This window comes from Neofelis nebulosa, chromosome 1, assembly GCF_028018385.1.
Source record: "Neofelis nebulosa isolate mNeoNeb1 chromosome 1, mNeoNeb1.pri, whole genome shotgun sequence".
NCBI lineage: Eukaryota > Metazoa > Chordata > Mammalia > Carnivora > Felidae > Neofelis > Neofelis nebulosa.
Window position 1 is genome coordinate 138,163,661 of NC_080782.1, and position 288,358 is coordinate 138,452,018.

At 41.0% G+C, this 288,358-nt stretch overlaps 1 protein-coding gene, 1 long non-coding RNA gene and 1 pseudogene across 2 annotated transcripts; 1 reads left to right on the plus strand and 2 right to left on the minus strand.

Moving 5' to 3' along the window:
• Window positions 1-26,463: 26,463 nt before the first annotated feature.
• Window positions 26,464-30,053, minus strand: LOC131519755 (regulator of nonsense transcripts 1-like; annotated as a pseudogene).
• LOC131519804 (uncharacterized) lies at window positions 29,860-218,206 on the plus strand. The gene is made up of 3 exons (XM_058743251.1): window positions 29,860-30,667; window positions 206,143-206,219; window positions 218,058-218,206. Exons 1-3 carry the CDS (start codon window positions 30,291-30,293, stop codon window positions 218,204-218,206), a joined length of 603 nt encoding a protein of 200 aa, XP_058599234.1. The 5' UTR covers window positions 29,860-30,290.
• Window positions 153,066-156,570, minus strand: LOC131516552 (uncharacterized). The gene is made up of 2 exons (XR_009264147.1): window positions 156,369-156,570; window positions 153,066-153,675 (listed from the first exon to the last, which is right to left on the minus strand). It is a non-coding gene; the product is annotated as an uncharacterized LOC131516552 (long non-coding RNA).
• Window positions 218,207-288,358: the final 70,152 nt, after the last annotated feature.

A 288,358-nucleotide genomic window follows, 5' to 3' on the forward strand; every position in this document is an offset into this window, starting at 1 on the left:
TTGCTGTTAGGTTGTTGTTTCTGAAACATCTAAAGATACTTGGTGATCTCTCTGCCTTTTCAGTTTGAAGGGTTAGTATTACCAGCTCCCTCTCAAAATTAGTATAGCGTCAAATACTCATTTAACTTTAACTGCTTGGTATTGCTTTGCAAGACGCTTACCCCACCAGTTCTCCCACAGAACTCAGGGAACTGGTTATGCCTGCTGGTTATGTCACAGTCATTCTGTGGTTGTCCCCAGGGTCACGAACCCTCACCCACCCAGGAACCACATACCAAGAAAGTTACCCTACAAGGTGAATCACTCATCAATGGCCACCCTGGATTTCATGTCCATGGGAAATGGCCTTGTGAAGGTTAGCCCCGGACTACAGCTACTGCTCTTGCAGACTTCATTGTGCCTCAACATAGTTAAGGCCCAGTGTGACATTAGTCAAGACATGAGATGATGTGCCATGTTGTGTTAGTCTTTTTGTAAAATACAGGTTGATAGTCCGGGTGCCTGGGTAGCTCAGTTGGTTTAGCGTCTGACTCTTGATATCACCATCGTGAGCCCCTCATTGGGTTCAGTGCAGAGTTTGGAGCCTGTTTGGGATTCTCTCTCTCTCTCTCTCTCTCTCCCTCTGTCTCTACCCCTTCGTCACTCATGCTCTCTCTCTCAAGATAATTAAATAAACAAACTTAAAAAAATAGTTTGGTAGTCAAAATCCTGTAAGTTTGCTATACTTTGTTTTGTTTTGATAGTAAGTCAGATAATTTGGGCCATTAAGAAATTGTTCTTTTGCTGTTCATTGTCAAGCTTTAGCCCTCATAGTAATTTAGCCATCATTATGTGTATGAGAGCATGTGGGTGCGTGGGTGGTCCTCCTTTTGACAAATAATAAAATTAAAAAAAAAGCTGACCCCCTGATTCTCATTTCTTTTTTTTTTAATATCATAGCTTTCAGAAAACATGATAAAGAACATCTTGTTGATAAGAAGATTCTATTTGCCGTAAGTTACCTTGATTTTAAATAAGAAAACAGGACAGAAATAAGATTACATATTATAGTCTTTGATGGCAATGTAAACAAATCAACGTCTGTTTCATAAATATGGATATGGCCTTGTTAAATAATGAAACTGTTGAAAATAAACTGTCCTTAATTTGTAGGTATAACATATATAATAATAGGTATAATTTTTAAAGCGTCAGCAATTTATTCTTTTTTGAATTAAATTTTTTTTTTAATTTTTAGAGAGAGGGAGCGTGAGAGAACGCCCACATGTTAGCTGGCTAGGGGCAGAGGGAGAGAGAGAGAAAATCCCAAACAGTTTCAGCCAAGGTGGGGCTTGATCCCACGACCCTGGGATCATGACCTGAGCCCAAATCAAGAGTCCCACGCTCAACTGACAGAGCCACCCAGGTGCCCCCATTCTTAATGAAGAAAATTTAGTTTTGGCTTCCATATGAATGGCATAAGTGGGAAATGAGGAACAGAGATAATTTGACTCTGCCCTCTCGTGATCTTATGCAGAGACTACAAACTGAACTGGAAAAAAGATCCACATTTACACCAGTGAATTATAAAAGCATAAAAAGGATATTCAAGGATCCCCCCCCCCCAAATTACTACTTTTAGTTGTACTCCAAAATACATTCTTTGGATTTAAGAAACAGTCACTACTCAAAAATTTGATTGGTTTCCTGGCCACACTGTGTCCTTCCTGTTACTCCATTTGCACTAACACGCACGTGCACACACACACACACACACACACACACACAAATGTACAGACACGTGTATGTGCAGAAAACTCTCACAGTGTATTGGAAAAGCAGGTCGTAGAACTTATCTCCCAGCTAGAAAATTCTCCATGACAGCAGACCGATGGTACTGGAAAAAACTGAATCCATTTTTATGCAAGCCGCCCATTTCCAAATCCCCTCCCCTCCTCAGAGAGAAGCACTGTGGATCTTGGGACAGTTGTCAGCAAAATTTCTCCGCGGCTAAACAATTTAAGTGAAAACTCATGCCTTCTACTTTGTTCAGATTTCTTGTCTTCTGTAGTTAAACAAAATGGGGACAAGTGTTCAGTGAAATGTCTACCCAGTGATTCTGTCAATTTAGGGGCAGGATTAAACAAGCCAATGAATCATGTAATAAGCTTCATACGCTGAAAAATGGGTCATCTTTCTCTGAATAGTAAGACATCGGAAGCCAAACCAGGTTTAGGTGGTTGAAAATGTCATTTCTGTATATTCTTTTAACTTGTTCCTGAAAAAAAAAAAATGCCACTGACAGCTATTTGTCTTCTCAAAGACACTGCTTTCAAATATCTTATCCCGCAAGCAGAAGAATATATTTAATTCCAGAGAAAAGCCTTTCAGCGCCCTGAGAAATCCTTTTTGTTCAAAACTAATCAATTTTTGCTTTGTGCACAAAAGTAAAATACTTTGTCAAACTCTGTGCAGAAATCCTTTTAGCTATCTTAAAAAATACATTTGGTGCAGCCCTGGCTGATTTCTGTTATATGGGCAAAAATTTACTTTGTCAAATTATATTCTTCGCAGAGCCTTTCAGCTGACTTAAAAATCCATTTTGTACAAAACAATGACCATGCATCAGCTCGGAGTGATTGCACAGTAGTTACTTAGCCTGGCAAATGGCAGCGAAATGTCAGCTGAAATGAAAGACACACAACCCAGGGCTTATCAGGGAAAGTCCAGATGATTCATGTAACATCATAAATAAATAACGCCGACTTTGTGTTGAGGCAGGTTTAACAGCGGAGATTCCTTTCCCGGCCATGGTATGTTTCAAAGCAAAAGGAAGGGGAAGGCCTTACCTGGTGACAGTGACATGTGCTGAGATAAAGTACGGTGTCTTTAATGCTTATTTTTCAAGGTCACTAAATGTTACATTGGTGGTTGAGCAGGGGAAAAAGATCCTCTGCCCAATGACAGGCTGGAACATACGGTATCATCAAAGTAATGATAGTCATGAAGAGAAGGAAATTTCTCAGCCCAGTGCTCAGAGCAGCCGTAAAGTTCTTCAGCACTCTCGTCTTCTCATTGGCCACCTCTGGTGGAAGGAGTCGAGTGAAGGAAGAAGAGAATTGGAAACGTGGAAAGATAAGGTAAAACATAGCGGAAGACGCTCGTCTTAGCTCAGGAAATAGTAGCTCCTAACAATATCGTAGTGCCCTTGGGCAGCTTACAAGCGCAATTGAACTCTGGCTTACATTAATGCTTTGTTGAAATCCACAGTATTTTGAACAATGGGACCTTGCCATTTAAAAAAAAAATGTTTTTAATGTTTATTTTTGAGAAAGAGGGAGAGTGTGAGTGGGGAAGGGGCAGAGAGAGAGAGAGAGAGAGAGAGAGACACAGAACCTGAAGCAGGCTCTGGTCTCTGAGCTGTCAGCACAGAGCCCAGTGCAGGACTAGAACTTGGGAAGGGCGAGTTCATGACTTAGCCAAAGTCGGATGCTCAAACGACCGACCCACCCAGGTGCCCTGCCGTTTTTCGTTTTGAATATGGACCCTGCGAATTATGTAGTTGGCCATGATCATACATAACCAGGTCTGCCTTGTGACTTTCACAGGTCCGAGGCACTTTTGCCTTTATGAGCCCTTTCCTCTGTAAAAATGTAAAAAATTAAATTATACAACTGCATTGGCATAAAGATGAATATACTGACATCTTCTTGGACTTAATTACTTTTTCTGATTTTAAAAGAAATTAATGCATCTCCATGGGCCCTGAAACTATTGTTGGCCCCAGAATGTGCCTACCACACCTTGATGGAGTCGTGGTCCCTGGGTGACAGCCAATGGGGACCCGATGTCAGTGGCCCAGTGCTGACTCTGCCATCAAGTTGATGTGTGCTCGTGGGGTGTAAATGCTCCTGGACATCAGTGTTGTCACTGAAAGAGGGGGTCACATTCTCTGAGCATATGTGTTATTTAACACAGAACACACATGGCCCTTGTGGCGACTAACAGCCAAATAATCAGCATGGCCATTGCCAAGAAGCTTCCCGAGTCCTTAGTCGTTTCCGTAAGAACGTGAAATGTTCTAAAGGTTCGCAGCAGAATGGTATTTCCTCAGAGCTGATTCAGTTTGGGGCAACCCCATCACAGCCTTTAACCTCCCTCTGCTGTATGTTAGTGTTCTGTAAGCAACCCAGGCACTAAACAGAATGGCTGAGTGTTCAGAATTAATTGGCAGACAAGTCTTCTACGTCTAGACCCTTTTATTTTGATTTGTCTTTTAAGTCCATCCACGGCAGCTTTGACTTCCTTGTACCCCTCTGAAAAACCCAGGGAACTCGGCTGTCGAGTCCCATGGGGACCCCAGCTGCTTTGGGGTCAAATTCCAGGTTTTGTGTGTTTCGCTTTCCTTCTTCACCGCCCTCCATCAAAGCTTTTCTGTCTAGGTGGCGGTGATTCCCGCCCACACGCAGCATGGGACTATGAATGATGAGTTTAAATGGAATTTAAGAATTCTCCGTCTGTGTTTCTCAGCCCTGGCTGTGCAGCATTGTTACCAGTGAATAGACAAAAAAAATCAGCTATCCTGGTCTCACCCCTAAACCTAGTAAGCCCAGATCTCCAGAGAAGGCATCTAGGCTTTTATGCTTTTATAGGATTGCCCAGTTAATTCTCATATTTGGGTTGATACTATACCTATTCTTCCAACTGGTCAAGGAATGCAGGAATCACTATGAAAACATTCCTGACCTTCCTTTGGTGTGCATTTGGAAGAAAGACATACTAGCCAACAGATGTCAACTCTGATGACCCTTTACGGGAGGTCTTTATATAAAAACTTATTAGCTTCTCTCTCTTTGTTGCCTGCTATAGAACACTTGGAACCATGACATGGAGTTTTCCTGAATTTGAAAGGTACATTTAGAATGGCCAATTAAAGTATAGGCTGTGTGGCACAACTTATTCCAGGAGCCTCTGGGAGGATCTCACACAGCCTGGCACGTTTTCAGAGTGGCCGAACTGAGTTGCACAGCAAAAGACCTGTGTGCCTGCCTTAGAGACGGGGTGGAATACACACTAAGATGCTGTGGATAGAGAAGACCAAAAATGAATTCAAATAGGCACCTCACATTAAGAGCCATGTGGGAGACCCTCTTGAATGTAGTCATTGATCTGCCATTGAGCTGATTCTTACAAGAACAATGTTTGCTGGGGAAGGGCAGAGAGAGAGAGAGAGAGAGAGCAGAGAATCCCAAGGGGCTCCATTCGGTCAGCGCAGAGCGCTGACTCGGGGCTCAAACTCACGAGCCGTGAGATCATGACCTGAGTGGGAATCAAGAATTGAACACTTAACTGACTCAGCCACCCAGGTGCCCCTGAATGATGAGCTTTTTGAGAGAAGTCATTTATAATTCCATCTTCTATGTTAAATAATCACCTTTTTTGATTTGTTCCCCAAATTAAGAGATATTATGTAACTTATTTTATACATTTCCTATTCATCTTTCCCCAAATGTAAATTAAAAAGGGGAATGTTCCCTTTTTTGCAGGGTTTTTTTTTTGTTGTTGTTTGTTTTTTTTTGGATACTCCTCATTGGAATTTGAGACATTTCAAAAAGCCTCATATATTACCTAGAATTTGCTCTGCGGCTCGTTTCATTCTTGCCATATTCTGCAGAATGCTCTTTTAGGTTCAAACAGTAAAAGACTTTGAATGGTAAAAACGTTTCAAACATCCCCTAAAATGCCAAGGTTAGGTGCTGTAAGCTGGCTGAGAACCACCTTTGTTTTGAGTCATGAATGCAGGCCCCGTGGTGATAGTCTACCGACTGGTGTCTGTACCCAGATGCTCAGGGCTTCAGCTGCTCTGTATGGTTGGCCACAATGAGAGAGTAGGAATTCAGAACCTCGTTTATATGGCTCATAGTCCAAGGGTAGCTCACTTCACAGACCTCTGTCGTCGGTCGAAGTCTCAAATTCCAAAGCCTGTTGTCTAAGATACTCTTGTAAGTGCAACCGTCGTTCCTGATGTGGTTATTCTTAATAATTACCAATTTCTCAAGGGTCTCCAGCGCTCTCAGGACTGCCCTGGATTTTTCTGTCCCCGTTCTTCTGCTCTTCCCTAACTATTGTATCTCCGTCGGGGTGTCCTATTGTATTTTTCACTCCTCACTTCTGCAATGGCTCTGATTTTGGGCGATCCTGCAAAATCATGACCAAAGTAGCTCTCGTCATCACAACACCCCAGATTCTCCCAATTGTCTGCTTATATATACAAGGTATTAAAAAACTCATTAGGCGGTGCTTATGTATGCCCTTTTCACGTTCGAGTTTAAAGATTTTTCTGCCTAACTCCATATCTCACTATACGGTATATTATATAAAATCAGGCAGTTAAGACAAGAGAGGATCATGTATTTATGACACAAGACCTTATGTGGAAATTATTTGCTTGCTCCTCGCACAGTTCAAAAGCATACCCTGGGGGAATTTTTCATAACAGTCTGTATGCTTTATGCTTCTCCATTAGCAGATAACAGAGAAAGAACATATTTTGGACGCAAGAAAAAAATTTCGGAACATGCGTGCTTTTCTCAAGGTGGTTGGGAATATGGTTTTAGGTATTTCAATTTTACTGGGCTTTGTCAGAAATAAATCACACCTTTAGTCATGGTCTGTGTCTCTATCATAGTTTTCTATATTTAAGTGTGAGTGAATTTGATTTATTTTTCCTATGTCCACTCAAATTATTCCATCCTATTAGTATTTATGCCAGTTGCATCCGGGGGTGTTTTATACCTGGGCCCTACGCTCTTTTCAGATTCCAATTTTATTGTGGGTCTGTTAAAAGGTCAGTTTAACCTCTGCAAAGTGAAGAACATAAAGACATACAGCTTTTGTGTCGCTTCACCAATACGTGTCAGTAAACATACTACACGCTGTAGTAGGTGTGTGAAAGAAAAGTTGTCTAGATACAAAGGTAGATGTGATGCATAATCGAAATAATTCCGAGCTCCAGATCCAGTCCTATAGGAAGTGGTATGATGGAGAGTCCCGGGCAAAAATCACATGATAATTTCCATGTGGAAAACAATTGAGCTGGCTTCGCCTCCTTCCCCATGATACCTTGCTGAGTAATGTCCTCTCGCTTTGGAGGCCCTCGGGTTACAGCCAAACATTGATTATTTGTCAGATAATGCTATCAGACTTACAAAGACGTCCACAGTGCTCTTGCAAGGAAATAAATGACTCCAGCGTTCCTTTTGGTGGAAAAAAAAACATGAGAAAGAAAACACAATGAGATTCACTGAAATAAACGCCCCAACAGTCTAGAGCAGGTTGAACATAGGCTATGTTTTCATATAATTCCAAATCCACTGCCGGTGTTATTAAAGTACATTTTCTCTGTATCACAAGACATGGTTTTTGCCTTTCAGAGCAAGGATAGCAGGGACCTGAAGTTTGTTAAGTGGGTACCCTGTGACGCGTGCAGGGATTTTGGTAACTCCTTCCATTTTTTCAGCAATCATGCGAGAGTAGACCTTGTCCCACAATCCAGGGGAAGAAAGTGAGATCCAGAGAGGGTTAGTGAGCTGCTCAAGGTCACCTGTAAACAAGAAGTTTCTTGTTGTGCCTGGGTGGCTCAGGAGGTTAAGTGTCCGACTCTTGATTTTGGCTCAGGTCATGATCTCACGGTTTGCGAGTTCGAGTCCCGCTGCACTGATGGTGCACAGCCTGCCTGGGATTGTCTCTCTCTCTCCCTGTCTCAGACCCTCCCCTGCTCTCTTGCTCTCTCCCTCCCTCTCTCAAAAGAAATAAAACTTCAAAAAAAAAAAAAAAAAAGAATTTCTTGTCTGCAAAACCTATGGTAAGTTATTAAGAATTGTGGTTGGGGCGCCTGGGTGGCTCAGTCGGTTAAGCGGCCGACTTCGGCTCAGGTCACGATCTCCCGGTCCGTGAGTTCGAGCCCCGCGTCGGGCTCTGTGCTGACCGCTCAGAGCCTGGAGCCTGTTTCAGATTCTGTGTCTCCCTCTCTCTGACCCTCCCCTGTTCATGCTTTGTCTCTCTCTGTCTCAAAAATAAATTAAAACGTTAAAAAAAAATTAAAAAAAAAAAAGAATTGTGGTTGTATGTCCATAGAAAATTATTACTTATTTGTGCATCTTTAAGAATATTTGGTGCCAATGGGAATTAAGACAAAGTGAATCTTTCTTTCTTCTTTTTTCTTTTCTTTCCTGTGGGAAAATCTGGTGGCACATAGGACTTTGAGAACTGGGTTCTCTCATACCCACAGAAACTTCCATATGTCTCAGACATTTAGTCTTTGGTTTCTTGGGGTACCCACACACTTGGGACATTTTTTTTTCTTGCCTACTGTTGATGACAAAGCCCTTGGGGGTGGTCTTTTGCCTTTTTGAGCCTCTTCCTTCATTTTGAGGGATTTACTGTTACAGGACAAATCTGAGTTGTGAGAATTTTCTCTGTAACCGGTCACAGCTGGGGAAGATTATACCCTACATTTACATAGGATTAAAGACATCTTTTTAGAAGAAAAAAAAAGTTCCCATGAAAATAAATAATAATAAGTGAAACAAGCTAGAACCTCTTCTCTCTTTAAAAGGGAGAGAATTTTCATCAATGGGAAGCGAGGTAAAGGGCGCATTCTTGCTTCCCCACTGATGTTGATATCAGAGCAGGATGAGGACACTTATTTCCCTCCAAGCACTAACAGGCTGCCTTTTCGACTGTGCACTTCATGTTCCCTTGCTTTAACAAGATTTACACAGTCCTAACTCACTTATTAAAAGCTTCAAACGTGTTTTAAGGCGAAGATCTTCAAAAGCCGAATGCATGTCTCAGCCCTCGGTCTGAAGCCCACTGCATGGGGCTCCCTGATTTAAATATGTGTGCTGGTGTTGAAAGGTGGCCATGTGGTCTCTCTAATTCTTTGAGTTCTGATTTCTGCTCCGTTGCTTTAATTCCTTTTATTGAATCACCCTTGTATTGTATTACAATAATGAGTTCTGAAAGTTTCACAGAAGAAAATTTGAGAATTAATGGATGTTAGATTTTTCAGTGCATGGTGAGCGGGGTGGGGGGGAGGGGGGAGCGGGAGAAAGAGAGCGAGCTGTGGGTGTGGACGTAGAAGAATCCCGAAAGAGATGACTAGAACACGGGGCCGGCTGGAGTGGAGGGTTAAATCTGGCTGGCCGTCTTGTAAAATGTGTTTAGAGGTGGCAGGAATTCATTCCTGCGGTCAGCAATCTGTAAATAAGCCATCTCTGAAGTGGATGGGTAATGAAGCAAGGGAAGAAAACATTTCTCTAAAGAAAAGCACTCACTAAGCTCATTTGACCACTTAGCTATTGGAGTCAGCACCTCTGAAAACCCTTCACCAAGCTCTATTTGTTTTTCTGCCAGAGAAATAGATGAGGCAACTTACATGAGCTAAAAGATTTTTAAAATACTGATTTGAAGACATAGAGGGTAATGAAAAGAATGAGCGAAAGAAAAGGGGGAATTGTCTTTTTCTTGGCAGCTCCCATTTGCGCACTCTGATTTGCATTCCTGCGATGAGGAGTGTCTCTTAGGGATGAAAGATTACGTAGGCAGTGGGAAGAGAAAGCCCTAGGACATGGGCAGTTGGCGTCCATTTACCTCTATTAATATCATTAAGCCGGACAACCAGTGACGCCACAGCTTAAAGCCAGAGACGAACTAACCAGCGCTTTATCTCCCGTTGCCAAGGACTGCATGATGAACTCTGCAGTGACCCAAATTTATTACAGAATAGTGCTCATTGCTGCCATACGAGCACTCTGTGGCAATTACAGCACATTAGGCGGCAGATCCAATCTCAAGGGGAAATGTCTAGTCTTTTAATCAAGTAGTGGAAAAGTCAGGGTGTGTAAGAATCACCCTGTGAGATATACTTATGTATGTGGATATGTGTGTGTGTGTGTGTGTGTGTGTGTGCGCGTGAGTGAATTTGATTTATTTTTCCTATGTCCACTCAAATTATTCCATCCTATTGGTATTTATGTCAGTTGCATAAATACTCCTATCTGTGTATGTGCATCTGTATCTGATAACAGTCCTCATTTTACCCAGAAATTGCTCTTAATATACCCAGAGGTCATGAATGTCCAGTGACCTCACTTCATTTTGGCTCTACTGACGTTAAGTTTTTTCTTATATTCTCAGTCTTCAAGAGCTTAGAAGCTCAGGAAGTTACACATGCACACAACATAAACACACGAGAGAATATTTTATGATATATTTGCGTCTCTTCATTTTTCCAAGAAGTACTCGTTTATTTTCCATACCTACCTATGTACGTATCCATCCATCAATCCGTCCATCCATCCACCTATCTCCCTATCTTTCTGAATAGTAAGGCCTTTTCTGATTTTCAGCAATTTGAGTAGCTCGGGACATACCAAATGACATCATTCCAAAGGACGTATTTCAGCATTTAGTGGAAACAGGAAAGCTCACGCTTCAAGCATGCTGCATCTGATAAGCCATTGATTGGTTGTAATGGATGGAAGGAAAGCTTGTATAAACACAGAGTCAGAAGATACTGTTAGCATGTGTTATAGGAAACACAAACAATTGTTTTACACAATTCCCTGAAATGTCTTCCAAGAAAACTTTAAGAATTATAAATTTGGGTGACAAATAAATCAAGTCCGTGCAGTTAAAGTTTATCAAGAGACTTGGTGTAAAACAGTGAGAGGAAGAAAGGACATAAAAAAGAGGCCATAAGGAGGAAAGGACAGCCTGGAAGAAAGATACAGGTTAGGTCTGTACTCATAAGCCATCGTAAAATAGTTTGCTTTTGTTGGCATGGCACGGGTTATAAATAACTTAGAGCTCCCAAAGTCATTTGAAATGGTGAGACCAGTTTGCATGGGTTATCAAAGCCTAAAAAAAAAAAAAAAAAAAGGAAGAACGAAAGAACGAAAGAATGAAAGAGCGAAAGAAAGAAGAAAGAAAGAAAGAAAGAAAGAAAGAAAGAAAGGAAGAAAATTCGGCTATTTGAAAGTTACAGCTAGGGTAATTTTCCTGTTCATAACATTTCAGGACGCCTCATCGATCCGTTTTTTATGGTTAAAGCATTTGCCATCCCCAAACCCTCGTTAAGAGATGTTGCGTGCGAAAGACCCTTATTTGCCTCTTCAGAAGGATGGGGCGTCAGTGAGAGACATTCAGCAAACCCATCGCAGCTGTACGGTCAGCACCTCCTGGGGAGCACACCTATGTCTTTTTGACAAATACTCCTTTTCAGTCGGAAGTGCTGTGGCCCTTGAAGTGGTGATCCTTTTGGCTTACATTGTCCCTGTGAGTGTCTGTGGATCTCTCTCGCCCGCTCCCATGATACTCTGTAGATACTCACGAAAACAAGCACATACGGAGGAATATTTAAAGGCTTCACTTCTCATTACGTTCACACTGCTCAGCCCTCCGAAGTGCATCTGGGGAGTTGGGACCCAACACCTTCCTGAAATGTCCGTGATAGGGTGTCAAGCCCTGAAGCGAATGCAGCTCCATCAATATTTCTTTACTTGCGTGTATGGATTTCCACTTCTTGGCCCTGCAATCACAGGGAATTTACGTCTAGCGACGTGGTCAATTTTTACTACCAGTTGTGCATGTCTGATTTTGTGAGGTACTAAACAATCTATTGACAAATTAGATCAGTAGAACACCATTTTAGTCGTAGAGAGATTGGTTCTTTGTGTAATTTATAAGCTCGCTCTTTCCCACTCCACCCTTTCTAGAGTATTAAATAAAGGCAGGCTGAGGTACCTGTCAGAGCAGAGAAAGAAATGAGATGTCAGAGAGGTGGACAGGGCAGGGTTGAGGAGAGAACCTAAAAAACACAATCTATTTTTCAAAGTAAGATCTATGACAGAATAAGGGAAGGGCTGTAGAGAGCCTGAAATTAAATAAGATGGACGAACAGAGATGCAAAGATCTGCAGAAAGGAAGACATTTTTCTGATATCAGTGGAAGTGAGAACTGGAGACAGGCTGATTACGGTGCAAAGAGAAAGACAAATGAAGCCATAGAAAAAGACACACATTCGCAAGTCCCTGTGAACAGTCCTGCAAGAAAGATAGCAAAGTGAGAAAGCACTCACCAATATATACAAGCTGGAGAGCCCTTTGCCATTGTTTAGTCTTTACAGAGTACTTTGTATTCAGAAAGAATTTTATTTTGTTCTTCTCAGATGTAAACCCCTGAGAGAACAGTCAATATTGTTATCCAGCCAGGTACCCCGATCTTTCAGGGGGTCCCCTGGAGCACAGCTCCATACCACATACCTGCGAATGGTTTTCCCCAGGCTCACGCTATGCCTGGGGTCATACTGGTCTTCCTGATCCTTCTTGACGCTGTCCCTTACTTTTCAGTGTCCAACCAGACCTGTGCTGTGGCAGGACTTGGCCTGCCCTCACCCCACTTGGGAAATTTGAACAGAGCCATTAAGTAACAATCACGTTTCCTCTCTGAGGTTTTCTTACATTCTACTCATGCCCTTTCTTCCCACATGGGCTTGATCTTTCTTCGTCTATTATACAGTACAGGGGCCGCCGGAGGGCATAGGATTTCTGCGGGGAGGGGCTTAAAAGTAGCAACCTGGAAGAGAACGCAAGGGAAGGGAATGTATTAAAACTCTATTGCATGGCAAGCGTACTGCTGTAACTTACATTGAGAATTCCAGTGCAGATTTTGGAATTAGTGAAGGTTATGTAGAGGTTAAAGGTGCCCCTATGATACCCTTTGGGAGCACCAAGTATGAACTGTAGGGTTCGCAACTTATAAAACATGTGTAAAGGGCATTTCTAGAGCTGAAATGAGTTTTATCTTTTTACCCGTCACCGAATGTAACAGAAAGTACTGCCTTTTGCTTAATGTTTGTTGAAAACAGAAAAACTGTGACCAGATTTTGAAAATATCAATGTTTGACAGCATTAACTCTTGGTGTAAAGCATTAAACTCAACTTTCTAGGTAAGTGAGTTTCAAATCTGTTTTCTATTTTTTTCCTATAATTTAGCCAAAAAGTAGCTTTTCTCCCTGCCCCCCATCTGTCTCTCTCTCTCTCTCTCTTTCTTTCTTTCTTTCTTTGTCTCTCTCTTTCATTTTAGGACATTGAAAAAGCTGACCCTGAAAACAGTTTCTTAGGCAGGACGCCCAAAATTTTCAGAACCACATTTTATTACATGGCCAGGCAGAGAAATAAATAGACTGATTTTTTTTTTTTAATGAAATCTTTATATGTAGAAAATGTATTTTTGACCATCTGTTTTTTTTACAGGAGATATGAAGTCCAGAGCTTATATGCAAATATTACCAGTGGCTGCTAACTTAACCAGATTGAACAGTAAGGGATTTTGCATTTAAAGAGAGTGCGTGCCATGTCAAATACCTGCCCAGCCAACTGGTCATACGGGTACTCTCTGTAGCTGATGTAGAGAATCACCATTTCTTATACCGGGTGTATCAGCATTCTGCAGAGAAGCAGAACCAACAGGATACATAAGAAAATATGTAAAGAGATTTATAATGAGGGGTTGGCGTATATGGTTGAGGAGGCCAAGAAGTCTCCTAATCTGCCCTCCCCAAGCTAGAGAACCAGGAAAGCTGGTGTGGTTCCAAGTCACACTTGAGGGCCTGGGAAAGAGGGGAACCAATGGTGAGGGCCTGGGAAAGAGGGGACTCCAGTACCTGAGTCCACACGTCTGAGGAGCAGGAACAACAGTATCTGAGAGTAGGACAAGATAGATGTCCCACCTCAAGCAGAGAGAGCAAATTTGCCCTTCCTCTGCCTGTTTTATTTGGGCCTTCAGTGGGTTGCCTGATGCCAATTCATGTTGGCAAGGGCAGATCTTCTTAGCTCAGTCTACAATTTAAATGTTAACCTCTTCCAGAAATACCCTTGCAGACACATTCAGAAAAAAATGTCTTTACCAGCTCTCTGAGCATCCCTTAGCCCAGTTGAGTTGACACATCAAATGAACCATCACACCAGCCCAGGAAATGAATCAAATGTGTGAAGCCAGGTTTGAATTTGCAGTTAGAAAATTCAGCTGAGTTCTGGCTGCTATCACTATAAGCAAGTGAAGTACAGGTCGATCTGTCTTTCATTTTCTTTCTTTCTTTCTTTCTTTCTTTCTTTCTTTCTTTCTTTCTTTCTTTCTTTCTTTCTCTCTCTCTCTCTCTCTCTCTCTCTCTCTCTCTCTGTCTCTGTCTCTCTTTTACATTTATTTATTTATTTTCAGAAAGAGAGAGAGTATGTGCGCACAAGCACAGGAGGGGCAGAGAGAGAGGGAGAGAATTCCAAGTGGGCAGTGTGAGCCCGATGCAGGACTCCATCCCATGAACCCATGAAATCACGACCTGAGCCGAAATCAAGAGTCAGACACTCAAGTGACTGAGCCACCCAGGCACCGTGGCCTACGGGTCTTTCATATATGAATCTTTAGGATAAAGTCACTTGATTTGCTCCTTGTAAAAATGCCAGGATCTGGTTCCTGCTCTTCACTCATCTTCCCACGCAGTAGGGATATGTTCACCCCAGGTCCAAGATCTATGGTAATTGGAACAGAAAATCAAACAGTGACCCTTTGGAGCAAGAACTTTGGTTGGCTGACTCTTTTTACTCTTTACAGGGCATTTGCTGTCCCACTGTTGACCTTTAAATGTTTTAATTGGAATTAGAATCATCACACGCTCAGTAATGTTCAAAGAGTGGCAGCCATGTTGTACCTCTACACACCCTCATTCTGTTACGTGTTCTTGGGCCTGACTTCCTGAGTCCCTCACCCACTTGTGGTCATATACCTCAGATCCTACATGTATGTCTACCTTTCTTCCAATGTCTCAGGTGCCTTCTCAGATCCTGCCTTGCATCTGTCTTTGTTATCTCTGGATATCAGAGTCCTCTCTCTGAACAGTGGTCCAATAGCTCCATGACTATACTTCATGTCACTTAGTGATATTTTCTTTGTTGTATTTAAGCATCGCTTGATATTTTCTTCTTTGTTGGTTTCTTGGCTGTCTTCCCCCAACTGAACTGTAAGACGCATAATTTCTTGGGCCTTATTTGTCTCGTTCTCTATTCTGTCTCCAGTACCTAGGACCACGTGGCTCAGTGACAGTTTAGTGAAAGAATCAGCCCGGTAATGGGAAATGAGTCAAGATGCGCACTGCCTTTCTGGCTGGAGTTTTGAATGTTGACTTTCTGGACACCTTGGGGAACTGTTAGTTCATGGAGTTGTGGTGCTAACAACTTGTGTGAACATGGTCTGGAGAGTGGAGGACACTTGATGCCAAGACAAATCCACCGTCAGCTGAACCCTAGCCAGCTAGGTGGCTCTCGAGCCAGGTTCTCTAGTAGGAAACATCCAGTCCAAGGTCAGTGGTGAAATGAGGTTGAGGCCATCACCTTGCGGTGACTCTGTTATCAGATCGCTCGTGGAATTAACTGCTCAGATGCAGGGAACTTGAGAAACAGGTGCTTTGGGTTTCCAAGCTCTTGGTGGCTTGGGCTGGGTTACCGTCTGGTATGACTATCTGTCTATGGCATACGGTCTCAAGATGCCTGTAAAGACCTCCGTGAGTCTTCCAAACATTGCTCTCGCTTGCTTGCCTAAAATATCTGAGTAAGTATGATGTTCTTTCACGTCACAATTTCAGTTCTGTTGGGTGAAAATTTGTGCAAGAAAACAGGCTCTTAGAAAGCATTTTTATCTTAGTTGAAGGGGAATCAGATCCTCATTTGACGGAGAAGATGAAGGTGCAGCTCTTGAGTGTGAAGACTGACTTAGGGTCAGAATGGACCAACCAACCAGCCGTCTTCACCTTGGGACCTTGAACCATGTACGGAACTCGTACAATAGTTAACGCAGATTTGGGTTCCCCAAAGCGTATTCCAAAGGGGCACTCTCCCTGCAAGATTTGCCTCAGAAAAAGGGATTCTGCCGTCCAATAAATTTGGGAACCCTGGATTCTAGGAAGACGATTGGGTAAACCAGATTTAAACCCATGTTTCCTAGATGACTCACCTCGGTAGCAGAGGAGAATGGTTAGCTAATGAACATTCCGTGGGTTTTGTGTTTCCTGGAATACACTGTGGGAAACACTGCTTATTCAACTTCATAGAAATATAAATCAGCCGGAGGGCTCTTGCTAACAGTTACCACATTTCATCCATAAAGAACTCAAGAAGAAATTAGATTTCTGCGGAAGGCCCTTGTTTGTGGGATTTTTTTTATTCGCCATGGTCTGGTCCAATCCTTCTCTAATGACCTTCTATGAGCGGTACTATAAAGCACTGAAAGACACATCCCTTTATGTCGACATCTTATTTATTTTAATACATGCCACTCCACTTTTTCCTCCACTTTTTATGCATTCTGATTGTTATCCCTTTGAACTTTGGCCCTGAGGCGATTTAATCATGATTGGTTTAGTTGTGTAAATCCAATCAACAAATCTTGGCCAAGGTCCCCTGAAGGTATTATCCTGACATTTCTCTGAGTGTGTTTATAAAGCCCTTTTACCCAGTTTTAGAACCATAGCTTTTGCCCCGTGTTCCTGAATTCAGAGAAACTACGGAACACGTATCTTAGATCACTTAAAGGCTCTTCACTCCTAAAAAGAACACCTTTTTGATTGATCTGAAGTCTCTAATTTCCTTCGTAATTTTACCTTAAAAACGGTCTTGGCAAAGGCATAGCCACAAGGAGTCAGTTGCTATAACCGCCCTCAGCCCTTACATGGAAATATGACGAGCAAACTTCACTTTTCATATCTCTTTTTCCTGAGGATAATTTCCACGTCTTTGACAACGTCTAAGTGTAGCCTAGACTAGAAGGGTAGTTTCTATGACCTTTACACAGTTACTTTTATTTAAATGTGAAGATGTTCTTTTCCCTTTTGGTTGATACAACCTCTGACCAAATGCTACATTGCTGCTCAAAATTGGTCTTCTGCGGTAAATAAGCAAACTGGAGGGCACTGGAGTTATCATATGTCACCCCAGGGTAATCTAAAAGCATAATTTGGGAGCTATATCAAAGACATGCTTCTCTCCCAGTCTTCCCTCAGAATTGTAAATATAGGTGGGAGATCTTATTATTAATTAACAAACTCGAGAAAATTATCATTTTAATAGCCCTCGTCTTCCTTTTGAAAGGGAGAAAAATGGGCCACTTATGTACACATCATTTCATTTCTCCAAGCTGTTTAAGATAGTTCTTTTCATGTGGAATATTCACATCAGCTTGTAAACTGAGATATAAGAACTTAAGTAAAAATGTTTCTACTCCATATACTGATGTTTAGCTCTGGGATTCATCCAAGAATTGGGCCCCTCACAATTATAGCATCTGTTTTTGTTTGGTTAATTTTATAATCTCAGATGTTTCCATAAATCCCGAATTAAAGAGAAAACTGCTGGGACCAATTTGTGTGGGTAGGTTACATGTAATAGGATACCGTCACTGTTTTGCCTTTTTTTTTTTTTTTTTTTTTTTGGTTTTTCCTTTTGCTTGTGGCTTGTTATGACAGATATCACATTTTGGCAAATGCTTCCATGCCTTTAGAAAAAGAAAAGAAACAGCAGTACGACACAGAAAACAGTCCATTTTATCTTGTTTCAGTTAGATTATGATATTTGGAATTCAGGCCATTTGTGCCATTGAGAAGATTGTAACAAATGGGCTGGTCACTTACAGCTCTATCCTGAAACATTCTGCAGAGTTCATAGATGTTTCCGGTTCCTTCAATTAGTTGAGCGCCCGCTGATAAATCCTTCTCCAGTAGTGAAAAAACAGCGTCAATAAACAGGATGACCAGGGACACAGAAATACCTTCTTGTTTTCTTCCTTCTACGTACGTCGAGAAACATGGAGGCGAGGCATATGTGGAACACCATAAAAAGGGCCACAGTTTTGTGTCTTTGCCCATCATGCGGCGGATGCTCGCGTTCTGAGTGATAAAGAATCCACACAGCTTCTTTCTAGATCTCTTGCCAACCACATAGTAATAGAGAGCTCAGCTTCCCGTTCCTTATTCGCTTTACCAGGGATGGAACAGGCAGTGACTTTTTCAAGCGGCCCTAAGATGCCCCTGAAACCTAGAGAAGCCTCAAGTACTTGGAAAATACGTTCAGTGTCTTAAGGTCCCTTCGGCATGTAGGTTACAGCTGATAAGATAGTACCTGGAGCTTGTAACAACTTAAATATTTATTCGACCATTGTTAGGGTGTTTAAAAAAAATCTCATTATCACTGATGAAATAGAATCACAAATAAAAAGAAGCATCTCTGTCAGCTCCTGCTCCTTTGCTCTCTAGGTGAAATCCTCTTTTGAGTGTGTGCTCATTTGCGGATGAATAATTTGGGGGACTCTGCTGGAGGATTGATATTTTTAATTGAAGGCGAAAAGCCTCCAGTTCTATCTCTCAGATCGTAATAATTTTTCTCAATAAAATGAAGTTATTTATCTAATTTTCATTGAGGAGACAATTGAACTTTTTCAAAATGGTGCCAGTCTTTTATAAAAATTAATTGATGGCCTTCATTTACGTCTCACTTCTGAATTTTTAATTTTGGAACTAATTTTATGTGCTCTGGAGAAGATAGTTTCCTCTTTATTGAGATATGTAATATAATTTCATTTATCATTTTAACTCTGAGGGATGCCCTTAAAATAATACGTTATCCTCGAGCAAGCTTTCCCCTTCAAGTTATTTGAATCTTGCTTGTTTCAGATAAGAGCTCGCCATTTTATTCAGCGAGAACTTCGTAGTAGGTTTTAGCCGGGGGACATAGTAGAGGAAGGTGTAAAATACACCCTAGGAGAAAGTAGTAATCTGTAAGGTAAGGAACGCGGGTGGGACAGGGTTATGGCTCTGGAATATGACAGATATGGCACACTCAGGCATAAGACTTCACATGAGGTATCTCATATCTCTGAGCTCAGTTATAAGTGATGATAATGTTGAAGGGATGCTCGGAAGATCCAGGGAAAAACTAGAGTACGTGCCCAGCATAGTGTCTGGGAGAAATACACTATTATATAACATTGAAAAATATATACAATATTAAAAACAAATGATTTTCCAGTCTGACACGGACAGTACCAAAACCTTCCACTGATTTTCAAGACTTTCTTTGCCAAGACTTGTGTGGTTGAGATCTGACGAGCAGGGGAAAAAAAAAAAAAATGCCAAAGAACATGAAATCCTTCTTCCTTTATCTTATAATATGCCCTTTCAAGTCTGTCTGGAAGTGAATATATGTTTTTTTTTTTAAGTTTACTTATTTATTTTTGAGAGAGACAGAATGTATGAGCAGGGAAGGGGCAGAGAGAGAGAGAAAGAGAGAAACCCAGGCAGAGTCTGATGTGGGGCTTGAACCCACAAACTGTGAGATCACGACCTGAGTCAAAATCAAGAGTTGGATGCTCCACTGACTGAGCCACCCAGGAGCCCCATATATATATTTGCTTATTTAAGTAATTATAGGAAGGATGGTGAAAAGGATCAATAATATTGCAATTAATATTTACATTATTGGAAATCTATTTAAAATTTTTTTTTAACATTTATTTATTTTTGAGACAGAGAGAGACAGAGCATGAACGGGGGAGGGGCAGAGAGAGAGGGAGACACAGAATCTGAAACAGGCTCCAGGCTCTGAGCCATCAGCCCAGAGCCCGACGCAGGGCTCGAACTCACGGACCATGAGATCGTGACCTGAGCTGAAGTTGGACGCTCAACTAACTGAGCCACCCAGGCGCCCCTATTGGAAATCTATTTTAATGCGGGTCGACTACTGGGGTACACAGGAATATTTTTGATATGCACCTGTTTCTCAGATTCTGGACTTCTCACCTAAAACTTGTATGAGACAGTTTCCCAGAAGCACGGAAGAGCCTGAGAGCTGAAGTATTGTTAGTATTATTATTCCCAAAGGGTACTATACTGTGTCCAATTAGAAGGTTTCTTTTCTTTACCGCAGATATCCAGGAGACAGAGAGAGAGATCCTGGCAAATATCTCTTGTTGCTTTTTTCTTCTTTTGAGGCACTTCTGAAGTCAGCGATAGCACCGAGTTTCACTTCTGGGTCTGGAGGAAGCTACGTCCTCCTTACCTTTCTAGGACTAAGAAAAAGAGCACATTTAAGAGACATTAGCACACTATTGCAGTTCCTAGGTCACAAGAAATATTTCTTCACAGCTTAAGTGTGGTAGAAGACAGTTTAACTTTGCACATAACTTATCTAGATTATTCGTGTATTCGTTGCATAATTATTCTGATGAGTTTATACAAGTGACTTGAACGTTGCCACATGCACAGTTGAATGTGTTCACACGAATGGGAAGGTTACACGGCCCCTGTTGAACTTTTAAGAAATCCTGGTCAGCTGTTGGCAAGCCGAATGCGTTGTCAGAGACCCAAAATAGTACACTGATTGTGCGATGGTGGCTATTTCTTTATTTGTACTGAGAACAGAGCCAAGAGCCTCCTGCACAAGCCAGGAGCCAAGAGAACAACGAGTCGGGAGAGTTATTCCCAGAGGGCAGAGCTGGTCCCTCATCAAGTAACATTCCCTGTCCCCATAGTAGGGGACGTAAAAATATGTCCCTGACCAGGTTTCAGAATTGCTATGGAGCAGTAGCTCTGTGTACCTTCCATAGTCCCCTTTCTTGAACAGGAATCCCTGTTACAGTTTTCCTGCCCCACCCCTCTCTCGCTATTGCATCTTGTATGTATGTGGGGGGCGAGGGGGGAGGCAGAAGAACCAGCCATTTTCATTCACACATCGAGAGAGCTACACTTGAGCGGGTGCATCTGAGTAACTGAATCCGGGGAGACTTGTCTACATGTGGAACAGATTTAATGAAAAAATCCAGGACTTGGAGCTAATGCTGTAATTGGATGAGATGTGGGGGTCTTGGGAGGGGGACTGTGTATTCTGCAGGTGCGAGTGTTGTGCGCTGTGGCCTCCAGAGGCTCAGCTCTAGTCGCTTGCTTGCCTTCAAAGATGCCACTCCAGCAATTCCTATCATCTCCCTATTTGTGCGCCTTTTCCATCAAGAAGTAGAAGCCATATCTCCTTGAACTTGGGCTGGCCTTGTGGCTTCCTTTGAGCGACAGAATGCTATGGAAATAGTGCTGTGCATCTGAGAATCTGAGCTTTAAGAGGACTGGCAGCTTCTGTCTTTATTTGGTATACACTTGGGGCATAGCCATCCCAGTGTTTTAGCTAAGCCCAGCTGCCAGTTAACTCCACTGAATTCCTCTCCATGAGCCAGCTCAGGAAGACCGGCAAAAGACCCATCCAGTCAATGTAGAGAATTGTGAACAACAAAACACCACTACTGTCTGAGGTCACTAAAGTATGTTACACAGCCACGAGTAACTTGAACACTAAGCGTGCCCAATCTGATTTCGGTCAGACATTTCTAGCCAAGTCTGGCAAACTGGTGAAATATGCCTGACAGGATGCCACTTATAAAATACTTTCTGGTTAGAAGAAAATGAGACCAGGGGTTTTCATATACAGGGAGAAAGGAAAGGAAGAGGCTGGAAGGAATGGGAAAAACTGCACTGTCTGCCCAAGACTTTGGGCTGTAAGCCTGGACTCCTGACAGGGTCCTGTGGGCAGAGAGGGTGGCAGGAGGAAACAGAGGGCGCTTAGAAACACAGCTTCTTGCCAGTGTGACAAAGAGTGACTTGGATATGGTGCCAGTGTGATGGGCATTCTCTCGCTCTGGGTGCAGGACAGGAGCACAGAGGCACTCTGGGCCCTTTGATCATCGACCACTTTGGGGGGTGTGAAGGTGGCATCTGGATGCAGATGTCACTTTGGATGGGTAGGCTGGGACGAGGTGGCGCGGGCACCTCTGACGGCTTCATGGAAGTATTAGTGAGCAGAACCAGGAACACGAGAAGACCTTCCATAAGCTTCCATAAGCTTCCCCTTGTTTCCTAGAACAAGCTGGGTCCGATTTCGAGGTGGCTTCATTAGCATCTGGGCAATGGAATGTTGAAATTAGATTATTATTGTTAACAACCATTGGCCCTTATTTGAACTCATAGTTTGGTGACTCCTAGCCCGTATCATAATATTTGTATTTATATTCATAATTATACTTAATATATAATACATAATATAATAACATACAAGTATATACCTAATGGTGGTATCTTTTTGCGATATCAAGTTTATTTCATACATATGAGCTCTTTGCAATGCCTCCTGGCCACCTTCTGAAGCATGTAGGGCAGTATTATTGTCTTCGTTTTAACTGAGAAGTAAAATCAACTTAAATAAGAGATGAAGTGACTTTCCCAAGATTACTAAATAAACGTATAGAATCAGGCCTCGACCTTGGTTCTCCTAATTCCGGTGATCAGTAGAAGATTGGAGTTTAGGTGCCCGATTGGATGCATTTATGTAGGTACTGACTTTGGAATTTTATCTGTATGCATATGTTTATATAGATATATAGATGTGTACGCACGTCTGTGAGTTCACCTCCACACACACACTTATTCTGAAGACAGAGGTTTACATCTCATCACAGGCTTAAATAAAAATATAATAACAATATTATTGGGATGTACATCACTATCTTATCATAAAAAATATATCCCCCCGCAAAACTTCCTGTAACATATATGCTAACACACTACACTAAACATACTCCTGCTTACTCTTAGGTAGTCATTTATCAACAATTATTCTCACACATTTCTAGGATCTGGTATCGTTTTTTTCAGGTATAGTCACCACTGATATAATGTTGTCTAGCAGAAAGGTTAGGCATCAACAGTTTCCACTGAAATAAGCTGTCATCAGCACATTTCTTTATGAAATAATATTCATTAAAAATAGGATATTCTCTTAGCTAAAGTGACAGCTCATCACCCTGTCAATTTTCTATAATAATATACACTTTACAATCCGGTGTTAACAAGACACAAGGTAGCATTTCAGTCATCTACTAGGGTGTCAAAATGGAGACTAGATATACTGTATTCAAAGAAAAGATGCCAATTAAATGTATTCTCTCTACAGTCAGTGCTCCAGCACCATACAATAATGTGATCTGTATCCTTGTTATCCAATATTAGATACTAGTGTTCAAGCACATTCACTTTCTCTTTCTCTCTCTCCTTTTTCACTATTAACCCCAAGTATATTGTTATAACTGCTACAAGGCTTGGCAAGGAGATTGCCGAATCAGCGGATATCAAGATCGAGAGCCTAGGCAGATGGACAGGAATGGGGAGGGAAAAAAAGCAGAACATTTATAATATAGGAGGAAGCATAATATATCAGATGAATATATTTGCAGTCTGTCGCAGCTAAATTGAAATCTTTACCACTGGTTAGCCGTCCACATTTATGTATATCATTAACTTTTTCAGGCCTCAATTTCATTTTATTACAATGGGGACATTAATACAGCCCAGTTTGGGGGCTGGGGAGATATGAGGATTAAATGGGATAAGGTCTGTGAAGCGGTTAGGCTAAGGAATGCTAGCTCTGTCCATGTGCCTCACTTTAAATTATTTTAATGTTTATTTTTGGGAGGGAGAAGGCCCAAGCAAGTGAGGGGCAGAGAGAGAGGGAGACAGAGAGATGGAAGCAGGCTTCGCACTGTCAGAGCAAAGCCCAACGTGGGGCTTGACCCACGAACCCTGAGATTATCACCTGAGGTCAGTCATTACCTAGGTCATTCATGATCTGGGCTGATCATGACCTTGGCTGAAGTCGGATGCTCAAGTGACTGGGCCACCCAGGTGCCCCCATTGTGCCTCACTTTAAAGATGTCATTGCATTGAGAAGTGAGCTCTCAGTCTGAATGTTGCTCCTCTGAATGCCTGGAGAGCTTTCTGTTTTTGTCAACAATCTGACTAGACGTATGTAGCTGTGGTTTTCTTTGTACTCCGAGGAAATGCTTGTAACTCATTTCATTAACTGAATATGTGGCTTGAAGTCTTTCATCTGCTTGGAAAACTTCTGAGCTAGTATGTTTTAAAAAATGCTGCTATCCCATTCTCCTTCTCCTTCCCTTCTATAATTCCAGCTCCATGTAGTATTTACAAATCACTTAGCTTTGTCTAATTTCTTGGTAAACTCCTATGTTAAACTCCGATATTAACTCCTACATTACTCTCTTTTGTTTTCTCTAACATTTTATGATGAAAATACTCAAACACGCAAAAGAACAGAAAGAAATTTACATTCAACACTCATATAGCCGTCAACTATATTCTACCGTTGACAGTATATTATAGTTGCATAATCACATATCTGCCTACCCATCTTTGTATCCATTCATCGATCCATCTCACTCGTTAATGCATTTCAAATTAAATTTCAGACATCAGTACCCTCCTTTCTAAATGCCACAGACACCATTAGCTAGAGTTCAGCATTTGTTTATAGGGTGTGTTTTGTTTTAGGTAGAATTTACATACAATGAAATGTACAAATTGCTAACATTCATTTGCTGAGTTTTAATAATTGCAAACACTTGTGTTAACCAACCCCTTATCAAGATATAGAACATTATCATCACCCCAGAAAGTTTTCTCATACCCATTCCCAGTCAACCCCAATTTCCACGCTCATAAACAAGCACTGTTGTGATTTTTTTTCCACCACAGATTTACCTGTCGTAGAGCTTCGTGTAAAGTGAATTATACAGTACGCATCTTTCATGGAAAGCTTTTTTACTCAACATAGGGCTTTTGAGATTCATCTATCTATTCACCTGTATCATCTTCTGAGAGTAAATTTTTTTAGTAGTTGTATTCATTTCCAGGGTGGGCATAAAAAAACAGCAAAAATTGAGCGGCATCAAACAATAGAGATTTATTTTCTAAGTTTGGAGACCAGAAGTCTGAAATCAAGGCACTAGAATGGCCGTGGTCTCTCTGGTAGCTCTAGGGCAGAGCTCTTTCTTGCTTCTTCTAGCATTTGCTATCTGGCAGCCACCTTTGGCATTCCTTGGCTTATAGATGCATCGCTATAGTCACATGACTGTCTTCTCCCTTTGAATCTTCAGACCATCTTCCCTCTGTGTTTCAGTCTTTGAATCCAAATTCCCCCCTTTTATAAAGACACCAGTTCTACTGGTCATCAGCCTCATTTTAACTTGACTACTTCTATAAAAATCCCATTTCCAAGTAAGGTCAAATTCTCAGGTATTGGGAGTAAAGGCTTCAATCTTTCTTTTTTGGAGGATACAATTCAATCCATAATGGTAGTTCATTCTCTTTTATTGCTGAATACTATTCCATTGTATGAATATTATACAGTTTATTTACTTTAAAAATTTTTTTAATGTTTATGTATTTTTGAGAGAGACAGTATGAGCAGGGAAGGGGCAGAGAGAGAGGGAGACACAGAACCCAAAGCAGGCTCCAGGCCCCGAGCTGTCAGCACAGAGCCTGATACGGGGCTCGAACTCACAAACTGGGAGATCCTGACCTGAGCTGAAGTTGGACGCTCAACCAACTGAGCCACCCAGGTGCCCCTATTATTTTTAATTTATTCTATAGATGGACAACTGAACTCATTCTAGTTTTGAGATATGACAAAACTGCTATAAATACCCTCATTCGGGTCTTTTTTTTGGTATGCTCATTTGTCTTAGTTTGCTAAGATCATAGAAATTGCTGGATCATAAGGAAAATACATTACTTACTTTGATTAAAAACTGTCACATCTTTTCCCAGAGATTTTGTATTATTTTGTATACCATCTAACAACGTGTAACAACCTTGGCTGCTCGACTTTGTCACGGTTACTTACAACATGGTTACTGTCGTATGTCGTTTTTGGTTTGTGTGCTCATTAAGACTTTATTGGTGTTAAAAGAGCTTAAGACAAATTGACCAAAAATGCAAAGTTGCCTTGGTACAGATGCTCCTTGGTTTGGGAGAACTCAGAATCACTGCCACTAGGAAGGTAGAGAAGCAAGCACATAGCACAAAGTGGCGGCAAAGCATTCCAATGAATGGAACAGTGGGACGGGATTGGTGGGCACGGGAGTCACCAGGGGGGTGCGTCACACAATGGGTCATGCCTCACACATACTGTGTGTCGATGCACCCCACCGAAAAAGAGGGGAACCAAAACCCGATAGCAGCGGTAATAAATAAGAGCCCTGGCTAGTAGGAAAGTGGCCTGGGTGTCCCTGTCTCTCCAGTGCACAAGCTGGAATCTGGAGGCTTCGAAAAAGTGCCAGTGTCAAGGGGAGATCAGGGCCCCTACTGCCTAGGAAGGCACGGTTCCCAACTAGGTGGTCACTGGGGGGTCACCACGGTGAGCAAGAACCTAGGGGTAGTTCTCCAAGCTCCAGCCTGTTTTTCAGTTGCAACCTCCATCCAGGTACATGCCTCCTTCACTAGCTGATGTGACAGACTCCTCCAAACTCTGGCACAGGACCAACTTATTTCTGATACCACCCCCTGCTCATTGAACCTGTGCCCACAGGTAGAGGGGTTTTAATTCTGGGGTTGGTTCGGAGAACAAAGAGGGGTGGGGCGCTCAGCTTGTCTAACAGGCCACAGGGACTGTGGACATCTCCACAGAGATGGGCCTTCTTGGCCATTGTCTTCCACCAAATCCTTGGGAAGGACTCTGGGAAGAAGCCATTAGCCTGAGAATAGCCACCTTCCTGCTCTCTGGCCTCACAGCCAGTCTTGCCAGAACCCCTTGGAGTAAGGGGGCGAGGCCACCGGACATGGTCAGCGCTTTGATTTTCAGAGTGCAGCAGAGAACCGGGGAGCTGTCCGGCCTGGCACGGTGCTCCCTCACCACCCTCAATGTGGGAACAGCCATTGGCAGCTAAAACTGAAAGCAAAACTGTGTCTCCGGATCTCGTGACAGGTGTTGATCCTAAACTTGAGGATCCCAAACATCTCCCATCTCCATCATCCACCACAAACTCAGCGCGAAGATATTTTTCAGTACGCCTTTGAAAGAATCTTTCAAATGCAGAAAACCCGCAAATGCTGTTTTTTCTTTCAATGACAGCCCTCTGAGAACACAGACAGGGGGCCAGTGTGGAACCTGGCCACCTGCAAGGAGCCACCTGCCAGGGACCTGCTGGGGCACTCAAAGGCGAAGTTTTCTTCTTTCTAAAACACCGTCCCCTTTCTATAAAAGAGAGCAAACAGACGAAAGGCCTACTCTGAGATCAGGGGCTTCCTCCCTCCGCCCTGGGTACTCAGTGTGGCTGCTTTGGCATGGGGCCTCCCTGCCCATTGGCTGGCAGAGGGCTCCCATCTTGTCCTGTGGGCCAGCGGTGGGCCCTTGTTCTGTCTCGGATCTTCTCTCCCTCAGTTGCTCCTCTCCTGTGGCTAACAGTAGCCCTCCAGTTTCAGCAGCGGAAAACAGGTATCCATTTATTTATTTTACTTTTTATTATTCAAAATAAGAGCTGCTGGACTGAGTCCCCTTCTGGTACTGGGACAGCCCCACCACTGCACTGTGCCTCTGCGAGGAGCCTTGCAACAGTGCCACCTCAATCGATGTGTGACTGAAACTGATTGCCAAGGGTAACTGTCCTGGGACAGCCCGGGCTGGCTCACCTTGGAGGGCTGGCTTCTGAAGACAGAGCTCTGAGCCAGGGCGCCCAGTGAGAACGGCTGTAATGCCACCTCCTGACTGGCCTGGTGGGCAGGGAGATGCCTGTGGCTGGGCCCAGGAAGCTCAGAGCTGTTCATCCAGCATCCTCCAGGATCGGCCTTGCCTTTTGGGATTCCCTGGGTCGGCCTGTCCAAAATACCCCCGAGGCAGCATGGGCCACACAACCAGGTTGAAGGGGATGGGGAATGTCCATGGCAGCTGTGTGGCTGGCCCTGGCACGGATCATGCCCATCTGGGTCATGGGTCTGGAAGTACGTGTTCCAGGGCCAGCTCTGGCTGCTCTGATCATAGCCTGGCCCTGGGGTCATAGCCTCCTGGGGTCATATCTGACCCCTGCATAGATGGTGTTGACCGGCTCCCTGGGCCTCCTGAGCAGCAGGAAGCTTTACTACAGGTAGAGTTCAGGAGCCTTCCACCAGCACCTTTTGCTCTTTGTAGTAGTTCAGCAGGTGTTTCCAGTGCTGCTGTGAGGACAGGACCTTTGGGTCGCCTATGACAAGGACCTCACATCATGCTTTGGTCAGGGCCATGTTAAGCTGTCTGGGCTTGTTTAAAAATCCAATGCCTTGTTGCTCAGTAGCCCATATGCAGGAGCGTTAGATAAAGACCTTTTGCTGGCCCTGGAATGTGTCCATGTGAGTGAATTCTACTTCCCGGGATGCAGGGAGCCTCTGAATTGCACGTGTTGCATCAGGTAGGATGCTAGCCCCGGATAAGGGCCTGATGATGCCGATCTGGTCTGGCTTGGCACCTTCCTTTAGCAGCTTTGGGACGATCTACTCTGTGTTTGCAGTCTCCTTCCTATTCAGGCAGAAGCTGCTTCAGCTGGCAATCTCCTCTGGGCTCTGGGCCACCTAGAACATCCGGTCGGGGGTCACTGGAAATCCAATCCCTTCTTCATACGATCTGCTGTAGCAATGCCTTCCTGAAGAGGGACCTCTTCAGGCATTGGTCACCCATGACGATGAGCTACTTGGCTCCCAGGACCATGCATTTCCTCCAGCTCAGTGGCATGGGCGCGTGCGTCAATTAAAAGGGGCCTCCGTTGCCCACACCCATACCTACATCTGTGCTCATAAGCAGCTCGTTCTCCGTGGCGAGCTTCAGGGTCAGGTGCGGCTTCTCTTCTGCCAATAACAGCTCCCCGTCTCTTCCTTCAGTTAGTGCAGCTTCTGGAACTTGGCAGGCTATCCGTGCTCTTGACCTGGTTGTGCAGGGCCAGAAGTGATACTAAGTCCTCATCCAGAACAGCATGACCCGCAGCCCTGTCTGGTGGATCTTCTCGTTAGCTGATCGATGCCTGTATTACTTGGAACACAAATAGGGGTGCACTGCTTCCCCCGGCCAGGTGGTAACTGATGGGGGCCAAGGTGACCATCTTCCCGGTGCCTGGCAGTTCCTGCATCCTGGCTTGTTGGTCTTTACCGCACAGTCTTTACGTGTAAACCTGAAGACTGGTTCAGGTTGGGGAGTCCTTCTGCCATGAAATTTTGGGGCAGCTGGCATCTGACGATCATGTCCTCCAGCTGGTGGCTGATGTAACCCCATATCGAGGTCTCCTCCAGTGCAAACATTTTCAGCGTGCTCCGCGTGTTGTGGAACGAGGTTGACTTCCACCTGAAATCCACCTGGAAGTGATGATTTCCTCCACAGGCACGTTCATTACTGCTCTGCAGCTCAGTGGTGATCTCATCACCATAATTGACAGGGATCTCGATGACGTGGCTGATCACTTTGCACAGGGGGTGCCAACTCCATTTCCTTTGTACGCAGGCATATCTGGTCCCCTTGGGTGAGCTGCATATCCCAAACAAATTCTGGCTGAAGCCTCATTAGCAGAGCACTCATACTCAGTCTTAGGCAGAGTAAAGTAGGCAATTGTGTTCTCGTTAAGGACCACGTGCCGCCTTGCCATAATGTTATCTTGACACTGGGACTCTTTCCGGTTTCTTATCAGAGTTGGCCTCCACCTTGATGAGGGGACCAGCTAGGATCCGGTCGTGGTAGGCGTCCTCCTATAGCCAGACGACGCTCTCTGGCTCCTCCCAACCCTGGCTTCTCTAAGTCCTGCAAGGTAGCGGAAGGATTTTCCTGCCCCAGCGCTTCCACACGGCGGATTGATCTGCAGGGTGGTGATGTGCCCAGGACACAGCTACTCCTGCTCAAAGGGGATCTTGCCTCGTTAGCGCAGGAAGCCTCAGCTCCGAGCGGTCCCGGGTGGTGCAGTTGAGGCTGTTTTGACTGGGCCGTTCGGACGGCAGCGCTTTGACCCAGTTAGCACTGGCAGGATTGAAGCCGAGGAGGAAGACGGTGAGCCAGCCACCCTTAGAACATTCCAGAACCGTCTGTCAGAGAGGCCCAACCTGGTGGCGAGTCGCCTCTGTGCATGTGGCCCCCAGGAAGTGATTTACATTGCGGCTGCGAGGCGTTTTTACACGTGGGTTACAGCCCCTCCTCTTGCTGCTCTTACAGTAAATCAGGCAAACAGTACTGTGTATTTTGCAGAAACTGCGTGCAAGCCCGGGGAGACCCTTTGCCTCACAGGTATCTACATATTCAAAGTTCAACTCGGTGAGCAACTGGCGAGGTTTGGCTACGCTGTTATCCACGGACCCGTGACGCACGATGCGGTCGGTGCTTCCCAAGCTGCAGTCGGGGTTGCCCGCCCGCGCACAGCCTCCTCCAGGCCCTTCGAACCTTTGCTCCTGGCTGGGGAGGGTGAAGTCAGTGAACTTGGGCTTGAGTATGCAGCCCAGCAGTTTGTCCCCTTGGGAGTCCAGCAGGATGAACGTCCGTGAGCTGGGCCCCTCCGCCCGCCAGCGCATGGTGCCATCGGGTGGAGTCCAGAGGCCACCGGGACTTTGGTACAGCTGGACTTGTGGCGGCGGCAGGGCGGGCGGGCGGGCGGCGAACCTAGTGCACCCAGACCCTGCAGCCCCCTGGGGCCGCCCTTCACCTTCACCGCTAGCAGCTCCCCGCAGAATGCCCCGCAACCCCCTGCGGTGAGTAGTTTTACTTTGATCCCTTCTGGCCAGTGTGAAGTGGCCTCTCTTGCATTCCTGACTTCCGATAGTGTTGTTTTTTAGTCTGAGTTTGAGAATTTCCATTTGATGCTTTCGATAGAAATTTCCGGTTTTCTGGTTCATTGTTCCATCTTGTTATCCCTTGTGATCCATTAATCACAGTTAAAATCTGTTTCTGAAAACCAGTATCTGGATCACCTGTGCATTAGTTTCTTTCTTTTTTTTTTTTCCTGAGCTTTTATTTTGTATACCTGAGAACTTTTTTATTGAATTATGGAAATTAAGTTTAAAAATAATAGAGGTTCCTGGAAAAAAAAAAAAAGTTACCTTTCTCCAGAGAGGATTTCTTTAGCTTCTGGCAGGCAATTAGAGTAGGCATGGATTACTTTAATCCAAACAGATTGAGCCGATTCACAGCTGGGTTTCATTCTTTGTAAGGCTGGTCGATTTCTTTTTTCTTTTTTTTTTTTAGTAGTTCCCCCTCCCCCCACCCACCCCCCAGCTTTATTGAGAAATAATTGACCTACATCGCCGCATAAATTTAAGGCATACAGCTGATGGTTTGATTTACATATATTATGAAATGATTAGCACAATAGGTTCAGCTAATATTCATCTTCTCTTATAAATACAATAAAAGGAAAAGAGAGTTCCTTGTGATAGGAGCTCTTAAGAGCTTTCCTACATGCGTACAATAGTATTAGCTACAGTCATCATGTTTATGTTACATCCATTGTACTTGTTTGTCTGATAACTGGAAGTTTGTACCTTTGATCACCTTCCCACCTTCCAGTCAGTCCCCCCTGCCCTCCATCTTTGGTAACGCCAAGTCTGATCTGTTTTTCTGTGTTAGTTTTCTTTTTTTAAAAGATTCTATATAAGTAAGATCGTGTACGGTATTTGCCTTTTTCTGTCTGACTTATTTAACTTAGTTGACTTCAGGGTCTATCCATGTTGTCATAAATGGTAGGATTTCTCTTTTTTGTGTGGGGGTTAATAATATTCTGTGTGTGTGTGTGTGTGTCTATCACAACTTACTTATCCATCCATCCATCGATGGACATTCAGCTTGTTTCATTGTCTTGGCTGTTGTAAATAATGCTGGTATGAACATCAGGGTGAAGATGTCTTTTTGATTTAGTGTTTCATTTCCTTTGGACCTATTTCCAAAAGTGTAATTTCTAGACCAATGGTGGTTCTTACTAACCTTTTGAATATCCTCTGTATAGTTTTCCATAGTGGCTGCACAAATTTACATTCCCACCATCAGTGTATAAGGGTTTCCTTTTCTCCACATCTCTTCCGGCTTTTGTTACATTTTGTCTTCTTGATGATGGTCATTCTAAAAAGGTGTAAGGTGGTATCTTCTTGTGGTTTTAATTGGTATTTCTCTGATGAGTAGCGATGTTGAACATGAGGATGAACTATGTCTGGTTTAACCTCACTCTTAGAGTGTAGCCCTTCTGGGGTTCAATTGAATACTTGGGGTTTTTATCAGAACCTTACCTATTGGTGATCCTTTCATGCCCTTTATTATGTCCCCAGAACCCTTAAACTGATAAAAGTCCTGCCCAGTTTCTCAGACTCATAGTGGTTACTTTCTTCTCTACTTTTTTTACTTCTTGGCCTTCTTGTCTTACATTAGCAAATGACTTAAAGGGCAAGGAAGATCAGACTGTTGAGCTGAATTCTTTGAATTTTTGATCTAAAATCTTTGTGTTTTAGGCCTTTGCAGCCTTGGTCCCTGAACTCCTGTTTTAGTCTTCTGGACTCATGAGATTGCTGAAGTTCTTTAAAAGACCGTTGACTGTTTGAAGCAAAAATAATAATAATGGATTGTGGGGTCTATAGAATATGTTGAACTAAAATATATGAGTTCAATACAAGGAATTGAGTGGGGATTAAATGAATTATACCATTATATGGTCATTTACGTAATATAATACTTGAATTGAGACTGTGATAAGTAAAGATTGCATATTGCAATGTTCAGGTTAAACCCTAAAACACACAGACACACACACACACCAAGAAATATTGCTAAAAATCAGAAAGAAGATACAATTGTAGAGTAGAAAATACTTTATAAGCTCAAAAGATAATTCCAAGAAATGAATGTTGGAGCAAATAACAGATGCTATAAATAGAAAACAAATAGCAAGATAGTAGAATTAAAGTGATCTGAACAAAGCCATACTGATTTTAGATATAAATGGATTAAGCACTTCATTAGAAAGAAATTGTAAGAGTAGATAAAAAGCAGACCCATTTGCATGTTGTATACAAGATACATCTGTAATATCTAAAAACACAAGTTGAATTTAAGAGTGGAAAAAAATGTGCGTTAAAAATACTAAGTGTAAGTATGCTGTTGATAATGTGAAATGTAAACCTGTCGTATGACACAGCAATTCCATTTCTAGGTATTAAGCCAAGAGAAAGGAAATACGTGTCTCTAGGAACATGTATACGATGTTCGTAGCAAACTTTATTTATAGTAGGCAAAATATGAAAACAGTCCAAAGGAGAATCAGTACAAAAAGGGGTTAAGAAATTACAGTATATTTATATAATGGAATATTACTAAACAAAAAGGAATATTCTTTCGATTGCTGTCACAGTCCAACTAAATCTCAACAATATTATTTCTGTAAATGAGTCTGGATGCACAAGAGTATTTTATATGTGACTTCATTTTCACGAGTTCCAAGATTTGGCAAATCTATTTCCTGTTAGTAGAAGTTGGAAACTGGTTATCTCTAGGGGAAAGCAGACTAAGGATGAGGGACATTGGGGGGTGATGAAAATGTTCCAAATATTAATGTGGGTGGTAGTTACATGGAGGTGTACAGGTACAGCATCACTTAAAAATGAATCTGGACTCGGGGCACCTGGGTGGCGCAGTCGGTTAAGCGTCCGACTTCAGCCAGGTCACGATCTCGCGGTCCGTGAGTTCGAGCCCCGCGTCAGGCTCTGGGCTGATGGCTCGGAGCCTGGAGCCTGTTTCCTATTCTGTGTCTCCCTCTCTCTCTGCCCCTCCCCCGTTCATGCTCTGTCTCTCTCTGTCCCAAAAATAAATAAAAAACGTTGAAAAAAAAAATGAATCTGGACTGAGACATTAATTTGTTTCTTTATAACAAGATAATAGGTACTTATCACCTGTTTAAAAAAAAGAAGGGGAGGGGGAGGGGGGAATAATAATTCCAAAGGTAGAGCTGGGCTTTAGGTCATTTTAGTGGGTCACTTAGTAATATATAAGTGAACATGTTGAAACCATTGAAAAATTCAGTAGATCTATGAATGTTTTCTTCCAATAATGGTGGTTTTCCCAAAACTCCTAACTTGAGTTCCAATGCACATCTCCTAGTTACGTGTCTAAACTACTGGATAAATGGGACGGAGAGGGTTTAGGTTTAAAGAGTACAGTATTTATGCTTCGAGTTTATATCAAAATACCTAAAACATTAAATCAGTCATCTACTGAGATTAAGATGTCATGTATTCACAAATGTCTTAGAATTTGAACCAAAAGAAAATGTAGCCTGAGCCTTCTAGCCCAATGGATTTAATAAAATATTACAGATATTTTCAAAAATTGATGGTAAAGATGGATATAATCTTCGAACACATTGGGGTCCAGAGGAGAGAAGCGAGAACTACAAAAGGGTCAAATGGAAATTTGAGAATTGAGATGAGAAATTCACTGGAGTTTGCAACAACAGATTGGAAAATGAGAAGAGATCAGCAAACTTGCAGATAAGTCGATATAAATAAGCCAAACCAAAGCCCAGAGTGAAAATAATAATAATAAAAAATAAGACTCATTGACCTGTTTATTATAGGACAATATCAAGAAATCACACATATGTGGAACTGGAATCAAAGAGGGGGGCGGACTTTGCATTAGAGAAAAGTATTTGGAGAAAAAAAACGTTGAAACATTTTCCAAATAAATTAGGAAAGCTTCGTTGCTTATTGAACCTCAAAGCTCAGTATGACTTGCAAGGTGAACTTTTCTTTGCAAACTGACCATTTGACGGTGGGTTTTAAATTTTATTGAGATAATAGTTGAACAAGACAAGTAAACATATTTTCAATGTACATTTCAGTGAGTTTTGGCATGTGAATATACCCTCCCCCCTCAATTGACTTCCGCCCATGTTTAATTCCTCCTGCTGATCCCTCTCCCTTGTTCCAGACAACCAGCGATCTGTCGTGAAGACAGAGTTGGCATTTCTAGAGTTTCACGTAAATGAAATAACATAGTATGTACTTCTTTTTTTGTTTGCTTTTTCTTTACAAAAAAAAAAAATTTATGTTTACTCATTTTTGAAAGACAGAGAGCACAAGCAGGGGAGGGGTGGAGAGAGAGGGGGACACAGAATCTGAAGCAGACTCTTGGCTCTGAGCTGTCAGCCCAGAGCCCGACGCTGGGCTCGAACTCATGAACCGCTAGATCATGACCTGAGCCGAAGTTGGACGCTCAACCGACTGAGCCACCCAGACGCCCCTGTTTGCTTTTTCTTCTTAGAATTTTTTGGAGCTTGATCCGTGGTGTTGTCTATCAGCATTTCTTTTTTATTGCTAAGTAATAGAATTCTCTTTAATGAATTTACTGAAACTGGTAAAATTAAGCTACAGTGATGTAAGAGTGATTCCCTCTAGCAGGGGGATGAGGACATTAATTGGGAAGGGCCTTGAAGCAAGTTTCTGGGGTGTGGGTGCTGTTTTTAGGGTGTACACGTTTGTCAGAACCTGTTCGACTGTTCTTAAGATACATGTGCTTCACCGTGTGTAAGTTGTATGACAGGAAAAGGAAAAAGGCAGGGAAGGGAAAAATAAAACAGGGAAGGGTGACTGAATTGTCACCCTCATCTCTTGATATTCTTGTGCGCTTGAGTCAGTGGTTTATTTTTCATGTTTCTGGGTGTCCGGAAGTACTGTCTCTGGACATATTTTTAAAGCATTTTCCTGTGATTTTACTCTTTTGCGAAGGCAAACATAAGAAAAGTGTACTTTATGGCAGCCTTTATCAAAACACTCTAATCATTACTCCTCCCACATTGTCTCTACAGAAATGAAATCTTTGCCTTAAACTGAGTATATGTATGATAATGCCCAATATATTGTATATTAGAATGGAGTTGCAAAGGTTAAAGCGTCATTTTTGGAACTTTTTTCTTTGTCAGTAAAATGTGATAGAGCATCATCCATCCCTTACATCAGGAAGACTTAAATTTCATTAAACAATGAGACATTCAGACTAACTTGCAAGTCAGATTATTGCAATTAAATACATATTTTTATTAGATGGCGATTGAAGTTTGGACATTCCTTTTTTTCATTCAGACTTTTATTAACACCTTTATTTTAGAGTAAGTAGATTTTATGTGCTTTACCTTCTCCCCAAACCTTTGCTCTTTCTAATAATAAATTCTAACTTAAGTAGCAAAGTAATTATATTTTGTATATGGTTTGGTGTACATGATTCTGTGTTAGGCTGTAGATAATTAAGTTGGATTCAGTATTGGAATATTACTGAATATGCACAATATTTAATATCACTCAATATTAGGTTCAATGTTAAGCTATATATAACTTAAGCAAAGGCCGTTGGCTTTATCAGAACCTGCTGGTACGTGGACCAGCTCTTGTAACAGACCCTTTTCACAGTATGCTGCTCAGCCTTCCGTTTCATTTAAATACCATTCATTACAACAGAGCAAAAAATGTACAGTTGAGTGTCCAAGTGTATTTGAAAAATAATTACTCAGCCAGACAGATCTAGAGCACCCCTGGCTTGAGTTTTGCTTCTTGTAGGGTTTGGATCATTACTTTACCACTAGAACTTCAGTACAATAATCCCCATTGAGTGATAATTTATCAACATACCTGCTCTTCTTAGTTCAAAATTCCATCATCTGACACTCTGAATCATTCACGATGGGACGAGGACACCCCCCACCCCCACCCCCATGTGTTGAGACAGTCTCATGGTTCTGGGATCTCCAGCATCACTGTCTTGAATGGAAGGAACTCTCCATAGTTCAAACTCCTTAGCCTATCAGCTCCTCTGAAGAATGGCCTTTCTGTTCCTTGACTTTGCTTCGGCCTCCCCTTGCTCACCAGTCTGGCTGCTCAGATATTCTCTCTGACCCCAGGGACTGACAGACTCATTCTTGTCATCCGGTACCTAGGACATTCTTCCTCAGATAACCTATCCACAGGGCTGGATCTTTCTTTGCAGAGAATCTCAGCTTAAATGTTCCTTCTTTTTATTTTTTCCTCCACTTTATATAATTGAAAAACACATACCAATTTTAAGGTGTACAGTGCGATGTTTGAAAATACATCTACATTGTGGAAATGAGCACCACAATCGAAGTAATTTAATATAACTATCACCGTACGTAGGTACCATTTTGTGTGTGTGGTGAAAACACTGATGATCTACTCTCTTAGCAAATTTCAAGGATACAGTAGAATATTGTTAGCTGTTGTCACCATGCTGAACGTTAGGTCCACAGCACTTACCCTCCATAACTGAAAGATTCTACTCTGACCAATCACTCCCCGTGTCCCCCACCTCTCAGGCCCTGGCAACCACCATGCCACTCTACGCTTTTAGGAGTTTGACTTGGTAAGATTTCACATACAAGTGAGATGATGCAGTATTTGCCTTTCTGTGTCTGGCTTCTTTCACTTAGCGTAATGTCTTCCAGGTTCTTCCGTGTTGTTGCAACTGGAATCAAAGAGGGGGGCGCCCCCCCCCCCTTTTCTCTGAAATGTCCATGTGATGCGGCCCCTGTTTGTATCTCCAGTCATTCTTTATAACGTTCCCTGTATTATTACCTGTATCTTTATGTTCACCAAACTCCTAACTCTTACCTGATTTGTCTGTTACTTGTCCATTTTCTGTCTCCCTCTATTGAGCTAGAAGCAAGGTTGTGCGTTCTAGTTCATAAATCCAGGGGGAGGGCCCTTTTGCACTGCGGTTTATGTGAACAGTGCCCCCCAGAGGAGGGTCAGATAAATCAACACAGCTCCCTACAGTGGCCCTGCAGAACAGGCAGCGCTCTTGCTAAGTGATGTTATTCTTAGTCCCTAAAAGAGTGCCTGGCCCACAGCAGGTCCTCCAGAAATACTTGCTGGAAAACAAACTCTTGAGTTTCTGCTTTCAGGAGGCTAAGGGAGCTAGTGAATTTTCCTCGGCTGTAATCTTTTCCATTTCTATCGCGGTGCTGATTGCTTGCAAACAAAACAAAACAAAACAAAACAAAAAAAACCTACATTGAATACACAGTGAAAATATACATTGCAAAGAAAAGAATCAATGATTTAACTGAATTGCTTAAGAAGCAAATTACTTAAGAGTGATGTGCTCCTGTTACTGACACTTGAGTTGAATATTAATGATTATGGGAAGAATGTATTTCTTTATCTTTGTCATTAATATTTGGGTATGTATTTGTGTTTAATCATTAATAGCTAATGGGCTACCAATATGTGATATTACCCATCTTTATAAATCTTTTGGGATAAGACCACTTTGCTAGGTACATTGGATTTCAAAATAATTTATGTGAGTCTTTGAAATGAAAAATAATGCCTCATTCTCCAACACTAAATATGTTAATGAAAAATAATACCACATTTTATTTAAAAGGAAGTAGAACATTTTCTTCCAAAACTTGAAACGCAGTCAGTAATAGAGATACATGTAGGAAATCTAAATTTGCGAACTCAAATTTTAAAGGGCTGGGATCATGAAATTTAAAATATATTCTCTGTCACGGAGCGTATACTTATGCCCTTTTAGCGTTAAGATCCTGCATGAAATCTTTCCCATTTTCCGTGTCCTGAGAAGTTCTTAAACACTGTAGGGTTGGATTTGTTTTCATCCAAACTGATCTTTGGACTCAGGGTTGTAGGCATGTGTGCACTTTGGTAAGAAGAGGTGAGGTTGGTGTACCCGATGAGTAATTGATCCTGCGTGCCGACATCGCGTTCTCTGGAATTGATCACAATCGCGTAAAGCCAACCCCTTTGCCTTCCACACCCAGGTACAAAATACAAATGCTGCAGCTAGCGTATTTAAAAAAAAAAAAAAAGGCTTTTTATTACACTTCGGCGTTTCCTCCTCTTTCTCTGCGGTATCATTTGAAGTCTGCTTTTTAAAACAGAAGTTGAACAAATGAATCCTTCTGTCCTCACTTTCGGTTGTCAGCAGTGCTTCAGCGTGAGATGAAATAAATTGCCAAGCCCTTTCATCTTCTGTAATCAGCGCTGCACGGCTCTGAGTACCCCCACAGCCCCGCACGCCGCCTCTGCCGGCACTTTGTGCCGAATAGGAAGTCTTGGGGAGTGCCCTCTCCCGGGGCTCCACGCCGGAGTGGGTTTATTTTGCTGCCTCCCTTCCTTTCCCGTTTCCTTGCCTCTTCCACCTCCTTGCTGCCTGCCCGCAAACGCGTGAGCGATCCGTTTTCTGTAGGAAAGAAGTTTTAGGGAGTAACATTATTTTTCAAAAGGTCTGTTTGACATAGGCTTGTCCCCACCCCCCACCCCCACCCCTGCCCCCACACCCTACGACACGCTCAAATGTAGCGTTATTGCTGTAGTCAGACACCTAGCCACAAGATTTACAAGTGGAAAAATGCTTGGCGGGGCCGTAAACCGTACCTTTGCCATATCAGAGTGGTTTCTTTTTAAAAGCATAGAAGAAGCAACACGTTCATATTTATGTCGCCAAGCAGGACATTCACAGAGATTTGCTCACAACACATGTTCTCTTTCCAGCACCCAAACTATGTGGGAGTCTATTAGGGAACAAAGCAGAGGCTAGAGCTTGATGTGGGGGCCAGGGACAGACACCTGCTGGTTTGGGGGGGATTTTTTGTTGGTTCGTTTTGCCAGTAACTGATTCCTTTTCCAGACCGTCCTTCCTCTCCTCTGTCTGCTTCTGGTGGGGCTCTCAGTTGCCGATTCCTCTACTTTCTTGTCCTTCTCTTCCTTCTAGTAGGCCGCCCTGCTGATGTTGGCTGAGCTAGTAGTTACTAGGGAGCTGGTCCTTTTCTTAATTTTTTTTTTTTTTTAATGTTTTTTATTTATTTTTGGGACAGAGAGAGACAGAGCATGAACGGGGGAGGGGCAGAGAGAGAGGGAGACACAGAATCGGAAACAGGCTCCAGGCTCCGAGCCGTCAGCCCAGAGCCCGACGCGGGGCTCGAACTCACGGACCGCGAGATCGTGACCTGGCTGAAGTCGGACGCTTAACCGACTGCGCCACCCAGGCGCCCCGAGCTGGTCCTTTTCTAAATGCCTTACCTGTATGAACTCAGTGACTCCAACAAAAAGATGAGATAGGTATAATTTATTGTCTCCATTCTTGGGATGAGGAAACGGAGGCACAGATTGGCTGAACAATTCCCCTGATGTCACATTAGCAATGAGTGGGACTGACATCCAAACCCGGGTCCTGTGTCTGCAGGTTTGTGCTCTTATCTCGTACACCCCAGTGTTGCCCTCAATGTGGACGGATGACCCGTATCCCTGCGTATTTAAAAAAACCCGGGTCCTGTGTCTGCAGGTTTGTGCTCTTATCTCGTACACCCCAGTGTTGCCCTCAATGTGGACGGATGACCCGTATCCCTGCCTTCTGTACTCAGAGGATAAGGCATGTGGCCCAGTAGGACAGAGATGTTGCAGGTGGAGAGGGGCTCATGCTGTCTCCCTCCATTGGCTGCATAGCTGGTGGGATGGGACTCTTGGGTTGACAGGGAGCATCATGCCCATCACATGCAAAGATGAAACTCTAATGATATTTATTGAGTTCCGGTGTGGATACCTCTAATAAATTCGATTTATATCATGATGCATTTGTTTTTTGCTTTAATGAGAAACAAGAGGTTCTTTTTGTTTGCTCAAGCCAACTACATTTGGATTTCTGTTTTGAAATTTTTTTAATGTTTATTAAAAAAATTTTTTTTTAACATTTATTTTTTGAGAGACAGAGACAGAGCATGAGCTGGGGAGGGGACAGAGAGAGAAGGGGAGTCACAGATTCCAAAGCAGGCTCCAGGCTCTGAGCTCTCAGCACAGAGCCCGACGCGGGGCTCGAACTTACAAACCGCAAGATCATGACCTGACCTGAAGTCCGACGCTTAACCGACTGAGCCACCCAGGCGCCCCATATTTATTTTTGAGAGCGAGAGACAGCAAGCGATGAGTGGAGGAGGGGCAGAGAGAGAGAGAGGGAGACACAGAATCCAAAGCAGGCTCCAGGCTCTGAGCTGTCAGCACAGAGCCTGATGTGGTACTTGAACTCATGAACCATGAAATCATGACCTGAGCTGAAGTTGGATGCTTAATTGACTGAGCCACACAGGCACCCCTGGATTTCTTTTACTGAGGGAAGAAACTTTACTGAGTGGGGGAGGGAAAAAGCAGAGTTTCTAGAAGTTCTCAAGTAATCCTGGATGATCCCCGTCTACCCTCACCTGCCATCACCAGCTGCCCCCACTTCTCATGGCTATATTGAAATCTACATTAGCCCTCTGGAAATGATAGAGTCCACTCACCTAAGCTGTCTGCTTCTTAAAAGTAGACTCTCTCATTTTTTGAAATGAGAGAGTATGGTAGCCTGAAATTGTGTATTGGTCTTGTAAATTTCAATGTAGAAATTTAAATTTTATCTCCAGTGGAAAGAAACTAGAAAAGAATTAGTGTTTTCCAGCCACTTTCTGGTGAGGGATCAACAACACTTGGAAACCAATTGTATCAACAGACCAGAAAAGGCAGTGCCTGGGGAATGAGTCTCTTCCTGGAGACCTAGTGGGGCGGACAGAAGGGAAATTATTTCTCCTTGGGCTTTCATTCAAATGCGCTCTTTCTTGAGACCAAACACGCCCTATTTTTATTTTTTTTTAATTTTTTTTTTTTAACATTTATTTATTTTTGAGACAGAGAGAGACAGAGCATGAATCGGGGAGGGGCAGAGAGAGAGGGAGACACAGAATCCGAAGCAGGCTCCAGGCTCTGAGCCATCAGCCCAGAGCCCGACGCGGGGCTTGAACTCACGGACCGCGAAATCTTGACCTGGGCTGAAGTCGGACGCTTAACCGACTGAGCCACCCAGGCGCCCCTCTCCCTATTTTTAAATGACTCTATCACTATGCAGATAAGCTGTGTAGGAAGTATAAAATGAACATCTCTCATTGTTACCTCTTAGTTGTCCACAATAGAGAGCTCCCAATTGGGATTATGGAAAAGGGCAACATGATGGCTGCCTGCCCAAATTTTGCAAAGCTGCCTTGTTTCATGGGAGAGAGTTGTGTTGTATTCACACTGTATCCTAGCACCCAACACAGTTCCTTGCACACAACATCTGACGTTCACGTGATGGTTAATTTTACACGTCAACTTGGCTAGCCACAGGATGCCCAGATTAAACGCGATTTCTGGGTGTGTCTGTGAAGATGTTTGTGGATGAGATTAGCATTTGAATCCATGGAGTTTGTAAAGTAGATTATCCTCCCCAGTGTGTGTGGGCATCGTTCAGTCTCTTGAGAGCCTCCATAAAACAAAAAGCAGAAGGAGGAGGAATTTGCCCCTTTTTTTCCTGCCTGCCTCCTTGACATCTTACCTTCTCCTACCTTCAGCCTGGGATTTATACCATTGGCTTCCCTGGTTCTCCTACCTTTGAACTTGTACTGAATTACACGACTGGCTTACTGGGTCTCCATCTTGCAGAGGGCAGATAATGAGACTTAGCCTCCATTATACTGTGAGCTGATTCTTCATCATAAATTACCATATATAGGAAAATACATATTATTTATAAAATATGTATACATGTTAACATGTATAAATGTGTAGGTTACATATATAAATGTGTATATACATGTAAATGTAGATATGTATGTAGATATATATGTACTATATCTTTGGTATAATGTATAATAGGGGTATATATATTATATTTTGTATATAACATATATGTCATTTTAGTTCTGTTTTTCTGGTGGCCTCCCATACAATTAATTGAACACTTCTGGCGTGAAAACTTTATGTATTTAATGTTTTATTTATTTTTGGGAGATAGAGACAGAGTGCAAGCAGGGGAGGGGCAGAGAGAGAGGGAGACACAGAATCCGAAGCAGGCTCCAGGCTCCGAGCCATCAGCCCAGAGCCCGACACGGGGCTCGAACTCACGGACCGTGAGATCGTGACCTGAGCCGAAGTCGGACGCTTAACCAACTGAGGCACCCAGATGCATCAAGACTTTTAAAGAACTTAACACACATTTTTTTGTTTGTTTAAACTAATTTTGTTCTTTGAGATGGGTATTGTCCTCATTTGACAGGTCCGGAAACCAAGGCACAGAGCTATGAAGTAACTTTAGCAAATGGTGGTCACCCAGGTATAAAGCGGTAAAGCGAGGAGTTGACCAGGCATTTAGCTCCTGAGGCCCGTTGGGTGAACCAGTGTGTTACTCTAACTCCTTTTGTAGAAGGTACCTAGTGAATACTTGCTGAACTGAACTGAAATTTTTGAATTCACCCTGTGGCTTGCCTAGCAAGAGACAGGCCTTGTCTGTTATGAAAAGTAGTTGTACCTCCAGGTTGTGGGAAGTAGCCACCTTCAGAATTCCTCCCTTCCCCTGAGGCTTTGATGACCTTAACATAACTCAAGTCTGCAGAATTACTGTACCGGCATTAGCATACATAATTCAATCTTTGTTAGAAAAATTAATATATTTAAATTTGCTTAAAATAAAGCTGACCACTAACAGCTCGGAGACTCTGTGTTATTCCGCAGCTTAGGAACATTTTAATGGTCAATAAAACTGCTCCCTAGATCCTAGCAGTTTTCAGAGTTTGAAATTATAGCTGAAGATACTGTTAATCATTCCTAAATTACCAACTGCTCACTCTTAACCTCTCAATTGTCTAGCTGATCTTTACATTTGAGAAAAATAATCAATAGGACTTCCCCAGAGGTAGATTATATGCAGGGCTGGTGTGCTTTATATATGTGTATAGACATACAGTATACAGATGGCTGTAGCATGGAAACTAACCACCCTGTCTAAATATGGATATATTTGAATGTAGGTCTAGGTCTTCAACTCACTTGGAGGGAAGGGATCAAAAGATTTGACCATTGTAAAGTTGATGACATTAATGGTATTATTCAAATGTTTCCCTGTATAAATAGAGATTTATCACGTTTCCAAAATATTTATATGTATTTCTATTTTGTTTACTTAGTGCATCTGCTTAGGGACAGATGTGAGGTTCTGCATTCCCACTATAAAATAGGGCAGAACAGTAGGCCTTTGAATAGATCTCTGATCATTTGGAGATTAAACATCACTTAAGACTGTTCATCCAAACTCACATTATTCCATCAAACACTTTGTAGCTATGAGTCAAAATGGGAGCATAGTAAAAAAAACAAACAAAAACCAGTGATTGTAAAAAAGATGTTACAGTCTCTGTGTATAAATATAAAGTAATATATTCTGAACTCTCAGGGTGGAGAGGATGATACTCTTGAACCGTGCTTTGCAAACCCATTAAAAAAATTTTTTTTAAATGTTTATTTTTTTCTGAGACAAAGCATGAGTGGGGGGAGGGGCAGAGAGACAGGGAGGCACAGAATCGGAAGCAGGCTCCAGGCTCTGAGCGGTCAGCACAGAGCCTGACTCGGGGCTTGAACTCAACAAACCGTGAGATCATGACCTGAGCCAAAGTTGGTCGCTCAACCGACTGAGCCACTCAGGAGCCCCAGCAAACCCGTTTAAATATACCAGCAGCACTTGGCAGTCTCCTCTGATGTAGCTAGATTCATGCCGAGGTTGAGGTAACTCTTGTATCTACTTTTGGGGATATTTCTATGACTTTAAAAAAACCAGACTAAAAACACATGGTTTCATCTGGCTAACTTCATTTACTCTGGAAATTCCATGATCATCTTATAACTCCTTTAAATTCAGGTGAGTAAACATAATAAAAGGCCAGTTCTGTACAAGATAATGTGCTTAGTGCTGTGGACAGTACAAAAATCATCAAAGGTAGGTCTTATCTTTAGGAGTTTACTCAAGGGGGGGGGCAGACAGGCATAAATTAATTATGAAATGTGTGTGTGCTATGTAAGAGGTGCCAAATCTGTTAGGAACAAAGCAGAGGCGAGAGTAATTTGTCTGGGTGAAGGCAGGATGGCTCCAGGAAGTAGTAACATTGATGTAGACGACGATTTTGACATAGGAAGAAGTGGTGGTGAGGATATCCCATGAATGCGATTGCTTTTCATAGGAACCCCAGAAACCTTTTGGGGATGAGGAAGGGGCACACAGCGTACAGATTGGTCAGAGTCCAGACTAACATAGGAGGCTCACCTAACAGCACCTTCTATTTACGTGACTTGAATCCCAACATCTACTGCTTGGCTTCTTTCCGTGACTTCTTTAGGTCACAGTAAATACACTCTGTTTTACTTGGCTTACTAATGTCTCTAAACCTCCTGTTCTCTTACACAAAATAGCAGCGAGGCACTTATTAAGTGTCATACAGAAACAGTCTGCCCTTAGCAACTCATAGATTAGGCCTTTTGTTCCTACCCGGGCCTGGCTTGCCATTCCTTGCAGACATGACTCAACAAGGCAGGGCAACTTTCAGTTCAGTTATTGGCACCACAGAAGTGACCAGAATTGGAGTCTCACACCTTGAGACCCTCACACATTGAGACCTGTGCTGGATACAGCCCAACTTCCAAATCTGGGATTATTTCCTTCAAATTCACTAGCTCTCCTCCTCTCACTGGCTGCGGTATGCTGGGGAGTCACTCGATGGAGATGTGTTGGACATGGAATCCACTGGGACCCTAACCACTTTGTCCACGTGCTGAGGCTGTGCTCCATTTATAACAGTGTACAGTAACACCTTAGATGGCAAGGGACTTGTTCTGCGAGTGTTCCTGAAGATGAGGGAACATTTCTAATACGTTTTAACTTGATGGATAAGTGACATCTTACAATGCAAGTAGTATGTGACACCAAATGTCACATGATCAGCCCTGAGCCAGTGGTTCTTGAAATTCCCTTTGATACAAGTGCTTTGGATTACAAGCATGTTTCCAGAATGAATTATGCTTGTAAACCAAGGTCTTATTGGTATTTTAATTCAGCTGTTTTGTAAACATGCCCTTTGTCTGCTTGTAGCATCTGTTTTATCTCTTATTTAGCCCAAGGAGCACAACACTTAAATTTAACCTATAACTATAAACACCCATTAGGTTATTACAGTGCTAACTGAACTTTATTTGTTATGAATGAGAAACTCTGGGTTTCCAAACTGATGTAAATTCTAGAAAGCGACAGCCAGAACCTTTGCTTTGGGTCACTGTCATCTCCTGGCCCTGGGACCCTCACCATTTTAAGTCTCTAGAGGCTCAGTACTCTTTGAGAACTTTTCCATACCATCCGTTCTGTTAGAATTGTGCTAATAAATTTCTCACAATAAACATTACATAATAAAAACAGTACTTTGAGTGACAAAATAGGGGGGTTCAGGCTTATAATCATGACCGTTTTCCCCCACTGTAATGCCTTCAGTAATTATTTTTACCAGCAGAAGTGAATGTTGTTATTGCCTTCTAAAAATAATACTTTGGTTCATCAAAACTGACAAACACACTCTTCAATTCTTCCTCAGTCGTCCTTCATACCTTCATACTTCAGAGGTTTCTTGGTTTTCTTGGTGATGTTTAAATTTAAATTTTGGTGATGGTTAAATAGAAATACACTTCTCCTGGAGCTCAGTTCACCGTTGACAATGATAAACAGAATAAAGGAAGTTATTGTCAAGAAAACAAGTCCACAAATAGTGCAGTGGTATGTTTTTAGTTTCATGAAATATATTTTGTGGCTCAAGTGTGATCCTTAGGGGGAAAACTATAGCATTTGAATCTTGGTATCCATAAGAATCATTAGACTGTTTATTAAACACATAGATTCCTGGCCTCACCCCAAACATATCCAATATGGTAGATTTTTGGGTGGGGAGCAGGAATCTGCATTTTAGGTTTTTACAACTCAATCAGATGGTTTTGGTGCAGTTGGTTTGCAGAATATTTTGAGGAAAAAAATGCAAAAGTGGCTACTCATAACTAATCAGCCCCTTTATATTCGATTTCAGTTTTTTAATTAAATTAGTGCCATAGGGGAAGAGTGTGTTGACTTTTGTGACTTGTAAAGCAGATCTAAATTTGCATTTGAGAAAAACACTTAAGTGCCCACAATTTCCTGTGATTTGTCCTTTCATTGACTTTATGAACCAACCAGAAGCCCTTTGAATATTTCCAATAGGCCGTGGACCACACTTAAAGAATCACTTTTCTCAGCAGTCTTAAAATTATGGCAGAATGCCCAGAAACTGATACTTAACAACCATGGAAGTATATCTGCTTGAAATCTTACAAGTAAAAACAACTTTGGGAAGCCAGTTTCCACTTCATTATTTGGCGCTGGATACAAGTTTCACATCCACATTGGAGATCCACGTTCAAAGACAGAGACACTTCAATATTCCCGTTAATTTTATTGGCTTAAAAATAACAGCCAAAGAACATGCTGCTAATGTTGCTCTCTGGCGGCGTTGTTTGTTTATGTTCGGTCTTGGCTGGGCCCATTATCATGTCTGCATCCTTTGGACATACTTCGAGGAGCCACACGCTACAGTCTAACGATAGAGAAGCGTAAACGTGTAAATTTCTGCCTGCTCATACCGAAATATTTTAAAGTGAACAAAAGTTAGAATTGCTCAGACTTAAAAGCAGTAAGTGAGTAAGCAAATACATGTAAAATGATAAAATGGTGTGAGCTCAGGTGATACTTGTATTTCATTGTTGTTTTCCTTAAGTTTTTTCATTGTGGTGTAATTGACATACAATAAACTGTTCAAAATTAAAGTATGTAATTGCATAAGTGTTGACATAGGTGTATATTTGTGACATTACCACTACAGTTAAAGTAATGAACATACTCCTCCATTCCCTAAGTGTCTTTGTGTCCTTTTGTAATCTCTCCACCTCCTCCCTGTCCTCTGTTTATCATCATATAACTGCTAATTTATCTTCTGTTTCTACACAATATTTTATATTTCCTACCTAAAATTTTATGTAAGTGGAATCATACAACATGTACTTTTTTTATCTGACTCCTATTTTTGTTTAATGTTCGTTCATTTTTGAGAGAACAAATGCAGACAGGGGCGGGGCAGAGAGAGAGGGAGAGGGAATCCCCACACTGTCAGCACAGAGCCTAATGTGGAGCTTCAACTCGAGAATCACAAAATCATGACCTGAGCCGAAATCAAGAACTGGATGCTAACATTCCTCCTTGGGGCTGGTGATTTTTTTGCTTTGAAAGGTACTTTATTTGATGTTAAGGTAGCCATTCTTTTTATTAACGCTTACATGATGTATTTTTAATATCCTTTTATTATCAGTCTATGTCATTATATTTGGAGTGGATTTCTTGTAGATAATTTCTTGATTTTTTTTTAAATCTACTCTGTCAATTTCTGTCTTTTAGATAATGAATTTATACCACTTAAATTTAATGTAATTATTGATGTGTCAGGGTTTAAGTTAGCTGTTTTCCATTTTGTTCTTCTCTCTGTTTTAGCTTCCCACTTGGTCTCTGGTGACACCATGGGGGGGTGGGGGGGTAGACTTGTTACTGGTTGTTGAAATGAAAGACCTGACTCCCTTCCTGGCCTTCTCTAATACCACCCCAACAAGGGTGTCTCACAAGGATGGAAACTCAGGCTTTCCACTGGCCCCTTGCTAGTGTGGATTTGGTGGATTTTATCTGTATTGTCTGGCTGGAGTTGAGAGGTTGTTGTCTAAAGTTTTTTGTCTTGATCTGTCCCTTTCATGATCTTTTGTCTAGAAAGAGGAGACTTCTGTTGAGGAGTGTTTTTTGTTTGCACATGTTGGTGTGTTGGGTTTGTCACTGTTCAGCAACAGGTCTAGGATATATGAGGCAAAAAGAAAACATAGGCAACCTACCACTACATTGTTCATAAGTTGTGCGCCTGGTCTGCTGTCTTATTTTTGGCCTTCAGAGTCTTTTTATGTTTGCTTTATATATAATGTCCAGGGTTTGTAGTTGTAGTCAGGAGGAGAAATAGGCAAAAGTCTGCATCTGTTTTGATTGATTGCTTTTTCTTATTATTATGGGTCACATTTTTCTGCTTCTCTGTATACCTGGCAATTTTTTATTGGGTGCCAGACTTTGTTTTCATCTTGTTGGTTGCTGTATATTTTGTGTTCCTATAGATATTCTTGAACTTTGTTCTGGGACTCACTTAAGTTACTTGGAAACAGCTTTAGCTGTTTTATCCAAACAGCTTTTAGATATTGCTTTTTAGATATTTTAAGCACGACCAGAACAGTGCTCACTCTAAGGCTAATTATCCCCCAGTGTTTAAGAAAGACCCATCTGTGTACCCAGTGCTCCATAAATCTTGATTTTTTTTTTCATTCTGGCTCATGGGAACAGGCACCGTTCCCAGTCCTGTGTAAGTGATGGGTACTAATTTCTCTTATGGGTGTTCCTTTCCCTGGCCTTGGGCAGTTTCTTCACACGGATGCATATATAGTACTCACTTCAATACTCCAAGGGACCCTCTTTTGCTCTCCAGCGTTCCATATCTCTGTACCTTTCTCTTGTCTGGTACTCTGACTTGGAAACTCTAGCCACCTGGGTCTCTCGGACCTCTCCATTCTCTATCCACAGTTGAGGGATTCTGCTGGGTTCTCCCTGGGGTGTCCCTCCCTACACTGCAGCATGGAAACACTCTCAAGGCAATAAACTGTGGCAATCATGGGGCTCATCTTCTATTTTTCCCCACCTCTGTGGGATCACTGTTTTTCATTGACTAATGTCCTAGTGAAAACTTGTTTTATATATTTTTTTCATTATTTCAGGTGGGAGGGTAAATCTGGTTCCTGTTATTCCTTTATGGCCAGAAGCTCAATATCTGTTTATGACATCCGCAAAGTGTATGACTGGAATGAATTATCTTTCAGCCTGTCTCTAGCTCTTTTATCCTATGATTCTGTAGTTTGGAGTTCAAGTCTATAGAGTAGATAAAGTCATTGCTCTCACTTTTTATATGTGCAAACAATCATAGGACAGACTTTTAAAAACTAACTCTTCAACACTTGATAAGTGCTGGTTACTGTTCTAAGGCCACCGTCCCTTATCTGCAACCCTTAGGAGCCAATTTTACATTTTTCTATTTTAACGTTTTTTTTTTTTTTTTTTTTTTAATTTTTTTTATTTTTGGGACAGAGAGAGACAGAGCATGAACGGGGGAGGGGCAGAGAGAGAGGGAGACACAGAATCGGAAACGGGCTCCAGGCTCCGAGCCATCAGCCCAGAGCCCGACGCGGGGCTCGAACTCACGGACCGCGAGATCGTGACCTGGCTGAAGTCGGACGCTTAACCGACTGCGCCACCCAGGCGCCCCAACATTTTTCTATTTTAAAAAGGTGTATGTACCAAATATAACTTTATCTGCCACATTGAGTCTGAGGCAGCACTCTGTAATCAAATACATTAATATTTCTGTAGCAAAAACATGAACATTAGCACTCAGGATAAATAAAGATTATACATAGCCTAATTTAAGTTTCGATCAAGATTTGCTGCCAAATAAGTTTGTAATTTTTTTTAGGTTTATAGCTATTTGGTTTGAGATTTTGCAAGGAGATGTTATATATGTGTAGTAACTCATTTACTTCTCACAGGCTACCTTTGAAATAGGCATTATACTAATGACTCATTTTACAGATGAGGGAAATGAAGCATAGGGAATTAAGTAGCTTGCCCAAGGTCATGAAGCCTGCATGGGTTCAAATCCCATATCCTGCCCTCAGAATACATGGTCTTATCCATTGTACATTGCTGCCTCTCCTCGAGGAGCATCCCTCTAGGGCAGTCCAGGAAGTCCAGCCTGACTTTCAGTAGTCTTCACGGCAAAGGGCTTCTTGGGGACTAGGCAATTTAAAGTAGGAGGCGCTCTGTGTGCCACCACGATCTCAGGACACTTTTGTACTTAGCTCAGATCCCAGGTAGACTCTTTGCCTGTATTAATGGAAGCTCTTGCATTTCCTTCAAGTATACATCAGGATGCTTGGGCACCTACTCTGATCTAAACCTGAGTCCGATGTCATCAGAGTTCTGCGTCTGGCATGCCACATTATCTAGTAGTTGTCTAACATGGAAGGTAAATATTTTAGGGTGGGTTTTCACTGTGTCCATAGTTAAAAGATGGCTCCGATTGTCTTTGCTGAAGGCCCTGTTTGTTATAACTCATGTTCCAAGGTGTCCCAGGCTCTTCTTTAGAGTCTTCATATCCATTTTGCTTGTCTCCGTTGTGTCGTGCAGAGAACTCATGACTAAGAGGGTAATTGGGGGCCACGATTGAGTCTGTGTCCCACATCACAAATCTTGTGGCTGCGCACCCTGATGTACTGCATTAGGAGACCACATCTGCTGAAATGAATGGGTGCCTTGTTCTAGTACATGCACAAGTATCCTATGGGGTATGTGTGACCCTGCCCCAAGGGTTTCCTAACCCTGTGTTGGGAACTGAATTGCATCCCTCCAAAAATTCATATGTTGAACTTCCAACCTGCAATGTGGGTGCGTTTGGAGACAGGGTCTTATGTAAGACCTTATGTGTAATAATGATTAAATGGGGCCATAAGGATGGGGCCCTTATAACCTGAGGATGGGGCATCTGAGCTTGCTCTCTTTCCAAGCACACACACACACGAATGACCATGTGAGGATACAGCAAGAAGGTAGCCATCTACAAACCAGAAAAAAAGTCCTTACCTGAAATGTAATTTGCTGGTACCTTGGTCATGAACTTTGACATCCAAAACTGTGTGAAAATAAATGCCTATATAAGTCACCCAGTCTGTGGTTTTTGGTTATGGCAGCCTATGAAGATTAATACACCCTCGTACCATATGGAGGCAAGGTAGAATGACCCTGGAAGCAACTCCCTCCAAATGTGTAGACTGAGTACCTATCATATATCAATGTGGCAAGCTAAGGTAGCTCTTAAAAATTACCTTGAGGGGCGCCTGGGTGGCGCAGTCGGTTAAGTGTCCGACTTCAGCTCAGGTCACGATCTCGCAGTCAGTGAGTTCGAGCCCGCGTCGGGCTCTGGGCTGATGGCTCGGAGCCTGGAGCCTGTTTCCGATTTTGTGTCTCCCTCTCTCTCTGCCCCTCCCCCGTTCATGCTCTGTCTCTCTCTGTCTCAAAAATAAATAAAGGTTAAAAAAAAATTTAAAAATAAAAATTACCTTGACTTAGAAAACTATTAACCATCCAACTCAACACCAAAATAATAATAATAATAATTATTATTATTATAAATGTAACTATTATTAATATTATATAATAAATATAATATATTTATTAATATAATAAAATGTAACTATAATTAATATAATTATTATATAATTATATAATAATATATAATATTTTTAAGCTCAATATAATATATTATTATATATATTATAACTAATATAAAATAAGTAGAGGACCTGAGTAGACACTTTTCCATAGGAGACATACAGATGGCCAAGAAACACATGAAAAGATGCTCAACATCATTCGTCAGGGAAATGCAAATCAAAACTACAGTGAGCTATCATCTCATACCTGTCAGAATGCTAAAATCAAAAACACAAGAAATAATAAATGTTGGTGAGGATGTGGAGAAGAAGGGACCCTTGTGCACTGTTGACAGGAACATAAACTGTGGATAACAGTGGATAACCACTGTGGATAACAACATGCAGCTTCCTTAAAAAATTAAAAATAAAATTATCAGATAGTCCAGTAATTCCATTGTCTGTTGACCGAAAGAAAATGAAAATATTAATTCAGAGAGGTATATGCAGTTTGCATGTTTATGTTTGTTGCAGCATTGTTTCCATAGCCAAGATACAGAAGCACCCCGTGTCTATCCCTAGGTGAATGGGTAAAGAAGATGTGTGTGTGTGTGTGTGTGTGTGTGTGTGTGTGTGTGTGTGTAGCGTATATATAGATGTATATACATATATGTACACACACACAATGGAATTACTCAGCCATAGAAAATAACGAAATCTTGCCATTTGCAACATAGATGCACACCTGGATGGTATAATGCTAAGTGAATTAAGTCAGAGAAAGCCAAATAGCATATGATTTCACTCACATGTGGGATTTAAGAAGCAAATGATCAAAGAGACCAACAAAAAAACAGATTCTTAACTGTATAGAACAAACAGATGGTTGGTTACCATAGGAGACCTGGATGGGGGGATGGGTGAAATAGGTGTAGGGGATTAAGAGTACACTTCTCATGATGAGCACTGAGTTACGTAGAGAATTGGTAATCACTCTATTGTATACCTGAAACTAATATAACACTGTATGTTACTTCTACTTGAATAAAAAAAAAATTACCCTGGCTTTTCCATATTAATACATTGTACCTATTTTTTAAGCTCAATTTTACACCTCCTTCTTTTATTCTAGCTTTCCCAAAAAGCTAGATAAACATCAAGCGGGTTTTTACATGTCAAATTCCTAGAGGTCTGTCTTCTGCACAAAGCTCTCGTATCATGCCTGACCCACATGTAATGCTATGCATTATTATTTACTGAAGAGAGAAATAGAGAAAATGTGGACACAGTTAAAATCAGTTTACCTTTGGAGGACTCCTTGGGTTTGCATTTGATAAGTTGGAGGGAAAAGGATCCATATTCACCTTTCAACATTTTAAGTCAGATAAACAGGCATATTGTCCCTTTGTGGTCACCTCTGCTAGGAAAATATTAGTTTGGTCATGATTTTGTATCACCTATTTTGCCTTAACCTTTTCTCTACAACTCACTTTTTTTCATCGAGTTCTGGTTCTTTTAAAATTTATTCAGCAAAAAATTATTTCCTTTTGGCTCCTTCTTTCTATTTTAGGGGGTAAAATGCCTTTTTACATAACTTAATAGTAGGAATATGTTAACCCTGTATTCCTTCCCAAAAGAAAACATCACCCTACCATACAAATACTAGGATTTCCCTCCACCTTTGGGTTTGTACCTAAGGCTAAATCTATTGGAAGAGCTGGACAATGATGGCATATGGGATAGGTTATTGGTGTTAAGCTTTCCCCATTTTTTTTCAGGTAGAACTGTATTTCTGTACCAGCTGTTAATTATAAAATTATCTGGGAGGTTCTTGATAAAAATACAGATTTCTGGACCATTCAGAAGCCTGCTGGGTTACATGAGTTTAAGAAGCACTGATTTATTTTATTTTATTTTTTTAATGTTTTATTTATTTTTGAGACAGGGAGAGACAGAGCACGAACAGGGGAGGGTCAGAGAGAGGGAGACACAGAATCTGTAACAGGCTCCAGGCTCTGAGCTGTCAGCACAGAGCCCGACGTGGGGCTGGAACTCACGGACCGTGAGATCATGACCTGAGCCGAAGTTGGCCGCTTAACCGACTGAGCCACCCAGGCGCCCCAAGAAGCACTTATTTAAAACTTAGATTCTGGGGTCCCTGGGTGGCTCATTTGGTTAAATATCTGACTCCTGATTTTGGCTCAGGTCATGTGTATCATCAGCCTCTGCACTGGCAGCATGGAGACTGTTTGGGATTCTCTCTCTCCCTCTCTATCTGCTTTGCCCCTGCTAGTGGTCATTTTCTCTCTCTCTCTTTCTCTCTCTCAAAATAAATAAACATTAAAAAAAATAAAAGTCAGATTCTGAGAAGGCAGGTGCTCTTTCTATACTGTTCCTTATAGCACCTTAATACAGGAAGCAATGGTATGCACAGGACAGTTGTGAACAAATGTTCTTGTTTGGATTTTCTTTTATGACATAAAGGTTAGATAAGATGGAACTATTTTTGTTTCATGAACGAATAATTTCCTTTGGTTTTGGACTGACTTGTACAGGTCAGCTAACTTCCTCCTGCATAATTAGTGCAGGAAAATATCCTTTACCAGCTTGCCATTATTGACAATGACAAAGAAATTTGCTTTAGAATACTGTGTTATCACGTATGTGGGAGAGTCCGGAGGGTGGAGAGCAAACCGGTTTCTCTTCCAGATAACAATGCCTTGCCATAACCTTGACATGGTGCACATTAATTTTATATTATACCCAGGAGTTGGGGAAAATTAAAGCTCCTGCTATTAGCTCCTCTAAAGGGCTGATAACCTTCTGGCAGGAGGCGCAGGCATGCCAAGACGATGCTTGTGTCATCCATCATATAATGATGTATTAACCAGAATGCCAGCACTTGGACTGAAAATCCCGAACACATTCACCTCTCTGGCTTCCATTTTATTGAGCATTTATGTAGTCTTTGGTTAAAAAAACATTTTCAGAAAGATGAGAGCTATATAATCAGATTGTAACCTACACTCTAGGATTTTTCTTTTAATACCCTTAGACCTAGGTCGGTGTGTAATTTTAACCTAGGAATCATAATATTGGGAGAATGAGAAATCGCAATGACCAAATTTCTAAGATGAAGACTAAGTAAATCAACTGCATGAGCTAGAAAAACGGAGCACCCTGCGGTGCATGGATTCACCAGCCAACATGTCTGTAGTTCAAAATGAAGTAAAATAGGCAACTTGGACCCTCACGTCTAAGCCCAGATATTTGCAGAACAATAGTAACAGATACATGGTAAAGGGAAAGATAGTTAATATTTTATAGGAACTCACCCAAAATAATGAGCAGTTTTCTGCTAGCTATTCAAATAACAAAGCTTTCTTTGAATATCTCTTAGTCAAAGTGCAGCATGAAGTGTTCAGGATTCTGAATGGACCATGACACGTTACACTAAGACCCTAATAACAATTCCTCAGAATAAAAAGGAAGTTTCAAAATAGTTATATTAAAAAAAAACAAACCATGTTTATCTACTCATTCCAGTGTCCAGAGTCAACGTGTTAGAACAGCATTCCTTTCCTTTTGTCTCATTTTGTGTGTTGTGTGTGTGTGTGTGGGGGGGGGGGGGGTTGGATATTGCTGTTATAAACATGTACTGAATTATTTTGTAATCCTTCCAAAGGCAACCCATTATCAACATGGCAAAAATCTGGGCCAAGTTTATATGCCCTTAACCTGGGAGCGAATAGAATGGTTCCACCAAGAGAAACACAGGTACCATCCCCTCAAGATGCGTTTTAGCTTTTGTGTGGCTCTGAGAGACACTTCTTAAAATAGAATTCTTCTTGGTGAAGTTGAGTTCTTCTTTACTTTTTTTTTTTCAACTGATGAGGTTGTTTGTGTCTCCATTGGATGTGCCAGATGGAAAGGTTTTCTCATTAGAGGCAGCTGTTTTAGCAAATTACCTCACTCCAGCATAATGACAGAATTACAACAGACTATTGAAGAAAATCCTTTCTCTTCCCAGTGAGATCATGAACACTAGAAACAATTTCAGTGAGAGTCTTGATTTACTTTGGAAATGGTTCAGTTGGACACATGGGTGATAAGATGAGGTATTTTTTGGGTGCATATTTCATTCAATATTTAGGTATAACAGTATAAATATAAGATATAGATTTCCAGCTTGATTTCTTTTGTCAGCTAATGGATTCATTATCTTTGGCACATGATCTTATTAGTTCCTTAAGTATGAATGATTCTACTGAGGGAGATTTCTCCCTTTATAATATCCCATTTAACATATATGCATGCCTACACATGATCAGAGATCTCCCTCTCGTATTGGAGCCTCACGGTTCTAGTGTTACTCTTCAGATTCTTCAAAGATAGCGATCTTCCACTCAGGACTTTTTTTTTTTTTTCCTAGTGAAATCCCTTCAGTTCCTCCGATAAAATTGCCACAGTAGGATGCAACATTTATACAGAATTTCCCCTGTTGCAACGTAGATTTTTGACAAAGATGTAGCATTAGTATGTGTGTGTCAGATACTAGAATTTATAAAGTGTTGCTGTGTGTGTGTGTGTGTGTGTGTGTGTTCTCATTTGAGTCTCCTAATAATCTTGTGAAGTAATTCTTATTTAACAGAGGTAGAAATTTCAAGTTCATTTACATTGGATAACTTACATCAAAGAAGTTGTGTTAGATGGGGAAGCCACCCTAGGTAATGTTCAACACTAGTCAGTATCTGCCTGTATCTGGGGGCACTTGGGTGGCTCAGGTGGTGAAGCATCTGACTTCTGCCCAGGTCATGATCTCACAGTTTCTAAGTTCGAGCCCCGCACCAGCTGTGTGCTGACAGTGCAGAGCCTGCTTGGGATTCTTTCTCTCCCTCTGTCTGTGCCCCTCCCCACTCATGTTTTTTCTCTCTGTCTCTCTCAATAAATAAACTTAAAATTTCAAACAATCTGCCTCTATTGGGAGGCAACCAGTTAGGATCGTATCAGGAAACATCTACCTGATGTGTGAAGATACTTCACTTAAATTTTTTTTTTTTTAACGTTTATTTATTTTTGAGACAGAGAGAGACAGAGCATGAACGGGGGAGGAGCAGAGAGAGAGGGAGACACAGAATCGGAAGCAGGCTCCAGGCTCTGAGCCATCAGCCCAGAGCCCGACGCGGGGCTCGAACTCATGGACCGCGAGATCGTGACCTGAGCTGAAGTCGGACGCTTAACCGACTGCGCCACCCAGGCGCCCCGAAGATATTTCACTTAAAAAAAGAAAATTGCAGACAGGGGGCACCAGGTTGGCTGTGGGTTGAGCGTCCGAATTCAGCTCAAGTCATCATCTCACGGTTCATGGGTTCGAGCCCCACATCAGGCTCTGTGCTGACAGCATAGAGCCTGGAGCCTGCTTCAGATTCTGTGTCTCCCTCTCTCTCTCTGCCCCTCCCCGCTCATGCTCTGTCTGTCTCTCTCTCCTTCAAAAAATGAATACACATTAAAAAAATTTTTTTTAATTAAAAAAATTGCAGACACACATGGGCATATTATGGCTGTGGGCACCATGTTGTGAAGTTGGGGGAAGTCTCTTAGTCTATTTTGGTCTGTGGTCTATTTTGTTTTCCCTAACAGCATGTGGGTGTCCGTGACTAATAGCACATAGTTAATTTCATTTTATTTTTCTTAAAATACCACATAGGTTAGTGGAAGTGTAGGCACCTAGGTGACATAGCTGAACATCTTGCACAGCAGGGTTTTTCCACATGGCCTTTAGTGCTGAAACTTGGCCATGGGTTTTACATATTGTCATCCAGGGTTCATTCTTATTCCTGTAAGCCCAATTATTATTGTAATAATTTAGAGTCCAGCTCTAATTACTTTCTATGATGACATTTAGTAGAACTAAATTATAGAAGTCTTATTTCATGAGGAGTCAAGTTTACATGATCCCGTGTATATATAGAAATTTGCTTCTTAGGTTTTTCTCATCAGAGTGGTCTCATGTCCTGCACACATGTGCACGTGCTCACCCACATACACAAATAAGTATTTGTAATTGCCAGAAGATGAGTAGCAGAAGGTGTTAATATTCTATCATCCTTTGACTCGGTCTTACTGGACCTTAATCTTTTGGACTCTCATCCAAAGAAAGGAGATTTCCAAAGAAATCTACGGAAAATGTTGAAACCCTCCCTCAACGGGCTGTCTGGGGCATCAACACATGAGGAAGAAGCACCAGCTCACTAAATTGGAAGGAGCAAAGGAGGTGGGGCAAAATTGAATGACTCTTTGATGAGGCACCACAGTTCTTTGCAAATCAGGGCAGGTTTACCTGGGGAGAGTCTCACTCACTCCGGAATGATGGTGTCTCTCTTCTCATGTTGACACATTCTTTAGAAGTATAAGAGAGCTGTTAGAGCCCACAGTGCTGTGTCAGGAGCCATCCCTGGGGTCATGGTTACCAGTGACAGCAGTGGGACAAAGAAGGAAAGATGGCTTCCAGACTCACTGGTCACCACAGTTGAAGGAAGAGCTCCGCCCCGCTCGCAAATTCTGCTGGGATTGTGAGCAATTTAAGGAGGCTCCATATTCATTCACAACTTCAGATTCCTAAGCAGATTTTCAAGATGCAAGGTAGAGGCCCATCTAGTGTACCAAATACTTCACGTGTGCGTTCCTGTGTTGATCATTCAGAAAGCATGGGGTATGTTCTCTTGGATCCAGATTTCTACAGAGTGTCTTGCATGTGAATTGCATAGCTGAGGGGCACCCCTCAGAAGATTGTTAGCTGTGTTTGCTTCTAGGTATCATATTTGGACACAAGAAAGCTCGAGGGGGAAAATAACAGTCTGACATGGTAGGCAAGCTAAGAAAGAGTTCTCAAAGACTAGAGATGACCAAACACTAAAAAAACAGTCACAGCATGGCTGAAGTTGACTTACTTGCGTCTTCTCCAGAACGAATGTCTACTAGTTTTGTTTTTGCTTATTTGTGAACACAAGTATTCACAGCAATTATTTCAGTCCTTAATCAAATTTAGTCTTCTCTGGAATATTCAGAAGAAATTTATTCTTGAATGATGAAGCTTCTCTCATCCTTCCCCCCCGTCCCACCCCCTGAGGGACTTCAGAGCATCCAGGCTTCTTCTTTGATTGCTTGCTCATTTTAGTAGTTTCATACGTGGTTTCCTTAGACGTTTTCCTATAGTAGTTCGCTGTCTTCCTTAATCTTTCAATTTTGTCATCGACAAATTCAACTACTTTTCATCTCATCCATCTTCCAGGTTGTTAATAAATATACCAGAGGATTGCAGTCCTAGTATTGATTGATCCCAAGGGAGCTTGCCTATTGATCACTTCCGTCTTGAGGTTACCCGTCTCTCCTTACTCTGTGTTCTCCTGTTAACGGCTCGTCATTCTATATATAGGTTTTCAGTATTCACACCATAACAGTTTATTCTTCCTATGTTGTTAGTATTTCTTACGAACAGTTGTCCAAACCCTTCCACAATTTTTAGGGCTCGTAGAGTCTGAGACCACGCCTATAATGTATGACGCAGGGGTCAGACTGATGACTTCATTACCTTAACATTCACTGATCTATCTTTGTCCCAAGTAGAAACCAAACAAGTGCCAGTGTCTGTTACGGAGAAGAATAATTAGCACATCCATTAACTTGGGTTCCATTAACAACTGAAGTCAAGTCTAATTACTAGTACATTTCAACTGAGCTCTCCTGTCTATAAGTGACTGGTGGCAGATGATAGTATGTTTGGTTTGACATACGTCACACATACTGAGGGCTAATCCACAGCCGGCTTTCATATGACTACTGACAAAAAGCTGAAGGTTTTAAGTAACGGATTAAAACTCTGTGTGAATGATAGCGATACAGGAACATGGCATTAAGGCATTTGTTGTTGCTATTTTTGATAAGTCAAAATGTGGGACTTCTATGTAATACTTTTTACCAGTGTTTATTAAAGTGGTTCGATTTGTCATTTTTTTTAAGAAGCCACACACCCTACTGTTCGTAATGCAAATCTGTAGCCTAGCCACATACGTATGTTAATAAAAAAATTTTAAATTGTGTTTCCCTCATCAATTTCTGAGATAATATATACATTTCTGCCATCACATGAAATTATGTTGTCACTGGAAAGCATAGTTGGGTTCCTGTCACGGCAATGCTGAGTGTTTCCCTGCAGAGAGCCTCCTGCTTGCTGAGTCCTAGTGTGATAAGAGATGCAAATCACAAACTGTGTCACCTTGGCCAAGAAACAAAGGGTCTCTTAGCCCCACCTCCTCAGGCAGATGCCAGAGATGGCCAAATTCAAAGTCTCTCCTGCCATCCTTTCTGAAGCATATCTTAAAGGAAGATCCCTGCCCTGTGTGTGCCTGTGCACGGCTCTGACCTATTTATAGTCTGCAGATTATTCTAGCTACTAACATGATCAATTTCGGTAGTTATAGGGAGTAATAAAGCACTCTCTGTGTCTTGATCTGCGCCTTTTATGATACTAGTTGGCCAGGGTCTTACAGTTACACTGCTATAAAGGCAGTGGTGTTTGCTCTTACGTTAATAATGATAAGCAGCAGTGGCAGCAAAGTATTGTTATTCTTTTTACTTGAACTTGAGTACAAGGAGGCACAGGAAGGCTTAATAACTTGTCCAAAAGTTCGCCGTCCTTGGGGCTGGACCTGGAACTGCAGCCTGTCTGATTTTAAGGGTTAGGTATCTGACGCTCCACCAAACCATGTGGGGCTTTCAGGAAAAAAATCCCTCTGGGGGCACCTGCGTGGCTCAGGGGGTTGAGCATCTGACTTCGGCTCAGGTCGTGATCTTGTGGTTCGTGGGTTCAAGCCCCACCCACATCAGGCTCTGTGCTGACAGCTCAGAGCCTGGAGCCAGCTTTGGATTCCGTGTCTGCCTCTTTCTCTCTGCCCCTCCCCCACTCATGCTCGGTCTCTCTCTCGCCCTCAAAAATAAACAAACGTTAAAAAAAGAGAAAAAAATCCCTATGGGAACAGATGAGTTACAACTAATAATAGTACAAGTAATAATACAAGTAAAATTTCCTTCCTTTTTAAAAGAGTCATTAGAAGAAGAAAGAATATTTCACAGAAGTTGCTCTGAAATGTATGAATACCATCCCTAAACAGAGACTTCTCAGGGTCACCCCCAGGGAAAGCCTCACACCCACAGAGGGGAACCTGGGCTTTGAACCTGAGCTTACTGACTTCCCAGTTGTATGACCCTGAGCAAAGATTTAACCTCCTGGAACCTCAACTTACTTCTCGTTGGAAACTGGAAACACCGCCAGCCAGTTTGCCGCACTCTTCCGACAAAGTAGTGAGATGATGTGTGTCAGGCACCCAGATGAAAATAACAATTACTCTCCATTAGTGTAAGTGTGAGCTCTAGTGATTGTTCCCATTTGCCTTATGGATCCTTTTGTTCTTAAAAGGCTATACAAAGAATGGATTTGAGTGTTCCACTGGCAGATGTGGAGAAGTTGAGATACTTGGGGGCGGGGTGCTGCTGCTTGTGTGTTATACAGCACCCTGCAGAAAATGGGTAGGACCCACGACAGCGCCCGTCGCCCCTTCATCCTGGGAGCTTGCTCTGCCTAGAGCCAGCCAAGGGATTTCATCCCAGATGTTTCGGGTGTCAGGGTCCCCAGCTCATATACCCCAGCACCTTCTCACCAGAAGTGGGTCTGTGTTGGAATGAGGGGTGAGGGATGTTGGGGACCCTATCAGAGGCTTCACAGCTATCCTGTTCAGGTTTGTGATGTGCTTTTGGATCCACAAGGTCAATCACAGCTAATCCTGCCACCTGCAGAGGGGGATGCCAGCCACTGTTCACCTTAATAGCCCAGAGTATTCCAGAACCAGGGGAGCATGGATTCCAGTCTCAGCATTTCTGTGATAGAGTTGTGTCACCTGCATAAGTAACTGTGCCTCATCTTTCTTCTCTGTAGGATGGGTACCGTGAGACCCATATCGCTGTGTTGTGAAGTTTATGTTGCTGCAACAGTGAACCCTTTCCATGGTTCTTCTTCCACCTGATCCTCTAAATATCTTGTAAAGTAGTAAAACGATACTATCATCTGTTTCACAGGCTCAGAAATAGAGACTAAAAGAAATTGCGCAGTTTGTGGTTACAGTGCATGTTAATGCAGGGATACCTGGCCTGCAGCTCGTTTTCTGACCCTGAAGACGGTATGTGTCCTTGCGGAGCAGGGATATCTTCTTGATGCTGACCTTGCACGCGTAGTCCTCTGGCATGCCCCATGTGCACCTTCCCAGAGCATTTGGTTGCTCTGTGCTGCTAATGGAAGCTAAACCCTTGCACAGATGTCCTAGAGCTCTCACCCTGGAGCCCTGCAGTCATCTTCCTGATCCCTCCTATAAATAGCGATCAACCTGGAATAGCCAGACCCAGACCATCTCTTCAACTGCACCGTCACCCCAGGTCACCCTCTGTTCCCCGTCAGACACACGTTGTGCAAAATTCCAAGTTCACCCGCATTTGAGACCCTGGCTCAGTCAGTCCAGTGCCTTCTGCTGGAAGTTCTCCTTGTTTCCCCTACCACACCCACACTTCCTTTGTGTATGTGCCTCTTCATATAATTAATAAACTTCATTTTTCTTTTCTTTTTTTTTTTTTTAATTTTTTTTTAAAGTTTATTTATTTTTGAGACAGAGAGAGACACAGCATGAACGGGGGAGGGGCCGAGAGAGAGGGAGACACAGAATCGGAAGGAGGCTCCAGGCTCTGAGCCGTCAGCCCAGAGCCCGACGCGGGGCTCGAACTCGCAGACCGCGAGATCGTGACCTGAGCTGAAGTCGGATGCTTAACCGACTGAGCCACCCAGGCGCCCCTAAACTTCATTTTTCAAGAGCAGTTCTAGGTTCACAGCAAAACTGAGCAAAAAGTACAGAGTTCCCCTCTACCCATTGTCTCCACATACCACCTTTTTTTGAAGTTAAGGTAACAATGCAACTTTGCTCACGGCCTCATTGTACATGAAGTGCTACTTCTCAATTGCACCACCATAGCACGATGCAATAAAGAATCCATAACAATAGCGGTTGTACTTTACATTACTATTCTAATCATATATTTTATTGGAAGCCATATACGTCTTAAAGCCAGCATTTCATTTGCCTCCTTTGCCTTATAGAAACCCTGCTGCTGTGACAACGGGTAGCAGTAAAGCTAATGGTCTTTTCCAAATTCCCCCGTAGATTCCGAGCAAGAGCGAAAGTGCGGAAGAAAGAGAAAAATCACACAGTCATTTCCAGCCATTTGTGTTAAAATACAAAGAAAACAAGGCACATTCAAAAATGATATGCTGGGCAGCCTCCATTAATATTTATTTTGGCATTAATATTGATAAGAAAGTACTTTGTAGCTGGGCTTTGTTGCTGCCCCCCACCCCAGTGTCCTCAAGCTCCCTGTTCTTCAAGCTGGTGGCCATTAGCTCGCATCTTCCTCTGTACCCAAAGCCTCCAAGAGCCTTGGCGGGCCTCCAGCTCACTTACGCTTAAATGGACACTCAAACTCCGACGGACACACAGCTAAATAGAGGCCAATAATTCAATACAGTATGACTGTACTGGGGCTGCTAGTAAATCCATCAAGCAGTAAATATCATCTGAAGGCAATGCAAGCTTTTATCTTTCCAATTTTTTTGTATGTCTGAGCGAAGCCCAGGCATTCAGCGAATCATGTAATTTATTCTGCGGTGCTGAGCCTGGGCTGTCTCAGACATCATATTGACTTTTTTTTTTTTTTTCCATCTGTCAGGGGCAGTCAGCAGCTCCGCTCTTGTGAGAGCGCATCACATTACATGTATTTATTTATTTATTTCTGCAGCTTCTTTGTAGCGTGATTGGGCAAGAACGCATTATCTCAGATCAACGAATACGAAGAAAAGCATCTGAACGTCATTACGACAGCATGTTAAACATTTGTCCTACCCAGTTTGTTAAATCAGCAAATGTATTTCCAGCAAATGCTTGTAATTGTTCATAAAGGGCTCCCTACTGCAGGATTTTATTAAGCTGAAAATATGGCCTGTTATTTTCTTCAGCTCTTTAGGTCAGCAGCGATGCCAATATATTGTAAATAACGCTGAGCAGCTGTTGTATTGACTTGCTCTCTGTCAGCGTGCGTGTACATGCGCGCACACCCACACACCCCGAGCGATATCTGTGAATGTTGCACACGTACTTTGTGCGCGAGTAGGTCGATACGATGTTAAGTACTGTGTATTTACTTGGCACAGTTAATCAAACGGTTAGGTTATGGTTCACAGTGGTTAGAAAAGATCTTGCCTCTTAACCAAAATTTGGACTGAAAACAGAGCTCTTTGGGTTACTGTTGCTGTTTGATGGAAAATTCAAGAAGTGTAGACCCTAAATTTGAATGTCCATTAGAACTGTCTTGGTTTTCTTTCTGTGTAACGTACCCAACCAAAAAGAGAAGCAAAGAGCAAGACGGATGGTCCCACAGTGCTCCCTCCCTTCACGATGGGGTCTGACATTGCTGAGGACGCTCGTAAGTGCTCATCCGTAGAATGGGTGAGGTTGCCCCAAGTCCAACCTGCTGCCCCCTGAAGGTATCCCCAAAGCCTCCTGCCCTTTCTCGAAAGCTAACTGTTCTGCTTCTGAGACTCAGCTTGACCCTGAGTTAATTCAATATAGGTTTGATTAGTGTTCCATCCTAGAAGCACACATCACAGAAGAGTCTTTTAAAACTAAGTTTCTTGGTCTGCTCTCAGTAAATTAATAGGCATTATAAATTTACTTCCTCCAAGCATCAGTGCAGAATGGAGAAGTTGAGCAGAGCCTCGGAATCAGTTGTGGTGTCTGCCCAACCTTTCCTTAAAAATAATATTTAAGACAAAAAGAACAGACCTTTTTATATATGGCTAGAAGTCAGATTATTCGTATTTTTGAAAGTGGCAGAAAAACTATTGTTTCAAGAACCCGACTCCTTTGTGTGATCAGATTAAAAAAAATAACATTGCATTCCTTTGGAAGGCTAAGCACTCTTTGAAAAAATACTTGTGGGTTGTACTTGAGAGAAAACATCCCCTGTGGACGGATCGTGAAAAATGACTGTATTTCATACTCCATTATCATTGTCACTACCTCGCAAAGTTACGGAATACCGAGTGGATTTCTACTGCCGCATCCGACCAGGAGAATCTGGGTAAACAGGAGTCCTATTCTGATAGTGGAGAAAGCGCTCACATCCTTAGGTGTATAGTTAAATACATCCCTCTCCTCCACGTGGCAGAGAGCACCCGTGCCTATGTTCCCTTTATTAACCTCCAGTTAGAAAATCCTGTGCAGTACACGATGCTTTTAGTATTCCAAAGAGCAGCCACGCTGTCTTTCTAAAGAAACACATTAAAAGGCAACTCACCGAGCCATTTTCCAACACCTGAGAGCAATTAATGTAAGCAGAGACAGGAAACATCATCAATTATTTAAAATAAAATGAATATGTAATGCTGACCTTCTCCAACTGCTATCAGTTTTATACTTACACCTGAATAAACTCAGGGGATCACAAAACCCACAAGGCACACTTCACGTTGCGGTGTGCAGCAAGGCCAGCGCTGGTTGGTCACAGGGAGAGCTGCCTGGCAGGCTGCGTTCGGGCCGGGGAGGGTGATGCAGGAGCCCTAGATGCCTGGTGCGGGTGGACGGGACCTTCAGTTCCGTGGATGCGTGGCCACCTGGGACCAGCAGCTTCGTGTACGAGCTTTCCACACCCTTGAGCTTTCCCAGTTACTTTTACTCAGTTCTGACTCCTTTATTTTACATTGGCATCATCTAAAGGGGAAGGGCTGGGGCGCCTGAGTGGCTCCGTCGGTTGAGCGTGCAACTTGAGCTCAGGTCATGATCTCAGAGTCCGTGAGTTCAAGCCCCGCCTCGGGCTCTGTGCTGGCAGCTCAGAGTATGGAGCCTGCTTCGGATTCTGTGTCTCCCTCTCTGTCTGCCCCTCCCCCGGCTTACATTCTATCTCTCTCAAAAATAAATAAACATAAAAAAAACTTAGAAAAATAAACGGAAGGGCTGGGGCACCTGGGTGCCTGTTGGTTAGCGTCCCACTCTGGGTTTCGGCTCAGGTCATCATCTCACGGTTTGTGAGATTGAGCCCCACATCGGGCTCTGTGCTGACAGTGTGGAGCCTACTTGGGATTCTGTCTTCTCCTCCCTCTGTCTCTCTCTCTCTGCCCCTCACCTGTTCATGCTGTCTCTGTCTCCAAATAAATAAACTTTCAAAAAAAAAAACAGGGGAAGGGCTAACATTTCTTTTTACACATTGCTGGAGATATATATATATATATATATATATATATATATATATATATATATATATTATATATGTGTATGTTCACTTACCCTATTAGATCTCTTTATTTGCTCATATAAAGTCATTAGCCTTTTCCTTTTCTTTTTTTGCATTCAGCCTGTCTACCCTGGAAAAATAGAAGTGGTGAGTGTAGGCCATGCTTACTTTGGAAAGTCACAGACATGTGTTTATATAGCTGCAGTAGTGAGTTACTGCAATTAAATGAATCATCTGCTTTCTGAACAGAGGGTCTTTTTACACATAGGAGAGCCCAGACCATTCTCTCAGGGCAGTGTCACCGGCTGGGGATAGAGGAGGGTACATCAAGGGGACGTGGAGTTTGTTACCTAATGTAATTGCTGTGCATGACATATGGCATGAGCCAGGATTTGGCACAGTCATGGTCAAAGATTTTCAGAGCAAAGCCTATTAGACACCAAGTACAAAAAGTCCTTTGTGACCATTCAGGCCAAACAAGGCTTAAAGTACTGGTGTCTGTTTTTCCCCTGACTTGTATTAGTGATTCCAAGAAAACACACAGAGGGCCTCCTGCAGAATGACCCAAGCTTTTGACTCGGTCATCATCTTAGGATCCCCCTAAAGATATTCTGAGACTTGGGCTAATAGTCTTGGTTGTGAGTCACAGTCATAACGCCAGAGGCAAAGTTGACTTTTAGTTTCTGGGACCAGATTTGTCACAGAGCAACTCCTGGGGCTGTTATTAGGAATCTTCCTGACTTGCTGTTATAAAGCTTTAATTTTTATTCTAGGAATGGCCCTTCACGTTGGCATGGAGCCTCCTTACACACAGGGTTTCATTTGAGAAGCTTAAAAAAACAGGGGGAACCATTTGCTAATGCTAATTATAGCTAAACAGCAAGAAGTTTTTTAAGTCTATCTTTATAATCCCATGGCCCAAACTGGCTTGCTTTCTTTTAACGTGGCATTGTCCATCTTAAATTTTAATGTGAATGATTGACTTTAGGGGGAGAATGGCCACGAAGAATGTTTTTGCAGTCACTTGCCACTGTTTTTTTTTAATTTTATGTATTTATTTTTGAGACAGAACGAGCAGAGGAGAGGCAGAGAGAGAGGGAGACGGAGGATCCAGAGCAATCTCTGTGCTCACAGCAGACAGCCCAGAGTGGGGCTCAAACTCACGACCCACGCGATCATGACCTGAGCCGAAATCAGACGCTTAACTGGCTGAGCCACCCAGGCACCCCTCCAGTTGCTTTCTTTGTCAGTTTTCACATCTCCCACTAAGAAAAGATGCTAGGTTTTAGAAATCCATGCTAAGAAGCAGAGCTGGGATAGGTAAACAAAATTCACAGCACAAAACTAACTTTTTACCCAGAAATTTCTGATTATTCAGCTATCTGTGCAAATAAGGAGACAGGGATGCTTACCACTGCTGTGTTACGGATTCTTCCAGCCACAGGTGGAAGCATGGCTTCAGGGCCAGTTATTTCAGTGACGTGTGGCAATGTTCATGTCTGGCTCGAGTAATTAAAAAAACAAAAAATTGAAACTGTAGGTTGTTAGTGGGGAGTATAAGTAGAAAAGGAAGTACTGGAAACAGCATTACAAAATTCATAATTCTGGGATTTTGGGGCGTTTTATTCAGGATAAACAACGAGGAAGCTAATACCCCTCTCTAAAAGCCAGAATTTAATATAAAATTGTCTTATGGATCCTGTGCCACTCAGAGCTCCTGTGCCCAGAACACATCAAACCAGAGAGAGGGACATTTCCCAGGTCATGGAGTCACAGCCCGAATTTTAAGGAGCATAAATGAAAACTCAGCTTTTTAAGTGCTCTCATTGCAGAATTCTGTGTAGGAGCCATAACTTAAAAAGCATAGTCCCTGAGACCATGGCCTTGAGTCAGTTTAGAACAACTGCCCCTGGAGAGACTGGGGATTCTTTGTCATCAAAGTCTTCCCAATGTGAAGTGTGTACATGGAAAGCAAATGGTGTGGGCCAGAATCTGATGATAAGTGGATGAATCGGAAGAAGTCCTATAGTCCGTAGTCAAAGCAGGAAGAGTCTTTTCCATAATGAGAAAGTGTTACCAAAGTCTCTTGGCAACCAGAGAAGATACTTAGCTTGGTCTTAATATGAGGGGGAGTAAGACTGGACAGTGGAGAGATTGAGGGACAGGGCTTTTGGGGACAGGGACCAGTATCATTTGACATTTGTGGAGAAGCCAGCATATAAAGAGAGACTCCATCCTTTAGATTGCCTTTAGATGGGAGCTTTCAGTGGTATATTTCATTGTTTCATGTAATATTTTCTTCATCATAGTCTCTCTCTTTTTTTAATGTTTATTTATTTATTTTGAGAGGGAGAATCCCAAACAGGCTTTGTGCTGTCAGCACAGAGCCCGATGCAGGTCTCGATCCCATGACCTTGGGATCATGACCTGAGTGGAAACCAAGAGCTGGATGCTCAACTGACTGAGCCACCCAGGTGCCCCTTCCTCATAGTCTTAATATCGCATCTGTATATTTGTGTTTCGTTACTTGTTTTGAAAGCATGCTCTTACATTTGGAAAAGGTATCCCAGCTCCTTCAGCTATAACTTCTATTCAAGAAGTTACATCCCTGAAAAGTATTCAGGTTGGCAGAGTCACCCTGATGAGATCAAGATCTCTTAGAGAGTGAGCAGATGAAGGGAAAAACAGAAACACATAACGTCCTGGAAGTCGTCCACTTCCAAAACTTCACAGCTTCAGAGCCCCGTGCGTCTTCTTTGCTTTTCCTTTCGCCTTCAGTTATTCAGGAACTAATGACACTGTTGTTTTGTATCAGATTCCCCTCAGGCTTTGTATTCTGTGCAGGCTAAACCACTTTTAATGTGTTTGCAAATAGGATGACAAACTGCACCTTTAAAATTTTTTGGTATAAAATGTAAAAGCGCACGATCTCCAAATCACCACTAGTAACACTTTTGGTGGATGGAAGTTTACTGCGTGTCATTGGTGATTGTGCCCTAGACAGCTGTATATTATGTTCATGCTTATATTGCCTGTCTGTTAAACTGATGCAGTTAGCTCTCTTTTCAAGATACAGTCTAATCGCTGTTAATTAATGATGCTGTGTCCATAAATATCTGAGCTGGAGGTTCCTTCTAGGTGTTGCAAGATCCATCTTTCGATAGAAGTATTCCAAACGCATGTGTGGAAAAACCATGGAGGGAAGTACTGTGGCATATTGAAAGAACTAAAAGGAAGCCATGTGGAATATGGGTCTCAAATAGAGTGGGTAAAGATAAGGCCTGAGCAGTAGGCAATGCTGAGATCTTTCAGAGTGTATACTGGCCTGGTAACAGCAATGGGACAGTACTGGGAGAATTTCAAGCCTGAGCTGGGAAGGAGGCATGTATATTGGTGGGGCTGGGTCATGGATTGAATAGGGGGAGGAAGGAGAGTGTGATCTCAGGGCAAAGTGCTCAGATTTCTGGTTGATTAGCTATAACTATGGTTTCTTTATGGGATACAATAGAAAAGCAAAAATAGGCTTTCAAAGAAAGATCGAGACTTTGGTTTTGTATGTGATGGATAGCTAGCTCTGGAGTATCCAAGTAGAGTTGCCAAGGGGGCAGTTGGAAAATAATGAAGCGTGTTAGTCCCAATAACACACAGAGCTATGCATCATATGACCTGCTGGGCTGATAAAAATTTTCCAATCGACAAAAACCTTACGATTTGACCAGTAATTTAGATGCTTTCAAATGCATATCAGCTCCCCTTTCAAATAGCTCTTTGGAAGTGTGTTAATGTACAAGCCCATCCTGGCCTTCCCTACTGAGCTTTTATTAGACTTCTACTCTCAACTTGACTTACACGACCCTTTGTCTTTCCTTGCTTACCTCAAGCATTGTTCAGAGGTAGTAAGGATTTTACCTAATGGAAAAGAGCCAGTCATTTGGAAGAAACTGAGGTGTCGTTCTAGAACTTAGGGCTGGTAGCAGTGTCCCTTAATTTAGATTTAAATTCTAGATCTAGACTGATTTTCCTCACAAAAAGCAGATCACGTCTGAAGTTTAAAAGGCATAAAACTTTAAGTCAAGTATAAATTGGTGATAATTCTTGCTGTGGTGTGGCTAAAATTGCCTATGAAAAGAGACGAGCGTGATAAGGAAGATTCTTCTGTTAGAGTTTACTACCAACAGGTGTTAACCCGTACTATTTAAATGTATTGATCGTTGGATGGGTTAGACACGTTTCCATGTTGAATTTTAACATTTACTCTAGTTACTGGTGCCATATGATGCTAGCTTAACGGCCTATCGGTATTTTAAGAAAAGTATCAAATTGCTCATATTTTTTATCAAAATCCATTTTTATACTTTGGTCTCCCATTGCAGTGAACAAGAGGAAGCATACAGATGCCATAGCTGCCATTAGATTATTTGTTTTAATTTATTTATTTTGTGAGAGAAAATGATGAGGGGAGGGGCAGAGAGCCGGAGAGAAAGAATCCTAAGCAGTCTTCCTGCTCAGTACCGAACCTGACATGGGACTCAGTTTCACAAACCATGAGATCATGACCTGAGCCAAAGTCAAGAGTTGGATACTTAACCGCCTGAGGCACCCCTGCTATTAGATTTCTTTAAATGAAGACTTCAGGGGCGCCTGGGTGGCTCAGTCGGTTAAGCGTCCGACTTCGGCTCAGGTCATGATCTCACAGTCCGTGAGTTCGAGCCCCGCGTCAGGCTCTGTGCTCATGGCTCAGAGCCTGGAGCCTGTTTCAGATTCTGTGTCTCCCTCTCTCTCTGCCCCTCCCCCGTTCATACTCTGTCCCTCTCTGTCTCAAAAATAAACATTAAATAAACAGTAAATAATAATAAACATTAAATAATAAACATAATAAACAAAATAATAAACATTAAAAATAAACATTAAAAAAATTAAAAAAATAATAAATGAAGACTTTAGACATGAGTTATATACCAGGATCCTGGCATATATGGCAACTGCTAATAAATTGAATAATTGACTGTAAAAAAAAAAGTTTCTCTTTTCCTCTCTGCTGAAACCTCCTTTTAAAAAACAGATACAGAGAGCATGGATAATACGAACATTGGATAATCCATTACAGGACAATCAAGAGGTGAAAGTATAAGCAAATATTAAGGATTTTGTTTATCATTACTCATCAAAACTCTGTCTTTGAACTTTTCAGTACAAGTGCATTCCTCTGTACACGTACTCACAGGAAAGTGAGGCTCCCATGCGAATCCTATAAACTACTTTTTCCAGAAGCAAGTAGGGAAAGTGTCTTTGGTCACAGGGAGCTCTTTATGGGTGAAGGTCAAAGGCAAAAAGAACCATCGCTGTAAAGAGTACTTGAGTGTTTACCTTGACATAAAGCAAACCCAGTTTATGATATAATTACTATTGCGTCTGGATTTTAGAACGGAGCCTGCTAAAATCTGTGTGGGGTCCTTATACAACCATTTCTACTCTTGCATTTTTGTCACATCATGGGTTTTTGTTCAAAAGATCTCTCAAGACCCGTAGTCTGGATGTTATCCAATTCACATACTGAAGTATGGAGGTTATTTGGAACATTCTAATGGGCTCACAGATACTGTGGAGCATCCTACATGCCCTCCTTTATCTGCATGTCTAATCACCTTAGTCCTCTAACATTTGTGCACCTGGTGGTTGGATTGACCTTTTATGTCCTTTACCACCATGTTTGTGGCCAGTTGGGTTGATACTAATTTCCTTATCAGAAGATCAATCATGACTTTAGGATTTTAGCATTACTGGTCCAGATATCCCGAGGCCCCATCGTTGCTGTGATTATGTGGTCTAGCCTGAATCATCATTTTAAATTCTTTCTGGCCTCATTCTTTCCATATTCCCTCAGTGTTCTTTGTAACTCAAATATTTCTATGCTCCTTAATTCTAAACAATATCTCATCTTGGGAAAAGAAAAGGAAAAATTCCTTGGCATACCATTCTACATCCTTCACTCTTGCATTCCAAAGTACTCCTTAGAAAGTTTCTGATTCCTGACCTTAGGAACCCTATGGAAAAAAACTGGCCCAGGCTCCTCACCATTCCTAAAATAAGGCCCTTAGCTGTATGTCCATTCTGTCAGCTCTGCCTGGAGTGATCTTCTCCTTTCCAAAACCCAAAACTCTGATTATTCTTTCAGGTTCACCTCAAACATGGCATCTTCTGTAACCCTTTGCTTAATCACCTGCAGAATTAATTTCCCCAGTTGTGGTTGGATGTCACTTAGTTCATATATTCATCCCTCTGGTCCATTACTTATAGTCCGAGGTGTCCTATATTCATTGTGCTGTGACTGTCTCTTCCAGTAGAGTATGCGTCTTTTGGAGAAAGGATTGATGTCTTACTCATCTTGGAACCCTCTGCAACTGGAACAGAGTTCACAAAAAACAAATGCATTGAATTAATTCAGGCTCCTATGAGAGTATTTGGAGATGGGCTGGAGTTTTAGTCTCGGTTGTAATCGATGCTATAGGAGAAACTGGAGAATGAATCCTTCTGGGGGTACTTAGTGACTGTGTTATTCTGAGGAAGTTATTTATTGCTAAAGTTCAGTTTGATCATTGCTAACATGATTTCAAGATGATCGTTGTTGTTCATGGATTTCCTGATTTTTCTCTAGTTCTGTGGGTACGATTGCCTTTATTAGCCCCTGTGTAGGTAAGAGGACTCGTGTGTCCAATTCTGGATAGTGATTTGTGAAAGGAAGGGGCAAGCTTTACTCTCTACCCATACCTTTAATTGTTGGTTCAAAGTGCTCAGAACTTTCTCTTCTTTTTGTCACAGCAGCTGGCAGCATTAAAGATGGTGGCTGCTTCATAACTCAGGAATCCTCAGCAACAATGCCAAAAAGCACTTTGTTTTTCTCTCTTCTTTGTTCTTAAATGCCTGAAATATAGTCCTTGGAGATCAGCCTAATTGAGATCCCTTGGTCAAGGAAAGGTCTTCCATATTATCCTGAGTTTCCCCCGTTATGAGACTCATCCTTCTTTGTAAGGATTTGTTCTTACACACATAGATCCATATGGTTGGCTGGCTTTTTTCCATGTTTTTCCTGGACCACATGTGTCGGCATCATCTGGGAAAGTTATCAGTACTTTAGATTCCAGGGCTCTAGCTTAATACAAATGAATCTAATTCTTAGGAGGTGTAGCCAAAGAATCTGTATTTTCAATAAGCCTTCTCACTGCTGTTACAAATTTTATGCAGAACTTTGTGTCTGATTGGTTGAGTTGAATCAAATCGGAATGTTAGCTTTTGGAGGGTAGGGCCTTCTTTATCTTGTTTCCGTTCTGTTCCAGCCACCAGCACCAGGGTGGGCACACGGTGGCTTTGGTAATTAATACATATTTACTGGGTGTAAGGGGAAAGACGACTATAATTCCTGTCTCTCCCACCTTAGGGGCATAAAGGAGGGTAAAAAATCATAACGTATGCGAAATCACTTTGTGTGCGGAAAAGGAATATGTTATCACACCAAACTACACAAAGTAATCACTTGAAAACATTGTTATCTTTGGAGCACCAGGGTGGCTCAGGCAGTTAAGTGTCCACCTTTGGCTGAGGTCATGATCTTACGGTTTCTGAGTTCAAGCCCTACCCTGGGCTCACTGCTGTCAGCATGGAGGGTCCACTTTGGGTCCTCTGTCTCCCTCTCTCTCCCCCTGCCCCACTCATGCGTGCTCTCTTAAAAATAGGCATTTAAAATGAAAACACATTATCTTTAAATCTCTGATGACTTACCTAGAGCTAAAATTAATTGACCACTTACTGTTCGAGAGAGAGAGAGAGAGAGGGAGAGAGAGAGGGAGAGAGAGAGATAGTGTTATCTACCACCTCCTTCCCCCAGTTTTATAAATGAGAAAAACAAGGCACAAAATTATTATCATGGTCAAATCATATAGCTGGCCAGTTCTAGGTGAGTGCTTCTTAAACCTTAGCAAGCTCCAGAAGCACCTGAAGAATTTCTTAAAACAGATGGCTAGGGGCGCCTGGGTGGCGCCGTCGGTTGAGCGTCCGACTTCAGCCAGGTCACGATCTCGCGGTCCGTGAGTTCGAGCCCCGCGTCGGGCTCTGGGCTGATGGCTCGGAGCCTGGAGCCTGTTTCCGATTCTGTGTCTCCCTCTCTCTCTGCCCCTCCCCCGTTCATGCTCTGTCTCTCTCTGTCCCAAAAATAAATAAAAAACGTTGAAAAAAAAAAACAAAAAAAAAACAACAGATGGCTAGTCACCATCCCTAGAGTTTCCAATTAAGTAGGTTTGGGGTTGGGCCTGAGAATTCATATTTTAATTATGTTCCCTCGTATTGCTCAAGCTCTAGATCTTGACTATAGTTTAGAACCGTTGTACTACAGCTAAATTTGGATCCAGGAATTTTGCTTCTGGGCCTCTGTTCTTGATATTTTCTTGTTTTATTACCATTCTTGTCCTTAGGAATATACTCATTTTTTTTTTTTTTTTTTTTGTACGATCGACCTTTCTTAATTTATTTTTGATTACGGATACTAAGTATGTAGAGAAGCTAGAAAGTCAATACCAACTACATTTGGACATTTCTCATTACTGTTTTAGAATTGGGAAAATGGATCTCTTTCTCATGGAATCTCTATAAGTGAACTACCTTGGAAGACTTAGGAGTAGACATATTTTTGGAATTTGAAGAGTCATTTTTGGGAATAAATTCCTAAGTAGGATTTGCAGGTCTATTTGTTGCCCTTGGTCTACCAGGTACATCCGTCCTATTCATAGGATGTCCTCCGCGTAGACGTGTTGCTTTGTTGGGTCCACATGCTCTAAGCGTGAGAAAGCTGTGTGTTCTAGAAGGTGAAGGGGACATTAATAATGTGGAGTTAATTTTTTTTTTTTAATATATGAAATTTACTGTCAAATTGGTTTCCATACAACACCCCGTGCTCATCCCAAAGGGTGCCCTCCTCAATACCCATCACCCACCCTGCCCTCCCTCCCACCCCCCATCAACCCTCAGTTTGTTCTCAGTTTTTAACAGTCTCTTATGCTTTGGCTCTCTCCCACGCTAACCTCTTTTTTTTTTTTTCTTCCCCTCCCCCATGGGCACTTGTACCCCAATGTTTATAGCAGCACTCTCAACAATAGCCAAATTATGGAAAGAGCCTAAATGTCCATCAATTGATGAAAGGATAAAGAAATTGTGGTTTATATACACAATGGAATACTACGTGGCAATGAGAAAGAATGAAATATGGTCTTTTGTAGCAACGTGGATGGAACTGGAGAGTGTGATGCTAAGTGAAATAAGCCATACAGAGAAAGACAGATACCATATGGTTTCACTCTTATGTGGATCCTGAGAAACGTAATAATGTGGAGTTAATTTTGCAAACTTTGGAAATTCCACCTGAATCCTACACTGTGGTCTAAAGTGGAATTTATTTCACGTTCTCTCTTTTCCTCAACGAAACAAATCAGGCACTAATTCAACGAATAGCTTCTATATCAGCACGGCTGGAGATAAAAATTCAGGATGACCCATTTAAATTTAATACTTAACAGTGGGCCTTTGTTGATGGTAGATGTCACCAGATGTATCTGCCAAATTCAACTTCCAAATAGAGGCTTCAGTCTTCTTTGCAGTGAGTGTCTAAGAGAGTTCAACTTCTATGCCAGTACACATATCCACTACTCTAGCTGTATGTTGGATCTGGCCTTGCTTGTTTATAAGTTGTAACGAATTTAGGCACCTGATACACTGTGACTTCTTACCATTCTGTGAAATCAAACTTCTAAAATAATCATATCATTAAAAAAACCAGAACGAAAGCCAAGGACAATTCGTTTCCTTAACGTTTTCTCACAGTATCCCATTACTCAGTATTGAACAGCAGCCTTCTGACAGAGAGGCCAGTCTGCCCTTAGGTCTTGAGACCAACACTCCGAAGCGTTTTGTGGTTCTAAGACCACAGACTTCACCCATTTAAAAGCCACCGCAAGCATGTTTCACAGGAGGAGGCATTAAAACTCTACAAGGTGTTATAAGGGAAGTCATTTTGTTCAAAGAAACTGCAAGTGTAGGAATTGAAAAACTTACATGTTTCTAAAATGTATTCATTTTTCCCCAAATGACAGGACTTAATTTATATTTTCTGCATTTCCTGCTATTGGGGGAAAAATCTGTTTTTAAAGTTAAAACTGATTTCTGCAATAGTTTTGATCATAACTTTGACCAAGTTCAGGGAGAAAAAGAGGCTTTAAGAGGGTAGAATATGAAAAGAATGAACTTGTCGATTTATAGTAATATGTTGGACTCTAAGAGTATGATTCACTTTAAGAAGAGAAACAATTTAAAAAAAAAAACAATTTGGAAAATGTTCACCATCAATGGAGCTAAAGTTATTATCACTGTGTTTCATGTAATTGTGTAATTTGTATAATTAAAAATAATTTGTGTAAATACAAAAAAATGAAAGAAAACATTATCTCTTATTCTCTGATCCTTGTTTTCCAGTTTATAGTTAGGGGCAGCTCAAAACAAGGCAAATAAAACAAAATAAAATAACAATGACAACAATTAAATAACAGTACTGGAATCTGGGATTCTGTCACAACACCAGTTCCAATGGTTAGGAAGAAAAAGAAGCATAAACATGCAAATTACTTCCACATTACAGAAGAATGCTTTAAGATTTTTTTTATAAGTGAAGTAAGTCAGAAAAAGATACATGTTTTTATTTATATGTGGAATATGAGAAACTTAACAGACTATAGGGGAAGGGAAGGAAAAATAAGTTACAGAGAGGGAGGCAAACCGGAAGACACATTTAAATACAGAGAACAAACTGAGGGTTGATGGGGGTGGGGAAAATGGGTGATGGGCATTGAGGAGGGTACTTGGGATGAGCACTGGGTGTTGTATGTAAGCGATGAATCATGGGAATCTACCCCCCCAAACCAAGAGCACACTGTATACACTGTATGTTAGTCAACTTGACAATAAATTATTAAACAAAAATTTTTAAATACTTACTTTTGAGAGAGAGAGAGGGAAAGAGAGAGAGAGAGAGTGAGCACACGTGGGGGAGGGACAGAGAGCGAGGGACACACAGAATCTGAAGCAGACTCCAGGCTCTGAGCGGTCAGCACAGAGCCTGACGTGGGGCTCGAACCCACAAACCGTGAGATCATGACCTGGGCCATAGTCGGACCCTTAACCGATTGAGCCACCCAGGTGCCCCAGAAGAAAGTGTTTTATAGTTTACCCCACAGCATTTGTTAAATGCGTGAGTTAGAGTGTCATTTTCACGGTAAGACCAAGATCATTGAATCTGTAAAGACAGTGCTTTTGAGCGTTGCCAGGGACCTGACTGTCACCAGAATCACCCAAGTTAGAGACACTGCACAGTTAGGATTGCATTTCGTTGCAAGTAACAAAGTCCCCTATTCAGCAGCTAAAACATATCAGGGTCAATATATGCTTCATGGAACTTGACACCTGAGGGTAAATAGCCCAGGAGTGGGTCAGTGGTAGATTCAGAGCATGAGACTTCTAACTTCCTACTCTGTCATGCACAGCGTGGGACTTTTGTTCCCAAAGATACAAGTTGCCTGCTGCAATTAAAGGTATTAAGTCCTTGTTCCAGGCAGGAACAAAGAAAACGAGTGAGAGAAAGACGGTGTCATTGAGCACAAATGTTACTTGATAAGGTACATTCACCCATGGGCTCTGCAGGTACACTGGCCAAGGCTATGATTCATGGCCACCCCTTGCTATGGTGGAGTCTGGGAAAGTGATTATGTCAGTTCTCGAGCCTGCTCAATAGAGGAAGGCAAAGGAAAAGGGAGTTCTGAAGGGCTTTGAATGGTTGCTTACCAATTTTTTTCTTAAAGTTTATTTCTTTTGAGAGAGAGACAGGGAGAGAGCAGAGGAGGGGCAGCAAGAGAGAATCCCAAGCAGGCTGCATGCCATCACCCCAATGTGGGACTTAAACTCATGAAGTGTGAAGTTATGACCTGGGCTGAAATCAAGAGTCCGATGCTTAACCGACAGGGCCACCTAGGCATCCCGCAACTAGAGTGATTGTTACTGGAGATAGTTATGTTTCCTGGAAACTTCTGCCAGTGACGTCCCTGTATGGGAACCTTTTATGACGGGCGCATTTGTTGACGATACCTTGGTAAATGACAAGAGTTCAAGAGAGCTCTCTGCAAGAGACAGAACTTTCCAAGATACTCTTGCTTAGATACCTCTGCTCTTGTTACACCAGGCACCATTAGGGCGGTTAAACTCAACACACATATACATACCTGGAACTCCCAAGGGCAAAAGTGAATTCCCATAGACACTGCAGTCTGAACTCCTTTAGTGAAAGTGATTTTTCCTACTGTGGAGTTGGTACTTCACATGATTTTTTTTTTTAATTTTTTTTAACATTTATTTATTTTTGAGATAGAGAGAGACAGAGCATGAATGGGGGAGGGTCAGAGAGAGAGGGAGACACAGAGTCTGAAACAGGCTCCGGGCTCTGAGCTGTCAGCCCAGAGCCCGACGCGGGGCTTGAACTCACGGACCGCGAGATCATGACCTGAGCCGAAGTCGTATGCTTAACTGACTGAGCCACCCAGGCACCCCTGTACTTCACATAATTATGGACAGCAAAATTATTTCTCTTTCTTCCCTTCCTTTCCTTTCAGATTGTTAAACTAAAGGCATTCCCGGTATAAGAAATGGCCCGGGGCTAAGCCACTTCGACTGTAATGACGTCTCCTTCAAATACACAAAGATCTAGTCCAAGCTTTGAGATTACTGTTACTAACTATTTGATAGGATTTTTAGCCACGGGCCTCCAACTCCTTGATTCCTATTTGGGGTAGGTGTGTTTCTTTTTTTTTTTTTTTTAAATTTTTTAATATTTATTTATTTTTGAGAGACAAAGAGAGACAGAGCATGAGTGGGGGAAGGGTAGAAAGAGAGGGAGACGCAGAATGCGAAGCAGGCTCCAGGCTCAGCGCTGTTAGCACAGAGCCCGATGCGGGGCTCGAACTCGCAAACCGTGAGAACATGACCTGAGCCGAAGTCGGACGCTTAACCAACTGAGCCACCCAGGTGCCCCTGGGATAGGTGTGTTTCTTATTCCCCAAATTACATCATATTTCCCTAGTAATGTTTATAATTGTCCATCCTGCTTAGACACATACGAGATGAGAGGACTCTTTGGCTGATCTCATTCAAGTGTTGTAGTAATATTTATCAACTTTTTGGCTGCCCAGCGTCTTCCTATTTGAGACAATGTCATCATGTGTAAGTCTTGATGGGATTCAGAAGTCTGCATCTAGCCGGAGGGAGCTGGGATTCCATGGTAACATTCAAAACGCTAACCACCTAACTCATGTGGCATTGACAGCACCCAGATAGAATAAACCGTGGTGACAACGGTGTTCACCAGCGGGAGTCTTGTCTCAGGGCAGGGGCTCCCCACCTCTCCCCCCTAAGGCAACTGGAAAGTGAATACGTGGCTTTGGTCAGCCAACTGGATTCTGTTTTGAGTGAATTATAGGCACAGGGCTGCTTCGAATTCATACAAGCAATAGTGTCAGTGTCCGGGGGGACACTCTCCAGTAGCGGCAGGTATCCTACAGCCGCCCGACCGTGTCCAATGTCTGTTTGCATGGCCAGACTGTTCTGGTTGAAAAGATCATTTCAGGGCTTCCTGGGTAGGTCTGTCGGTTAAGCATCTGACTCGTGGTGTGGGCTCAAGTTGTGATCTTACGGTGCTTGAGATGAAGCTTCATGTTGGGCTCTATGCTGACAGTGTGGAGCGTGCTTGGGATTCTCTTTTCCCCTCTCTCTCCCCACCCCACTCCTGCTTGCACACCCGCACATACACATGCTCGCTCTCTCTCTCTCTCTCTCTCTCTCTCAAAATAATTAAACTTAGGGGGTACCTGGGTGGCTCAGGTGGTTAAGTCTCCGACTTCAGCTCACGTCATGATCTGTGGTTTGTGAGTTTGAGCCCCACATCAGGCTCTTTGCTGACAGCTCAGAGCCTGGAGCCTGCTTCGGATTCGGTGTCTCCCTCTCTCCCTGCCCCTCCCTTGCTTTCTCTCTCTCCAAAATAAATAAACATTAAAACAATTAAAAGAAATAAACTTAAAAAAAAAAAAAGATCATTTCAATGCCTGCTGCCTCTTGGTCCTTCACAGCTGCCTTAGTTCCTGCCATTTTCCAAGCCTGCTTCTACCCTCTTACTGTGTCACTAATAGTAAATAATTTGGCTTTTGAGGATTGATTGGTTAGAAAATATTTACTGAAAATTTCGCTATCATGTGTTCTTTACTCTGTCACCCAGGTAGATAATCCATATAAAAATTACTTCTTTATCCTCCCATTGTGACAGAGAGGATGCATACACTCCATAAAAATAACATTATTTTCAAATAAGAAAAATGAGGTTAAGGAAAAATGTACACGGGAATGAAATGAGTGCACAAATGATCTCCCAAGAAATCCTACATTTACTAGAAGTGAGCCATGGGTTCTGCAAGTCATTTGTGGAACAAAGCATAGTGTGAAACGCGTATTAACTTACCAAAATAAATTTAAAGATTTAAGTAATAGATGTTTCTTAAATAGACTGGGCAATTGGTTTGCCTTTCCCTTACTACTCAGTGTCTGATAACTACTGGCCATCAGTATTGTCTGAACATTTCCAGCTCTGTAATCTTCACCTGGCTGAAACTTTTTTTTATGATTTAATGCTAGTATGGGGGAGGAGCTTTAAACATCATGAATTAAAATTTGTTGTTCCAGTGTCCTTTCAGGTGATTCACACATTCACGTCTGTTGTATCAGATTTCTGTGAGGTTTTGGCAAGTCTGATAAATGAACATCACTTACCCCCCCCCCCACCGCCCCATGAGAAACCTACAACTTAAATCAAGATGACAGTTATTTTCAAATTTTAGGCATTTGTTACCTCGTTTAAGCTGTCAGTTAAAAGTTACATTAACTTATGTGAAAGTCACTATATTCAGCAACACAGTTGTTTTTTGAGAAGGTTGTAATTTAGTCTGAATCCCATCTTTGTGAGGGGTGCCTGGGTGGCTCATTTGGTTAAGCGTCCGACGTCAGCTCAGGTCATGATCTCACTGTTTGTGAGTTTGAGCCCCGCGTCGGGCTGTGTGCTGACAGCTCAGAGCCTGGAGCCTGCTTCGGATTCTGTCTCCCTCTCTCTCAGCCCTCCCCTGCTCATGCTCTGTGTCTCTCTCTCTCTCTCTCTCTGTCTCTGTCAAAAGGAAATAAACATTAAAAAAATTCTTAATTCCACCTGTGTGAAATAGTTCTAACACCCTGACTAGAAGGACCCCACCATATCATGCTCCCTGGGGCCAAGGTATGTAGTATGGCCTTTGCCAACTGGCAGTCCTGGGAACGAGTTCCTGTGTGACACAGGGCAAGTCACTTTACTCTCTGAGCCTTGGTTTCTTTGTCCATCAGTGGGATTAATATATACCTCAGAGAGCTGTGAGGACTGAAATCACTAACACTTTAAAAATTGCCCTTACACATAGTAGGTGCTTCTTGGATGTTTCTTTTTTTTCTCTCACCCAAGGGAACAAACCAGCTCCTTCATAGCTTTCCTGACACCCAATGCTGTGGTTCTTTTGTGAAGAGACTTTAATTAAAATAATAATAGTTATTATTATACAACAAAACCCCAAACCTCTCTTGGGGGTGTGTCCTCAAATCTGTGCAGAATATCTTTAGGTTTGTTAGCCTTGTCTCTTACGCTGGGAATGTAAACTGATCATGACAGTGGAGTAAAAACCTTGGATGAGTAATGAACAAAAGATGCGTTGTTTCATTAAAACAGTGCCATTTTATTCAGCTTTTGGTGAACTTTAAAATTGTTCACGGGCGCCTGGGTGGCTCAACCGGGTAAGCGTCCGACTCCGGCTCAGGTCATGATCTCGCAGTCCGTGAGTTCGAGCCCCGCGTCAGGCTCTGTGCTGACCGCTCAGAGCCTGGAGCCTGTTTCAGATTCTGTGTCTCCCTCTCTCTTTCTTCCCCTCCTCCATTCGCACTCTGTCTCTGTCTTTGAAAAATGAATAAACGGCAAAAAAAATTGTTGGTCAGCGTAAGGTAGAGTCCTTGGCTTGTGTTCTCTCTCTCTGTGTTCTGTAGAGATGTTATGTGTTGGTATATTCGTTTTAAATGTCTAAAGGATTTTTTTAATAATTTATTTTTATTTATTTTTTTAATGTGTATTTATTTTTGAGAGAGAGAGGGAGAGCACAAGCAGGGGAGGGGCGGAGAGAGAGGGAGACACAGAATCTGAAGCAGGCTCCAGGCTCTGAGCTGTCAGCACAGAGCCTGGCGTGGGGTTTGAACTTGGAAATGGTGAGATCATGACCTCAGCCGAGGTCGGATGCTTAATTGACTGAGCCGCTCAGGCACCCCTAAATGTCTAAAGGGTTTGAAAGTTCTAGGGAATTCTAGCAGCATTCTGAAGAGAAAAATTGATATCAAGGGTGAGTGAGTAACAATACTTTATTTAAAAATCCTTCTTTGCCTCAGTCTGTGCATCAGTAGACGCCGACCTTGGCTGCACAGTGGAATCACCTAGAGAATTGCTGGAAAACGGTGATGCTTGGGCCTCATCCCCAGCGATTCTGATAGAAATGGCATTTTAAAAGGGCATTTGAAAATTGTAAAACTCTTCAGGAGGTTTCTTGAGTGCAGCCAGGGTTAGAATCCACTCCCACATATGTTTGTGATTGTTTATTCTCTTTTGTGTCTCTCGCTTTCCACCTGATTGAAGGAACCCTCCATTTTTCAGAAGTTTTTCCTGCAAACACACACCTCTCTGAGTGAGACCGGGCCAGGCACCTCTGTTGTTGGCTTTCCTGGGACCCTGCACTCCCCCTTTCAAGGCATTTAATTACATTTACTCTGATTGGTTTTTCCATATGAGGCTCTAAGCTCCATGAAAGGAGGGTCCCGACTGACTTTATGTTTCATCATCATCTTCCTGGCCGTGGAGGAGAAACTAAGTCGCTCCTTATTGATGTGTCTTGCTGAATAATTATTTAAAATGCTATTTTCTCAGCTCAAAGAACTGCCCCGTGTCTTCAGATATTTTCAAGACTCGATGCCGAGGAAAGCGAAGAGGGGGTCGAGATGTGGATAGGATGGGGAGGAGGAAGAATTGGTGGAAGGACAATTGGAGAAAGGTTTGGGGCATTTACTACTGATATGTCTGGCTTAGAAAAATAGGGTCATGGGCAGAAATTCCTTATTAATTAACTTACAGTGCTGGAAACTACACTTTGTATTCTGCAGAATGAACCCTATAGAGACTCCCAAGATTTTTTGCATCTGTATCTACATTTGTGGTGAATTAGGATAGAATGAAGTAGTGAATTTTTTATTACCTGCCTAGGTGCCTCTCAATATGCTGATTTAGAATGTAATTAAATCTGTTCCACTTTACAAAGGAGTCACTGGGGACAACATCAGTTTGGTTTATTAGGGACCTTGGTGGTCTGTTTGATAGTCAACTATTGACTCTCTGTCATCAGGAGATTGAATTTTCAATGTCTCAGTTTACCTGTTTATAAAATAGTCGTATTTGCACGTAAGCTGTGTAAAGCCAATTCACTATGGGCAGCATACCCGTAGATCTTCTGACAGGTTCGTTCAAAAATTGAATCACATTTTACTGATTTGATTGCAATTTAGCAGCTACACATTTAACACTTCAATTATATTAATCAAAATGAAAGTTTGCACAGATAGTTTCAAGCCAACATTCTGAGTATTTTGAACCTCTTTCGCCCTCTTCATTAGTGGGTAGAGTTTGAAACTACATGGTTATAAAATAAAACTAGGGAACCCTGAGTGAGAGCTTATTTTTTTCTTTTTTGCTTTCATCCAGCTCTTCTGAGCCAATGCACGTGTATTTATGTTTTGTCCATGGAGGAAAATAATTCTCTTCCTCACTCTTGTCACCCTCGTCCTGGGGTGCATGGCTTTTCATGCTTTCTATGCACATTTGTCTTGCTGACTAACTTAGAAGTTTCTCTAGGCAGTGTTTCATATTATATTTATTTGCTTGAGTCAAACCTGGAAGTCCTCATTCCACTGTGGATTGTAGTTACTTGAAAGTTCTGTCTTTGCTTCCCTTGGTGGTTTTTCTGCATTAGCTTTTGTGTGAACAAGGGTACTAAGATCGAGGCATTTGATAAACCCAGCTTCTTGGGCTGACACATGACATGGTCCAGGGGACTGTTTCTCCCATCTCCCAGTCAGCCAGCCGAGCCCCCCAATTATACCAGTCTGCCTTTCATTCTCCACACAGCCCCTAAGTCAAGCAGTTTGCTCATCTTATTCCCACTGCCTGGAGACTCTTACCCTCTTTGCCGAATTCTAACTCCCCTTCATCACTCAACTCAGTTGTAATGTCTTCCACAAAGCTTTTGATGTTTGCCGCTTCCAGAAACCCAGGCCAGGTCAAGTGAGGTCAGGTCAGGCCAGGCATCTCTCATCACACAAGTGCATGCCATTGACTACACTTGACTTATTATACAGAAGGCATTTGGTTGATACAGCTCTCTCCACCATCAGGTTATGCCTTCTTTAAGGCCCTGGACCCCAGTTTCACTCCTCTTGATATCCCTAATGCCCCCATGGAGTTAATAAATAAATGTTGAAATAAACTAGCCCTGTTATCCAGAGTCTAGTGTAGTAATTCCATTAGTATTCAATAACTGAGAGTTTTTAGGTGTGTTCATGTTCATATCATAGAAGAGAGCTTTCTTAAAAGGAAGGAAAATGTCATCAGAAATGTTAAATTAAAATCTGACGTCCACTTGTAAGGATCAGTGTGGGGACTCGATTGGAGAAGTTCAAGGTAGATTAATCTCTGGTCTCCACTACTATAAAATTCTAAGGGTTTTGGAACATTCCAGATTGGAGGATATTAAAGTCAACTATTAGGCTGTATCTCTCATATTAAGAATAATGTTAAGAAAAAATCTAACAAAGCCCTTGCACAGGTGGAGTAAAGTGGACCCTGTCTCCCTCTTCCTTCTTGGCCCATCGTCCATCACAGTCCCCTTGCTGCTCTGCAACCCACTGACCTTTGTCCTTCAGCCTTTGGTGTGCTTCTTTCAGCCACTGAAATACTGGTATTTCCCTCTGTTGATTGTATGTGCTCCTTCAAGAGATTCTCAGCCATTCTTCTGGCATCAGCCAACACTTGCACATTGGCAACTGCTCATTCTAATGCCAACCCCACATGTCCAGCACAGCACAAGGTGGATATTTAACTGTCTCTGTCAAGTCCCACAGGCACTTCAAACTCACCAAGCTGGATTGTCACCTCCCCCTGCAGACTTTTCCCTCCTTGTTTTGGTCCCTGTTTTTGTGAATGGGAGCACCATTCATGTGACTTACTTCCCTTCTTTCCTTTGCTACACTAGAGTAATTTTGAAGTCTATTGATTATGTCTCCTTAACCTTTTAATATCCTTAGAGTGTTATGATGCTGGGGGTTGTAACCTGCTGATCCTCTGGCTAGTTCTGGCTCAGAGACAAGTTTAGTTTCAAATCTGTGTGTAGGTGTCTTCACCTTGGTGGGTGCTTTTCTGCTTGCCACTGGCCCTATCGCTCCTTGTGGGGTGACCCCAGCCCACTGTCTGCGGTTACTCCACATACCTGGTCCCTTTAGCTTTCCCCTGGGTAACACCCATTCCGTCTCTCCTGTGTGATTTCTGAAAACCAATAGAATGGTCAGATGACCCCGCTCTCCTACGTAACACCTGTCACAGCCTTCCCAATTCCCTAAACGGTGGTCTCAACCTCCTCTGTGCATCTGAATTATCCAAGGAACTTAAAAAAAATTATCTCACCCCCGGCCAATTAAATCACAATTTGCGAGGACAGTATCTGTATTGTTAAAGTTCCCAAAGGGATTCTAATTTGCAGCCGGGAGTAAACCACGGGCCTAGAGAATAGATTCTCAGTTCCCAAACAACTCAGTGGTTGGCCAGACTAGCGCCCACACACACGTTCCAGTATCGTCTTTGGATATTTCTCATCCACCCTGACTTCCGTGTGGTTTCTAAGAGCGCTGAGTTGTTTCAGAACTGTACGAGGTCTGGGCTCAAGCTTCCCTTCTCCATAGATTACCTTAACTTGTCCCCCCTGGCAAACATCTGTACCTAGCATAGGACTGAGCTCAGGCATTATCCCCTATGGAACATTTCTAAAATACCTACTTCAAGTGGGGAGAAGTCTCTTCAGCTACCCTCGTCCCCCATGATACTACTGGCTGGCTACACATCTGTGACAGTACTGTTTTGCAGGGCTTCTCCAGCTTTTAAGTGCACACATGTGCACATTTCTTAAATGCAGCTTGTGATTCAGTAAGTCTGGGCTGGGGCCTGCCCTTCTGAATTTTTAACAAGCTCCCAGGTGAACTGCATGTTGGGTAGTAGGCTTTACTTAATTCACTTGTTTTTATACCTCTCTTTGTTGTATAATTCCTGAGGACAATGACACAATCTGAGTTCAATGCCTTACACATAGCTGTCACCCAGTAAGTACTGCATGTATGAACAACCACATGATGAATGGTTGAGTGAGCTAGGGATAGGTGGATGGCTGGATGGATAGATGGATGAGTGGAAGAAAGGAAGGAAGGGAGGATGGAATGAAGGAAGGAAAATAGAAGGCAGGAAGGCAAGTAGTTGTTATGAATGTCTCTTCGTTTAGGCAAATAAGCACACCTCTAAAATCAAACTTTTGTAGAGCCCTTTCAGCAATATTTTGACAGTCATGCCAGAAATTATAATCCCTCAGAAAGCAGCTTCTTTCTGCCCTTTGACGGAAATAGTAGCAATATTCCTGAGAAAGAGGTACCCTGCATTATGGAAACCAAGGACATGAGGGCGGGAGATATTTTATGGCTCTGGTGGAAAAGTGTTCATTGTAAGAAAACGTGAATGGTGGTAAGGTATATGATGATAGCTCACAGCCAGGCAGCTACATGGCCAGCATTTTTAAGGCAAGGCATCCATTTTCCCTGAAAGAGTTCCTCACCTACTGTGTGTTTATGCGGTCAGTTGGGAGGTAGTGAGGCTGGGTGCCCAAGGGCATCAGCTTTGGTGCTCCTGTGTGGTTTTTGATTTAGCAGATTACTACCTATGTGACTCTAAGCAACTTCTTTTACTTCTCCAAGCCATAGTGTCTTCATGTGTACAACAGATAGTATAACATCAATATTAAAAATTTAATATTAATGACTTTAATAAGTATAACATGAGATACTGCACACAAAGGGATTAGACCAGTGTTCAGTATATTTAAAAAACAAAAGAAAACTTCCAATAGACCCTACGATGGTAACTGTCTGAGACCACACTGATTTCTCATTCCATGTGGACACACTGGGGGCACACTTCAGTTGAAAATGTGCAGGAATTGGGACAAGGAAAATCCAAGTTCATGTACTAATCTTTGCTGTTTATTCCCTGTATGACCGTGAGGCAGTTATTCAAATTCTCTGAACCTCAGTTCCTTGACCTGTGCATTGGACGGAACCTTATCTACCCTGCTGAGTTGTTGCTAAGGTTTGATTTATTTGTGGGACTTAAAGTTGCATCAGAAAAGTTGAGATGTCACTTTCTTGCTTAAGAGAAACACCTGAAAAGTAAATGCATATTGTACTACAATTATATATATGTAATTATATGCAATTATATAAATGTATACATATACACACACATATGTACACATATATAAATAATATGACATATTGTAACAGGTCATAGCAGAAAGTGTATGTTCAATACGTAGTGATGATTTTAAATGATTAGCCACTCTGATAGTAGATAGACTAGTAACATTACTTGTGATTACAGGGCAATGGAGATCTCTGGGGAACTAAACTAGGAGTCAGCAAACTATGGCCCATAGGCCAAAGCTGGTCCACCCCTTGTTTTCATAAAGTTTCATTGGAACATCACCACATTCATTCATTTATATATTGCCTATGGCCACTTTCTTGTGGAAAGGAAGAGCTGGGGAGTTGTAACAGATTCTGTCTGGTATGCAAAGCCTAAAATGTTTACTGTTTTCCAGAACATTTTGCTGGCCCTTAATCTAAGTTAGTACAGTACAATGAAGTACTTCCGTAGCCCAGAAAATATGTGGTTTATAAACATTTTAAGATTAAAATTCCCAGGACAGTGGTGTTTCTTCAGCAGATCTAATGATGTAAGAGCCTTGGAACTCTGCGTGGGGACTTGACCCATCTGTTAGAGACCCTGATTTTCAACCTGTCTCAGAATTCTTCACATAAAGACATGTAAAATCTAGATACAGAGAGAAATAAAAAATGAATAAAAGGCTACTAACCTTTTATGCTGCCAGTTAACGAGAAGGGACAGGAAAAGTTTTATCTAGCACAGAAGTTTCTATGAACCTTCCAGTTATTTTCTGATTGATCTGTTAATAAGGTGGGAATCATCCTCCCCTCTCCCTACCCCGGCCTCAGGCACCAGATTGCCTTTTATGGTTAATTCATATTAATCTAAGACCTGTCCATAAATAGATAAAAAAAAAAAATCAACTTCCTAAAATCAGTACTCCTGTCGCTTAGAAGTGACTTCTTCCTTTGTGAATAGATGTTCATCATTAATAACAATCGGGGGAAAATTAAGTTTGAAAAAGACAGTTTTTACCCATTCATTTGGAAAAATTAAAGTATCCGACAAATCCCAAGTGTTGGGGAGGTTTAGAACACCTGGATCTTTCATGCATTAGGGGTGGATACAAAGATTGGCACAGTCGCTCTGGAAAATGCATTTCTCCTAAAGTCAAACACTCATTACTTGTGACCTGGCAATTCCACGCCTGGGAACAATATTCCAGTGAAAACCTTGCATATAGAGAGCAAAGTAATGTTTGTGGCATGGCTGTTCACAGTAGTGGATGAAAATAGCCTGGAAACAATGCACTGCCTTTAGAAGGACAGGAGATGAACAAACTTTGGATATAGAACTCTATAGCAACTCAAAATAAATGCAGTGCTGTGTCATGCAAAAAAATGCAGGCATTTCTTAGCAATGGAATAAGTAGAAAAAAATTCCATACCGTCTCATAAAGTGAAAAACAATAATATGAAAATGTTGTTTTTAGGTATAAATATTGAACAAAATCCTATCAAGGGAGAATGAGGGGCTCGTGATCAAGGAATTCAAGGTGACGTTTACTTTCATTTCATGGAGCTAGGGGAATGGGATGGGAAATCCCATAGCTAGTATTTGGTGCTTGTCAAGAACTTAGCTTTTGTTTTTTTGTTTTTTTTCCTTGAATGGTGGAGTTACAGGTGCTTCTTTGATTTAAAATAAATCATCAACTAAGTAAGTACAAACCAGGTACCCAGTTGGACAATAAGAATATATCAGGAATGATAATTACCCATTCTGTGCACTTAAATTAGAAAGATAAACCTGCAAAATGGTTAGAGCACAGTCTGGGTCAAGTGCTGACATTGGACTCCACAAAGAGCAGGTTGCCACTTTGCAAGCTAAAGATTTAACTAAAATATAAAATATTTTTATACCTGAATTTGGGGGCGTATTTCCCATTCCTGTCCCCCACTGTCTTTCCTACCTTGTGGCAGAAGGCCCCCTCCCAAAAAGTGAATATAATAGAAAGTTGAGGGAACTCAGGCAGTGTTAAAGAATGTTGATTCTTTCGATTATGTCTGAACTATCTCTTTGAACCTGAATTAATGATGACCTTAAGGTAAAATTGTCTGCACTTCCAACCTCTTTCAGATGCATGTCCCAGAACGATCAGAATAATGTCATTTTAACATCTGTCATTTCAATCAAGTGCAAGGCTAGGGTACATCATGTGGTCTTGTAACCATCACTCAGTGTTACCCCTCCTTTAGCCGGTAATGACTTACATTGGCATTCTGTCAAGAAGGACACAGAGAGTTTAGCTATGAGACATGCATAAATACTTCCTACATTAATCACATCAATTAAAGAATATGTCCCAGGTTTTTAAAGTAATAAGGTATTATTCAGCTTGAGGTGAACAGAAAGCTGTACACATCTCACTGGAAATGTCACTTGAAAGATTTTAGTACTTAAGTTTCTGACTTCCTTTTCTGTCACATGATATTGCAGTATCTTATGAGCAGCAACGCTGTGGCTTTTAAAATCCATACCAAATATTAGCATCAGACAGCAGATTTAAAACCAGTGAGTAGTAGCTGCTAACGTGGACTCAGCAGCCAACCTGACTGAGTTCAAATCCTGGGCCTACTCCTTCCCAGCTTTTGATTAGGAGCCTGGTATTTAATTCTCTGTACCTGGACTCCTTATTTGTAAAATTGGATAATGATACCTGCCTCATCTGGGGCGCCTGGGTGGCTCAGTCACTTAAGCATCCGACTTCAGCTCAGGTCAGGATCTCACAGTCCGTGGGTTTGAGCCCCGTCTCGGGCTCTGTGCTGACAGCTCAGGGCCTGGAGCCTGCTTCGGATTCGGTGTCTCCCTCTCTCTCTGCCCCTTCCATGCTCATGCTCTGTCTCTCTTTGTCTCAAAAAAAAAAAAAATGCCTACCTCATCCAACTAGTCTGAGAATCATCTGAAAAAAAAAATATATATACACACACATATGTATGTATATATATTGTTATATACATTTGCATGTATATTATATATTATATGACAGTACACGTTAAATGTTTACATATATTGTACATGTGTTTATATATGTATATGTTTATATGCCTCTATATTACTGTCTAGTGCTCTATCGGTATTATGTAAGTCTTTGCTGTTATTTTTTTTTTAATTTTTTTTTTTAACGTTTATTTATTGTTGAGACAGACAGAGACAGAGCATGAACGGGGGAGGGTCAGAGAGAGAGGGAGACAAAGAATCCAAAACAGGCTCCGGGCTCTGAGCTGTCAGCACAGAGCCCGATGCGGGGCTCAAACTCACGGACCGCGAGTTCGTGACCTGAGCCGAAGTTGGACGCTCAACCGACCAAGCCACCCAGGCGCCCCAGTCTTTGCTGTTATTATTGTTGTTGTTACTGTGAAATATAAGGTTCTCTTAGCTACTAAAGTGTAACTAAAAACAAATATAAGGATGGGAAAATTCCCCTCTTTCTAGACATACCAGTAAAGCAATGATAACATGGATCTATGGGAAAGAAACTGATGTTTGTTAAGTACCTGCCATGTAGCAGATACTGCTCTGAAGTCACTTACATTGTCTTAGTTAATCTTCCCCACCATTCTGTAAAATTGTAGGTATTACACCTATTTACATCTGTGGAAAAAAAAAAAAAAGAAAGCTATAGAGGAATTGTGGCTGTCCTAGGGTCCTATGGTGAGTTAATGGTGGCACGGGCATTTTATGACCCAAAATAGCCAGATTATTAAATCGAGCATTGGTCTTTCTGTTTTTGAAAATTAAGTTTCAACCACATTGTTATTGTCATAAGGAAGTATATAATTGAGTGGCATTTTAGCACATGATATCTGAAGTCAGAAAGAGAGATCACTGAACTGTGGAGGTTACTGGCCCTGTGAATTTGGGTACACGACCTATTTTCCTGTGCCTGGTTCCTCACTTTTAAAGAAAGCCACTAAATCCAACTTAGAGGGTAGTTGTGAGCATGACATGAGCTAATACATGTAAAGTTCTCAGCATTGAACTTGAGAATAATACAGAGTACGTGGCAGCTGATTCTCTTCTTTTATTATCACTCTCATTTCTGCAACTTTGTCTCTCAACAAGTATCTGCAGAACCCGTCATACGTGTATATATGAATGCACACGTACACACGACCTCTTCCATGAACATGGAAAACTCGTGCCTCGTAGGCACAAAAGAAGTAAATAATACAGTGTTGTGCTCTTGGTGGGGAAAGATGTGGAATGGTGGATGAGAGAGGTTGACAACGTCAGTGACTACTATGCACTAGAACCCTTTCCAGTTCTATTAAGCTTAAAAGCTGCTGTTTTCTCGCCAAAATCTACGGCTGAAACTATGTAAATACTTTATTTTGGAAAAATTTTAGTTTATGGGACACTCGCAGAAATAGTACAAAGAGTTCCCTTATATTCTTCAGCCATTTGCCCCAGTATTAACATTTATATAACCGTAGTATATTTTTTTAAGACGAAGAAGTTAATATTGGTACAATACTATGAACTAAACTATGGATTTCATTTGGATTTCAACTGTTTTTCCACTACTGTACTTCTTCTATTCCTGGATCCAATCCAGGATCCCACATTGCATTTAGTGTGGTTGATTTTGAATCACTCTTTTCCCTTTATCTCTTACTTCCTCCTCCAAACCACTTCCTGGCTTTTCAGAACAGAGAGTACCCAGTGCAGAGAGAGAGAGAGAGAGAGAGAGAGAGTGTGCACACAGCACGCTCAGATTGAAGAGGTCCTTCCCGAGAAGTAGAGAGGTAGAACTAGTGATTTGGGTTGCCTTGATGTTGCAGTTTTTGCGGCGGTGTGTTAGGAAGAAGGCTAGCTTGGACTAAAGAAATGTGGTTGAAATGAGGTGGGGGGACAATAATGTAAATATGAGCAATGCTAGCTATTTGTAAAGTTTGTTTCAACATATAGATTAAAGAAGTCTGTACGTTAGTTTATAGTTAATTTCTTAGCGTCAGCAAATATACCATGGTTATATAGATGTCAACAGTAGGAAAAAATGTGAAACTCAAATGGTTATATAGGCAAGTTATATTTAATAGTCAAGTTTCTGAATGTTTCTCTGTTACATAAAACCTTCCATGGCATGGAAGCTGCAGGAAAAGCTTCTCAACCCTTTCTGTAAGGGTACTGTTACATGCACACACACTCTAGGCCAATCTCACTGAAGAACAAAGATACAAATACTCGAATAAATTATTAGCAAATTGAAGAATCACTTCGTAACGAAGTGTTTTTGAAGAATGTAAGAATGGCTTAACATCAGACAACCTATAAATGCAATTCATCAATTAATAGATTAAATAGAGTATTAACTGGAAACACCCATTTGATGAAATAGATTCCTAAGTAACTTCATTTGATAAAATTTAGTTCTCATTTTTTAATTAAAAAATATCTACTAAGGAGTAAATCAAACACGTTACCAAAGTGTAGCAACAAGTATCTACTAGAAACCTATAGTAAGAAAAATATTTGATGGTAAATCATTAGTAGCTTTCCCACTAAAGTCAAGATGTACAGAAAAATACCTATTATCACCCCTCGTTTTCAACACTGTACTCGAGGTCCTAGCCACTGTAATAAGAAAGAAGTGTTGAGGTAATGATGTTGGAAAGGAGGAAAATAAACTCTCACTATTTGCAGACATTAATTTTGGACCTAGAAAATCCATAAGGTTGAAAAAAGTACATTAGAGATAGGAAGAGAAGTCAGTAAGTTGCTGGATATAAGATGCATATACAAATACAACAGTTTTCCTGCTTGTCAAAAATAGTCAATTTAAAAATGTGCTGCAAAACAAGCCTATTTATAATAAGCCAAAAAACCCCCACCAAATATCTGAAAATAAACCTAACAAGCAAGTTGTAACATGTGAGGAAAATTATACTTCTTTGTATTGATGGATAGTATCAGGAGCTGATGATAATGTAAGGCCTAAAAGAAAACTTGAACAGATTGAAACATTTTTCCTTGTAAATATTAATCCCCATAAACTTTTGTATATGTAATGCAAACCTAATCCAAGTCCCAACACTTTTGATAATGAATATTGGCAAATTGATGAGTTTGTATGTTAGAGAAAATATACACAGTCAGTGATAAATTTTTAGATTCAGATAGAGTTGTCACATAACATTAGTTTTAGGTATACAGTATAATGATCAGTGTTTGTATCTATTGCAGAATGATCACCACAGTAGTCTAGTTAACTTTCATCACGATTCATAGTACAAATTATTTTTCTTGTGATTAAAAATTTTAAGGTTGACTCTCTAAGCAGCTTTCAAATATACAGCATTATTAACTATAGTCACCATGTTGTATGTTCTGTCGTGTGACTTATTAGTGGCACTTTGTACGTTTTGACCACCTTTGCCCATTTCATCCACCCCCTACAGTCCGTGATATTTAGAAAGATACAAAGTAGAGGAATTGTCCTTGCAACTATCAAAACATACTTTAAAATTAGAGTAATTACAACAGTGTGATCTTGGTACATGAATAAATATATAGATCATAAATGGTATAAACAGCCTGGAAGCAGATTGTGTTGAAATAATATTTTTGAAAAGTGTAGCATTTCATATCAATGGGGACCAAATAAAATACTCAATACATAATTTATGGCAAGTGGATAGTAAAATTAGGCCTTTAGTTTCCTCTTCACACAAGCAAATATCTGATGAATAGAAGACCAAAGCGTGAAAAGTATGAAAAAAATAACATAAAAGACAATCTAGGATTAAAAAATACCATTTTGAGATGTATATCATCTTGAGTTGATAAAAGATGGTAAAAAAAAAAACTTCCTAAGTAAGGCAGAAAATCAGAAAATAATGATAGATTTGACCTGACAGGAATATGAAATTTCTTCACCGAAACTACTGTCATCAACTTAAAAAGCAAGTGAGAGATGGAGAGAGAAATAACCTCCACATAGTTCACAGACCCTGGATTAATTTATGGAATATGATAGAACTCCAGAAATAGCAACTACAAAAAGACAAAAAAAAAATTTTTAAGGGACTGATGATTCAAAGTGCAAGTTGAGGAAAAATTACAAAGAAATGGCACACCTGTGCAAATTTTTCTCAACTGCATTTGTATTCACTGTAATGCACATTAACAGTAGTGAGTTAATGACATCATTGTATTGATGGATAGTGTCAGGAGCTGATGATAATGTAAGGCCAAGTGCAGCCCTACAACACCATTGATACGATAGGCAAAGCCATTCTGCAGAAAGTCAGAGCAGCGTCTATCAACAGTTGGAGGCTGTGACTCACAATTCTAGCAAGCTCTTCTGTGGAAAACCATACCCTGTAAATGTATTCCCAGAGCTATTCAGATGATAGCATTTGTCTTTTCAGAACCATCGCTTAGGAAGGACTGGCAAAGAATTAGAAAAATTGTAAAAATACATCAATAGGGATTAAATGCCTTCTTATATTTCTGTATTTGAAATAATACTCCATCATTAAAATAATGAGATTGATCTTTATGTGCTGATGTGAAAAGACATCTGAGGCATTAAAATTTAATTGAGACAATGTCTACAGCATGATTCTCTTTAAGCTTTTTTTTTTCTTTTTTAAATCCTAATGCTTTTGTCCAAAAGAAACTTCTAAAAAGAGGTTCCAACTGAAAGCAGCATTTTGATGGGCAGAGGTGTGGAGGGGGCTTCCATGTTCAAAACTTTCATGGTGAGAGGGTATTTCTGTAACTTCTTCCTTATATAACTTTCTAAATGTTTTTCATAAAGCCCTTTATACTTTAGAGCTACCATAAAACCAATTTTTCCCATAGCCTGTAGTCAAGCTAAGACCTTTCCAGCAGGGTGGTGGAGGGAGGGAGGGAGGGAGAAGGTTGTGTGTTTCTTTATTTTTATTTTTAAAACTTTTTTAATGGTTGTGTATTTTTGAGAGAGAGAGAGAGAGAGACAGAGCACAAGTGGGGGAGGGGCAAAGACAGAGAGGGAGACACAGAATCCGCAATAGCCTCCAGGTTCTGAGCTATCGCACAGAACCCGATGTGGGCTCGAGCTCAGGAATGGTGAAATCATGACCTCAGCTGAAGTCGGATGCTCAACCCCGGCTGAGCCACCCAGGTGCCCTGAAGGTTGCATGTTTCTGCATACTCCCTGGGGGCAGAATTCTGAATTTGTATTGGCATCCATTGATAACTTTCTTTTGCCTTATTGGTTACCAAGTAGAAGTTTTCTGCCCAGTCGAGTTATAGAGACATGCACAGCAAAATATGGATGTCTACACATACGGGCTATTTTTCAGGTATTTGAGGGTTTTCCCTGTTGCAAAGATGCAACTTACCTCTTAGCAAGGGAGGATTGCTTAGGTATGTTTTACTTAGGAATTGTGATCCCGTTCTATGGTCTGATGTATTTCCAACAGTCTCAAGATTTTACCTGGTGATGCTGCTTATTCCGAAAACTCTGCGATAGTAGACTTTGAATAAATTCAGATCAGATGTCTTATTCACCACCAGTGCCTGCTAGCTGCACAACAAATATTTATTGGATACATGTTAGTGAAAAATTGAGTAAATGAGGAGAGGTGGATAATGGAGCCTTAAAAAAAGGATTTGCAGAATATAAGTGTATAAACATACATATTAGCTCATATATAACAATGGACATAGTTTACGATGTTAGGTGAACTGTGTACAGTTGATTCCATACTTATTGTCTTTCAAAATCACATGTAAAGAAGCCCTCCAGGTATTGTTAAAGATTGCTTCTTCACTCAGGTGTGTCAAAGGGAGAAGTGTTAAGCAAACCTCACACCTCGAGTCAAGAGCCCAGGTGGGCAATACTCCTCACTGCCAGGAACTGTGATACCTTCCAAATTAGCTGTTGGGTTACTTTATGCTTCGTAGATTTCACATTTTAACACTATGAATGTCTCCCAGATTAATATACCAGATATTTTCTGTTTTTCTGTTTTTCTGTTTTCTTCTTCATTTGAAAAATTTAACAAGACAGTATTTTCCTTACTTATGTTGGCCCTGGCAAAGGGAAGCAGGAGAAAAGCAAAGAAACCTGATGTCTAAGTTTTATTTCAAGATACCCATGGGAAACATTTTGAAAACGGGGTGAGTTTACTTGTATCCCTCATCACTTCTGCTTTAACATTTTATGGCCACGTGACCGTGACCGCTTCCCTTAATGGATAGTATCACTAGTGGGCTAATTACTGCTTCTTAGATTCAAATCTGCATAGAATGCTTTTTTTAAATTGGATATTTTTGCCCCCTAGGAATGGTTTTTGGGGATTCATTCTACTCACAGGCCGAGAGAGAAACAGTCATCAACTTAGACTCCCACCTAAAAACCCCAGATTGTTTGCTCAGCGAGGGTGAAGCTCTCTGTAGCAGATAGACCAACAGTTCTGTTATTTAGAGTGCTCTAGATTCTCTTAAAAAAATTTTTTTTTTACGTTTATTTATTTTTGAGAGACAGAGACAGAGCGTGAGCAGGGGAGGGGCAGAGAGAGAGGGAGACACAGAATCTGAAGCAGGCTCCAGGCTCTGAGCGGTCAAGCACAGAGCCTAACGCAGGGATCGAACGCACAAACCTTGAGATCATGACCTGAGCTGAAGTCGGACGCTTAACTGACTGAGCCACCCAGGCACCCTGAGTGCTCTAGATTCTTGTTCAAGGTTCACCTCTTACTATGTACATGGCTTCTGAGCTTTAGCTTCCTGTCCTATAATGGTAGATGGTAACACATTATCTCCTAGGATTACTGTGAGGATTTACATAACCCCAAGGAGTTTTAAAGATCCTTGGTCCATGAGTTTAGTTTTTAAGATCTTTGCTCTTGTTTTATTTATTTGTTTGTTTGTTTATTTTTGAGAGAGAGGGGGAGACAGGCAGAGAGAGCGAGACATAGGGCGAATGGGGGAGGGGCAGAGAAAGAGGGGGACACAGAATCCAAAGCAGGCCCCAGGCGGTGAGCTGTAAGCACGAAGCCCAGAGTGGGGCTCGAACCCCGGAGCCGTGAGATCATGACCTGAGCCAAAGTCGGATGCTTAACCCACTGAGCCACCCAGGCGCCCCATTGCTTTTGTTCTTGGCACTCCTTTGGCTGTAAGAACACAAAGTGGCCAACACCCCTCCCGTAGACCCACACCAAGCCCACCCACAGCTCATAATCATGGGAAAGATTAGCCTGAACTAGTTGTATTGTAAGTTTATCTCTGTGCCCACCAGTCTACAAACAAACCCATGTATCTCTGCAGTATTGAGATTCATCTGAAAACATGAAGGATGTATGAGCAGACTTTAGTTCTGAGAAACTCAATCAACTCCTATTACTTTAGCTCAATGAAAAAGTCTAGGAAGCTTGAAGAGAAAGGTTTCATCAAGGGCAAGAATGCAGGCATTCTCTTGGTATAACACTTCTCACATTTCCTTCTGTCTCCTAAGTCATTAAAAAAAAATTATTCATCAAGTTGTTTTGATCCATCTGGATAGGCTTTTAAAATATGTCCCAAGCTAAATCTTAAGATGAGGAAAGAAATAATCGTGAATTAGAATGATTTCAGAAGTCTTGTGGATGAGTAGCACAGACAGCAGAGTATCTAAAATGAGTATTTAATTGAGACTTCAATGGTCAAGGGCTCTAAATATTGCTTCGACAGCATTGATTATTAGGAATGGTTATTGAATTTTATTAAGTAATATATATGGAGCTATTTCTTAAGAAAGTGGAATTAGCCAAGCAATAAATACATAATTAAATTTCTATGAATTTATAACCGTTGCATGTTTTTAAGCATATTTAATAAGTTAAAGGCAAATTAATGTAATGGAGCGGTATTCCTACTTTGACAATAGACGTGCACTGTTACATGCTGTTATGATATTGATGAGATTTGAGCTATATATGTCATGATGACATAATTTGGGATTTGCTACAGAGTAATGAGATTGGCCTTTATAACAATAATATCTGGGTGTTTAAACTTACTGGGTGTAACCTACAGCTGGTCCCATTCTAACATAATGCTTTAGGAGTCTGAACTCACAGTTGAGCCTTAAAAATGCACAGCACCTTTCTTCTTTTGGCCAATAGACTCTTGTAATGCAACTCCCTGCTAATCTTTGCGTAACAATGCACAACATGCAGAGTACTTAAAAAATTCTTAATTAAAATCTAATGAAAATCTTGTCATGTAAACTTAAAAAAATTTTTTTTTACTGTTTATTTATTTTAGAGACAGAGCACAAGCAGGGGAGGGGCAGAGAGAGAGGGAGACACAGAACGGAAGCAGGTTCCAGGCTCTGAGCTGTCGACACAGAGCCCGACACGGGGCTTGAACCCACAAACCATGAGATCATGACCTGAGCCAAAGTCGGACGCTCAACCGACTGAGCCATGCAGGTTCCCCTTGTCATGTAAACTTTAATCAACACATAGCATGATGCATAATGGGTATAACACAACCACAGCAAATGCCTCCGATAAAATATATCATGCTCTAGTAATGCAAAAGTATTTTTATGCTGCTTTTATGAAATTTGCCTTTGTTTATACATATGTATGTATGGGTACATAGTAACATATTTACTGTATGGCTTGTATTCTCAACCTCTTTTAACCATGAGGTTATTTAAGGATTATGACTTACTCAGCTGGGCATCTGTGTGGTTTCTAGAACAGTGTCTTCTCTGCTTTGGATTCTGTGTTTCCCTCTCTGTGCCCCTCCCCAGCTTGCACTCTGTCTCTCTGTCTCTCTCTCAAAAATAAATGAAACATTAAAAAAAGAAAAAGGGGGCTTCTGGGTGGCTCAGTCAGTTAAGCGTCCGACGTCGGCTCAGGTCATGATCTCACGGTCTGTGAGTTTGAGCCCTGCGTCGGGCTCTGTGCCAACAGCTCAGAGCCTGGAGCCTGCTTTGGATTCTGTGTCTCCCTCTCTGTGCCCCTCCCCAGCTTGCACTCTGTCTCTCTACCTCTCTCAAAAACAAATAAAACATTTAAGAAAAATAGAACAGTGTCTTCCAAATAATTGGAGTTCAATGAATATCTCTTGAGTTGAATAAACAATTCAAAGTGTTTAAGAGATGAAGCTGTACATGTGATGGTCAAGGCAGAGGTAAGTACAGGCTACTTTGTAATCAGTGCCTAAATACATGTGTCTTTCATGGGTAGATTTTATCTTTCTTCCTTTAACATCATAATTACCTCTGAGGCAAATCTGAAGGCATGCTTTCTAATGGTAGCCCTGACTCATTTCCAACTGTGTGTGTGTGTGTGTGTGTGTGTGTGTGTGTGTGTGAGAGAGAGAGAGAGAGAGAGAGGGAGGGAGAGGGAGGGAGGGAGAGAGGGAGAGGGAGTGAATTATGGTATGTCTGCACATTCTATAAAATCCAGCTCCTCTGCTGGTTTCTGCTAATGAGGACTCTGAACACAGAAGAAATGTTTCTATAAATCCAACCGGAGAGTGATTTATTTGGAATTGATGCCTTGTTTTGAGTCTTGCCTCTGATGTGTAAAGCATCACCTTGTATAAGCTGCTGTTTCCTCCTATTGGTTGTCAGACATTCTCATGAGACAGCTCTGCAGACTGTTGGAGAAGAAGTTTCCCAAAAGTAGAGCAATGTGTTTCTAAGAGAGAGTGGGGAGAGGGTGGAGAGGAAGAGAGAATCTTATCTAGGAGACAGAATTTCTCCAATTAAATGGAAGACTCTCTTCCTCGGTGTAAAAATACACAGGTAAAACCTCTCAGCTACAGACACCCTTGGCTGATACCGTGGGTGCATTTCTAATGTTTATTTATTTTTGAGACAGAGAGAGACAGAGCATGAATGGGGGAGGTGCAGAGAGAGGGAGAGACACAGAATCGGAAGCAGGCTCCAGGCTCTGAGCCATCAGCCCAGAGCCTGACGCGGGGCTCGAACTCACGAACCGTGAGATCGTGACCTGAGCTGGAGTCGGACGCTCAACCGACTGAGCCACCCAGGCGCCCCCCGTGGGTGCATTTCTGACAAGAAGAAACGAAGTCTGACGCAGGGATGACTTAGGTCAAGATCATAAATAATTAAGTTGATTTGGGAAAAAAAAAAAAAACACCTTTCTTTTTTTTCACTCTGTGAAACTTGACAGCCTTTCATACTTGACCACTCACTTCAGACACAGAGTCTGAACACGCACATATTTTCATGTCATCTGCCCAGAGGAAGGGGATTACTGTAAAACTGAAAAAGAGGCAGATGGAGTGATTATGAAATATATCACGTTCTTTATAAGATGAAGATTAGTCGTCACATGGAAAGTCACCCAAAAGGAGAGGGTAATGTTAGCACAAGTCTTGGCGGACAGATTAGATTATTTGCCGAAGAGTGAGCACGACACTCGAGACTGCTAATGAAATACATTCACATCCTCTCCACAAACAACATCGAAGCGTTGTTATTAAGTACCTGCTCACTTCTACTTGGCCACCTTTTTATCTGGTCACAAATAGTTCTGGTTGTTTTTGCCACAGAAGAATACAGAGCATTTAGAGAAAAGGCCCTTAAAAATACCCTAACCCACCCTAGACTGGGTACCACATGGTTCCGTGTTTCCATTCCTGTGGAATAATAGCAAGGCCCCCAAAGAGGACAAGCACCCTTAACGCTCAAAATAAACAGAGATGAGAACCTTTTCCTAATAAAAGCCTTGGTTCAGCTGCACTTGCTGAAACCAAATAAACAATCTCGAACTGACAGTCAGACAGAAATGTGTATAAATTATTCAGAATGAAATGTTCAAGTAATATTAACCTAAAGGTATAGTCATCAATTTTGCTCTGACGGATGGCATTGGGTAGTTAGTATTCAAGTGTTACTACATAAATAAAATTGATTTATGCTAACGGAGAAGCCTGAGAAAAATTTTTATCAGGATGCCCAAATTCTGTTCCTTCTGGCTTGATCAATCACCTCCCTACTGAACTGTGTATCGTTTTCTTGCAAAAGTCTTAGCCGAGAAATTGGGCTAAGGCAAAATGAATAATACATTTGCTGCAGTGTTAGACTAATGACCCTTAAGTGCTTTAAAAAAAATGAGCAGCGATGACTGCTTCCCTTATATGAACAGATTCTGGCTTTTCTCTTGCTCTTGCGCTCTCTTTTTCTTAGAAAGAAAATAATTAAGTCTGGAGTTGGCTGCCTGTTTTGGAGGTAGAAGTGATGAGAGGGTGAAGGAATCAATAAAGCCAATCAAAGCCCATATGGAGTAACAGCCATTGGGTTTCCTGTCTTGCTCCTTCCCCCTCCATTCTGCTGCCCCCCTCCCCCCGCTTGCCAGGCCTATTTTGGGTTCCAGAGCTCTCGTTTGTGTTAATCATCTTCATATTTCCTTCTACTGTTTTTATAACGCTATTGTGTTATCATAAAGACATTGATCAAACAGTGACAGGCAAGGCAGAAAGCTATTTACTTTGCAAAAGTAGAAGGGCTCTCCGACAGGGAATGCATAGTTAAAATCGGTGTCGGCGGGCGCTGGTAATGTGTGAACAATCTTCATCTCTCCCCAAGTGGGTCCCCAAAGAGACACATAGAGGCTCAAGTTCCGGTACCCGAATGTCTTTTAAAAATTTGCATAAAGCCACAAAGGAAAGACAAATGCCTATATTAAGCATGCCTAAAAAAAAGAGCTCGCACAAGCGTAATTAAAGGGAAAGGCAAAACCTCTGGCTGAATAACATAGGATTACTTTGAATTAACGTGTTCTAAAGTCACTGCAACAGCACTTGAGGTGGAAGTGAAGTATTTTGGGATTTAGAAAGGAAGAGACGCAGCCCCCATCTCGTGTGTGTGTGTGTGTGTGTGTGTGTGTGTGTGTGTGTGTGTGTGTTTTGAGAATGCAGTTGGGTAGGCAGCTGCTGAAAAAAGAATTGTTCACTAAGAAAGTAGTCATTTACAAACTAGCGTGGGGTCAGGTAACCTCATCATTCCCTTTGCGGTTGCCATTAGGTCAAAATAACAATCCTCTTTCCACTCCTTGCCTCTTAAGAAGCATGGGCTAGTTTTGCCCTTTTCACTTGAGCTTTTCATTCTCAGGAAGGATTAGACACCCCATCACCCCTGTTTCTTTTTCATTTCATTGCCATTCTGTCTTTAGGGGAAATCAGCCACACACTGTGTGATTCTTAGGTCCCTCGGTAATGTGTCTTAAAAACAAAACAAAACAGATGAATCCTTTTCAGGGAAGCAGCCCCAGTTGGATGGAGCTACCAGTGTAAAAAGAAACCAAATAATTTCACTATTTGAAAAAGGCACAGGGCATTATGGCTGTCAAATCCCCAAGGTCTCCTGGTGAAGTCACTGATGCATTATTATTCTTAGGCTCCTCTTCTTTCAAATAAAAATGTAAAGGAAATGATTTAAAGCCTAAATGACACAACTGGGTAGGAACTAAAATACATGTCCTGTGTTCGCTAATGCTGCAGCTCATAAAACATATGGCCTAATGGCCATGCAGCCATCAGGCCTTGGAGTCCTCTTGGTCTCAGCTAGAAGCACTTATTCACAAACAGGCAGACAGATAGACACATACGTACACACACACGCCACTAAATACACACACAGCCTTTCAGGTGGACCTACTCCCTCGTCTTGCCAGGGGCTACTTCCCCACGTCGTTCCGGTGCACGTAGAAGAGAATATCGGCAGGTATTAAACTGGTGGCATAATAAGACCTTCTAGCTACTGGTAACACAGCAACTGCCACCAGCCTGTCCACGGAGCTACATAAATGTCTTTCAAACACCTGTTTCCTCCTCCAGCTTTCTCGTTTTCATCTGTCATTACGGCCTAATGATTTTATTATAAGGGCGAGTCTTTCTGCAGAGGTCGAGTCTAAGTTACATATAATGATATCATGGTGGGGATGGCAGAAGTGAAAGTCCTAATATAAATGCATATTTTGGGAAATAAGAAAGATTGACTATTAGCCAGCTAAGCATCGTACAAAGAGGTTAAGATGAGGACCAACAACAAGCAACATAAGGCCAAAGAAAGAACAAGAAAGGAAATAATCAAACTCTGAACAGATCCTATTTTCTTCGTTTATAAGGAAAGCAACAGAGGAGGTAATCAGCTGAACCCAAAGCTAGACTTCAAAATATCATTAAAACAGACATTTTGGCAAGATGGGACCAGCAATAAACAACATGAGAAATCAAAATAGGGGAAATGAAGGATTGCTAGTAGGAGACAGGAGGGAACAGTCTGAAAAATTCCCTCTTGACTGTTCCACCTCTACAGACAGGATTGTTCCAATGAACGCTAACCTCCCACTCCCTGAATTTGTCTTGGAAAAACAGCAAGCAGCTTATTAGAAAGCTGTACCCAGCTCTGCTGCTTTTTAGACAACCCAGGCTAGCACAGTAGGTGTTAACCACAGAGAAAAAACGGGGGGTTGATGGGGGTAACATGCAGGGACAAGGGAGAGGAGAAAATGGGTGGTGGGCATTGAGGAGGGCACTTGTTGGGAGGAGCACTGGGTGTTGTATGTAAGCGACGAATCACGGGAATCCACCCCCGAAACCAAGAGCACACTATATATACTGTATGTTAACCAACTTGACAATATATTATATTTAAAAAATTTTAAAGAAATAAAACAGCAAAAGGAAAGAAAAAGAAAAAAAAGAAGTGATGCTAGGAGTGATTGATTTACTAAAACCCCTTCCCAAATTCCAAACAGTATAAGTTCCTTTGCTGAAGTTATTACTGATGAAAAAAACTCTTATTAATCTTTACTGAAATAAGTAAAGTATTACCCAACTTGGATAATACTTATCTATTATGAGGCCATGTAAAACATCAGTTATATTTTCGTTTCTTAACGCCATTCTTTTTGGAAAGGACAGATTTAAAAAAAATTTTTTTTAAGTTTATTTTGAGAGGCAGAAAGAGTGGGGCAGAGAGAGAGGGAGAGAGAGAATCTCAGGCGGGCTCTGTATTGCCAGCACAGAGCCCGATGGGGACTCAGACTCACGAACCGTGAGATCATGACCTGAGCTGAAACCAAGAGTCAGATGCTTAACTGACTGAGCCACCCAGGCACCCTTGGAAAGGATAGATTTTTAACCCGATAACAAAATTTTCAGTTCTCAGTTACCTCTGGTGACAAGAAAGCTGGGTTTTCTAAGTGTGTGGGGGGAGATATAAAAATCTGACATAACTCAGCATTTCCGGGTTTTGTTTTGTGGGTGTACTCACCCGAGGAGGAGGAAGGTCAGTGGGTCTTCTCCAAGAATGGGAGAGATGGATGGTTTTGTCCAGGGTTTTATAGTGTTTTGTTAAAGGAACACATGATTAAATATAAATCACTGAAACCCCAAGAGATTTTTTGGAATTTTATTGTCATTCTTCTTGTAATTTTATCAAAGGTGTGTCCTAAATGAATATCTCAAGTCGTAGTGACTGGAATAGAGTTCTCTGTTTTTAGGGAATAGGATTTTAGTCCCTCACATCTAAGAAGTAGGTGTACCTGCTTCCCTCTTGTGGGGTTTTTTAATTGAGCCATATTTGATATATAGCATTGCATACATTTAAGGTGTACAACATGTGGAGTTGATGCATTTATGTATTATAATGTGATTTCCCCGTGGAAGAAGGCTATCCTGCCATCTGAGCAAACGCGGATGGACCTTGAGCATAGGATGCCAAGTGAGAGAAGTCAGAAAAAGACAAGTACTGTGGGAGGCAGGGTGTGCTGCTGAGACTGGCTGCTGGTAACGTGGTCGCTGTGCATTTCAGAGGAAAACTGACCTAGTCCCATGTGTTCATTTCCTCCCATCCCGCCGCGTCATGCAGAAAGTTCCTGTCGTAAAATATCTTCGTGGTAGCCATTACATGGGTTCGGTTGCATCTTATTTTCGCTTAGTGTTTCCTAGAGGGAAATTGCAAAACCTTCCAGTGTTGATAAAGTGCTGGACATGCCTTCATCCTACCAGCAAAACATACACAAACCCCCTCTGAGCCCCTCAGTTGCTTTGCCTAAGGCTCATCTTTGCCACTGTGTGTCGAAGTTCATTGGCTTTGGTTTTAGAGGTATCTTAAAATCTTTGTGTCCGATTCAAAGGGCCTTCACTCTTGTGCCTAACGTTTTCCACTTTACACACAAACACACACACACAACTGTTAGAATAAATGAAATAAACAGAGAACCATGTGACGCTTGGAGGCAGAAAGACTAGCATCAAAAAGCATTGTTGGTATTCTTTGTGGATCAGGATTCAGTGCAGTTTTTTTTTTTTTTTTAAAGTTTTTTTCAACGTTTTTTACTTATTTTTGGGACAGAGAGAGACAGAGCATGAATGGGGGAGGGGCAGAGAGAGAGAGGGAGACACAGAATCAGAAACAGGCTCCAGGCTCCGAGCCGTCGGCCCAGAGCCCGACGCGGGGCTCGAACTCACGGACCGCGAGATCGTGACCTGGCTGAAGTCGGACGCTTAACCGACTGCGCCACCCAGGCGCCCCCAGTGCAGTTTTTTAACCTCCATGTGGCTTCTCCAGTTGAGATAACTTCAGCCTCCCGCTGCTCTTTTCTGCATACCCAATTTTGCTGTTAATGGTCTCCAGCTGTAGTTGGCTTACTTTAACAGTTTATTCTTGTGCTCTCATCTCTCATCTCGGAAGTAATTGCAAAGACAATGGAACTTGAGACACTGCTTAAGTGAGGAATTAATGATAAGTTTGTCCCCTGGCTAAGTAGCAGGCCACCCTCCAGCCTTACCTGCTCTCATAAATTATACGAGAAAACAGAAGCATCCAAGCAAGAATTCTTGCTTGTCCTTACTCTGCAAAATAGAATGTCTAGCACTTTATTAATGTTATTGAGAACACATTTGGTTATGTGCATTCCTTTGACGGTTGTAAATTGAAGCTGGGCAGTGAGTGAGTATGGACGCTTACCCCAGTGGATGCACAGACGGTCTCAGATGTTTCCTTCATGTTTTAAGACTGCACACCATTGAACATCAAGTTTTGCAAGCTTCTTTTTCTTTGCTCACTCTTGGAAAGTCATTGACTCTATGACTTGCACTTTTATGTGTTAGACAACCATTTATTGATGCTCCATCAAGGGTTAGGGACCATTTGGTGTACAAGTCCTACAGACATGAACCAGTGGCTCAAGAACCCTCCCCCTGTGGTGGCTTATAATGTGAGGGCAGACAATGAACTAACCAAGTTGTAAATAAATACAGTGATTTTGGATAGCATTAAGTACCAGGGAAAAAATAAAACGAGCTGATGTTGCAGAAGGGGACTTGGGGGGATGGGGAGGGTCTACTTTAGATTGGATGGTCAGAGAAGGTTGCACAGAGGAAGTGATACTGAGAAAAAGTGACATGCGAATGAACAAAAGGAGGAAGCCAAGTGAAGATCAAGAGAGAGAATCTAGGTGTAGAAAATCTCTATGTGCCAAGAGTTTAAAGCAAGAAAAATTGGAATGAAAAAAGAAATAGGGCTTTCGAGGCAGGATTTTAAGTGGAGAGTAAGAGAAAATGAGGTGAAAGAAATAGTCAGGAACCGGACTGTGTCAGTCCTTGAAGCCTCGTTCAGGAGTTTTGAGTTCTACTTCCGTGGAAATGAAAAGCTATTGGAGTATTTTAAGTAGAGATGTGCTATGATCCTGAGTTAATTTGGAAAATGTAATGACTCCCGAGAGACTACAGGCTGATGACAGGCTATTGGAGCAGTCTGGGCCCGAGACGACGGTGGCAACCGCAGGCGGTGGAAGTACAGAAAGTGAGTGGATCTGGACCTGTTTTGGAGTCAGATTTCAGAGAAGTTTCGTGTGGTTGGATGGTGGTGCCATTTGCTGAGGGGAACCCTGGGGGAGTAACAGTAATAGACGAGGGCAGGGATCAAGACTTCTTTTGAACATGCCCAGTTGAGGGAACTCTTAGGCACCTGACTGGAGAGGCCAAGTAAGCAAGTGTAGAGACTGACCTGGCATATAGGAGATGAGACCCTTTTTAAGGGTTCTCTCAACTAATTCTGTGTATTTTGCCTTCGCTCTGTGCCTAGCTTCCTCCATTGATACTTGGGATCCTACTGAAAATGCCTTTTGCCCATAAAGCTTTGTCTAGATTTAAATGGGAACAAAGTGGGGCGCCTGGGTGGCTCAGTCGGTTGAGCGTCCGACTTCAGCTCAGGTCGTGATCTCACCGCTCGCGGGTTCGGGCCCTGTGTCGGGCTCTGTGTTGACAGCTCAGACTGCTTCGGATTCTCTGTCTCCCTCTCTCTCTGCCCCTGACCCACTCGCATTCTGTCTCTGTCTCTCTCAAAAATAAATAAACATTAAAACATTTTTTTTAAATAAATAAATAAATAAATACATAAATGGGAACAAAGTGTAAGTGGTAACTCCCTCTGAAGTCTTGATGACAGTATGGTCGCTAGTCATCCATCAGATACCAAGACAGTCAGGTCTAGATACATGATAATCAGTAATTATCCACATGTCATGCCTTAAGATGGTCCAGTTGAGTATTTATATCCCACTCTGGGCATATTTTCTATTGCAGTATGTGTGCGATTCTAGTATGACTTGTGGAGACTGGTGCAGTCTTGTGTGTGAGGAAGTGTAATAAATACTATTTAATACAGACAGTGATAAATGAATCTAAATAAATAGCTTACATTTTCAAAAGGGCCTTCAAAATATTGCCTTTATCAAATGTAAAATCCAGTTTGTTTTCAGTATGCTTTTACTTTGAGTCATGGGTAGTTTTTATTAAAAGTTTGTACAATAAGAAGTCTTTTATTCCCACATTTGGAGGAACAGAATTGTTTTTAAGTTACTTACTAAAACAGTTGCTTACCTACTTTATCAAGTAACGACTTATTCCAAATCAGCAGGAGAATGAAAAGGACTGTACCACCTGTGTATTTTTATGAAGTTAAGCAAACTGATAGATTTTTTTTCACATTTTAAATTTATGAGAGAGCAATCATTTCTCCTGGTTCTACGGGCTTGCCTCATCCTTGCTGAGTATTTCTAATGAGCATCGTATGGATTGTGATTTTGTAATGAAGAAATTAGCCAACAACATTTCACCCTAATACAAAGCACACATCACTTTCAAGCTGTCTCCTTGCCCACCTCCTTATTTGCAAGGCTAATCTAATATGGTATCCTTGAAGAATGACCAGGCGGTAAAGAATTTCGTATAAATTTCAGCTTAGGCTGCTGTTGATGTAGTAAGAACTAGCCAAGGCAAATATACACAAGTAAAACACTTCACGTACAGGAGTGTGCGTTTCAACCATGGCAGAAGATCATGCCACTCGAGAGACAGTGCTGGAGGAAGTGAAATTTAATGGAGCTGAGCCACTCGGTGAAACAAATCATTTGACTTTCAAATAAACAGTCTGGTCTCATGACTTGCAAAGAGTTGCCGAATCTTGGAAACTTTATGGAACATAGATTTTGTAAAACCATTATATTTAGTGCACATACTTGAAGCGATCATAAGAATACTGGAAATGTCCAAGTGTCACAGTAGAAGGCACTAAATGTCAGGATGGACATTCTGAAAAAGATTGGGGGATCTGTGACCTGAAGGCAGCAGAGCATTTGGGTTAAGAGCCTGCATTTAGAGGTCTGCTTTTTTAAAATTTTTGTTAAGGTTTATTTATTTTTGAGACAGAGACAGAGCATGAATGCGGGAGGGTCAGAGTGAGGGAGACACTAGAATCCGAAACAGGCTCCAGGCTCTGAGCTGTCAGCACAGAGCCCGATGCAGGGCTCGAACTCACAGACCGCGAGATCATGACCTGAACCGAAGTCTGACGCTCAACCGACTGAGCCACCCAGGTGCCCCTAGAGATCTGCTTTTAAATCTTACTGTTTTCAGGGGCGCCTGGGTGGCTCAGTCAGTTAAGCTGTTAAGCGTCTGACTTCAGCTCAAGTTATGATCTTGTGGTTCATGAGTTCGAGCCCTGTGTCGGGGGCTGTGCTGACAGCTCGGAGCCTGGAGCCTGTTTTGGATTCTGTGTCTCCCTCTCTCTCTGCCCCTGCCCTGCTCACACTCTGTCTCTCTCTCTCTCTCTCTCTCTCTCTCTCTCTCTCTCTCAAAAATAAATAAAAGTATTTTAAAAAATTTAATCTTAATATTTTCACTTACCTGCAGACACTCGTTCTATACCCTTCACAACCTCAGTGGCTCTCTCACATGCAAGGTGAAAGAAATGCTAGCACTTACTTCACAGATGTATATGATAGTTAAATTAAACGTTGCAATGAGTTGCCTATCGCAGTGTCGTACACATAGCACTTATAAATGTTGTTTGTTGCTGTCATCATTAATTATGCTGACTGGACACTATAAGAGGTCATTTTGAGAGAGAGAGAGAGAGAGCACGAATGAGACTGGGGGAAGGGCAGAGAGAGAGGGAGACAGAGGAGCCGAAGTGGGTTCTGTTCTGAAAGCAAAGAGCCTGATGCAGGGCTCAAACTCACAAACTCTGAGATCATGACCTGAGCTGAAGTCGGACACTTAACTGACTTGAGCCATCCAGGCATCCCATAAGAGGTCATTTTGAGAATGATCTTAAAGCTTTTGAGCTCTAAGAAAATATTTAAAAACTCTAGGTAGGAGACATTCTTTCATATACATGGTTGAAATGTTTTTGTTTTGTGTTTATTGTGGACTTGCCTCTTGAAGGTTTTCTTTGCTGCCGCCAGAGTTTGACATGTATTCAGTTAACATCCATCTGCTCTGTTTATTAAGAAAGATCAAGCATTTATGCTTAACCTGAGATAGATCATGGTAATCCAAAAAAAAGCAGAACTGAGTTTCTTTCATGTAGGAACTAAGAGATGTGGAAGGAAATTATTTGAGTTACATGAGAAATGCTCTAATTCAAAATAAAGTGTTAAGGCAACACAGAAAGGCCAGCGCTTGATGAATTCTGCAAAGGGATGTAAAGAGAACCTTCCAAGGGAAGTGATTTTTTACCTGAATGTGGGAGTTTGCCAGGGAGACGAGAAGAAAAAGGCCATTTCTAGTAGAGAAAATATCACATCCAAAGGTGAAAATAAAAGCAAGTTCGTGGTTTGACCTAGCTAGAGTTAGGTGGGGAAGGAAGAAGGAAAACTGGAAAGATGAACAAGGACAGATCTGTGTTTTGTTCAGCAATTTCAGCTCTGTTCTGTAGCAACTGAAGATTTGAACACAGGAGAGACATGGTCAGGAATGAGTCTTGGAAGGGGCATCCCGGCCCCCGAATAAAGCTCTCATAGGAGAGAAAAAACTAACAAACATAAAGAGACTAGCAAGGGAGTCCAGGTGAAAGTTCGTAAGATTCTAACCTAAGGCTCTGGTCGGAATGGTGGAGAAGTGGTAATTGAGATAAATTTAGAGAGGAAACAGACAGGACTTAGTCATTCTTCGTTTAAAATATTTGACAGAAAATGGAGAGTCAGAGACCATTGCCTTCTTTGTTGGGTACAAGTCCAGCAAGTTATGGGAAAAATAACTTTATTAAAAATGGTTTTAATAGCATTTCTTTAAAAATTTTTTTTTAACGTTTATTCATTTTTCAGAGAGCGAGCGAGAGACAGAGCACAAACAGGGGAGGGTCAGAGAGGGAGACACACAGTCTGAAGCAGGCTCCAAGGTTTGAGCTGTCAGTGCAGAGCCCAACGCGGGGCTCGAACTCATGGACCGCGATATCATGACCTGAGCCGAAGTCAGACACTCAACCAACTGAGCCACCCAGGCGCCCCTCTCTTACTCTGTAGACAGTAAGAATGGCAGGAAGACCCTGTTGCCCTTTGCCCAGATCCACTTTTCATTGTAAGCATCAGCCTGAACTAATGAAACTAGAGTTTTGGTTACTGTTTCCCCCCCTTTGCTCAGCCGTTATAGTAGACACATGAGCTATGCGTTTGGGCACAAGTATAAGGAATTGAACCAACACACAAATACAGTATCGAATTACGTACATGTTATTCACTAGTGAAGTAGGAGAAAGACCCAAACCTTAACATCACTGACTCAGGGAGGTGAGGTTGTGAGTAGTGCCGGGATTCAAGCAAAGGGGAACATCGCTGGAGAAGGCTCAGGGGGAGATGAGTCTCCGATAGCCTGTTGCATGGGATTCTGAGGAAAGAGGGAGGAGATCATTTGAGGCTTACAGATGAAATCTGTCATCTAGATCTAACCTCCCCCCCATCCCCCACCACAGACAACCTCCATATTTTTCTTTGCCTCGCGTCTCTTTTTCCCTGAAACAACAATCAACTTGTGACTTATGATTTCAAAAGGAATCGTACTAGAGGTTGTCTGAACCACTGGGAATTCCTGGGCTCAGCTTGCTAATTAAAGTAATCATAGGAGCACCTGGGTGGCTCAGTCGGTTCAGCCTCTGCCTCTTGTTTTCGGCTCAGGTCACGATCTCACAGTTGGTGGGCTCGAGCCCTGTGTCAGGCTCTGTATTGACAACGTGGAGCCTGCTTATCATTCTCTCTCTCTGTCCCTCCCCCACGCGCCCTCCCCCATCAAAATAAAATAAATAAACTTTAAAAAGGTAATCATAAACAATAAATACATTTACAACAGAGAGAAGTTGTAAATAGAGAAATGGATGGCATTGCCAGAAAATAAACGAAGGAACACTTTCCACTTTGTGTTGGGAGAAAGGAAATGGGTTAGGCCAAATTATTCCAGAAACTGGGACTCTAGTTCAGAACCACAAGGAGAGAATTAATGAAGCAGTTGGGAGCTGACTGAGTACGATGGAACAGGGACAGAAGTACGAAGGAACTTGCTCTAAATGACCCCATACATGAAAAATCTTCACTGAAGAATTCCCAAAGGTTAACAGGCCGGACATAGTAGATGGTGAACACCTGCTCTAAATACTTTCCCAGAAAGTATGTGTCGCGCATAGGGATGCTTTCCATCAGCCTTCTCTCAAAAGTCGCACCCTGAGCAGAACTGTCTGAGCTACGGGACATGGAATGACATTCGCTGCCTGTCTTCAATGTGAAGAAAATTCAGGCATCTCTTGACCAAGTCATCTACAATGAGAATATCAAAAGTAAACAACCCCCTTTATGTATAAATAGACATTTAAGGTCTTAAGACTCGCACAAATGAAAGCATTCCTAGAAAGTGGAGAGAAAAAAAAGTGGTAAAATACTAGGAGCTTATTACTTTCCAGAGTCCTACGTGGCTTCTGGGAATAAAAGCTCGAACACAGCAACAAACAGTACCGTGCTTGGTCAATTTTAACTGTTACTCAGATCTGCCCTCGGCAAAAATGAAAAAAGAAAAGGAAAACCAAAACCTTGCTTTTTCTGGGGGGCGTCTGGTTGGCTCAGTCGGTTGAGCCTCCACCTTCGGCTCAGGTCAAGACGTCGCGGTTTGTGAGTTCGAGCCCCGCGTCGGGCTCTGTGCTGACAGCTCGGAGCCTGGAGCCTCCTTTGGAGCCTGTGTCTCCCGCTCTCTGCCCCTCCCCCACTTGTGCTTGCGCGTGTGCTCTCTCGTACATACATACACATTAAAAAATATTTACAATAAAATAAAAGGTCACTCTGTACAGCGTGTTGGGAGTGAGACAGTCAGTGTGAAGCTCTGCCTCCTCTCACAATAGAGGCAACAGATACTGATTTGAGCATCTGGAAATCCCACCCGGGGGAGACCATCAAAATGTTTTGTAACCTTAGACGGAGGGCAAGACGAATGCCCAAGAAAGTGCTTCTCTGGCTCGTGCGGCCTCACTCGGTGCGCGACATTGCTGACGGTGGCAAAATCTGAGGAGAAACAGAAACACGAGCTCAAGGTGGGTGAAACGAACTCTTATTTCAGTCAGCAGTACTGAAATGATTTTCATCTAAAGAAATCAGCCGCCCCCACGACTCTTCCGATGCTTTTAAGGAAAGTCTTCGAGATGGTGTGTCTTAAGGTGAAGAAGCAGTTGGTGGCCTCTGTCCAAGTCTACAGGAAAAGTCCTCGTACGCTCAAAAAGATAGACCCTGCAGGGGGAGAGTAGGTGTTCTGTGACAGTGAGATATTCCACAATTAAATGAGCGAACCACCTGATTTTCGAGTGGATTTCAACCACTAGATCGAGGTTGATCTTACCCCTCCCATGATAGTGACATCAGCCCAAAATTAAATGCCGTATTTCCATGAACACAGAGATTGATTTTTAAATTGCTGTCTGTATGAGTTATGATTAGCACTTCTTTGCGAGCTGAGAGGCATAAACTCAGGGGCAAATTCAAGTGGAAAATGCTGTGCCATTATGGTGAGTGTTGATTCGTGTCAGATGAGTGATTATAATGCCGCCCGTCCCACCTAATACTGCAGACTGTCAATATGGGGTGAGCGAGTTGTCTGTGGCTCCTGGGCCAGGCTTTCGTCTGAGTCACCCAGGTGGTGCCTGGCATCCATTTCACCATGAGCATGAAATGGTGGGGCTCCTGGGTATCAGACTGGTGACAAGCCTCATTGTCTCAGTGACTCAGTTACTCCCTAACTACTGGTAGACAACGTAGGGGAAACAGTGCTTAGTCTTCCAGTTGACCAGGCTAGCATTTCAACAGGTTTTCATTTGAGTAAATTGTCTTTTCCATGTACTGAATTGTACCCTGGGAGATTGGAAATACTGAACAGAGCTTTCTCAGAATGCCTTGTTGATAATCAAGTAGGAACCGAGACATTATAAGAACGTGAATCTACCGAAGAGCAACAGAACCGAGGGGTTGCAAAGACTCGGTCCACTTGCCCTGTCTTTCCCACCTCTGGGGACCAAGAAGGGGTTCCCTCTTTGTCCATTCACTTCCTCACTTACTTGCCCTGTAGCTCTGAGGCATGTGGCTCTATAGCTGAACTCTCCAGCATTGCATCCTGGTACCATTTGGAGCCAAGGCAAGTATTTATCTTACCTGTGTTGTGGTTTTCAACTGTGAGTAGAAATAAAAGCACATTCCTAAAAAAGTTACAGTTAAAACTAAACTCGTCAACATATGTACGGCTCTTTGAGCGTGGTGTTTGATGAGTGTCACCTGTTATCGTTGATCGACAAGGATTTGTTGTGCACCGATGACACACATTTCCTGACAAATAAAATTTAGTCTTTAGAAGTCCCGACGGGTCTCTGTTCCGTCGTGATATCCATACCTTCTTTCATTTAAATGTCATCGTGTTTTAAGTAAAGTTTTAAGATATGTGTAATAAATGAGGTAGCCTGTCTTTGAAAGAATGTCATGTCTGATAATCATTTGGGAGGGGAAGAAAACTCAAGGTAGAATTTTATAACCGAATGAAAACTTGTCATTCTGATATTTAACGGTTCTCAAATAGTTGTGAAGTTTCCCGATAAGAGTCATATGATGGGAAGAAACAGTCCCCTTGTGTTGTTCAGTAGTCATGATCACTCTGTAGTTAAACACCCGGGGAGCCTTGAAAGTGATCCTCATATAAATTTCTCTCCCTTCTATATCATAACTTACTTTTGTCCCTTTGTTATTTCTATTTTTACCTCTTTGGCCATGTGCATAGTTTTGTTACTTGAGGATCAGTTGGGATTCTTTGTGTTGCAAGGGGCAGAAAATTCAACTTCAGGAAAGAGAGTTTCCTGTCTTAGGTACATGTGAAGTTTAAGGGCAGGGTTGTTTAAGTGCCAGCTCATATAACATCACCAGGACCCAGGCTCTGTGCTTCTGTGAACTCTATTCTCTTCCATGCTGGCTTCATTCTCAGGCTTCCCATGGTGGCAAAAATGGCTCCCGGCAAATCTAGGCCCACCTCCTCCTAGATTTGGGTCTCACAAGAAAGACGGTGTACCTTTCTCCCAACAGTATCAGCAAAAGTCTCATTGGCTCTCCTTGGCTCTTTGGATCACATGTCCATTCTGAAGTAGGCTTGATGTTGGGGAAAGTAATCCTTTGGGTGTCATGTCCTGGTCACAGAGCTGCCCCTGGAGCTGGGGTTAAATGAATCCCACTGGAAGCATAAAGCCCAAGATAGGCGTAAGGAAAATTTACATAGAGGAAAACTAGTGTGTTGTTATCAGCAGACAGCCCGGTGGGCAGCAAAAGCAACCTTGACTCACCATATCCATCCTGTAGTTCCGATCCTGCCGAAGCTCTACTGAGAGCGCCCAAATCATCCTTCTTACCCCTTGCATAAAATCCAGGGTCTGTATGTGGCGTTCAAGGCTTTTGACCATCCTAATTTGTTTCTTACCATGTTGTCTCTTGCATCATGCCCTCTGGTTTGTTTCTTTTTTTATTTTAGAGAGTGCGAGTGGGGGAGGGGCAGAGGAAGAGAGAGAGAATCTTAAGCAGGCTCCATGCTCAACACAGAGTCCAGTGCGGTGTTTGATCCCACAGCCCTGGGATCGTGACCTGAGCTGAAATCAAGAGTCAGACGCTTAACCGACTGAGCCACTTGGACTCTCCAAGGCTCTAGTTTATTTTTGAAAGATTTCCATCCCTTTTTGATTTTTGATTTCCTACCTGTCTCCCCCATTCATCTTCTTGATATCTTTTCTATTACACAATAAACTTTTCAGGTCAGAATGATTAGTGGTGTCATTTTACACAAGAGAACATTGAAATGCAAAGAGAGTTAAGGAACTTGGCCAAGGTCATGCTATCATCAGTCCTCAGGGTTGAATTTTCCTCAGGCGTTCTGGATCCATAGTCTTTCTTCCTAACTGCGCTCTTTTGCCTTCGTTAAATAAGGTGGACACCTGAATGATATCATATCCTGCATCATCGTCAAATACACAAAAACATGTGTCACGTCTGGGACCTTGCTTACCTTTATTTTCTTTATAAGGACACTGGTATTTCTCACTGGTGTGATACTTTGTTCCTGCCTAGGCTCCATTTTGTAAAATGTGACAGTCAAGCAGATTAGAGGGATCTGCACATGGGGTTTGAAAAATTAAGATGTGGTCAATATTTTTAAATGTCCCCATCTCATCATTTTGAGTTTAAAGGTAAAAAGTACCGTAGGGGTGCCTGGGTGGCTCCGTCGGTCGAGCGTCCGACTTGGGCTCAGGTCACGGTCTTGAGGTTTGTGAGTTCGAGCCTTGCATCGGGCTCTGTGCTGACAGGTCAGAGCCTGGAGCCTGCTTCAGATTCTGTGTCTCCCCCTCTCTCTACCCCTCCCTTGCTCATGTTCTGTCTCTCTCTGTCTCTCAATAATAAATAAATGTTAAAAAAATTAAAAAAAATTGTATAAATTATTCACCATCAAATATTAGATGTCTACAGAAGAACAAAACACAGTCCACAGTCTGAAAGTCTTGTTGTCCAGTTAAGACGACAGAATTATATACAAATTCAACATCCTGATTTAGGGTCATTCTTAAAGGTTGACAAAGGTAGTTGGTTTTACTCCTTAACTACCTTCTTGGTATTTGGGGAGGGATAGGTTTCCAGCACTAATAACCAAGATTTAAGATGCTTTTACTATTGTGAATGAATGAATGAATAATTATTATAAACATTGGGGCACCTGGGTGGTTCAGTTGGTTAAGTGTCTGACTCTTGATTTTGGCTCTGGTCATGATCTCATGGTTTGTGAGATCAAGCCCTGTGTCGGGTTCTGTGCTGATAGTGGGGAATCTGCCTGGGATTCTTTCTCTGTCCCTCTCTCTCTGCCCCTCCCCCAGTTGCGGGCACTTGCGCTCTCTCTCTTGCTCTGGAAAAATAAACTTTAGAAAATTACTATAAACGTAAACTTAACGTTTAGTCATTTTCCATTCAACAACAATATCAGGCACCGTGCTAGGCATTGGATATTAAAAGATGAACTCAGTTGATGTGCTCGTTGCCTTCATGGCACCTGCCTCTTAGGAGGAGGCCGTTAAGTGAGAACATTGCTGACTTTGTAACTGAACATTCTGTAGGAACTGCCTTGAAGGAGGACTGACAGAGAGTGCCGCAGGGTCCATCAATATTTGGGGTCCTCGGTTTCCCAAGAATGACGTGTTAATCTGTGACCTGAAGAATGAGTAGAAAGAAGCCAGCCGAGGATCGAGAGAAACAGAGTTCCACTTAAAGGACACAGGTGTGTGGAAAAGATGTTGATGCAACAAAGAGCCTTCAAGGAAGACCAGGATCTGTGGAGCAAGGTCGGTGTCAGATGAGTAGCTGGAAAAGAAGGTAGAGGAAGAGGAAGAATATGAAACACAGGGTCTTGCAGCCATGAGAAGCATGGATTTTTTGTTTGTTTGGTTAGAGAGAGAGGCAGTGAGAGAGAGAATCTGAAGCAGGCTCCACGCTCAGCACATAGCCCAACACAGGGCTCAGTCTCATCATCCTGGGATCACGACCTGAGCCAAAATCAGAAGTCAGATGCTCAATCGACCGTGTCTCCCAAGTGCCCCGAGAAGCATGGATTTTAAGTCCAGTGGGAAGCCATAGACAATTTGAAGCAGGAAGGCATATTGAGATTTTAACAAGATGATTCTGGACGCCAGGCAAAGGTGGCAAGCCTCCTGTCAAGAGGGAGTTGTCTAGTGGAGGGCTAGAAGGTAGAGGTGGACATGACTAGGGGTGGACATATTTGAGAACCATTTGAGAGGTAGTATCTAGAGTGATGTCTCATTTCTTATCTTTACAAGGAAGTTTGAGAGACCGTTTACTAAAAATCATGTCTTAAAGTAGTCACATCTTTTTTTTTTTTTTTAAATAACATTTATTTAATTTGAGAGAGCGAGTGAGTGGGGGAGTGACAGAGAGGGCGAGAGAGAGAATCCTAAGCAGGCTCTGCATTGTCAGTGTGGAGCCTGACACGGGGCTCAAACTCAGAAACCGTGAGATCATGACCTAAGCTGAAATCCAGAGTCAGACCCTTACCTAACTAAGCCACGCAGGGGCCCCAAGTCGAAAGATCCTTAATGAGTGGGGCAGGTAGTCAGATCCAAAGTACATTCATTTCCGAATGAATGTTCTATACTGGATTCCCCTTCTAGTTTTGAATAAAGACCACATGCAAGAACTTGTTCTCTGGCTCCTGGAGTGGAATATAATCTTTCCCAAACTGATCCTTTCCTGCCTCCACATTGTTTTCCTTATAATTTCCGGCTGAGAACCAGCTGGAGAAACAGATGCTATCTGTACTGAGAGGTTTCTCTTGAAAGTCATGACATTTACTGACAGTCCGCATATTAGAGTGGTCCACAGTGTTCCCATCTGCGGGCTTCCCCCAGAAGCAGCTGTCCCTAGGCTTCTTCCAGAAAGGTTAGTTCTTTGCTCTTAGGCACTCTGTGTTTTATCTCCTGGCTAGTCTGTCCCTGCCCAGTGGGAACAGGTGTGTGAAACTCATGTTTCAGCACGATTCTGAACTTGTAACCACAACTGGTTTGCACAAAAGACTGATAACCTTTCCTCGTCTCCCTCATTGTAAAGATAAACCCTTGTGGATTTATGTTGTTCTCTCTGAGAAATTCTGATTTCATTTTAAGGAGGTATTGTGATTAGGACTCTGAAATAACATCTTCTTTTGTAACTGGCTCTGACTTTACAAGAGTATAACATTGTCAGAGAACGATTAATAATCCCAATATTGTGAAGTTTATAATTCTCTCTCATATACGCTGTCATGTTCTCGACTATCTCCATAACAATTAATGGGAGATATTGATATTACTAATTTTAGGAGACATTTGAGACTCAGAGGGTCTAAGTGAACTGTCCAGTGTTATGCAACTATAAAATGTTGTCTCAGGTTTTAAATTCACCACCAACTCCAAGGTCCTTATTTTTTGTTTTGTCACAATAACTCATTTGCTGTAAGAGGTGAAGACGTTTTTATTGCAAGGTAGTCTACATTCTATTTGGATGTCACGTTTTTTTTTTTTTTTAATCAAGGCCTCCAGAAGTATTCATAGCAATTGCTATAATGGTTCTAGAACATTCAGAACATTGGACACAAGCTCGTAATGCCTAGAAGGGTTAGTTCATTTTGAACCAAGAAAAACTCTCTTCCACAAGCAGCATTCTTGACTCTTCAGATAATTATAAATTTGTTTCTTAAGTTATTACAAAAAAAAAAATAGGAAAAGAATGTAGGCTGTGTACTCCAGCAAACAAAATTCAGAGTACAAGCTTTACAGCCAGTAGGTGAAATATTTTCACGTAGCAAAGGCCACACTTCCCTTACCACATGTCACAGCCGCTACCTCAACTCACGGGGAACAGTAGCCATTAGGACAGCCTCTGCTGTAGAATGCAGAACATTGCTCCAGGGAAATCTCACCAACCCTCTTCCAGAAGTCTAAATTTTATTTTTGCTTTTCATGTTTTGAAAGCATGCCATATGAAAACACATAAGCTCTCTGGAAATAAAGCCGCGTTTTGTAGCACCTCCGTACATTTATGTTGTTATTGCAACGCTCGAAAATTATTTTAATGTTAACAATTCGAGTAACAGAAATGTGGAGATGAGAGTCTGACTGGGATTGTAGAGATGACGTCATCTCCCTGAGGAAGAAGGCCGTGCCAGAAGTCGAGTCCAGGAATGCTGAGCTCCACTCGAGTAGCCAGAAGGGTGAGAGTGGGTGGCAACAATGAATATGTTAATACAGGTAAAGTCGATGTTAGTTCCTCAACTAGCAAATGGACATACCTGGGTGATCTCTTAACATCATTAATTACTTCTAAAGATTTTATATATAATCCACTTGGGACCCCCCCCCCCCCCCCCCCCGCCAAAGTGTCCATATTAGATTGAGAGGAGATACGTTTAGAATAACCAGAACTATTTCAGGAGAGTTCACCATAGGCCACGGTCAAGCATAATATTCTTTTTTCTTAAATGTTTATTTTTGAGAGAAAGAGAGAGGAAATGCGAGTGGGGGGAGGGGCAGAGGGAGAGGGAGGCAGAGAATTCCAAGCAGGCTCCATGACATCAGTGCATAACTCGCAAACCGCAAGATCATGACCTGAGCTGAAATCAAGAGTCTGACGCTTAACCAGCTGCCTCTCAAGCATAATAGTCTAATGAAGCCTATTCGTTGCCACCTGTTGTGATGGTTACTTTTTGGGTGGCTGGACTCCAGTAGTCATTTATGTAATCAAACACTAATGTAGGTTTTTCGTGAAGGTATTTTGTACATTTGGTTAACATCTATCTACCTACCTACCTACTTGTCTACTTATTTATCCTTCTCTTTGCCTGGAAACCTTAATTTATAAAGATTTTGGTACTAAGAGTGGTTCTAGAAGAACAGAACGTTGTCAAAGATGAATTTTCTGAAATAGATCTTGAGTGTCTAGAATTGCTTCTCTAATGTGATTAGCTTTGAAGACAGTAATGACTGTGTCCAGTGGCAGAGAGGACCCTGATAGTCCATGGTTTCATACGGAAGTAGAGGTACACAAAATATCACCATTAGCTACTCCTGGTCAAGCATAAAAGACAAGGCTCCAGGCAACTGTCGATCTCCTCAGGACCTATCCCTACTACCCCCCCCCCCCCACACCTGCCTTTAGACCTATAATTGGACTCAAGTCCCAGGAGGTTCCAAAGGGTGAGATACTCCATACTCCAAAAAAAAAAAAAAAAAAAAGTGTGTTTACAATTTATGGAGGCAGAAGGCTGGGGAACATATGGGGGAATGGACATGAAGGGCGTGCAGTAATAGCGGAAGGAACGTAAAGTTGGACAAGGCTGACTTGATGGCTGTGGGAGCACTAGGCAGAGATTGTGAATTTAATGATGCAGCTTGGGACTGTGGCATTAGCATTCTGATTGGTTGGTGGGCTGGCTGAAACTTGGCACCGAAAGTTTGGTACACTGTACAGGAAGGGATTCAGGGGCTTAGGAAGATTGACTTTTGGAGTGGATTTACCATTTAATACCTGCTCACTCACCATGGAAGGGTTCAGAGGACACACCTCTCACTACGTCTGTGAGAAAGACATTGTGAAGGGAGCCCAGTATCCTTGAAGTGCTCCATGATCGCTCTTCTTGTCAGAAATTATAGTGGGAACTGCTACATCTGATTGAGGGAACCTAAATGCAGTGGGGTTAATTGTATCCCGGGGTGGTGGGGCCGAGTGGCAACAGTTGAGAGCCGGAGGCAAGGTGGACATAGTTTCTGGAGTGGACAGCGTAGTCAGACAACAGTGAGAATAGTCTGACCGATAAAGACCTGTAACATCGGCTAGTTGATCGTGGTGTTCGTAGAAGTGAAATCCATAGCGAGCCTACTAAGCCCTTACTTGATTTGTATCAGTGGAACAGTTCTAGGTCAAGGCAACAGAAGTCTAACTTGAATCACAAAAACAGAGTCGGGGCTCCTCAACCAGTCCACCCACTGGAACCAGTTCTCAGACCCAGAACCTCTTGAATAAAGGATGGGGTGGGTCCCCTTGAGGAGGGACCATAATGTGCTATCAAAATGATACCGTTTAATCTTTATCCCAGCCCTCGCAAAGGGACCGGCAGCCTTTGACGAGTGACTGCGTACTGGGGAAAAGGGATCGATCAGGCCTTTTCCCTGTACTGCTAGATAGGGGCTCTGAGCTGACACTAATTCCAGGAGACCAAAACTGTCACTCTGGTCTGCCAGTCAGAGTAAGGGTTTATGGAGGTCCAGTGCTCAGGGGTGTTTTAGCTTGGGTCTGTCTCACAGAGGATCCAGTGGGTCCTGAAGCCCATCTTGATGCCTTCTAGAAGGCATAATTGGAAAAGATGTATTTAGCAATAGGCAGGATCCCCACATTGGCTCCTTAACTTGTCAGATGAGGGCTGTTAGGGTACTGGAGGCCAAGTGTAGGTCATTTAAATTAACTAAATGTTTAATTTACATTTACGTTTATAGATTACTTTTATGAAGGTTAGAGCAGTGTATTGTTCTGTCAGTGAAGTATATATCCCCATGTCCTTACCAGCGCTGGATGTTAGTTTTCAATGTTATGAATAAAAAAAGAGGTCGTGTTTGTGTTATATTTTGAATGTCCTTGGTGCCAGCACGATTGACCACATTTTCATGTGGTTAAGAGCCAGTTGATATTTCTTTTTGTATCCCTTGTTTCTTCTTTTCCTGTGCCCATTTTTTTTTTTGCATAGTTCTGCTTGCCTTTTTGTACAGAAGCAATCTCCAAGAGACTTTGGTCTTTGTTGAATATGGCCCTTCAGTCTACATAATGTATCCATAAGCATGAAGAAATCAGGTCAGTGTTTATGTGGATCATTGCAGTCTAATTGCACTGACAACATCCTCCCCCACCCCCCCGCCCCGGTGAGAAACAAAAGGACCAGCAGGAAGGTGACGATGTGGACCTTGAAATTTCTGTTGGTGGCACGGCAACTAAAGAAATTCTCAAGAAAAATCATCTCGTCAACTTCCTCAAACCAGAAATGTATTTAGACTGCAATATAGATCTAATGCCCAGCTTGCAGAATTGCAGAATTTTCCAATTTGGTCTTGCTCCAGGTTAAAAAACATACCAGCTGAAAAATGTGAATTGGAATCATTTGCCATCCGTTCGTAATGTAATGACTGATTTCCCACTCCAGATTCAGTGAGCTGCAGGCGGTGGGTTTGAACCGAGTCCAGGTGGAAGGGGGCCAGACATATTAAATTTAAGGCCTCTATTGCACAACTCCCTACAGAAATTGTGCAAATAATGTAGCTGAAGTGCTCTCTGCATGCTGTGTAACCCAGCTCTTTTGGCAACCTGATTAATTCCTTGCCCTTTTCTATACTATGCACAGTTAGGAAATATACTAAAAGGTGACAGAACCCATAATAGAATCTGTCAACGTTATCCTCTTAATTTTCAGTTTAGAAAAAATTTTTTTCGAAGTAGTCCTCTTGAAGCTAAGGTATAATCATTACCCACCAGCGCTGTCTGCCTTTGTTAATCCCGCTAATGTCGGTCACGTCCAAGTCCAACCCAGAGCTGCTGGTTACTCTCCATTGATGTTGTATTCTACAAAGATAAAGATAAATAGACACCCCAGCTCATAAAACAACTGGCCCCATCCATATAAAACAGCTTTTAATTGGACTACTTGAAATTGGACCACCAACCACGTCAATGCCGATTTCTTCGTATAGTGTAAGCGTATACACACAGCCTTCAGAGACTGAGCTTCTACGAACCCTGACCCTGATTTTTGTGTCTTCTCTCAAAAGGAGGCCATGAAACAAGAGTAACTTGTGGGCATAAGTAATGAGATACATTTAATCCAAAACTTGTGGTAACTCCAGTGTGAGCCTTTACGAAGACGGAGGTGTTGATGCTTTCAAGGCTCCAGGGAGAAAGGCATGCCAGGAGTGACCTACCCAACTCTACTCAAGTCCTTGAAAGCTGAGGCATGTCAGAAGGAACTCATGTGTTAAGTGGATACATTTCTTCCCCCAAGTAGGAACATTTTAGAGGTGCCTTCTATCCTACTCCTTTTTTACTTGTGAATTCTTTTCTAATTGCACACTAGGAACCAAGGGATAGTTCAGTATTTGGCAAATGAAGTCTAACATATGACTTAGAAGTCAATTTGGCAAAAACAGGGGTGCAGTGACTTGGTGCATTGGTGATCTGGGGTAATGAATGTCTTGGCAGCTCGACGGAGGATTGTGTTACAAGTCCTGGCGGGATTTAGCACCACTGGAAGCCGAAGAAATGAGTCAGGATGGATTTTATTAAGGCGACCTGTAGTCAGAGTCCGGTTTTGCTTTTGTTTTCTGGATTTTGATTTCTAAATGCTTCCTTAAGAGCAGGTGACTTAGTTTAAATGGGAATGAACAAACAGCCCCAGGAATTAGTCACCAATTTGCTTTTAAGTGTCATATTTCATGTTACACTTAACAGGTATCACATGTTCTTGCCGGGCTTTTTTGTATATTGACGTTGCTTAGGGGGAAAAGGAATTCCAAATAATAAAGCGCCGGGACACGTTGAGATGGTGCGCATAAATCATGCTTCGCTGTAATAGCAGTGTATGTGTGAGGTGTAATCATGCAGCATGCTACGAAATATTTGTGTGCGTGTGTGTATTGTGTGGGTGCGTGTGTGTATTTCATGTCTGAAAATGCTCTTCTTATGCAGTGTTCTAGCGGCGGCTTGCTGACCTAAGGAAAAACATCTGGCAATTAAATGGAAAAAATTGTAGGGTTAATTGATAGGGGAAGACTAATAGGATTCTGGCTGTGCTTGGGGTCAGAATGTGACCTCTGAGATATCATGAATTGGAAACTGGAAAACATTTTAGTTCTTGCACTTGAAAAAATATTTGAAGCAGCCCAACATGCCACAGCTAATCAGCGTCAAAATGTATTACTCCGTGTCTTACTCGTAGAGGTAAGAGGTAAGGGCATGAAAATAAGTTTGGTCTTTTGTTGTAGACTGAGTTATGTTCCCCGGCCCCCAGAGTTGTTGAAACCCAAACTCCCAGTGTCACTGTATTTAGAGATAGAACTTTTAAGAAGGTAATCGTGGTTATAGGTAGGTTGTGGTTAAATTATGATAATCATGAGGGTGGTGCCCTAGAACTGGTGTCCTCATAAGAAAAGAAGGCGTGTGGGTGGCTCAGCCAGGTAAGCGTCTGACTTTGGCTCAGGTCACGATCCCGCGGTCCGTGAGTTCGAGCCCCGCGTCAGGCTCTGTGCTGACTGCTCAGGTCCTGGAGCCTGCTTCAGATTCCGTGTCTTCCCCTCAATAAATCTTGCCCCCTCCCCCACCCGAGCTCTGTCTCTCTCTCAAAAATAAACATTAAAATACAAACTTTAAGAAGAGATGCTGGGGGTGTACACACAGAGAAAAGTCCATGGGGGGACAGAGAGAGGAGGCAGCCATGTGCAAGCCAAGGAGAGAAGCCTCACGGGAACCCAGCCTTAGCCAACATCTTGATCTTGGACTTCTAGCCTCCAGGACTGTGAGAAAATAAATTTCCATCACTTAAGCCATTCAGTCTGTTGTATTTTGTCATGACAGCCCTGGCAGACTGATTAATGTACCCCTACCCTTTTTTTTTTTTTTAATCTGGTTGCCTGAAAACAGGACCTAAGGCACTATGGGTAAATAATAATATATTGAACTATCTGTGGTGCCAAAACAGTCATCTTGTGTTATGGTGAATTTTCTGGAAGCGGACACAGCTCTGGCACCCAGCTCGAAATTCTTCTGATAGTGTTCAAAGTGTCTGTAAATGTAGTCAGAGTAGGTTGAGTGGGCATCTCTGTTGTTTGCTTGCTCACATGTGCTCGGTTATCCCTGATTCCATCACCATGGCTTTCCTGTGAGGAATGGATTCTCTCTCAGTCTTAGCCCACATGATGTGGGTGTGGCTGATCCCACGTGATTCAGACCACTAGCCTCTTGCCAGAATGATTACTTGGGAGTGGATATGTGACAGTCACAGCCATGCAGCATCAGTCCACCCACTCGTACTGAAACTCCTGCAAAAGAGATGTGCACGTTTTGCTGGATTTATTGACCCGGGATGTTATCAGCCTGGACCCACTGGTGGCCATTTCTCAGAGAATCAAGTCAGGGTAGAAGCAGCCCAAGTCAAGAGGAGGAGAAAAGTATGTTTCTGTTAGCATTCTTAGAGAAACATCATTAGGTCATTCCTGGGCTTAAACTTGGATTTTCCCGTTACTGGAACTCATCAGTCAGTCTGTTTGTGAATAACCTGTTTGCGTTAGATTCCTGGCTCTCACCAACGTCTCAGCCAAAAAAGCCATTCTGGTCACTATTGTAGCTTCAGATGAAAAGAGAGATGTAAAGCTCTTGCCTTAAATGTCCGTCTCCTTGGTCTAACTCATCCACACTTGCATTAAGCTCCTAGTAAGGCTGAGTTCAGGTTCCATCTTTGCTTTGGATGGCCTCCTGTAGTCTTTCACCTCCTGGTACCAGTCTTGAGGTGCCCAGCCTATGCTCCCTTGCTCTGTTATTTTGTGTGTGTCGATGTCCTGAAATCCACAACCTAGAGTCTTGGAATATAGATAGCCTGGAAAATCAGCAGGGAGGCAGTTCTCTGCAGTTTACGGGGATGGTGGGCTGAGGACAGATGGAAAGGGAAAGCCATCACTGGACAGAAGAGGGTGTCCTCAGGGCCTACATGCTATCGAGTAGTGGAAGCAAAGCCATTAGAGGCTGATATCCACAGTCTTGCAGAAAATCAACGGGGTGTTGCTAGTGGAGGATGCATGTCATTAGTTGCCTGGATGTGGGGTACAGGAGACCTCAAGAGTTCAAGAACTCTTTACGAATAGACATGTGTACTTATTGTAGTGGGTTGAACGGTGATCCCTCCCAAATTCAGGCCTGCTTGGGAACCTCAGAGTATGATCATATTTGGAAATGAGGTCTTGGTAGAAGTCATCAAGAGGCTCAAGATGAAACCGTCCTGGATTTTGTTGGGCTGTAAATCCAGTGGCTGGCGTCTATATAAGAGAGGATGCAGAAACCCAGGGAGAGGACCATGTGAAGACACAGACAGAGGCTGGAGGGATGTTGCCCTGAGTGGAGGAACACCAAGAGCCAGCAGGATTTGGAAGTGGCAAGGAAGGAATCTCTCCTACAGCGTCCGGAGGAAGCACAGCCCTACCCAAACCCTGATTTTGGACTTCCGGCCTCCAGTACTAAGCGAAAATAAACTCTTACCATTTGAAAGGCCTCAGGCTTTTGGTAATTTGTTACGGCATCCCTAGGAAGTGGGTGCCCTCGTGAACCTGTAAGCGTGGGAAAGTGGGAAGAAAGTTGGAGATGCCGGAGATGGCTTTTCTAGAGACGTAGGAGTTTGTGTCACATTTCATGAGCGCTGAGATCACAAAGACCAGTGCTGTTCCCCGTGTAAGTTCTACCTTGTGCAAAAAAGTCCTCGTTAATCAGACGCTGACAAGCCTTGTATGGTACCTGCTGGCCATTCCCCGAAAGGAAAAGCAGAGATTTGCTGGGCGCTTTTTGCACTTTTTGAGAAGGGGACGGGATCCCATGAAAGGGAGCACAGAGCACAGTGATTTTGCTGTGGACCTTCTGCTGTGTGCTCTGGCATCCTGACAATTTGGCCATCTGTTTGGTGGAGGCAGCCCAGCTCCATCAAAGAGACAATATAATTTCTGTCAACTTCTTAGAAAAGCACCCTTGTAACACAACAGTCATTTAGCGGGTTCATTGTATGGCGGCGTCCATGTGCGTGACTAGGGTCACCGTTGGGCCCCCTGGCCTCCCACAGTCCCAGTTTACAGGTGTTGTCTCTGCCTAATTAATTACAGCCCTCCCCGTTTCACTTGGAAGAGTGTCCCTCTTTGGATGGTAAGTCACATAGCAACCTGACTTAGGACACAAGCCTTCATTTTTTGGAAAGCTCTAAAACTTCGCCATTTGCTTTACTTTATTTAGTCTTCTCGCCAGCCCCACAGATTACAGAGTTTCAGTGGTTTGAAAACAAAGATGGAGGGTTTTTTCTTTTTTTGTCTTTTTTTTTTTTTTTTTTGGAGGGAATTTTGCTTGGGAATGAGAAGAGGGAAGTTGTGATTGATTTGTTTTCTGAAGACTGATGGGCTCCTCCAGTCCTCCGCTCCTGCCCAGCCCGGGTTCCTCCCTTACCTGCTGTTGGCTTTGCCCTGCCTCTTTCCAGAGGAATCTGGCCGCTTTAGCAGGGTGGCCAAGCACACACATCCGTGTCTGCGAAGCAGGTGTAAGCTGGGCCTTTTGCCCAAGCTTGGCCAGACAGCTTCATAAATCCTGCCCTTCCTGCAGCCCCGAATTACTTTTCATGACACAAAGCCAAGCTGTGTTATTCACCTAATGCCCCGATTTACAGTTCCCAGGACAAAAGAACGTACAGATAGAGTTTCAGGGCTCCGTTGGCCTTCACGTTTATCTAAAGGTTAGTTTCAGGTCAGGCTCGAGAAGCCTGACAAATGGTGGTGAATAAACCTAAAAATAAATTACGTGCAAGTGGGAAACTGAAGCATTCCTTGTTCTTGTGCCAAAAGCACACTCAACCCAATTTACGTTCTTTTAATATCTGAAACAGGCTGCTGTTCTCTCATTTGTGGCGTGCTGGGGAATTAGCATGCTCCCCTTCAGCTCACGCACACGTGCACGTGCGTCTGCACGAACGCGCGCGTGTACGCACACATGCGGGTCTGCACAGTCTCCATCTGGGTGTTCATTCCTGTGTCTTCAAGGGCCTGACTCACTAGTGGCCTTAACTAGTTGGAACAGAGGGAGAAAAGCGCTTCTCTGGAAGGGTGCTGTTGGGGCCCAGGAGTGCCGCCCACTGTCCGGCCAGGGCCAGGAATAAGAGGACTTCAGGTTAGAAATCTCATTACTTTAAAAATAGGAACATCGGGGGCACCTGGGTGGCTCAGACAGTTAAGCATCTGACTTTGGCTCAGGTCCTGAGCTCGCAGTGTGTGAGTTCGAGCCCCGCGTCGGGCTCTGGGCTGACGGCTTGGAGCCTGGAGCCTGCTTCGGATTCTGTGTCTCCCTCTCTCTCTGCCTCTCCACCATTCATGCTCTGTCTCTGTCTCTCTATCAGAATAAATGAACATTAAAAAATAAGTATCAGCATTGCTAGCCCACGTTTTGCTCACGTGTCTCGCCTTAGTCTCTCTCTGTCTCCTTTCTCCTCACCATCCCAGCTCTCAGGAAGCATTCAGATGGTAAGATAATGAGAAATAGGATGTAATTGACAATACCGTATTAACTCCTCTCTGGGCAGGGCTAATGATTTTCTAAAAGTAAATCAATGGAGGCCCTGCAGCCAGTGAGCCTCTTAAAATCAGTCTCACTGGCACGGGAGCATCACCAGTTGCAGATGCCCCTGCGGAGACCTCAGGAACCCAACAGAATCCACCAGCAGGATGTCCACCCCCAAGGCGCTGCTAGGACAGCACTGAATTCTCCAGGCCCGGCTAAAGAGTATTTCTAAGAAAGACAGTAGCCAACAACGGAAGTCCACTTTCCCTCCTTCAGAACACTGCAACCAACTTTGAGATTGATCCTACTACTGCTAATTTTTCTTTCTAGATGCATGCTTTCTCAATGATGTAAAACTTGCCTTGTTCCACAACCACACACCCCACCCTGCTTCATTTTTCTGTTCATGGGATTGGGTTAGAAATCTCACTAAGGGAAGTAACACATTTGTAGGGTGTAAACGCACTGATCCCATCCAGATTTCACCGTGGGTTTGTAGATTCTAGCTTTCTTCATTAGAGAGCTACAGAATAAGCCCAAGATTTTTTTTTTTTGATGTTTATTTATGTTTGGGGGGGGGGGAGGGACAGAGAGAGAGAAGGAGACACAGAATCTGAAGCAGGCTCCAGACTCTGAGCTGTCAGCACAGAGCCTGATGGAGGGATCGAACCCACAGACTTCAAGATCATGACCTGAGTTGAAATAGAACCTTCAACTGACTGAGCCACCCAGGGGCCCCCCAAGCTATTTTTAAAGTTTTATTTTGAGATGGCAAGAGCAAGAGCAAACAGGGGAGGGGCAGAAGGAGAGAGAGAGAGAGAAACTTCATCCAACAACCCTGGGATCATGAGCTGAGCTGAAATCAAGAGTCAGATGTTCAACCGACTAAGCCATCCAGATGCTCCCAGCCCAAGATTTTTTTTTCTAAAGATCAAGTCAGGTAAAACGCACCACAGGCAAACTTCTGAGGCAAAGAGGAAGTGTGGCTGATAAAGGTGTTATAGTAGCTGGCTTGATAAATCTGCCCTGGGACTTGTGGACAGTAGCATTTGGAGGGAAAAGGAGCTTGTTGAGTGAGTGGTGTGAAGGAAAGATGTGTCCCATGTAAAGATGTGTCCCATCCTGCACAGGCTGATGGGGTTCTACTGCAAACCCTCTTCTGTCCTCCTAACAGGTTCCCTTGATCCACAAACAGTACAGTGAATGAAATCTCAGGGGAGCAGCCTTTGGCCTCTGGCTCGTGGTGGTTGGAGAGTGAAGTGCCCCAAGTGTGGATAACGGAGATGCGTTTTATACAGGCTCCTGACACGTCCCAGTGGGAGTGCATCCTCGTTGCTCACGACAGTAACTTGCTCTCTTGTGTGCCCTTGAGTGGCTTTTGTGCCTTCCCTGTCTCATTTCCCCTCCCCACTTCGGGAGCTTCACGGATCCCCTCACAAATAAAGTTCTGGTATTCATACTGTTGTCTGGGTCAGCTTCTGGAGGATCACAATTAATGAAAACCCAACATATTTATAGAAGGGCGAGATGAGACCATGGGCCTTAGGTGGCTTGTTTGTGATCCTCATAGTAGATTTGGAAATGGCACAGAGGATGTGGTCCAGGAGTGTCTAAGTAGACGGGTAGGGGTTACATAGAATGTTAATTGCCAGGTCGTACCAATAAAAAGCCTAGTGTGTGTGTGTGTGTGTGTGTGTGTGTGTGTGTGTGTGTGTGGCATGTTCACGGGCAAGCAGGAGCGGGGGGAGGGGTCTTCTGGGGGGAGACTAGGTAAAGATTTCTAGTCTTCCACTATTAGCGCCATGACAGGGAAGACAAAGCATCGCTTTGAGATTTGTCTTTGTGTTTGAAAAGGCAGTTGAATGTTATTAATGTATTCCAGGAAGTACTGAACACCAACTTGAAGCTTTTATCAGCTTTTTCTTTGCCCTAATTTCTAAAGCAAAAATGCCTTCCCTCCAAATACTCTATTAAAAGAACATATGAAATTAATGAAACATATCATTACTTTTACAATGGCCGAATTGTAGATTTGTCACAGTACAGAGACAGAAACTCATTAAACCATTGTGCTTCTCCTTCACGTTTTATAGTGTATTAAAAGAAAAAGAATTTTCTCAACTCACCAAACCTTCTTTTTTTTTCCCTATTGTTTCTCTGAAACTTCTTTTATAGTTTGAGCTGCAAATCATCTGACTTGTCTCTCCTGTGCTTTGCCTGCTGGGGGAACAGAAATTAAGAATGGATGTGGCTGAAAAGGAGAATCTCCATTTGGGCTTGTGGATTTCGTGGTTTATTTGAGAAGTAGGCTGGAGCTGACAATCTTTTGCATCCTTTGAAAGCAGAGGAGGCTAGTAGTATTCTTCTTTAACAACCCGTCACAGCCCTTCCCTCATCTTTCAGGTAAACTGAATAATTTATCCCATTGGGTTTGGGCGTTTTAGCAAACGTCAGCACAGTTGCAGTGGAGCCAAGCTGATCAGTTACCCTCTACATTATATTGAAGAGCACTGCATCTTTTGAGTGGATGCTGTGGGTACAGGAAAGAGTGATAGGACAAATCAAATGTGAATCAAGGTGTAACCAGTCCGTTTTCCTTGGAGACTCCATCCCTGTACTTAACTGCAATTGAACTCTTCGAAAGAAAGTGAAAATCCTCTTAAACCTATGCAAACCAGGGCTCCTTGGTTGCCTTTTATTTGTCAAAGTCAGTCTGCATTAAAAAAAGTGCAGCACACGAACAGTTTGGCGTGGATTACTTGTCAATATTCACACACCCTTTTCACTTTGGAAAAAAAAGAAAGCAAACAAAATTTCTCACGAGGCGCTTGACAGAAAAAGCATCTTTATGACCTTGATCATGGAGCTCTGCCTTCTTGTCTTATTCTGGAAAGTCATCAAGACTTTCAACAGAAGAAAGTTTCAACAGATCATTATCTGTTGAAGGAAAGTAAAAAAAAAAATGTCCTTTGGTCTTTTTCTCATTCTCTGGGTGGCCTTCAGTTACTTTTTGTATCAGTGAGAGTTCTTCAGAGAAACAGCATAGATATAAACTGAGATATATAGTTATAGATAATATATGTGTGCAGAGATATATAGAATATATATAGATATGCAAACTATATCCCTATCTATCTCTTTGTCTCTCTGTTAATTGAGAGAGATTTAAAGTACTTGGTTCATAAGGGCCAGGAAGTCCAAATTCCATAGAGCAGACCAGCAGGCTGAAAACTCAGGCAAGATTTCTGTGTTATGGTCTTGAGACAAAGTTCCTTCGTCTGTGGGAAACCTCAGTTTTTGCTTTTAAGGCCTTCAACTGATTAGATGAGGCCCACCATGCATGTTATGCAGGATCATCTACTTTACTCAAAGTCAACTGAATGTAAATGTTAATCATATTTACAAAATGCCTTTACAGAAACATCTAGACTAGTGCAAAAGCCTAGCCAACTCGCCAAACTGACACATACAAGTTACCATCACATCGTTTGTAAAAAAACAAAACAAAACAAAATTTGCCTTTGTGCTTCATGTTGTGTTGGAAGAATATGGTATTGTCAGTGAGAGGGACTTGGATTCAAAAGCCAGGTCTGCCCCTTCCTGTATGTCCTTGAGCAAGCACAAAAGTTCCTTGAGTCTTAGTTTTCTTACCTTGAAGAGCATCCATTTCAATTAAGATTCCTTCTATTACAAGTTACAGAAAAGCCAGTCTACACAGGCTCAAAAACAGAACAGGAAAGTAGTGATTGCAGATTTGAGTTGGCATGAATTTGGAATTCACTTTGGTCCAGCCCACAGGTGTCACGGGGGCTCAGTTAGGGTCCTGTTCATCTCTCTCCGATCTCAGCTCCCTTTGCCCTCTATTGGTTTCCTTGTCATACGTTTCTCTTGCTCTGGAGGTAAGCCATTACTGGCTCTTCAGTATACAACCCTTCAGGTTAAAGATCGCTTAAAGGGCACATTTCTTTTCTTTTCTTTCCTGTTTAAATATAATTTATTGTCAAGTCAGCTAACATACAGCGTGTACTGTGTGCTCTTGGTTTCGGGGGTGATTCATCGCTTACATACAACACCCAGTGCTCATCCCAACAAGTGCCCTCCTCAGTGCCCCTCACCCATTGTCCCCTCTCCCCTGCCTCCCATCAACCCTCAGTTTGTTCTCTGTTTATTTAGGAGTCTCCTATGGGTTTGCCTCCCTCTCTGTTTTGAAACTATTTTTTCCCCTTCCTTTCCCCCATGATCTTCTGTAAAGTTTCTCAAATTCCACGTTTGAGTGAACATATATGGTATCTGTCTTTCTCTGACTGGCTTATTTCACTTGGCATAACACCCTCCAGTTCCATCCACGTGGCTACACATGGCGGGATTTCATTCTTTCTCATTGCCAAGTAGTATTCCACTGTGTATAGAAACCACATCTTCTTTATCCATTCGTCAGTTGGCGGGCATTTGGACTTAAAGAGCGCCCTTCTGCGGTCTCAAGGCATGCCTGTCCTACCACCTCGTGTCCCGTGGCATGAAGCGTTTAGCATGGCAGGGCTTGGCTACATTGTTCGTTTCCTGGAGCTGAGCATAGAGCCCTGTCCAAACAGATGGCCTAAGCATAGGAAATGGCTGGATATACAGTGAAATTTTGGAGCCTGCTTGTCCGCAAAGGGAGAATAGGTGCTGGGGAGGCAAAAGCAAGTGTCCACTGCATGATGATTTTAATGCCTAACTCAGAGGGTGGTTATCAGAATTGGATGTGTTTTGATAGAGCCCAAGGAGAATAGTGAGAATTCAGTGAATGGCTGTCGTTGTTGCGGATATGCTTCTGACAGTACAAGCTCGGGAGCCCTCTGAATTGGTACCTCTCAGCTCTGCCTCTCCCACATCATTCCCTTTCTTACTCCCCGAATGTCTTTCTGAGATATCTGGCCTTTGAAGTTCAGATTCCTTCCATCAAATCAGCTCCTATTGGCCTATATACCTCCCTAACTAAATATTCTCAGGCAACAGGGCATACTGTCTCAGGACAGGAATGGATTTTAGGGGAAAAAGAAATCTCAGATGTGTTTTTTAAAAGATGAGCTATTAGGGGATTTGTCTTAGATAGTCTTACCGAAAGATGGCCAACATCATCTTGGTATATCATTTATGTGTAATCAACCTGTCCTCAAGAGAATGAATAGAACTGATTGGAAGTGAAATTTTGGCAAATTGAAGTGACAGTAGAGGATAATTTTTAGTTGCAATTGAAATGAAGAGAGTTCAAAATAAGAAAAAAAAAGTGCCATAATGGGAATTCTGAAAGGTTCTGTAATCAGCTTATCTTGAGCGAAAGAATTAAAAGCAATTAATGAAACAGATTGGCTCCTGGGGTAGAGTTAAACACAACGCCCACTGCGCTCAGCTCTGTCATACATTCTTTTACTTCGGTGCCCAAAGTTTGTCCCTACTTCTCCTCAGCCACTTCTTTTTCAGCATTTTTCCCTATATTCCACTTCCAGTAACACTGTTGGGCTTGTCATTGGCACCTACCTGTGCTTGTGACTTAATCTTATTTTGCCTCAAGGAGAAGTGAAGGGTGTGTGTGTGCGTGCGTGCGTGTGTGTGTGTGTGTGTGTGTGTGTGTGTTTGGTGATGGTGGTAGGGTCATATTAGACATGCTGGAATTAGAGATTCTGAAAATAAAAAGTACTCTTTTTTGAGCACATTGGAGTGGAAAAAACAGTACGTAAGAATATTCTTAGAAATCGACTTGGGTAAGCACCCAGCCAAACCTTAGACCAAGAGTTAAGTGTTAATTTTAATGCAAAACAAAAGGAATATCAGTACTTGTTAAATGTGTACTTATTTATATTGAGAGAGAGTGGGGGAGGGGAAGAAAGAGAGTAAGGGAGAATCCCAAGCAGGCTCTGTGCTGCCAGCACACAGCTTGACATGGGCTTGATCTCACTGTGGGGCTCAGTCTCTCAAACCCTGAGATTATGATGTGAGCCAAAATCAAGAGTTGGACATCTAACCGTTTAACCGACTGAGCCACCCAGGCTCCCTCAGAAATTCGTTACTGACGTATTTCTGAATACTTTCTCAAGTCATCCTTTTTGTTTTGTTTTCTTTTCTGTGTTTTTCCCAGTTTTTGAGACTTGAGGCCATTTGCATAGTCAATTTTTGTTTTTTTCTCTGCTGTGCCAACAGCCTGGTCAGATAGGTGAGGACTACCCTTGCTTCCTGGGCTGCTGGCATCAGCCTTCCGGGGGTAGGGACTCACGTGCCCTGAAATACTGACTTGGAAAAAACCCTGGAGTTTTTTTGAACAAGTGTTTAGAAGCAGATCACATTTGAGTCTTCCCAGCCTTGGCAGAGCTCCATGTACATGCAAGTAAATTAAAATCGAGAATAAATCAAATGAGGGGAAAGGGAAGAAAAAGCGTTCAAGGAAAGAACTGTGTCGGTACTAGAGGAGTCGTATTTACTTTCTCGGGTACATCTTGAATCATAAGTAAACAATGATTAGTTTAAATTCCCATCCCAAAGTGTTAGTCGGCTAGCAAGCACTTCCAACCTTTTATTATTTTCTAAGTATCTCTGCAAGACCTTTTGTCCATCTGTCCTGTTCCAGGGCACCATTGTGAACATGTACCAGCTTGGCCGTGGCACCTTTCATTGGAACAAAGTGAAGAGGTCGGTGTATTGGCAATAATTGAATTTCACCATGATCGCAGCTGCCGTCTAGATGGAAAGCCAGAGAGATGTTTTATTTATATCAACATAAACAGTATTTATGGTATGCTTCTTAAGGACTCAGTGTTTTTTGTGAATTATTCTAATCAAGATTTATATCGACTATCTAACGTGATTAGAACTATCCCCACTGCTTCAGATGAATAAACTGAGGCCCCACTAGATGAAAGTGATCTGGCTCCTAACAGCGTTCTCTCCCATGACCTTCTGAATCCAAAGCTCATCTTTTTAACCACTCAGGCTATACTCAAGAGGAGACTTTAGCTAATACTTTGGTTTTTAAACAAATCGTCATAGTTGTGGCCTGATTTGGAGATGGGACAAGTAGGCACTTCGAGGTCATCACACTCTTCTTTAGCTGTGGAGGGAGGAATGGAAGTGCCTTTTCCAGCTCACTCGAATGCCTTATTAGTCAGTTTACCGAGTATTTTAATTGTACCTTCCCCCAGTTGAGGTATGGTGACAGTGCCGGTTTTCTGTAATGAAATCTCGGCCAGATGGCTTGGTTTTCCAGATGTTTTGGTTTAAGGCATTCTCAATTGCTATTGAAAATTCAGTCTTGTTCGTTTTTTAAGATTGGTCTCAAACTCATTCCCGTGCTTAACTCCTTCCCTGCCTCTCCCACCCTTTCTCATATCGCACCAGAGCCAGCCTTGGCTGTGGATATAGTGGGGGGAATGATGGCACAGAGGAGAGGCATGATCTCTTCCCCCGTACTTTCTCTAGTAGACATCGTTCCCTCCTCCCTTTGGACTCTGTCTTTCTGGTGCCCCCTTCTTGTCTCGTATCAATGAAAAACAGAAGACTCTGCTTATGACGCCACAGCATCTCAACTATGGAAAGTGTCACCAGCTTCTTTGAGTTCAGTCTGGTCTGTTTGGTACTGGAGGCCACGAGTGAGTTGCAGGCCCCTGTTCCATGGAACAGTATCCTTCTTTCTAGCCTCCCCTGTTGCTACAACCTGGAAGAGCCTTCCTCACCTCAAAGGGGCAATGAGCTCCCTTTTGTCTCTGCCAAAGCCAGTTAGAATATGCCACAATCCATTTCCTGGATTAGGTGTCCATTTGCTTGACCTTGTGGCCACCCAGATTCTATACTGTTCCTGCTCTGTCACCCTGAATTCTCTAACATAAGGAGGCATAGGAGGTATTTGCATTCTTTTCTGGGTTCTTCTGAGGCCAGTGAAAACTGGGAAGATGCCCTCTTTTTTTCAGGCACCTGACATTGCAGTTCTTTCAAATGCTGACAGAGTGAGCTACTCCAGCAGCATCATACTGGTAGACCTCCCTGGGCCAGGTTCTGTATTCAACAATTCTCCAAAATGTTATGGTATAATTTCATGCCTCTCTTTTTCTTTCCACTGGGGCTGAGGGCACGGCATTTAGTTTCACTGGCAATGGACGTGCTGGAAACTGAGGCTTCTAAATATCTTTCCCAACATGGATGTCCTCATGCTTGCCTCTGCTAGCTGCCCCAGGGTAGACCTATGGGTTCTGCACCTCAGCAAGCACCCTTCCGGGGTATGAGGTGCCAGTGTCCCCCTGCTTTCATTACCCTTCCTCTTTATGAGTGACTCTTGGCGACACAGGTGGTGATGAAGGCCATCGTGCTGGTAGTTGGAACTGGTCCCCTTGCAGTAGGACACACAGGTGGATAGCTGTTCCTAACTGCTGGGGGCTCACTGGTGTCCTTCCAACTCAGATCGCGAGACAAGGAGCTTATTTTCCTGTGCCTTCAAGCCTCATTCCCAATTATAATAGAGGGCTCGTGGGTGGCTCAGTCGGTTAAGCATCCTACTCTTGATTTTGGGTTGGGTCATGATCTCACGGTTCGTGAGTTCCAGCCCTGAGATGGGCTCTGTGCTGACAGTGTGGAGCCTGTTTGGAATTCTCTCTCCCACCCTCTCTGCTTCACCCCTGCTCGCATTCTCTCTTTTCTCTCTCTCAAAATAAATACATAACCTTTAAAAAATAAAAAAATAATAAAATATACTAGAAGAAAATCCAGTTTGATGTCTTCAGTTTCTGACAGTTTAGAAGATTTTCTAATAAATTACTCTCTGAGCCACAACCTGGTTGTTTTAGTTAGCAAATACTTACTAGATGTATGCTTAATGTGGGACATGTTTTCAAGGCCTGCCACTCTTTAAGAAGGATAACATTTTAGGGCGGTGGATGAGCCTAAATTTAACTGCTTTTTTTCTGTAATGATCACTAATCTGGTAATAGTGACACTAAGCAGAAGGGTCCCAGGGAGCTAGCATTTTGTATGGTCTTCTTTACCCAAGAAGACTTTAACGTGCATCACTGACATAGATTTTAGCCCTATTCGCTAGTGCTCTTTACAGAGGAAATTCACCTATAATCGTTAGGCACAGTTAAATATGCATCTAATGTTGGTACTTTTCCTTTATTACGCTCAACTTCTACTAATGACCTAAGAAAACATGCTAAAGACCGTAACCCTGTACTCCCAATGGCTTTCTTGTTAGATTTTCTCTATTAATATAAAATGATTCTCTTGAAGCTTATGAGACCTAAGAGATGGTTTCCCCATAGCTTTCAAAGGTTACCTTCCACTAATCAAACCCTCTGTTTGTATTCTTAGAGTGAGCTAGAACACACACACAAGTAAGGGAGAGGGGCAGGGGGAGAGAGAGAGAATCCTAGGCAGGTGCCAAGCTCAGCATGTGATACAGGGCTGGATCTCAGGATGGTGAGATCATGACCTGGACCGAAATCAAGAATCAGATGCTTGATGTACTGAGCTACCCCTGCGCCCCAAACCCTCTGTTTTTAAACCACGTTGTTCCACTCTAGGCCACGAGTGTTTTTCTCCACTCTCTGCTTGTTCAGACTCTTTCTTTCCATGAAGGTACCGGTCAGGTGTGACCACTCTCTCTGCATGGTTAATAGAAACTACTTCTCTGATGAGGTTAGTGACGTGTAAATGGAAGAGAAAGTTTAGAATATTTGTTGAAAAAAGGCTTTGATCAGTCGCTGCAGTTCTTTATGAAGAAAAGTGAACATGTATATACCCTCCTGGCACCTTTGCCCTGTTGTTGGCGATAGTTTTAAACATGGCTTTGTAAAGCAAAGTATGACGGGGGTACAAAGCAATGCTTCAGATTTGCGAAAAGCTTCTGGGAAAGAGACAAGAATAAACTGGTCAAAAGACAGGAAGGGGGACTAAAAGAAAGAAGGAAACATGAAATGTTAGCAACTACAAAGAAAGAAGAACTATATTAATTTTTATTTAAGTTGGAGTAAAGGTACCCATAGACTGAAAAGAGACATTAGATAAAGTTGAATTTGATAGGAAAAAAAAAAACAGAAAAGGAAGTTATTGGACTAATGCTATTAATATGGAGCCAAGATATTTGGAAGTTTCAAAGTTGATAAATTCAAAGATTGGTACCTACACAGTAAACAGTAAAAGTCTTACCAAGTATTTGTTTTTAATTCACAGAAAGAGATTTATTCACATCTAGGCATGGAACAAAAAAGATGTTGGAATGCAAAGCTCATGATAACAAGGCAGAGACTCAGTCTGTTTGAGGGCTTGGACAGGGAGGAGATCACAGAAGTCTCCTGATTTCCGCAAATGTATCAGACCCTCGTCTTTGGGAATCCCTAGGGCCATCTTGTCTAGTGATTCTTATTTTGATTCCACAAATAATTATATAATGTATTTGAAGGAAACAAATCAGTAAGTTAAGAAAACAATGGAATTATTCTCAAATGGTAGACAGCAGTGAGCCCGAATCTCCAAAATGTCAACTGGAAACAAACAAAAGTACATTAATGTTTGAACAGAAGTAGGAGGAGGAGGGGGAGGAGGAAGAGCACATACTTGCTTTTGGTCAGCAACTTTCTTTTTTTTTTTAAAGTTTGAGAGAGGGAGAGAGAGAGGGAGAATGTGAACGAGCACGTGAGCTGAGGAGGGGCAGACAGAGCGCACTACAGAGAGAATCCTAAGCAGTCTCCATGCTTCAGAGGCCAACTCAGCGCTTGATCTCATGAACCATGAGATGATAACCTGAGCAGAAATCAAGGATGAGATGCTTAACTGACTGACCCATCCAGGCACCCCTGACAGGCAACTTTCTTAACCCCTAGCGAGTATTTTTTAAAAATCTTTTTGGGGCTCCTGAGTGGCTCAGTCGGTTAAGCGTCCGACTTCAGCTCAGGTCACGATCTCGCGGTCTGTGAGTTCGAGCCCCGCGTCGGGCTCTGGGCTGATGGCTCGGAGCCTGGAGTCTGCTTCCGATTCTGTGTCTCCCTCTCTCTCTGCCCCTCCCCCCGTTCACGCTCTGTCTCTCTCTGTCTCAAAAATAAATAAAATGTTAAAAAAAAATGTTTAAAAATCTTTTTATCTTTTAACCCCCACCTGGGTGGCTCAGTCAGTTAAGCATCTGACTTGATTTCAGTTCAGGTCATGATCTCATGGTTGGTGAGTTTGATCCCCGCATGGGGCTCCGCATTGATGGCACAGAGCCTGCTTGGGATTCCCTGTCTCCCTCTCTTTGCCCCTTTCCCACTCGTACTATCTCTCTGTCTCTCTGAAAAATACATAAATAAATTTACAAATAAATAATATGTTATTAAAAATAATAAAATAAAAATGTTTTTATCTTTATGTTTTTTTGTTCAAAAAAATAATTCCCTTTATAGCGATTACAGAAAACCTAGAAATACAGTAAAATACCATTTCCTCTCTGTAAAAATAATCTTATTTTAAAAGTTCTGCCTTCTGCTTTCCTTTCCAAATAATATTTTATAATTGTTATGCTCTCAAATATTCTGTAAAATTTAATTACATTGTCTTCCTCTGCTGTTTTTAGGAAATCAGTTTTCACTCATATTAAAAAAAAAACACTATCATGAACATCCTTTACTAAGATTCTTGTTTTCTTCTTTATTTCTAAAAGTTGAATTACTCAAAGGACATGAAAGGTCTTTAAAGCTCTGACTTTAGTTTGCCCACACTTTGCAAAAATCTTAATTTAAGGGCCTGATTTGGAAACGTTGTATTATTTGTTGAGAGTCTTCAGAGTAATTTGGGCAACCTAAAATACCCGAATTACACAAATAACTCATATTCCTGACTGCCCCTCTCTCTGACTCATCTTTATGTGTCTTCCCTCAGAGAAAAATGGGTTGATCAAGACTTTCTGTCCATCGGCAAGCATTCCTTCCTAGAGAAGGAGGTGTTGGTGGGTTAAATTAACCTGGACACACAATATATAGCACTTCCTCTAAATATTTTGGTTTCATGAGTAGTTGTATCCACTGGACTCCAGGCTTCATGCAGGTTTTGACCCTCTCCCTTTTAAAAATGCGCTCTTGAGGGACGCCTGGATAGCTCAGTCAGTTAAGCCTCTGACTCTTGATTTCAGCTCAGGTCATGATCTTGCGGTTTGTGAGATCAAGCCCTCCATCAGGCTCTATACTGACAATACAGAGCCTGCTTGGGATTTTCTCTCTCCTTCTCTCTCTGCCCTTCCCCTGCTGGTGCTCATACTCTCTCCATCAAAATAAATAAACTTTAAAAATTTTTTTTTAAAATAAGAATATACTCTTGATCGTTTAAATGTAAATCTTGGAAGATGTATTCAGATCCACTAGCTTCCTATAATTTGCTCCCAAGTGAGGTACTCAGAACATAGGGAATTCAGTGATGTTAGTAAAAAATTGTATCTTTAAAAGGTGTGTCCAAAAACTGAGTTATCTAACCAGATTGTAGGATATGGGCAATTTAAAATTGTCCATATTTGTTATTGGAGTCCTGACTTAGAAACTTAGAAAGGAAAAAAAAAAAAAACCCAAAAAACAAAAAAATACCAGAATGTGTTTTGGAACTTGGTTTTTCCTAAGATCTAAACTCAAAGATGACTTTGTAGACAGAACCTTCCATTTACCTCCTACTCTTTGACATATCAAATGCTGGCAAGAAGGCAGGACATTCTAGGATCCATTCTGTTAACTTTTCACGTCTGCTGTTCAGAAAGCTCGTGTCCTCTCGTCTGCTGTCTCTTACGTATCTTCTTTTAGCCAGTTTGGCTTCCTGCTCTGTTCTTGACCTCTCCCACCTGTTTAGCTTTGCCCCATCCCTCAATCCCAACTGGCACGTTCCTCCAGACTCCCCTCTTGGCTAGTCTTCTTTGGAAAGCAGTATGTTCCCCCACTTTGAGTCCTCGCATGTGTTTTCTTTGTCCTATTCCGTGTGAATCTCAAGACCGTTGCAAAAACACTCTAGCCTTTTCTGTAAGTGGAGTAAATCATCACTAAGATGGACGGTGTCTGACCTGTCGAAGTGAAACCTAACTTGGGGAAGAACACAAGTCTCCTCTGAATGTTCTATCCTGTATTTATAACTATATAAGCAATTGTCCAGTTTCCTACCCTGGTTAAAACCAACATGTGAATTCACAAGGCTGTAGACGTAGCAAGTTACAAAAAACCAGGTCTCTGCTAAAATTAAAAGAACATTCCAGCCTGACCTGCTTATATCAGAAGAGTTTTAGTTTGGCTAGATGTAGTACCATGTAGCTTTGAGAGCATATTTTCATAGAACGCTTTGCATTTTTTATGTCCACCATGGGGGAACTCTTTCAAGAAAGCTGGCTCATAAGATTACCTCGGTGCTTTTGAAATTCAAGATGCGGAGCAAGTTTTGCCAAATAGAGCACTGTCTAGTTCAGTGATCAAACACCATGTATTTGAAAAGCAGAACTGAAAGTCTGCTAATTGTTTGCCTACATTCATGACAACCAGAGAGAGCGTCAGCAGAACCTTTTTTTCCATATGATGTGTTGCTTTCATTTATTCTTTTTAAATAATTAATTCTCTGCATATTTACCTGTACCATTTATTCCACCAAAAAAGGTGTTGATGAACGTCGTCACAGGCACATATCTTAAAATTTTAAGTGGTTGTAAATTTCAGGGCAGACTCTTGTGGTGACGTTCTGTTCTGCCATGGAAAGTACATGAGGCCTAGGAAAAACACATATATTGATTTACTGATTTTATGTCTGACTAGCAGTCCCTTTTTTGCAAATTAATTCCTGTTAATTCCCTGTTCCACTTAATTTACATACTTTCCTCAGTTGCTGAGTAGGTGTACAATTGTCATATTTAAGAAGCAAATCCTAGGGCTGTGGGTCGCAAATTGGCAGCCGATAGGTGGAATCCAGCAGATATATTTGATTTGGTTTGTAACGCATTTAAAATAGGAAATCTCCCAGCTTTGTCTTGAAAAATCCAAAGGTCTGTCGTCACTCTCCCCACGTCTCATGCATGCTGAGTGGCAGGTGCCTGAAACAGATAAAGGCAGGATTCTTCTGGTGACCCTCATGGGCCCTCACCCTGGCCTCCCTAGTCATTAATTGCCCATCTGTCTCCTACAGGCTTTGAATAAACTAGTTCTGATTTTGAATACTCGAAGACACTTGGGTAGAAGTCCCCACGAGATAAATCATGGTCTTTTAAATAGTCCAGGCTTTCCTAGCAAGATAGTGCTGATTTGGATCTTCACTTAGATTAGTAATTATAGTCCATAGCTACAATTTTCTGACCAAAAGTTTAAAAAAAAACATTACTTATTATTCGTGATTTGCATTGCAAATATTCATAAATACGTGGTATTCAGAGCCATGTTTTCTACATCTGTGCTCTACAATTAGAAATTGATTTTATAGGATGGGGTGCTGAAAAAATTTTGTAACTTTTTGAGATCTTTAAAGAGAAAGTTAGAAGCCGTGAAATATGATGTTCACTTGGGTCAAATAAAGCCTATGGGCCTTTAAGGGGGAAAAAAATCCCTATTCCCTGTTAAACTGAATCTCAAGTGTGTTTCGTGTGGAATGCTTTACAAAATACATCTGTTTGCTTTGGATAATAAGTTGCTAGAGAGCCTACTGGGCATAAATAATTTTGTACTCAGATATCCCCAAATCATTCAGCAAACTTTCATCTGGTGTGCAAGACGTTATCCAAGTTAATAATCCTTAGGCAATCCTATGGCTTTAGTCAGTACGTTGTGCTTTTGTTATTATTATTTTTTTTTTTATCAGTTTGTAAGTCCTGGAGGATATCCATCAGCAACCGGGAAATATGTGTCTGAGTGAACATATCAGGATGCAGGTGTATAAGTTTCAAAAACTAAAATAAACCCATACAAAATCAGTGGCTTTGTAACCAAAAATTTGCCTGTTCACGCAAGTCATTCCAGACTTATTGATAAAAATTTAAAAAAGAGAAAACAGGCAAACTGTCCAGTAAGGGCTTGGCCACATAAGTCATAGTGTATTCTTTTTTTTTTTTTTTAATTTTTTTTTTTTTAACGTTTATTTATTTTTTTTTTGAGACAGAGACAGAGCATGAACGGGGAGGGTCAGAGAGAGGGAGACACAGAATCTGAAACAGGCTCCAGGCTCTGAGCTGTCAGCACAGAGCCCGACGCGGGGCTTGAACTCACAGACCGCGAGATCATGACCTGAGCCGAAGTCGGCCGCTTAACCGACTGAGCCACCCAGGCGCCCCATAGTGTATTCTTAAGGTGAAATACTCTGTGTATTTCTGTTGCCGTGTAACAACATTAGCACAAACTTAGTGGCGTGAAACAACACATATTCATTATCTTACAGTTTCTGTGAGTCAGAAGTCTTGGCATGGCTTGGCTGGGTCTTTTGCTTGGGATATAATAAGGCTACAGTCAAGTTGTCAGCAGTGTCTGCGGTGTCATCTGAGGCTTGACCGGGCAGGGATCTGCTTCCAAGCTTACTCAGGCTGTTGGCAGAATCCCAGCTCTAAGACTGAGAGCCCCAGATGCTTGCTGGCTGTCACCTGGAATTTCACCCTCGGCAAACAGTGTCCACCTGCAGTTCCTTGCCACATGGGACACCCACCATGGCCGTGCACTTCTTCAAAGCTAACAAGGGAGAGAGACCCCTGAAAGATGGATGCTATCAAGTTATGTAGCATCCTAACGTTCACGTACGAGTAACCTCATACACCCTGTCAATTTCACTGTGCTTTATGGATTAGAATCAAGTCCCAGATCCCGCACAAACTCAGAGGACGCATGGAGTGTGAACACCAAGGGATGGGGATAACGTGGGCTACGCTTAGGGTCTGTCCACCGCACTCAGCAACATTAAAATTATGTTTTGAAAAAAAAACATGAGATGTGGCAGATTTCTCCAAGCATGATACTAGGTTAAAAGAAAGACAAAACAGTAGTAAGAGCTGTTATGTTAAACATATGCACGAGTTTTATTAAGTATATACAAAAATTCAAGAGAAAGAAAATATACGTATACGTGCATACATAGCCAAGGCTCTTAACAACAGACATTGTTGATTACTGGGTTATAGGCATTGTTTCTTTGTATGTTTCGATGAATTCCACTTTACCTACAGTCAACATAAATTTCTCTTATAATTGGAAATAAAAAAAAGGGGTGCCTGGGTGGCTCATCTGGTTAAGTGTCAAACTTTGGCTCAGATCATGATCTCGTAGTTCATGAGTTCGAGCCCTGCATTTTTATTGTAATTAAAAAAAAGAAAGAAATATATTCTTTTTAAACTCATAATTTTGAGAATTCAAGATTAAGTTCATTTCATTACAAATTTCCCTTATTTTCATTATCAAAATAGGCCAAGATTTTTATTTAGTTTTTATTTTTTTTTATACTTATTTATTTTAGAGAGAGAGAGAAAGAGAGAGACAGCATGAGCAGGGAAAGGGCAGAGAGAGAGGGAGACACAGACTCTAAAGCAGGCTTCAGACTCTGAGCTCTCAGCCAAGCCTAATGCGGGGCTTCGAGCCAGGAACCACAAGATCATGACCTGAGCCCAAGTCAAACATTGAACAGACTGAGGCGCCCAGGAATCCCTAGGTTTCTATTTGTTTTTAAGAGTGTTCTTTTTTAGCTGGTGATAAAGTCAATGTACTTTTTTTTTTTTTTTTAATTTTTTTAAGTTTATTTGAGAGAGACAGAGGAAGAGAGCGCAAGCTGGGGAGGGACAGAGAGAGGGAGACACAGAATCCGGAGCAGGCTCCAGGCTCCAGGCTCCCAGCTGTCAGCACAGAGCCCGACACGGGGCTCGAACTCACGGATTGTGACATCATGACCTGAGCCGAAGTCGGACGCTCAACTGACTGAGCCACCCAGGTGCCCTTCAAGTACTTCTTTTAAGTGGAACACTTGCTTGATAGATGGAACGTGGTTTTTCCATCAACTGGAGCTGACTCCTTGTCAGATCTAGAAGCCTTTGTTTGTAGTTACCCTTTTTTTTTTTTTTAAAGAATTTTATGAATCAAATAATTTTGGGGGCACCGGGGTGGCTTCGTCGGTTAAGTGCCCAGCTTCCGCTCAGGTCAGGATCTCACAGTTTGTGAGTCCAAGTGCCACATCTTCCTGTCTGCTGTCACGGCAGAGCTCACTTCAGATCCTCTGTCCCCCACCTTTTCTCTCCCCCTCCCCCCACTCACATTCTGGCTCTCTCAAAAACAAGTATTTTACGAACTTTTCAAAAGAATGAAATAATTGTTTGAAACAATTAATTTCTTCAGTATGTGATCGTTTGCGGTTGCTGTTACTTCTTATTCCTTTGGGGGTTTCATCCTGAAAACAGTCATGCTGCCCGACACGGGCGGGATCATGGGTTCCTCAGGCTCTTGTGTGCGGGACATAAGGCTCGCTTTGGAGATGGTCCCGGCGGACTAGAACCCAGGTGCCTTTTGTTTAGTAGCTGCTCTCAGAAGTGATTAGTACTTTTTTGATAAGCTACTAACTTCAGCCAAACCAGAAAGCTCCTATACAAGCATGGCGTCCTCGGGAAAGAGGTATTTCAACACCCATGCTGTCTACAGTAGATTCTTATCATGTGTTAGTGGTTGGGATCAGCTAACTGATAGACATGTCCTTAGTGAATATCTTCAGTATTCTCAGTGACAGTGTGCGGGGGTTTTTTAAGGCCCTCTAGTTGCGAAGACAAAACAATATGTGATCTTATGAGATGATCGTCACAGAATCTCTATGAAAAGCTCACGAAACAAAACTGCTTTTTCTCTCCATTTTTCAAGTTAAATGTTCTAGTCCTTAAATCTCAAAATTATTGCTTTCTCTCCTGAACCATTAGAGTATTCATTCTGTGTACATGTCAGGAAAGTATACTTTGTTCCCCAAATCAAGATTTTGTAGAAGAAACAGTATTTTTTTTTAATGTTTATTTATTTTGAGAGGGGGTCTCCAGAGGTAGAAGGAGAGAGTCCCAAGCAGGCTGTCTCACAGCACAGAGCCCGACGTGGGGCTCGATCTCACGAACTATGAGATCATGACCTGAGGCAAAATCGAGAGTTGGACCTTTAACCAACTGAGCTACTCAGCTGACCCTGCAGAAGAAAGAATGTTAAGAAAAACAAAAAAATAAACAATAAAGAGAAATTCTTCTAATTTTATAAAAGTTTTTAAAAATGAACTCAAGAACTCTTTTTGTTGTTGCTGATGTTTTGGCTTTGAGATCTTAAATCAAGAGTTGTTACTTTCCCCCATAAGAACCTTATTAGAATGTCTGACCACAGTTCGTAGAAGACACGTTTGGTACCGTTCGGGAACTAACCCTTGTGTGTCAGAGCTTCCTGCCAAGTCTGGTTGTTCTTGGCAATAAAGCAAACAAAAAAGATCACTTGCGTGTGAATTCAGATTGAAGCTGGTGTCCCAAGTCCGTGGCCTACATTTTTAAGAGAAATCGTACAGGAACTAAAGCACCTCATTCATGGATCCGGAATTGTAGCATTTTCTTTTTAAACTGCAGACCGTTAGAAGAATTGCCCTAATCTATTTTCCTTATTTTCATGCAGTTCCAACTTTCTGAACTTTGTAAAAGCCACAGTACAGGATACTGAATTCCAGTTGCTCACATATTAACGTTAAAAGGAAATTATCTGTTTGGTTTAAATTAATTTTTCTGTATAATTTCCATCTTAATCATGTCTGACTCCTCCTCAAGTATTTACCCTTTTCATGTGGTTCACTAGTTCCGTCACTGAGTTTTATGAATTGGGGGGCTAAACGGTAATAGTTGGGTAATATATTGGAAACTAAGGGCCACTGTTTTTCCAGTCGACTAGCATGTGTCCATGCTTGGCACATGGTAGGCATTCAATAAATATTTGTTAAATAGATGTTGAAAAATGAATGAATGAGTGAATGAAATTACTACTTGTGTAGGTCAAAATTTCATATAATTCCACTCCACAGGGGTATTGGAGGAATTCACATGTCAGTTGGAAATTGTGTTGGCAACAGAAATGCTAGTAACATTGGCTTGAACAGTTAGGGTTTCATTTCTCACAACATGATAAGCATGGAATTTGGCAGCACGGGAGTGGGGCGTCTACCAATGTGTGTTTAATATTTTTGGTTGCGAGACTGTGTGCATTACTACTGGTTAAATGAGAAGGAGGTAGCATCTCCTTTTCTGAAAATCTTTTGAGTTGGTTCCTGCTACGTCTCAGAGGCTATTACTGCATATCATGGCCGTCCCTCGTAATGGAAGCTAGCAAATTAGGAGATTTTTGGTTGGACACATTTCCACTCCAAACAAAATCAGAGAATACTTACTGGCTGAGCACTTCGAATGTTTGCCAGCAGGTGAAATGCCCAATGGCTGCTACAGAATTACCACTGAGGAAATGGTACCTCTTATTCCTTATTCATCACCCAGTATTATTTCCTTCTTGCAACTCTCCCAGTCACCAAAACCAGAAGTCTACATTCTGAGATGGGTTCACCTCTTAACATTTTTGCCTCCCATCCATGAAATTCTGGGAAGCCAATGACATTTCTCAATTTAGCAAATATTGTCGATGTCTTTGCTTTTTCGTTTTAACGTTGCAAATTATTTCAGGTGTTCAATCTTGTCACTCTTTCCTCTTTTTTAGAAAAAGTTATTGTAGGGGCGCCTGGGTGGCTCAGTCGGTTAAGCGGCCGACTTCGGCTCAGGTCATGATCTCGCGGTCCTTGAGTTCGAGCCCCGCGTCGGGCTCTGTGCTGACAGCTCAGAGCCTGAAGCCTGTTTCCGATTCTGTGTCTCCCTCTCTCTCTGACCCTCCCCCATTCATGCTCTGTCTCTCTCTGTCTCAAAAATAAATAAATGTTAAAAAAAAATTAAAAAAAAAAGTTATTGTATCCTTATTTGAACACATGTTAAGATCCGGATGTGACAGTAGGTACTCAGGTACGTTGAATGTTGAGTAAGACGTGGCCTCTGTCATATGAGTATGGTAATCCTGTAATTCATTATCCAAACCGGACCCTTTGTCATTGAAAGAGGGAATTAAAATAATTATCCGGTGCTAACTGATCTGAACGGGAGTGAAACCAATACTCGGTCAAATCCGGAGGTAAGGTCGCCCTACTTAAGGAGTTCACAGTGTTTTGGGGGAGAGGCAGACATATAAATAATTATGATTCAGTGGGTTAAAATCATAATATTGGCATATATCAGGTACTACAGAAACACAAAGGAGGGAGTAAGTGATCCTCCCTTGGGCGATCAGCTTTCTCAGTCTAGACTTAACCTTTGTACAGGGCCAATTTCGGCCCTACTCTAGATGCACACATTTGCTTGGTTGCTGGTGTAGCCCTGGAGATAAATTGCACTAGTTTTGCAGAGGTGAATGCAGGTTTAGAAACCCTTCCCGCGGTGTTGGTCACGGCGCATGCGCACTGGCGAAATTAGCGCCCTGGGGCCTCTAGCTCATGCAGTCGTTACCCAAAACAGCCCAGAGACAAATAGATAAATATAAGGATATCGACGTTCCAAAGGGCAGACTTGGATCGGAGGGAATCAGTGAATGAGAAGGAGCCGTCGGATTTGTCCTTTGTCTTCCTTTCCTACAGACAGACTATCTTGAGACACAGTAGTGTGTAAGGCCTCTCTGAGAACCTCCGTCCCATTTGGGAAGTCGCCTGCACCTGTTCTAAGGGTAGACGGGGAACTGTTCGAACCCTCACACGATTTCCCTCCTTTTCTGTCTCACTCCCCACCCCGCTTTCCTTTTGTTCCGTTCCTCTGGGATTGCGTCAAAGCTGCCCGTCAGCCCACTAACTCCTCCTCACTTTTAACAATCTCTCCCGTGCCTCTTTCTCAGAGAGGACCTTTTACAAGCAGTGCAAGTGCTTGTGGTAAATGAATGCATTTTCTTTGCATAACTGAGATCTGGAACTACCTGTAGGCACCCTCCTGTGGAGACACCGAGACAGGATGTAGAAGTCTCAGAAAGATATAGATGTACATGGGGCGCCTGGGTGGCGCAGTCGGTTAAGCGTCCGACTTCAGCCAGGTCACGATCTCGCGGTCCGTGAGTTCGAGCCCCGCGTCGGGCTCTGGGCTGACGGCTCGGAGCCTGGAGCCTGTTTCCGATTCTGTGTCTCCCTCTCTCTCTGCCCCTCCCCCGTTCATGCTCTGTCTCTCTCTGTCCCAAAAATAAAAATAAAAAAAAAAAAAGTTGAAAAAAAGATATAGATGTACATGCAATGGCTGCACATCCAGGTGGGTCTGCTCTTCTCCTGTAGTTTTAGATTCTGCAAATAGGAGAGACCCCAACAGTGGGAAGAGAACTCTTGGGTCACCGCGTGCCATTCTGAAGTGTGGTCAGCTCTGGAAGAAGCAAATTCAGCAAGCACGCTTTGACTGTGGAAATGTTGATAACCAAGGCGGTTTCACGCCACCCCCTGCCCGTTCTGGGCCTGACGTTCTTGTTGTTCACAACAGACAGTAACACTGGCTAAAATGTACTTCAGAAATTGGTGATAATGTAGGGCAACAAGATTAGGAAAAGCAGATGTCTAGTGGCTATGCCAATTTAGTGACCATTTCTAAAACTTGTTTTACCCCTTTGGCAAAGATGTCATTAGTAGAAATAAATAGCAAAAATTCAATATAGACAGATGATACAAGGTGTATGCAATATTTCATTGCCTTATATAACATGAAGTGTATGCTATTTACATAACTTTAAATGAATTCTATTTATAAAAAACAGGACATGACCTTGAATCACAAGGAACGATTCCTTCTTTAATGTGTTGTTCCAAGCCCCTGTTAAATTTCTGACTCGTAAACCTATTTGCTTTTATATGAAATGTGAACATAGTTGCCCCAAAGCATTTTACAATTTTAATCAGGAACAGTATAATTGGTACAGTATAATCCTCCAAGAAATTTATATGTTACAGACTTAACACAGACAACATTTCTTATCAAATATTTGAGAAGCAGGGAGTTGGTTGATTTTTTAATGGAGCTAAGCTCTTTTCAGTAGCTTCCAAACTCATGACAACCTGTCTGAAAAAGGAGGAGAAAGAAAAACAGAGGAGAAATCTTAATGGAGAAAATCAGAAAATTACTTTGAAACTCTAGCTGAGTTTTTTTCTACTTTGAAAGTAGAAAAAAAGTGTTTGTACTTTGAAACACTAAGTGAAGAGACAAATATAGAAAAATAGGAGAAGGAAACTGGGTATTTGCTTTTAATTAAGACTGGATCTTCTTCTTTGTTACCTGGTGTATATTTTAGATTGGTCACATAGCTGAACTATTTTCCTGGTCTTGGGATCTATTTCATTGCTCGCAGCAAATTTCAGGGTGGTTTTAACGAGATGTATATATCTGATACTGGAGCATGTACATCTATATCTTTGTGAGACTTCTATATCCTGTCTCGGTGTCTCCACAGGAGGGTGCCTACAGGTAGTTCCAGATCTCATACTGGAGGGGTTAACAGCCTCCTAAATTAAATTCTCAAAAAAGAAAAAGGAGTCCTTTCAGGTAAAATTCCATCTCATTTAAGTGAAACAACTCACAGTTTTCCTTTTCTTAGTGAGAAATCTTTGCGTCCACAAGTTTCCAGTACTGTAGAGAAAAAGGTGATCAAAAAATTTACCTTCTTTGTGGTTTCTTCTCAATATCCTCTGCCAGAAATATTTCCATTTTTAGGTGTCACCTAGGATTTGCCCTAGGCTTGGGGTGTTCTTTTTTTCTTTAACAGTGGTTTACAAGCTGGAAATAACCAATTTGACATCTTTAATTTTCATAATGGGAAGGGCTTTTTTCCCCCACAGAGTATTTGGGAAACTGACCCCAAGAAAATGGGTGTGGCTTCCCTAAACAGAAATTAGAAGGCTTTGGGTCATCACTGATTGGGGGGAAAGAATGGATTTGAAGTTCTTCCTAGAGTTTTCAGTTTCCTTCTCAAGGACATAGACGAATCCCTGATACTTACGCGTTACCTGGCATATAAGGGATTCTTGGTAAATGCCATATGCCTGGCGCAGGATAGATACTCAGGAAATATTTATTGAACATATGTCCAATGAATAATAAAAGATGAGCAAACATTTAGTAAGTGAATGCCCACAGCTTATTTCTTGCCACCGTCTCCTAGAGATCCAGTCTCTTGATCAGGGAAAAGATTTTGCTAGGGAGGACATTTCATTCCTCCTGAAGCAGGGAGTCTTGGATGGTCTTATTGTTTAGCTGGTTCTTCTGTATACCTCCACGATATTCTGTCCTTGTCTTCATCAAAGCTTTTTAGCGTCTCTTGTCTTTGCCGGAATATACAGGGGGGAATAGCTTGGTACGGGGTATGGTACGTCTGACCTGGATGGTGTAGCGACTCCTCTCCCTTGAAGGCGATAGCCATATACTTTGAATCTGTTTTTCTCTCTTGGAAAATGTACATACTTTTTCCACTTAGCTGAAGACATCGTGATTGTATTTTGTAATTTATATAACTTCCTGTATTTTTCATAGAGGTGTCACATGTTCAGTGGTACCGTTTGGTGAGTGGATACGGAATGAAGAGGAGGCGTGGGATTGAATTCACTCTGTGAATCCCCATTTCTAGAATTGCTTCAGGGTGGTTTTTATCTTTTGAATATCTAAAAACCTGTAACAAATTAAGTGCCCATTAAATATTTGTTGGATTACTCTTAAAAAAAAAAACAGATTGAAAAGATTTAAAGAACAGACTTTTTTTTTTAATTGAGGACAAAGCCATGTGACTTTGGCCACATTTTCCTACACATTTGTCTTTGTGAATGAAACCCGTGGGATAATTGCCCAGCATTCTCCTTAGTTTTATCTGTGAAGACAGAGCCACAGTCCTCAGGAATATTATAGTGGTTATTAGTATTTACTTAAGTATTTATTTCCACTAAGTGTGATATAGATGAAGATAGTGGAAATGGACATAATTTTGGTTGGTAAAGAGGCAACCGATTCCACTTTCATTTCTCATGCCACCGAACTAGCCTATTTTTTTGGAGCCCTCCTACATCTCTCACTGTGAAAATTTTAGTAGTCTGCTTGTCAAGGTCAGGTTAAAAGACACTGCTAGGTTTTTATGCAGGCTAAAAAAAATCGTGGTCATGATGAAACACCGATGTATTTTTCCACCATGAGTGGAAAAGTGAATGCAAAAACAGAGAAATTAAGTAACTAACATGATGAAAGTGGGGGAAACATGAAAAACACCAGATTGGAAAAAAATAGTTGAGCTGATGTTTTCAGTTCCCTTAACAACCAAGAAGGCAAGTTGATGAATGGTGCAGATTGCAGGCAATTCAGTGGCCACCTGAATGGATATAAGCAGATTATAATCATCTGACAAATTGTGGTCCAAACGAACGTTTGGCTTGCAAAATGGGAACAAGAGACATTAGACACCCTCGTTGAACCAAAGCACCCATTAACCTCAAATTAGACACGTAGAGAAAACAGGTTTAAAAACCTCCACGACACAATCTGGTTAAAATATAGTACTGATCTCCTGCCTCATCAGAAAATAAATTAAGAATAGAAATTGACTTGTAAATCAGAAGCCCCAGGCAGGAAAATACAGATTCTCATCAAATCGTTGCCCTCTTTCCCAGAAACAGGCGCAGGATTGCACTTACATTTCTGGATCGCTATTTGTATATGCTGTGGTAGTTGTTGATTTTGCTCTATTTTTATATTAGCAACCATTCATCAGAAGCTAAGGAGGCCTATTAATCATTTTCTCTGACTGCGAAGCTGCATCACGTATCAGTTGTCGTCTTGAAATAAAAATAAGATAAATGATTTGACATGAATCGTGGCCCGATGAACCAAGAACAAAGATTGGACATGTGGTAGATCTAATAACGCCTGCCTTATGTCTAAAATGCACATTTACCAGACTCTTCTGATTTGCCGTTTCCTTCATATTGGCATTCTAAAAGAACTACGGATTACTGAATGGGGAAGTTAACTCCAAATTAAATTGCATATTGCTTGTAAAACAAGAATAAAAGTGCCGGCTAACAGTAACGCTATTCTTTTTACAGTGTTTTAGTCTTTCATGAAGGAAGTACCCACTCTTGCCTGTACAGAGTACGTCAGAGTTATTATTGATCTTATGTGTGAGGCCGGCTTCTCTGCACGGTTACTCAGCACTGTGGGCTGAACGATGCATTTGACTGAGTGACCAAGGACTTTTAGTAAAAAAACCACGGTTTTGTCTGGGTAAGCCCAGAAAAGAACATGTTGCTATAAATACCTTTCAGAAGAAGGATTATTTACCCACTAAGGGTTTATTGTAATCGAATGGGCAATAAAAAATGATTGGGAGACCTTTAAAAATGTGAAAGTAAAACATAATGAAATAGCTAATTTACAGTGTCTAACACAAGAGGCAACATTTTTCATCCTGATTTGTGCAGAGGGCTAAACAGTTGCCCAATGAAACTATGACTTTCTCGAGCACCAACCTGGGTCACTGAGGGATAAACCAGAGTTGTCATTTTCTCATTCCCTTGATATTTTAGCACATGGCTGGTAAGTACATTTGCCACCATGTCATGCTTCTGTACCCACACACCGTTAATGATATTGCTAGGAGATTGTGACCTTGTTTCTCACTTAGCCCAACTGCCTCCGCATTTTTCCCCAAACACTCCTCCACTTGAAGCAGAATCAGCATAGGCTTGAGGGATCAACCCCTGGTCGTAGATTGTGATCTAGAGCAACAACTTTTTATGCCTCCATTTTTTTTGCATCTGGTACAAGATTAAGACAGGTTGTGATGAAATAAAAATACCACATGCAAAATGCACATATTCGGGATTTGGTGAAGAACTCAGAGCCTACTCTTTGTGTCTCAGGTATAAAGGATTTTTTGTTGTCTTTGAGAGAGAGAGTGAGAGTCAGGATGAGGGGCAGAGAGAGGGGAAGAGAGAATCCCAAGCAGGCTTCATGCTTAGCACAGAACTCTACACAGGCTTGACATGGGGCTCGATCCCATGACCCTGGGATCATGACCTGAACTGAAATCAAGAGTCGGATGCTCAACCAACTGAACCCACAGGTACCTCTAAAAGTTTTTTTTTTATATTTATTTTTGAGAGAGAGACAGAGCATGAACCAAGGAGGGGGAGAGAGACAGAGAGGGAGACACAGAATCTGAAGCAGGCTCCAGGCTCTGAGCTGTCAGCACAGAGCCCGACTCAGGGCTTGAACTCATGAACTGTGAGATCATGACCTGAGTCGAATTCGGATGCTTAACCAACTGAGCCACCCAGGTGCCCCTACAGGGTTTTAATATAACAGTTGGAGGCTTACATTGGAAGAACCCGAGAAGGAAAGATCAGAAGAATGATCTCTGATATCAGCCTGAAGTTATAAAGCTGTTGGTTCTCAATAACTCCCTGCTAAGCTGCTGTGAATGTCATCACTGTCCATATTTCTGGTTGCCAGTGTTTCAGGAGAACCATGCCCATCCTTCCATCTCCCACTTGCTTGTTCTCATGTAAAAACAACTAAGTTGGAATCATGGAGGGAAGGGAATTCTGGGAAATGTAGTTTCTCCTCTGTGATGCAGAGAGCTTGCAAGGTGTAATAATGCTTCTGAAATAAGGATGGCCTATAGTTAGACATTTTACCTCTCACAAAATAGGTACTCTGGAGGCATTTGAGTAGGAAGATCTGTGTGGTACAAAAGGCACTGAAGTTAGAGTCAAAGAGGTCTCTGTTACTATGTTGATTTTACTACTCACTACCTCAATAGCTTTGAACTACTGGCCTTAATTTTGTAAGTTTCAGTTTTTTCCATAGGTTACACTGTTAGGAGGATTCAATGAGATAATGTATGGGATGCAGCTTGGTTTTGCTGTGTAAACACTGTCTATTGCTTTTCCCGATAGTTGGCGATATCACAGTACATAAAATCACATTTCCAAAGGCTACTCAAATATTTTTTTAGTTTACATTCCTATTAAGAAACACTTCAGAGGTGCCTGGGTGGCTCAGTCGGTTGGGCGTCTGACTTCAGCTCAGGTCATGTTCTCATGGTTTGTGGTTCGGGCCCCACGTCGGGCTCTGCTGACAGCTCAGAGCCTGGAGCCTGCTTCCGATTCTGTGTCTCCCTCTCTCTGGCCCTCTCCCGCTCACACTCTGTCTCACTCTCTCTGTCAAAAATAAAGTTTAAAAAAATTTTTTTTAATTTAAAAAAAAGAAACACTTCAGAAAGTATTTAGTTGCTAGTGGCACTGCTCCCATGTTCTTTTTCTTTCATCCCTTCTTTTATTCCACAAGCATTAGCTCAATGTCTTTATGAGGCTTACATCTAAGAGGATATAGTTTCCTGTGGCGGCAAATAAAAGAAGGTCTGTTTCAAATAGATTTGTCACCTTCTCTCTGACCTCTAACTTCTGAAAAGTCAGTATTTGAGCAGAGGCTTGAATGAAAGTGAGAGACAAAAGCCAAGAGAAAATTTAAGGGGATGCATTTCCAAACAAGGAGAAGAGCAAGTGTAGAGACCTTGAGGGAGTGTGAACATGGGGTGTTTGCAGCATAGCACCCAGAAATGTGAAATATTCAGGATTTTTTACTGGAGATATTTATACTCTCTATGGATAATACATAAATAAGTATATATTTTTGTAATTTATTTCTTCTTATTATCATTTCTTATCTTACTCTTACAACTTAGAGCTTAGTTTTACATTTTAAAAGTAGTTGTCATTTCAGCTGTAACTAATTAAATTTACTGATGCATTTTTAATCAGTTTCTCTTTAACATTATTTTATATCCATTAATTTTTCACTTTATTTTTCTTCTTGCTAAAATACATGCTTTATACTCTCTTAAGTTCGCTGTTGTTCTTGTTATTATTATTATTCTTTCTATTTTTCTTAAGTGATAGGTTAGCTGGGTATAAAATTTTAGGTTACTAGTTACTTTCTCTCCGCACTTTGAAGATAGTATTAAATATTATTAGATGGTCTTCTAGCCTCAACTGTTGCTGCCTGAAGATTTGCCCAGCCTTAGAATTATTCCTAGTACATATGCAGTCTTTTCTCTTTGGTAGATTAAGATTTTTCTTTTTTCCTTTATATTCTGCAGTTTTGCAATGTGTTTCTAGATGTGGAATTTATTTTTATGTATCTTTTTTTGGCATTCAGAATACGTTTGTAGTATAAAGATTTATGGATTTCTTCAGTTATTCGGCTATTTATCTTCAAATATTGTTCATCTGTAATTCCTTCCCTTTTTTTTTTTTTTTTTTTTTTTTTTTAAAGAAATCAGTTTGGAATTACATTAGAGTCTCTCAGATTATCCTCTGGCTCTTACCTTCTCTTCATTTTCTTTCTTTCTCTGTAATGCACTTGAAGTGAATTCATCAGTTCTTAAAATTGTCTAGTTCTGCCTTGGTGATTATTTCAGCAGTTATACAGTTTATTGAGACTTTTCTGTTCATTTTTTTCATTCCTAAAGTTTCTAATAAGCTTTTTACATACCCACTTTTTTCATTCTTTATTTTTCCACATTTTATTTTATAATCTCTTCTGCACATCGCAAAAGATGAACCGAACATTTTAAGTCATTTTAATGACTGCCAACCAAGCTTCTACCAGATTAATTGTTTATAATGAACCATTGTTTTAGCTGTTGGTTTTCTTGGTTGTCAACAGGGATTTTCTTTGGCCTCTTTTCGTGATGTGTTTGGAGAGAGTCCTTACTTCAAATTCACTCTAGATATTAAGGTTGGCTTCTGCCTGCCATCTCTATTTCTAGACCTGTTACCCTTGATGGAGCCACAATTCTGGCCAACCTGTCCCAGAACCCAGAGATCATGGAGTTTCAGCCTTACTGCTCCTTTGTATTTCTCTAATTTGAGTACATGGAAATGTTTATATTGTTTTTTGAGGTGACTGATTTCTAAATGATTTTATCTGTCATTGATTTTTTTGGAAAAGAGGTTTTGTGTTTAAGTGTGAACTTACAGAGCCATCTTAATGAGACATCTTACTGAAACTTATTTAAATGTCTCACGTTTCCAAAATTCATCTTCTTTCTTTAGAGATTTTAATAATTCACAGTCTTTGGTTTCCTGTTGAATATATATACTGAGCTACACATATTCTGGGACAGTCTTGTTTTTAACTCCTTATTCCATTGAAGAATTCACATGTAGTAACTAAATTTGTTTATTAATATCGTTCTTTTTGTTACCCCAAAGATTTTAAATGTAATTTAAATGTGATTTAAGTTGCATTTCTTTCTTAGAATTTTTTAAATTAATTCAGAAATTAGCATGATTTTGTGAACTAGAATGATTAGATGGAGAGTATAGGGTTTTTTTGGTTCTGTAAAAATAACTTTATTTAAAATCCAAACTCACACTACACAGCACTCATGCCCCAGACAATTGTTTTCTCATTGGTCACTCAAGTTTCAGCCCTTTCCACACCAAAATAACCCGTTAAGTTGAAAATGGGAGCGTCCCAATCCAGTGAGTGCATTGAAGTCTGCTGATCTTCCACTTCACCAGTACTGAAGCGTTCACCACTGTGAATCATGTGACAAACCAAACACCGCTCACTGGTAATAACTGAATTTGAAAACCTTTTTAGAAAAAAAGATTTATTTTCATTGCAACCCAAGAATTGTACATACTAAAATCGGGAAACGTGATGAGAGATTATTTGGGACCTCTTGGTTATTCTCATTTCAGTGCCCTGAAAAAGCAGGTACGTATGGGGGCACCTGGGTGGCTCAGTTGGTTAAGTGTCCAACTGCAGCTTAGGACATGTCTCACGGTTTGTGGGTTTGAACCCAACGTCAGGCTCTGTGCCAACAGCTCTGAGCCTGGAGCCTGCTTCAGATTCTGAGTCTCCCTCTCTCTCTCTCTCTCTGTCTCTCTCCCACTCTCACTGTCTCTCTATCTCAAAAATAAACAAACATTGAAAAAAAAATTTTAAAGAAGCAGGCACATATGAACACCTTTAATTTGTGTGAGTAAAGATGTCTACCTCATTTGGAGCAAGTCATCTGCTGCTTTTGGAATTTTTTTAGGGTTTTTTTTGTTTTTTGTTTTTTGTTTTTTTTTTTTATCTGTCCTAAATCATTTAGGCCATTCACAATTTTAAAAATGTAAAAGGTTTTCAAGACATGTATGTATGTCATTTGAGGTAAAAAAAAAAATGCCATATCATTAGTTGAATGTGTAGCAAACTTTGACAGGCAAATGCATCAATATAAAGGGAGGGATGATTAGTTCCTTTAAAAAAAATGTTTGTTTATTTTTGAGAGAGAGACAGAGACAGAGACAGAATCCCAAGCAGGCTCAGCACTGACAGATACAGGGCTTGAACTCACAAACCATGAGATGGTGACCTGAACTGAAACCAAGAGTCAGACCAACTGAGCCACCCATGTGCCCCTGATGTGTAATTTTAAAAACGTCTTTTGTTTGTGAAGTTGCTCACAATCGTGATAAACAGAACTGTAAGATCTTAATAAGAAGGAATCAGGGAGTATTACCTTGAATTTCTTGTGATGAACCTGCATCCCAGCCAGAACTTTTGCCTTCATTCTTCAGTGTGTAAAATTAAGTATTTCCCCTTTTGAATACATATTTCTGAGTGATCGTGGCCCAGGCTTTATGGTGGAAAAACCTAGCTCAGTGTCTCAGATTAAGGAAAGTGTATAGGATTTTTAGTTTTTTCATACCGAATTGGCTCGAGTGTCTTAAATGTTTAATGAGCGTAAAGTCTGAGGTAGAACAGAGCTTTGAGGAATCTCGTAGTGTATGTCCACTGACCGTTAGTGACGGTCCATCATTTGTAGACCAGGGGATCCTCATCACTGGACTCAGTGGACCATAGGAAACTGCCCGGCCGATAGCATTTCTGTTATCTCTTTTAATAAAAACTTAATTTCCTTTCTTCCTTCTTACGCCATCAGATACCGGCCCCTTATTCATTTTCCTGACAGCTGCCGGCCGGCTCGTGAGCACCCAAGACTGGCCTTGCCGATTCCCACGATTTCTTCTTCCCACCTCCCCATCCTCCTTTCCTGGCCAAGCCATGGGAGAATGTGAGTCTGGGGCTGTTCCCTGGCAGGGCCTGCCGAGTTTCCATAAACATATCCCAGCTTGGCACAAAGAAGAAGCTGAGGGAGCAGCCACAGCATGTACAGCCAAAAAGCACTTGTGGAAATCCGAGGAATGTGAACCAAAAGAATTGCCCCGAGTCCCCACACACTTTTCTCCCAGAACACTTAGCACACTGTGTGGCTGGACAAACGGCTCTTTCAGCTGCGTGGGGCTTTCAGCCTGTGGTTTGAAGCCTGACAGGATGTGGCAGTCCTGACTCTGGATAATGTAGTACGATGCAACAAAATGCATCAAATTAGAAAATGGAAACTTTTCTTTCCCCGAACTGTAATTTAGCTGTCACTTGGCTTTAAAGCAGCTGAAAACAATTTTTTGAAAGTGAATGTTTATTTCCTGAAGTTTTGTGAATAATTATAGGCCTATTCTCTCCATGTTCCATATTCCACCGCCTTTCCCATAACTGTCTGAGTGGCGGGTCCCAGCATAGGCATATGGCGGTCCTTTGCCTTAAGAGGCCGCCATCGAACGCGTGGCCCCTTTGATCTGTGACTTGTGACGTGCTTTACCTACAACTCTCTCATCAGACTAACACATTCTGTCAGTGTGTGTGTGTGTGTGTGTGTGTTTCCAAGTTCATTTTCTCAGTGCCGTGAGAAAGATCTACAGGGAAAATTGCTGATTTTACATCTGTCTTACCACAGGAAGAGAAGGGCAATATAATGAATTTTTTATGAGCCATGTTGCCTAGTGTTCACTGAGAAACCTTTGCCTTTCTAGGGGAAGCTTTTGACCCCACGTGGTGAGGGGGTTTGTAACCTGATGCTATTGTTAGAATACTTATAGTCTAAGGTTTTCCTGTCAGCACCCAAGTTAGCTCAGTTAAGGTTATATATTTTGAAATTCTTGTGCCTCGTCCTCTTAAAATACGTGCTCTGCAAAATTAGGTGGCTGAAGGCCAATGAGTTCGTCATAAAACAGCTTTTATGTCGCCACGAGTAAAGACTTTCATGTATATGTTTGTATCGAGTTTTGCAGAGTCAGGTGATATATACATTTAATGGAATTATTGATGGCGCATTTATCGGGATTTCCTGATACAGAATTGAGTATTATTTCTGTTGAATATTAAATTAGTATTTGGAAATAACTATTATAATTAAGAAGATAATTCATACCTTGGCATTGTATGGCATTTTAGGTAAGTATATTTTACCGGGGTCTTTAATATAATCTGTTTTCACTACCACTTTTCAGGGAAAATGTTGTTACTATTTTAATTTTCCAGAGGGGGAATCTACAATGCAGAGAAATTTCAGAGGTCTTAGACTGAGGAGATTTTCAGGGTGCTTCTCTTAAAATACTAGGTTGGCGCCCCAGCAGACACCTTTGGCATATCACCAAATCTTGCATATGACTCCTCGTGTTGTTTTTATGAAAAAGTGATGGTAGTTTTGTGTGTTTTGTTTTGTTTTGTTTTGTTTTGTTTTGTTTTGTTTTGCTTTGGCATCCCAGGACAGTAAAGATTTGTTGCTCTATCACGTGTTATTTAGGAACATTTTCTACAGCTCCTAATTATTTAAAGATAAATTTGGGTTCAGACTTCCTGTGCTGTAGAGATAGAACTATTGACAAAGAGAAGGGGTTGGTTGGTTCAACTCTGGAGGATTACAGGTACTTAAAATTGGCATAACTGTATACTGGCTTCAGTTGAACACTACCACCTTGACCTGGTGAAGTGAACATGTACGTTTTAGAAAATCACTCTTGGGGGGCACCTGGATGGCTCAGTCAGTTAAGTGTCCGACTCTGGCTCAGGTCACGATCTCGAGGTTCGTGGGTTCGAGCCCCGCGTCGGGCTCTGTGCTGATGGCTCAGAGCCTGGAGCCTGCTTCGGATTCTGTGTCTCCCTTTTCTCTCTGCCTCCCCCCTGCTCACACTGTCTTTCTCTCTCTCTCTCCAAACTAAATAAACATAAGAAAAAAATAGAAAATCATTCTTGGGAAAAGGCATCCCTAACTTTTATTTCCATAACTGTGAAACAGGAGCAGTGTTTTACTTTGACTCATTCATTTTACTGTTGTATCAGTGAAATTGATCCCGTGGTAATACACTGGCATCCAAAACATACATGTTGTAGATGTATAACCTATATACATGCACATATATGTGTACACACACACACACACACACACACACGTACATACTTACAGGAAAATCTGATCTCTCTGCAAGTAAGATACTGGTACACAATTAGGAAAGCAGACTTTTGACCTTTGCTCAAGAACACCCGTAAAGGAGTGATGGATGGTGGTTTTTCATCCAAGTTACTCTCATAAGACCTACCACTTACATTTTCAGGGAAGTATCTTTCTATGATGCTTCATTTTATAGTACCCATTGCTTTGGAGAAAATGCAATTTGGAGAGTGGAGGGTCGGTTAAGACGTAGATTTTTCTCTTTAACAGTTATTCACAATACAAGTAGAAGGTGATGAAATCCGATCTACGAGCTGTCTCTCCTCATCAGAACCTGGATGATTTCACACAAATTAGTGTGGACACCGAGCTGTCATATACTGTCGAACTACTTTGCAGTCAGAGAGTGGGTTGCTCTTGGCCACTCTGGTTTAACACCATAACCGTGCTCTAGCTCACATCTTAGATCCAGACTTCAGACTTGTGTATCTAATTCCTTACGTGATGTCTGTTTAGATATATATTAGAAGTTTTTAATTTAACATGCCCCGAATGGAGCTGCAAACCTTTCCTCTGCTATTGGTTCTACCTGAGGGGTCCCCTTTGTTAGTTACATGGAGCCTGCAGCCTTCCATCTGCTCCAGCCAAAATTCTTGATGTTAATCCTTGTCTCCTTCCTTTTCTCCAACCCCAAGTGTATCTATCAGAGCATTTTCCTTTTTTTTTTTTTTTTTTTTTAAGTAGGCTTCATGCCCATTGCAGAGCCCAAATGTGGGCTTAAGCTCATGACTGTGAGATCAAGACCTGACCTGAGATCAACAGTTGGACGCTTAACCAACTGAGCCACACATTTGCTTGATGCTGCTTTCCAGAATATTCTTAGAATATCTAGAATCTAAACTCTAAACCTACGATCTAAGTGGCATTCCACTGTCACCAGGGTTCAAGCCACTCCCGTCTCTCAACTTTATAATTACAGTAGCCTGTTCTTTTGTCTCCCTGCTTTGATTTTTGCCTCACATAAATAAAGCAGGGTGAATCTTTTAGAATGAGAGTCACACTTTGTATTCCTCTGCTCAGAACCTTGCATTAGCATTGGCTTTCCATTTCACCTGACTAAAACTTCATTTCTTGGCTTAAAATTTCATTTCTTTAATTACCTAACAAACCCACATGGTGATGTACCACCCACCTGGGCACCCATGCACGCACACACCCCTAATCAGTTCTCTCTGCTCTGCCTCTACTCTTTTCCCTCTTGCTGACTCTGCTCTAGCCACACTGGCCTTGGCCTTGACATCTCAGACTTGAGTATGCTTCGGGGGCTTTGCACTGATTGCCATCTCTGCCTAGGACACACTGACACCAGCCTGTCACGTGTCTTTACCAGAGACCTGACATCTCCTGCCACTGACTCTCTCTGGTACCGTTGACCCTGTTTTTTCTCATTTCTCCTCCATAGTCTTCTGTTACATCTTGTAATGATTTATTATGTTTGTGGCGTCCTGTGTGCATCACTGTGCTTCAGAGCGAGCTTCCCAGGAGGGGGAGTCGTGCTGTAAATTGCGCACTGATACGTTCTAAGCATCTAGGGTGGTGTCTGCGCATAGTAGGCACCAAACAAATGCTAGTTAAATGAAGAAGGAATAAAAACAAGCCTGGCTGGCTGAGTCATTTAAGCATCCCACTTCAGCTCAGGTCACGCTCTCACGGTTTGTGGGTTCGGGTCCCGCATCGGGCTCTGTCCTGACAGCGTGGAGCCTGCTTCAGATCGTCAGTCTCTGTCTCTGTCTCCCTCTCCCTTGATCACCCTCTTCCTCTTTCTCTCTCTGTCAAAAATAAATACACATTCAAAAAAAGTTTGGGCCTGTATTACTGGCAGTTTGGAAATTCCTGGCCAGTACGTTCTGTCACTATTTTGGTGACTATTTTTCACACTCCTCCTTACCCCCTGGCCGACATTAATTGTTCAGTAGATATGTGAATGCTGGTTCACAACTACACCTTTTACAGTGTGCCATATGGCGGAGATGTAAATTATGACAGGGTCCCTAGTCTTAAAGACGGACAGGCAGTTGACAGTCACAAACAAAGCGGAACATGCACTGTACCGTGCGGTGCGAAATTTTAATTTCTGTAAGGCTTCAAAGGCACATGGCATCGGTAATGGTTGGAATAATTCTGCAAGGCTCCCTGAACAGAAAAGGATTTTAAAGTTGGATCACACGGTACCTTATATAGTTGTTTTTATAAGGCTGTGTCACGTATTATATTTATTTACTTTGTTGTTTCATGCAACTTGAGTTTTTCATAAGAGGAAACTGGCTGGCAAGGGCCTCTAACCAGAAAGGAAGGCTTGTCAACAGATTGCACATTCTGCTAAAGTTACTGACTTCAGTAATAAGCTGTGGGGGAGAAGCAGAAGGGTGTATGTGATTTTCATTTGGGTACGAAATCAACCAGATCGAAAGTCAGGCATATTGTATGGCAAGGGGTATAGGAACCTTAGGCATGTCAAGTGTTCCTTGGAGGGAAGCAGCTTCATCAGGCAAGCACAAAAGCCACATAATCACCATATTCGTGACTTTGAGTTCATCTCTGCTGGTATCGATTGGCAAGCACTTTCAAAGGGAAAGTAGTGAATGTCACTCTCAGAGAAAAGCTTAAATATATTAGCTAGTTAATTGAAAGGCTTCAACGCACACCAGGCTTCAGGCAACCCACGAACAAAACTGGTTGAAATGTATCAAAGGTGGAAATAGAAGCGAGTCAAGATCATCCCCCAATGCCTCTGTTTTAGCACTTTTGCCTTTTAAGTATTCCACCCTGTTTTTTGCAACTCTTGTCTAGTGCGTACGTTTATGAACATTGCTGGAGTTCACTGTGCTTTAATCATAGAACCATTTGGAGCAAGAAAACGTGCCTCGAGAATAGCTGCCCTGTAGTCTTCATGAGAATGCAACCGTGAGAAATGGCTCGACTCAACCCTGCTGTATACTGGTGGGAATCACATGCTGCAATTTACGGTTTCCTGGCTAGTTAACCTGAATTTAAGTAGCTGGGTGACTCGGTGACCCACCCGAACCAAATGGCTATAATTTATTAACATCATAAAGATAGAAAGTAACTATGGACTTGATAGAATAGTAAAGATGCTTCTTGGCCGGGGCATAGAATACATGTCCCTTCATTTATTTATTCACTCAACTAATTTTTATTCAGGCCTTTCTTCTGCAACAAATGATTTGATAAATGGGGATGGGAAAAACATGAGAAAGTTCAAAGAAAGGATGAAGAATTAAACATCCTGTGGCTTAATGCGGGGAGTGTTAATGTTGTGAACAGAAGGGTGTCTTAAAGGTACAGTGAAGAGCCCAGAGAGGAAAGAGGGAGTCTGGATTCGGGGCAGGAAACGGAAAAGGCCAGGCTAGGGATGTAGCCCGGAGGGGAGAGGGAAGGAGGCATCAAACATAAATAGGCCATAGTCACGATTGCCAGAGAACAAGGTGGAATTCGTTTCTGCAAACTAGTAAGAACAGAAGCCCAGTTCCAGGATCTGGCAGGGATTATGGAGGCAGCAGATAAGGGCTGCTTATTTGAGCAGATCAGCAGCAAAAGGGAAAAAAAAAAATTACAGCAGTTATCTAGAGAGGGCAGCTGGGTCAAGAGAACATTTTCTAGGAGAAAAGAGAACTATACGTGTTTGTAGGCACAGGGTAACAGCTGTGGGCCAGGTTGAAGATGCCTGAGAAGGCAGGCAGACGGGCAGAAATTGAGAATTAGGGTCTTAATGGGACCGGAACGAGAGGACCAGAGTGGCACAGAAAGGGGCTCTGAGCGGGGTGCTGGCTGGCTGAGTTAGTAGAGCATGTGACTTTGATCTCACGGTTGTGAGTTCAAGCCCCACTTTGGGCGTGGAGCTTACTTTAAAAAATAGATGAGGGGCCCCTTTAAGTTTGCTAAGCATCCAAGTCTTGATTTTGGCTCAGGTTACAATCTCATGGTTCGTGGGATTGAGCCCTGTGTCAGGCTCCGTGCTGGCAGGGTGGAGCCTACTTGAGATTCTCTGTCCCTCCGTCACTGCCCGTCCCTTGCTTGCACACACGTTCTCTCTCTCTGTCCCTCAAAAAAATAAAAAATTTAAATTTAAAAATTTTTTATAAAGAGGCTCTGAGCTTCAGGGGAGGAGAGGACTTGTTTCGTAAGATGGAGACAAGGATAGGAAGTGAGAAAGTCCTATCCCTGAGTCTCTGTAACTCAGTGCACCTGCAGATGAAGAGCTGATCTCACCAGTGATAAAAATGCTAACAGCAGGGGCGCCTGGGTGGCGCAGTCGGTTAAGCGTCCGACTTCAGCCAGGTCACGATCTCACGGTCCGTGAGTTCCAGCCCCGCGTCAGGCTCTGGGCTGATGGCTTGGAGCCTGGAGCCTGTTTCCGATTCTGTGTCTCCCTCTCTCTCTGCCCCTCCCCCGTTCATGCTCTGTCTCTCTCTGTCCCAAAAATAAATAAAAAACGTTGAAAAAAAATTAAAAAAAAAAAATGCTAACAGCAGTATCTCAGGGGGATAATAACTCTCTTCTATTTTATTACCACTGTGTCATGACAACAAAAGCATCTTCTTAAGCCCATCCATAATTAAAATATATTTTTTCTTCCTTAGTTTGATTTCCACTGAATTTCTTTAAAAAAATTTTTTTTTAATGTTTATTTGAGACAATGCGAGAGACAGAGTGCAAGCAGTGGAGGGGCAGACAGAGAGAGACACAGAATCCAAAGCGGGCTCCAGGCTCCGAGCTGTCAGCACAGAGTCTAACACGGGGCTCGAACTCATGAACCCTGGAGGTCATGACCTGAGCTGACGTCGGTCGCTTAACCGACTGAGCCGCTCAGGTGCCCCGATTGCCACTGCATTTCTAATTCTCATTTTTACCGAAATTTGCTCTCATCAACTGCCTTATTCTTCCTCTTCAGTTTTATCTGTTTGCCCAGCCAGCCGCCTCAGTCTTCCACATGCTGAGTTACCTCTCCCAGAGTCACCTCTCCCTCTCCTATGTTACTCAGGTTCCTTCTCTTCTGGGAAAGTAGTCATCCTGTCTCTTTAGATAAATATCACTAGAAATTAATGTAGTTCGATCCTCACCTGTGTTGTCATCTTGTCTTGATTTTCGATGTGGTTTGTCCTCGGAGCACAACGTATTGAGGAATTAACAATCGCTCTTTCTTTTAGTCATGTTCTGTTTTTCCATTTTCGGATGTAAGACATGGCAGCCAGTTGGCTGCAGACTGGGGGCACATGGCCCAGTGGGTGAACCAGATGGAATACAGGAAGAAAGTATTATAATGTCCCTCTTTGCTGTCTAAAAATAGGAAGTACATTAATTTTTCCTGATTTCCTAATCACCGCGCTTGTGAAGTGACCCAGACCATCTTACCTAGCTTGTACGTCACACTGTCCTGTGTCACACGTGGTGCACAGATGTTCATTGTAGTTTCTGTGTGCCGGGTTTAAGAAGTCCGTGCGTTCTACCACCCACTTTGTTGAAAGACCATTCTTCATTAAAAAGGGCAAGTGACTTTAAGAGGTTATGGCAGAAAAACCATGGAGTAGAAGTTGCAACTGTAATGCAGACCCCAGCAAACAACTAGACATTGGCAGAGGTATCACCGTTGCTTTTCAAGTGAGCTCAGCAGCCGCCAATATTCATTTAAGGAAAAAGGCCACAAACCAACTGTAAAAAGATCTGACAAGTACTTAGCCAACAAAATTGGAATTATTAAGAAGACGGTTTCAAATATGGTTTTATGCATATCGTTATTAGAAATGGCTATAATCTCAAATGTATGTTCTGCCTTTAGATACGAGTTAATAATGATACTACATGCATATAATTTATGAATAAATCAATATGCATGTATTGTGAGTTTTTTCTCAGCATCGTTTTCCTTTTAGGCATCCCACTCCCTTTTGATGTTCATTTATTTTTGAGAGAGAGAGTGTGAGTGGGAGAGGGGCAGAGAGCGGCGGAGACACGGAATCCGAGGCGGGCTCCATGCTCCAAGTTGTCAGCACAGAGCCTGATGTGGGGCTTGAACTCATGAGCTGTGAGATCATGGCCTGAGCTGAAGTCCGGTGCTTAACCGACTGAGCCACCCAGGCGCCCCAACATCATTTTCCTAATAGGTTTATACCGTAACAGTTTGGAGACCTCTGATCTAGTGCAATATTTATCGGCAAATATAAATAATTTTTCTTATGAAAGAACAGAACATTAAGGTCCCTCTAGCATTAAAATGTAGGTCTGAGAATCGAATATTTTAAGAACTTTAAAAACTAGACTTACTTCTCCTTAAACTACTGCACAGCGAAATTCGAAAGCAGCCTCTCTATTGACAGAGATTAGTAAAATGCCCCCAAGATGAGGACAGACACTGTGGTGAACTACCACATGGCACAGGCACTGATTTTTAGGTTGGGTTATGATTCTGTCTGCATATCATAGAATGTTCAAGTAGCCACTGCAGAATGTGGGCCTTGATAGAAGGAATGATGAACACTCTTTAGAAATTTAATTTCCCTTCTACTGTGTTTTCTATGTCCTGATTCTAAAGTAGCATTCTTAGGTGCTTCAATAATAGATATGTCTATCTGTAGCCTCATTTTTCTCTCTGGAACATTGTCAAAAAAAAAAAAAAGAAAAAAAGCCTTCTCAAGGGTCCTGCTGTGCTGGGTGACAAACACTCTAATAATTTTGTCCTCAAAGGGAACAGAGCCCTTACCAAGACCACCAGGCACACTTTGTTTTCATTTTCCTCTGAGGTATCATGGGAGCAAAATCACACATGGGATTCCATGGACTACCATTGTTTTGAGTGGACTAATCATATCTCGCCAGCTTCTGTAAACTCTCTTTTTCCTTCCAAGATTTTAAAAGCTGCATGCGGGGTCCCTTGTGTAGATATCATTATAGTTTAAAATTAAAGTGAACCAGTTTTGTATTTTATTAGTGTTTTGTTTAGAAATGGAGACACTAGATCCATGAATCATTGGCTTGTTCTCATCTGCAGGGTCATGAATACTATACAGTTGAAAAGACTATTAGAATTTTTTTAGTTATAAAAATAACGCTTAACAGAGAAAACATTTATGGAAACGACTGCCTAGATTTACATAGTTCCTTTCTGAAAGTTTTCAGGATTCTTTAGAGACGTGTTAATTCTCACATTTCTTCCGGGAGTGGATAATGAACAGACGGAGAAAATTGAAGCAATGAAGTCACATGGCCCTTCCAAGCTTCCTTAGTAAGTGATGAAGAAGCAGCGAATATAATCAAGAATCACCTTGTGGCAGGGTTCCACTAGACCAAAAAACTTCCTAAGCAACAGAGAGTGTTTAAAATAATGATATTTTAATAATTCTTCACCTAATAAACCTAGTGTCAGCTGGCTTATGTACTGTCAAACCATCATTGTATGGATTGCATGATTTTTAAAGACAGACATCTTCTGAAGTACTAATGTGATGTTATCTCTGAATGATGACTCTGAGGCATATCCTATTAGCATAAAAATTTAGTTAAACAAATAAAATAAACCTCATGAGGCAATCTAGACTTTTACATTCGACAGTTGGCCTTGCAGGAGAGCTCAAAGAATGCCCTCTCTGCCCAAGAGATCCAGGCTTTCCTTATCAAAAGTTGACCGTAAGTTGAAGAGCTAAAAGAACCAGTCTAAGTCCCAGAGGCCCATCATAAGTGTAAGTCCATCTGCTTTCTCAAGAGTGGAAGAAGGTGGGGGAAGGATTGCAAAATATCTCCTGAGGTACACAAGACCGTCGGTGGTAAGACTAGAAAGGAAAGAGACTCTACAGAGGAATCCCCCACATCTTGTAACTGGGCAGTAAGATAGGGTGTTACTTGCAACAGATCTGACAGCTGGTGGCTTGGCTCTGCGACACCGACATATCTGTGGAAAACTGTCAGTGCTCAGATCTCAGGTCCTGTTGATAAGAAATTGGTAATCCCACCCTCAAAATAGTTAGAGCCAGTGGTGGACTGAATCAAACTAAAGCAGCAGTGAAGCCCAGACCCAATAAGCTTGCCCAGCCCACCTCCAGTAGACTGACCAAGAAAGGAGCCTGCACCTTCTGAAAGTAAATATGACTTGTTTTAGATTCTTGTGTTTTCTTGTATATAATGTCTGGCATATCTTTAAAGGTTACAAGATACACAACAAGGTAGGAAAATGGCATCAATGGTCAAGAGATGAAATAGTCAATAGAAACGGGTCCAGAGATGGACCAAATGTTGGAATCATCAGAGAGTGGCTTTAAAACATATATGATATAAAATGATAAAAGACATAGTAGAAATGGTGCACAACATCCACAAAGAAATGGGAGATGCTGGCAGAAATACGAAAACTGTTGTTAAAATCAAACTAAAAAGAAATGCTGGAAAAGAAAAGTGTAACATCAGGAAGAATTCATTAGATACACTTGAGACCAGATTACACACAGTAGAGGAAGATTCCCATAAACTTGAAATAGTCAATAGAGAATACCTAAATTCATAAAACAGTAAAAAAGAAAAGCAAAGACCATCTGCGATCTGTGGGAAAATAACAAATCGTTCAAGAAGGAGAGGAAGAGGAAAATGGGATAGAAGTATTATTTGATGAAATAATAGTTAAGAACTTTGTAAAATTGATGAGAGATACAAACCACTTAGCAAATGTAAGCAGGAAAAATACAAAGAAAACCACATTGCAGTCAGTTACTAAAAAACAAAAATAAAAAGCAGTGCTTAAAAGTTGCCACAGGAAAAAAGACACGTGTGTAATTGAACATCAGTAGACAGGATGGTTAACTTCTCAACAGAAATAGTTGAAGCCATAAGACAAAGGAAAGACCTCTTAAAAGAGCTGAATGAACACAATAGACCTGTCAACCTAGCATTTTGTATCTTGCAAAAATATCCTTCAAAAAAGGAAGACAACATATATATTTTCAAGTGGGAAAAAGCTGAAATAATTTATCTCTAGGGGACCTTCACCATTGAAATGCAGAAAGAAATTCTTAAGGCTGAAGCAAATAATAATAAATGGAACTCAAGACTGTTTTTTTTTAATCCTTTTATGTTATACTTGTGTGTATTTCTTTCTTTAAAAGACCAAGTGTTTAGTGCAAAAATAATAACAATGTATTGTGAGGTTTTTAACATATATTAAAATAAAGCAGAAAAAGTGATGGGGTGAGAGGTACATGGAATACTACTATACAATTTTTATACTCTTTATGAATTGTATACTATTATATGAGTGAAAAATATAACTTAAAGATGCATATTATATTTAGATCCACTATTAAAACTACACATAAAATGTATAGCTGAACTATCAGTACGTAAAGCAAAATAAAATTCTCAGTAATATCCACTTCTCCTCCAAAATGGCAGGAAAAGAGTTGCAGAGAGGTAAAGAACAAATGGAATAAATAGAAAACATAGAAAACAAATACTAGTTGGGGAAATTAAGGCACAATATTAATAGTGTTATTAAATATAAATTGCCCAAATGTTTCACTTCAAAGAGATTTGTAGACTAGATTAAAAAGTAAAACCCAACTATAAGCTGCCTACAGAAAACAAAGATATATTATAAGTGAAAGGGAATGAATGAATGTATGTACCATGTAAATGTTAAATATAAAAAGTTAATGCCTTAATGGTTAAAGACAAAGAAAATTACCAGAGATAAAGAAGGACATTCTATATCGGCAGAAAGGTCAAGTTGTTAAGAAGGCCTCATTTTTCAGGATAAAAATCATTATATAATAATCAATTACATTTCTGTATAATTGATATAAATTGATACATATTGATTCTATAAAATTGATAATAACATTGAAGTAAAAATGGAATTTATTGTAACATTAAAAGCATCAAATACATAGAAATTTACAAAATACGGAAAAGTGCTCTTCAATGAAGTTAGAAGACGTTGCTGAATGAAACTAAAGAATATTTGCTTCAGAGGTGCCTGGGTGGCTCAGTCAGTTGAGCGTCTGACTTCAGCTCAGGTCATGATCTCACAGGTCGTAAGTTGAGCCCCACATCAGGCTCTGTGCTGATGCCTTAGAGCCTGGAGCCTGCTTCCAGTTCTGTGTCTCCCTCTCTTGCTGTCCTTTCCCTGCTCATACTCTCTCTCTCTCTCGCTCTCTCAAAATTAAACATTCAAAAAACTATTAAAAAAAGAATATTTACTTCAATGGAAACATACTACATGTTTTTGGATGTGTAGAAACAATATTGTTCATTTTCCATAAATTGATAAACATTCAAAATATTGTCAAAATTCCAGCAGACTAATATTTTGGAAGAAATTAATAAACTGGTTCTATATGGGATGCAAAGTATCTAAAATAGCCAAAATAACACTGAAAAAATAATTCCAGAAAGTTACGCTACCTGATTTTAACATTTTAAAAAGCCATGACAGTCGAGACTATGTACTTTGGCACTATGTTAGATAATAGTTCAATGGGAAAGACCTGGAATTCTAGAAATAGACACAAACACATATGGCAAATTGAGTTTTGATCAAGGTACCAAGTCAGTCCTAAAGGAATAGCCAAGTAATTTTTAACAGATGTTGCTGGGACAATTGGAAATGAACTGCAATCCATTTCTCATTCCATATATGAACATTCATTTGAGATGGTCCTACATGCAAAGGTGAAACTCAGAGTCCTAAAACTTTATGAAGAAGATAGTAGGAAAATACTGTCATTACCTTAAGATAGAGTGTTAATCACGCTTCCAAAACTCAATCAGGAGGAAATAGAAAGCTTGAACAGACCCATAACCAGCGAAGAAATTGAATGAGTCATCAAAAATCTCCCAACAAATAAGAGTCCAGGACCAGATGGCTTCCCAGGGGAGTTCTACCAGACGTTTAAAGCTGAGATAATACCTATCCTTCTCAAGCTATTCCAAGAAATAGAAAGGGAAGGAAAACTTCCAGACTCATTCTATGAAGCCAGTATTACTTTGATTCCTAAACCAGACAGAGACCCACTAAAAAAAGAGAACTACAGGCCAATATCCCTGATGAATATGGATGCAAAAATTCTCAATAAGATACTAGCAAATCGAATTCAACAGCATATAAAAAGAATTATTCACCATGATCAAGTGGGATTCATTCCGGGGATGCAGGGCTGGTTCAACATTCGCAAATCAATCAGTATGATACATCACGTTAATAAAAGAAAAGATAAGAACCATATGATCCTGTCAATCGATGCAGAAAAGGCCTTTGACAAAATTCAGCAACCTGTCTTAATAAAAAGCCTCGAGAAAGTTGGGATAGAAGGAACATACTTAAAGATTATAAAAGCCATTTATGAAAAGCCCACAGCTAACATCATCCTCAATGGGGAAAAACAGAGCTTTTCCCCTGAGATCAGGAACACGATAGGTATGTCCACTCTCACCGCTGTTGTTTAACATAGTGTTGGAAGTGCTAGCATCAGCAATCTGACAACAAAAGGAAATCAAAGGCATCAAAATTGGCAAAGATGAAATCAAGCTTTCACTTCTTGCAGATGACATGATATTATACATGGAAAATCCGATAGACTCCACCAGAAGTCTGCTAGAACTGATACATGAATTTAGCTAAGTTGCAGGATACAAAATCAATGTACAGAAATCAGTTGCATTCTTATACACTAATAATGAAGCAACAGAAAGACAAATAAACGGATCCCATTCACAATTGCACCAAGAAGCAATTGTGTTTATACCTAGGAATAAATCTAACCAAAGATGTAAAAGATCTGTATGCTGAAAACTATAGAAAGCTTATGAAGGAAATTGAAGAAGATATAAAGAAATGGAAAAACATTCCATGCTCATGAATTGGAAGAATAAATATTGTCAAAATGTCAATAGTACCCAAAGTTATCTACACATTCAATGCAATCCCAATCAAAATTGCACCAGCATTCTTCTCGAAACTAGAACAAGCAATCCTAAAATTCATATGGAACCACAAAAGGCCCCGAATAGCCACAGTAATTTTGTAGAAGAAGACCAAAGCAGGAGGCATCACAATCCCAGACTTTAGCCTCTACTACAAAGCTGTCATCATCAAGACAGCATGGTATTGGCACAAAAACAGACACATAGACCAATGGAATAGAATAGAAACCCCAGAACTAGACCCACAAACGTATGGCCAACTAATCTTTGACAAAGCAGGAAAGAACATCCAATGGAAAAAAGACAGTCTCTTTAACAAATGGTGCTGGGAGAACTGGACAGCAACATGCAGAAGGTTGAAACTAGACCACTTTCTCACACCATTCACAAAAATAAACTCAACATGGATAAAGGACCTGAATGTGAGGCAGGAAACCATCAAAACCCTAGAGGAGAAAGCAGGAAAAGACCTCTCTGACCTCAGCCGTAGCAATTTCTTACTTGACACATCCCCAAAGGCAAGGGAATTAAAAGCAAAAATGAACTACTGGGACCTTATGAAGATAAAAAGCTTCTGCACAGCCAAGGAAACAACCAACACAACTAAAAGGCAACCAACGGAATGGGAAAAGATATTTGCAAATGACATATCGGACAAAGGGCCAGTATCCAAAATCTATAAAGAGCTCACCAAACTCCACACCTAAAAAACAAATAATCCAGTGAAGAAATGGGCAGAAAACATGAATAGACACTTCTCTAAAGAAGACATCCGGATGGCCAACAGGCACATGAAAAGATGCTCTTCGTCGCTCCTCATCAGGGAAATACAAATCAAAACCACACTCAGATATCACCTCACGCCAGTCAGAGTGGCCAAAATGAACAAATCAGGAGACTATAGATGCTGGAGAAGATGTGGAGAAATGGGAACCTTCTTGCACTGTTGGTGGGAATGCAAACTGGTGCAGCCACTCTGGAAAACAGTGTGGAGGTTCCTCAAATAATTAAAAATAGACCTACCCTATGACCCAGCAATAGCAATGCTAGGAATTTACCCAAGGGATACAGGAGTACTGATGCATAGGGGCACTTGTACCCCAATGTTTATAGCAGCACTCTCAACAATAGCCAAATTATGGAAAGAGCCTAAATGTCCATCAACCGATGAATGGATAAAGAAATTGTGGTTTATATACACAATGGAATACTACGTGGCAATGAGAAAAAATGAAATATGGCCCTTTGTAGCAACATGGATGGAACTGGAGAGTGTGATGCTAAGTGAAATAAGCCATACAGAGAAAGACAGATACCATATGGTTTCACTCTTATGTGGATCCTGAGAAACTTAACAGAAACCCATGGGGGAGGAGAAGGAAAAACAAAAGAGGTTAGAGTGGAAGAGAGCCAAAGCATAAGAGACTGTTAAAAACTGAGAACAAACTGAGGGTTGATGGGGGGTGGGAGGGAGGGGAGGGTGGGTGATGGGTATTGAGGAGGGCACCCTTTGGGATGAGCACTGGGTGTTGTATGGAAACCAATTTGACAATAAACTTCATATATTGAAAAAAAAAGAGTGTTAATCATTAAGACAAAATTAATAGATTGGGCCTCCTCAAAATTAAGAATATTTGCTCACTGAAAGACACCATTTAAAATGTAGGGACTCTTGGGTGGCTCAGTCAGTTGAGCATCTGACTTTGCTCAGGTCATGATCTCACAGTTCATGAGCCCCACATTGGCCTGTATGTAGTCAGTGCACAGCCTGCTTCAGATCTTCTGTCTCCTGTCTCTCGTTGCCACTCCCCCACTCATGCTCACTCACTCTTTCTCAAAAATAAATAAACTTTTAAAAAATTGCATAGGCAGTTCACAGACTGGGAAAAAACATTATTGCAGGAAAATTATCTGAGTACAGAAAGATACCCAGGATACCTAACAAGCACTTACAAATCAATAATAGAAAGACAAATAACCCCACCTCACTAATAAGTAAGAGAAGAACTTAGGCAACTTGACAAAAGAATATGTGAATGGTCACAAAGCTCATGAACAAAGTCCTCCATGTCATCAGTCATCAGGGAAAGGCAGTTAAAAGCATCATGAAGTATCACACAAAGGACCAACAAAAGCTTCTAGAACTATACAGTAGTAGCTGAGATGGCTCCAATGCCTTACATTTTGATCACGTCTCTCAGTTGACCCGAGAGTCTGATCCAAAGGGGTCAATTGTTAAAAGAAACCACAGGCCACATAGGTTAAGGTCCCCAGTCAGTAAACTGGGATTTAATATCTCATCTAATTGCGGTTCTCACCTCACCTAGAACTTTAGTCTCAGTGGTCAGTCAGGAATTTTATGGTGAGCGCCAATGAGTCTGCTACATGGGCCCTCTCCTACCCGCAAAGGGAGATGAGGTGATCCATATTCTAAGACCCTCTACCCCCAGGCCCCACCCCCAAGGAAATCAACCTTGCCTAAAATAATCCTTTTCTTCGGCTCATAACTTTCTTGCCCCAATCTCCTTGTAAAACCCTTCCATGTATAGATGGAGCTCTTTGGAGCTCTCCTCTTCTTGGTAGGTGGATTGCTGTCCAACTGAATCATATAGTGAAGCCGATTAGATCTTCAAAACATACACATGCACACGGGCCACCATTCCTAGTCACAAGAATGACCAAAATAAAAAACGAGAAGAGCATCTCTAAATGTTGGTCATTGAAACTAAATTAAATGTTTTTGTTTTATGTCTTTAGGTTTCTTAGAAAATAAATTGCTCATGTGTATGCTGAGGCAGATGTTTTAGCCTTTGCCCTACTTCATCAACCTCAGAGTTTCTTATCACTGATAAACAGGCCCGGTTAAAAATCACTGGAAGGTATTAATTTTGTCATTTTAACTTTTTAGGTCATGCATACACACAAAAGGAAACCATCTCAACATAAAAATGCCTTTGTTTTATTTGGAGGGTCAAGTACAAGTACTTTGGGGGCACCTGGGTGGTTCAGTCAGTTGAGCATCTGATTCTTGATATCAGCTCAGGGTATGATCTTGTGGTTGTGAGATCGAGCCCCACATCAGGCTCTGCACTGACAGCATGGAGCCTGCTTGGGACTCTCTCTCTCTGCCCCTCCCCTGCTCGCATGTGGGTGCACAAGCTCTCTCTCTCTCTCAAAATAAATTTAAACAAATACTTTGTCAAATAGGCAAAGTGAGTTTTAAAACATCACAGGATAAAAATTTTACCAGAAGTTACTTAGAATTATTTTGTCTGTATGACTTATTTATCTGAAAAAAAAATATGTGAACTTTGATACTTTGCCCACAATGTACAAGAAGAATGGATGAATAAAATGGGGCAAAAAGTGGAAAAGAGCAGTAAATTAATTGTCTTAGAGCTTCAGAGAAAAAAATCAGAAAAAAATAAAAATCATTAAGAACTTAGTGTTTTTATGAATATGATGAAGATAGAATCAAAGAAAAGAAGAAACCAAGGAAGACTTTGGTTTTCATTTATTCAGAATAGTTATCTTTCTCTTAATGAGTCCCATTCTCATCATTTGGGGGAAGGACTTCTTAGTTGTTATCTGTAAGTTCACCTAGACAGTGAATCAAATCAGGGTTTGGGACGTTCCTCTGGTCTTGCTCCTTACAAGTGATCTACTACTTGACAAATAATCTGTGATGAGAAATATGAAGTATTTATTAACCCAGAGCTATTCAGAGTTATTGATGAAAAGGAAAGATCCATCATATAATTCCCAGGGCCCTGAAGGAGATTCTACTGTATTGATTCAGTAGTTAATACAATCAGTCATTTATATGACCTGTTAAAAATGATTTATATTTGAATGATGAATTTTATTTGGCCAATTTGAATTTTTTTGAAGGAAGGAAGGAAAACCTTTTGCTTAAAGAAATAATTTGTTCTTTTTTTTTTTTTTTTTTTAAACTTGGTAGTGTAATACATATGACAAGAATGAGTTGAGCAGTAGTTACCACAGTCACAGGAATGAAACGGGTCTTTAACAATCTTGACTTCAAGTAAAGGTGGGTAACCGGCTGCTGTATTTTGCTTTGATCGTAACATTCACCCTTCCTTTCATGCCTATCTTGCTTTTCATTGTATTGAGTACAAAAACTCAAAAGGGTCCCCAGTCCCACAAATACAGTATCACAGTGTTCTCTCACAGAAGTAGTTTTATGTATTTATTTTCTCATACTAAAAAAACAAGGTGATTTTTGGTAGATCTCTCTTATTTGTCATATAAATAAGTATCTAAATTTGGGTTAGGAGAACCTCCAGAATGTGCTCAAGTGTTGTAAAACAAAAGTTTAGAGCATGCACTTTGTTTCTAGGCAGACCTATACCTGCTTTTGACAACCGTGTGATCTTGGCCAAATCACTTAACTTCCTAGCTCTTTATTTCCCTCGTGTGTAAAATGGGGTCATTGTGGTTGGCTCCCCAACACCATTCCACTTTTGATAATTCATCTGAGATATTTGTTGCCATGCAAGTTCCTTGCCGGTAATTGTTTCATGGATGGACAACCTGTGATACTTGAGGTCAACAAGGTACAGAAGAGTGGCTAGTATGGTGGGATGTGGACAAGGAATTATGTTCCATTGCTGGCAGCAGATTTCTCATGACCATGAGGGTGTTGGACTTTAGGATGAAGCCAACGTGTCAACGGAGGATAAAGACGGAAAGCTCTTTGTTGATGCTCTTGAGGAGATGAGAAACTTGAAGCCTTCTCTCTACTTCTGGTGATCACATAGTTTGACTTGCAGTGTTTTTTACTTGGAGAAAAGAGCTTGTGAAGCTCTTAGCTTTATATAGTGTCTAATGCAAAGAAAATTCTCAATTAAATATAGTTGTGGCTATTGCTGTTGTTATCCAAGCAAAGAAAACTGGAAAAAATGGCAACTTCTGTCTGATTTTGGGAAGGGATCTCAGAAGAGGAACAGTGTTTCAGCAAGATCTAATCTGTTAGCACCTCTCTTCTCACTTGAAGTAGCACTCTCTGAGGTACCCTGTGATCTCACATCTTAATTCTTAACCTTTTCCTCTCTGTTCTAATATCCCTTGATTCCTACTGGGTTTTCTTCTCCCTAGAGTTTTAACTCTGTTAAATGTCTTAAGGTGAACATGGACTGGAGTTAACGATGAAGAAATCAATCAATGCCTTTTCTTCTCTGCTCCATATTTTCAAAGAATTACAAGGTGATTCTCTCATCCAGGAGATGCAGGCAGGGCTGTGGCCCATAGATTCTTTGCATTTTTATGGGTTGACTTGTAGGGACAAGTGAGTGTTCCTGGGAGTTGTGTAGATCTGCTCCTGTATAACTGCCGGGGATCCACGCCCTCATTCACATCTCTCTGACCAACCTGTGTCATGACCTTGGAAGCTGGATTTCCAAGTCCTTGTGGCTGCGCTTGCCATGATACCAGCAGAGTCACTTGTCTTTATGAGAATCACATAAGCCTAAACAAAGAGCATCGCAATGGCAACCACCAAGACCTGCCATCAGAGGCCTCTCCACAATCTTCCTGAACACACACAAACCCTGAAAGTGCCAACAGGAAGGATACGGAAGTCATAAAAGAGGAACCTTTGCATGAACCTTGGCCAGTGGAGCTTGGAGATGGATTTGTGATTTATTTTAGAAATCGCAAGAGAGGTTACCTTTTATGTACCTAAAATGACATACGAAGATTCCTACCTGATTCAGAATCCTGAGGTGGCCTGGCCATCTAAAACCATCTAGTGTTTTTAGACTAGATGGAGTGGACAACTCTGAATACGATTAGTTTTTATTTCATTCTTTTTACTCTTATTATCTTCCTTTGTTATAATGACTAGAAAACAGTCAAAAGGAAGATACTGATTTTTTTTTTCTTTCCTTTTTTTCTGTTTTCATGTCTCTCGCAATTTATGAGCTAGAGATTAGGGTCAGATATTAGAAAGACAAACCAGTTTTCTGCACACTAAGTAGGAAAGCAGTTATTACACCGTCAGTAACAGATTCCATCCAGAGCATCCCTCTCCCTGACAAAGTATTTAAAGAGGAAACACTTAGTGAAAGCTTTAAGAACAAAATGCATTTCAGCTAAGGCAGCGTGGTATGCCCTGCATCAAAATACGGAGATTAAAGCACACATCAATTCCTCTCTATCACAAAACTGTCCTACTTGTCATTTTAAGAAACTAGCCTATCACGCATATGCTTTGATCATTTCTAATAGATTCTTCCTGACTGGCTGTCAACGTGGAAATTAAAATGCCTAGTTGAGAAAGCATAACAGTAACTTTGGTAAAGAAAGATTAATCATTTGTTCCAAATAATAAAGCCACCTTCCCTAGTAGAAATCAGTCTAGCATCATTTGGAACTTCTGTTTTCTTTAGCAATCACATAGCACCTGTAGCGTTTAAATTAAGGTAAACTAATTTTGTTTAATTGCTATGATGTCTTCTTCTATAGCGTTCGACTTTGACTACAATTCATCAATGTAGTACATTTTGTGAAGATGGTAAATGACTAGTAAAAGATCCGTTCATGAAGAGCTAAGTTATTCACATGCTTAATTTTTATTGTTAAAAAATGATTACATCTCATACCTTCCAGTAAATTAAGGAAGTGAAGGAAACAAGATCCACAAACACAGCATTTAAGTATAGTCCTTCATTGACAGTAAACCTTAAATAATTTCAAAGAATTGGCTTTCTCCAATTTAATTCATGCATAGAATTTTTTTTTTAACTCAACAAAATTTTATTCACATACTTACAATATACCTAACTGTGTGCCAGACGTGAGGCACTTGGGATAGTGAAACCAATTCCTGCCCACATGGAGTTTACTTGTTCTGTCTATGCCAAAAGGAACTTTAAAAAAAAAAAATTGCAGTATAGTTAATGCAGTGTTATATTAGTTTCGGGTGTACAGTATAGTGTGATTCAACAGTTCTATACATTACTCCGAGGTCACTGACATGAAATTTCAAATGTAAAGAAAAGGCCCTACGAAGGAAGGAAAAACATCAGTAACATGTTCCTAAAGATTTATTGTAACAATTAGAAAGTGCAACACATGTTAGCTAGTTGATATAATCATCCGCTATAAAAAGCTACTTGATGAAGTTGTTGTGCATGTTACCTGTCACAACTTTTTTCATTTCATAATTTTACTCTCGCCCAAATGATTCACATAACAGCCCTCATTTAGCACACATGATTCATAAATGATCAAAACAAATGGAAAATCTTGGTGTGTTTATGTGAACATAAAGCATTGAAGTGGTCATCACAGAGAAATAAGGTAGCCAGCTATTTAAACGAGAACACAGAAGATAAGCTCAGTCACTATGGAACACAACCAGATCCATCATTTTCCTTGCCATCAACTAGAGAGAGCATTTTATATTTTATACCTTCACCGCATGCTTTACAGTGTATGTTCTCACTAATCGAGGATAGAATTTCTTTTAACGTATTTATATTGGATATTAAACCAAATGCAGCTAACAGCTAATGAATAGTTTTCCCAAAGTAGAAAAGGTCAGAGAAGAAGTGTTGTTTTGTTTCGTTTCGTTTTTTAATAGAGTAACACTTTCCAAACTCTGTGCTCCACATAAGTGTTCTGTGTTCAGAAGGATGCCATCCATGGTCAATCATGTTGGAGAAATGCTGTGTGACGTTTGCAATCGCAAGGAAATCACATTGTAATGGCAAGAAAAGTTCCAAATAGAGAAATGAAGATTTTAATGAACGAAATGACAAATCGGATGGGATCGAGTCTTTTTTTGTTGTTTGTTTTTTTGTACCTGAGCGGCTGTCTATTCCACACTGCCTTATATCTATTAGCGATCTTAACAAAGTCTTAACAGCCGCACACTTGGTTTGATCTGTGCCCCAGGCACTGTTTCTGTTTGAGAGTCTTTCCAGAATGAAGGAAATGAAAATGTATTTTTTCCAACCCAACAATTGCTCTTCAGCCCCTTTTTAAATTTTTTCTCAAATATCTGGTCTCTCCCACACCTTTTCAGCTAAGAGAAGGCACCTGACACTTCTTACATTCTGCCTGAAAATCATCTGACCACGGTCCCAAGGTATATTCAGTTGACTTTATTTTCTTCCCCACTTCTGCCAGAAACTGCCTTCCAGTTGTTTTGCCACAGAGGAACAGGGGGCACCGTTTTTCTAACTGTCAAGAAACATTTTCTCAACCTTTTTCCAACTTTTGCTAGCACTTTTCTTTCCATTTTTATAGCCATCACTCACAATTTCATTGCTGTTGTTTCTAATTTTTTTAATGTTTATTTATTTTTAAGGGAGAGAGAGAGACAGCACACGAATAGGGGAGGGACAGAAAGAGGGAGACACAGAATCTGAAGCAGGCTCCAGGCTCTGAGCTGTCAGCACAGAGCCCAACACGGGGCTCGAACTCAAGAACTGTGAGATCATGACCTGAGACGAAGTTAGACACCGAACCGACTGAGCCACCCAGGCACCCCCCACCCACCCATTTTAATGTTTATTTATTTATTTTTATTTATTTTCAGTTTTTTCAATGTTTTTATTTATTTTTGAGACAGAGACAGACGAAGCAAGAGCAGGGGAGGGGAAGAGAGAGGGGGAGACACAGAATCCAAAGCAGGCTCCAGGCTCTGAGCTGTCAGCACAGAGCCCGACGCGGGGCTCGAACTCACGGACTCTGAGATGGTGACCTGAGCTGGTCAGACGCTTAAGCAACTGAGCCACCCAGGCGCCCCTATGTTTATTTATTTTTAAGAGAGTCATTGCTGTTATTTCTGTTCCCGCAGTTTGCTCTCTGACTATAGGAAGTTGCCTTCAGGTCTCTGGAATGCGGGGATATTCTCATCAAACATCTCGCTTTCCTTCTTGCCTGGCCATTGGATGGTTGGTTGGTCGGTCCTTTTACATGTACTTTCTTTGCTATGTATCCTCAGAATGAATCCCATCTTTTTTGTGTGTGTGTGTATATATTGACCACATAATTTATTGCCATAATTTATTCACACCTTTGAAAGTGAACGTAGGCACTATTCATAATTATTCTCAGGTAACAGGCAAAGAATGAGACCCTCCGGGGCAGCACAAGATGTGTGCTTACCACATTTTTAGGAAACCTGGTTTTCTTTCCCCTATGCCAACATTATAAATAGCTGGAGAGAAAATGATGAATATGCTGATACATTTTCTTTTTACTTGAGGGAATAAAGCTTTCGAATACGTGGATGCAGTTCAGAGCTAGTTAAGTTTTGAAAAAAAAATTCTGGCTCCGAATCTTGAATATCTGGTTACGGATCTGGTTAGGGTTTCCTGTACACCTCATGAAAATCATGTATAATTTTGTACCTCAGCACTATTTTCAAAACTTTTGTTTGTAAGTAGTCAGGCCAATCAGGTTCTCTCCTTCTTTAGATATTATGTTTAATTATGAGGAAATCTAGAGATGATAATAAAGTCTGAACACATTAAGATCAATAGGGTTAGCAAGAAGATGATAAGGCATCATTTACTGTATTAATAAATCTACTCAAGAAATTTAATTTTACCATTTGATTAACCTGGCTTGACTTCCTACCAGAAATCTGAAGATACGAGAGTAGAAGATAGTACCATGCGGAAAGAAAAGGCATGATTCAATCCAGACTTCCTGCTGTCAGCATTCAGATGGCTCAGCAGAATATGAGAACTTCATCTGTTTGGAGTAAAATGAGCCAGCAGAGAGTGGATTCTCTATTCCCATCGCCTCTGTGCGGATGCTCAGTGCTCAGAATCCTATTTTTCAGAAACTCTAGGAACTAAGATTGTTATGTAAGAGCGTATAACTTTGTGAGAACATTCCTAAAGTTGCTCAATGCATGATGGACCGGGGATTAGTCTGCATTTCCATGTTTTATTCTATGCCATTTGATTATAGTAGCTTTATGCGTGTGGTGCTGGGAAATCCGTTGTATGCCTTACGTTGTATCAGTGCTTCCAGGTTTAGGCAAGTAAATATGCCGGTCGTTACCTGCTACAGGAAGCAATTTTGGCTGACAAAGCAAACTGTTCTTTGAGGAGATGAATTTCTATCCTGGGAGGCGACCTGGACGCTGGAGAAAAAATAAATATGGAAGAACTTAAATTTAAGTACAAGTTGCCTTATCTGAGTCACAGCGTTACTCTTTCAGAGTGGCTGAGAATTAAGGGCTTGATAGTAAAGCATGGTCTATCTGTAGAAGCATGATTGACATGTAGTACCCTTTGAATTTCATCGTTGGATGTGTCTTTAAGGTTTTTAGGCACACAGAATGTGTGGTCAACATGCAGCATCTTGGAAATGGCATTAGAAAGGGTACTGACCTGAACGCAGGAATCACTTAACTCCTCGTGGAACGTTTACTCCAGTGACAAGTTTTATGTAATGTGTTGCATCGATGTTAAGTCAGGGGGCGTGGGGAACTTCAGAGAAGTGAAGTGCAGGCAACTATCAGTGAAGCAGTTTTCTCCTCTAAAAATGATGGCTCCCGAGACTCTTAAATACAGAGAACAAACTGAGGGTTGCTGGCACAGTGTTGGGTGGGGGGATGGGCTAAATGGACAATTAGCATTATGGAGGGCACTTGGTGGGATGAGCACTGGGTATTACATGTAAGCGATGAGTCACTAAAATTTACTCCTGAAGCCATTACTACACTACATGTTAACTAGGATTTAAATGAAGTTAAAAAAATAATAAATAAAACATGATGTTGTTTCGTTTGACTTAATGACCTCACCGTGTCAGGCATGTCTGAATTTCTAAATTGTTAACGCATAGGTTGGCACACTTACTGAAAAGAGAGAATTAAAATCAAATCACATCATGTGGTTTTTATCTTGGCAAAGTATAAGTCAGTATTTTCTTTATGTTTCCTCCCTAGAAATGTACTCCAAATGCAGTGCATGTGTGTGCGTATGCGTAGCTATTAGGAAATATGATTATTTGCCCCATTATCTTTTCCTCTAAAAACTCCTTTTCCTTTTCTGGTTAACAGTGCAGAATTGATGTGGGAGAGGCCTGGCTCTGGGGTCAATCTGTTGCATAATTTGGATAAAATGGACCTTTTCGACAGGTAGGTGGAAGTCTGCTCATCTGCCTTACCTCCAGGGGGGTTACTGGGGAGCCCTTTCACTGGAGATGTTTCATTTTCTTGAGTTTATTCAGGAGTCAATCTTGGCTTATATGGATTCCCTGCTAAGGTGGAGCTATGTCCTTGGGGTTTACTCCGTACGAGTTACAGTATTTCAGGCTTTGCTTTTTGCTCTGAACAAGATTGCCGGGGCAGTCCCCAAAGACTCTGAAGTCCTAGAAGGATTTGGGAGGGGTTTCAACTTAAACTTACATGTTAACATACAAATCAGAGGGCTTTGTGCTATATGGTGAACATTAAGATGATTCTTCCCAGACAGATGATTGTCTGTAAACTCTGAAAATGATTATCTGTCCACAAGCCCAGAGTCAGAGGAAAGTCAGAGCAGTCTCCATACTAATCACTAACATCCCCTAAATTCCAGTTACATTTCCCCCTCCCCACCCTCGCGCGCGCGCGCGCACACACACACACACACACACACACACACACACACACACAATGTGCAGCCCTGTGCTTCACATAATCCCAAAAGCCAAGAGAGATTCGGAGAGGCAACTTGTCTAACATCATACTGCCCTGAGTTGTTGAGCTGGGATTCACGTCCAGGTCTCGCTGATTGAAAAGTCCAGATTTTTCCATTACTCCACACTCTATCTCAGGACATCTTGAAAAGGGAATTTTGAAGTCATCTAAGAAATCGTTTATCCCAAATCCTCCCTTCACTTCAAAGTAATGGAAAATGCAAGCCCTGCCCAGTGTCTCAGAGAGCAAACTCTAGACTCCAAAATGCTAAGCCTCAATTTAGTATCCTTTCACTTAGTGTGTGATTCATGCAAAATTTCAGAAAAATGGAATTTTTCTTGCACAATAATTATTTTCTAAGCTGCTGTTTTCTAAGCTCCACAGTTGCCTTAACACGCAGCAGTTCTGTTCCAAGATTAATAGGAAATACAACCGAATGCAATTAAAATTATTATCACTCTCAGTGTGTGCGATTAAAAACCAACCCAACATTATGCATACATCATTGGTGATTTTGCCCTTGGGATAATGGGGAGATCATTCATATTGGAGAATGTCAGGCTCAGAAAGGGTCTCCGAGAAGCCTCATGCAAAATTGCACCTTGTGTAGGGAAGGAAGAGAGGCCCAGGAAGCTCATCCCTTAACGTCACATGAGGAGTTAGCACTGACGTGTACCCTTCGATCTTCCGATTCTGTCTCCCGCCCCTGTCACCACATCACCTTTCTTACCTTTTACTAAACTTACTTGTTTTTATCTCTGCACAGCCACCTCTAAACCAAACAAAACACACGCACACTAAGGGGGAAAAAACTGATACTGAATAAAAAAAGATAAACCGTAGGGAAATACAGACACGGTTCATGTGCTGGCTCTAAAATCTCAGTGCAATATGATTGCTGACCCCTGTTTCCCTTAGTGGAGAGTTGACCGAGAGAAAAGCCTCATATTAGAGATGTTCCTCGAACTTGCTTCTGGCTTTCCGGCTTCTCTTTTCAGTATCCAAGAAACAGTGACCGGTATTAATACCTGGATCTCAGGCTTGCTTGCTGGCTTGCTTTTTTTTTTTTTTTTTTTTTAATTTATTTTTTATTTCCACCAGTTGTGGTTAAGGCTTTTTCTTTTCACATTAAAAGAAAAAAATTCTCTAGTGTAATAAAGCGGTCTGAAAACATTATTTTAAGAAGGATGCCTAAACCTGACCCTTTATTTTTTGAACACCCTATCCTTCCTTCTGCAGGCATCATACACATTAAATCTTATCATGTCCCATCTTTCCCAGGACATGTCACTTTTTTTTTTTTTTTAATCTTAGCTTCTTTCTTTAGGAGAAAAGGGATCCTAACAGCTTTGTCTCACCTAAAGGAGAAGGTCTTCACGAACCTTACTAATAAGTAATAGTTATTGATTACCGTGAATGATGACTGAGTCCTTTCTGCATCAACAGAATTTATCTTCTTTGGGGGTGAGCATCTTCAAAAGGAGAATTACCCGCCCCCCCCCATTCTCGGCTGAATTATTTTTTGTTAAGAAAGAAACTCCATACCTCTGCACACGGGCATTCACCCCCCTGAAGACCTGGTTGTACTTCATCCCACGAGGGCTCCTCAGCCCTCCTCTGACCTGGATCCTGCCACCTCCGGCCCTGGCCGCCACATTCCCCTTTCTCCTGCCTGTCATTTTCTCCAGACTCTTATTATCTGCAATACGAAATGCTGTGCGCTGATAGATATTGGCAGAACCTGGTTAAAATTCATTTCACATCGCTTGCCCTTACTTCAAAGGAACAAAGGTTTTCTTTTCTTTTTTTTTTTTCTCCTTTCTTTCTTTTTTCCTTTTTTTTTTTTTTTTTTTTTAATCCTAAGAACAGAAAACCAAGTTATCTTTGTGGTGTTAAGCATGAAACTGGGTCTTTGTTTGAAAAGCAACATCTGATGTTTCCTCTCTTTTCAACTCAAACAACTGGGCCCTTCTGTGTTACGCATCCCCGGTACGCCAGCTTTGGGATTTTGTCATGTCAGGAGCTGCTGACAGCTGACAAACTGCTGTGTGAAGAGCAATGCCTTCTCCTCGCAAAATTCCTGAGCCTGCAAGGCACAGAAAAGGCCTCTGTCTACAACAGGGAGAGGATGTTTGCCTCCATTCTCTTCTGTTTTCATGCACCTGGAATTTGTTGCAGGGTATGGTAGCTCCCTCCATCTCTGAGCAGAGCATTTATCTAGTACCCCATTGTAACCCTCTGCTTCTCCGGGGACGCGTAGGTGCTGGAAATCGCCACCCACTTGGGCTGCCCCACTCCCAATACATTTCCAGCCAATTCTGTATCCCTGGAGTTCAGCCTGTAAATAATAATTGAAAGTGTGACATTTGATAAAAACATCAAACCCCCAACACGTAACAGCTAAAACTTTTAAGCAAAGGATTCTGTACTGATTGGTAGGCGCGGGTTGAAATACGCATCTCAGTTTGGGGCAGGATACTCGGCACAGAGTTTTGCCTCGCCCTCTTGTTAGTGTGGTATGGTGCATTCGTGTGGGTCAGTGGTTACAGTGCTAATGTCTAGCACATAGGAAGTGTGGACTTGCTTATCACCATCTGTCATTTAAAGAGATCTTATACGAACTCCATTGCTGTCAGCCTCATGAAAGGCTTAGTTTTTATCCTCAGCTTCTGGACAGAGCTAGGAAAGAAACATTCTTGAGGCATTTTTGATGGAGCCATTTTTGCCCCCTTCCTCCAGGAAAAAGATGGCCGTCTGCCCAGGTATACTGGCCACGTTGGATGTCCTGTCCATGCCACCGTGTCATCGAGCCAGGGCTGGACCCTCTTGAAGACGGTGCGATTCCCTGTTGATCGCTTGCTTTACGTTTGATGCTATGCAAAGCCGCGTGTGAAATCCTTGCAGCCAAATAAACAAACAAAATAAATAACAGGCTGCACTTAACGTGCTTACAGAATTATAGGGTTTTGAGAGATGGCCTGGTATCCTGCTAGAAGCCATAAAAATACCCCAGCTGTTACATAGTGTGCAGGAAATATATTGGTTTTACATTTTATAATTTCAAACTCTGTTGTCAACAGGCAACTTATGTTACTTTATATTCCACTCATCACAACCCGCCGTAATTCCTCATGGCAGAGCAAAGTAAAATATATTCCTCTGTGCTGACACTACTTATTGTTTTTTGTCTCCTGTAAATGATTTGTGGCCCTGCTTTGAATTTGGGAAGGAAAGTGCATTTCCAGAAGCTTTTATAAGAAACAGCACATTCTTCAGCACAGGAGACTCAGTCTCTTAGGAAACCGGAAAAGGCCATTTGGCTCTTCCTCACGAGCCATTTATGTTTTCTCCCGTTTCTTTCTGGCAGGGTCCTTCAAGCCTCTCTTTTCAGAGAAATTCATCAAGCAGCTGTTGAATGTATTAATCCCTTGCCTTTGTGACCATCAGCCTGCCTCTTCCCCAGGTAATCATTGAAAAGCCCTCTCTGCAGCATCCTCATAAGGCCCAGGTCAGAGTATCTCTTTCATTTTCATTTCATTGTCGATTCAAAGGCTATCAGGCAGTAATTGTCAAGAGCGTAAGAGGAGTTGACACCATTGTCCAGGAACCTTAAAAAGATTAGGAGCTCCTCTGTCCACTGGTTCTGAACATCTTACCCAAACATTGGCTGTCCAAGTCATAAAGGAGGCCAGAATGTTTTTTTTAAGGTTTATTTTTATTTAGTTTGAGAAAGATACAGAGAGAGAGAAGGCGACAGAATCCAAAGCAGGCTCCCCGCTTTGAGCACGGGGCTGGACGCGGGCCTTGAACTCACAGTGGGATTGTGACCTGAGCAGAATTCAAGAGCTGACACTTCACTGACTCAGCTCCAGGCGCCCCCAGACGTTTTTCTTAAGAGGAGATTTGTACTTCCCGTGTTGAGATGTTAATCTTCGTGGAACTTTTTTGTGTTGTTGTTGTTGTTGTTGCTGAGTCCTGAAGTCGTAACCTGTTTTGATAGTGATGTCTACCCCCAGTGCTTCGGGTTTGTGTTGAAGGTAGGGATTGACAATGGTGTTGTGGACTGTGGCTTGCAGGGGGCAGGCAGGGGGTCTGTCTGCTTCATGGGGCTGCTCTGATCGTCTCCAGAGATCCCCTGTGAAGCGGAGAACCCCGCTTTCTCAAAATGGTTCGAAGTCAAGCCAGCCTGTGTAAGCCAACTTCGTTGCTATTTGGGGCACTCGTGTTTACCTAAAGAAATAAAACCTTACGACCAAAGAGGTAATCACACAGACAGCCGCTCCCATTGGTAATAAAATTATGAATCACCATTAAAGTTTGCATCGGAAAAACATTTTTGAGTTTCCTTCGAATGACGTGCATTGTTTTAAGCTTTTTGCAAATTTGGTTAATCCTCCATCAGTTCCATAATGTGGGTATTATTGTTGGCCCCAGTTTTACAGATTAGGAGGTGAGGCCCACAGAAGATCAGTAACTTGCTGGAGGCCTCCCAGCTAGTAGTAGCCGAGTGGGGATTTAAACCCCTGCCCTGGATCCAGTGACTACACTTCTCCCACATGGTTACTGTGGTCATTCCTTTGCACTTTGCAAATCACCTACCGTATTTTACTTATTTCCTGGAATTTCCCAGTAAGTAGCTCCTTATTTTTTCACATCTTCATTTTTGATAGCAAACTTGTACTTGCAAGCAGGGTGGACAGCCTTTCTACCTGAAGCTGAGGGGTGCTGTATTTAGAAATAGAAACAAAAGTGGCCATTCCCTCTTAGTGTGCTGGAGGGCGGGGGCGGGGTTTGAGAGGGGCGAGAAGAGTCAGATTTATCAACCAGGGGAGGCAGGGGCGCCTGGGTGGCTCAGTGGGTTAAGCGGCTGACTTGGGCTCAGATCATGATCTCACACTCTTGTGAGTTCGAGCCCTGCGTCGGGCTCTGTGCTGACAGCTCAGAACCTGGAGCCTGTTTCGGATTCTGTGTCTCCCTCTCTCTGACCCTCCCCTGTTCATGCTCTGTCTCTCTGTGTCTCAAAAATAAATAAAAAACAAAACAAAAAAACCTTATCAACCAGGGGAGGTGAGGCTGTAGGAATGTCAAAGAAACAGTAGAGAGACACTGGCTCCCATTCGTCGTGCCTTTACCAAACCCTCCATCCACCTTGTCCGTTTTAAATCTGCATTACAAGTGTTTGGGCTGTGTGTATTTCGCTCATTCTAAAACTAGGGAAAGTGAGGCGTTTTTTTTACACGGCAGTAATTATCCAGTTTCACACCCAGGTCCCTCTGCCAGCAGAGCCTGCCTGCCCCCCTCGCCCCATAGTGCCGCATTGCCAGCAGCTAGAAAAGAACCCACAGAGACACCCCCCCTCCCCCAAATACTCCCAGGTTCACCTTGCGGAAAGATTGCAAGCCTGAGAATTTGGTTTAAAATGCATTGAAGAAATGTCGTGCAATATATGGTAGCCTTAAATCTCCTGGGTGGGGAGTTATTTAGTTGTCTTCTCAAGGGAACATGTTCAAATTTATTTCATTAATCTGAGGTAAGCAGCTCATATTTTCACACACCCTCATTTCCATTCATTCAGCTGCACTGAAGCAGGTTTCTGTGGTTGGCTTCTTCATTGTTCGGGAGAGATTTCATCAACTAATTGAAAAGAACACATCTCTGTCCTCAGCAGAGCTAAGTACATACAACAATTTCACCACCAACGCCAGACACATTATCAGTGTCCTGATCTTTGGCCTTTGATACTTTCAAGAGATGTCCCAGGGGAAATCTTTCGCTGGAATGTTAATCTGTTGCTTCTCTGACCTTCTACACATGTACCACATTATTATTACAACCCACATGCTTCTCTTTTCACGCTGTCATTTTGACAATAGAACCATCGGGCAATTCATCTTTGGACTGGAGAGCGGGAACAAAGTGCATACCAGTAAGTGAAATCAGATTGGCTAATGGTATTGTTTAAATGCAATAACATTTCTCTTCCGAAATCCACCCAGATTTCAAATGATATGTCATTCCTGAGGGGGATGTTCCGCAACAATTAGCTACCGGTGATTCATCACAGGGTCCCAGGGTGGGGATTTCTTTTTAACTTTTTTTTCTGAACATGCTTTGGAAACATAAATTAGTCCCCGAATTGGATCGGTGTGGATTTATCACTCAAGTTTCCTGTCTTTACCTTCTTTCTTCTTTCATCTGGCAGATGTTTGTTTCATCTTCAGATTTACTGAAAGCAGTGTGGGGATCTGAGAGCATTTAGCAATACTGAAAAGCCATTTCTTTTAAGCCTCGCCTCGAATGTCAAATGTCACCTCCTCGGAGAGGACTTCTTTTGACCACCCCGCATGGAATAAACCTCACTCCTATCAGTATCTATCCTCTTTGTCCTGCTTTATTCCTTTTATTCATTTATTTATTTTTTTACAACACCTATCATCAGCTGTCCTAGGATATGTTTATTCACTGTTTCCCACAGCCAGAAATGAGTTCCGTGAGCGCAGGGGTAGGGTGGGGGGTTGGCGATCTACCCATCGCAATCTTCATTAGGGCTGAGACAGTGCCTGACTCCTAATAGGGGATCCAAAGATTAGAATTTGTCAAGTGATAGAGAATCTTCCACCATAGAGCAGACAGACAGAGACGATACTTTGGAGGCACAGAATCTGCAAATATCAATGATAGCCGCGAGTCGTTTCTCTGTTCCGGCTTTCTAATGAAAGCACAGGAAAGAATATGACACACAAATGATTGCTTGTTTGTAGCCCAACCTTATCAACTGAAGCTTTTGAAAAATATGCTGTTGGAAGGCTCTAGTCTGTTTTGTTTTATAGGTTCCTTTGCTGTACTGGCCATCGTTTTCAAACATAGAGTAACCAAGGTTTATCTGCAGACATTTTTCATGTTAGATGCCAGGAAGTTGTGAAACTGTTCTGGAAAGAGCTTTTATTTATATTCTTGAGATATTATGTGTAATCATAATAACTGAAGAGTCTTCTAAGGTTGGAGCATGACTGTGTGTGTGTGTGTGTGTGTGTGTGTGTGTGTGTGTACAATTTCACCTTCAAGCCCCTCCCTTGTTACCATCCAGAGGCCTGTGAATTGACCTTCTGTGTCACTGCTATCCATTTGCACACAACCCATAAAAGCTAACATTGTAAGCCCTATTTACATAGGCTCATGGGATATTATTTGTTTTTGCAGGGTGCCTTGGTATCCTGAAAGAGTTCGTTCCCCTTCCAAAATTAACAAACTTACAAGTAACAGTTTTTGCAGAGGAAGTAGGGAATGCTTCGGGATGTAGTTAGGTGGGAAGAGTGTAAAGGATTCATCTTCCTTGGATCTTCCATAAACCATAGTTATTTTCTTTCCCTACTGAGAAAATGATCACTCTTCCTTTGTAGATGAGATAATTACTACATTGGCATAATAACAATTAAGGAGAGTTGCCATGGGAATGTATTGTGTAATCCTAAGTGGTGGAGAAAATGGGCCAGTGAAGGAGTCCCTAACAGGTGCAACTTTTGATAGCTGATTATAATATTTCAAATAATATTCCATTCCTCTATCTATCCACACACCTACCTACCTCCCTATTCTCTTCATCTCTTTCCCAAAACACTCCCTACACTCTCCTCAAAATATTTGCTTCAATTTCTCATCGAGATTAACGTCAGATTCTTACTCTCACTGACTGGAGGCAGTTAGAAACAAGGGGAGGTAAAGAACGTCAGGAAAGGCAGGAAGGAGACAGGAACTGTGAATTGTATTTAAAAATGTCATCTTCTTAAATACAGGATAAAATGCCTGGGGGAGGCAGAGAAAAGACGGTCCAAAACCACTGTCCATTAGAGAGATCAGGCAGCTTCAGGCAGCGCTCTTGAGGTTGGTGAGACATGTATCCTGGTCGGTAATAGAAAGGAAGCAAATCTTGTGCCTCAGTTCAAATCATCAGTCTCAAGAAAGGAAAGGTGAATGCTGAAGAATGATGAGAATTCTGGGCCCTTCCAACACTCCTGGAGGAAACGTCACACTCATTTGGACTTTATCACAGGGAACTGTGAGGGTAACAGGAGTTTCTTTGAACGTGGAATTAAGCGCCCCGGTTGCTGCTTTCAAAGAATGTCAGTGGGAGCAAGAAATGAACACACGGAAGACCAAAACCTCAGCCGCAGGGACTTTTCTTTTCAAGCAGGAGGTTGTTGTGTCCTTTCAAATCCAGCTACAATATATACTTTGCAGGGTTATTGCGTTTAGTCTTTATTGTTCACTCCCTCTAAAGAAATTTGTAAAAGTGTAATGACAAATCCTGGAGCTGCTTCGACCTGCATGGAAAGCTTCTAATTTCTAATTCATCTCAATGGAGATTGAATTGTTCAGATCATCTTTTCATTCAAGGAAGACAGAAATGAAAGAAGGTTGGTTTGAATTAGTTCTTCTGCAGGGAGGAACTGAAATTCACATTTTAGTGTGTCCTTGAGCTTTCAGTTCACGTGTCCGCTTTTGTTTTATGCTCAACAAAACGCATGAGATGAAAAATATTTCCAGAGCAAATAAAACAGCCTTTAAACTTTGCCCTTTTGGGGCACCTGGGTGGCTCCATTGGTTAAGCGTCCAATTTTGGCTCAGGGCACGATCTCACAGTTCGTGGGTTTGAGCCCCATGCGGGCTCTGTGCTGACAGCTCAGGGCCAGGAGCCTGCTTCCGATTCTGTGTCTTCCTCTCTCTGCCCCTCCCCTATTCATGCAGGTGCGTGCTCACTCTCTCTCACTCTCTTTCAAAAATAAAATAACATTAAAACATTTTTTTTTAATTTGGTGCTTTTGTATGAGCCCCTGAGGAAGTTGGAAAGACAGAAGTAAGATCATAGTGCAATAAAAAAAATTATTAATTTATTCAGTATACATTAAGATGTTTTTCAGTTATTTATGTATTTTGAGAGAGAGAGAGAAAGAACCTAATTGGGGTAGGGGCAGAGAAAAGGAGAGACGGAATCCCAAGCAGGTTCCACACCATCAACACAGAACCCAATATGGGACTCGAACTCATGAACCCTGCGATCATGACCTGAGTCGAGATCAAGAGTCAGACACTCAACTGACTGCACCACCCACACATCCCTAGTTGGTACATATTAATTAAGCACCTACCGTATGTCAGGCATGGTTCTCGATTCCTATCACAGGTATGCTAATCAGCCATTTGGCAATTATCTGGGCCACTGTTTACCCTGTAAGGGCTGCTCAGTCCAAGCCAAGTGTGATCCCTTAACATAGACTCTGAATCTCACTCCCCAGCACACTCTTAAAGGGGCTGTATCAGGTTTTCTGTGCGTGCTGTAACACATTATCACAAACTATACACATTTTACTGTAGTTCTGCAGGTCACAGGACTGAAATGGATCTTAGGGGACTAAAGTTAAAGTGCCCACGAAGCTGTTTCCTTCTGGAGACTGCAGAAGAGAGACTGGTCACATTCCTTGGCTTCTGGCCACATCACTCTGACCTCTGCTTCTGTGGTCATGTCCCCTCTGACTCTGACCCTTCTCCCTCCCTCTTGTAGGGACCCTTGTGATTACGTCACTCACCTTGATAATCTAAGATAATCTTCCCATTTTAAGTTCCTTAACTTAGTTCCTATCTGCAAAATCCCTTTTGCCACATAAGGGAACATATTCACAGGTTCCCAGGATTAGAACATGGACAGTATTGAGGGGCCAGTATTCTCCTTACTCCAGGGATTAAACACCGTGATTGATTTTTCCATTTCTTGTTTCATATTCAGCCTCATCCATCTCTCGCTTTCAGGACAGCTTTTGGCCCACTCGAAACAGCCCTCAAGCCTCCCAACCACAATTATTTCTTCACAGAAACTGCTCTTTGCGAGGTCACCTAGATTCTCCCCACTGCAATATTAACTTGAGGCATAATCTTTCTTAATATGTAAGGGTAATGCATTGATGACCATTCCTGCCTCCTTTTTAATAACAATCAGGCAGCTCTCATTATTTAGTGTTTACTAAGCTCCAGGCACTAAGCTGAACACTTTATACACATTAATCCACTGGATCTTTTCCACAGCCCCTTGAATCACACCAGGGCTTGGCTCCTCAGGTGCTATCTAGAACTTCCTAGCCTCTGTGTCTGACTCCTGCTTTTTCTGCCAAGTGATAAATCTAGACAACTCACTGGCCCCTGGGTGTCTTCCTGGGTTGCCTAACACTCATCTAATCCTTAACCAACAGAAATGCTACCCACTCACCTGTGACCAGGCAGAAACAAGGCAGTCACCTCAGATTTCTCCTTCTGTCCCCATATCCCAGATGCCTGCATGCCCTGTTGATTCCATGTGCCAAGTATCCCTTGAACCCATCTCCTCATCTCCAGTTTGATGTCTTCCGCCTTAGTTTTGGCTTGCCTTGACTCCTATTGTCTTGTGTCGCTTACTGAACTAGCTTCCCAGTGACGTTGCACCTTGATGGTTCCCCTTTGGCTGTGTTCCAGTTTTTGCGAATTTATTTTGTACCTGGTCTCCAGAGTAATCTTAGGAACATGTCACTCTCATCCCGTCATTTCCATACTTAAAAATCTATAGTTCTTCTTCTCATTTCAAGTCTTGCCTTCTCCTCTCTCTGTACCTCTTTTCCATTTGTTCACTCTGTTCCACGTATCCTCGCCATTTTTCCCTCCTCTTCCCCCTGTCCCAGGAGACCCAGGACTAAAGGCATCAACTTAGGAATAAATGAATGAGCATTTGGACAATTTTTTCATACTCAGTAAAAAATAAAAACAATTTTGAGATGAAATTTTTTTTGATAATTGGAAAATTTGACGTAACAGCACCGGGAAAGGTTTGGCAAGCACGCACGTGCTGAGGTTGTTTAAGGGCATGTGACTTGGTTTTCCTTTTCTGAAAATCATTTTGTTAATATATAACAAGACCGTTAACGATGTACATTTGACCTTGTATTTCTATTTCTGTGAATTTATGCTAATACTCAAGCACTAAGTATCCAACTAAAGATTATAGTCTTGAATATAAATCTTCCTTTTCAAGAATATTTTGGCTTTATTCATTAGGAGAAATGTAGAGACATGTCCAACAATAACCAAATGATTAAAAAATGAAGATATACTCCGATATCCTAGGATATTTTCTACCTATAAGAAATCATGTTTTCTAAGGTGGTTTAGTTGGTTAAATTTCCAACTTCACTTCAGGTTATGATCTCACACTTCGCGGGTTCGAGCCCCACATTGGGCTCTATGCTGCCAGCTCAGAGCCTGGAGCCTGCTTTGGATTCTGTGTCTCCCTCTCTGTCTGCCCTTCCCCTGCTCGTGCTGTCTGTCTCTTTCTCTCTCTCTCTCTCTCTCTCTCTCTCAAAAATAGACATCAAAAAAAATGTTTTCTAAAGCATAGCATCAGAAAATATTCATAATACAATTTTAAATGGAAAAAGTAGAATTTTTTATCCCATAAAATATATATATATATATATATATATATATATATATATGTATATTTGACTTGTTTCCTAGTTTATATATATATATGTTTCCTAGTTTCCATATATATATATGGAAAGTACTTCTGTATATATACATGGAAACTAGGAAACAAGCCAAATAAATCCAGTAGGTCAGTGTGTTAACCTAATTTATTTTATTATAGATTTGCATTGGCTTCAAGTACTTTTTATATACTTTAGGTTTCCTTTACAGGTTTAGGGATGGGGGGTGGATGAACAGACAGAACACAGAGGGGCTTTAGGGCCATAAAAATATGCTCTGTATGAAGCTCTCATGGTGGTCACATACCATCACACGTTTATCCAAACCCATGGGATGTACACCAAGAGCGAACCGTAATGTAAACTCCAGACTTTGAGGTGATTATGATGTGTCAGTGAAGATTCATCATTCATAACACAGGTGCACCTGTGGTAGGCCGGTGTTCCATGTGTGGAAAGGCTATGCGTGTGTTGGGGTTGGGGGTCTGTGGGAAATCTCTGTGCGTACCTCTCCTTGTGGCTGCGAACCTAAAGCTACTCTTGAAAAGTCGAGTCTTTAAAACACCACTTTGTCTTTATACTTCTCCGCATGTGAGCATGGCCTCTGGAGACAAATGGTCTGGATTCAGATTCTTTTCCTAGTTTCCTTTCTTACTTTCTGTGTGACCACAAGCAAGTCACATCACCTCCCTAAAACTCCATTTTCCCATCTGTAAAGGGGAAAATGGAGAAAAATGGGTATGTAATGTTTATGTAATATGACTCCTAAAGATCGTAGTATAGCGTCTGACACAGTGTAAGTGCTCACTTGACTTCCAGCATGGCCACTCACAGGCTGTGAGACCACGTAGGAAGTTACTTAGCTTCTCTGAATCTTCACGAGTCCTTCTGGAGGGAATGCAAGGTGCACAGTCCATATACCTTGGTCAGTCATTGGTAGATATGAATGACAGTTAGTGCAAGTGTTTAGAGCTTGGGTTTCGGCCTCAAAAGTCGACTTATCAAACTCTGGTGTTGCTTCGTACTCTTTATCAAACAGGCAATCAGTCAGTCAGTCAGTCAATGCAATGTGTTTTAGCTTCAGGTTTTTGGTCCTGAATGGATACAGTATCTCTTCTGGAAGGGGATTGTGAAGATAAAATGAATATTGTATAAATGTATGTAGTTATTAGCCTGGTGCCTGAATAAGCCCTTAAAACCTATGGTTAGTCTTGAAATGACTGAATGAAACCAAATTAACTTGATGTAAAATTTTCATGATGTTTCTTAGTGAATTATAAATGATAGAGAGAATTCATAATTGATGATGAATTGGAGGTTAGCCAAACAGCAAAACATGTCCTAGAATAAAAGTGAGGAAATAAATCTATAAGCTTAGAGAAGTTACTAGTAAAGAGTTGCGGGGGATGGGGGGGTCAGTCTAAAGCATCACTCACTACAGTGAAAAGCGTGGATTATTTGATAAAAACATATCTAGTAAGTGGCCTCTCCAGGTCAACACTACTTTTAAATACTTCCCATTTATGGATTGCCTCCCACAAAAAAGATGCTGAAAAACTCATCAAATGGATCTCCTGTCTCAAGGTTGACGTGAGACATGCGGTTGCTCTGGAGAGACTAATAAATTGGCACCTTTTATATCGTATTTTCATTTGTACATCCTTGTTATAGGGAAGCCAGAAGAAACTGATTTTTTTTCATTAAACCAAAACTGTATGTAAAAACAGTCACTTCCTAACTTCACGAGCTGCAGAAAGGTGACCAAAACAAAAACAAGACCAAAAGAAACCCCAAAATATATGTTCCCCATTTTCTGTAGTTTTCTCAATTTTTTTTTTTTTCACTATTCTGGGTGAGACGATATCTTAGGAGGCAAATGAAAGGATTTAACATTTAGATAATTAGATTAAATCGCTTATTTTTGGTAAGCAAAACAACATGTATTATTGATTTTTGAACTCAACTGACAGGATGCTCATGTGACATTCACAGAAGTACTCAACACAGACAGGTTGACACCAGTGAGGAGTTAACCCAATTTACATGTAGCCAATTTATTCCGGTGATGTTTCAGTTCCCCTTTTCGATCTCCATCCTCGGTGGATACCCAGCTTGCCTTCCCATTAATTTGGCTTTGAATTCTACTCTAAAATCTGTGGGTTGTTGAAACAGGATGAAAACATATTCCAGGGATGTGACTCTTCTAGGGAAAGTAATTCGGAAGATAACACTTCACAGGAAGTTCCTGCCATTGGCTGATCAAACGGCGCTGTGGGTTAATTGGCAGGAAGGCATTGGAGATGCAGTGACTTTTACGGTAAGCACAGTAATTAGGCTAGGTCGCTTGCCCCTCCACTGAGCACTGAGATGGAATCCACTGATTTCCGTGGTGTTTTCTTTCTTCCTCCCAAAGCTGAGTAGCTGAGTAGCATAATCTTCCCAAATGGAGGAAGAATATTCCTCATTCTTCGGACCACGTGCACTTAGGTCGGCCTTGTTTCCTTGGACAGCTTTGCATTGCCAAGGTGGTTGGGGGTAAGAAGGAGAGGTTTGATGTAAATTTCTCTGATGAAGGATGACTGAGACCGAATATGTTCAGCTTAGAAGGAAACTACGTCACTAGATAGATCTTCCTGTTACACTTTTTGAAATATTTAATAATTATTTCCGCAAGGCTTCAGTGCCTATACACTACTCCTCTGAATGAATGTGCCCCCTCACCCCTATCGTTCAGGCACAGGGGGGAAAATCGGGTTCAGAAGATTTCGTGCTTGTATGTTTCCCACAGTGGAGATTGGGAAGGAAAGGGGAAAGGAAGTGACAACACTCTAAAACCTGTTTCCTAATGCCCTGAACTCTTGTAACTCAGTCTGCTCTGAGCTGAGGTTAGTACTCAACAGTCTTTTGTTGCTCAGGGAGATTCACCATTTTAAAGGGGAAAAAAAATGATATTAACACCGGTTGTGCAAAAGAGGTAACAGGCCCTGGAAAGTCAACTGAATTGTACACATTTTACACTAGCACATTTTCCACGGTCTGGTCTGACTCCGTTTTAAAATACTCATTTCTAAAGAACCTTTCTGCTTTTCAAACCAGTATGTCAGTTAATATGATCTTGGTTTACCATTAATTGTCAGCTAGCCCTGGAACTCTTACCCTGTGACCCGGTTTGGGGAAACAATTGACTGAGGGAGCCTCACCGAGAGCTGCAATTAACACATCAGGGTCAGTAAGCCTCCGCAGTGTCTGTTCTTTCTTTGTGAACTTAGTCTAGATTTTCTGCGAGTGAGTTTGTTTTCCTTCTTTTTACTTTTTGATACTTTCAGGACTGGGGCAAGGTGCTGTGACCACGAAACGTACAAGATCTGTTTTCTAGAAAGCCTCTTCCAGGGGTAAGAGAGGAAAAAATGTGTACCTGGAGACTACATTCTAGGAGACAATCTCTTACCAGACAGAAAGGATGAGTAAGATAGAGACGTTGGGTCCTTTCATGTGGTTTTGTGCTTTCTCTCCCAGTCTGAACAACTGAGGCTCTGCCGGTAGGAAGCAAAATTTTCTCTTTTCTGTCTTTGCTAGGTGATGCTGCTATAGGATTTGCTTTCTCGGCTTCTCTGCAGGGCACTTGTGTCCAGCTGGTCCATCCCATGCAGTGCTGCCTTTCTGTGGACTTTCCGGTACCCACCCCGCTCCCACACCACCATCACTACCCCTCCTTCTGTGCTCCCCCATCTCACACCAGTCCTGCCTCTGCTCTGGGAAGGAATCTGGGATCCAGCCAAAGTAGCTCTTTGTTCATTCCTGGATCAGCTCCCCGGAACTGATGCTCAGGGCTCTGTAGTTCACCCTTGGGATGAGAAGGTGAGCCATCTTTTTACATGACAAGAAAGACCCCCGTTCTTCTCCAGAGAACTTGACTAACGGAGTTGCCTGAAAGGTATCTGTTTGGACATGACTTCTGTGACCCTAGGTCTCTTAACAAAGTAGGGTGGGGGACTGCTCAACTCCTCCTAAATAACTCATAACGACTCATCTCTTTTTTCTTAGCTCTGTATTTGATCCTTCAAGGAAGGGATATTAGCATCATAAAGTTGTTATGGGAAAACCATGGTCCCTGAAACCAGATCTGCCTGTGGCAGATGATATTTTCAAAGTGGCCGCACAAAGAGCTTCTGTCCCACGTGTCCTTCTAAAATCTTTCCCCCTCCCCATAAAGAGGTGGAGCCTAGCTACCCTGTCCATCATACTCATCAGCTTGTCCCTTGCTTATAACCAAGAGAATGGATGAAAGTGGCTCAATAATTTCTGAGGCCAGGCCATAAAAGACAGTGGTACTTCTGCCTTGTTTGGTGGAATACTAATTCTTGAGCCCTTCCTACACCATGTAAGCAATCTGACAACCTTGAGGTTTCATGCTGTTAGGGAATCCAACAGCCTGTGCAGAAAGATCCCATGGGCAAGGCCCTGAGCCTGTATGAAGAGAGGGAGAAACACAAGAACAGCAACCATGCCAGCTTAGCCCGTCCAGGATTTCTGATCCACAGAAACCACGAGAGATAAGAAAATGATTGTCATCGTTTTAAAACACTAAGTTTTAGAATGATTCATTATGTGGCAATAGCCAAATAGAGCAAGGCCTGTGTTAGCTCGCACTGCCGTGAAAAGCAACACAGATCGGATGGCTTAAATGGCAGAAATTTATTTTCTCACGGTTTGGGGGGCTGCAAGTCCAAGATCGAGTTTCTGGCCCGTTTAGTGCCACGTGAGGGCTCTCTTTCTGGCTTGTGGATGGCTGCCGTCTCACAGTGTCCTCACATGGCCTTTTCTCAGTGTGTGTGCATGGTGGGGGAGGGGGAGGAAGGGGAGAAGGGAAGGGAGGGGAAGGGAGGGGAAGGAAGGAAGACCCTGAAGACCTCATTTAACATTACCCCTTTAGAGATCTCTTCTCCAAATACAGCCCCCCCTCCGGGGTTGAAGCTTCAACATACGAATTTGGGGGAGAATCCAACATTCAGCCCACAATAGTATCTGAGTTCAGATGACACTCTACCACTGTAAAATATACTCAGACTGAGCAACTGTTCGCTGGTAGGAGAGAACATGCTAGATAGTCGTTTGCCACTTCCTGGCTCGGCCAGAAAAAAAGGTTTTTTTTTTTTCCCCTTTCCTACGCAGGGAGAAAAAGGACAGTCTGCTCTTCTGAGGTGGTAGAACTCGCTGTTTCAAAGCACAGAGGGAAAAAAAGAAAACTATATAGGACAGAGGGTTCTTTTTATTTTCTTTTCAAAGTGGGAGAGTGTAAGTGTGTGTGTGTGTGTGTGTGTGTGTAGAGTGTGCATGAGGGGTGTGTGTATGTGAGTGTATGTGTATGTATAGTGTGTATGATTGAAAAGGAAACACATAAATACAAATACATGCAATACATGTCTTTAAGACATAGATGTAACTATGTTCCGTCCCTTTCCTCTGGAAAAATCAGTTCATACAAGCACCCACATTTAGAGCCTGAAGGACAAAATTTGGGAAGTCAGAGAGTTCTGTGTCTAAGATAAGTGTTCTCCCATATCTTTTCTTAGAGCAATTAAGTGCTGGACCCGTTCACTGTAACATGTCACAGCAGGTTGTATTTTTTTCTTTGGCCATGAATCCATATTATTAAAAACACAAGACATAGTGTGAGAGACAGACAAGGAAACTTTGGGGGGTGATGGATATGTTTATTATAAACATATTATCTTGGTAATAAACATTATTTGGTGATAGGATCACAGGTCTCTGCATATGTCCAAATTAAATTTACAGGATCGGGTTTTTTTTTTTGTTGTTTGTTTGTTTGTTTGTTTGTATATCAGTTATATATCAATGAAGCTGCTAAGGAAGAAGCCAATCAGTATTTCAAAAATCATTTTCCTTTTTTTAAAATATGAAATCTATTATCAAGTTGGTTTCCATACAACACCCACTGCTCATCCCAACAGGTGCCCTCCTCAATGCCCATTCAAAAATCATTTTCCTATTTCATGTACACGTTAAATCCTGTCCCGTCAGGATGATTTTTGTTTTTAATTTCCCCTTCAATTCCATGGAGTAAAAAAGCATGTTACAGAGTGATACGTAGGACCCCTTAATGGTGTACACAAATTTAGCTACTCACTGAAACAACTAAGATTTGTGCATACCAGAAAACTCCACAGAGTTGAATAACCAATAAAGGAAAGTAGCTGGTCAGTTGGGTTGCTTAAGGTCAAGAGATCGCTTCAGCTTCTGAATATCCAGGTTCCCATTTGTCAGATAGAAAAATGCTTTCTACTCCCTTCATTCTTTCTATGGAGGAAGAGTTTAAGAAATTACAGAAGGAACTTTCAACCACTTCGTTCCAACAGACTACACAAACAAAATGTTTTAACGCTACTCAATGACCAAACGATAGATGGTTAAGACTTTCATATGATGTTCGGTTAGAATCCATCTAGTGAACTAGATTTATCTCTATTTAAATTTTTTTATGTTTATTTATATTTGAGAGAGACAGAGAGAGAGAGAGAGACAGAATGCAAGTGGGGGAGGGGCAGAGAGAGAGGGAGACACAGAATCCGAAGCAGGCTCCAGGCTCTGAGCTGTCAGCACAGAGTCCAACACGGGGCTCGAACTCACAGACCGTGAGATCATGACCTGAGCTGAAGTCAGATGGCTAACTGACTGAGACACCCAGGTGTTCCTAGATTTATCTGTATTTAATCATTCGTTTTAGTTCATGGTCAAATGAAGAATGAAAAAAAAAAGAAGGAAAACTTAAAAAATAAACCGTAGTTAAGAGAATAAAAAGACACACCAAAGAGTAGGAGAAAATATTGGGAAAAGAATCCGATAAAGGACTGTTATCCAAAATACACAAAGAACTCTTAGCGAGGAATAACAAGAAAGTAAACAATCCCGTTTAAAAGGGGGCAGAAGATCTGAGCAGACGCCTCATCAACAGTGATTCACAAATGGCAAGCAGTGTCTGAAAAGATATGTTGTGCTTAGTGAATTAGAAATGAAAACAACGATGAGATACCGGTAGACGCCTATTAAGATGGTTAAAAGAGCATTTGACATATGGACAACACCAGATGCTGGAGATGATGCGGGAACCAGAAAGTCATATTTATGTTGCTGGGAATGCAGAATCCAATAGTCGCTCTGGAAGACAGTGTGACAGTTTCTTACAAAAGTAAACATACCATACAATCAATCGGTCACGCTCCTGGGTTTTTACACCAGTGAGTTGAAAACCTCTATCCACCTAGAAGCTCTGCTCAAAATTGCCACAAGATGACCTCTGTTAGGTCTCTAGGTAAATAAACGAAGTAAAATAAATGAAGAGGAAGGAGCTACAAACTGTATGCTTCCAACTGTATGGCATTTTGGAAAAAGTGTAACTATGGAGACCATGAAATGCCTGGTGGTTGCCAGGGATTGGTGAACAGAGAGGAACGAATAGCCAGAGCACAGAGGGTTTTTAGGGGAGTGAGGCTATTCCGTATGATACAACAGTGGTGGGTATATGTCGTTATACAATTTGTCAAAACCTGCAGAATGCACAACGAGTGAACCATAGGACAAACTATATAGACTTTGGGTGATAATGATGTGTCATTGCAGGTTTGTGAGCCGTAACGAATGTACCTTCCGGTGGGGAATATTGATAGTCGGGAAGGCTGTGCATGGAGGGGGCGGAGGTAAGTGAAAAATCTTTGTACTTCGTACTCAGTTTTTCTGTGAACCTAAAACTGCTTTTAAAGTAGCATCTATTAAAGTGAAGGAGTGACACCAACCCTATTCCTAATTGCCTTGTTCATTCCAACGACTGACTTCTTGGAAGTAGGATGTAGGACTGTCATTATCAGCCTCACATGAAAACAAAAGAAGGAAGCATCATTTCCTGAACACAAGGTGTTCTCATTTCCTCTCTCCAAAAAGTGCATTCCGAATTTCACTGTTTCCAACTTTTTCAAGAGGCTCACATCACCCTTTCTCTAAAGGAGATATTCAAAACGCTTGCCCTGATTGGGGCATTCAAGTCTTTTTTGTTTGTTTGTTTTTGTTTTTATTTATTTTTGAAGGAGAGAGAGAGAGAGAGCATGAGCGGGGCAGGAGCAGAGAGAGAGGGAGACACAGAATTCAAAGCAGGTTCCAGGCTCTAAGCTGTCAGCACAGAGCCCGATGGGGGGCTCGAACCCACAAACTGTGAGATCATGACCTGAGCTGAAGCCGGACGGTAAACCGACTGAGCCACCCAGGCGCCCCTGGGGCGTTCAATTCTTGATTTCAGCTCAAGTCATGATGCCAGGGTCATTGGATCGAGACCCACATTGGGCTCTGCACAGAGCATGGAGTCTGCTTAAGATTCTCTTTTTCCCCCGAACCTCTCCCCCACTCCTGCTCTTTCTCTAAAGTAATAATAATAATTAATAATAATAATAATAAACACTTCCCCTGATTAAGTCTTTAATATGGAGTCCTATGTTTTAGCTGCTATTATATTTCATAGAAGTAATCATGGTGGAGTGAGGCAAGGAAGAATAAAGGTGGACCCATGAATTAGTGGAGTTACCAGCAGGTGGCCAGTTTAATCCAAGCTGTTCACTTTAGAATAAGCTGAGAACCACAGAGTCTTCAATTATGATGGCACAATTTGCTTCAACATGTTACTCAGCCATAAAAAAGAACGAGATCTTGCCATCTGCAAGAACACAAATGGACCTAGAGGGTATGATGCTAAGTGGAATAAGTCAAAAGAAGACAAATACCATATGATTTCACTAATAAGTGGAATGTAAAAACCAAAACAAACACATTAAAAAAGAAACAAAAACCAAACAAAACCCCAGACTCTTAAATGTAGAAAACAAGTTGGCGGTTGACAGAGGGGAGGTGGGGTGAGGAGATGGGGAAAACAGGTGAAGGGGATGAAGAGAACACTTATCACGAGGAACACTGAGTAATGTGTAGAATTGTTGAATCACTATATTAAACACCTGAATACTGTCTCTTTTTTTATAGACATAATTTATTGTCAGATTGTTTTCCCTACAACGCTCAGTGCTCATCCCAACAAGTGCCCTCCTCATTGCCCATCACTCATTTTCCCCTCCCCCTTGCCCCTCCCCCCATCAACCCTCAGTTTGTTCTTTGTATTTAAGAGTCTCTTATGGTTTGCCTCCCTTTCTGTTTGTAACTATGTTTCCCCCTTCCCTTCCCCCATGGTCTTCTGTTAAGTTTCTCAAGGTCCATATATGAGTGAAAACATATGATACCTGTCTTTCTCTGATTGACTTATTTCACTTAGCGTAATACCCTCCACTTCATCTACATTGCTGCAAATGGCCATATTTTATCCTTTCTCATTGCCCAGTAGTATTGCATTGTATATATAAGCCATATCTTCTTTATCCGTTTGTCAGTTGTTAGACATTTAGGCTCTATCCATCATTTGGCTATTGTTGAAAGCTCTGCTATAAACATTGGGGTACACGTGCTCCTATGCATCAGCATTCCTGTATCCCTTGGGTAAATTCCTAGCAGTGCTATTGCTGGGTCATAGGATAGGTCTAGTTTCAATTTTTTGAGGAATCTCCACACTGTTTTCCAGAGCGACTGCACCAGTCTGCATTCCCACCAACACTGCAAGAGGGTTCCCGTTTCTCCACATCCTCGCCAGCATCTATAGTCTCCTGATTTATCCATTTTGGCCACTCTGACCGGCATGAGGTGGTATCTCAGTGTGGTTTTGATTTCTATTTCCCTGATGAGGAGTGGCGTTGAGCATCTTTTCATGTGCCTGTTGGCCATCTGGGTGTCTTCTTTAGAAAACTGTCTATTCATGTCTTCTGCCCATTTCTTCACTGGGTTATTTGTTTTTTGGATGTGGAGTTTGGTGAGTTCTTTATAGATTTTGGATACTAGTCCTTTATCTGATATGTCTTTTGCCAATATCTTTTCCCATTTTGTCGGTTGCCTTTTAGTTTTGTTGATTGTTTCCTTTGTAGTGCAGAAGCTTTTTATCTTGATCAGGCCCCAGTAGTTCATTTTTGCTTTTAAGTCCCTTGCCTTTGGAGATGTGTCGAGTAAGAAATTGTTGTGGCTGAGGTCAAAGAGATTGTTACTTGTTTCTCCTATAGGGTTTTGATGGTTTCCTATCTCACATTTAGGTTTTTCATCCATTTTGAGTTGATTTTCATGTATGGTGTAAAAAAGTGGTCTAGTTTCATTCTTCTAGATGTTCCTGTCCACTTTTCCCAGCACCATTTGTTACAGAGACTGTCTTTTTTTCCATTGGATACTCTTTCCTGCTTTGTCAAAGATTAGTTGGCCATACATTTGTGGGTCCAGTTCTGGGATCTGTATTCTATTCCATTGGTCTATGTGTCTGTTTTTGTGCCAATACCATACCTGAAACTAAAACAACCTGGTATGTTAATTATACTCGAATGAAAAATTTTAAAAAATAAATAAAATTTAAAGAGTTTAAGGCTATTTTATGAAAGAATACTCTAGCCAAAACTCTTTGTCCTCTTTGACACATTGTTTACTTGGGGTGGAGGTAGGAGAGAATGCTGGGAGAAAGTGAGAGTAGGGAAATAGGGAAAAGCATATATAAGAGCATATAAAATCCATGTGTATATTAATATGCAGTTGGAAATATTTATATGACTGCATTTAGCTTCATGGCTTCTTTGTCTCTATGCCATTCCCTTTTGAATATTTAAAAATTTTACTTTAATGTTTGTTTATTTTTGAAGGAGAGAAGGAGTGTGAGCGAGGGAGGGGCAACGAGGGAGGGAGACACCGAATCCCAAGCAGGTCCCAGGTTCTGAGGTGTCAGCACAGAGCCCACATGGGGCTCCAACTCAGACCACGAGACCATGGCCTAAAGTCGGCCACGTAACTGACTGAGCCACCCAGATCTCCCACCTTTTTGAAAACTTAAAGCATTCAAGAAAAATTACACAAAAAAGGAAGTCCTTTTACTGTAGCGATTCACGTTATGTGTTAAAATCTGTAGTCTGTCTGTCGACTGGGAGGGTTTACATGCAGAATTAAGTCCTAGAAAATAATCATCAATTCTTAGCCTGCTCCCCCATTTTTATGGGGAGGTTTGAGGGCATAACCGTGTTCAGTCCCATGCTTACTGAGTTCTCTGTTCTGATATATACATGTATATCTATTCCATCTATTTCGCATGGGCTGTGCGATACTGGCTTTGGGCTTTGCTGAGCTCTTCAGGGCATCCTCACGTGATCTTTGTGTAGTAGTGGGAATTCTTGAAAATTTCAAAAGGAACGGCTCCTTAGGCTATACCCTCCATTGGTTGTGAGAGAGAATACAAAGTGGGATATCTTCACATCTAAACTCTACCTCTCCTGGCTTGATAACCATCCTTGAGTGTGAATTAAATATCAAATAGTGTGACGAGTACATTATTTAACACAAACTGGGACTTCACTGGAAGCCTCAAGACTGAGCGTTGACTCTATGTGAGCGTTTCCTCTCTCAGGTCACCCCAGAAGGTCTACTGGGATGGAGATGCTGATCCACTGGTTTAGGACTGGGGTATGGTCAGTCTGGGTTCCCGGTCCCGCTTCCACCTTCCTTTAACAGTATGTGCTGAGATTAACTCAGCATTTTGCTTCCGAAATTCAGGAATACCCCGGGAGGTGTATGATCAAGAGATGTGGAACTGTCTCAATTTCACTCACGAGCCAGTCACCTCTACAATACAAAGCAAATGGCTAGTCAACAGTCTGTCTCAAGTTCGATACCACACAGCTTCTGGCGGTGGCTGCTGTGAGCATTTTGATTCTGCAGTCCTGTTGCTGGCTTTCACAAAGCATGAATGGGAAAATAATGAGGAAGAAAAATAGTCTAACGTGAGGTGGCTCATATCAGAACAAGGGCAACTGAGAATAAGAAATGGCACGCACCTGCCTCTCAGGGCTTGTCTGTAGGGGGGCAGGCCAGCATGTTTCTCTTCTAAGGGCACAGATAAGGGGCCAGCCGTTGAGAAGAGAAAAAGTGGTGAATTGAAGGAAAGGTTTTAAATTTTAAAAGACCAGTTGAAAGAAGGTCCCATTGGCTGCCGGAGAAATACATGAACCGTGTAGGAAGGGAGATGGGTCCACAGCTTCCTTGCTCTATTTCCAGGTTTCTTTCATCAGCAAGAAGTCATTTCTTCTCCCCAAACCCTGCTGCACTAAAATCAAGTTTTCATTCTCATTGGCCATGGGGATAGCAATATCTTTGATCTTCAGCTTACTGAAGCACCTCCCTCCTGTTCTCCTGCAAAGTACGCTTTTATGACTTAAGGGCATTTTGATAGAGTTCTCCTAAACCCAGTTGCATATCATCTGGAATAGTAAGGAGATGTGTCGCTCATCAGGTGATACCATGCTAGAATCATAAGGAAACTTCTGTGAGGAAAAAAAAAATAGCCATAAATGTTAGAGAGAATAGCTTTTTAAACATTTGTGTTGGCTTTGTAAGGGGACACGCCTCCTGTATCATGTCCCGTCTGCTTATCCACGCGTCTGCTGTTGAGAAATCAAAGTTACACTCTCAAAATAGTATGGAGTGGGTTTGAAAGGCTTCCATTCTGAAGGACGTGTGAAACTACGACTTAGAAAAAATCTCCTTGATGTACATCTGACGTGTGAAATGTCTAAAATGTGGTAGAAGTCTTTTAGGTCAAAAAACAATCTTTTCTGTTATGGAATGTGGTTTACAAACAACCAGTTCATCAAATACATCCATTTGGACCCGGGAGAGAAATTGCCATTTGTTTTCTTCAGCTGGGCAGAAGAGAGAAGGTATCTCCTTAGGTCGGAAAGACAGACACTCTCTCGCTGTATCCAGTTTAAGCATCTACTTATTAAGGGAGCAAAACTTCGCTGAAATATTTTTCTTAATATATTCTTTTCATGTTTTATTTATTTTTGGGAGGGAGAGAGAGAGAGAGTGAGCGCAAGGGGCGGAGGGGGAGAGGGAGGGGACAGAAGATCCAGAGTGCGTCCAAGCTGACTGCAGTGAGCCTGATGTGGGGCCCGAACTCATGAACTGTGAGATCATGGCCTCATCCGAAGCTGAACACTCGACTGATTGAGCCACCCAAGTGCCCCTCAGTGAAGTCTTGAGAGAAGGGTAGAGAGAAAGGTTTCTAACTACAGAAGTTCGTGGTAGCCAGGTAATTCAAGTCTAAGTTGTGAAGCATTTAAGCCAAGTTCAAAAATCTGTCCATAGACAGACATCTAATTCACAGACAAATAATTCACCAATACGTAGGAGGAAAAATGTCAGCTCTTTAGAAGATTGAGACTTCAGTGTTTGGTCAAATATTCGAGACCAGTGAGGAGAGCATTGATGCCCTCTGGTGATACTGACCATGCACATGGCAAGAATAAGCAAAAAACTGGAACCTTTCGGTTCGTTTCACCAAATGTTGTTATTTTTATCATATTCACTTTCGCTGTTTTTCTCTACATACCTTCCCACACACACTGTATGCACCTCCCTTTCTTCCTGTTGAACTGTTGGAAAGCACACAGAAGGCACCATGGTATCTCACCCCTACGTGCCGTCTCTTCAGAGCAAGGGTGTTGTCTCACATACCCACAATATCGTGGTCGTATGTAAGCATTTAATATGGATAAATAAATTGTGCATGCCAAACAGATCAGGTTTGAAATTCTCTAATTCTCTAGAAATGCCCTTTTTGCTGATTTTCCTCTTCCATTCAGGATCTCATCGAGGGTAGCTCATGGCATTTCGCTGTCACATCCCTTTGGGCTCCTTTTAATCTTGAACGGCTCCCTTGCCGCTTTTTTCTTTCATGCCGTTGAAAGTTTTTGAAGAATCCAGGCCAGTTGTGGGTAGAACGTGTCACAAACTGAATTTGTGGGTTTCTTTCGTCATGTTTTAATTAAAAAAAAAATTTTTTTTTTACATTTATTTATTTTTTGAGAAAGAGAGAGAGACAGAACACAAGTGGGGGAGGGGCAGAGAGAGAAGGAGACACAGAATCTGAAACAGGCTCCAGGCTCCGAGCTGTCAGCACAGACCCTGACGTGGGGCTCGAACTCACAGACATCGAGATCATGACCTGGGCTGAAGTCGGACGCCCAACCGACTGAGCCACCCAGGCGCCCCTCGTCATGTTTTAATTAAGATCACATGTGTTCGACAAAAATGTTACATGGGTGAGTTAAGGGTCTTCCTATCGCTTTATATCCAGAGGCGCATTTCTCCCATTACTGATGACGCTGTGTTTGAGCCCTTAGGTAAGGGCTCTCTGTGGTAAAGGGACTTTTCATTCCTTTTTAAGAATCACTAGCAATCTGAGGTTGAAAGCCTTGCGAGCAGGCAGATTTCTCCCCTCCCGTGGTAGACAGCTTAATACCACCCCCATCCCCACGTCCTTGCCCTAATCCCTGAGATTTGTGCATCTGTTAGGTTAGAGGACAGGGAAGGGGAACGAAGGTGGCAGATGGAATTAAGGTTGTTAATCAGCTGACCTGATTATAGGGAAGTTAGCCGGGACTATGCAGGTGAGTGCAGTGTGTAATCACAAGCGTTTTTAAAAGAGGAAGATGGGGCAGGGGCGAAGTCGGCAAGAGATGTGTTTCAGGTAGGATGATTGGAGATTTGAAATATGCTTGCTTTGAAGGTAGGAAAAGGGAACAGCAAGCCCAAGAATGCAGCATCTTCTGGAAGCTGGCCATGGCCAGGAAACTTTGACCTGCAGGGCTTCCAGAAAGGAACGCAAGCCTGTCGATACCCTGATTTTAGCACAGTGGGTCCACATCTGACTTCTAACCTACCAAACTGTAAGTTAACAAAGTCGTCCTGGTTTAAGCTCCTAAATTTTTGGTAATCCGTTACAAAAGCATTAGAAACCCAATACTCCTCCTAAAATTGAATCTGTTTCATTGCAGCATTTGTTGGTGATCCTTTGTCTGAATCATTTCTTATTTGGGGACATGTAAATGATGGTGTTTACTGTGTCACTTTTTCCTCAGTCCATAACTGGCATTCTTCAAGAAGAGCTTCCCCCTTCTTTTTTTTTTTTTTTCTTCTCTTTCCCTTTTTCTGTCTTGAGCATCATTACAAATAAATAGATCTTTTTTTATTTTTTTCAGCTAATTATTTTGAGGGGGAGAGAGTGCACACTAGTAGGCAGGAGCAGAGGGAGAGGAAGAGAGAGAATCCCAAGCAGGCTTCTCACTGTTAGCGCACAGCCCAACTCAGGGCTCGAACCCACAAACCAGGAGATAATGAGCTGAGCCCAAATCAAGAGTTGGATGCTTAACCTACAGAGCCACCCAGGTGCCCTACGTTTGCCAGGTATGTCTAATGTGCTTAGCAGATTGAAAACCCCTGAAATAGATGTAGTAAAACTATTTCTCTACCTTGAAAATATATGCACAATAGCAAGTAGATCAAATTTTAAAAATTCCTAATACATCATTTTAATGCAGTCCCAGTAAACATACCCCCAAGTTTTCTGCATGCTTAAATGTGCACAACATCTTTCTAGGTGAAAAATGAAGATCTAGGAGTGCCTGGGTGGCTCAGTCGGTTAAGCGTCCAACTTCGGCTCAGGTCATGATCTCAGGGTCCGTGAGTTCGAGCCCCGCGTCCGGCTCTGTGTTGACAGCTCAGAGCCTGGAGCCTGCTTCGGATTCTGTGTCTCCTTCTCTCTCTGCCCCTCCCCTGCTCATGCTTTGTGTGTGTGTCTCTCCCTACCCCTCCTCCCTCTCTCTCTCTGTTGGTCTCTCTCAAAAATAAATAAACATAAAAAGAATTAAAAAGAAATAGCTGGCAAACTTCTGATTCTTAAGGCCCAGCTATATCCCAGACTGACTCAGTATCTCCACATGGCACACATAGATAGCGTCAGTGCCTCTGAAGTTTCTAGGTGATGGCGATGCCCAATAAAAGCTGAGAACCACGGATTTATTTGGGAGGGGGGGTGGGGAGAAGGATCCTTTAGAAGCTTGATATGAAGGGAAAGAAAGGGGGGGGAAGTGTTTTAAAATCCATAGTCTTAGTGCCATTTTTTCATTTGCTTCATATATTTGTAATAGTTAAATCTTCATCGTGAGCTGGTTCTTAGCATTATAAAGATCATTGTCAAATTCGTGGCTTTTTGGTCTGAATTCTACCTCGTCTGCCCTCAGAATTGCTGTCTGTGGTTTCTTTTTATTTTATTTTTTCTCCCACATTTTGTTGTGTTGAGTTTGTTGTGTGCATCTCAATTTTTTAGGTTAAGATAAGCCCATTTCATATTGTTTCTATAATGTGTCATATATGGTCATATGTATATACACACACGCTATTACGTGCCTTACTGTATATCTGTGAGCTACAAGCTGGATGCAGAGCCCCTGAGTTCTTCACCATCTCTTCATCCCCTGAGAGTGAGGAAAGCCGAGTTCTGATCTCAACCTGGTAATTCATGCAGCAGCTTAGAATAAAGTTAGAAGAACCCCGAGTGGAGACTGTTTGTGTCTTGCAGGGAAGGGAGTCCTCTTTGAAGCCTAAACTCCAGCTGATTATGAAAATTAGTGTTGGGACAGATACTGAAAATGCTAAGACAAGGCAGAGCTAAATGAATCACACCTACCAACCCATGCCCTGCCTTAGGAAATTGGAAGTGAGGTCTGTGGTCTAGTTTCGAAGATCAGTGGTTACCATGACAGTGGCAGCGTCACTCCATGGGGCCCAGCTTGTGGGGAAAGTACTGAGGCGTGTGCACGCTGGCACGCTTATTGATCTGGCTCCTTCTGCTTTCCCCAGCATCCCAGAGTGACCAGGGAGAAGTCAGGTAGAAGATCTTTCTCTGATATTAAAGTGCTAATGCGTAGTTATTTTGAACGATTTATATCTACCTTATTTGAATGATACATTTGGTCCCAGCTTAATCCTAAGAAGCTATATTTACCGCTTTTCTTTTTCTCTGTGCTCTATTTTCTTTGCTGCTTTTTCCAGAGCGCCCTTATTTATTAGGAAGAATTGGGATTTTTTTTGTGCCTCTGATTATATTGATGTTAATCATTTGTGTGCTACCCTTAGTTCTGTTTCCTTTATTTAGGTACCTACTGTTTGTTTTGACAGACTTCCACCTGTTTGATAATTCGTGAGCTGCTCTAACGTCTCTTCGTGTTTCTTTCTCCTTTGTTTTTTTTTTTGGTGTTGAATTATGTCTACTGGGTCAGAATCTGTCACCTTTACACACCGTGTTTCCACCTTGACCTCTCCTGTTTCCTTTAACCTTCAATCTGTCATTAAACATACTTAATGCTTCCTAGTTGTCCTTTTGTTCCAGTTCACTCTGGCTTTTCCAGTGGTTTCAAGCTGTGCCTTCACAGGTCCTTAGGAATTGTTCGTGAGGACAGCGTTCCCTGGTGTTAACAGGTTCCCATTGTTTGCAGCCTTACTGTGTGAGGCAGAGCTCGGCTGGATGTATAAAATTCCTGGCTCACGCGTTGTTTTTGGAGTTTCCTTAAAATGGTGCTCTCCACTATCATGGTTGATGATTGTTGAAGAGCCTGATGCCAACCTGATTTTTTGTTTGCTTGTTTGTTTTTAAGTAACTTAGTTGTTTCACTTGGAGGTCCGGAGGATTTCTTTTCTTTATCATTAATATCTGATAGTTTTACTAGGATATGCCTTAGAACTCATGAGCCTGGTTGCATTTCTTTTTTTTCTTTTTTTTTTTAATGTTTACTTTTGAAAGAGAAAGAGAGCGAGCATGCATCAGAGTGGGGGAGGGGCAAAGAGAGAGAGAGAGACAGAGTCTGAAGCAGGCTCCAGACTCTGAGCTGTCAGCACAGAGCCTGACTCGGGACTCGAACTCACGAGTCGGGAGAACATCATGACCTGAGCTGAAGTCAGACGTTCAACCGACTGAGCCACCCAGGTGCCCCTGGTTGCATTTCTGTGAGTATTGTCATAGAGTCTTGGAATGTCTAACATCATTTTCTTTGTTTCTAGAAAAGTTTTCTTAGAGTGCATCTCACGACACTGGGATAGAGTGGTTCCTAAACGTCATAGTTCTCACTCTCCTAGAGTTGACAGTCCGATGGGAGAGAAAAATAATAATTTAGAAATCCCCCTGTTGATACAAAAAGAGGAAGTACAAACTCAGATCAGTAGTCTGAGGGAAAAAATGGGGGGGGGGGTATAAGAAACTCATGTGATTTAACCTGAAAGCATGGAGAAGGCTTCCCTGAAAAAAGCTCACTTAGCTGAGACCTCGAAGGTGAGGCTGCTGATTACTCAGCAAGGTCACAGCATGTGCAAAGGTCCTGTGGCAGCAATGGGAGTGGCGAGTTGGAAGAAGAGGAGGAAGAAAAAGATGTGTGTGGCTGATCATGAGAGCTGTGAATAATATGTTGTGGATTTTAGCCTTGATCATAACAACAGAGGAAAATCGCTGCTGGATCAAATGCTTTGTGTGTGAGTGGAGTGTGAATACTGTGTGCCCTGATTAGAGTTGCATTGTTCAGTAATAATTCCAGCTTCTTTGTGGAAAGTAGATGGTCAGTGCACCAGAACGAATGTTAGAAATGGTGGAATTTCAGACAAGGATGGTGTGGCATTAAAGAGAAAATTACACATTGGAGAGCTGTTTCAGACATACAGTAGAGAGGAGTTGGTGATAGAATTGAGTTGGGTTGAGGGTTCAGCCTTGATGTGTTCTCGCACATAATGTCTGTTCTGGGGGCAATTACGTGGCGGGAAGTGTGATTCATTGGGATTGAGCCATTGAAGTGAACACCATGTAGTGAGGACGTTACGATCCATTCTCGAATATGTTGAGATTGGAGGTCCATTTTTGTTACCAAAATGGACTTGTTGAATCGGCTGTCATATATGTCAGTCTGGTGGTCTCTGCTCAGGCAAGACAGCGTGATCCTTACCATCGCAGGGTGTCCCATTAAGAGACAGTGCCCCCAGAATGAACCCTTGGATGATGCCTTTGGCCATTGAAGAGGATAGCTAAATATCAGGATTATTGGCATCTCTCCTGCTGGTGTCGTCTATTCATTAAATAAAACAGGATTTTAAAGAGCCCAGATAAGGCCAGGAGCCCTCGGTGTTGTGGTGAACATGCTTGGCCGTGTCTGTGGTTGTACTACAGTGATTTTTTTTATATATATAATGAGGTAGCGTGTACTCTCTCGTGGGAGCTGAAATGACTTCAAAGAAATCTTCACCCATCTTCATTTCTGCAGGAGAGGAGGCAGGTGCCTGTGGAGTGAGTGAATAGGATACGGAAGGTGGAAAAGCAGCCCAATTAAATTGCAGCAGGCTGATGGAAGGGAATAAAATTTTGCAAAGAAAAAAAAAAGGCACAGTATCTCTGGTCAGCCAGTAAGTTAAAAAAGAATTGGGAAAATACAGTAAGAAAAAAAAAAAAAAACAGCCCACCAGCTCTGTTAGTTTTCCTCTCTGACCATCACTGTATTAATTGATTGGCACTTGGTGACAAGAAGTGCTTTCGTTTGCTCCATTTCCAGATAAAAATGTCACTGGCAAAATCAACATTGATTTCAGAGAAGCATCTGGAATTAGAAAGCTCGGGAGTCTGTTGCACAAATTTCTTGGCCAGTTGGCTATAGAAAGGAGTGAGAGTGGAGGTTCCTTGATGGCTTCCAGGGACCGATGAGTTGCAAGATCCCTGTCACTTCACCAGGAATAGAGACTTGGCTGATGGCAAACTGAAAGAAATTTGAAAGTTACGCCCAACAACTGCTCTTTGGCCAGATTCCCCATACCTACCTTCTTTTCTTTATCACAATTTTGAATATATATAGTGATTATAAAATGGGACTGGTTTGGTTGGAATCTTAACCACCTATCTAGCCAAAATACGGTATATTTTTTTAAGTTTTTATTTAGCTGGGAAAGAGAGAATGAGAACATGTACACACAAGCAGGGGAAGGGCAGAGAGAAGGATAGACAGAATCCCGAGTGGGCTCCGTGCCATCAGCTCAGAGCCAGATGCGGGGCTTGAACTCACAAAACTGTGAGATCATGACCTGAGCCGAGGTCGAGTCAGATGCTAAACCAACCGAGCCACCCAAGCACCCCCAAAATCTGGTATTTGAATGATTATGTTTGGCGTTCTCTTTGCTCGCACCCACTCACACCCGCTGGCCTCCTGTTACTCTAGGAGAAAGGACGAAAGAGAGATGAGCAGAGTAGTGGACGCGCACAGCCACCAGGAAAACAGCGAGCCACTTCAGGTGCCACCTCGCTGCGTGTTTGCCCTGCGCATCTGGGCTGGTGGCTCAACACACACACCTTGAGTTTCCTCCCTAATCCATTGTGACTCTGCACCGAGGGCAGCCTCTCGCCGTGTTCTCGCTAATTGTCTCTGACATGCGGTTGGCAACCCTGTTTGTGAGGCTCTGTCTATATTCTGTGCTAGGTTGGCCTCACCCCTTGGGAGATGAGAAGATGTGTGTCTTTGAATCAAAAGATCTGAGCATGCAGTCAAGACGTGCTCCTGTGATCCCTTAATATACTTGAAGCCGGGGCCCCTTTTATTGTCTCTCAGACACCATTTCCCAAACGCGCCGAGTGTCAGCCTAGTCTTCAAAGCGCCCTTACAGAGAGAGCTCCTGATGTCTCCGGCTGGAAGACAAAGCTAAGGACAGACTCAACCCTGCTGCTCTCCGCTCAGGGCCTGAGAATATGTCAGGAGGAAGCACTGTTTTTCCCACTGAGATGGGGGGTAGACGCAGGATGTTTGAATTTTAGAGTCTTCCAGTGTTTCCTGAAGACAGTAGTGGTGGGGGTGGGGGGAAGCGTGGGTGTCTTCTTAGTGTAGTGCTGATTGTACAAATGAGAACACACGTGGAAAATGAAACACGAAGGAGCTCAGATGTTATCTTACTTGGCAGTTGAGGTATTTGAGTAGGATGATGCTCTCCTGCTCTGAGAATCTTTTCAGCAACGGAAGGCAATTCGTGAGTCAAGAGCCATCCAGAACAGCCTTTGCAGGCCAGACTGGACTCTCTGACTGTAGTGAGAAGACGTCAGTCTTTGATTGCCTGGGATCATAACTGCAATACTACCTTGACTTTTCATTAGAGTATCCCAATACACAGTGCGGTACAGGGCACCTTATTCTCTATGTCTCGTGGATCCTTCTGTGTTCTTGGAGCTCCATGCCCTCCAGCACCTCTGGGCCCCCTTTTGCTCCTTTGTTCACTCTGCTTTAGGGAAGGGCAGTTCTGATAAGATGATACATTTGAGAAAAACAACTGAGCTTGCTTGGCTCAACTCAGCCCTTCTTCCTTTGAGCTAGGAGCCAGCCATTCATTCATTCCACAAATAGGATTGGGAGCTTATGTATATCAGGTACCATTCTAGCCACTGGCGTTGAAGCAAATAAAATAGACAAATGTGAATAAAAAAGAGCACTCTTACGTTCTAAGAGGAGCCACAGGAAATAAATGTAATAAATGTAAGTGCTTTTAAAGTGGCGTGTGTTCTCGTGATGGGTGCTGAACAGTGTGTAGGATCATTGAATCACTGTCCTGTACACCGGAAACTGATAAGACACCGTGTGTTAACTCAGAATTAAAATGAAAACTTAATACCAAAAAGAAAGTGGCAGGTGTTGAAGGACAAAAAAATGCAAAGCAGAGAGAAGAAATATCGAGCGGTGGGTGTTGAAATTTTAGAACGGAAGGCCAGGCCTGAAGCAGAGTTCCTATAGGTTTTGACAAACAGCAAGGATCCAGATTGGCTAGAGCACAGAACTAACCTAAGTTGACCAACTTCCCCCACCAGGGAAGGTGGTCAGGAAGAATGGGATTCTGTGTACACCCGAAGGACAGATGACAACACTTGCTGACAGATGATAGGCACAGGAGGAAAAGATCAGCCTCAAGAATGTAGATCCACAGGAAAGATTTTGAACTGGGTAACCGAAGAATGGATTTGCAGTTAGGCGGAAGGACTGGGAAAGCGGTTGGCGGGGGTGGTGGGGGAGGGTGGGGGGTAAAAATCAGGAGTTCGGTTTTAGACACCTTGAGTTTAAGATGCTTACTGGACCTCCATGGGGAGATGGTCATCAGGGGATTTGATGGATGGTTCTGGTGTTCAGAGGAGAAGCCCAGACTTTTGACATCAGTTCGGAGATGCGATTGAAAGTCATGGGCCTGCATGAGATCATCTAGAAGGTGAGCGTAGTCAGAAAAACAAACGTGGTCCGAGGGCTAATCCCTGGACACTCTGATATTTAGAAACGCAGACAGTAGGAAGGAGCAACAGAGGAGCCTGGGAGAGGTAGGAGAGCTGGGGGGGGGGGGGTGTGAAATATGTCAGAGTACAGGATCCATTGCTTATCCTCTGGGGGACACCTCCCTGACCCACACAAGCCTGGATCTGTGTGGGCAATTCTGCCACATTCTGCTTTTGAGCGTTCACGGTGCTGCCTGGCTAGTAAACTTGAATGGCGGCCTGTGCTTCAACCTGATCCCAAGTTGCGCTTTAATTTCTTGTAAAACTGTTGAGAACCGAGTGGGAGAGAATGGTGTTCTATATCAGGGCTCCTGAGAGGAACCTAAGAGAAAAACTGAAAAAGTGCATTTGGTCTAGAAAATTAAACAATTCTTTTTATGATTTTTGGTGTTTTTTTTTTAAGCCAAGAACCAAACAATTCTTTTTATGATTTTTGGTGTTTTTTTTTTAAGCCAAAGCCAACTTCATTTATTTCTTAACAAATGAAGGTAATACATTTTGAAAATGTACCGTAGTATTTCTGTACAATATTTAGATTGAGTTTCCCTTGAATACTTACTCCTTACAGTGCAGTGAGTTCTTCCTGGTGTTCTTTGCTGTTCTGTATTTCAGCATGTTTTTGGGTGGTTATGTGTCTGAGGCCTTGGTAATGAAGTGATCTTGTTTGAATGTTGACGTTTTCTTTCCAGTAGACATATCTGAGCAGATTTACAACTCAGCCTATAGCCGCTGCTTCAAGTCACTTGGGACCAGTAATCAACGTTGTCTGACAGGATCACGTATCGTGTGTAGGTTTGGAATATGCCAAAGTGTGAAGAGAAGAAAAAAATGCAAAGGCGTTCCCCACCTAACAGAATCTCACATCTTGACCATTGTGGTCCTAACATTTTCTGATTTCCTCAGGGAATGCTGCTTCTTCTCTTCTTTTGGAAAAAACAACTATTTAAAAAAAAATTACTTTGGTGAATTTATCCAAATGCTAAAATTAATCTTTCTGGTAATAAATGACCATTTCAATTAAGTTCATGCAAGTTCATTATAAAACATGAGCTTTATACTGAGGTAGGTAAAAAGGAAAAAGAAAACCACGTCATAAGATTTGCTTTTCTTTTTCTTTTCTATCCCAAGGCTGGAATACAAATAAATAGGTATTAATAATTCGCTGTCTATACTTATTTTTTTGACCTACACAGTATTTGAATGTACTTCCGAAATGCAGCCTGTATACACACTATGAAAACCGATTTTAACCACTTCTGCTGTATACACAATTCTAGTAAATATTCCATGAATGCTACCTGAAAAGAAGATGCATTTTCTGTTTTCAAAAACTAAAGCTTGATAAATACCACTAATTAAAATGACCTTTCTGGGGCACCTGGGTGGCTTGGTCTGTTAAGCGTCCGACTTCGGCTCAGGTCATGATCTCGCGGTTTGTGGGTTTGAGCCCCATGTCTGGCTCTGTGCTGACAGCTCAGAGCCTGGAGCCTGCTTCGGATTCTCTCTCCCTCTCTCTCTGTCCCTCCCTGGCTCACAGTCTGTCTGTCTCCCTCTCTCTCAAAAATAAACATTTAAAAAAATTTTTTTTAATAAAAAATAAAAATAAATGAACATTAAAATTTTTTTAAAAAAATATTTAAAATGACCCTCTTGATTCTATATTCACGTAGTCTGTCTTTTTCACTACCCTTTTGGTTCTGTAAGATAATCTTAGGTTTTCCTTTTTTTGCTTTAAATTTCAGTTTTTCTCAGCTTTAAAAAGTTTCTAACATGCCTTGGTTTTAGGGAGTTACCCTTCCTCAAAAGGTTCTAGAAAAAAGGTGGAGGTATCACAGTCCCTGATTTCAAACTGTCCTACAAAGCTCCAGTAACCAAAATAGTATGGTCCTGGCATAAATAAGCCCACATATATATGGTCACTTAATCTCTGACAAAGGAGTCAAGAATGTAATGGAGAAAAGACAGTCCCTTCGAAATAATAGTGTTAGTAAAACTGGACCACTATCTGATGCCTTAAATGAAAAATAAATTGAGAAATAGGTTGAAGAGCTGAATGTAACACCCGAAAGGGTAAAACTTGTAGAAGAAAATGCAGACAGTAAGCTCTTTTGACACTGGTGTTAGCTATGTTTTTTGGACCAGTCCCTTCAGGCAAGTGCAACGAAAGCTAAAATGAATGAGATCACATCAAATTGAAAGGCTTTGCACACTGAAGGAAACTATCAACAAAACGAAAAGGCAACTTATTGACAGTGCAAGGAATAGGTACAAGTCCTACATTTGATAAAAGGTTGATATCCAGAATATATAAAGAACTCACATGACTTCATATTAAAAAAAAAAAAAAAATTTTTTTTTTTTTTTAATTTTTTTTTTCAACGTTTTTTATTTATTTTTGGGACAGAGAGAGACAGAGCATGAACGGGGGAGGGGCAGAGAGAGAAGGAGACACAGAATCGGAAACAGGCTCCAGGCTCCGAGCCATCGGCCCAGAGCCTGACGCGGGGCTCGAACTCACGGACCGCGAGATCGTGACCTGGCTGAAGTCGGACGCTTAACCGACTGCGCCACCCAGGCGCCCCCCAAAAAAAAAAAAAAAGTTTAAAAAATAGGCGGAAGACCTGAATAGCCATTTTTCCAAAGAAGACCCACAGATGGCCAACAGGCATATGAAAGATGCTAAGTGTTCCAAATCACCAGAGAAATACAAATCAGAATCACAATGAGCTATCACCTCACACCCACCAGATTAATTATTACTAAAACGGACAAAAAATAACAACTGTTGATGAGAAAATGGATAAAGAAGTTGTGCCATATGTCTATGTTTATATTTTATGTGTATACACACATACATGGTGTGTGTATGTGCAGGTGTGTATATATGGAATACATGTTTATGTATAATATATGGAGTATTTGTGATAGAAAAGAATGAAATCTTGGTATCTATGACAGCGTAGGTGGACCTAGAGGGTATTATACTAAGTGAATTAAGTTTGATACAGGAAGACAAATACCGTATGATTTCGTTGATATATTTCACTGATCTATTTCCTGATATAACATAGGAACAAAGGAAAAATAGATAGATGGATAGATGGATAAAGAAAACTGCTGGTTACCAGATGGAGGAGGTTGCAGGAGGTCCAGTGCAATAGGTGAAGGGCATTAAGAGTAACAAACTTCATGTTATAAAGTACGTCATGGGAATGTAATGTACGACGTGGTCAATAATATTGCAATAACTTTTTATGGTGACAGATGGTAACTAGACTTCTTGTGGGGATCATTTCACAATGTATAAAAGTATTGAATCACTATGACATACATCTGAAACTAATAGGATATTGCATGTCAACTCTACTTCCAAAAATTATCCTTTTGAATGGTTTTTATTTTGAATTTCACTGGATCTGTTATTAATATTGTGACCCTTGGTTCTTTATTTCTTTGCATTTTCCTGGTGCATTTTATCCATTTTCTGAATCACCTTCTTTTAAGCACATATATAGAAGATAACAAGCAGTAGTCGGAATTTTTTTTTTTTTTTGACTCAAGGCATCTTATGTTTTTCTTACAAATAGGTAAATGGACTCCTATTTATTCTACCATGTAGTAAGTTATGTTTGTGCTTAGAAATTTTTGTTTTCTTTTTGTAATATTTTTGACTTATTTCATTTTTTGCTCATAACTTTCTATGATGTATTTGACATTTTTACTCCTGTACCCCAGCCACTCCTTATGTTTAATTCTACTGTGATACTTACGTTTTGAAAAAATGAACACAGTACCGTTAACATTCTAAGTAGTGAAATAGTGGCAGTCAACTTTCTTCTCAGTTAAGGTCTTTTTAGAGCAATTTTAGATTTACCTCAAGCTTGAATGGAAGACAGAGACTTCCTTAACCCCCCTCTCCTTACACACATACAATCTTCCTGATTATCGGCACCCCCCACCAGATGGTACATTTGTTACTGTCCATGAACCCACGTTGGCACATCATTATCACCCGGAGCCCGTAGTTTATATATGGGCTCACTATTCATATTGCGCATTTTATGAGTTTTGAGAAATGTATCCACTATTGTAGTAACAGAGAGAGTGGTTTCACTGTTCCTCTGTGCTTTGCCTATTTGTGCCTCCCTCTCCCCTCACTGCTGGTAACCAGTGAGCTTTTTACTGTCTTCATAGTCGTGTTCTTTCCAGAATGTCATATAGTTGTGATCATACCGCTTGAAGAGCTTTACCAACCGGCTTCTTTCACTTAGTAATAAGCACTTATGTTTCCTCCATTTCTTCTCAAAACTTCATAGCTTGTTTTTTCTTCAGCCCTAAATATTATACTATTGTCTGGCTGTATCATAGTTGATTGACCCATTTACAACTACTGAGGGATATCCTGGTTACTTCCAGGTTTTGGCAATTATGCATAACACCGTTATAAGTCTGTGTGGGCGGGTTTTTGCGAGGATGTAAGTTTTAAGTTCACTTGGGCAAATTTCAGAGACTGTTATTGCTAAATCATATGGTAAAATCATGCTGAGTTTTCGTAGAAACCACCAAAATGGTTTCACAGTCTCAGAGGGTGGCCCTACTCTTTTGCAGTCCCACCAGCAATGAGTGAGAGTCCATATTGGTCCCCTTCCTTGCCCGTATTGGTCGTTGTCAGCGTTCTGGATTTTGGCCAGTCTAACAGGTGTGTACAGAGGTATCTCATTTAAATTTGTAATTTTCTGAGAACATATGATGATAAACATATTTTCATATGCTCACTTGGCATCTGTATATCTCCTTTGGTGTGGTGTCTGTTGATGTCTTTTGCCTACTTTTTAAATTGGGTTTGTTTTCTTATTGTTGAGTTTTAAGGATCTTTGTATTTCTTACATAACAATCCTTTATTATATATACCTTTAAAAATACTTTCTCTCAGTCTTCTCTTCACATTGCATTTAGCAGAGCAGAAGGTTTTGATGATGTCCATAATTGTTAGATATTTCTTCCAGGGATGATGCCTTTGGAGTTGTATCTAAAAACTTCCAGCCATACGCAAGGTCTCCAAGATTTTCTCCTATGGTATCTTCTGACTGTTTTATGGTTTTTTTATTTTACATCTAGGTCCCTGATTCATTTTGAGTTTTTGTTTTTGTTTTTGTTTGGAAATGGTGTAAGATCTGTGTCTGCATTGATTATTTTGCATGGCTTTGTCCGTTTGGCCCGGCACTGTTTGTTAGGCAGCCTGTCTTTGCCCCATTGCATTGCCTTTCCTCCTTTGTTAAAGGTAAGTTGACATTATTTATGTGGTTCTATTTCTGGGCTCTATTTATGTTCATTGATCTATTTGTCTATTCTTTCACCAGTAAAACACTGTAGTACCAGAGGTAGATACGCTACATATAATAAAAAAGTTAGCAAAGTTGGTTTTGAACACCAAAAAAAAAAAAAATGTAATGAGAAAAATACACTCCTTTAAGACTAACTGTAAAGCTATATAATGAAGATAGCATAGCTTTCTTCTAAGTCTTGAAGTAAGGTAGTGTCAGTCCCCTCCAACTTTGTGCTTGTCCTTCAATATTGTATCCGTGTTCTGGGTCTTATGCCTCCACATAGAAATGTTGGAATTAGTTTGTCATTATCCACAAAATAACTTGCTGGGGTTTTGATTGGAATTGAGTGTGATCTCTAAGTCCAGTTGGTAAGAACCCACTACTGTGACAATATTGAATCTATGCATGAATATGGACTATCTGTCTATGTAGTTCTTTTTTGATATTTTTCATCTGAATGGTCCTCAGAGATGTCTTATGTATATTTTATTACATTTATACCTAAGAACTTTATTTGGGGGTGTGCTGAGGTAAATGGTAGTGTGTTTTTAACATCAAATTTTACTTGTTCATTGTATTATATAAGAAAGCAGTTGGCTTCTGTATATAAATGTTGTACCTTACAGTCTTGCTATAGTCATTTGATAGTTTCAGGAGAGAAGTTGTTGATTCTTCCAGATTCTTTACGTAGATGATATTGTTATATACTAATAAAGGCAGTTTTATTTCTTCTTTGCCAATGTGTATATCTTTTATACCCTCTTATTGTCTTATTAAATGAGCTTGGACTTCCAGGGCTCCTGGGTGGCTTAGTCGGTTAAACGTCTGACTCCGGCTCAAGACGTGATCCCATGGCTTGGTTGGTGAGTTCAAGCCCTGCATCGGGCTCTCTGACATGTGCACGCAGGAGAGGGGCAAAACGAGAATGAATCCCAAGCAGGCTCTGCACTGCCAGCACAGAGCTAGACTCGGGGCTCAAACTCATGAACTGTGAGATCATGACCTGAGCTGAAATTAAGAGTTGAGTACTCAACCAACTGAGTCACCTAGGCATCTAGGAGATAGACACTCAGCAAATTTTGGGGTGTGCAGTACAGTATTGCTGCCCAGTGATAGAGTGTTGCTCTTGAGATCTCTGAGAATCAATTTCTTTTAGCTGAAACTTGATGCCACTTGATCAGTAACCACCCGTTTCTTTCTTCTCCCAACACCTGGCAACCAGTTCAGTGAGCCTACCTATGATACCTATACAAGGAGAATCACGTAGGACTTGACCTTCGGTGTCTGACATATGTACCTGAACGTAGTGTCCTTCCGGGTCTATCATGTTGTCACATGTTTTCTTCTTGAAAGGCTGAGTAGTATCCCATCGTGTGTACATGCCACATTTTCTCTGATATTACTTAGACTACATTTTATCTCTTGTGTGTGCTCAGGTGGTCTTTACGTCTTGGCTGTTGTGAATAGGGCTACATGTAATACAAGCATGCTCATATCTCTGCAAGGTACTGCTTTGTCTTCTTTTGGAGAAACACCTAGAAGGGGGATTGCCGGATCATATAGTCATTCTAAAGTTTTAATTCTTTGAGAAGGATTTCCACTTAGCCTTTTGCATTCCTATGAAAGGTACACAGAGGTTCCCCTGCGTCCACATCCTCAGCAGTACCTCTTATGAGGTGATGCCTCACAGTAGTTTTTATTTCAGTTTTCCTAATGATTCATGCTATAGAGTCTTGTGCATAGCGCTTTTGGCCATTTATAGCTGGGTTTTTTTTTTGAGAAAAGTCTGTTCAAATTTTGTCTCTTTGTTTCCTTTGCTCTACAGAACCTTATAGTGTGATGTAGTCCCCCTTGTCTCATTTTGCTTTTGTTGCCTGGTTTTGTTTCTTATTTTCCATGTTTTGTGGGCATGTTTTTTCATTTTTATTTTTGGTGTCCTATCCATGAAAGCATTGGGAAGACCAACGTTGTGAATCTTTTCCATTATGTTGTCTTCTCAAAATTTTAACCATTTAAAGTCATATGTTTAAGCCTTCAATCCATTTTGAGTAGTTTTTAGCATATGGTGTGAGATAAAGGTCCAGTTGCATTATTTTGCTTGTGGCTGTCTGATTTCCCCAGCTCCACTTGTTGAAGAGACTGTTCGTTCCTCATGGTACGTTTATGGCACCTTTGTCAGAGCTTTGTTGACCCTTCATGCTTGGGTTTATGTCAGCGATCTCTGTTCTTTTCCATTGGTCTATTTCGTGCTAGTACCACACTGTTTTGATTACTGTAGCTTTGAAATATAGTTGGAAATATCAGGAAGTGTGATGTCTCCAGCTTTGTAACATATTTTGAAATCATGAACTGTGGTGTCTTTAGATTTGTTCTCCTTTCCCAAGAATGATTTGACTATTCATGTTTTTCTGAGAGTCCATATGACTTTTTTTTTTTTTTGTAAATTATGGCACTAGGATTTTGATGGGGATGGCACTGGATCTGCAGATCATTTTTAGTGGCAGGGATACTTGAACAATATTTGTCCTTCCAAACCATAAAAACACGGTGTCTTTCCACTTGCGTCTTCTTTAATAGCTTTTTGTGAAAGATGCAGTTACATAATTCAACTTACTATATTAAAATATTTATAATGCATTTCAGTTAAAAATTAAAAATTACTTTTCCTGAATTCACAGACTGCATTTAGTTGACGTATCAGGTTAATACACTGATTTCCTTTTACTTCCATTTTATTTATTTATTTATTTTAATTAATTAATTTATTTTTTCAGTATATGAAGTTTATTGTCAAATTGGTTTCCATACAACACCCAGTGCTCATCCCAAAAGGTGCCCTCCTCAATACCCATCACCCACCCACCCTGCCCTCCCTCCCACTCCCCATCAACCCTCAGTTTGTTCTCAGTTTTTAAGAGTCTCTTATGCTTTGGCTCTCTTCCACTCTAACCTCTTTTTTTTTTTCTTCCCCTCCCCCATGGGTTTCTGTTAAGTTTCTCAGGATCCACGTAAGTTTTACTTCCATTTTAATATTACCTGGTTCTGAAAGTGAATTCCCATTCATAGTCTTGTTTTGTTTCTTTTTTGTTTTTCTTTTTAATTCCAGTTAGTTAACATGTAGTGTTACATTAGTTTCAGGTGTATAATATTTTGATTCAACAATTCTATACATTACTGAGTGCTCATCATGAAAAATGTACTCTTTAATCCCCGTCACCTATTTCACTAATCCCCCGTCTACCTCCCCTTTGGCAACTACCAGTTCTCTATAGTTAATAGTCTGTTTCTTGTTTTCTCTCTCTTTTTTTTCCTCCATTTACTTGTTTATTTTGTTTGTTAAATTCCACCTATCAATGAAATTGTATGGTATTAGTCTTTTTCTGACTGACTTATTTCACTTAGCATAATACTCTATTGCTCCATCTATGTCATTGCAAATGGCAAGATTTAATTCTTTTTATGGCTGAATAATATTCCACTGTGTGTGTGTGTGTGTGTGTGTGTGTGTGTGTGTGTGTGTGTATATACTATATCTTTGTGATGGACACTTGGGCTGCCTCCATAATGTGGCTATTGTACATAATGCTGCTATAAACATCAGGGTACGTGTATCCCTTTGAATTAGTGTTTTGTATTCTTTGGGTAAATACCTAGTGATGCAATTCTGGATCATAGAGTCATTCCATTTTTAACTCTTTGAGGAACCTCCATGCTGTTCTCCACAATAGCTGCAACAGTTTGCATTCACACAAGCAGTGTAAGAGGATTCCCCTTTCTCCACATCCTCATACAACTTTTGCTTTTTCTCATGTTGTTGATTTTAGCCATTCTGACAGGTGTGAGGTGATAGGTCATTGCTGTGTTGATTTATATTTCCCTGATGATGCATGATCTTGAGCATCTTTTCATGTGTCTGGTGGCCTTCTGGATATCTTCTTTGGAGAAAGGTCTGTTCATGTCCTCTGCCCATTTTTCGTTGGATAATGTGTTTTATTGGTGTTGAGTTGTATAAGTTCTTTATATATTTTGGATACTAACCCTTTTTTGGGTAAGTCTTTTGCAAATGTCTTCTCTGATTCAGTAAATATTGTTAATTGTTTCCTTTGCTTTGCATAAGTTTTTTATTTTGATGTAGTCCCCATAGTTTATATTTGCTTTTGTTTCCCTTGCCTCAGGAGACATAGCTAGGAAAATGTTGCTACGACCGATGTTTAATTTCCTTAATCAGTATTTTGTAGCCATCAGTGTACAAGTCTTTGACCTGCTTGGTTCAATATGCTCATGAGCGTTTTATTTATTTATTGGTCCTATTGTAAATGGAATTGTCTTCCTAATTTCCTTTTCAGATAGTTCAATTGTTAGCATATAGAAACACAACTTAATTAGGTGTGTTGATTTTGTAGCCTGCAACTTTACTGATTTATTAGTTCTAACAGTTTTTAGATGGAGTGTTTAGGGTTTTCCATATAAAGATCATGTCATCTATAAACAGGAACAGTTTTACTGTTTCCACTTCAGTTTGTCTATGTATCTCGTTTTATTTTCCACCTAACTGGTCTGTCTGGGACTTGCAGTACCATGTTGAATGGAAGTGGTGAGACTGGGCATCCTTGCCTTGTTCCTGATCTGTGAGCGGATCCTTTCAGTGTTCATCCTGAGTGCAACATTGCTAGTGTGATATCATATTTATTATGTTGGGGTGTTTTTCTTCACTCCTAAGGTTGAGAGTTTTTATTATGAAAAGTGTTGAATGTTACCCAACTTCTTCTTCATCTTTTGAAACGATCGGATGATTTTAATCCTTCATCCTATTAATATGGAGTGTCACAGTAAGCCATTTTTGTACGTTGAGCCATTTTTACTTCCCAGGGACAAATCTCGGGTGGCCGCGGCATGTGGTCCTTTGAGTATGCTTTTGAATTTGGTTTGCTGGTATTTTGTTGAGGATTTCTTGCATCTGTGTGCATCAGGGGTATTGTCCTGTAGTTTGCTGTTCTTCTGGGATCTTTATATGGCTTTGGTGTCAGGTTCCTATTGGCCTCATAAAATGACATTGGAAGTGTCATTGCAAGTTTTGGTTCAGTCTCCATATTCTAGGTCTGTTCAGATTTACTGCTTCTTCATATTTAGTCTTGATAGGTTATATGTTTCTCGGGGTCTACATATTAAATTATCCTGCTTGCCAGCCTGTAATTATTCAGAATAGTCTATTTTGCTCTTTTTTTTTTTAATTTCTGATTTTGAATCTTTTTTTTTCTTAGCCTAGCTAACAGTTTCTCATGTGTTCAAATGTTTTCAGCTTTAAGCACAGTTAAAATATTTTTTCAGGATAGATGGCTGAAAGTGGAAACTGAGTAAAAGTGTATAAACATTAAATCGAGAAATGGGATATGTTTCAGGATGGTAAATTTGGTTATGTTGAGGTACTGGTTTTTGCCAAAATGATTAATTAACTGAACTGTATTTTGCAAGAATTCCAGTGGGGAACCTCCACTGCCAATTAAGATACGAAAAGCCACAAAAGACTGTTGCTTCTCTCCTAACAATGGAATGCAGGGGCCCCTGGGTGGCTCAGTGACTTGAGCATCCGGTTTCAGCTCAGGTCATGATCTTGCGGTGAGTGGGTTTGAGCCCTGTGTAAGGCTCTGTGCTGACAGCTCAGAGCCTGGAGCCTACTTCGAATTCTGTGTCTCCTTCTCTCTCTGCCCCTCTGCCGCTTGTGCTGTGTCTCTCTCTTCCAAAAATAAGTAAACATTTTTTAAAAATTTAAAAAAAAAGAACGCAGGCTGGCTAAGTGACAAGATTCATTTTTGTTTAAAAAAAAATCAGAGCTGAAGGCATATAGATAACCAAAGGAACTAAATTTTAAACACGTTGGGCTCATCCAGAGGATTAAGACCTGTGGATATTTAAAACATGGCTGGGGCAGTGGGAAGAGAAGCAATCCACCACAGACAAAGGAATAAACCTGCTGAAATTTTAATTAACTCTTAATGGTCTTGTGGGCAGACAAGATAGAGTACACTACCAAGAATGCCAGTCATAGAACAAATCTGCACCTTCCCAGTAACTATTTCCTAAAGGCCTAAATGAGTGTATGGGAGTGCTACGTTGAAGCTTGTTAGTGAAAAAGGAGAGTTGAGAAAATTCTACCCGATCGCTTTGGGGATTCATTGTCATGGCTTGCTAACAGCAGGATATCGGGGAGGGGAAACGAAAAGTCTCCATTGACCTGGCACCCCCGACGTTCACGGGTGCCCAGCGGTGGTCTGCCAAAGGTTGCAATCAGGGCAAAAGAAGGAATAAAATTTCTCAGAGGTACACTGAACCCTCACTTACGGGGAAGGCAGCATGTTCTGAATGCTGGAGGCAGAGGAGCAGGGTTGAGAGAAATCTTTTAAGGCCCAGAAAGCAAGGAAGGATGGAGAGGAAAAAAGAAACTCCCTAGTGAGCCACAAAGCTGTCAACCAGGTTGTATAAACAAAGAAAGATCTGGCATTTAGGATGTAAAACATTAAGAGACATCTAAAATCTAGTTAGGGCACAAATCCCAAGCATTTTGAAAGTAAAAGCCTTAGTTTCACCTTCAAACCATTTGAAGTCATTCATCTACTCAATTTGTCTAAACCAAGTTCAGCTACAGGGTAGATCTCTCCACATGAGCAGCGTGACGAAAGAAGGGGGATGCCCTTTTCTAAGGTTAATAATATTTACTGACTAGCATATGATTAAAATACACCATAAACTGGATTAATGAGTTATCAAGTACTATTTACAAGTATCTAAAGTAATATTTAAAGACACTTGGAAAGTAAAAGAGTAAAAACAGTAAAAAGATAAACCATTGGAACTCAAAGCATACAAAAAGGTGGTGCTGAGGGGCGCCTGGGTGGCTCATTCGGTTAAACGTCCCACTTCGGCTTAGGTCATTGATCTCACGGTTCACAAGATCGAGCCCCCCGTCAGGCTCTGTGCTGACAGCTCAGAGCCTGGAGCCTGTTTCAGATTCTGTGTCTCCCTCTCTGTCTCTCCGCCTCCCCTTCTCGCACTCTTGTCCATCTCTCTCTCTCTCCCTCCATCTCACTCAAAAATAAAATAAACATTAAAAAAAAGGTCATGTTGATAATTTAACATCTGATAGTGCAGGTTTCTAGGCAAAAAGTATTACCAGAGATAATGAGTATTCCATAATGATCAAAGCTCAAATCATCACTAAAATGTAACCATCTTACAGTTGAGCTCCAAAGTAACTGGAGGGAAAAAAAAGAAAAAAAAGGGAGAAACACAGGTCCAATTATAGCTGTAGATCTTGCCAGCCCCTCTGCGTAACTGATAGAATAAATGGATGAAAATTAGCATAACTATAGCTGTCAACAAAGTTGATTTAATTGACTTTTGTAGAACACTACAGCCACCAGCTGCAAAATACAGATTCTCTGAAAGAGCATGTGGAATATTCTCCACGATAGACCACATTAAATTTTGAAGGACTGAAATCATAAAGAATGTTCTTAAGCCTCAATGTTAATAAATTTGAAATTAATAAGAATATATAGAAAATTCTAAAATTCTTGAGAACTAAATAACTATGTTCGAAAAAAAGGCACATAAAATCCATGAGCTAAGCTGCTATGATAAAAAGCTAGAAAAAAAAAATTGAGAGAAAGTGAAACCTGAAGTGTAAGAAATGAAACAATAAGAACAGGACTCAAAGGCAATAAACAAGAAAAGTAATAGAAAACTGACAAAGCTAAAAGTTGATTCTTGAGTAAAATGTGCGACCTGTAGCAAGACTGAAGGAAAAAAGAAATAATAAACAAATTATTAATATCTGCAACAAAAAGCACATGATTACAGATCCTACAGGCATTAAAAGTATAAGAAGGGGACATAATAAACAGTGCCACGCAAGTAAACTCAACAGCTTCGATGAAACGGAGAATCTTCTTAAAAAGTAGAACTTACCAAAACTGACCCAAGAAGAAATAATCTAAAAGGTTCCGTGTCTCATAAGGAAATGAAACACATTCTCATGAAGAAATCTCCATAATTAAAAAACAAATTCCATTAAAGTTTAAAACAATAAAAACCCCAAAGTGCAACTTCTTTTCAGAATTTAGAGGAAGACAGAGCATTTCCCAACTCATTTTTGAACTGTAAAACCTAATGAGGATGTTACAAAAGAGAAAACTATAGACCAGTATCCCTGATAAACAGATACGGAAGTCCTTAACAAATAAAATGCAGAATTACTTAAAAAGGGTAACGTGTCATGACATTTATCCCACCAAAGCAGTTTGGTTTAACATTAGAAAATCAGTACAGGGAATTCACTGTATTAACAGCCTAAAAGAGAAAAAAAACATATGATTAGAACATCTCAGTAGAGAAAAAAATGGAAAATTGGAACACCCATTAATTTTGAGAAATATTCTTAGTAAACTAATAATAGAATCAAACTTCTTACAGTTGATAAAAGACAACTGAAAAGCTGGTAGTTAAAATTATACTGAATAGTGAAAATACTGAATACTTTTTAACTAGAATTCGAAACAAAATAATCACTGTCGTATTGTCAGCATGACCTGGAGGTCCTAACAATGCAATACACCAAGAAAAAGAAATAAAAAGCAGACAGAAAGAAAGATAGAAAATTGTTAGCATGACAAGAGACCATGATTGTATACATAGAGAACCCTATAAAATCATACAACAAAAAGAACATGGAAATATGGTAAGTGAATTTGTTAAAGGCACAGTACACAAGTCAATATACAAAATTCTGTTTTATTTCTGAATACTAGCAACAGTTGGATAAGGCAGTCGAGACAACCATATAACATAGAATAGCATCATAACATTAATCACCTAGGAATAAAATGATCACTGCATGTGCAATTTCTGAACCCTGAAAACTTACACAATATTGCTAAGAGACGTTAAAGACATAAATAAGTGGAGAGACATACCATATAAATGAAGTATAAGACTAAATAGTAAGATGTCCATTATTTCAAAGTTGCCATGAAAGTTCACCACCAATCAAAATGCAGACTTTTAAAAGAAATTGATGAGTTGATTCTAAAAATTACAAGGAAATATGAAGGAGTTACAACAGTCAAAGTCTTGTAGAATAAAGTTGCAGGATTTGTATTAACTGTTTTCAAAATTGACTCTAAAATTATAAGTAACCAAAAGAAACCAAAAAGCATTGACATAAGGATAGATGGGGGATGGAACACGGTCAAGAAATAGACTCACCCATGTATAGTCAACTGAACCTTGCCCCAGGTGAGGATATATTTATGGATATATTTATGGAAGAAAAAAAAAATAAACCTCTATAGCTACCTCATAACAAAGTGTAACTCACTGTGGGTCACAGACCTATACATAAAAGCAAGAACCATAACGTTTCTAGAAGAATACATAGAATAGTACCTACAAGACATTGGGATAGGTAAAGGTTTTGTGGAATACAAAAGCTTTACGTATATATATGTGTATATGCATATGGTGGGAGGAGGCAGGGGCTTAAAATGTTCTTTTGATCAAATAATTTAACTTCTAGTAATTTCTAGTAAGGAAGTTATCAAAGCTGTGGGGAAAATGCACATGTATTTCTTCTATATATGAGATGAGATAACACTATTAGAATTTAAAAGCAGAATCTGTCAGAAATTCTAATTGTTAAAACCAGGATAATTATTAAAGTATGGGGTATCTGGAAGATAAAATACCACGTGAACTTTTACAGTCCTGTTTTATCAACTAAAATGTGTTTCAATCATCTATTGAAGTCTTAACCCCCAAAGTGACTATCTTTGCAGAAAGTGCCTTTAAAGAGGTAATTAAGGTTAAATGAGATCTTGAGGGTGGGCCTATAATCAAACAGAGCTGGTGTTCTTTTCAGGAGAAGAAGAGATAGTGGGAATATGTGTGTAAAGAGAAAAGGCCATGGGACACCTAGGTGGCTCAGTCGCTTACGCGTCTTGCTCTGACCAGGTCTGGATCTCAGGATTGTGAATTCAGTCCCCACATTGGGCTCCATGCTAGGTGTGGAGCCTACTTTAAAAAAAAAAAAAAAAAAGAAAAGAAATGCCATTTGAAAACACAGAGACAAGGTGGACATCTGCAAGCCAAGGAGAAAGGCCTCAGAAGAAACCAAACCTATCAGCTAATTGATCTTGAACTTCCAGTTTCCCCAACTCAGGAAAAAAAATTTCTGTTGTGGCGGGCACTCAGTCTGTGGTATTTTGTGACAGCAGCCCTAGCAAACTAATATATCATGTTTCTGGAAGTATGTGATGTCAGAAGAAAATGTATTTGCTGTGATACAGACAATATAGAAAACCAAATATTCCCTTCCTCTCCCTCCCCCCTCCCTCCCTCCCTCTCTCCCTCTCTCCCTCACACACATGCACACATGCGTACACACACAGGAGAGATTTACATTCAAATTTTACATGGTTTGGTAGAGGATGACTTTTATCGTCTTTCTTACAGTTCTATTTTCCTAAGATGATTTTAATACTTACACACAAGTTAAACACTTGGAAAGTTACTGAGTTCAAATCCTCAACTGTTGCAAATTTTAAACTCCTCATGGAAAATGAACGTGATCCTGTTGATGTGATCATGAACTTTTTACTACAAAGCGACATTGCCATCAGTTGCTTTTGGCTTCTTCCAGTACACTTACTGCCATGAAGCAAGTTTCTTGTCTCTGCAAAAATTTTTTAAAATAACAAAAGGTGAAATAACTATTGGAAAGAGTTAGTAAAGATGAAAAAATGTGAAAGCCACACTATGGTGCCAAAATAGCTATTCTAAACATTTGTCCTAGCTCTGGCTTGCAGTTAAAATTTAAAAATAGCACTTAAATATGCGTGTTAATAACATCCAGAAGGCATTTCTTTCAAGCCTGTTTGGGCTGTTGAAGGGTTTAATTTAACCACAGCCTTCATTTATGTCTAGCAGTTAAGTTTTTTCTTTTAAGCTCAAAGGAACTGTGAGTTGTAACTATGATCTAATTGGTAAGGAATGAAGAATGTTTTTCATGTTTTATAGACAACATGAATCCTGATCATTTTACAGCAGTAAATTATGAAGCACTCCACTCGCTGTGTCTCCCCGTGGAAGCCAGGGCCTAGCTCATTAAACTATAAAAATAACTTGGTGGGTTCTACAGCTCCTAGAAAGGCTCTCTGACAAGGTGGGTTATTTTTATTTCGCTAATGCACGTTCACTAGGCAGTCCAGAGCAAGTGAGAGTCTTTACGGTCCCGAACTAAATCAATTTATAACTACATCTACATGTCAGAGGGGACGTGCAAAGAACCAAACTGCTGTATAGGAAGATAATTTATTATTGATTTTTTTTCAACTCTTTTTTAAAAGCAGCTACAATTCACTGGTTCCTTGGTTCCTTTCTGCAGCAAAAATGATCTCTGCCACACTTGTGATGCATCACATGTGTCAAAGGAAAAGAACGAAGGCGCTGGGAGCGTCTGGCTTCCTGATGACTTCAAGAGAAAGAATGATCGTACACAAATTTAAAAACAAGGAGCAAAAATCATCTGTCAGCTCTGCCCTCTTGGGAAGGATCTTTCAAAATTAAGTGCAAATGATATGTTGTTTAAATATGCATGTTAAATTAGCTCTTAGCTAATAAATCGCGTCCTTTAGTTAATTTTGCTGGAGGAAAGACTGCCGTCAGTTGTACACTTTTCTTCTGGCCTGAGTCAGATTTCGAGTTGCAAGTAATTTGACAGCTATGTCTACAGCTCAGGACCAGAGGAAGTTAGAAAAATACGGTGACGCAGAATCTGCGTCCCGCGGAGTTTGCTACTGAGCCCTCTACCTATTGATTCTCATCTCTTTACTCTGGTTCTGCAGTGAACACATGCTGTCGTGTGGAGTTCATAATTTCAATGGCACTTTCAACAGAACATGGTTCCTTTTCCATGACTAGAATCAGAGCAATGTATATAAGACAGGTGGTTGTAAATTTCACCTGCCACAGGGTTACTTTACATTTGATCAAGTCAAATGAAAACAGTCTCTGCCATCAACACTGTTAGGCTTTCCTGATAAAACATCCACTAGTTGGGGCGCCTGGGTGGCTCTGTCGATTGAGTATCCGACTTCAGCTCCGGTCACTATCTCGAAGTTTGTGAGTTGGAGCCTCACATCGGGCTCTCTGCTCTCAGCCCAGAGCCCGCTTCCGATCCTCTTTCCCCTTCTGTCTCTGCCCCTCCCGGACTCATGCTCATTCACTCTCTCAAAATTAAGACGTTGCAGTCTGCTTGGGCAGAAAATCCACCAAAATGTATAGCTGCCACTCTCACACCCCAAGTAGCCCCCACTGATGGTGGTTTTTGTTTGTTTGTTTGTTTTTAATGTTTGTTTTCGACAGAGAGAGAGCACAAATTGGGGAAGGGCAGCAAAAGAGGGAGTCAGAGGATTTGAAGCAGGTTCGTGTTGAGAGCACAGAGCCCAGTGTGGGGCTCAAACCCAAGAGCCACGGGATTGTGACCTGACCTGAAGTCAGACGCTTAACCCACTGAGCCACCCAGGTGCCCCAGGGTTATTAATTCACACATTTTTTGGTAAACTTGTGAAAGGCTAAAACTTACTCCAACAAATAAATTGTCTGTTGCTTCCCTTAAGTTGAAAAACTTGGAAGTCCAATGCTTTCACCGGTAAAGGGAAATAAGGGAATTTAGGCCCCCCATTGTGGCATAATCTGATGCTTTTGAAATCGGAATATCTGAGTTTGAATCCTAGATTCTCCACTTGATAGATTTTGTTTGGTTCTATTTTTATCACAGATATGCCACTGTATTTCAGTTTCCTCATATATGAAATAGTAAGAGTAAAAGAAAACAACCAACTACCTCCCATTCAGATTTTTTTGAAGATTAAATGATGTAAAGTATATGAAAATGTTGGAACTACACAGCACTATACAAATAGTTGTATAATTTTAATATAGTGGTACTTAATATTTTACTTACTAGATGGTCCTATTTTGGCCACCCAAGCCATCTGGGAAATTGTGACAAACCTGTGAACAAAGACAAAGGAGGTCTCTGTGCATCACCATCAAATGTGTGTTTTGCTCATCGAGAAATGTGGGTCCATGAGGAAAAACAAAAACAGAAACAGGGGATGATTTACATAATTAATCTGGTTTCTGAGGATAATATTGGTGCTATTGATCAAGAGAGCAAGCATAGACCTAGGACTTTCACGACCTACACAAGTGATGGTTATCCTAGAGGATGATGACATAAGACTTGCTTGCTCACCCCATTCCAAAACTTGGGGACCTCCCATCCCCTCTCTGCGGTTCAAAAGGAACACCTGAAGCAGTTGGTAGATTTTTTTTTCTCCCTGTCTGCTGAGTTACTGCCAATAGCAATCAAACGTGTTTTTGTTTTTTCCATTCAAGAAGCAATTTGTCTGTAAACCTCACTCCCTGCTCCCTGCTAGTAATCACTTAGTCCACGTGTCTCCTTACCTTTAAAATAAAATTTGAGGGGGCACCTGGGTGGCGCAGTCGGTTAAGCGTCCAACTTCAGCCAGGTCACGATCTCGCGGTCCGTGAGTTCGAGCCCCGCGTCAGGCTCTGGGCTGATGGCTCGGAGCCTGGAGCCTGTTTCCGATTCTGTGTCTCCCTCTCTCTCTGCCCCTCCCCCGTTCATGCTCTGTCTCTCTCTGTCCCAAAAATAAATAAAAAACGTTGGAAAAAAAATTTTTTTTTAAAATAAAATAAAATTTGAGGGGCGCCTGGGTGGCTCGGTTGGGCATCCGACTTTGCCTCAGGTGATGATCTTGAGGTCCGTGAGTTCGAGCCCCGCATCAGGCTCTGTGCTGACAGCTCAGAGCCTGGAGCCTGCTTCGGATTCTGTCTCTCTCTGCCCCTCCCCTTCTCATGCTCTGTCTCTCTTTCTCTCTCTCTCTCTCTCTCTCAAGACTAGACAAACATTACAAACATTTTTTTAATAAAAAAAAATAAAGTAAAATAAAATTTGGGATTTTTTTGTGTGCTGGAGATCTCCAAGTGTTTTTCCTTCTTTTGTGAGACAAAATCAACATAAAACATGTTGCAACAGGATTTCAACATGATTCGATATTTGTATGTACTGTGAAATGATCACTACAATGAGTCCTGTCATCAGACATCACCGTGCATAGTTACACAATTGTTTTTTTCTTGTGGTTCATAACCATCACTTGAACCAGCAATTTTCAAACACATCATACAGAAAATTATTTTTACGTATTTTATTTTTTTTTAATTTTTTTAATGTTTGAGAGAGAAAGAGAAAGACTTTGTGTGGAAGGGAGCATAGAGAGAGGGAGACAGAATCCAAAGCAGGCTCCAGGCTCCGAGCTGTCAGCACAGAGCCCGACGCGGGGCTCAAATCCACGGACCGTGAGATCATGACCTGAGCCGAAGTCGGACGCTTAACCAACTGAGCCACTCAGGCACCCCTATTTTATGTATTTTATATTTCATTCTTCTGTACCCATTTCATCCTCCCTATGCCCCCTCTCCCCCTGCCTCTGGCAACCACTGTTCTGTTTGCTGTATCTCTAAGAATGGTCTGTGTGTTTGCTTTAGATTCCACATATAAATGAAGCCATTGTGAGCCTGCTTGGAATTCTCTTTGTCTCCCTCTCTGCCCTTCCCATGTTCTCTCTCTCGCTCTTTCTCAAATAAATTCAACTTTAAGAAAAAACAATAGGGGCACCTGGGTGGCTCAGTCAGTTGGTTCTCTGACTTCAGCCCAGGTTATGATCCCACGGTTCGTGAGTTTGAGCTCCACGCCAGGCTCTGTGCTGACGGCTCAGAGCCTGGAGCCTGCTTCGGATTCTGTGTCTCCCTTTCTCTCTGGCCCTCCCCCATTCATGCTCCGTCTGTGTCTGTCTCAAAAATAAATAAACATTAAAAAATGAATAAAAAATAAATGAAGTCATATGGCAATTTGTCTTTCCCTGACTTCACTTAGCATAATGTCCTCAAAGTCCATCCATGTTGTCACGCAAGGCAAGATTTTGTTCCTTTTTGTGGATGAAAATATTTCTTTGTCCTATCACATCTTCTTTTTCCATTCACCTTTCACTGGTTGCTTAGGCTATTTCCACATCTTGGCTATTATAAATAATATTGGAATTAACATGAGGTTGAATATATCTTTTTGGCTTAGTGTTTTCATTTTCTTTGGACAAATACCCAGAAATGGAATTGGTGGGCCATATGGTAGTTGTATTTTTAATTCATTGAAGAACCTCCATATTGTTTTCTATAGTGGCTGCCCCAGTCTACATCCCCACCCACAGAGTACAAGGATCCTTACCAGCAGTTGTTAATTCTTGTCTTTTTGATGCTAGCTGTTCTGATAAGTGTGAGGTATCTCTCATTGTGATTTTGATTTGCATTTCCGTCAGGGTTACTGATGTTGAACACTTCTTCATGTGCTTGTTGGCCATCTGTAGGTGGTCTCTGGAAGAAGGTCTATTTAGATCCTCTGCCCATTTTTCTTAAATTGAGTGGTTTTTGCTCTTGAGTTGTATGATTCTTCATATATTTTGGGTATTAGCCCTTTATCGGATAAATGATTTCCAACGATTTTCTCCTATTCAGTAAACCTTTTCATTTGGTTTATGGTTTCCTTCCCTGTGCAGAAGCTTTTTAGTTTGATGCAGTCCCACTCATTTGTTTTTGCTTTGGTTGCCTTTGCTTTAGGAATGAGATCCAAAAAACCATGGCCAAGATGTCAAGGAGTTCAGTGCCTTTGCTTTTCTCTAGGAATTTTAAAGCTTCAAGTTTTTTTTTTAAGTTTATTTATTTATTTTGATGGAGGGAGGGAGGGAGGGAGGGAGGAATAGAGGGATAGAAGGGGAGGGGGAGAGAGAGAATCCCAAGCAGGCTCCATGCTGTCAGTGCAGAGCCCAATGCAGGGTTTACTCTGTTTAATAAAAGTGGCTGGAGTGGGCATCCTTGTCTTGTTTCTGATTTTGAAGGAAAAGTTTTCAACCTTTAAGTGTTGAGGATGATGTTATCTATGGGCTTGTCATTTATGATCTTTATTATGTTGAGGATTGTTTCCTCTCTGCCTGCTTTGATGAGAATCTTTATCAAAGATGCATGTTGAATTTTGTTGAATGTTTTTTCTGCATCTGTTGAAATGATCATATGATTCTTATCCTTTATTTTGTTAATGTCATTCGTTAACATTGATTGCTTTAGGGATGTTGACCCATCCTTGCATCCCTGGAATAAATCCCAGTTGATCATGTGTGATGTCTTTCTCTGATTTTGGTATCAGAATAATTGTGGCCTTGTAGAATGAATTGGGAAGTATTCTCTCCTTTTCTATATTTTTGGTCCTGGACTTGGGTTTGTAGGGAATTTTTTTTTATTACTACTCACTGTATTTCCTTCCTACTAATTTGTCTGTTTCTTCATGATTTAGCGTTTGAAGGTTGTCCAACCTGTTGGTGTATAATTCTTCATAGTAGTCTCATGATCTTTCATATTTCTTTGGGTCTGAGTTGTATCATCTTCCTTTTTGTTGATTATTTATTTGAGTTCTTTTTGTTCTTGGTGAGATTAGTGAAAAGCTTGTCAATTCTGTTTTTCTTTTCAAACAAGCTCTTGGTTTCATTCATCTTTTCTGTTGGCTTTTTAGTCTGCATTTCATTTACTTCTGCTCTAGTCTTTGTTATATCCTCAGTTGTACTACTTTTGGATTTTTGTTCTTGTTTTTAGGTACTTGAGGTGTAGGTATTCAATAGCGTGTTGTTGAATGTGCATATATTTGTGAATTTTCCAGTTTTCTTCTTGTAAATGATACTTGGTTTCATGCTATTGTGGTTGGAAAAGATGCTTCATAGAGTTTTAGTCTTCTTTAATTTATTAAGACTTGTTTTGTGGCCTGACATGATCTATCTTTGAGATGTTCCAGATGACCTTGAGAATAATGTGTATTCTGGTTTTTGATGGAATGTTCCATACAAAATATATAAAATATGTATAAATAGGTGTTCCTATTTCAGGTGCATAACTGTTTCCAAATGTTAAATCCTTTTGTTGGATTTGACTCGCTTATTATGTAATGAATGCCCTTTTTTGTCTCTTAATACAGTCTTTGTCTTAAAGTCTGTTTTGTGGGATATCATTATTGCTACCCTAGGTACCCTTTCATTTCCATTTGCATGGAACATCTTTTCCCTGTCTTCATTTTTAGGTGTGTGTGGCTTTCGATCTGAAATGAGTCTCTTGTAGGCACCATATAGGTGAGTCTTGTTTTCTCATCATTTGGCCACTCTGTTTTTTTGACTGGAGGACTTAGTTCATTTTAAGTAATACTTACAGAGTTATTGTGGGTTTGTTCATTGTCATCTGGATGTTTTGCAGTTCACCTCTGTTTTTTATTCTTCTCTTCCTTTCTTCATTTGTGGTTTGATGAGTTTAGCGATATCCTTAGATTCCTTTCTCATTTTGTGTGTGTGTATATACTGTGGGGTTTTGCTTTGTGGTTACCATGAGGCTTACATTTAACAATCTGTATTTGTCACATTCTATTTTAAGTTGCTAATGCCTTAAGTTTGAATAGGCTAGAGCTCTCGATGTTTATGCTATTTATCTTCTTACCTTCACAATAAGACGTGTAATTTTTCTTTATACTGGATATATCCAATTTCTCTTAAGCCCACAGTACAGACATTTTTCCCCATTAAGTCATCAAACTGCCCTTATTTTGTCAAAGACATCCACATTGCTAGGTGGCTCAGTTGCTTAAGCGTCTGACTCTTGATTTCAGTTCAGGTCATGATCTCGCGGTTCGTGGTATCGAGCCCTGTATTGGGGGGCTGACAGCACAGAGCCTGCTTGGGATCCTCTCTCTCTCTGTCCCTCCCCTACTCATGCACTCTTCTTTCAAAGTAAATCAACTTAAAAATTTTTTAAAAAGACATCCACATTGCTAAATCTTACCTTAGTTGTCATTTATCATGCCGTGCGATTCTTTACACACCGGTCCCTCCTCTTGAAATGTTCTCCTTCCTTGGGTTCAAGGGTACACCTTATCCTGATTTTCTACCTAATTCTTTGGCAGATCCTTCTTAATCCATCTTGTTGGCCTCTTCACTCTCCTGGTTGCTACATCCTGGAGTGTTCAAAGCTCAATTCTAGGCCTCTGCTCTATAATCTCACCCACTCTCGTGGTTTTAAATACCAACCAAATGCTGGTAAAATCCTGATTTTTATCTCCAGCCTAGATTCACTCTCTCCTGAAATATGGGACTATATATTACATAGCCTACTTGACATTTCCATTTTTTTCCTGGTCTTTTATTTTCAACATGGTGATGTACCTGCGTATAGATTTCTTTCATTTATTCTACTTTGGGTTTGTTGAACTTTATGAGTAAGTGGATTAATTTTTTCATCAAAATTGGGAAGTTAGCCATTATTTTTTTTTAAAATACATGTTTTTTTTTCCTATTCCTTTCTTTCTCTGCCCTCCCCCTGGTCTCTAATTAAACATACATTAGTACGCTTGATATGGTCCCACGAATCTTGAGGCTCAGTTCATTATTCTTAAATCTTTGCTCTCTCTGTTCTTCGAACTGATTCATTTCTATTTATTTCCTAGTTCATTGTTTATTTTTTCTTCCATCTCCCATCTGCTATCGATTCCCTCTCCTTCACTTTTAAATTTATTAATTGGTCTTATCAGTATCAGTTTCTGTTTGGTTCTTTTTTCAGAATGGTTGTTATTTTCTTACTGACATTCTCTGTTTGATTCATTATTGTCATGTTTTACTTTAATTCTTTAAACATGATTTCTATGAGTTCTTTGCCCATATGTGTAATATCCCCTCTGAATATTTGCTAAATCCAACATTTTTGGGCAAAGTGACCTTGTAGTCCTTGTGGGGTTTTTTGTTTGTTTTGGTTTTCTGTTTGATTCCCAGTTCAGCCATTCTTTGCATAGCTTATAATTTTTTTTGTTGAAAGTGATACATTTAAAGTCATACGTAATACCAACTACGATTCTAAATGGTCCCCTAAAGTTTTTACTATTGCTGCTTGTTTGTATTTTTTGTTTATTTTGTGACTTGTTGGGTCTAAATCCGAGATCTGTCTCACTTGTTCTGAGTGGCCACTGACCTCTCTGCTCAAGTTTTACAATTCATTTTGTTTGCAATTTTGGCTTCCTAAGGGTTGCCCCTTCCCCCCCCTCCCCCGCCTTTTTTTTTCCTTTCTCTTTTTTTTTGCATAGCTTAGTTGCCATACACTGAGTTGTGGCAAGCACTTGAAGCTATTAAGCCTTTGGTTCTTGCCCAGTGGATCACGATTGTCAGTAGAGCAGCACATTTAAAGTTCAATCTTCAAGGTTGCCTTGCTTTTAGTTCCTTCTGGGTCCTTTTGCATTTCCTCTATGTCTACATAGAGATACAGAAAGGGGATTGAAGAGATTTATAAATCTATATCATTTTGTCATGTTACCTGGAAATTTGTGTTTTTGTGTCTCTTGATACTCTGGAAGGTAATATGAGAGGGGACGAATCCAAAAGCAGCAGCCCTCCAACCCACTCATGACAGGGGAAACTCCTTCAGGCCCTGAGCATATACCCTTGGTATCTTCTGTATGTGGCACAAGGGACTAAAGTGTGAAGACAGATAGGTTCCCTGTAAACAAAGGTGTCCTCATAGATGACAGTCGTGACGAAAATAATGTGAAAAATCACAGATGCACCATGCCAAGTTAAGGGAACTTTGTTCAGGAGAGAAGAGCAGCGTAAGAAAAGGAAACAAATCTTTCAGGTTGAAAATAAGCAGTTTGAATTTGTTCACGCTCCACACCCTCTCATTTGAGATGCCAACTCTTTAATTAGAGATTATGAAGAAATAGAAAATGCTAAGAATGTTTTTCACCCTTTATAAGAAAGCTGTTCAGGAAAAACTTAAAAAACTGTATTTATATCTCAGATTGGGCCACCAAAAGAATTTTCTCTAACTGCTCTTGGCAAAAGCATATTTTGAAGTGGACATTTCTCACTGGACAGCGTGGAGGGCCATGTTCTTGGATTTCACTTGCCCCGGACTTGAAGCCTCATTTGCATGTAACTGATACATGTATGCATGTTTTCAGTGAACTTTTAGTAAGTTTCCGCTCTGTTCACATTAATCAGAGGTTTTTGCACAGTTTCCATAGGTAACAAACAGTCCATGCCCCAGTTACTAAAAGCCACCAAATGAAATGTCTCTAAAATAAAAAACTTCATAGAGACCTAATAGAGCCTTTGTAAGGGTTTTAAGTATGCATTGGTATTTGCAAAGGTAACTTTATAGGAATTTTAAAGACTTAGAAATCAACTCTAAGTTATTTGACTCTGTTAGCTTTAAATCTAATGACATTCTTAAGACTGTGACAATATATGTCAGTGTTCCTATGGATCTCATTTTCCATAATGAAAACCTCTTTCTGTAGGCTCTCTCGAAGGACCATTTCCTTACTCACAGCTCTTCTCTGAAATGTGAGAATGGCGTAGTGACTGCTTCATTTCAAATTTTTAAATTGCAAAGAAACCACTTGGCTTTTGCTTGGTACCACAAGCAATTTAAATCTCACTTGTCCAGTCCCCGATGGGACATAAGCAATACAACTACCCTTCAAAGACATATCAATAACCATCTTCTTGGCAAAGTTGTATTGAACACCTCTTTCTTCTGCAACAAAATGCAATCTGGTTTTGATGAATGGGAAGGATGGTGGACAGAAAGGTGAAAGTATCACACAGTAACAAGTATTGGCCAAAAGGATAAAAAGAAAGCGTAGTTTAAATTATGGTCTGATTTGATGGGAGCGATGGGGCTAAGAGAGTGGTATCCAACCACATAATAAAAGCAATAGAGGAGTATAATTATCCAAAGAGCATAAGCACTAACATGACATACAGGGAATGAGATATAAATTTAGGAAATCTTGATTAATATTGGCTCAGCATTACAAAGCGTAACCATCAAGCATGAGCCAATGTAATTATGGTTTGCAAAACTATAATTTACTCAAATTTGAAAAGGCAGTGACACAGTATGTCATAAAAATATGCAGATGCACCCACCGAAATAATCTTAGCACCTTAAACACTTACAAAGTGTATTTTAATTAATTGTGTGCATGCCCGTATATTTGTAATCTATCTGAGATTTCTGTATGTGTGAGTCTGAAATGAGCTTAGTTCCAGCTGAGTGAGATGTCTGCTGAATGTTAATGAGACAGATTGTCTGTTTTAATACATATTTTTGTATAAACTGATTATATTAAAGTATGTTGTAATTGAATTATTTTCTAGACTCATCTTTAGGAATGTATTTTTGAACCCTGGCTTTTAGCAGACCCATAGTGATCTTCAAGTGTTTAAAATAATGAGGTTTGTAGCAGAAAGAAGATCCTATTACCAGTAATGGTTACTTGTATAACAGGTAAAAATAAATCTCGTGGAGGATTTTAAATTTCTACTGGGAGGTTGTTTTCTCCACACTTTTTCATTGCAGCAAAATTCATACTCAGACCAGGCACCCTCTTCCCTTCAGTCTACCAAGAGCCAAGAATTTTAAATTAGTTAAATCTGTGGTCACATAAAAAGTGATCGTGTCATGAAAGTTCTTACTTTATTCACCTACCGAATTCTCCCACATGGGCAATATTCTGAATTAGAAAACCATCTGCATACATATAATTGAAGCCAGTTTCCCACAATTGGCTCTCTTAATTTGTGAAAGTTGTGCTGTAAGCTAATAAAGTTGATTATATTTGCTTCTGGAGAAGCAGCAGACTTGTGGAGACCTTTCTGATTTCCTTCTTAGGATAATGTTTTGAATGTGTCCCCTTCAAAACACACAGACATCTCTAATATAAGGGAAAAAATCAATAGCAAAAATGACAATAGGTAGTACTTAATGAGTGATTACCATTTGTAGGTATTTGCTAAGTACATTATAAATAGTATTTCACTTAATCTTTAATTTTTTTAAATATTTATTTATTTTTGAGAGAGACCGAGACAGAGTGTGAGTGTGAGTGGGGGAGGGGCAGAGAGAGAGGGAAAAACAGAATCTGAAGCAGGCTCCAGGCTCTGAGCTGTCGGCACAGAGCCTGATGCGGGGCTCGAACTCAGGAACCATGAGATCATGACCTGAGCTGAAGTTGGATGCCCAGCCGCCAGAGCGACCCAGGCACCACTTCACTTAATCTTTGGAGAGTTATTACTATCTCTCTTTTTACCATGAGGAAATAAGCTTAGAGAGATTTGATGGTATATCCGTTTAAACCAAGTAGATTCAGCCTGCTGGTAACGAAAAGAAAAAAGAAAAAGGCAAGCATGTGTCAATTTTGAAAGGAATAGTGATAAACTAATAAGGAAACTCTCTAGTCTCATGATATATCATGATCAGAAATGTTCATACTGTATTCTACAGGTACTTAACATTTCCCACAAAGCACTTGCTTTAAATCTCTTTATATAACAATCCATGGGGCACTTTCCTGGCTCAGTTAGTAGAGCACATGATTCTTGATCTCCAGGTTGTGAGTTTGAACCCCATGTGCATGGAGAGATTACTTAAAAATAAACTCTCTAAAAAAATCAATCCACATTAAATCTGTAAAAAGCACAGTTTATGCCATAATGCATATTGACACATAGGTTGACTTACGCTTTGATTTTTGACTCAGTTTTGGATTAAAAACTTTACCTGCCATACTGGGACTATGTTTGGGTTTGTTACAAGTGTGTCATTTATTGACAGCTTTATAGCTCAGGACTGGCACTTTTGAAATTTTGGTTCAAGGAATGTTGATGCTAATAAAATGGGATATCGCATCCCCTGCTCTAGTCGTCATTCTACTCAAATCATGCTCAAAAAGGTTCAGGTAGTATGTGCTTGGAGAACAAGTTCATTCTACATAATAGTCTACAGGGAATCCCAAGAATGTGTCCGTATTTAGTCATCATGATACAGTCACTGCTTTTATATATTATGTACAGTTTGTACAGCTTATATTTTATAACGTGTAATATTTATGTCTAAAAATAATAGCTAATATCTGTGGAGTGCCAACAGTGGGCACATTTTACTGATAAGAAAACGGGGCTTCAGAAAGTTTAAGTTGTGTGCCCAAGGTCAATGTCTCAGAAGAGTTACTATTTGAAGACCAGCAGCATGATTGCAGAGTGCTTCTAACCCCTCACATCTCTCAAGGGCGAGGAATGTGAGCACCTTTTAGTTTTAATGACTGAACTTTGAACAAAATAGTGTTACCGTTCCCCTTTGAAGGTGCTGAATCAGTTTAATCGAAATGTTATGTACAGGTATATAGGTCAATGATAAGGAAAGAAACCTGATAGGCTGATATGACTACAGATGATATTTATAACCACAAACTAAAAACTTGTGTTGAGCACCCAAGAAGCCTAATTTTTCCTATTAATTGATTTTGGAGTACATGTTTTAAATTTAACTCAGAAACTACACATTGTCTACTGTTAAGTGGTGCCTTCACCTCTTTGAGACACTGAGTTCTGTATATGACTTAACGCAAGAAAACTATTCAGACTTCAAAGAGCACAACCAGTAGAAAGTTTTTGGTTTTGCAATCCAAAGAGCTGGTGATGAGTGTTAGATTCCATGGTGGTGGGCAGTTGTTAATTACTCTAAACTAGGGAAGGGAAGGAACAATTGTTAAGAGTTTACTGTAAGTCATTTTCTTAATGGGAGTGTAACATCTACTTGATGAGATAAAGGAGAAGATGCATAAAGGGAGGGTTTGTAACGGGACTACCCAAGTCCAGCAGCCCAGGAATGATCCACTCACAGAGGATGGAGTACCTCCTGAGGAAAAGGACCAAGGCAGCACGCTGATTTCTAAATGTGTGCTGGGTTTGCAGGTCATGTTCTAACTCATGATCTCATTGAGATCAGTTTGGGGTGGAATCCTGCAGATGGCTGGAGTTCAAAGAAAACCACAAGTTTGATATTAGAAAGGGAGAACCTTTAAAAGTGTTGGACTCCTGTCTGCCTCTCTGGGAGAGAAACGAGATTTATTTATCGGAGCCAGGTAGGTTACCCTGTATTCTGAAAAGTTTTCGTAGACAAGAAAAAAAAAGGCACAAAATAGACCTGCCTTAAAATGTTGGAAAACTTATCAAATTGAAGAAGAGTTGGGCTTTTTCTGTTATTTTCCAAAAGATAGATAGAGACAGATGGTTAGAAATTGGTTCTAAAGACAGCTGTGAACTGAATACATAAAATCATTGTCTTACATTTAGATTCTTCAAGAGTAGAATGCATTAGGAACAGACTCCTCTCAGGAGTTCCTGGGTGGCTCAGTTGCTTTAAGTATCTGACTTCAGCTCAGGTCATGATCTTGCTGTTGTTCATAGGCTCAAGCCCCGTGTTGGGCTCTGTGCTGACAGCTCTGAACCTGGACCCTGCTTCACATTCTGTGTTCCTCTCTCTCTCTGCCACTCCCCCCTCTCAAAAATAAACATTAAAAAAAAATTCATTTCTAATGAAGTGAGACTCTTGAGTTATTATTAGAACACATTGGCGAGGTTGACTTGGTGAAATCAATATAGTTACAATCACCTGAAAGACACCTGTAGAGGAATCAAATGTGTTCCTGCTGACTGTTAAAAGGTAAATGGAGTCCCTTAAATGCACTTTTCAAACAGAAAATTGCTGACATAGGAATAAAGGGCATTGCTCATTGGAAGACAGAATTGTATTGTGGTTTGGAGCTGAGGATTTAGATCCCCCCAAATGGAAACCAGTCCTTTTTGTGCCAACCCTCTGTTCTCATCAACTGAATTTGAGGGAAGTAAATGCTTTACCAGTTAGCATCATTTTTCTCCCATATTTTTTTTTAAATTTTTTAAATGTTTATCCAATTCTGAGAGACAGAGCACGAGTTGAGGGGCGAGGGACAGAGAGAGAGGGAGACAAAAAATCCAAAGCAGGCTCCAGGCTCTGAGCTGTCAACACAGAGCCCGTCGCAGGGTTCCAACCCATGAATCACCGATCATGACCTGCTACTTAACCGACTGAGCTACCTAGGTGCTCCTCTTACCTATCAAATAGAGGTGATACCTATCTCTCAGGGTTGGAATAAGGGTAAAATGAGAAAATGTATGTAAAACACTGGGATGTCTGGCACAGAGAAAGCGCTAAAAATCATTGAAATTAGCACAGGAGGAAGGAAGGAAAAGGGTTTTAATACTGATCATCCTGGGAGTGAAAAATCAAAATGGCTATCATTTCTGACATGTTTCAGAATTAACTATTCTTCGTTAGACACTGTCCAAGACCGAGATCATTCCTACTAGGATACAGCCAGCTTAGAATTCTGTTCCTTGTCTGGGAACGAAGTTTATGCCATGCACTCTGCTAACCATTGTGTGATTGAGGACAAATACATAACTTTTTTGAGTCTATAGTTGAGGCCATATTCCAAGTCATCTTTCATCTCTCCAGAAGAAGAAATAGAGACTTTCTTACATTTGACACCTGACAGCTTATTGAGTTTGTACAGTCTCTCTCTCCGTCTCTGTCTCCGTCTCTCTCTCTCTCTCTCTTTCTCTCTCTCTCTCTCACACACACACACACACACACACACAAAGAAATGAAGCTGAATGTCACTGAGATAGAAATATAAAGGACTTACCCTGTTGGGAACAACAGACTATAAATTGTCATCTTTCATCTTTTTCTGACAGGGCAAACACAGTATTTTTATACTTCTAAATAGAATGCATATGGACTGCCAGCGCTCGTTTCAAATACCAAGCACTCCTGACCTCTGACTGTCAAAATAGTGTAACTCTATTTTGAAACTCTTTTCTCCAGTGGGACTAGTTAGCATTGATGTTTTGACCTTTTAGTTCTTCCCTGCCTCTGTCACCAATAGTGAAGTGTTTGGGATTGTTTGACCATCACCCATGTTCCAGGAGCTGCTTCGCTCTGAATCTTTGCACATGGCTTTCACAGGGGTCTCCCTGTTAATGATGGTATCCCCTCTCTCCCCAGTCCAGTTGGTCGGAGACAGTCCTGTTCATAACTGTCATGTCTTGAGGTTCACCATTTGTCCAGGAGTTCCCACTTGTTTTGAGGTGTCATGATCAAAAGTTGGATTAAAATCAGCCAAGACGGGGGGCACCTGGGTGGCTCAGTCGGTTGAGGGTCCAGCTCCAGCTCAGGTCATGATCTCATGGTTCTTGAGTTCGAGGCCCACGTCAGGCTCTGTGCTGACAGCCCAGAGCCTGGAGTCTGCTTCAGATTCTGTCTTCCTCTCTCTCTCTCTCTGTCCCTCTCCCCCACTTGTGCTCTGACTCTGTCTCTCAAAACTGAATAAAAACCTTAAAATTTTTTTTTTTTTAAATCATCGAAGATAGGTTTGGTGAGCTCCCCTTGACACTCTGGCTTCTGCCCCGGCCATATCCAGGAGCACGTGAGCAGCACAGGCAGTGTATAGACTTCTCAGCACTGAGCACATAACTAAATCAAAAGGATGATCAGAATTTACACTCCTTTCTTCAAAGGAAAAGAGAAAAGCTAAAAACTGGGATAATGAGAGCTCAAGCAGAGCATGAGATCTAATTTTCAAGTGCTGTACTTAGGATTTGGACTGTCTTTAGTGGAGTAAACTATTTTTGTTTTAACTTTTAACTTGGAAGAAGTTTCCAACTTGGAGAAGAGCACCCGTATATGCCTTCCTCACATTGATTTATTTTTACCATTTTGCCACACTGATTTTGTCAGTCTCCTTCTCCCTTGCCCTTCTCGTCTGTCTTTATCTTAAAGCATTTGAAAGTTTGTTACCTATATTGTGGCCCTTCACCCAAAATACTGCAATATGTATTTCCTAAGATCAGTGATACTCTCTTGTATAACCACAGTCCAGTTGTTCAAAGTTTGTCACTTGACCTAATAATGTTCTTTAGAGTGTTTTCCTCACCCCTTACAGGATCCCCTCTCTGGGATCATATATTACAATCTGTTCTCAGTGGTCATGTCCCTTAAGTTTTCTTTAATCTGGACTATTAGGCATTTTCACAATTTTTCTTTCTTTTATGACATTGAGGGGTTTTTTTTGTTGCCCCCCCCAACTTCTTTCATTTTAATCCAGTATTGGGAAGAGCATTTTAATAGATCTCTTTTTAATTGAATAAATGTGTATTCTCTACTGAAATCAAACAGAATTAAGAAGGCCCAGGTAGGACATCTAAATTTGGAAAAGTATCCAAGAAATTATAGTGATATCTTTATAGGTATTTATGTTTTAGAGTCGTTTCTCAGTGTAAGATATTTTGAAATGGAAGCAGAAAGAAAGGATTTCTGAAAGTCTGTGTTTGTGGAACACCAAAAAGTTAAAATAAGAATATCTAGATTGGACAACCCTGATTTAGGCAAATTTTCTTCCTCTCCTTCAGGATCTATAGAGAGAATATTTTTTTGATTAGAAATATTGTGCTATATAAGGTAGAGTCAACGAACGCTGCCAACAATTTCAAATTTATTACCCATTAAATGCATCTTTTAAAAACTTACAGGCAAATTATACAAAAATTTAAAATTTGGGAGAATATATTAAAATACATTTTACAGAAAGATATTTCAGAGCCAGGTACCTTAGCCAGAGCTAAGAAATCATTAAATGTACCCAAATATGTAAAAAGGACAATTGTGGTCACTTGAGGAGAAGAAAAATACAAAACCTATTAAACATATACTCTGGAAGTTTATAAACGCAAGTTCCTACAAACCAACTAAAGAGACAAATCTAAAACAAAATAATTGGAGGTGATCACTCAAGAAGTTAGATTTCAACAGGTTACTCTTTAGAACCAAACCCTCTTCATCAGTGGAGAATGGGGTAGTGACTGACCTTTCAGGAACTTTATTGAATCCAGTGGATTGTAGAATGTGAGATGTGGGGGCAGCACCGTGGGTCAGAAAAGCGTGGTTACCTGCGGTAGCAGAAAGGCCTGTCTGGGGGCATCTGATTCTCGATCTCGGCTCAAGTCATGATCTCATGGTTCATGAGACCGAGCTCTGCATTTGGCTCTGTGCTGACAACATGGAGCCTGCCTAGGATTGTCTGTCTGAAATTTTCTCTTTCCCTCTCTTTCTCTCTCTCTCAATAAACAAACTGCAAAAAAAAATTTTTTTAAATAAATAAAACATGTTTAAGAAGACCTGTCTCACTCACTTGGTTATAGGGACTCTTTCAAAGAGGCATTGTCTCTCATCCAAAGATCTTCTCCAAGGATCTCTGAAAAGCTCACCAATTCCCAGCATAGACATTAGAGCTGAGCAAGTGCTGGAATCCAGACTTACTCAAATAGAAGATTTAATAACAGTTGTTGAATTTCTCCTGTTAGCAGCTCAGAGTAATAAAAAGTCATTGGAATTCTCAAGTCTTTTTCATCCCTTTATCTGTCCCTTTATACTTACTCTGGGCCTACTCTTACTTGATCCTAAAACCTTGTGTGATTTTTAAATGTTCTGATAGTTGACATAAAGGCTTCATTTTCTTTTTTGCTTTGTTGTAGACAGATTTAAGCCATTCTTTTGGAAAGAATACTTTCTTGGGATGGTTTTGAATAAGATTATTTTTTTTAATATTTGTTCTGAGAGAGAGAGAGAGAGAATGAGTGGGAGAGGGGCAAAGAGACAGAGAAAGGGAGAATCCCAAGTAGGCTATGCACTGTCAGCAACAGGGCCCAATGTGGGGCTCAGTCCCACTAACTGAGATCATGACCTGAGTCAAAATCAGTCAGACACTCAACCGACTGAGCCACCCAGGAGCCCCTGAATAAGCTTATTTTTAAGAGAGTGTCATTACAATGAAACCCACTTAGGGCTCAGTAAACCATAGTTCAAAAACTAAGTGGTTACTGTAGCACCCATTTGGGATGATATTTGATCACCCCTAAAATTAACACAATGTGACTCTGTCCATGGAATAAAGCTTACTCTTCTACAGGTCACCAATTGGTTCAATTTGACACAACCAGAGTTCTTCCCTAGAAATACTGGAATTAGAACAAAAACAGACTTAAAAAATCAAATGTGTTTTTAGGTGGCAGGAGTAGAATATATTAGTGACATGTTACCTGCCCTAAGGATTGGAGAAGGAAAGGAACAGTTGTACAGAGCGTGAGACAGAAACCTAAGCAGGGAAAAGCTCTTGCCTATGTTAAGACCCATGGATCCAGGAGAGGAAGGAGAAGGAGGAGAGAGAAGTTATACTTGAAAGATTTCTGCTCCACACTATAAGCCACTGGTAGTTCTCAATACTCTTATTAGACTGTGGCCTGACATTTCCCCTCTCACTCAATAATTCAAATACCTTCTTTGTTGCATGTTGTTGTTAATGTGACAGGACCATCAACTTCTCCCTCATTCCTGTAGTTTTAGATTGAAACTGGTAGGGCACCTGGGTGACTTAGTCAGTTAACCATCTGACTTTGGGTCAGGTCATGATCTCGCGGTCTGTGAGTTCGAGCCCCGCATCGGGCCCTGTGCTGACAGCTCAGAGCCTGGAGCCTGCTTCGGATTCTGTGTCTCCCTCTCTCTCTGCCCCTCCCTCTGCTTCCTCTTTCTTTCTCTCTCAAAAATAAATAAAACATTAAAAATGTTTTAAATAAAATAAATTTTTAAAAAAACCTGGTAAAACTATGCCTAGACGTTCACCCTTCCTTTTCCAAGATAAGTAGATACAGTAGAGACTTGAATATGTTTGAAAAGACAGCTCTTGACGGAAGTAAGATTTACTTCCTTCTCTCTCATTCAGTAAGTATTTATTGAGATCCCACTGTGTGTCAGGATCCTTCTAGGTTTGGGGATTAAACAGTGACCAAAACAAATACCTCTGACCTCTTTGGCAGAGACTATAATTAAATAAAATATGTAATGTGTTACATGGTGGTAAAGCCAGTAAACAGAAGTTGAGAGAGGATAACACGAGCCAGGGCAGAGGCCCTGAGTTTGACAGTCAGAAATTGCTCCTTGTATATACCCTCAATCTCTAACTATTCAGGCTTCCTAGCAGCTGGGGTTTTTTTTTCCTGCAAAAAATAAAATTTTGCAATTTATGTTTTTGCTAAACACACATACACATACATATAAACTCAGCAGAAAATTGCTTTCAGCGAAGAATTGCTATCATTTAGGCTGATGTTGATTGGAAAGTAAGATTCCCCGTACATTTTCTAAAACAGCATCTGAAATGCTTGAGCTTTCATAAGTATTGTAATCTCTGAGTGTTCATGTATTTAACATCGTAGATTGTCTGGTTTTCAGAGGTTTTCTTTTTGTTAACTGTGACTATCAAAAACATTACTGTAAAATCAGCCTCCACAGTGCAAGTGAGGATAAGCATGCTTAAGACTCAAAACCTGAAAATTACTTCCATTTCAGAAAAATCCCAGGTTAAGATGGACGGTCTCTCTGTAGAAACTACATCTTCGAAGTTGAGAATATTTACTGGTCTTTCCAAGCTGTGTAAGACTAATACAAAAGAATTCTTAATTACTGTGATTGGTTGACCTTTCCAATGGGAAGTGGCTGGAAATAAACCCCATAGCTGTCAAGTGAAACCAACTCACAATCGCAGCTCTGTTTAGTTGACATTTAACGTACCGTGAACTCTGTTGAGTTCATTCTAATCATGGGCACCTGGGGGATCTGCCTTGCTTCCTGGAATCTCAAGTATTTTCTTCAGTGTCTTATTCTTTCATAAAATTTGAGTTTGATTAAATAATATGAAGAACTGAGTGAACATTTAAGAAAAAAATGTCCAGTGACCCTCGGTATAGCAAATGGATTAGGACCAGATGAAATCTGAAAACTCATTGGCCTTTTGTCCTAACTTTGTAACTGGAGACATCTGCCCGGTGAAGTCAAGTCTCACCCAGTGTGTGAAGAAGGGAAGGGAGAAATATTTTATTGAAATTTTGAGGAACCAAACATCCTGACTTCTCAGCATCCTTCCACCCTGCCCCCAGGGCCACGCAGCGTCCACCTGTTGAGGGACTTCGCACACTGCAGTCCCCACTCTGTTGAGATCAAGTCCTGATTGTCTAGGATTCCTTCCTGTAACCCACGGTTACAGTCTATAACACTCATTTGACATAGTCAGATTATTGTATCATTAGCTACGGGCTCTTCCAAGTTTATTCTGAGTTACTAGATGACGCTCTGTGCTCTGTGTCCTGACAGGTTTTGAGATGAATTACGAAGATGGCCTAATGAAATGGTATTTCACAAAAATGAAGGAGAGTCATTAGTAATGAGCGAACATGTTCTAAAGGAAGTTCTTAGCTTCTCCAATAGAATCATTGCATGTCCCACGTGGCGACAATGCAAGAAAACTCAGAAGACAATGTTGTCCTTTCCTATAGGGAATAGTAACCAAAACCAGCCCAGGGAACAGATGGGAAAAAGGACAGTGTCGTGCTTCTGTACACAGAAACATGGAATGACCATGCTGGGGAAAAAATGTCCTTGAGGCAGAAAATATGAACACTCAATACGTAGCATGAGGCGGTAATTGTAGCGATGGGTTTGTGCACACCCCAAGTAAAAGGACAAATGAAACTCCCTACTGGGTGCATTTCAGTGCCAACAGACAGTTTTATCTGCATTGTGTATGCAGTGCCCAAAGTGGAAATTAAGGTTAGTAGATGAGGCAGGTGTTTTGTTTTGTTTTTTTTTTTTTGGAGTGGAACCCCTGAAGTTACTTGTAACGATGTCTGTGTTGAGTCAGAGACGGTGTACCCTGAAAGGTAACAGATTCTTTTACCCTCCAGTGTGCTCTGGCACACGTCTCTGCAATCTGGATCACAAAAATTTCAAGCTTCGCACTGGAGTGTCAGTGTAGCTTTCCATGCCGTTCTCACTGAGACTGCTCAGAGCTGCCTGTCAGTAGTAAAGGTATTTCAAGGACAGCTTATACATTTTCTCGAGACATTTCATTTATTAGCAGTGACACGAGTGTCAAGATAAGGTAAATTGATATTTGAGAATCAAGAGTCTTACTCACGTTTTCGATTCATTCAACAAATATTTATTGAATACCCAGCATGTATTGTGATATTCTCGTATAATTAAATGCAAGTTCCTCGTATCGGGGAGGTTTTTATTTGCAACCAACAGAGACTCGTGCAGGCTTATTCAAGAGAAAGGGCAATTATTGAACTTGAAAAGCTAGGTCACAGATTCACCGAGAATAGGGGCCAACCTGGCTCAGAACAGAGGGAAGCCGTATAGCCAGTGCCACAGCAAGACCTGCTGGGGACCCAGTGCAGTGAGAACACTGTGACTACCGTGACTGGCTACTGTTGGCTATAACTCGGGTCACCAACACCAGTCACTGGATGTTACATGCCGTAGCTTGCTCCACTGGGTAAGGCCATCCCAGAAAGTGGTTGCTGATGCCTTCACCAACACCAACCGCAGAATTTTTTCCTGTCCATCATTGTCTATGTCCTCAGCTTTAGAAGTGAAATTAAGGGTGGTGTATCTGATTAGCCGAGTCCTGTCAAAATGAGTAATGGGCGTTTTGAAGCTTCTGTTTTTGGAAATAGGCATGATGCTGAAACCATCAATCACTGGGATTGGCTCTCTCATTTCTAATTTAGGATAATCCTAATGGTGCTCATAGGAAAGTAGCATTTTGAGGCATAATTATATGAACTCCACAAAACCTATTTGGACTCACCTTTCCTAGTAAGGCAAAAGCAGGTGTTTGGATGATCGCTGCTTACAGAAATTTCTCCCTAATTTTTTTCCTTTTCATTGAGGTCATACTGCCACATAGACTTACATAATGACTCTGTAAACAGAGATTAAACATTCAAGACTTACATACCTTAGTCAGTAAACGTCTGAGACTTTATATTGTAGCTTGATGCTCCGAAAACCTGAGAAACAAATACCACAAAAACAGTTCTCTTAAATCAAGCCTGTTGAAAAAACTACTTTGTTCCAAAACATGATGATAATGGGCCTTTGGAAGCTGTGGTTTATAAAACATTTTCTCTGGGCCATGGAAGAGAACCTTCATTTTTATTTCTTTGCTAAGCAGTTCGTGCCGTTTCTTTAACTACCTCATTAATAAAAATCAAGTCTTTCCTTTTGAAGCTGATGCCATTTCTAGCAGTTTCTTCTCTGCTCACTGAGTTTCTTTCATTTCCAGACATCTTTTCCCCCTTGCCTACTGTTACCAAGTTCATTTAATATCAACTCTATTAATGGAAATTCCCACTAATGGGAAAGTTCTTTTCTCATCCTCCAAACTATTTTTTATTAATTTAATGTAAATGTTAATTTAATATCATTTCACAAACTTTTTCTGTTTAATGTCAATTAACAAGTCACTGGTTTGCTACTCAAAACAGCACTTAATGTCAATTATTGCAATCAGCCTTTCATTTGAAAACTGAATTTTTAAAGTGAAACTGATTTTAATATGTCTTTAAATTTTCTCAGTTGAGCAGATTAGAAAAGACAGTTCTTTAAACTCTTTATTATTTTAAGGAACTGTAAATGGCTATGGGAGTTCTCTAACTGAGGAAAACTATACACAAAAGAAATTGAATAATGCGAAACCTCCAGAGTTAACTCGAGGGGCTCTTCAGTGGATACATCATTTACCCTATTTCTACAAAACATAACTTAGTTATATTTTTAGTTTTTGTTTAGTTTTGTTTTTGTCAAGGTTCTTTCTAAACCTTTATGCCTTACAAAATTGTAGCCATCACATTGGCTTGGTTTGATGAGAAGGTTGAACAAATATGTTCTGCCTTTAATCATGTAAGCTAGTAATGAATATGTTGATTTGCATCAAGTTTAAGAACAAATCATAATTCTGTCACACAAGGAGATGAAATCATGGGGCACGACACCAAACCTATACCATCGCAAATACATGAGAATTAAAATAGAAAAATAATAAGGAACATTTTTATACCAAAAATGGAATGCTTCCCCTCCTTCACCTAATTGGACCTCTCATTAACATAAAAATGAATGTTAATTATTTTAACAGCTTATTAGTATAATTTTGATCTTTGGCTCCTCAAAGAAACATAATGTCAGATGATACAGAGCTTACCTCTTTCTCATGCATTAAGCTCTTAGCCTTGATTCCAATGACATGTACCAATTTTATATTTTGTAATATTATTTGGCCGTTTTTAATTTGGTTACCAGGTATAGCTTCAAAATTAAATCATGTTAAAAATAGCTTTTGATTGGGTAGAAGGTTTAGTCATTGTTCCTCAAAACCACACATAAGTCTTATATATCATAATACTTAAAAACAATGCAAGAATCCTCCAATTTTAGTGAGTCTTTTTTTTTTGGATGTTTATTTTTATTTTTTTTAATTTTTTTTTTTAACATTTATTTATTTTTGAGACAGAGAGAGACAGAGCATGAACGGGGGAGGGGCAGAGAGAGAGGGAGACACAGAATCGGAAGCAGGCTCCAGGCTCTGAGCCGTCAGCCCAGAGCCCGACGCGGGGCTCGAACTCACGGACCGCGAGATCGTGACCTCAGCCGAAGTCGGTCGCTCAACTGACTGAGCCACCCAGGCGCCCCATCTCATTTTAGTGAGTCTTGACAAGTGTCATAATATTGTCAAAATTGTTAATGTCAAGACATTCATGAGATTAGTGTTATCCGTTTAATGGCCTCCAAGTTATCCTTCCTGGTAAAAAACAAATTGTCAGAATCATAGCAGCAAAGAATAGTTTCAATTTAACAGTAAATGGTCTTCCTAAAAAAATAATTGCTTAGCGAGACAGCCACGAAACTTGAAGTATTTACTAAATCAACGTGAGGTTTCTGCCTCATGTCTGGTTCTCTTCCTCAGTCAGCTGAAAATGAAGAGACAGGAAAAAATGAAGACCTAAAAAGATACCTTGGCTTGCCAGTTATTTTTTTTTGATCTTTATGACCCTTTATAGCGCTGATATATCTGATTCTCAAGCTAAAATGAAAAGTGTGAAGATACGGATCCTAGTTCCAATTGCTTAACTTTTATGGGACTCAATTTCATTCTTTGCAAAATGGAAAAAAATACACTCATATGGTTAATGTAAAATTTTAAAGCTGAGAAGTTCAAGTAAAGTAATATAAGAGATTATGATTATAATGCTAAGAACTGCACACATATGGAATAATAGATAGTGTCAAAGTCTGATGCGAGATAGGAAATTATAAACCTGTATCAATGTGCAATATAAATGCCCAAGGATACCTATAATATTTCACATACTAAAAAACAGACATTATATTGATATAGCATCAATTATTGTACCCATTCAGTGCAACATAGTTGTTCCACAAGTATACTTTCCCAAGTTCAAAACTCCCTTCGATGGAGTCAAAGTGATTCATTAGGCAGTTTAGGAATAGAATCAGATTAGGAGTCAGGTAACTGAATCAGGCCTCATGTTGCCTCGAATTACCACTTTTGGCCTCACACGTTTTCTTTCATCTTGTGGGATGCTGCTTCCTCATCTGTAAAATCAGGAGTTTGAATTACATAATCTCCGCAATCCTTTTCAGTGCCACAACTTGAAGATTGTGTAGGCCTTTGTGTTCAACTTGACCACTTCAAGCTACTTCATAGACACTTGTGCATTTAATTCAGGAACGTGGTTTTCTTTCAACTTCTGTCCCTTATCTAACCTTGAGGATTGGAATGAAAAGTGCAAAACAGGTTCACAGCCTTTGTATCAGTCCTTTTCCTTCAAAACATGGCTACAGTTTTTCTGTCATGGAAAATACCCACAATCCCAGCACTCAGGCAGTGAGAATATTTTAGCTGAAAGTGTCAAATGGCTTTCCACTGATGGATGTGTCACAGTCAGAGAGTAATTTGGATTAGTAACATTTTCTCTCTAGGTAACATGAAACAGTTTGGCCAAACATAGATCCCCTTTTTGATCCCTGAGATATAGGAGGCTCTAAGCCAAAAAGAGATGCATCCCTCAAGTTCATTGCAGCAGCTATGGATGAGAGAATTCCAAGACATGGCCTCCATCTGGTGGACCAAAGCTGGGTGAGAAGCTTTATGGACCTGGGTGCAGAAAAGCATAATAAAAGTTTGAGGTGTAGTCAGGTTGAGGCAGGTTCAGTCGACATTCATTGCCTCAGTGAACTATCAGCTCCATTTGTACTCGAATAGTTGCATTCTGAGGGAGAGAATTCTAGAACCTAGATCCATACAACAAGGGATGAGCGTTTAGAGTTTTGGGCATTTATTTGTTGTCTTTTCTCTCCACACACCAATAGCAAAATCTTTGTTTTCATTTAAGTGTGGGAGACTGAAAAATAAAAATACTCGTCATTACGTTCTGGTAACCAAGAACTAATAAAGCCTTTATGTAAATTACCAGAAGCCATCCCTCACTAGTTATAAAATAGATTAGGATGCTTTCATTTATGTTATCCATATAGTTTCTAGCACTGTTAGTATCCTTGGTATGATTTTACGAGGTTATTTAGACAGATAACAAAGTTATGAACTCTTGTCATGTCTTCCGGAAAATCCCAGCTCAATATTAACTTGCTGAGTACATAGAGGAAGAATTATTTTGGTTTGATGGCCCAAGTTAATAAAGCAGCTAAAATTAGATAGAAAAACTTCATAAGATTCTCTTGGGATACTATCTGGACTAGATCATTTTCCCTTTGATAATTTAAAAATCACCTTTAGGATCATCTAGGGTGGGATCTATTATTAAAATATCAAATACTCTTGGTTCATACATTTTAAGTTTAGTCCACATAATGACATTTAATTTCTCCTCGGCCCAGACAATATAAGGAACAGAACTCTTAGTGAAAAGTGAGTAACTCAAAGTCAAAGAATATCTAGGCGCAGGAGTCTAGTAAAAAGAATAAACAAGTCTGGAAGAGTCAGGAGAAGAAGAAAGACCATAAAAACTTATGGAGGAACTGAGAGTTAGGGAGAAGCACGAGGTACAACAGAAATAGGAGAAGGCAAAGTTAATTGGGCATTCCTATCCATGCTGCCCACGCTGTTGGTTGCTCTCTTCCAAATACATTGCTTACTGCGGTTGTTAAAAATAAATGAAGCCTGTTTAACCATCATTGGCTTATCTTAGGAAGTGTAACAATATGGCATTTAGAGACATCTTGGGTCTTGACCTTGGCTCTGCCATTTGCCAGTAGGGTGCTAGTGGATTAAGTAATGATTACGGAAGGTGTTTCTTCATCTCTGACAAGTGGATTACACTGTTTTATCTCAGGGACTGGCATGAACATCACTAAGTAGAATACCTGACACAGCAACAGACATATTCACTCAATAAATGCTGGTTTCCTTTTGTTTCTTTCGTCCCAATTCTCTCCTCACTTCACCCATCAAAACAGCGTTTAAGGGATATCCATTAAGCAATAAGGTGTCGTGTTAGCTTTTAGTTTATTTATTACATGGTACAACACAAATATGTTACCGCTGTAAGAAATAACAATACAGAATGACGTAATGTTAAATGCCTTCCTACCCCATTCCTCAGGCTCCAAAGCCTCCACCACTCCAGAACTACCCATACTTACCACGATTAAATTTATTCTTCTACCTTTTCTTGCTATGTACATACATATATAACACATAAATTTGGTGTTTCACATATGTGGAATTTTAATTTTTTTTCTGCAACTTGCTTTTTTTTAAACTTAACTACATTTTAACAACCTCTTGAAGATCTTTTAAAGTCTTAGGTATAGACCTATGCAACATAATACTTAGTAGTCCAGATTCTGGATATTCCTATCATTCATTTATTGCCCTACTAATCAATATCGAATTATTCCCAGCGGTCCACTGTTACAAATGAACAATAGTGCACTAAACACCTGTATATGTCTCTGTGCTCATGGTTGAACGCTGCCCTAGAACAGATATTGAGAAATAAAAATATTACCATAATGGAATGACACCTATAAATTTTGGTAGGTAATACCTTTTGAAAATGTTAGATATGTTTATTCTTCATGCTCCCATGCCATTTCTCCTCACACTCCATTGGTCTGTGCAAACTGTATGGCCGCCTGTGGTAAGAGCTTGAAAACACAGGCTCTTTCATATACTTAGACACAAATAGCATGAGTCTGAATGATATTATTGAGCTTCAAAAATAAATTTCTTTCCTATCTAGGTTTTAAAAAAATAATAAAGTAGTGGGATGGGAAGAAAGGAACCAGGCTCGCTAGTCATAGTCATTGCCAGTAGCCACAGGTGAAGATTTCTCTGGGAAAGAATGTATGCTTCCAGAATGCTCAGAGAAGTCAGAATTGTCTGTTGTGACCAGGCGTTATTTTGACCCTTTTATGTACCCCACCCCACACCCATATTTTAAGGCATCAAGACTGGAAACACTATTTTCTCCCATCTCGGCCAGCCAAGTTCCAGACTGGATTCTGCTAGTGACAGGAACTGGCACAAGATGTGGAAGGCAGAACAGGTGCAAAAGCGACCATGGCTTCGTGCCGGCAGCAGGCAAGCATGTGGGTTCCAGCCTATGGCAACTTCTCAGCATCCTCTTGAATATCACTTACGTGGATGCTAGAGGCCACTGAAGTCAGCAGTGGTGGCTTCCTCTGGTTTCTGTCCTTCCTGCTTTCTTAAATGTCGGCTTCCTTGACTTACAGCACTCTCTTTCAATAGTTGAGTAAACGTCTAACTCCTTCCATCAAATTCCACCCTTCTTGAAACACCAGGACTGATTGTCCCAATTCTCTGGTCGACCTTGATTGAATATGTATTGCCCTGGATACAAAACCTCAAGAAATACCCATCCATGGGGCGTTCTCATAAAAAGTAATTAAAACATCAAAGTTTGTTCTAACTAAATAAAAACGGAGACTTTAAGAATAGAGAGATGGGAATATAAAAGTAGAGAAATATGCCATCCATACTTTAAAAACTAGGGAATAGGATTACAGAATTCAGTGCAAATGTTATAAACCAGGAGGTAAGGAAGAAAGAATGAAACGGGAATTTTTTAATACCCTAATATTTGGATGTCAACATCTTTCGTAGGATGCCATGGGTCAATACTGTCTAAAGTTAAAGAATTTGAGGGGCGCCTGGGTGGCGCAGTCGGTTAAGCGTCCGACTTCAGCCAGGTCACGATCTCGCGGTCCGTGAGTTCGAGCCCCGCGTCAGGCTCTGGGCTGATGGCTCGGAGCCTGGAGCCTGTTTCCGATTCTGTGTCTCCCTCTCTCTCTGCCCCTCCCCCGTTCATGCTCTGTCTCTCTCTGTCCCAAAAATAAATAAAAAACGTTGAAAAAAAATTTTTTTTAAGTTAAAGAATTTGACTTTTTAAAAAAAATTTTTAAATGTTTGTTTATCTTAGAGAGAGAGGACAAGTGGGTAAGGGGCAGAGAAAGAGAGAGAGAAAGACTCTGAAGCAGGCTCCAGGCTCTGGGCTGTCAGCACAGAGCCCAGCACAGGGCTTGAACTCACACACTGTGAGACCATGACCTGAGCCGAAGTCGGACACGTAACTGACTGAGGCACCCAGGTGCCCCTAAGAATTTGACTTTTAAAATGAATTCCAACCTCTTTAGGTTTTGCATAATCTTTTTTCTTGAGGTGAAACATGCACTTGTGATGTAGCAATTCACATTTTTCTTCTTTTCATCGAATTAGAAAAATTAATCTCATGCTTTTGAAAAAATAAGGATTTTCATAAAATTCTGCCTCTGTCTTTATATATACTTTTATTTGTATATATCCATGCTCATCAAATTGTTCCATTTGTAATATCCGGATAACTATTTTGGTTTATTTAAAATTTTTAATTTAGATAATTTTCTCTACTGTTTAATTTTAATAATGTCATTAGTAAAGTCATTATTTTGTATACAAACAGAAACTAAATAACAGTTTTAGCCCTTTGTATCACCCCTGCCCACAGCATATATATACCCACAGTATATATTGCCTTGGTTATGTCCATAATCTTTTCTTTATAGTAACATTCACTTCTATAAAATTGATAAAATTAGTTGCATTTGGACTTCAGCTGTTTATTTGTGTGTGTGTGTGTGTGTGTGTGTGTGTGTGTGTAATACAGTATATTTAAGGGACTCCACAGAGTTTATAGGGGGAAAAAATGACCAGAGAAATGAAAGTTAAGTTAATAACAGAGCATACCCGTGCAAGAGAAAGTGTTGTTTCTAATTATCAATTATGGATGAGTTATAGCTAGTAACTTATTTAGCAGTTTTTATTCTAATTAATTTACAAGTGCTGATAGAGTTAAAAACAAAAGTAATAAAAACTTTTAAGTCATTATCTTGATAAAAAGCATAGTGTGGGGACAGATTATTTGCAGCTCTAAGAAAAAAAGGTCATTAAATCTTAGATAAACGACATTCCTCCTCCAGTCTAGTATCTTTAAGCGAAGTGAAGAAAATCCCTCTTTGTCTCAGCAACTCCAAATTTTGAAAAGCAAAGCACAACAAAAATAATATTCAATTTTGTGTGTTTTTCCCATAACATTTATCCTGGTATATCCTGTCAATAAATATTTATAAAATGTAGTGAGTCCTTGACCTGCATTAATCTCCAAGGGATATGTTAATGGGAGTCACAATGATGCGTCTATATTGTACCCTTAACTGCTAACTCAATTCTATAAGGAAGAACTTGACATCATTAATAAGGTGTTATTGAGGTGAAATAAAGTATTAGAAATTAGTCTGCAGGTCTGCCACTCCCCAGATTTCCTTCCAAAGTAAACAGATGGAGAAGAGTACTTCATTTTTTGTTCAATGTGACTCCACTTGTCAGATCACTACTGATATATCAGACATGGGGGCGGGCCTGTGACATTGTTTAGCACAAGGACTCTGTTAATGGGGAGAAATCTAAATTAGAGGTTGTCTTACTTGATATTTCATTAATTTTTGAGCTCCTACTAAGTGCCAGATGCTCCACGGGGAATTGGTAGCACAATACTTAATCCAAGCAGACAAAGGCTCCACCCTCATGAGTCTTGAAGTTTAGCCAGAGAAATAGTAAAGTGTATTACTGGTATGTCAGAATGTGTCCTTGTCACAACCGATTATAAGGAGCACGGAGTCTTAATGAGAGGGAGGATGGGTCCAGTGTGACTCAAGCGACACTTGAGCTGATATGTGGAGGAGAGAAGCAGCTGAGCAGTTGAAATTACATGGGTGTGGACATTAGCCAAAGGCAAGAGCATGGTTGAATGACATCACCTGGAGGACAACAGAGCAGGAAATGAGAAGGGAGACAAGGAGTGACATTCATGAAACCAAAACATGTAATGACCGTGAAGACTGAATCTGGGAATGAGTCCACAAAGAAGCAGCAGCCTATGATGTTGATGGAAACCTAGGAAAATGATAACCTCAGTCTTAGCCTTTGTCTGGAGGAGGGCGGGTAATTGTTAGAACAGTTAGGGGCCAAAATATATAGAATCAAAAATAAGCAATCTCCCAGGCTGGAAAACCATGCATAAGCACCAGCTTCAAAGTGAAGAGGAGTACAGAGTGGCTTTTGTTGGTAATGACTCAAAGACAGGGATAATGTCACCCAAAGATCAGGACAACAAATAAACAAATATGTTCACTGGGGACATAAGGTATTTTAAACAATGTCCTATGTCTTGAACGGCATTGCTTTCTGATGACATCGGGATATATAACAGTTGAAATTATTTCTTGTCTTCCTTACTTTCCTGTATATCCATACAGTAAATACCTTTCCATTGAGGTTACCCGCGCATATCTATTTTCTAAGCAATATGAAAGAGCCCGTGTAGCATATTTCGAACATCTGTGCTTAAATAGAATGAAGTCCTAGTTCTCATCACGGTGCAGAACTACAGGGAATTGTTCTTGCTCTCCAATCTATTGTCTAGGTGAATTTTTAAAAATCCAATTACAAAAACTATAAAAGAATCTTCAAAGCGTAAATAATCTTAGTGTGGCTCAAACATTAGGGCTGCTGGATGATAGCACATGCCCTCAAGAGATGGTCACAGAAACGGAAAACCTTCATGACACATGGGAGAGACATAGCTAATGTATGGGTTAGCTCTTTAGAGGTGGAAGCAGGAGGCACAGAGAGGGATTTAGCTTGTGGCATTCGTGATGGGACAATACAACACTGGCTATGTCAGTCTCACCAAGATACCGTGAAACAAAACTTCAGCTACAGTCGTGCCATGGCAGAATGGTTTTCTTCCCGTCTTCAGGTTCTGAATTGAATCTGAACCAATACTACATGAGACAAATGTATGTTTACCTCTTGTTCACCTGTGTTTGTTGTAAGACCACCCCCCCTCACCACGCCCCATCTGATTTTTATTTGAACATGCCTTTTCTCAGCGGAGAGTAGGAGAACTGAGCTTTGGATTGTGGTTCTGCTTTACAAAGCGACTATCACCCCTAGTTTTGAATATGCATTTCGATTTGTGAAAACACACAAGTATAAGTGTCAACTAGTTAGAAGCTTTGATGTCATCAGTCCTACTCCTAACCCATTTCCCTTTATGTAAACTTAGGTGAACTTGTAAGACCATGGGGGATTTGTAGTCTGTAAAGTGGAATTTATTAATAGGTAGCGGTGTTTACCCAATACACATGTGGACCGTTATTTCCTCTCTCTCCTGTGTCATGAAGGCTTACCTTTTTTTCTAGATCATTTTCATCAGTATCCAAATGTACTGTAATACCTCCCACCTTAAAAATAACCTTACCCAGACCCCTCTCTAGGTACTGCTCCATTTTTTCTACTCCTCTTGACTGAAAAACTCCTACAAGACTATCTCCTGTCCTTCTTTCTGTCTTGTCCTCCTCACTCCACCGATGGTGCTCTAGCTGAGATCGCCAGTGACCTTCATAGTCTAACCCAATAGCCATTTTTCTGTTCTCTCCCTTTCTTTATCAGCAACATTGACATAATGCATTACACCTTCCTTGAAGCACTTCCAGTTGACTTCTGGAATAAATCTCTTGCTTAATTATCCTCCCTAGCTTACCAGCTACCTTTCTTGGGTTGTTTTGCGGGTCCTCCCCCACCTCTCAGCCTTCTAAACCTCTGAGTTTTCCAAGCCTGGCAACCAGAATTCTCCACTGTCTCCACCTACGTTTCAGGTGAGCTCATCCAATGTCATGGATTTAAGTGGCATCTATATTCGAACGACCTTAAATTTGTGTCTCCAGCCTGGACCTCTTCCCTTCATTCCAGGCTCATGTATCGAATTCTCTTGTTGACATCTCCAATTGGAAGTCTAATAGGCATTTTGAACTTGAGTCCATTATCAAGCTTTTACACCCGCCACTTCCCATCCCTACTTCTTGCTCCCCGAAGTCACCCCAGTCTCTGTAAATTGCAGCTGTATTTTTCCAATTTTACCAGCCAGAAACCTCATGGTCATCCTTATCTCAACCCTGCATCCCATCTTACAGTAAATTCTTGATGCTCTTTCATAATGTATCTAAAAACTGAGTGTTTGTCACCTTCTCTGTTGTCAACACTGTGGTCTAAGCCATAATAATTTCTTCTTTAGATGATTGTAGTCCGCCGACTGGTCTTCCTGCCTTTACCCCATCCCCTTAGTCTGTTCTGCACACAGCATAGTCATGCTTTATCATGTCAGACCACCATATGCCCTTTCACAGCGCTCAAATTACTCACGGTGGCCTCCAGGCTTACTCACAGGTCATCGTAGAGCCTACCACCACCTTTCTGCTGTCGTCTCCTACCACTTTTCCTCTAGCCCAGCCATACTACCTTCCCTGCTCTTCTGAGTACCTCAGGGCCTTTGTGATTGTTGTTTTCTCTGTTTGCAGTGCTCTCCCCCTATTTATATACATGGCCAACTCCCTTACTCCATCCAGATAGCTGCCTAAATGACACCTTCTTGTGAGACCTTTCCTGAGCCCCTTAAATGTGTCCTCCCCCACCCCCACTTTCCTTGGTAGCAATAACCTTTGTTGTGTGTGTGTGTGTGTGTGTGTTTGTGTGTTTGTTTATTTTCCTCTCCCACTAGAATATAAGCTCCATGAGTATGTGGACTTTATCTGTTAACTCCCAAATCCCCAGGGCCTAAAACTGTGCCTAGTAGGTACCCATTGTGTATTTACTGAATAAATGAGTTCACGAATTTGATGGCAACACACGCTATGTGAAGCATCCCTTCCTCTTTCCCTCCTTCCACTTGCACGGTGGTTTGCTAGTGAGGTGTAGAATAAGTTACTCTTTTCCTGCTCAGGTATTTTTTATGATACCTACCTCTACTGCTCACAGAGATTTTATGGCAAATTTTTGTGGAGCCACTCTTGTTTTGTGAACTGGGCTTTGTTTAGCTCTTAATCATAGTGGCTTGCTAATTATCTCTGACTAAAGGTGATAAAACCCAATATATTTTACAGTATTTATGTACAAAGAGCACTGAAATGAGTTTGGTTTAAGTGGGGAAGAAAAAAAGAATGTGTGTGTGTGTGTGTGTGTGACATGTTTAATATTTTTATCAGAAAGTTTAGTTTCCTTTGACCTGGACTAACCCTGATGTCTGAGACACTTTTTCTGTTAAGTAAAACTAATTTGTATTATGTACATTTTTCTATGTTTTTACCTGGTAGGCAAGAAATTGTAAGGCAAGGGTCTGGTCAGATACTATGCTTAACTCAAATGAGCAGAACAGATCCCACTGAAATGTTAAAAGAAGGATGGTAAGAAGTAATATAACTTATGGAATATTATTTTGAGAAATATGAAACCAATGCATCTCATTAGACCTGTTTTTTTAAGTGAGTATGGGACAACAGTATCCCATGTTGATTTCAGCATCACAGAACTAGATTGATTGAGTTCGCCCTATTTACAAGTTATAATGAAATGTAATTGTGGCTTTTCTTTTAATTTTCAAGTGGCAAATAGTAATCTCACCACTGACATCAATGGAGAAAAAGTGTTTCTGCTTGGCAGGAAGCATTTATGGCTGTATATAATGCAGATAAGTTTGTTTGAGAAGGTAGACAGCTTTCTAGACAATCACTAGAGATAGGACCTTAATTTAACCCCAAGCCTGAAGCATTTCCTCTGGGATGTGGATGACTGATAACATGGCGGAGGGCAGAGAAAGTATAGATTTACTGAAAAATAGACGTTGCAAGCAGGGGGTGTTAAATTTCTTCCTCTAAATCATTGTTTAAAAGGACAAGCTTAGATTTCTGCTTCGGAATGAAAACCCTCAGTGTTAGAAGAGAAATTTTTTAAATCACAGGTAGTTGGCATTTTGGACATTTCATTGCAAAACCTTAGTGATGTAGTTACGTCTGGCTCATCTTGCAATAAGATGGCATGACTACCCTTGCTTTTAATATCCTCCACACGGGATACCTCGGTGATTTCTAATTTAAAGAAAATGAGTCCTTTACCGACAGCTTGATAATCTTCCCCATGGGAACAACAGAAAAAAAGTCTCTTGTTCCTGGCCCTCGATGAGCATCATTTAATAACCAGCTTCTTTAAGTGGAGTAAATAGATCTTTATTAACAAAGATTACATATTATGTGCTTCTATATCGCAATCTTCAAGAAGAACCTTTTAACAACATGAATAAATAAGCCATAATAGGTTTCTTGGCCTTTACCAAGCAAAATATCAAGAACTTCTTTCTGCAAGGGCAGAGGTTAAGTGACTCCTTTATTTACTAATGATAAAGTTAATTGTGTGAAACCTAATTCTACTGGGCTAGAAAAAGGATTTGTCTTTTAACTAATTCTTGGTCCTCACAGCGATTTTTTTTTAAATGTTGCAATTCTTTAAATGAAGTTTACTCTCATCTTGTCCTATAGTTTCAACTAATTCAGGATAACCAAAGAAAACAGAAACCACTGGACATATTCCAGTAAAATGTAAAATGGCTCGCTGAGAACAGTAAATAGCTGTTCTTTACTGGAGATGCTCAGAGTAGTAGTTTCAATATCCATTAATAGTAAACACTGTGTATTATCTCTTAAATCGGGTTGAACTAAGCGAGTGACACAATTCTGCAGCTAATTATAAAATAGCCTACATTATAGAAGAATTAAAAACAGCAAATGAATCATCTGGAGAGCTGCCATGGCCGTTCTAAAATTCTACCCACACTGCATGTGAATTTTAATATATAATTTTAATTACGCAATTCTTCCCAGCAAAGCCTTCTCATTACTTAGGCAGTGTGTGTGTGTGTGTGTGTGTGTGTGTGTGTGTGTTTCCTTTACCTTGATTACAAAGTCAGACCATTTTAGCTGAAATTAAAAATATCTGTGTATTTATAGAGAAAACAGAGGGCTGTGTTTTGATAAGGCCTCTTGAGGAGGAGGGCAAAACGTAACCCTGTAAGAAAGAAAGGCTGCCTGGTCTTCGTATCACACGCCAGCTAACAAAATCCTAAGAGGGTTTGTTACATGAGCCAGTGGGCTGAGGCAACCTTTAACATGCAGGAAACTGGAGTTAATTAAACCGTTACCGGGATCCTATCTGTCAACCTAGCCGTGTGTTCTACCCCCAAGTCCATTTACATTTTAGAATTGAAAAAATGTTCTCAGGACTGTTGATAAACCGTGTTTACTGTCTCTATTGATTTGCTACTTTTGCATAACCTTAATGTTTTAATTATCTTCTAGTATTTCTTGAAGGCTCTTCTCTAGCAGTTGCTATCTGATTAGACTTTACTGGCAATTACTAAACACTAGGAGTACACCTTCTAATGGATTAATCTACTTCAAAGTTACGAGATAAGTGCAGGAGCGAAACCGCTAAGAAAAAATGATGTTACGTTGCTGAAAGGCTATTTTCCAGCCACGATTGTGCTTACTGTAGAGGAGACATACTCAGATTATTTGCCTGCTTTATTCATTGGAATGCCTCAGGGGGGATTATTTTACATATAGCCTGTCAGAAAGAGCATGCACCAGGAGGCCATCAATTAGATAATTAAGATACACATTTAACACCTGGTGAGTGCACATTCTGTGAAAGACCTAGTGCCAGACCTTTTTCTAATATAAATATTTTTATTGAATGAACTTTTTATTTGTTATAGCCTATATGAAAATTGCACACGTGTTTATTCATTTACCTAACATTTCTTGAGTGTTTGCAATGTACGTGGCACTGTGCTAAGATCTAAAGACACAGACCACCTCCTGATCTTGGGGCAATATTTAGAGCAGTTTACACAAGAAGAGTCAGAGTCACAGGGAGGTTTCATAATTAGCCTTGGGTCACAGAGCCTACAAGTGGATTTCCAACTTAGGCTGTATGATTCCAGAACTCTATAGCCTAGCCCCTGAGTAGCACCCTACGCAATATATTTCAATAATGGATCTTGAATGCCATTAAAAGAAGAATGATGAGCCCCTGTTACACTTTTAGCTTTTTCATATCCAAATACTGGCCCAGAACCTTAATTTGATGATGCCATTGTGACAGGTGTTTCTAAAATTCAAAATAACTCCAACCTAATTATAATATTAAAGTTGATGTACACATAACTGTATTTCAAGGAGCTTGATCATTCTGAATGGGTTTCCATCAGGGGATATTGTAAGGAAAACAGATAAAGACTCAAATAATTTATATCCTGTCTTCTCTTTGGAAGCAAACAACACATGATCCTGAATTCTCTGATTTGTCACTAATGCCTTAAAGACAAACATTAATGTTAGGAAACAGTATTTATTTACCCAGGGTTTGTTGTTGTTTAAATAGACCTGATCACATTTTCCCCAAACACTCCATAGGGAATCTTGAGTGACCTTCCATTCATTTATTTTAGTTGTGTATTTGACGGGAAAGGAAAACCATGATCTTGCTTTTTTGTTATTTTTTTTAATGTCTATTTCATTTATTTTGAGAGAGAGAAATAAAGCGTGAGCAGGGGAGGGGCAGTGATGGAGGGAGAGAGAGAGAATCCCAAGCAGGCTGTGTACCATCAGTGCAGAGCCCAAAGCAGGGCTCAGACTTACAAACCATGAGATCATGACCTGAGCTGAAATCAGGTCAGACACTTAACTGACTGAGCCACCCAGGCACCCCAAACAATAACCTTTCTGTTACAGGCAGAGGAGTCAGAGCCACTAAGGTTCTGGCCCCATATAGGATTGGACACATCGTACTCACTAAGTCACATAAGCCACCGCTTACCCTCTCCTATTCATCCATCTATCTATCCTGTATTTAGTAAGCAAAGCAGAATAGCATAGTATTTCTGAGCACAGACCCTGAAACCCAGCTGCTAGGATTCTCAAAGCTCTGCTTCACTCTAGCTACATGATGTAGGCCGGTCAACCACTCGAGACTTAGTTTCTTCATCTGTGATTTGGGGATAATATGTATATGAAATATAATTTATGGTGAGGATTAAATAAATTACTAAGATAAATTAATATAGGTAAAGAACCTGGAAGAGTGGCCCTTATATGGCAAGCACAGTATAGTTGTCACTATTGTCATAACCGTCAGGAGTAGAACAGTGTCCTGGGGCACTGTGGTAGCCCTTAGATAATGCTCGATGCAAATAGTCATATAACTTTGGTCTACTGAGTGACTTGCTGAATATCTAACAACAGTATTAACATGATCTATTCCTTCATCCCACACTCTCATATATTTTCTTTAATTTTCCCAAGCAATACTTACGGGGAGTGTGGCTGAAAACAAAGATGATCCTGAGTGAGTTGTTGGTCTAGAGCAGCCCATTTCCCAGGCCCTTCAAGGGTCACCCTGGGTATGATTGGCATGTGCTCCCCCACCTAAAATCAGTGCCATGGCAGCATGCAATCTTCTCTGCCACTCTTGGGCCAATTGTTCATGTCTTTTCAAGATAATATTAGGCTCAGCTGAGAACTTTTGCAAAATCTATACATTCTCCCAGGAAAACACCCATCTCTTTGGTCTTGCTCATGGACTACAGGCACAAAAGCAGCAATCACTTATTTAGCTTTCAGTATGGATTTGTCCCAAAAGAAAAAAGAGACATTCATTTTTTTTTAATCAGCAAATCTCGTTCTGTTAAAATTATCACTGCCAGAAAAAAAACTACAGTTACTCACAAATGCAAAGGAAACTAACAGGTAGTATAGAGGAGGAAAAAAGTATTTTCCTCTACCCATCTCAGGTTCTCTGAAAATTAGACTGACAAAAGACAACAGGAGACAAACAAATAGAAGTTGATTAGTATGTGTATCACATACACACCTGGGAGTACCCAGTGATGAGTAGTAACTCAAAGGAGTGGTTAGAACTTCAGCTTATATAGCGTCTTAACAAAACAACCATGAAACAAGATGTGTAGAGAAGTAACAATACAAAGGAAAAGGACTTTGAGCTTGTAGGGGGAGCAGATTGTAGGAAGGTAAACATGGGGGAAAGTAATGATAGATGAGGGTTTTAGCAAGATTTTTTTACATAGATATCTTGGGTGCTATCTCTGGGTTGATAGAGGTCTAGAGTTGTCTCCAGTAACTAACTTCTGTCATTGCTGGTAGAGAGGGGAGTGCAGGAGACATCTTTACAAATTTATGTCATGATTTTATATAAATAAGGGGAGGGCAGAAACCTCTTCTTTTATCTGCTTCTTCTCAGTTGCCTGCAGCTCAAAATGATCCTCATGTGAAAGTGGCATATTTGGGGGAAACGTCCTCAAATCCTTACATCAAAGTGGCATATCCTGCTACTCTTTAGCAGGCTGTGTCTGCTTCATCCTCCATAAGTAATTGATTATCTCTGCAACAGCAGTGATCCAGGACAAATAGTAGGAATGTTGGACCACAGTGCTTCAGTGACAGCTCTTCATACGTATGGATTCAGTAACGCACTTACTTTGGTGCTCAGCCTCCCCCAGGAATTTCAAAAGAAGGACCAGTTCCCTCTCCTCCTGGTCTGCCCAGGGCCCCAGATCTTCTTCTTTGGTACTCCATGCCCAGCTTCATCCTTAGGAGTTACTACAACCTACAGAATATAGGCCCTTGAACCCACCTCCTCCCTCTGTGTCTAATTCCTTACTGGCCATGGTAGGACATGATGTAATCTGTTCATAGCTGTTTTATGTGTGTTTTGGGGGTTTCTTGTACTTTAATAGTCGTGTGCTTTTTAAAACATACTTAGAAACACATCTCAGTGTGTTTCTGTCATATCAGAACTATAATTTCTTAGATATTCTTGCTTGGGAAAAGCTCAAGAAAACAAAAATAAATTCAAGGTATACAATTAAAAATAGGCACAAGCGGCATATGAAGATAAAACACAAATGTGTGACGTTCAAGGCTCTTGTTCTTCCCTGACTTTATGGTGGACACAAGATTATGACTAAGACCAAAAGTATTATTCTGCCTGTTTTGTAACGGAAGAAATTAATTATGGAAAAGAAGAAGTGGTTTCTATTAACACCCAAATGTAAACATTAAATATTAGCTGCTTCATTAAAACCTTTTTAACGAACATTAATGAAATGATACAAATAGAAGACCGATGCTTCCCCTGACTTGTTTTGTTTGCTTAGGTTTTGCTTTCATTTTTAAAGGGGAATGATTTGTTGCATTGTTGGGAAAAGCGCTGCCAAGCCCCTGCAAGCAGGGGTCTGTCACATAAGGCCTGAGAGTCGTCCCTATGCTACGGGACGACATCGTAAAACCCAGCAGGAAAATGGCCCATTGAACAGACATACAAACAGTTAGGGGTTTTCCTCAGTATTTAACTTGTAAGGCTCTGCCTTATGCCTCTGCTGCCACTGAATTAAAATCTTTTATTTCCACAAGGGTGAGAAGAGAGAGATAATTTCGGTGAATCTGGGTAAATTTGCATTTGCAATTTGCAATCAATTTGGATTTCTCACTAGTGATTTGTTAGTAACTGTATTTTATGTAGCAGAAGGGGAAAAATTCATCCCAGGGGAGATGCTAAAGTGGGTAGGGACAAAGGTAGTTAAGGTACTAGTTAAGGTGGAGACAAAGAGGGAAGTCACCAAGTTTTCCTTTCTGTTAATTCTTTAAAGGCAGTGTAGAAGTACCAGAAGAAGGGTGACACTCCTCTTAGATCACCTTGCCCGTTTTTAGTTAATTTTGAGTTAGGACTGAACAAGGAGACACCGGTTAGAACTGGGCTTCGAGCAACTCATTTTGTAACGATTTTGTCAGGAGCTGGCCCGAGGTCCATGTTCCTCAACTTGGACACTGCCCACGGGCACAGAGCCGTATGTGGTCACACAGTCAACATGCATCTCTTGTTGAAGCTCAGATTAGCATGTGTGTCATTTTCAATCATTTTTATATCAAAGTAAACAGGAGCAGATACCGGAATTGAAAATAAATTACTCGTGATTTTTTTTAAAAGATAAATCACCACATCTGAAAAAAACTGTGAGCTTTTAACTGGTCTCTTGAGGCTAACCTCCCCTCTACCCCCTGCAGTTCCCATGGGCACACACCCCTTCTCTCTCCTCTCTGCTCACAAGGACTTGGGTAGAAACATTTGAGAAACTCTTTGGCTATCTCAGGTGCTTCTCACTGCCTTCTCCTAGTCCTTCCTCCTCCTTGCAACCGGGCGCCCTTGGCCTTGAACCAGGGCTTGCAAAACCTTTGGAAGGTCCATAAAGATATCCTCAGCATCTGCAAGGACCTAGATTTAAGGAACTCCTCCTTGGAGCTTTCTCTCCACCACATAACAAAGCTCAGATAGCAGTCTTTTCTCTCTACTTCAACATGAATTTAATTCTCTTTCCTCTCGAGCCTCACTTACATTTTCCACTTTATCTTTTATCAAAGAATTGAAGACTTTGTCCCAATTAAAGAGATTTTGGCTCCCATAGGCAAGAGAGAGGAGCTGCTGCTGTGCATACCCAATTGCCTAAATAGCCCCTTTGCTGGCACTCCCTTCCCCTACACTCCAGAACATTACTCTGAAGGAAAGCTCATTGTTTAGCAGCGGGCTTAAATTTGGATTTCTGTCCTGCTTTACCAAGATAAATGCAAACTTCTTGACCTTCAGACTGTCCTCTCTGCCCATCTCTTATTCCTTGGGTTCAAAGACTATCCCAAATGAACTTGACTTGTTCTAGTTGGTGCCTCAGCATAACTCATGAGGCACAGTGTCCATTAAATATTCATATTCTGCTCCTGGGGTGATCATTACTATTCCAGATCAGAACTGTTCCAATGCATTTAAACATCAGTATTTCTCAGCTTAACTCATCATGCACCCATTCAGGTAGGCGATCATATAACCAGTCTGTATATATGCCAGGGTCTCCCCCCTCTGCCAAAAGGGGTGATTCCTTAGCAGTGAGAAAATTGGGATATGCTTTTCTTTATTTTTAACTACAAACATGAATTAGACGCTTGGCACACGTTAATGATTTTTAAAACGTCTTTTTTTTTTTTTTTTTGTAATTGAATCTGTCACAGTGTCTTCATCACCATGCCAACTGGAAGGACTTTGCTGTTCCCTCCAATAGGAAAGTTGAAAGCAAGGACTAAAAAGAAACCATATTTATTGACATTTTGTTGCCATAGTGGAGGGAGCAGGAAACAGTTTGGATGTATTAATGAGCAAGTTGTGAATGCAGAAATGTCAGACCTTGTTATGTATTGGCTCTGGGGTAAGAACGGTGACACAGAACACTGGTGACTTGGCTGTCTTGGGCTCAGGCTCAGAGGCCAACTGTGTCCATACTCAGTGCTGCGAGGAAATGTTTCTACGGCTTGGTTACAAATCAGCCGTCCTCTGGCAAACTTGCCCAGAACGGGATTTAACCAGCTCTTGTTCCAGGGTCTTTGTCTTTTTTGCTTGCCCAATCATTTCTCTTGATTTTCCTTTTGATTTTTTTTTCCAAGTTCTGTCTTTCCCAAGGGATGTCTGTCAACAGACCCTCTCTAGGTCAACCTTGTTACTTGTACCTGATGTGAGGAAACTTCACCTCCCCTTCTGTAGCCCTCCCCATACTCTACTGGAAGTCTCACTGCCGCCCCTGTTGTCACAAACCCAGCTGATGGAGTAGCCGACTTCTGTGCTCAGGACTGAGAGCTAGAGGTGTGAATCTAGCAGCAAGGACTAGGAATGCCTGCCCTGTGGACAGCACCAGTCTCCATCCACCTCTGCTGTCCAGGCTCACTCTTTTCCTCCACGTCTACCCTCCCCATTCCCAACAGCATGCAATGCTGTGTCTTTGGACTTGACAGGGCTTCAGAATTAAAATGCATGCACCATTGTCAGGGAAAGTACAGGACACGGAGAAGGATGACCTATGTTCATCACCTTCCGCTTCCCCAACGTTAAAAGGCACAGCATTTTCTAACGAAGATAATTTCTGAATACTGAGCTCAGATGCCTTTTTACATACCAAGCATAGAACACAACAGATAAAATTTACACGGAGCATTTGTGTCTATAAGTCCTGAGAAATTTGAGAAATTAAGAAGGCTTCCCCCCACCTTCCTTTCTTTCAGAAAGCATGTGAAAGCATTCTTTTCCTACTAAATGGATTTAGTCTAACTGCCTAATTCATTATGCTAAAACCATGAAGCAATTTCCTGTTCAAAGCCCGGCTCACAGGCTCTCTGTTGTCAAGTATTTGAATTTCAGATTAGAAATGTGTTCATTTGGATAGCTTGAAAGGAAAGCTTTGTTGTCAGCTTGGCTTTATGTTCTGCCAGAAGCCAAATCCCTCCTCTTCAGCAGTCACTAGCAAAATACTAGACCTCGACTCTGGATCCAGTGTCTTGAAATAAACACAAACATTTCTGGCCTCTGTGGTCCAAGCTGTGGTTACTTGCCCTAATAATGCAGTCTTCTCAGATGACCGTTTCTGACACATAGAGGAAATATTTAGGGGTCTGCACTTTGGTCCACCCCTACTTTTATAGCGCCATCGCATATGACAAACTGTAAAAAAAAAAAAAAAAAAAAAGTGTATATGTGTCAGAATATCCTCGAGAGTAGATTAGCTCTCTTAGTAACTGAGCCGTTTGTGACAGAGCAGTGACCTGGATGGAGGGCTGCATTTCTTGTCAACCTTTGACTTGTCACTAGCCATCACTGATGCTGTGTAACACTGTCACAGCCACCTGCCATCACTTGTGACGGTTTCCCCTTACTGATCTTAGAAGAATAGAGATGGTGGCTTAGAAAATCAGAAGTCATGATTTTGAGCTGGAAAAGAAAAAAATGAGCACGAGGGAGACAAAAGTGGCCTGATACACCTGGAGGGAAAAAAGGAAATAAACACTTGACTGGCTAATAATCATGGAGCTTCTGACCTGTTAGAAATTGAGGCAACCTTTTCTTATACAAATTTTGCATTTTTGAACCAGCAAGATTCTACAACATTGTCACCGTTTGCCACTATGATTCCACCGTGACCATCTAAGTAGCATTAATTAATAAATATTTATGGAGACTTACTGTTTCCAGTTATCAATATAGTGCTCATATCTCATAGCACCATGTGGTATTTTGGGTTGTCACTCATATAATGACGAATGCGTGTTTGGTGTTTTACAGTTTACAAAGTGCTTGTCATTAACATTCCTTCACTTGTATTCTCTCAGATGCATCTTTTTTTATAATCCTTTTTTTTTAATTTTTCTAATGTGTATTCATTTTTGAAAGAGAGGGAGAGACGGAGTGTGAACAAGGAAGGAGCAGAGAGAGAGAGACACACACAGAATCCAAAGCAGGCTCCAGGCCCTGAGCTGTCAGCACAGAGCTTGATGCAGGCTCGAACTCACGAACCGCAAAATCATGACCTGAGCCAAAGTTGGATACTTAACCGACCGAGCCACCCAGGCACCCCTATAATTTTTTTTAATTTACATATGATTGATATACAGCGTTATAACACTGTCAGGTTTATGACATCATGGTTCCGTATTTGTATATGTTGCAAAATGGTTACCACAGTAAATCTCGTTAATGTCTGTCACTTCACATAGTTACAAATTTTTTGTGTATGATGAAAACTTGTAAGATTTACTCTCTGAGCAACTTGAAATATGCAGTGCAGTTTCATTGTAAACAATGTGCTGTTTATTACATCCCCATTTCACTTTTTACTCTTAAATTTACTCTTTTACTTCTTTTTGGAGAATAGTTAACACATTGTTAAAATCGTTGGAGGTGCACAACATTTGACAACTCTGTATTATGTTCACGACAACTATAGGTGCCATCTGTGACCATACAGCATTACTGCAATACCGTTGACTGTATTCCCTGTGTTGTACATTTCTTCCCCATCAGTTATTCTTTCCATAACTGGAAGCCTGTATGCCTACCTCCCTTTATCCATTTTGTCCTTTCCATATACTCCCCTCCCCTATTGAAACCATCAGTTTGTTCTCTGTGTTTATAGTGTTTGTGTGTAAAACACATTTGTTTGTTCATTTGTTGTTTACATTCCACATATGTGTGAAATACTGTATTTTTCTTTCTCATTCTCAATTATTTCAGTTGGCATAATACCCTCTAGGTCCATCCATATTGTTGTAAATGGCAAGATTTCCTTCTTTTTTTATGGATGAGTAATATTCCAGTGTGTGTGTGTGTGTGTGTGTGTGTGTGTGTATACACCACTCCCTTTTATCCATTCATCAGTATGGACACTTGGGTTGCTTCCATAATTTCACTGTTGTAAATAATGCAGCAATAAACATAGACATACATGTATTTTTTTGTTTTTTTTTTTTTTTTATTTTTTTTATTTTTTAATATATGAAATTTACTGTCAAATTGGTTTCCATACAACACCCAGTGCTCATCCCAAAAGGTGCCCTCCTCAATACCCATCACCCACCCTCCCCTCCCTCCCACCCCCCATCAACCCTCAGTTTGTTCTCAGTTTTTAACAGTCTCTTATGCTTTGGCTCTCTCCCACTCTAACCTCTTTTTTTTTTTTTTTCCCTTCCCCTCCCCCATGGGTTTCTGTTACGTTTCTCAGGATCCACATAAGAGTGAAACCATATGGTATCTGTCTTTCTCTGTATGGCTTATTTCACTTAGCATCACACTCTCCAGTTCCATCCACGTTGCTACAAAAGGCCATATTTCATTCTTTCTCATTGCCACGTAGTATTCCATTGTGTATATAAACCACAATTTCTTTATCCATTCATCAGTTGATGGACATTTAGGCTCTTTCCATAATTTGGCGATTGTTGAGAGTGCTGCTATAAACATTGGGGTACAAGTGCCCCTATGCATCAGTACTCCTGTATCCCTTGGATAAATTCCTAGCAGTGCTATTGCTGGGTCATAGGGTAGGTCTATTTTTAATTTTTTGAGGAACCTCCACACTGCTTTCCAGAGCGGCTGCACCAATTTGCATTCCCACCAACAGTGCAAGAGGGTTCCCGTCTCTCCACATCCTCTCCAGCATCTATAGTCTCCTGATGTCTTCATTTTGGCCACTCTGACTGGCGTGAGGTGGTATCTGAGTGTGGTTTTGATTTGTATTTCCCTGATGAGGAGCGACGTTGAACATCTTTTCATGTGCCTGTTGGCCATCCGGATGTCTTCTTTAGAGAAGTGTCTATTCAATACATGTATTTTTTTGAATTAGGGTATTCATTTCCTTTGGGTAGATACCCAGCAGTGGCATTACTGGACCATATGGTATTTCTATTTATAATTTTTTGAGGAACCTCCATATTGTTTTCCATTGTGATTACACCAATTTACATTCCCACCTGGGAAGAGGGTTCCTTTGTTTCCACATCCTCATCAACACTAATTATGCCTTGTCTTCTTCATACTAGCCATTCTGACAGGTGTGATGTGAGATCTCATTGTGGTTTTGATTTCCATTTCCCTGATGATGAGTAATGTGGAGCATCTTTTCATGTGTCTGTTGGCCATCTGTATGGTTTTCTTTGGAAAAATGTCTGTTCAGGTCCTCTCATCATTTTTAATTGTTTTAATTGTTTAATCATATTTGTTTTTTGATGTTGAGTTGCATGAGTTCTCTGTATATTTTGGACATCAGCCCCTTATTGAATATATTTTTTGCCCATCTGTTCACATTCAGAGGGTTGTCTTTCATTTTGTTGATGGTTTCCTTCGCCATGCAAAAGCTTTGTATTTTGGTGTGGTCCCAATAGTTTATTTTTGTTTTTGTTTCCTTTGCCTAAGAAGACATACCTAGAAACACATTGTTACAGCCAGTGATATACAAGACATTGTATAGGTTTTCTTCTAGGGGTTTTGTGAGTTTAAGTCTCATATTTAGGTCTTCAGTCCATTTTGAATTTATTTTTGCATATGGTGAAAGAAAGTGGTCCAGTTTGATTTTTTGGCATGTAGCAGTCCTTTCTCCCAGCAGCATTTATTGTCTCCTCCCCCCACCCTATATGTGTTGCCTTCTGTATCATAAATTGACGGTACAATGCAGGTTTATTTCTGGGCTCTCTAATCTATTTCATTGACCTAGGTGTCTGTTTTTGTACGAGTACAATTATTCAGTTATCATAGCTGTTTCAGTTATTATAGCTTTGTCGTGTATCTTGAAATCTAAGCTTGTAATATGACCAGCTTTGTTTTTCTTTCTCATAATTGAATATGTACATTGGTTTGGGTAGTGTGCACATTTTAACAGTATTCTTCCAATTCGTGACACGGTGTATCTTTCCATTTGTTTGTGCCATCTTCAGTTTCTCTCATCAGTCTTTTATTGTTTTCAGAGTAGTAGTCTTTCACCTCCTTAGTTAAGTTTATTCCTAGGTATTTTATTCTTTTTGGTTCAGTTAGAAATGGAATTGTTTGCTATTTCCTACTTTATTATTAGCATGCAGAGGTGCAGCAGATTTCCGTATATTAATTTTGTGTCCTGTGACCTTACTGAATTCATTTATTACTTGTAATAGGTTTTTGGTGGAATCTTTGGGGTTTTCTATGTATAGTATCATGTCAAATAGTGATGGTTTCCCTTCTTCTTTACCAGTTTGGATGCTTTTTATTTCTTTTCCCTGTCTGATTGCAGGGGCAAGGACTTTCAGTACCATTTTCAGTCAAAGTGGTGAGACTCGACATCCTTGTCTTGCTCTTGATCTTAGAGGAAAAGTTCTCAGTTTTTCACCATTGAGTATGATGTTCACTGTGGGTGTGTCATACATGCTTTTTATTATGTCGAAGTATGTTCTCTTTAAACCTGCTTTGTTGAGTTTGTATCATGACTAGATGGTGAATTTTGTCAACTGCTTTTTCTGTACCTATTGAGATGATCATATGATTTTTATCCTTCACTTTGTTAATGTCTGTATCATGCTGATTGATTTTTAAGTAGGGAACCATTCTTGCTTCCCTGGAATGAGTTCTTTATTTTACAACCAGAAGGTTGTACCTTTTGACTTCACAACAGCCATTTCACCCACCCCTCTGATAGCCAGCTATATGTTCTCTGTATCTCTGCCCTCATTTTCTTTCTTTCTTTTTTTTTTTATTTTGTTTTTTAGTTTCTACATGTAAGTGAGATCGTATGGTATTTGTCTTTGTCTATTCATTTCACTTACCATAATATCCCCAAGATTACATTGTCACAAATGGCAAGATTTGTTTCACTTTTGTGACTGAATAATATTCCACTGTGTACCTATGAAACATTTTCTTTACCCATTCATCCATTAGTGGACACTTCACTTGCTACTCTATCTTGGCTATTGTAAATATGCTGCACTGAACAACATGTATCTTCTTAAGTTACTGTTTTTTGTCTTTGTTTTTGTTTTTCAAATAAATACACAGAAGGGGAATTGTTGAATCATATGGTGTTCCTAATTTTAATTTTTTGGTGAACTGCCATACTGTTTTTCCAGAGGCAACAACTTTTTATACTCCAGCCAGCAGTGCACAGGATTCCCTTTTCTCCATATCATTCTCGTATTTCTTGTCATTTCGGTAACAGTCTTTCTAAGGGGTATGAGATGATATCTCATGGCAGTTTTTATTTGTGATTTCTTGATGATTAGTGATGTTGACCATCTTTTCCTGTCCATGTTCAACACCTCTCTGACATTTTTGGCAAAATGTCTTTTCAGATCCTCTGCCTGTTATTTTTTTTAATATGAAATGTATTGTCAAATTGATTTCCATACAATACCCAATGCTTATCCCAACAGGTGCCCTCCTCAATGCCCATCACCCACTTTACACCACCCCCCAACTACCCTCAGTTTATTTTTAATGGATTCTTTGAGATTCTTTGCTGTTGAGTTACATGTGTTCTTTATATATTTTGGATATTAATCCCTTTTGAGGTATACAGTTTCCACTTATTTTCTCCCATTCAGTAGGCTGCCTTTTCATTTTGTTGATGGTTTCCTTTATTGTAAACACTTCTTTTTTAGTTTGATGTTGTCCCACTTGTTTATTTTGCTTTTGTTGCCTTTGCTTTTGGTGTCAAATCCAAAAACTCATCACCAAGAGCAATGTCCAAAAGGTTTTTCCCTGTTTTCTTCTAGGAATTTTATAGTTTGAGATTTTACATTTCATTCTTTTTGAATCAGTATTTGTGAGAAGTGTCAGATAGGTATCTGGTTCTCCCAGCACCATTTATTGCAGAGATTTTCTTTTCTCCTTCAGTGTCTGGGCTCTTTTGTTGAATATTAGTTGACCATATGTGAGAGTTTATATCTTGACTCTCAGTACTAATCCACTGGCTTATGTATCTATTGATAACGCTAGTACCATAATATTAAAACATCTTTGTAATAGAGTTTGAAATCAGGAAGTATAATGCCTCCAGCCATGCTTTACTTTCTTGGGGCTGCTTTGGCTCTTTGGGGGTTTGTACTTCTATACAAATTCTAGTAGTATTTTTTTCCAGTTCTCTAAGAGTTGCCATGGAATTTCCATAGGGATTGCATTAATGCTGTAGATGGTTTTCTGTAGTATGGACATTTAAGAATATTAATTTTTTCCAGCCCATGAATATGAGATATCTTCCCATTTGTTTCTCTTTTCTTCAGTTTCTTTAATCAGTGTTTTCTAGTTTTGAGTGTACAGATCTTGCACTTGTTTGGTTAAATTTATTCCCAGGTATTTTATTGTTTTTGATACCTGTGAAAATGGGATTGTTTTCTTTATTTCTTTTTCTGAAAGTTCATTGCTAGTGTATGGAAACACACCGGATTTTTGTATGTTGGTTTTGTATCCTGCAAACTTTACTAACTTTTAAACTTTACTTTAAACTTTTAAACTTTACTAACTCATTTATTAGTTGTAATGGTTTTTTGGTGGGGTCCTTAGGGTTTTCTGTATCATGCCATCTGAAAACCATTTCCCTTCTTTTTCTGATTCGGATACGTTTTTTTTTTCTTGTTTTCTTGCCTAATTGTTCTGGCTAGGACTTCTAGTACTACGTTGAGTAGGAGTGGTCAGAGGGGGCATCCTTGTCTTGTTTCTAATCTTAGAAGAAAAGTTTTCACCGTTGAGTATGATATTAGCTGTGTGTTTGTCATATATCATCCTTATTATGTTGTGGTACCTTCCTTCTGTATCCAATTTTTTGCAAATTTTTATCAGGAATGGAAGTTGAATTCTGTCAAATGTTTCTTCTGCATACATTGCGATGATCATATAATTTTAACCCTTCATTTTGTTGTTGTATCCCACAGATTGATTTGCAGATGTTTACCATCCTTACATCCCTGGATTAAATCCCATTGAATTGTGGTTTGTGATCCTTTTAATGTTGTTAAACTCTGCTAATATTTTATTGAGGAGTTTTGCATCTATGTTCATTGGGGATATTGACTTATAATTTTCTTTCTTGTGTTCTCGTCTGGTTTTGGTCAGGGTAATGCTGGCCTCATAAAATGAGTTTGGGATTGCTCCTTCATTTTTTCTTTTTTTTTTTTTTTTGGAAGAATTTCAATAGATGGTTATTAATTCCTCCCTCTTTGGTAGAATTTATTATCTGATCCTACACATTTCTTTTTTTTTTAATTTTTTTAAAACTTTTATTTATTTTTCAGAGACAGAGAGACAGAGCATGAATGGGGGAAGAGCAGAGAGAGAGGGGGACACAGAATCTGAAGCAGGCTCCAGGCTCTGAGCTGTCAGCACAGAACCTGATGCAGGGCTCGAACCCACAAACTACGAGATCATGACCTAAGCCGAAGTCAGATGCTTAACAGACTGAGCCACCCAGGTGCCCCCGTTTTTTTAATTTTTTTTTAAACTTCTATTTTGATCCTATACATTTCTTTATTGAGAGGTTTTTGATTAGTGACTCAATCTCCTTATTAGTAATCAGTCAGTTTGGATATGATATTTCTTCCTACTTCAGTCTTGGTTAAAATTTCTAAAAAATTTTCCATTTCTTCTAGGTTGTCCAATTGGTTGGTGTATAATTGTCTCTTACACTGTCTCTTATATTTCATATTTCTATGGTTTCAGTTGTAACAACTCTTTCGTCACTTCTGATTTCACTTATTTGAGACTTGTCTTTTTTTCTTGTTGAGTTTAGCTAAGGTTTGTCAATTTTATCTGCTCAAAAAACTAGTTCTTAGTTTCACTGATCTTCCCTGTTGTCCTTTTAGGTTTTTTTCACTTATTTTTTTAAATGTTTATTTATTTTTGAGAGAAAGACAGAATGTGATCAGGAGAGGGGCAGAGAGAGAGGGAGACACAGAATCCGAAGCAGGCTCCAGGCTCCGAGCTGTCAGCACAGAGCTTGAAGCAGGGCTTGAACTCATGAATCATGAGATCATGACCTGAGCTGAAGTCGGACATTTAACCAACTGAGCCACCCACGCACCCCATCTCTTTCGTTTATTTCTGTTGTGACCTTTGTTATTTCCTTCCTCCTGCTAACTTTGGGTTATGTTTGTTCTTTTTTTTCTAGTTCCTTGAGGTGTAAGTTAGATTGACATTATTCGTGTCTTAAAGAATTTAAAGCATTTATTGCTATGGACTTCCCTCTTCCGCTTTTGCTGCATTTCATTTTGTGTTTTGGTATATGTATATCTCATTTGTGTCAAGTTATTTTTTTATTTCTCTTTTAATTGCTGACTTTGATCCATTCATTTTTCAGTAGCACGTTGTTTTGCTCAACCTATTTGAGATTTTACCAGTTTTCTTCTTGTAATT

Bases quoted from the DNA above. Each gene is read 5' to 3' on its own strand.
- LOC131519804 (XM_058743251.1), top strand. From the start codon at position 30,291: ATGCGGTCGGTGCTTCCCAAGCTGCAGTCGGGGTTGCCCGCCCGCGCA. The intron at 30,668-206,142 runs GTGAGTAGTTTT...GTGTCATTGCAG, and splicing joins ATGCCCCGCAACCCCCTGCG to GTTTGTGAGCCGTAACGAAT. The intron at 206,220-218,057 runs GTAAGTGAAAAA...CTCCATTTCCAG, and splicing joins TGTGCATGGAGGGGGCGGAG to ATAAAAATGTCACTGGCAAA.